Source organism: Saccoglossus kowalevskii, chromosome 13 (assembly GCF_978046115.1).
Source record: "Saccoglossus kowalevskii chromosome 13, keSacKowa6.1, whole genome shotgun sequence".
NCBI classification, from domain to species: Eukaryota; Metazoa; Hemichordata; class Enteropneusta; family Harrimaniidae; genus Saccoglossus; species Saccoglossus kowalevskii.
Genome location: NC_140653.1, coordinates 13,721,883 through 14,010,240, shown reverse-complemented (window position 1 = coordinate 14,010,240; position 288,358 = coordinate 13,721,883). Strand labels below are relative to the sequence as shown.

The 288,358-nt window shown below is 36.5% G+C and overlaps 10 protein-coding genes and 2 long non-coding RNA genes across 13 annotated transcripts; 7 read left to right on the top strand and 5 right to left on the bottom strand.

Moving 5' to 3' along the window:
* The first annotated feature begins 30,629 nt into the window (after positions 1-30,629).
* LOC100368773 (cholesterol 25-hydroxylase-like protein 1, member 2) lies at positions 30,630-31,502 on the top strand. The gene has a single exon (XM_002732757.1). It carries the CDS (start codon positions 30,630-30,632, stop codon positions 31,500-31,502), a length of 873 nt encoding a protein of 290 aa, XP_002732803.1.
* Positions 31,503-49,519: 18,017 nt separating this feature from the next.
* LOC100366502 (membrane protein FAM174-like) lies at positions 49,520-59,217 on the top strand. The gene is made up of 3 exons (XM_006813998.3): positions 49,520-49,948; positions 54,289-54,436; positions 58,691-59,217. The coding sequence occupies exons 1-2, from the start codon at positions 49,620-49,622 to the stop codon at positions 54,422-54,424; spliced, it is 465 nt and encodes a 154-aa protein (XP_006814061.1). The 5' UTR covers positions 49,520-49,619; the 3' UTR covers positions 54,425-54,436; positions 58,691-59,217.
* Positions 59,218-71,147: 11,930 nt separating this feature from the next.
* Positions 71,148-81,882, bottom strand: LOC100368619 (U6 snRNA-associated Sm-like protein LSm6). The gene is made up of 4 exons (XM_002732756.3): positions 81,797-81,882; positions 78,875-79,014; positions 76,340-76,453; positions 71,148-71,611 (listed from the first exon to the last, which is right to left on the bottom strand). The coding sequence occupies exons 2-4, from the start codon at positions 78,963-78,965 to the stop codon at positions 71,577-71,579; spliced, it is 240 nt and encodes a 79-aa protein (XP_002732802.1). The 5' UTR covers positions 78,966-79,014; positions 81,797-81,882; the 3' UTR covers positions 71,148-71,576.
* Positions 81,883-82,139: 257 nt separating this feature from the next.
* Positions 82,140-86,529, top strand: LOC100366347 (cyclin-dependent kinases regulatory subunit-like). Its single transcript, XM_002732742.4, has 3 exons — positions 82,140-82,320; positions 85,220-85,347; positions 85,969-86,529. The coding sequence occupies exons 1-3, from the start codon at positions 82,262-82,264 to the stop codon at positions 86,013-86,015; spliced, it is 234 nt and encodes a 77-aa protein (XP_002732788.1). The 5' UTR covers positions 82,140-82,261; the 3' UTR covers positions 86,016-86,529.
* Positions 86,530-90,037: 3,508 nt separating this feature from the next.
* Positions 90,038-92,744, bottom strand: LOC100368464 (ciliary microtubule associated protein 1A-like). Its single transcript, XM_002732755.4, has 4 exons — positions 92,693-92,744; positions 92,023-92,133; positions 91,684-91,797; positions 90,038-90,596 (listed from the first exon to the last, which is right to left on the bottom strand). Exons 1-4 carry the CDS (start codon positions 92,742-92,744, stop codon positions 90,118-90,120), a joined length of 756 nt encoding a protein of 251 aa, XP_002732801.1. The 3' UTR covers positions 90,038-90,117.
* A 3,613-nt stretch (positions 92,745-96,357) lies between these two features.
* LOC100368321 (COP9 signalosome complex subunit 2) lies at positions 96,358-117,666 on the top strand. The gene is made up of 12 exons (XM_085506936.1): positions 96,358-96,447; positions 100,071-100,184; positions 102,504-102,581; positions 107,405-107,458; positions 109,286-109,447; positions 109,732-109,809; positions 110,743-110,917; positions 111,646-111,824; positions 112,766-112,916; positions 114,082-114,164; positions 114,707-114,765; positions 115,626-117,666. The coding sequence occupies exons 1-12, from the start codon at positions 96,394-96,396 to the stop codon at positions 115,768-115,770; spliced, it is 1,332 nt and encodes a 443-aa protein (XP_085363062.1). The 5' UTR covers positions 96,358-96,393; the 3' UTR covers positions 115,771-117,666.
* A 243-nt stretch (positions 117,667-117,909) lies between these two features.
* LOC100368172 (protein FAM219A-like) lies at positions 117,910-140,536 on the bottom strand. The gene is made up of 5 exons (XM_006813997.3): positions 140,361-140,536; positions 130,231-130,321; positions 127,260-127,431; positions 126,620-126,656; positions 117,910-122,616 (listed from the first exon to the last, which is right to left on the bottom strand). Exons 1-5 carry the CDS (start codon positions 140,412-140,414, stop codon positions 122,464-122,466), a joined length of 507 nt encoding a protein of 168 aa, XP_006814060.1. The 5' UTR covers positions 140,415-140,536; the 3' UTR covers positions 117,910-122,463.
* Positions 123,271-124,090, top strand: LOC146735018 (uncharacterized). Its single transcript, XR_014931391.1, has 2 exons — positions 123,271-123,450; positions 123,778-124,090. It is a non-coding gene; the product is annotated as an uncharacterized LOC146735018 (long non-coding RNA).
* Positions 140,537-140,732: 196 nt separating the features above from the next.
* LOC100368022 (dynein intermediate chain 2, ciliary-like) lies at positions 140,733-155,808 on the top strand. 2 transcript variants are annotated; one of them, XM_006813994.3, is made up of 19 exons: positions 140,733-140,878; positions 141,713-141,802; positions 143,005-143,055; positions 143,817-143,945; positions 144,082-144,208; positions 145,471-145,541; positions 147,073-147,102; positions 147,608-147,730; positions 147,877-147,978; positions 150,152-150,320; positions 150,444-150,605; positions 151,001-151,248; positions 151,440-151,529; positions 151,706-151,793; positions 152,326-152,554; positions 152,835-152,937; positions 153,999-154,132; positions 154,643-154,694; positions 155,226-155,808. In XM_006813994.3, exons 1-19 carry the CDS (start codon positions 140,846-140,848, stop codon positions 155,322-155,324), a joined length of 2,130 nt encoding a protein of 709 aa, XP_006814057.1. In that variant the 5' UTR covers positions 140,733-140,845; the 3' UTR covers positions 155,325-155,808. The 2 variants fall into 2 exon arrangements, with proteins under 2 accessions (XP_006814057.1, XP_085363061.1); XM_085506935.1 differs by lacking the exon at positions 147,073-147,102 and having other exon boundaries at positions 140,739-140,878.
* A 4,461-nt stretch (positions 155,809-160,269) lies between these two features.
* LOC100367867 (ras-like protein family member 12) lies at positions 160,270-187,383 on the bottom strand. Its single transcript, XM_002732751.4, has 5 exons — positions 186,977-187,383; positions 185,671-185,727; positions 162,411-162,499; positions 161,624-161,823; positions 160,270-160,703 (listed from the first exon to the last, which is right to left on the bottom strand). Exons 1-5 carry the CDS (start codon positions 187,080-187,082, stop codon positions 160,415-160,417), a joined length of 741 nt encoding a protein of 246 aa, XP_002732797.1. The 5' UTR covers positions 187,083-187,383; the 3' UTR covers positions 160,270-160,414.
* Positions 187,384-188,319: 936 nt separating this feature from the next.
* LOC144348102 (uncharacterized) lies at positions 188,320-190,515 on the top strand. Its single transcript, XR_013419780.2, has 2 exons — positions 188,320-188,549; positions 190,189-190,515. It is a non-coding gene; the product is annotated as an uncharacterized LOC144348102 (long non-coding RNA).
* Positions 190,516-284,199: 93,684 nt separating this feature from the next.
* On the bottom strand, positions 284,200-286,195 carry LOC100367714 (somatostatin receptor type 3-like). Its single transcript, XM_002732750.3, has one exon. It carries the CDS (start codon positions 285,720-285,722, stop codon positions 284,664-284,666), a length of 1,059 nt encoding a protein of 352 aa, XP_002732796.1. The 5' UTR covers positions 285,723-286,195; the 3' UTR covers positions 284,200-284,663.
* Between the last annotated feature and the right edge of the window lie 2,163 nt (positions 286,196-288,358).

The window sequence follows — 288,358 nt, the reverse complement described above, 5'->3', positions numbered from 1 at the left end:
ACGTTAATACGTGATGCTATCCTGTACGTTAATACGTGATGCCAAACTGAACGTCAATCTGTGATGCCAACCTGAACGTCAATCTGTGATGCCAACCTGTACGTCAATCTGTGATGCCTACCTGAACGTCAATCTGTGATGTCAATCTGTGATGCCCACCTGAACGTCAATCTATGATGCCAACCTGATCGTCAATCTGTGATGATAATCTGTAATACCAACCTGTACGTCAATCTGTGATGCCAACCTGAAGGTCAATCTGTGTGGCCAATCAGAACGTCAATCTGTGATGCCAACCTGAACGTCAATCTGTGATGGCAATATGTGATGCCAACCTGAACGTCAATATGTGATGCCAACCTGAACGTCAATCTGTGATGTCAATCTGTGATGCCAACCTGAACGTCAATTTGTGATACCAACCTCTACGTTAATACGTGATACCAACCTGAACGTCAATCTGTGATGCCAACCTGAACGTCAATCTGTGATGTCAATCTGTGATGCCAACCTGAACGTCAGTCTGTGATATCAATCTATGATACAAACCTTACGTTAATGCGTGATGCCAACCTTAACGTCAATCTGTGATATCAATCTGTGATGCCAACATTACTGTAATACGTGATGCCAACCTGTACATTATTACGTGATGCCAACCAGAACATTAATACGTGATGCCAACCTGAACTTTAACACGTGATGCCAACCTGTACGTTAATACGTGATGTCAACCTGTACGTCAATCTGTGATGCCAACCTGAACGTCAATCTGTGATGCCAACCTGAACGTCAATCTCTGATGCCAAACTGAACGTCGATCTCTGATGCCAACCTGTACGTCAATGTGTGATGCCAACCTGAACGTCAATCTGTGATGTCAATCTGTGATGGTAATCTGTGATGCCAACCTGAAAGTCAATCTGTGATGCCAAACTGAACGTCAATCTTTGATGGTAATCTGTGATGCCAACCTGAACTTCAATCTGTGATGCCAACCTATACGTTAATACGTGATGCCAACCTGAACGTCAGTCTGTGATGTCAATCTGTGATGCCAACCTGAACGTCAATCTGTGATGGTAATCTGTGATGCCAACCTGAACGTCAATCTGTGATGTCAATCTGTGATGCCAGCCTGAACGTCAATATGTGATGGTAATCTGTGCTGCCAACCTGAACGTCAATCTGTGATACCAACCTGTACAATAATACGTGATGCCAACCTGAACGTCAATCTGTGATGCCAATCTGAACGTCAATCTGTGATGTCAATCTGTGATGCCAACCAGAACGTCAGTCTGTGATGTCAATCTATGATACAAACCTTACGTTAATGCGTGATGCCAACCTGAACGTCAATCTGTGATGTTAATCTGTGATTCTAACCTTACGGTAATATGTGATGCCAACCTGTACGTTATTACGTGATGCCAACCTGAACGTTAATACGTGATGCCAACCTGGACGTTAATACGTGATGCCAACCTGTATGTTAATACGTGATGCCAACCTGTACGTTTATACGTGATGCCAACATGAAAGTCAATCTGTGATGCCAATCTGTGATGCCAACCTGAACGTCATCTGTGATGTCAATCTGTGATGCCAACCTGTACGTTAATACGTAATGCTAATCTGTACGTTAATATGTGATGCCAACGTGAACGTCAATCTGTGATGCCAACGTTAACGTCAATCTGTGATGTCAATCTGTGATGCCAACCTGTACGTTAATACGTGATGCCAACCTGTACGAATATACGTGATGCCAACCTGAACGTTAATACATGATGCCAACCTGAACGTAAATCTGTGATGCCAACCTGAACGTCAATCTGTGAAGTCAATCTGTGATGCCCACCTGAACGTCAATCTATGATGCCAACTTGAACGTCAATCTGTGATGGTAATCTGTAATGCCAACCTGTACGTCAATCTGTGATGCCAACCTGAAGGTCAATTTGTGTGGCCAATCAGAACGTCAATCTGTGATGCCAACCTGAACGTCAATCTGTGATGGTAATATGTGATGCCAACCTGAACGTCAATCTGTGATGCCAACCTGAACGTCAATCTGTGATGTCAATCTGTGATGCCAACCTGGACGTCAGTCTGTGATGTCAATCTATGATACAAACCTTACGTTAATGCGTGATGCCAACCTTAACGTCAATCTGTGATGTCAATCTGTGATGCCAACCTTACTGTAATACATGATGCCAACCTGTACATTATTACGTGATGCCAACCTGAACGTTAATACGTGATGCCAACCTGAACGTTAATACGTGATGCCAACCTGTACGTTAATACGTGATGCCAACCTGTACGTCAATCTGTGATGCCAACCTGAACGTCAATCTGTGATGCCAACCTGAACGTCAATCTCTGATGCCAAACTGAACGTCGATCTCTGATGCCAACCTGTACGTCAATGTGTGATGCCAACCTGAACGTCAATCTGTGATGTCAATCTGTGATGACAACTTGAACGTCAATCTGTGATGGTAATCTGTGATGCCAACCTGAACGTCAATCTGTGATGCCAACCTGAACGCCAATCTTTGATGATAATCTGTGATGCCAACCTGAACTTCAATCTGCAATGCCAATCTGTACGTCAATCTGTGATGCCAACCTGAACGTCAATCTGTGTGGCCAATCAGAACGTCAATCTGTGATGCCAACCTGAACGTCAATCTGTGATGGTAATCTGTGATGCCAACCTGAACGTCATTCTGTGATGGTAGTCTGTGATGCCAACCTGAACGTCAATCTGTGATGTCAAACTGTGATGCCAACCTGAACGTCAATGTCAATCTGTGATTGTAATATGTGATGCCAATCTGAACGTCAATCTGTGATGTCAATCTGTGATGCCAAACTGAACGTCAATCTGTGATGGTAATCTGTGATGCCAACCTGAATGTCAATCTGTGATGCCAACCTGAACGTCAATCTGTGATGCCAACCTGAACGTCAATCTGTGATGATAGTCTGTGATGCCAACCTGAACGTCAATCTGTGATGTCAATCTGTGATGCCAACCTGAACGTCAATGTCAATCTGTGATGGTAATATGTGATGCCAACCTGAACGTCAATCTGTGATGTCAATCTGTGATGCCAACCTGAACGACAATCTGTGATGGTAATCTGTGATGCCAACCTGAAAGTCAATCTGTGATGTTAATCTGTGATGCCAACCTGAACGTCAATCTGTGATGCCAACCTGAAGTCAATCTGTGATGGTAATCTGTGATGCCAACCTGAACGTCAATCAGTGATGTCAATCTGCGATGCCAACCTGATCCTCAATCTGTGATGCCAACCTGAACGTCAATCTATGTTGCCAATCTGAACGTCAATCTGTGATGGTAATCTGCAATGCCAATCTGTACATCAATCTGTGATGCCAACCTGAACGTCAATCTGTGTGGCCAATCAGAACGTTAATCTGTGATGCCAACCTGAACGTCATTCTGTGATTGTAATCTGTGATGCCAACCTGAACGTCGTTCTGTGATGGTAGTCTGTGATGCCAACCTGAACGTCAATCTGTGATGTCAATCTGTGATGCCAACCTGAACGTCAATGTCAATCTGTAATTGTAATATGTGATGCCAATCTGAACGTCAATCTGTGATGTCAATCTGTGATGCCAACCTGAACTTCAATCTCTGATGGTAATCTGTGATGCCAACCTGAACGTCAATCTGTGATGGTAATCTGTGATGCCAACCTGAACGTCAATCTGTGATGCCAACCTGAAGTCAATCTGTGATGGAAATCTGTGATGCCAACCTGAACTTCAATCTGTGATGTCAATCTGCGATGCCAACCTGAACCTCAATCTGTGATGCCAATCTGAACGTCAATCTGTGATGCCAACCTGAACGTCAATCTCTGATGCCAAACTGAACGTCGATCTCTGATGCCAACCTGTACGTCAATGTGTGATGCCAACCTGAACGTCAATCTGTGATGTCAATCTGTGATGGTAATCTGTGATGCCAACCTGAAAGTCAATCTGTGATGCCAAACTGAACGTCAATCTTTGATGGTAATCTGTGATGCCAACCTGAACTTCAATCTGTGATGCCAACCTATACGTTAGTACGTGATGCCAACCTGAACGTCAGTCTGTGATGTCAATCTGTGATGCCAACCTGAACGTCAATCTGTGATGGTAATCTGTGATGCCAACCTGAACGTCAATCTGTGATGTCAATCTGTGATGCCAGCCTGAACGTCAATATGTGATGGTAATCTGTGCTGCCAACCTGAACGTCAATCTGTGATACCAACCTGTACAATAATACGTGATGCCAACCTGAACGTCAATCTGTGATGCCAATCTGAACGTCAATCTGTGATGTCAATCTGTGATGCCAACCAGAACGTCAGTCTGTGATGTCAATCTATGATACAAACCTTATGTTAATGCGTGATGCCAACCTGAACGTCAATCTGTGATGTTAATCTGTGATGCTAACCTTACGGTAATATGTGATGCCAACCTGTACGTTATTACGTGATGCCAACCTGAACGTTAATACGTGATGCCAACCTGGACGTTAATACGTGATGCCAACCTGTATGTTAATACGTGATGCCAACCTGTACGTTTATACATGATGCCAACATGAAAGTCAATCTGTGATGCCAACCTGAACGTCATCTGTGATGTCAATCTGTGATGCCAACCTGTACGTTAATACGTAATGCTAATCTGTACGTTAATATGTGATGCCAACGTGAACGTCAATCTGTGATGCCAACGTTAACGTCAATCTGTGATGTCAATCTGTGATGCCAACCTGTACGTTAATACGTGATGCCAACCTGTACGAATATACGTGATGCCAACCTGAACGTTAATACATGATGCCAACCTGAACGTAAATCTGTGATGCCAACCTGAACGTCAATCTGTGAAGTCAATCTGTGATGCCCACCTGAACGTCAATCTATGATGCCAACTTGAACGTCAATCTGTGATGGTAATCTGTAATGCCAACCTGTACGTCAATCTGTGATGCCAACCTGAAGGTCAATTTGTGTGGCCAATCAGAACGTCAATCTGTGATGCCAACCTGAACGTCAATCTGTGATGGTAATATGTGATGCCAACCTGAACGTCAATCTGTGATGCCAACCTGAACGTCAATCTGTGATGTCAATCTGTGATGCCAACCTGAACGTCAGTCTGTGATGTCAATCTATGATACAAACCTTACGTTAATGCGTGATGCCAACCTTAACGTCAATCTGTGATGTCAATCTGTGATGCCAACCTTACTGTAATACATGATGCCAACCTGTACATTATTACGTGATGCCAACCTGAACGTTAATACGTGATGCCAACCTGAACGTTAATACGTGATGCCAACCTGTACGTTAATACGTGATGCCAACCTGTACGTCAATCTGTGATGCCAACCTGAACGTCAATCTGTGATGCCAACCTGAACGTCAATCTCTGATGCCAAACTGAACGTCGATCTCTGATGCCAACCTGTACGTCAATGTGTGATGCCAACCTGAACGTCAATCTGTGATGTCAATCTGTGATGACAACTTGAACGTCAATCTGTGATGGTAATCTGTGATGCCAACCTGAACGTCAATCTGTGATGCCAACCTGAACGCCGATCTTTGATGATAATCTGTGATGCCAACCTGAACTTCAATCTGCAATGCCAATCTGTACGTCAATCTGTGATGCCAACCTGAACGTCAATCTGTGTGGCCAATCAGAACGTCAATCTGTGATGCCAACCTGAACGTCAATCTGTGATGGTAATCTGTGATGCCAACCTGAACGTCATTCTGTGATGGTAGTCTGTGATGCCAACCTGAACGTCAATCTGTGATGTCAAACTGTGATGCCAACCTGAACGTCAATGTCAATCTGTGATTGTAATATGTGATGCCAATCTGAACGTCAATCTGTGATGTCAATCTGTGATGCCAAACTGAACGTCAATCTGTGATGGTAATCTGTGATGCCAACCTGAATGTCAATCTGTGATGCCAACCTGAACGTCAATCTGTGATGCCAACCTGAACGTCAATCTGTGATGATAGTCTGTGATGCCAACCTGAACGTCAATCTGTGATGTCAATCTGTGATGCCAACCTGAACGTCAATGTCAATCTGTGATGGTAATATGTGATGCCAACCTGAACGTCAATCTGTGATGTCAATCTGTGATGCCAACCTGAACGTCAATCTGTGATGGTAATCTGTGATGCCAACCTGAACGTCAATCTGTGATGCCAACCTGAAGTCAATCTGTGATGCCAACCTGAACTTCAATCTGTGATGTCAATCTGCGATGCCAACCTGAACCTCAATCTGTGATGCCAATCTGAACCTCAATCTGTGATGCCAACCTGAACGTCAATCTCTGATGCCAAACTGAACGTCGATCTCTGATGCCAACCTGTACGTCAATGTGTGATGCCAACCTGAACGTCAATCTGTGATGTCAATCTGTGATGGTAATCTGTGATGCCAACCTGAAAGTCAATCTGTGATGCCAAACTGAACGTCAATCTTTGATGGTAATCTGTGATGCCAACCTGAACTTCAATCTGTGATGCCAACCTATACGTTAATACGTGATGCCAACCTGAACGTCAGTCTGTGATGTCAATCTGTGATGCCAACCTGAACGTCAATCTGTGATGGTAATCTGTGATGCCAACCTGAACGTCAATCTGTGATGTCAATCTGTGATGCCAGCCTGAACGTCAATATGTGATGGTAATCTGTGCTGCCAACCTGAACGTCAATCTGTGATACCAACCTGTACAATAATACGTGATGCCAACCTGAACGTCAATCTGTGATGCCAATCTGAACGTCAGTCTGTGATGTCAATCTATGATACAAACCTTACGTTAATGCGTGATGCCAACCTGAACGTCAATCTGTGATGTTAATCTGTGATGCTAACCTTACGGTAATATGTGATGCCAACCTGTACGTTATTACGTGATGCCAACCTGAACGTTAATACGTGATGCCAACCTGGACGTTAATACGTGATGCCAACCTGTATGTTAATACGTGATGCCAACCTGTACGTTTATACGTGATGCCAACATGAAAGTCAATCTGTGATGCCAACCTGAACGTCATCTGTGATGTCAATCTGTGATGCCAACCTGTACGTTAATACGTAATGCTAATCTGTACGTTAATATGTGATGCCAACGTGAACGTCAATCTGTGATGCCAACGTTAACGTCAATCTGTGATGTCAATCTGTGATGCCAACCTGTACGTTAATACGTGATGCCAACCTGTACGAATATACGTGATGCCAACCTGAACGTTAATACATGATGCCAACCTGAACGTAAATCTGTGATGCCAACCTGAACGTCAATCTGTGAAGTCAATCTGTGATGCCCACCTGAACGTCAATCTATGATGCCAACTTGAACGTCAATCTGTGATGGTAATCTGTAATGCCAACCTGTACGTCAATCTGTGATGCCAACCTGAAGGTCAATTTGTGTGGCCAATCAGAACGTCAATCTGTGATGCCAACCTGAACGTCAATCTGTGATGGTAATATGTGATGCCAACCTGAACGTCAATCTGTGATGCCAACCTGAACGTCAATCTGTGATGTCAATCTGTGATGCCAACCTGAACGTCAGTCTGTGATGTCAATCTATGATACAAACCTTACGTTAATGCGTGATGCCAACCTTAACGTCAATCTGTGATGTCAATCTGTGATGCCAACCTTACTGTAATACATGATGCCAACCTGTACATTATTACGTGATGCCAACCTGAACGTTAATACGTGATGCCAACCTGAACGTTAATACGTGATGCCAACCTGTACGTTAATACGTGATGCCAACCTGTACGTCAATCTGTGATGCCAACCTGAACGTCAATCTGTGATGCCAACCTGAACGTCAATCTCTGATGCCAAACTGAACGTCGATCTCTGATGCCAACCTGTACGTCAATGTGTGATGCCAACCTGAACGTCAATCTGTGATGTCAATCTGTGATGACAACTTGAACGTCAATCTGTGATGGTAATCTGTGATGCCAACCTGAACGTCAATCTGTGATGCCAACCTGAACGCCAATCTTTGATGATAATCTGTGATGCCAACCTGAACTTCAATCTGCAATGCCAATCTGTACGTCAATCTGTGATGCCAACCTGAACGTCAATCTGTGTGGCCAATCAGAACGTCAATCTGTGATGCCAACCTGAACGTCAATCTGTGATGGTAATCTGTGATGCCAACCTGAACGTCATTCTGTGATGGTAGTCTGTGATGCCAACCTGAACGTCAATCTGTGATGTCAAACTGTGATGCCAACCTGAACGTCAATGTCAATCTGTGATTGTAATATGTGATGCCAATCTGAACGTCAATCTGTGATGTCAATCTGTGATGCCAAACTGAACGTCAATCTGTGATGGTAATCTGTGATGCCAACCTGAATGTCAATCTGTGATGCCAACCTGAACGTCAATCTGTGATGCCAACCTGAACGTCAATCTGTGATGATAGTCTGTGATGCCAACCTGAACGTCAATCTGTGATGTCAATCTGTGATGCCAACCTGAACGTCAATGTCAATCTGTGATGGTAATATGTGATGCCAACCTGAACGTCAATCTGTGATGTCAATCTGTGATGCCAACCTGAACGACAATCTGTGATGGTAATCTGTGATGCCAACCTGAAAGTCAATCTGTGATGTTAATCTGTGATGCCAACCTGAACGTCAATCTGTGATGCCAACCTGAAGTCAATCTGTGATGGTAATCTGTGATGCCAACCTGAACGTCAATCAGTGATGTCAATCTGCGATGCCAACCTGATCCTCAATCTGTGATGCCAACCTGAACGTCAATCTATGTTGCCAATCTGAACGTCAATCTGTGATGGTAATCTGCAATGCCAATCTGTACATCAATCTGTGATGCCAACCTGAACGTCAATCTGTGTGGCCAATCAGAACGTTAATCTGTGATGCCAACCTGAACGTCATTCTGTGATTGTAATCTGTGATGCCAACCTGAACGTCGTTCTGTGATGGTAGTCTGTGATGCCAACCTGAACGTCAATCTGTGATGTCAATCTGTGATGCCAACCTGAACGTCAATGTCAATCTGTAATTGTAATATGTGATGCCAATCTGAACGTCAATCTGTGATGTCAATCTGTGATGCCAACCTGAACGTCAATCTCTGATGGTAATCTGTGATGCCAACCTGAACGTCAATCTGTGATGGTAATCTGTGATGCCAACCTGAACGTCAATCTGTGATGCCAACCTGAAGTCAATCTGTGATGGAAATCTGTGATGCCAACCTGAACTTCAATCTGTGATGTCAATCTGCGATGCCAACCTGAACCTCAATCTGTGATGCCAACCTGAACGTCAATCTGTGATGTCAATCTGTGATACCAACCTGAACGTCAATCTGTGATGTCAAGCTGTGATGCCAACCTGAAGGTCAATCTGTGATGCCAACCTGTACGTCAATCTGTGATGCCAACCTGTACGTCAATCTGTGATGCCAACCTGAACGTCAATCTGTGATGCCAACCTGAACGTCAATCTGTGATGGTAATCTGTGATGCCAACCTGAACGTCAATCTGTGATGCCAACCTGTACGTCAATCTGTGATGCCAACCTGTACGTCAATCTGTGATGCCAACCTGAACGTCAATCTGTGATGCCAACCTGTACGTCAATCTGGGATGCCAACGTGAACGTCAATCTGTGATGCCAACGTTAACGTCAATCTATGATGTCAATCTGTGATGCCAACCTGTACGTTAATACGTGATGCCAACCTGTACGAATATACGTGATGCCAACCTGAACGTTAATACATGATGCCAACCTGAACGTAAATCTGTGATGCCAACCTGAACGTCAATCTGTGATGTCAATCTGTAAGTCAATCTGTGATGCCAACCTGTACGTTAATACGTGATGCCAACCTGTACGAATATACGTGATGCCAACCTGAACGTTAATACATGATGCCAACCTGAACGTCAATCTGTGATGTCAATCTGTGATGCCCACCTGAACGTCAATCTATGATGCCAACTTGAACGTCAATCTGTGATGGTAATCTGTAATGCCAACCTGTACGTCAATCTGTGATGCCAACCTGAACGTCAATTTGTGTGGCCAATCAGAACGTCAATCTGTGATGCCAACATGAACGTCAATCTGTGATGGTAATATGTGATGCCAACCTGAACGTCAATCTGTGATGCCAACCTGAACGTCAATCTGTGATGTCAATCTGTGATGCCAACCTGAACGTCAGTCTGTGATGCCAATCTATGATACAAACCTTACGTTAATGCGTGATGCCAACCTTAACGTCAATCTGTGATGTCAATCTGTGATGCCAACCTTACTGTAATACATGATGCCAACCTGTACATTATTACGTGATGCCAACCTGAACGTTAATACGTGATGCCAACCTGAACGTTAATACGTGATGCCAACCTGTACGTTAATACGTGATGCCAACCTGTACGTCAATCTGTGATGCCAACCTGAACGTCAATCTGTGATGCCAACCTGAACGTCAATCTCTGATGCCAAACTGAACGTCGATCTCTGATGCCAACCTGTACGTCAATGTATGATGCCAACCTGAACGTCAATCTGTGATGTCAGTCTGTGATGACAACTTGAACGTCAATCTGTGATGGTAATCTGTGATGCCAACCTGAACGTCAATCTGTGATGCCAACCTGAACGTCAATCTTTGATGATAATCTGTGATGCCAACCTGAACTTCAATCTGCAATGCCAATCTATACGTCAATCTGTGATGCCAACCTGAACGTCAATCTGTGATGTCAATCTGTGATGCCAACCTGAACGACAATCTGTGATGGTAATCTGTGATGCCAACCTGAAAGTCAATCTGTGATGTCAATCTGTGATGCCAACCTGAACGTCAATCTGTGATGGTAATCTGCGATGCCAACCTGAACGTCAATCTGTGATGCCAACCTGAAGTCAATCTGTGATGGTAATCTGTGATGCCAACCTGAACGTCAATCTGTGATGTCAATCTGCGATGCCAACCTGATCCTCAATCTGTGATGCCAACCTGAACGTCAATCTGTGATGTCAATCTGTGATACCAACCTGAACGTCAATCTGTGATGTCAAGCTGTGATGCCAACCTGATCGTCAATCTGTGATGCCAACCTGAACGTCAATCTATGATGCCAATCTGAACGTCAATCTGTGATGGTAATCTGCAATGCCAATCTGTACGTCAATCTGTGATGCCAACCTGAACGTCAATCTGTGTGGCCAATCAGAACGTCAATCTGTGATGCCAACCTGTACGTCAATCTGGGATGCCAACGTGAACGTCAATCTGTGATGCCAACGTTAACGTCAATCTATGATGTCAATCTGTGATGCCAACCTGTACGTTAATACGTGATGCCAACCTGTACGAATATACGTGATGCCAACCTGAACGTTAATACATGATGCCAACCTGAACGTAAATCTGTGATGCCAACCTTAACGTCAATCTGTAAGTCAATCTGTGATGCCAACCTGTACGTTAATACGTGATGCCAACCTGTACGAATATACGTGATGCCAACCTGAACGTTAATACATGATGCCAACCTGAACGTCAATCTGTGATGTCAATCTGTGATGCCCACCTGAACGTCAATCTATGATGCCAACTTGAACGTCAATCTGTGATGGTAATCTGTAATGCCAACCTGTACGTCAATCTGTGATGCCAACCTGAACGTCAATTTGTGTGGCCAATCAGAACGTCAATCTGTGATGCCAACATGAACGTCAATCTGTGATGGTAATATGTGATGCCAACCTGAACGTCAATCTGTGATGCCAACCTGAACGTCAATCTGTGATGTCAATCTGTGATGCCAACCTGAACGTCAGTCTGTGATGTCAATCTATGATACAAACCTTACGTTAATGCGTGATGCCAACCTTAACGTCAATCTGTGATGTCAATCTGTGATGCCAACCTTACTGTAATACATGATGCCAACCTGTACATTATTACGTGATGCCAACCTGAACGTTAATACGTGATGCCAACCTGAACGTTAATACGTGATGCCAACCTGTACGTTAATACGTGATGCCAACCTGTACGTCAATCTGTGATGCCAACCTGAACGTCAATCTGTGATGCCAACCTGAACGTCAATCTCTGATGCCAAACTGAACGTCGATCTCTGATGCCAACCTGTACGTCAATGTATGATGCCAACCTGAACGTCAATCTGTGATGTCAATCTGTGATGACAACTTGAACGTCAATCTGTGATGGTAATCTGTGATGCCAACCTGAACGTCAATCTGTGATGCCAACCTGAACGTCAATCTTTGATGATAATCTGTGATGCCAACCTGAACTTCAATCTGCAATGCCAATCTGTACGTCAATCTGTGATGCCAACCTGAACGTCAATCTGTGATGTCAATCTGTGATGCCAACCTGAACGACAATCTGTGATGGTAATCTGTGATGCCAACCTGAAAGTCAATCTGTGATGTCAATCTGTGATGCCAACCTGAACGTCAATCTGTGATGGTAATCTGCGATGCCAACCTGAACGTCAATCTGTGATGCCAACCTGAAGTCAATCTGTGATGGTAATCTGTGATGCCAACCTGAAAGTCAATCTGTGATGCCAACCTGAACGTCAATCTGTGATGGTAATCTGCGATGCCAACCTGAACGTCAATCTGTGATGCCAACCTGAAGTCAATCTGTGATGGTAATCTGCGATGCCAACCTGAACGTCAATCTGTGATGCCAACCTGAACGTCAATCTGTGATGTCAATCTGCGATGCCAACCTGATCCTCAATCTGTGATGCCAACCTGAACGTCAATCTGTGATGTCAATCTGTGATACCAACCTGAACGTCAATCTGTGATGTCAAGCTGTGATGCCAACCTGATCGTCAATCTGTGATGCCAACCTGAACGTCAATCTATGATGCCAATCTGAACGTCAATCTGTGATGGTAATCTGCAATGCCAATCTGTACGTCAATCTGTGATGCCAACCTGAACGTCAATCTGTGTGGCCAATCAGAACGTCAATCTGTGATGCCAACCTGAACGTCATTCTGTGATTGTAATCTGTGATGCCAACCTGAACGTCGTTCTGTGATGGTAGTCTGTGATGCCAACCTGAACGTCAATCTGTGATGTCAATCTGTGATGCCAACCTGAACGTCAATGTCAATCTGTAATTGTAATATGTGATGCCAATCTGAACGTCAATCTGTGATGTCAATCTGTGATGCCAACCTGAACGTCAATCTCTGATGGTAATCTGTGATGCCAACCTGAACGTCAATCTGTGATGGTAATCTGTGATGCCAACCTGAACGTCAATCTGTGATGCCAACCTGTACGTCAATCTGTGATGCCAACCTGTACGTCAATCTGTGATGCCAACCTGAACGTCAATCTGTGATGCCAACCTGTACGTCAATCTGGGATGCCAACCTGAACGTCAATCTGTGATGCCAACCTGAACGTCAATCTCTGATGGTAATCTGTGATGCCAACCTGAACGTCAATCTGTGATGGTAATCTGTGATGCCAACCTGAACGTCAATCTGTGATGCCAACCTGTACGTCAATCTGTGATGCCAACCTGTACGTCAATCTGTGATGCCAACCTGAACGTCAATCTGTGATGCCAACCTGTACGTCAATCTGGGATGCCAACCTGAACGTCAATCTGTGATGCCAACCTGTCCGTCTAGCTGTGATGCCAACCTGAAGTCAATCTGTGATGGAAATCTGTGATGCCAACCTGAACTTCAATCTGTGATGTCAATCTGCGATGCCAACCTGAACCTCAATCTGTGATGCCAACCTGAACGTCAATCTGTGATGTCAATCTGTGATACCAACCTGAACGTCAATCTGTGATGTCAAGCTGTGATGCCAACCTGAACGTCAATCTGTGATGCCAACCTGTACGTCAATCTGTGATGCCAACCTGTACGTCAATCTGTGATGCCAACCTGAACGTCAATCTGTGATGCCAACCTGAACGTCAATCTGTGATGGTAATCTGTGATGCCAACCTGAACGTCAATCTGTGATGCCAACCTGTACGTCAATCTGTGATGCCAACCTGTACGTCAATCTGTGATGCCAACCTGAACGTCAATCTGTGATGCCAACCTGTACGTCAATCTGGGATGCCAACCTGAACGTCAATCTGTGATGCCAACCTGTCCGTCTAGCTGTGATACTAACCTGCTTGGAAATCTGGGAATCATCCGAATCTTCAAAGGAAATGTGTACGTGACATATGTACTATTTTGTGAAGAATTGTAACTATTCCATCATTGTCGTGTGTCCCATTTTGTTTTACTACAGCAGGTCACAGTCGCTGCCCATGTAACCACATTGCGTTATTCAAGTTGACCCAACCATCTACACCAACCTGAGGAAAAACAATGTTGTGGCCCCACGAAGAAGTCACGACTATACGTTTTATTGATCTCTGTTGCTATAACAAAGTTTCCATAGTTGTGGATTCGTTTTTCCTAACAATCAAAACATGCTCATTAGCGAATCTGGGATTGTGGGAAAGGTCGCCATGACGCAAGCAAGACAGTGAATATACGTGAATCAACGCTTCCGTGTGCTATGCGTAAGAAGGTCTAATCAACTGTTACATCCTTTTTGAATACCCGGAAAGGATAGCTTTAACGTGGAGTAGTAATAATATTACAGGGGAATAGTCTTCTCTCTTTTTAAACGAAACGTACAAACCTATATCATATGAAATCTACTTCATTTTACATTACCAGTGATAAAAATGACACAGAACTACATGAAATAAGCTCGTTGTGTTGAAATGGTGCAAAATGAATACTAAGGCAGTATATTGAATCTAATCAGTCTCAATGGACGTCCTGTCTTGTAAATTTACCATATTAACAATTGTAAAATTATAAACCGATCATTGCTTTGGACACAACCTAATCGATCCAGTGGGCTAGAAGTAATTCGCTTCGTATAATCATTAAGAAATATAAAGAAATTAATATTTTCTATTCAGTAATGCGACAGGAGCCACAATGTTTCAATGAAAACGTTTTTCATGTTTTGTTCATCCATCAACCTGCTTTACGGGCACCAATTTGTGGTACTATTGTATCTATTATATTGCGGAGGTCAATATTAGCTCGAGTATTGTCATCCCCAAGTTTCAGTCCTAGATTACAAACTATTACACGGTTAATTACGTGTTTCATGAATGCGGGGAAGAAGGGGACAGGGGTCTAGGGTAGGAGGTATTGATGCTTGTTTAAAATACCATTTTGCAATAAAACAATATTGGGAGGATGCTCAGGGATAACGGAGATCTGAAACGATAAAAATAATTTTGCCTTGAAGAAAACGGATAGTGGATATACGAAAGACTTGAACCTGCTGTGTCAATTCTTGTCAGTCGTAAAAACTCTTACCAATAGCATCGAATATAATTCAACAAAGGTAATAAACCAATAAACAAATAAATAAATAAATAAATAAATAAATAAATAAATAAATAAATAAATAAATAAATAAATAAATTGTAATTTTCATTTTTTTTTCTTTGACGTAGTGGTCGTAACTAAGTTCGCAACTGTGTTCATCAATAGTTGTCGTAAGTTTCTACGTAGTATGTTTTACCACACTTTATACACCATTCTGTTTTGTCACTGTATTGGATGAGTACAGTGAAATATCTAACATATGTAAGGTCAAAGATCGAATTAGAATTCAATTGGTAACTTGGTTTCGTACATTTCAATATTTTTACCCCAAACAAACAGTTTTTCCGGACCATGGCGTACTGCTTTTTCAGGTATTGACGACCATAGCTAGCGGTTTTTTGTGGTTGATGACTAAAACAAACTGTTTTTGGACATTGGCGTCCAATCTCGGTATCAATAGGTACCTATCTATCTTCCCTGGATATTGTTGACCAAAGCAAACTTGCATTAGCGGACATTGATATTGAATATTTATTATTAAAACATTCCAACGTAGTGCCTCATTCGATTCAACGAGTGTTTTAATTAAACCAAACGATTAATTGGACTGTGTTTTTAATTCTCTGAACTGATAAACTTAAGCCCGAAACAGCGAACAGACATCATCGTGGTGCAAAATAACTGTTATGATGCTTATTATCATTTACCGTGGCGTATTGTGCATCTGTTTCCCGTATGCGTGATAGAGATGATCAAAAAAAAAACAAACAAAAACACAAAACATTGCATTGTTGTATTGTTCTACCGTGGATGCACGGATGTGGGTACACTGGCCTGTATTCGTGTAAGGTCACTCGTGTTTGAAAAGAACATTCGATGTAAACAGATGTGTGGGGAATTTGGTTACTCTACAACATCTACTCAATACTTTGAATGGGTTCGTGTTTATTCTTATTCCACGTGTTACAAGGTTTCATCTGCAAATCAACCATTATGTCGTGAATAATCTGTTTATAGAAAACTCCGTGCGTTTCAGACAAACATGTATTTTTCATTCAACGAAATATTTTCTATATGTAAAATGAACTGATTTTAGTTTTCAATAGAAAGATGATAAATTCGCCGGTGCAACGCAATAATGGGAGTGAGGTGTCTAAGGATTGCCATACAGCATATGGTACATACACTGCATGCAAACGTTTACAGTCAATTGCACTGTATTATGGCACCATATTTGCCTGAATATGCAAATGTATATTCTGTCATATTCAGAATCGCATCATGTATTTACTAATAATGGTTCATTAACAGATGGTATTTTGAACACATTACGTTGAGATGAAATGAATACATATGGTACATAATTCAGTATTGCTCTCGACGCTTACACACACGCCTCTCATTGAGTATCAAAGTACATGCTATCGCCACCGTTACATATGGTACTCCGTACTGTGTGTATGTTTTGCTAAATGATACTGTCAAATGGCACTGTTGTCTCATCTCATCTCTGTCTTGTGCACTTTCCCGGACCTCATTTCAAGTTTTCCATCCATCCACCCAACTTTCTCACCTTTTCCACGGTTGTTACCGCCAGTGTCGAAATAAGAACGTCATAATATAATTGTGTATGGCTGTAGGATTGCGCTCGTTACTGGATGCGGCGATGTTCAGCCGCCCATTCAGTGCATCCCAACGTGTATCAGATGATCGCCCTCTGTGGATACGGTGAATTGTGGTATTATGTGTTTTGTCGGTGTAGCAGACGATGACCGAATAACATATTAGTTCGCATTCTACCGGTGCATTAACATGACACAACGCACTGCATTATTTGCGTAGCATTTTAATAACTGAAAAGTCTCTGTCACAAATAGAATAGTTACAATAAATATAATACTACAGCTGGTCATTAACAATACATAGTATTTATTAAGCTGAAACGCCGAATTAATATACACTCAGTTACCGTGATAATAAAAATGATGATGAGAAAATTGTTACAAATGAATCTGTAATCAGAAATGTAAATATTAGAAGACAAGTGTTTATAAACTCACAAAATATACAGGGCGCAAATTTGCGTAAATTCACACACTGGACATAGGAAATAAACATGTGGTGACAGGGAGAGTATGGTATGGCTCCATCATTGAAATTGTTTCTCTGATTTACTTTATTTTATCAGTTCAAATGCGATACTCGGCGTGACAGATAGCTGTTACGATGTAATGACAAACTTTGTATCCAAGAGCGAAGATTTCAGGAAAATTTCAGGACGGTGGGCAGTTATATTATCACGATCCGTCCAGTTTTTTTGTTTTTTTTGGAACCTGAGCGTCATTCGTCCCAATATCGTGACTACACCGTTTTGTTACGTAACAGTACTATAATGTATAACCCGTTTTTAGTGCCCTACAGTAATTAAATGCCGGTGGTCGTCGCGCCACGCATGCTCGAGATAAGGGTCTCATATGAACAAAGATGGCGACTTTGACTGTTGCGCAGACTAACGAGTACAAACTGAGACGTTACCAAGCTTTAACTAAGTAATTTCTCTGGTGATTGGAAAGTATCAGAGGAGTCAGTGAACATTACGCCCAGGTCAAAACTCGTACTCGTGATTTCCATTACAGGAGCGTATTTGGAATATGGGAAAAATCAATGTTTGTCAACACAATTGACAACCACCACCCATCAAGTAGTAATTGTTGCTAAAATATCAGACCACCCATAAAACAAAATTAATTTCTTGGAAATACCTGAAGCTGTTGGACAGGTCACTTATGCCTATTTTAATTGAGCATAGTCTATAAGTTCACCGAGACAAACATCCCCCTTTTGGGAGAAGTGACGCAATGGTCCAATTTTTCGCCTTCCAGCTTTCGTATCCGAGATTGAACGTAATGATGTATTCAAATTCTCGCCTTCATAGTCGTGACTGAACGTAGTGGCGTGCCCGAATGCTGGCTTCGTGTCCGTAATTTGACGTAATGACGGACCCGAATTCTGGTCGTCAATACCGTGAATAAATTACCGGAATTCTGCCTTTCGTATCTGTAATTAAACGTAATAACTTATCCGAATTCTGATTTCATAGCTGTGATTGCACGTAATGACGCATCCGAATACTGGCCTTCGTATCCGAGACGGAACGTAATGACGTGTCCCATTTATGGTCTTCGTATCAGTGATTGAACGTAATGATGTATTAGAGTTGTAACTATCGTGTCCGCGATTGAACGTAATGACGCGTCCGAATATTGGCCTCCGTATCCGAGATTGAACGTAATGACGTATCCGAATTCTGTCTTCGTATCCGTGATTGAACCTAATGACGTATCCGAGGTTAACAATTGTAGGGATGGGTTGTTTCTAGGGCCGGGCAGTGCATCTGCTGCGTACTATTTTTTATGATAAAATTAATCGACACTTTGAACGGGAGTCTGATCAAAATAAAATATCCGAGAACATAATCAAAACTATGTTTATGCTTTCTTTTTAACCCTTGACAACAATCCTGGCCACAACACAATTGAAGAAATTAGCGCCCACGTGAGATTTTGATTTAGCGCCCACGCGAGACCACTAGCGTCCACACGAGATTACGCAGCACTATATAACGTTTATCATTACCCACCTCCTACACATGAACCCCCAAACCGCAGCTGGCCACCGAGATAATGATAATATAATGTATCTATAATAGCCAGCAACTTTCATCGCTGATTGATGAGAAATTAACATACCTACTCCCTTAAATGAAATTGAATTAAGTAGGAATGTGAATTCATTCCAGACTTGTTAATTCCCATAACACATTGACACGAGGCTACGTGCAGTAACGACCGACGTCCCATCTTGATCACGCGAGAGAGGAATTTCCGCGCTATTCGCTAAACACTGCATTGCGTGAGGATTTCAATAAAGCATTGGAACAATTACATTAAACTTAGTGACATTATATGCAATTGTCATTGTACAAATCACTTTATTTGTTTCAACCTACAGGTATAAATCAATTAAACTGCACATCGCCGAATAGTCACTTTAAACCAATAATTTATTTCAATAAGATATAAACTCTCTACAATGAGACGGCATCATTGAAAACGCCGAGTATCAAATTTGACTTCAACCAAAATTTCCCCGTTTTAATAAAAACTAATCTATGACGCAAAGACAATTAGATTAGGCTTATTAAAATAACAAATACATTTAAACTGGTTCGTTTCTTGTCGGGATAAAAGCGGAATAATTGATCACGGGATTTACTGTTAAGTATAATATTATTTCTACTGAAAATTAGTTGTCTGTCAACGGGCTGAGATTAGATTTGCGAAATATAATTGTGGAGTGCACAGGATATTAAACGAAGGGATATCACCAGACTATGCTTCTCTAATGCCGTTTAAACGGTCTTGTCGTGAGAGTGGCTCTGTATTCAACAGGCGGTTATTTGAAGGGCTCCTCAACTCATTTTTACATTGACTTGTTGAAATATTACCATGTAACAAATTCTCTCCGCGGTTATTTTGTATAGATATTCGCTTAGACTTTCCCAGTGCTTGCTTTGTCAGTGAATTGAAGTAATGTAGTTATTAATTATTGTGGGCCGGGGTACATTGCTCTAGTACTTTGCGTTTTCGTTGTCGCCAGGGTGTGATTGTGATATGTGATAATGATGCTACAAAATAGTTTACTAAGTCAGTATTTAAAACAACAACAAATATAATAGTCATGCAAAAAAATAAATAAAATGATTGTCAGTTCGAATCGCCATATCAGGTGTGTTGTGAGAAACAACGCCACCCGCCTTTCTCAATCAACCGCGCGTCACACTTTTAATCACTAAGCTAAGTGGTACTACTGAAACGTGATAAAGCATTTAGTAATATTTTTCTTTGTTCATTTTCAAATCAATTTTCTGCTAGGTAATTTGATTTGTAAATGTATATTGGTTTACTAGCGGTTTCTTTATCGAAACTTTCCGCTGACGGCAATCACCTTTATTGCTCCAAATTGCCCTCTTTACTAATCAATTTGCTTTGTTCATTTCTGCTAAATACAATTGCTTGACTCTCTGATATTTTCATCACACTGAAAATGTTTTTCTGTTCGTTTATTTCCTTAAATTTCCTCGCTGAAAAATATTTACCGCCAAGGTGCATGGGGGAATTGTCAATGAATGTCAACACAGTCTCCAAACACATGATGGCTTGATTGACGTCATCTGAGGCAAACTTTTCTGCTTTGAATAGTTTTCCTATACAATTGCTATACGTTCGTCGTTAAATGCCACTACTGCTGATTCGCACAGTCCAAACGGCAGCCAACAACCTGCTATTTGTTTATGTTATGTATTGTCAACCATCTAACCTTCTCTGCTGACATTGACCCCCTGCATTCATATCAGCTATTCTGTATTTACATTGATCTTACTATACCCACATCAGCATTTCTCTACTGATATCAACCTTTCTCTGTCGACATTGGCCCTACTATACCCACATCAGCCTTTCTCTGTTGATATCAACCTTTTCTGCCGACATTGGCCCTACTATACCCACATCAGCCTTTCTCTGTTGATATCAACCTTTTCTGCCGACAATGGCCCTCCTATACCCACATCAGCCTTTCTCTACTGATATCAACCTTTTCTGCCGACATTGGCCCTACTATACCCACACCAGCCTTTCTCTGTTGATATCAACCTTTTTTGCCGACATTGGCCCTACTATACCCACACCAGCCTTTCTCTGTTGATATCAACCTTTTCTGCCGACATTGGCCCTACTATACCCACATCAGCCTTTCTCTGTTGATATCAACCTTTCGCTGACGACATTGGCCCTACTATACCCACATTAACCTTTCTCTGTTGATATCAACCTTTTCTGCCGACATTGGCCCTACTATACCCACATCAGCCTTTCTCTACTGATATCAACCTTTCTCTGTCGACATTGGCCCTACTATACCCACATCAGCCTTTCTCTACTGATATCAACCTTTCTCTGTCGACATTGGCCCTACTATACCCACATCAACCTTTCTCTGTTGATATCAACCTTTTCTGCCGACATTGGCCATACTATACCCACATCAACATTTCTCCGTTGATATCAACCTTTTCTGTCGACATTGGCCCTACTATACCCACATCAACCTTTCTCTGTTGATATCAACCTTTCTCTGTCGACATTGGCCCTACTATACCCACATCAACTTTTCTCTGTTGATATCAACCTTTTCTGCCGACATTGGCCCTATTATACCCACATCAGCCTTTCTCTACTGATATCAACCTTTCTCTGTCGACATTGGCCCTACTATACCCACATCAACTTTTCTCTGTTGATATCAACCTTTTCTGCCAACATTGACCCTACTATACCCACATCAGCCTTTCTCTACTGATATCAACCTTTCTCTTTCGACATTGGCCCTACTATACCCACATTAACCTTTCTCTGTTGATATCAACCTTTTCTGCCGACATTGGCCCTACTGTACCCACATCAACCTTTCTCTACTGATATCAACCTGTCTCTGTCGACATTGGCCCTACTATACCCACATTAACCTTTCTCTGTTGATATCAACTTTTTCTGTCGACATCGGCCCTACTATACCCACATCAGCCTTTCTCTACTAATATCAACCTTTCTCTGTCAATATTGGCCCTACTATACCCACATCAACTTTTCTCTGTTGATATCAACCTTTTCTGCCGACATTGGCCATACTGTACCCACATCGGCACTTCTCTAGTGATATCAACCTTTTCCGCTGACATTGATCCTAGTATCACCACACCAACTCTTTGTTGACGTTTGCCCAAATGTTCCCACTCCAACCCTTCTTTACTTCTATCAGCATTTGTCTGCTGATATTAGCCCCACTGTATCTTTATCATCCATTCTCTGTCGGTATTAACTTTTCACTGCAGACACCGACCCTATTATATTCATATAAATCCCTGTACTGCACCAACACCAGTCCTTCTCTGTCGACATTGACCCTAGTATACCAATATCCACCTTTATCGACTGATATCATCTCTTCCCCAACTTCACCCTTCTTGTACCAATACAAGCCCGCTGCTACAAATATTAGCTTTCTCTATTGATATCGGCCCTATGGTACCAACATCGGCTATCTACGTAGGTATGTTATTTCAACTTTTACACAAACCCTTCATATATATTACACATAACCCCTCTTCTCCTATCACTATCACCGCTTCCGCCAGCACTCACCACTTATGTAACAAAATGCCTCTACTGCTATCACCTGCACACCACACAGACACATCCCTGTTATGCAACCACCATCCATGCTGCAGTGACAAAACTATCACCATCCATGCTATTGTGACAAAACTATCACCATCCATGCTGCAGTGACAACACTATCACCATCCATGCTACAGTGACAAAACTCCTTCTCTAACATCACCATCCATGTTATAGTGACAAAACCCCTCATCTTGCTATCACCCTCCATTCCATAGTGGCAAAACACCTTCTCTGTCACCATCATGTATGATATAGTGATAAATCCACTCCTCCTGTATCGCCATTCATTCTAAAGTGCAAAAAAACCACCTTCTGCCATCACCACCCATGCTATAAAGACAAAACCCCTTCCTCTGCCATCACCATTCATGCTACAGTGACAAAACCCTCTTCTGCTATCACCATCCATGCTACAGTGACAAAACCCCTCTTCTACTATCACCATACATGCTACAGTGACAAAACCCCTCCTCTGCCATCACCATCCATGCTATAGTGACAAAACCCCTTCCTCTGCCATCACCATCCATGCTATAGTGACAAAACCCCTTCCTCTGCCATCACCATCCATGCTATAGTGACAAAACCCCTCTTCTACTATCACCATACATGCTACAGTGACAAAACCCCTCTTCTGCTATCACCGTACATGCTATAGTGACAAAACCCCTCCTCTGCCATCACCATCCATGCTATAGTGACAAAACCCCTTCCTCTGCCATCATCACCATCCATTCTATAGTGACAAACCCCCTCATCTGCCATGACTATCCATGCCATAGTTACAAAATTCCATCCTCCTGTATCACAATACATTCTATAGGTTCGTGGTTCCCATCATAATGATCACCAAATATTTACTATATATCTATATAATCTTATTGAGCCAATTGAAAGCCACGTGATAGACCTACCCTCTGCCGCTTTACCTATTACTGCGTTTCAATTGAAAAATTACTGTTTTAGCATGGTTTTATTATTAAATAACCTATATAACATCACTTCCCACATCTCCACCTGTTATGTCATAAATGCCTTCCTAAAACATTATCGCCTCGGCCATTTCCATCACCGATGTCAGGCTTGTTACTCGTCCCATCATTATACCTTCTTTCGTTCGTTTACCCATCGTGGGAACTCATACAAAACCGCCGCTCTCACCATTACTTCTTTTGCAAAGTATTTGACTTAGTTCAGACTGTATTTTCAAAACTAATATAACACAACACTTGACCATTATACGCTCATATTTCTACCAAGTATCGCACTACGAACAAAGGATACTGCATCGTATGTCCTATTCAGTCGCAAGCACTGGACATTTCACCGAAAGCACAAACCATTATTCAGCGTAAAGACAATCGAAGAGGCTATTGAAAATACTTTTATTCATTTTGACAAGTTGTTGAAATAAATTATTCTGTAATAAATTTAATTTAATAGAGGTAATTGCCTAAATTCGTTGGTGTTTTGAGGTTCAACCTTTTGCGCAGTTAATTGTACGGGTGCCTCTATTTCGACAACGCAGCATTGTTAGCCAATCAACACGCTATTAAATTTAGTGACTCATTACACTCGACACCTTATGGGCTATGTACTCAGTAACAAACAGTGAAATGAAATTATAGAAGCTGTCACAAATACTTGTTTTTTTAATTTTCTTTAAAGAAATATAATACAGTGACCTCGGATTGCTTATATCATCCAGCCATACACAAATCTATATTAATGTGAAATCATTTCCTGACTGTCATGAGCTCATACTCTGTCAACCCATTCTCATTGAAGCAACATTGACTATTGTAAATTAAAAACAACACAATTTAAAACAAAGTGGAGCTGTTTTGCGGCAGAGATAAAATGGGGTAACTGTGATAGAACATAGAAAACAAAACGTGTATACAAAGCAAAGTATTCATCGTGTAAAAGCAATAGCATGTCTCAACGATGTTTCCACCTTGACGTTGTCTTACATTCTTTGAATATAGTAACATACACATATACAGATTTTGCATCCTCAACTACATTCAACATGCCAAGAAATATGACTATTTTGACGTTACAGTTGCCAGTCCTCAAATTTCTTAAATATTCAGCTATAAGTTTTTGTACACGTGACTGAATCTGATGAATTGCGATTGTTCAAATAAAAAAAAATAAGAGGGATGTTACCATATATCTGCTACAATCTAGTTTTACCGTGCATTTTACTAAATTGTAGAATTCGCCCCAACATGCGTCCAGTAGATACGCTACAATTGCCACGTAATAAAGAACGCCTAGTCACTAATGCTTGACACGTATTGCCTTAATATTTTAAGATAAACAGACAATATCGCAAACGCTGTGGCTCAGTCAACCTTAGCTGTCAAACACTGATCGTTTTTTGCATCGGCAGTGGCGACGGCATCAGAGGGGGGGTCGCCCACCCGAGAAAATGTGAGAGGTGGTCGCCCCTCCAATAAGCCCCTTTCAATAAGCTGAAACCCTTAGTGTCAGCAAAATTTACCCCTCAAAATTTCCGAGGGTCTAGATTTCAGATCTCGCCCCTCATGCAAAATTCCGTGCCGCCGCCTCTGATCGGACACTGAAACATTCAACGGAGGTGCTTTTTAGAAGACGCCGCTAGCGACAACAATTTACTTTTTAATGTTTTTCGTACATGTACTAGTATATTTAAAGTCTTTCCGTATATTGCCACATGGTGGCGCTATATTCACATCGCTTGATTTGAAGCACTTGATAAACTTCTTACAGAAGAGTTCAACAAGGTCCCCCCCCTTTAAAGTGGTTGGGTACCATTAAAACTTGTCGCAGGATTTTCCTGACTTTTATCATATGCTTTTATTTTTCTGTGAAGTGATTTGATTTTTGAATTGTTATGAAGGATATGTGACAGCATTAGCTGGTGGTAATAATAACAAAATAGACTAAGAATTATCTGAGATATGTTACGAGGTCTCTTTTCTATTATATCACTCAGAATAGTAGTAATCAGCAAGAGAATATCTGAAGTTCACAAAGTTGTATTTATATTAAGGGGCATGTGATCAGTCTGTACGCAATAAGTCAATAAATAACCAATTATGATGATGCTGATAAATTGGTTTTATTCATGATATGAGGCCATCGGACCGAAAAAGGCAACGCGTTGAATGATTTGTGACAATATTTCATTTTTCAGCTCACAAATACTTCAAGATATGATATTTAATATTCTCGGGACTTGGTCGACTCTATATTAAAAATAACTAAATAAATTAATAAAAATCTTCATAGCCTCGGTGTGCACATTTTGTATCTATAAATAACGTGATTACAATATTTGTCAAAATTTGTCCGAAATTGTCGAATGAATGATTTTGGAACGGAACCACTTTGTCATTCTTACCGTCATATCACACAAGAGAACAGCTAGATTCTTCTTCGCAAGATACCCATGCAGATCAGGGTGATTATGAACAAATAACGGCACCCTTTACCTCGCAATATACACATGTCAACGAGGGTGACAGTAAACAAATAAAGGCAGCGTTTACATTGCAATATACCTATGTCAACAAGGGTGCCAGTAAACAAATAAAGGCAGCGTTTACATCGAAATATACCAATGTCAGCGAGGGTGACAGTAAACAAATAAAAGCAGCGTTTACATCGAAATATACACATGTCATGGACGGTGACAGTAAACAAATAAAGGCAGCGTTTACATCGAAATATACACATGTCAACGAGGGTGAGAGTAAACAAATAAAGGCAGCGTTTACATCGCAATATACACATGTCAACAAGGGTGACAGTAAACAAATAAAGGCAGCGTTTACATCGAAATATACACATGTCAACGAGGGTGACAGTAAACAAATAAAGGCAGCGTTTACATTGCAATATACCTATGTCAACAAGGGTGACAGTAAACAAATAAAGGCAGCGTTTACATCGAAATATACACATGTCAACAAGGGTGACAGTAAACAAATAAAGGCAGCGTTTACATCGAAATATACACATGTCAACGAGGGTGACAGTAAACAAATAAAGGCAGCGTTTACATTGCAATATACCTATGTCAACAAGGGTGACAGTAAACAAATAAAGGCAGCGTTTACATCGAAATATACCAATGTCAACGAGGGTGACAGTAAACAAATAAAGGCAGCGTTTACATCGAAATATACACATGTCATGGAGGGTGACAGTAAACAAATAAAGGCAGCGTTTACATCGCAATATACACATGTCAACAAGGGTGACAGTAAACAAATAAAGGCAGCGTTTACATCGAAATATACACATGTCAGCGAGGGTGACAGTAAACAAATAAAGGCAGCGTTTACATCGAAATATACACATGTCAACAAGGGTGACAGTAAACAAATAAAGGCAGCGTTTACATCGAAATATACACATGTCAACGAGAGTGACAGTAAACAAATAAAGGCAGCGTTTACATTGCAAAATACCTATGTCAACAAGGGTGACAGTAAACAAATAGAGGCAGCGTTTACATCGAAATATACCAATGTCAACGAGGGTGACAGTAAACAAATAAAGGCAGCATTTACATCGAAATATACACATGTCAACAAGGGTGACAGTAAACAAATAAAGGCAGCGTTTACATCGAAATATACACATGTCAACAAGGGTGACAGTAAACAAATAAAGGCAGCATTTACATCGAAATATACACATGTCAACAAGGATGACAGTAAACAAATAAAGGCAGCGTTTACATCGAAATATACACATGTCAAAGAGGGTGACAGTAAACAAATAACGGCACCCCTTACATCGAATTATACCCATGTCATAGAGAGTGACAGTAAACAAATAACGGCACCTTTTACATCGCAATATACCCATGTCATGGAGGGTGACAGTAAACACATAACGGCACCCTTTACATCGCAATATACCCATGTCATGGAGGGTGACAGTAAACAAATAAAGGCACCCTTTACATCGCAATATACCCATGTCATGGAGAGTGACAGTAAACAAATAACGGCACCCTTTACATCGCAATATACCCATGTCATGGAGGGTGACAGTAAACACATAATGGCACTCTTTACATCGCAATATACCCATGTCATGGAGAGTGGCAGTAAACAAATAAAGGCACCCTTTACATCGCAATATACCCATGTCATAGAGGGTGACAGTAAACAAATAAAGGCACCCTTTACATCGCAATATACCCATGTCATGGAGGGTGACAGTAAACACATAACGGCACCCTTTACATCGCAATATACCCATGTCATGGAGGGTACAGTATACAAATAAAGGCAGCGTTTACATCGAAATATAGCAATGTCAACAAGGGTGACAGTAGACAAATAAAGGCAGCGTTTACATCGCAATATACCCATGTCAACGAAGGTACAAGGGTAAACAAATAAAGGCAGCGTTTACATCGCAATATACCCATGTCAACGAGAGTACAAGGGTAAACAAATAAAGGCAGCGTTTACATCGCAATATACCCATGTCAACGTGGGTACAAGGGTAAACAAATAAAGGCAGCGTTTACATCGCAATATACCCATGTCAACGAGGGTACAAGGGTAAACAAATAAAGGCAGCGTTTACATCGAAATATACACATGTCAACAAGGGTGACAGTAAACAAATTAAGGCAGCGTTTACATCGAAATATACACATGTCAACAAGGGTGTCAGTAAACAAATAAAGGCAGCGTTTACATCGAAATATACACACGTCAACAAGGGTGACAGTAAACAAATAAAGGCAGCGTTTACATCGCAATATACATATGTCAACAAGGGTGACAGTAAACAAATAAAGGCAGCGTTTACATCGAAATATACCAATGTCAACGAGGGTGACAGTAAACAAATAAAGGCAGCGTTTACATCGCAATATACATATGTCAACAAGGGTGACAGTAAACAAATAAAGGCAGCGTTTACATCGAAATATACCAATGTCAACGAGGGTGACAGTAAACAAATAAAGGCAGCGTTTACATCGCAATATACATATGTCAACAAGGGTGACAGTAAACAAATAATAGCAGCGTTTACATCGAAATATACCAATGTCAACGAGGGTGACAGTAAACAAATAAAGGCAGCGTTTACATCGAAATATACCCATGTCAACGAGGGTGACAGTAAACAAATAAAGGCAGCGTTTACATCGCAATATACATATGTCAACAAGGGTGACAGTAAACAAATAAAGGCAGCGTTTACATCGAAATATACCCATGTCAACAAGGGTGACAGTAAACAAATAAAGGCACCCTATTCATCGAAATATACCTATGTCATGGAGGGTGACAGTAAACAAATAACGGCACCCTTTACATCGCAATATACCCATGCCATGGAGGGTGACAGTAAACAAATAAAGGCAGCGTTTACATCGAAATATACCCATGTCAACAAGGGTGACAGTAAACAAATAAAGGCACCCTATTCATCGAAATATACCTATGTCATGGAGGGTGACAGTAAACAAATAACGGCACCCTTTACATCGCAATATACCCATGCCATGGAGGATGACAGTAAACAAATAACGGCACCCTTTACATCGCAATATACCCATGTCATGGAGAGTGACAGTAAACAAATAACGGCACCCTTTACATCGCAATATACCCATGCCATGGAGGATGACAGTAAACAAATAACGGCACCCTTTACATCGCAATATACCCATCCCGTGGAGCTTTTGCTAGGCAATTTCTTCGGTTATTGGAAGGTACGTGGCGCTCAAAACTCGTACTTGTGATTTTTATTGGAAAGGCGCATTGGATGGAGTGTGGGGTAAATGAACGTTTATCAATACAAATGCCACACATGCGTGTCTCGACGACCACCGCCCTTTAATAATGCTGTTGCCGATTAGTCCTGTTGTCAAAATATTGTTAATTTGAGTCATAATATTTTATAGACCAAAATGGTCCTTTAGTTCGACCACTCAAACCACAAACATTATGTTTCCCGTTTCTGTTTTGTTGCCATTGTCCACTCCATGAAAATCTATATTATTATGTAATGTGTAATTTTATCATTATTAAGCAAAAAATGGGAATTCAAATCTGCAGCATCGCTAAAGCCGGTCATTCATAACCGGCCTACGAACGTTGAGGATAAGGGCGAATAAATGGTTCTTGGCTGGCGAAGATGAATCTGCAGTATCACGCCAACATCACGCTTCTTTATGGAAGTGAAGTTTTAAATGATTTGGACACTGGGTGGCGCTGCACACATTTAGGTCTTGATTTTTTTTGTCAAGTTATCGATGAGCAGTCTGTTGGATACTCAAGCGAGAACTAGAGTTTTGTCTATGGTTCCGAATACATGTAGGAGGATCGCGAAGGAATACGTTTTTCAGTTTATGACCTTCAATTGAAATATGTACTAATGGAAAGTAAGTATTTAAATAATTACGATTGCAAAATTAGAATATTATTAACGTTTTCTCTCTATTTGTTGCATGTACATTCTATAACATGCATTTGAAGGTGATGTACGAGTATATGCCCGTTACTATTGCATCTAATCATTAAATTCCAAAAGTTAGCACTCATGCAGCGCCGCCACATGTAAGAATGGCGTTTCACTTCCAACGCTAGAGGGCTTCAGTCCCTGGATGGACAAAACTACCCCGCATGCTGGGCGAGATTCATAACACGGGAAGCGGGCTTCTTGTACAGACCAACAGCTGCAATACTCACAGACGACGACGTATCCACTGCTGTAGGTACACCTATAATAATGGCTCTGAAAACCATCTTAAACGTCTCCTACGTAGAGCCGTTGATCGGTCTCTACCCTAAACAGTCGTTATTACAGCCTATGTGGGATGTCATTCTTAGATTTGTCAGCAGCGATGTTTTACAGTCTCCTCTTCTTCCTATCATCTTCTCGGTATCTTTTTACTTCATCTGCTGCTTTCCATTTATGATTGTCGACATCTATGGCAAAAAATGGTACTGGATTCAGAAGTACAAAATCCAGCCAACGAAAGAAGTAACCTGGTCACAAGTCTATGACACTTTGTACGTGACAATGTGGAACCATCTGTTTTTGATATTGCCAATGACTATCGTCCAAGCTTTCGTCACACCACTAACTGTAATACCAGAAAATGCGCCGGGCATGTGGGAATTCTGCTGGCAGATTACACTTTTTATGCTTATTTTTGACCTCGAATATTACGTATGGCATTATGTTCATCACAGAAACCGTTTTCTGTACAATCATTTTCACGCGCTTCACCATCGTTACTACTCGCCGTTTTCCTGGGTGACCCAGTACCTACATCCATGGGAACTTCTTAGCGTCGGTGTGTTCGTTACTACCACACCTTGGGTCATCGCCGACTGCCACCCTCTAACAGCCTGGGGGTTCATGGTCACTAATATCATAGTTAGTATTGAAGCTCACATCGGATTTGACTTCCCATGGTCTCTGCATCATTGGTGTCCGTTCGGTCTGTGGGGAGGCGCTCCTAAACACGATATGCATCACCAAAGACCACAGAGCAACTATCAGCCGTTCTTCACCCACTTCGACCGTCTGTTCGGCACCAGCACTTCATTCCGGTATGCTGGCGGCGTGATCGAAAACAAGAAGAAAATAATCTAGTTTAAATGAACTTCATGGAATATATTGACTTATAAATTTGCTTGGGACAAAACCTCGGACTGACTCGACTACATGTTATCGCCAACACGTTGATAATTCAAGTTGCTAGCTATCTGAAGATTATGGAGACATAGTAGTACGTTTCTAGAAATAATTACCATACAGTGCTTGATGGCGTTGCAAATTATATGCTAGTATATGTGTAATAGGGTTCCCGTTTGACACCAGAACTGAGCGGGACTGGGTTTATATCACAGAAAAATATAAATCCAAGGTTTTGTCCAATGTTTTTAAGGATTACATACAATTTTTAATCTGACAGGTTATTTTTACAGTTCAATAATTATAATATTTCCTGAGTATTATCTCAATATGCAAATATGGGATGCAGCACATTACGCAAATATAATCAACGGAGCTTTACTTATTCAATGCTACGGGCGTAACACGTGTCAGACCACGTGATTCAACAGGTAAAATAAGCTGACCAATCACTGACACTTGTCGTTTATTTGGGCGGGTCCCAATATAATTCAAACCTTGTGATCACGTTTGTAATCCTTTGCCTTTCTTTTCTTTTCTTGTAATTGTAATTCTGCGTTTTACGTTGTGAAATAGTGAGTGTATTACAACTCCCAGAAAATCTATTAGCATGTTGTAGAAACAACCATACTTGTTAAACTGTTGAATATTATTGTTAATTAGTGAGGTTGATGGACGAATCAACATTTTCATTGGTATACGTATTTACTAAAATTGCAGACTTACCCACAAGTACCTCAAATCAAACGAATGTTTAGTGATTTGTACCAATGAACACTAGTTGAAACGATATCTTCTCTGATACCTGCAGTAGTGGGATTCAGCTTTATTAAAATGTCTGATGATGAGTCAGTAGACGGATAGTCTGAAAATACATGTGCATATTGCAGGTTACCTACCATCTTGGACGTCACACTACTATTGTAATGTAAAAGTTGATGAAGTAATGTAGCGCTAAGTGTTTAAACTGGCTTTGAAGGGCATTGCAAAATAAATCATTAAGCCGTGTTGGTGAACATTAACTCAAGTGTACATTAGCATTTACTTTATTTAATTTACCAGCCCATTACACTTCTACAATACACACATGTTACATACAGCTTACCGTGGTTTATTTATTGTATACAATGCCTCTACCCTCATACAAACATATACAAAAGTACGCATAGATTTAAAGCGCGGCAGTCGTCGCGCTGCGCTTGTTCGACATTTTCGAACAATCCAATGCGCTCTTCAAATGGAAATCACAAGTATGAGGTTTGACCTGGGCGCCACTTGCACTGATTACTGCCGGTGACTCCTTCGATACCTTCCAATCACATGAAAACTACCTAATTAAAGCTTGGAAACATGTCAGTTCGTACTCGTTGATCTGCGCAACAGTCAAAGTCGCCAGCTTTGTTTATATGAGACCTATATATCGCGACGACTGCCGCACTTTAAGTGACATTTTGTATTTACCGTATATGATGCCAGTTATACACCTAATATCAACCCGACACATGCTTGATATTACTTCACATTAATAAATAACATAATATCTAATGACCGGGATGTAGATTACAAATGACCTGTAAATGCAACAAGATATGTCATTGTCGTACACATGTGCATATGATTCAGGCTTTTGTACAGTAGTGAAGAAATTGGAACGATATTACCCTCAGGTAAATCATGGTGCATGAAGTCTACGAACTTTCGGACGATTCCATAAAAGTTAAACAAACTTCTACTGGGTTAAATCAATTTAGAACAGGAGTATGTAAAACATAACCATCGACTAATAAAACCGGACATGTTTCATTTGATGACGCCTATGCTCATTAAACTTCCGCTCTGGTGTCAATACACTTCTACAAGCCTATAGGTCAACACACTTGTACAGTTTGTTCACCCTTACATCTTTTGGTTTGTGAGTTCGTAAAGTGTCGATTACACAAGCGAAGGATAATCACTCATCATAAATGGCACATTTATTACACACAATTGCTTGATTGCATGATAATATTTAAATTTGCAGGCCGGGTAGTTGAACAACTTGCTATATTACCCTAAAACCCAGAACAACAGTACGATTATTCCACTGTTGAAGAAGACATGGAAAGTGTACACGCAATCAACACCCGCGGTGAATATCACTAAATGACAGCAGAATCAATTTAAAAAAAAAGAAAAACGTCTCAAGCAAAAATGATAACATATAATTCTCAGTTAATTCAGCAACACAGCATATTTCTGTGGTGCTTGAAGTCGATAATCATTCAGACAAAGTTCAACAAACTTGTGATGGACTAAACAAATTTGTTTAAGGATATATGAAAAAAAACATGACCATCTTTAAAATCGCAGAATAGATTATTACAGCCGACCGTGTTTTTATGATGATGCTTCATCAACAAACCTATAAAGTTAAACTATATTTTTTTACATTAAAACATATATTAACACGTGGTGTGAATTATGCAAAACAGTTACAAATAATGATACAAGCAGTTATCACACTTAAAATGGAAATATTCAAATTGTATTCAAATATATGTCAATAAACATTTGAACCATATGTTCTAAAATAGTAATGTGTACCGACGCAAATACGTGCCAAATCTACCTGACATAGTCACAACTTAAAAGTCAAGAAGATTGCCCATCACCTGTATAATTATTTGCTTTAGCATGTAAACAATTGATGCGTTATATATCGTATCATTCTGGTACATCTCGGTCAGTAAAATAAAGCCCTGCATTCAAGACAATATACATCTTTAAAGGTTGTGAGTTTCACGATAATTTGTGATTCTGTCGAATGAGCAGACTGGGAGCTAAAGGATATTAGACAACTAGTCCATATTGATGAAATTAAAAAATGATGATCTCAAAGAATTGATTGCAGAAGAATCAGCGTTATGTGTGTTTCATTAACTAACACATTTATTTAGAAAGATTAAAATGATTGCTGGAAATAATGTTGCTGTCTTTCCACAGACCCCGAAGTCGTTCTGTTGTTCCGGGTAGTCTTGTAAGCTGCACAGCTATCTTGGCAGTAATTATGAGAAGTGTCTATCCTTTGCATGTGTCATCGAAATCAATAAGAGTCCCCAAACTAACATACTCAAATCTGTAGGGTGAACAAACTGCACAAGTGTGTTGACCGCTAAGTTTGGGACTCGGAGTCTGAACTTTGCTTTGCAGTTATTATCATAGGGAGGTTATTCATTCTTATTATTACTCTGACATTTATATCTACAGGTAAGATAGTTTAGATATTACCCTCAGACCCGGGAGAGAATGACTATGTCTTCGTGAAAAAAAGGCTCTTTTTAAAAAATAAAAACAGTTTTCAACAAATATTAAATCAATTTAATTTAATAAAAGTGTTAATTTAATACACACAATATTGGTACTACAAGGATCATAAAAAAAGAAAATTGATATTAAACATTTATCTGAATGTTTGAGATCATTTAGTAAACAAGATCACCAAAAAACAAGATGTACTAGTTGTTTAATGTCCTTTAATCCCCAAATCCTTTAACAGAATCACAAACTGGACATAAATATGATATGAATAGCATATAATAAAACAATTATAACGAGTTTTGTAAAACTCATAAATGTATATTTGTCTTGAATGCAGGGATTTATTTAAATGACCGAGATGTACCAGAATGATACGATATATAACGCATCAAAAAGTAAATAATTATACAGGTGATGGAAAATCTACTTGACTTTTAAGTTATGACTATGTCAGATAGATTTGGCACGTATTTGCGTCGGTACACATTACTAATTTAGAATATATGGTTCAAAAGTTTATTGACACATTTCAAGACAATTTGAAAATTTACATTTCTATACATCATATCACGTATAGCTCTATTTGTGATTAATTAATATGCAAATCTCTCATCAAATGTTAATGCAAATTTTGCTAAGTAAGTAAACAAAGTCAATTTGTAAAAGTTTGTTAAACTCAAAGCAGAGTTTCGGAAGTGTATTGACCTTAAACATCATCAGAAGAAACGTCCTAATATCGACGAATTTCCCAAAATGAGTTTATAAGTTATCAAAGAACCACCTCAGTGTAGCCACTAATGAAGGATGGTTGCAGTAAAGTGGACGTACTGGACATGTATTTGCCAGTATTGAAATTTAGGTCATATAAATACTGAGCCGAAATGTCGGCCGGACATTTGCTTACACAGCACGACTGGATCATATGGAGATTTCCAAATAAATCATCTGTTCATAAACCAAAACAATAGTTGATGCAGTTTAAAATTCATCCCTTTTTAACTATTCAATGAAAAACTCTTAAAGAATAAGCGAATCACTTATTTTTCATTATTTTCGGTTTAAATTAAACCAAAGTTCGTTGACATTCGTACTCATTGAAGTTCACATTTTACCACCCACTTAGTATTGAGATATTTTTGTAAGCACTAAAATAAAAGTTTCTAAAAATTATATTCCATATTTTTCATCATGAGAATTGACTGGATACTATCAGCCCATATAAATAATATAATACTTTTTAAACAATAGAGACGAGCAAAAAAGCAGTATTACTACCATTAGCGTAGATTAGTAGCTTTTCTGACTACTATTTGTCAATTGTTTTCTTTGCATTATAATACTAATAACAAGTATTTATTTATATGTAATAAATTATTGATATTAAAGCAAAGTTTCTCAATGTGGACATAGTTTTCGAATATTTAAAAATGTTTGCTATTCAGCGGCCATTTTTTCAACAACAAAAAAAGACCACTGGCAGATCATGGCAAGGTTCGTGGTACCAATATTTCGAGAATAGAAATGATGAGTTGCCAAGCGACGCCAATTGCATATGTGCATGTTCCTGGTGATGATGGTGCGATGCTGTCAATGTACGCAGGAGTTTTTACATATCTATTGAAACCATCGCAACTATTATGAGTAGACTAATGATAAACACGGAGTATATGCTTGTACGGTATCTAGGACATCATTAATATGAATACAATGCCGTCCACCACAAGCCAGTGTAGAAGACATAGTCCACTGCAGTAACAATGATCCACGTCACATAGTTTGTGTTGTTTACAGAAATACTTTGAACCTTACCGCAAGTTTATGATGGATGTGCGGTTTAACCGCAGACCATCTATTTTAGGAGAAACCGCGATAAGAGGTGCCAATCACTTGGCATGAAGCGTAGAATGGTCGTGGATGCATGGTTCGGAAATATTAACAGGGTGTACGACAAAAGATACATTACAAATATAACTTTATTTCTCTAGAAAAGATTGCCACATTCATGTTATTTTTGAATACATGTTTGCTTAATCGAAGAGAAATGTACAAAATTACACACTTGAATTTTCACATTTTCGACTATGAGGGCGCTAAGACGCAATGTTCACAAAATAATTGAAATAAAATACTAGTACAACGAGTAAGGGCGCACTTTACTTGTCTTAAAGTACAGTCGCTTTGAATATATCTTTGAACGGCATTGGGCTGATTAAAATGGATTGTAATTGCGGATTTATTTAAGGGTCATGCATAACAATGTTTAATTAAAACGAAAACACATGTATGCAAATGTCATACAAGGAACTGTTCCGACTAGCTGTTATTTAAGATTCCTGTTTTGTTTTGTTTTGTTTCGTTTTGTTTTGTAAAATTGTACTACAAATCCAAGTTATTGTTTTAATTAGTAATAAACTTCATAACCATATGGCATAACACCTATTACATCTGGTGACTTAGTATCTAACTAAACGTAAGCTATTTTTAATATATAGTATTTTTGGTTGATATTTTTGAAAACTTGAAGTGGAGTAATATTAATATAAATCGAGAATGCATACATTAACAAGACATGACATGTCATAGCCCCCGCTCAGAAAAAAATTTAAAAACTTATATTGAACTTAGTTTGTGTCAGAGTGAATTAATTCATTATGAGCTGTATTAAAATTCTGTTATTAAATGTTCAGAATTGATGTGTTACAATTTTAGGGGGTGGGGTAAAAATTTATTCATTTAGCTTTTCTGAGACAATTTATAACTTGTTAAACATATAATGCGATGTGCACTTGTAAACAATTATTACCTGTCCCTGTACCAAATTTGAACAAAACTGGATGACATATCTGAGAAAAAGCTGTTAACAGCTAGAAAAAGCTTGTTTTTTTTAGATTTTTGAGGGAAAAAATGGCCTCCAAGTCGTAAAACTTTATCCAATCAAACAGGGCATGAATGACACTGAAAGTTGCAACATATAATTTGTCCAGTTTTTGGTTTGGATGTAAATTGGCAAACATGATTTCTATGGCATTCTCAGCAAGAACACCAGAGAGCAACAAACAAGTACAACAGGTAAAATGACATGCAAGTATGCAAATCAGATCTGCAAATATGTTGAAGAGTCAGTGTTGTGTCTGTTTGGATAAACTTCTTTGTACAACTGTATTCCTAATACAAGAACACCGTCAATCACAGAACTGTTCCAGCGAAAAACTTCTGATATTTCAAACAGTAACAGAGCAAAGATACCGTTTGTCATACAAGTACTAGCACCAGATGAAGAACTGAGAAACTGCAATGATCCTTGGTGTACATTACCTGTGTCAACAACTTTACTTCCCATGTACTTCATGTACAGATCTACATGTAGTTTATGGCCCTGAATTAGTTTCAATATCTCTAAATAAGGACAAGAGTACTTCTCATATGACAATGATACAAATAAAGTGCAAGAATCAAGAAAAAATATTATCAAGTTTTTATTATCATACATTAATATTAACAAATCATGTGAAATTGAACTTTTATGTACAGAGAAACACATATTTATGCTTTGGTTGACAGCACTTCTCAAAAAAAAAAAAAAAGACGACCTGCAAAACTTTATACAATTGTCAGACATGCAGCGAATAGTATGCTTTTGTAATACATTGTATATGCAGTTTCAGTGGCTTTACTTTCCGAGAAAAAAATTCTGGCTCTGCACCTGAAAAAAACAAAAAAACATTTAGTCAAAAGTAAGCAGAGATTGTAGCATATATGCTCCCATTAGCTGTTAAATTTAATTAAAAAAGATATTTTCGTACTGTCTTTTCAGTACGAAAATATATTACTTAATATATTTATACCAGCCAGAAAGAAATTGCAAGTTTTCACTGAGCAATTAGGTATTATACATGGACAACAATTGATGCATTTCTAGCAATATACTGTTTGAAAGGCTGCAAGATGTAATGAAGTAGCGAAGTAGCGAAGTAGTCTGACTGGCTGGGAAACTGCACAGTACATACAAAAATGTATGCTCATGATATATGAGCAGCTCCACCAAATATAAAAATATTCTTTCCATAGTTATGACTCTAATGTGAATGTGATTTTCCACTCCTTAGCAATAGTAGTTAGAGTATTGTATTGTATTGTATTGTACTGTATCGTACAAGTTTATTGTGATTCTATATGTGTTTGTAATATTATTTAGCTTGCTTTAGCATTCTGTTTAGTTGGTTAACTTTACTGTATCTTAATGTAATTCATTTTATTTTTATACGACCATAGAACAACTCACTGTAGTTTGTTTTAATGTTGAATAAAAATTAAAATCAGTCACTGTATAGTGGTGACGTATTGCGCAAAATTGTTGCAAGGACAATACTTTTCTCGATTTGCGTGTCGTCGTGCGTCGATAAAAAATGCATGGAATAGTCGGCAGTATCGATCAAGTTCGTCTAGTGTGACATTCGTGGCTGGCGACAAGATGCCGTCTAATCGTTTAAATAGGCGTCAAGGAGGAGTGAAAAGCCCTAATTTGGTGCTACAATAGACGTCATGGAATGTTGGAAAATTACAGTCAATCAAAAAAACTGTTCACATGACAACAACAAATATTCACTATATTCATTATGCATTATTTTTTTGTTGGTAGCACGGTACAGTAGCTTACTTGTTTTCGAAGTGTTGTAATTGTTGATTAGTACTCAGTAGTGATTATATTAACGTACAAAAAATAAATTCGTTGAATTGTTATGAAATGCAAGTAAAATTCAACTTAGTTTTATCGTAAGCAAATGTTTTCGGTTACATGTTAACGCTCGATGAGACAATATCCGCCATGTTATCCATGCCCACGACGCGTGTTTATAATGACCAGATAGGTCAAGTCGCTAATCAACCAATCAAAATGCTGGATGGTGCCCATGTGCTCAAATTACCATAAAGCATTTAAATATGACAGTTCAGCGACCTCATGGTGAAAGCAACACGAAAGACCAGATTTACCGATGTTTTAGTGCGATCTTTTGGCTTTGTTTCTCATGGGGAAAAAGGCAGGATTTTTTTAATCAGATTTAGAAAAATAAATAAACGTACCGTCCCAAATAAAAATGTGCCGGATGGAATTTTTCTGTGGAAAAAATAAACGTACCGGTACGTTTATATTGGGACATTTAGCGTTGTGGGCAAGCACTCCTGAGTAGCTTAACTTCGCCTATTGCGTGATCAGTGGATTACGTAAATAAACCAACACTTTCAATGAGTACATGCCGACCCAACTAAACTTGTTTATGGCTGGTTTATGGCTGCATCTCATAGAACAATAGCTGTGGAAATCATAAACAAATGTAAATGTTGCGGAAATCAAGCATGGCGATAATGATTTTGAGGGAGGCAGAGTCTGGCCACAGGGAGCCCAGGAACTATAATCAACTGTAATACGCAGTCTCTATGAGCGGGGGGGGGGGGGGGGTATCGGCTGGTATCTAGTGTAAGAAATAGACAAGGGATGAAGGCTCCAGCCAGCTAACAATTTTTAAACTCGAAAAAACAGACGAAAAAAATGAAAAATAAAATATAACAAAAATGCCAGGTTGAAGAATATTAGTTGCTTCTTCAAATTTTGCCAAAGCCCTACCTACATTTTACCGATATCTGCAGAATAAATCAAGAAAACTACACAAATTTACTCCATTTAGGAATTCCTAACGGTTTGCCCGAACGCATGGCATAGTTGGAGGCGTGGCCTGTTCAGCATTTGTCAACAACCAATCACAAGACTGGTTACGAACCACATCGAGGTCACGACTCGGTTAGCCTTGCTCAACTGGTTCGTAACCAGTCTTGTGATTGGTTGTTGACAAATGCTGAACAGGCCACGCCTCCAACTATGCCATGCGTTCGGGCAAACCGTTAGGAATTCCTAAATGGAGTAAATTTGTGTAGTTTTCTTGATTTATTCTGCAGATATCGGTAAAATGTAGGTAGGGCTTTGGCGAAATTTGAAGAAGCAACTAATATTCTTCAACCTGGCATTTTTGTTATATTTTATTTTTCATTTTTTTCGTCTGTTTTTTCGAGTTTAAAAATTGTTAGCTGGCTGGAGCCTTCATCCCTTGTCTATTTCTTACACTAGATACCAGCCGATACCCCCCCCCCCCCCGCTCATAGAGACTGCGTATTACAGTTGATTATAGTTCCTGGGCTCCCTGTGGTCTGGCAAGCATCTCAGAGCAGCATTGCGCCGACACCACCACGACGTTTGAATCCCGGTGAGAGCACTGCAAACCTCTTAAGTCACGAGGTAAACTTTCAATTTACACAATACATAATCAGTTCCTACAACCATAATAAAAAGGCAGTTTTTCTGGCGAAACTCTCGCCAGGTTAGCAATAGTTTCTCACGATCACCAAACCGGAGACACAAACGATAATACAAAGTGTATAAATACCATAACAAGCACAGTTTCTTACCTTTGAAATTGACGAGACACAATTTTGTCCATAGAAGCGTTGCGCAAATAAAGATTCCGGGATACAATATCCTCACAAAATTGACTGATTTCCACCGAGACGAGAACTGCGTAAGCGTCATCAAAACTCGAATTAAACTCGGGTAATTTCGGGAAAAGTCGGATTTTGAAGGAAAAATGTTAAATATCAAGGAAAAACACAGTGAAACTTTGAAGACTCGAAAAAATAACTTGATGTGCACCATAGCACCATCAATTTCTGTCTCTGTACCAACTCTGAACTTAATTGGATCACACATGTGTGAGAAAAAGCTGGTAACATGAAAATGTGCACGCATATTGCACAGACACAACCCAAATTAATACCCCCCGCCCGGATCGCAGATCCGGCGGGGGCTAAAAACACAGGGTAGATTTGGAGTAATATTATTTCATAGTTAAAACTGTTTAAGCTACACATATTATAACCGACACACACATGTCAACTTAGGCAGTGTGTCAATTCCCTAAAGCTGAGTTTTATATGTAGAAAAATGAAAATGTTCAAATACTTTTGTAGCCTGACAAGTTGGCGTAGGTGGCGCCCTGGACTGCTGCGATCATTCTCCAGACTCTCCACCTTATTTCGTAGTCTGACTGTACTGTGCAAGTTGTCGAAACATTTCTTGCACAAACTTCCACTGTGCTTTTCTCTTTCCAAAGAAACGGCAAAAATGCTATTCAAAACAGAGACCGTGTCGGACGACAAACTAGAATTGCTGGAAAATATCGGTCTTCGGTTTTTTGGTTGACTTGACACATCGATACCGCAAATTGCACACGATGTAGGGTCCAGAGTTAATTCAAAAGTCGTCTTCACAGGAGTAATTTGTTGGTTGGAAAATTCGCACAATGGTGTAGAGAACTCCATGTCTTCCTCCTAGAATATTCACTACTGAAGTAAATATTCATCGTAAGCTTGTTGACTTGTTATCTTTATCGTGCGTAATCTTGAGTGGCGTTTGTTTATATTTAGCACGTTGTAATCTATGACTGACAGAGTTACCATGACTACTTCATTGAATATTCATAACTACGCAACAGAATCTAGATCTGGGTGTGGAGTTTCTATTTTGAAGTTACCGACGAAAACTACACTATTCTGTCAGGCGTTGGTGGGGATCGCAGCAGTCCAGGGCGCCACCTACGCCAACTTGTCAGGCTAATACTTTTGTCACTTGACAATAAACAGTTTAAAGCGGGGAAGTCGTCACCTGCGCATGCGTCAGATGGCCATAGTGTGTCATTGCGTTGTATCGTCACATGAAACGCTGTCTCTGCACAAACCTCAATCTCCTTCCCAGAGGCCTTTGCGCTTTACGCAATAGTACCTCTGCCACAGGCAGTCTTCAATTTTGTGGTCAATCGCCTCACTACGCACGTCCATCTTTCCGCAGTTGTGTCATTTGAAATCGAACTACAAAAAGTGGTAAAAAACGTATGTGACATCTGAACTATTTATCAATGCCAGACTTCAGTGAAAACGTAAATACGAACCATTTTATCGCGGACTATGTTTTGCAAGGTAATGTTATAGTAGTGAAATGGCGCACGTGACACACTAAAACTTGGAGGAAAAAACGTTCTGTTGACAAATTTCAATTTCATTGACAGGAGTTCATCTTGTATTCTGGTGAATATTTCAATACTATATTTCTGGCTTGAACCACAGGGAGCCCAAGAACTTCGATCAACTGTACGCACTCCCTATGAGCGGGGGTGGGGGGTATGGGCTGGTATCTAGTGTAAGAAATATACAAGGGATGAAGGCTCCAGCGAGCCCATATTTTTTTAAACTGGAAAAACAGACGAACAGAACTTGAATGAAAAATAAAATCTATAAAAAATACCAGGTTGAAGAATATTAGTTGCTATTTCAAATTTCGCCAAAGTCTCACCTATATTTTACCTACATCTGCAGAATAAATCAAGAAAACTTCACACATTGACTCCATTTATGAATAATAAACGGTCTTAACTATAGAAGGCTCAATCACAATAGAAGACATATTAATGGTAAAAGGTTTGATGTCCCATCATTGTATATGTTTTGGTGTGTTATCACATCATCGTGGATGTTGTTTTTCAACGAGAACCATCATATTTACTCAAACATTGAAATTACCTCGACCACGAATAGAACATACTAGCAGAGGAGCGTTGGTAAGACGCTCAAAATTCTGCGATTAAACCAATATTTTCACCGGAATTCTACTTAGTATGCCTTTGCCCTAAATGTTAGTGAGGCTTTGACACAGAATATCAACGATTCTTTCAGTTGTCGCTCTTCAATGAGCATTTATCTGTCTAAATGTCAGTGAGCCTTGATCTGTCTAAATGTCAGTGAGCCTTGATCTGTCTAAATGTCAGTGAGCCTTTATCTGTCTAGATGTGAGCCTTTATCTGTCCAAATGTCAGTGAGCCTTTATCTGTCTAATGTCAGCGAGATTTCATCTCTCTAAATGTCAGTGAGCCTTTATCTGTCTAAATGTCAGTGAGCCTTTATCTGTCTAATGTCAGCGAGATTTCATCTCTCTAAATGTCAGTGAGCCTTTATCTGTCTAAATGTCAGTGAGCCTTTATCTGTCTAAATGTCAGTGAGCCTTCATCTGTCTAAATGTCAGTGAGCCTTCATCTGCCTAAATGTCAGTGACCTTTATCTGTCTAAATGTCAGTGAGCCTTTATCTGTCTAAATGTCAGTGAGCCTTCATCTCTCTAAATGTCAGTGAGATTTCATCTGTCTAAATGTTAGTGAGACTTTATCTGTCTAAATGTCATTGAGCCTTTATCTGTCTAAATATCAGTGAGCCTTTATCTGTCTAAATGTCAGTGAGCCTTCATCGCTCTAAATGTCAGTGAGATTTCATCTCTCTAAATGTCAGTGAGATTTCATCTCTCTAAATGTCAGTGAGCCTTTATCTGTCTTAATGTTAGTGAGCCTTTATCTGTCTAAATGTCATTGAGCCTTTATCTGTCTAAATGTCATTGAGCCTTTATCTGTCTAAATATCAGTGAGCCTTTATCTGTCTAAATGTCAGTGAGCCTTTACCTGTCTAAATGTCAATGAGCCTTTATCTGTCTAAATATCAGTGAGCCTTTATCTGTCTAAATATCAGTGAGCCTTTATCTGTCTAAATATCAGTGAGCCTTTATCTATCTAAATGTCAGTGAGCCTTCATCTGTCTAAATATCAGTGAGATTTCATCTCTCTAAATGTTAGTGAGCCTTTATCTGTCTAAATGTCAGTGAGCCTTCATCTGTCTAAATGTCAGTGCGCTTTAATCTGCCTAAATGTCAGTGAGCCTTCATCTGTCTAAATGTCAGTGAGCCTTTATCTGTCTAAATGTCAGTGAGCCTTTATCTGTCTAAATATCAGTGAGCTTTAATCTGTCTAAATGTCAGCGAAATTTCATCTCTCTAAATGTCAGTGAGCCTTCATCTGTCTAAATGTCAGTGAGCCTTTATCTGTCTAAACGTCAGTGAGCCTTTATCTGTCTAAATATCAGTGAGCCTTTATCTGTCTAAATGTCAGTGAGCCTTCATCTGTCTAAATGTCAGTGAGATTTCATCTCTCTAAATGTCAGTGAGCCTTTATCTGTCTAAATGTCACTGAGCCTTTATCTGTCCAAATGTCAGTGAAGTTTTATCTGTCTAAATATCAGTGAGATTTCATCTCTCTAAATGTCAGTGAGCCTTTATCTGTCCAAATGTCATTTAGCCTTTATCTGTCTCAATATCAGTGAGCCTTTATCTGTCTAAATGTCAGTGAGCATTCATCTGTCTAAATATCAGTGAGATTTCATCTCTCTAAATGTTAGTAAGCCTTTATCTGTCTAAATGTCAGTGAGATTTCATCTCTCTAAATGTCAGTGAGCCTTTATCTGTCTTAATGTTAGTGAGCCTTTATCTGTCTAAATGTCATTGAGCCTTTATCTGTCTAAATATCAGTGAGCCTTTATCTGTCTAAATGTCAGTTAGCCTTCATCAGTCTAAATATCAGTGAGATTTCATCTGTCTAAATGTCAGTGAGCTTTTATCTGTCTAAATGTCAGTGAGCCTTTATCTTTCTAAATGTCAGTGAGATTTCATCTCTCTAAATGTCAGTGAGCCTTTATCTGTCTAAATGTCAGGGAGCCTTTATCTGTCCAAATGTCAGTGAGGCTTTATCTGTCTAAATATCAGTGAGATTTCATCTCTCTAAATGTTAGTAAGCCTTTATCTGTCTAAATGTCAGTGAGATTTCATCTCTCTAAATGTCAGTGAGCCTTTATCTGTCCAAATGTCATTTAGCCTTTATCTGTCTCAATATCAGTGAGCCTTTATCTGTCTAAATGTCAGTGAGCATTCATCTGTCTAAATATCAGTGAGCCTTTATCTGTCTAAATGTCAGTGAGCCTTCATCTGTCTAAATATCAGTGAGATTTCATCTCTCTAAATGTCAGTGAGCCTTTATCTGTCTAAATGTCAGTGAGCACTTGTCTCTCTGAATGTCAGTGAGCCTTCATCTCTCTAAATGTCAGTGAGCCTTTATCTGTCTAAATGTCAGTGAGCCTTTATCTGTCTAAATGTCAGTGAGATTTCATCTCTCTAAATGTCAGTGAGCCTTTATCTGTCTAAATGTCACTGAGCCTTTATCTGTCCAAATGTCAGTGAAGTTTTATCTGTCTAAATATCAGTGAGATTTCATCTCTCTAAATGTCAGTGAGCCTTTATCTGTCCAAATGTCATTTAGCCTTTATCTGTCTCAATATCAGTGAGCCTTTATCTGTCTAAATGTCAGTGAGCATTCATCTGTCTAAATATCAGTGAGATTTCATCTCTCTAAATGTTAGTAAGCCTTTATCTGTCTAAATGTCAGTGAGATTTCATCTCTCTAAAAGTTAGTGAGCCTTTATCTGTCTAAATGTCAGTGAGCCTTCATCTGTCTAAATGTCAGGGAGCCTTTATCTGTCTAAATGTCAGTGAGCATTCATCTGTCTAAATATCAGTGAGATTTCATCTCTCTAAATGTTAGTAAGCCTTTATCTGTCTAAATGTCAGTGAGATTTCATCTCTCTAAATGTTAGTGAGCCTTTATCTGTCCAAATGTCAGTGAGCATTTATCTGTCTAAATATCAGTGAGATTTCATCTCTCTAAATGTCAGTGAGCCTTTATCTGTCCAAATGTCATTTAGCCTTTATCTGTCTAAATATCAGTGAGCCTTTATCTGTCTAAATGTCAGTGAGCATTCATCTGTCTAAATATCAGTGAGATTTCATCTCTCTAAATGTCAGTGAGCCTTTATCTGTCCAAATGTCATTTAGCCTTTAATCTGTTTAAATGTCAGTGAGCCTTCATCTATCTAAATGTCAGTGAGCTTTAATCTGTCTAAATGTCAGTGAGCCTTTATCTGTCTAAATGTCAGTGAGCCTTTATCTGTCTAAATGTCAGTCAGCCTTCATCTGTCTAAGTATCAGTGAGCCGTTATCTGTCTAAATGTCAGTGAGCATTCATCTGTCTAAATGTCAGTGAGATTTCATCTCTCTAAATGTCAATGAGCCTTCATCTGTCTAAATATCAGTGAGCCTTTATCTGTCTAAATGTCAGTGAGCCTTCATATGTCTAAATATCAGTGAGATTTCATCTCGCTAAATGTCAGTGAGCCTTTATCTGTCTAAATGTTAGTGAGCCTTTTTCTGTCCAAATGTCAGTTAGCCTTTATCTGTCTAAATGTCAGTGAGCCTTTATCTCTCTAAATGTCAGTGAGCACTTGTCTCTCTGAGTGTCAGTGAGCACTTGTCTCTCTGAGGGTCAGTGAGCACTTGTCTCTCTGAGGGTCAGTGAGCACTTGTCTCTCTGAGTGTCAGTGAACACTTGTCTCTCTGAGTGTCAGTGAGCACTTGTCTCTCTGAGTGTCAGTGAGCACTTGTCTCTCTGAGTGTCAGTGAGCACTTGTCTCTCTGAGTGTCAGTGAGCACTTGTCTCTCTGAGTGTCAGTGAACACTTGTCTCTCTGAGTGTCAGTGAACACTTGTCTCTCTGAGTGTCAGTGAACACTTGTCTCTCTGAGTGTCAGTGAACACTTGTCTCTCTGAGTGTCAGTGAGCACTTGTCTCTCTGAGTGTCAGTGAGCACTTGTCTCTCTGAGTGTCAGTGAGCACTTGTCTCTCTGAGTGTCAGTGAACACTTGTCTCTCTGAGTGTCAGTGAGCACTTGTCTCTCTGAGTGTCAGTGAACACTTGTCTCTCTGAGTGTCATTGAGCACTTGTCTCTCTGAGTGTCAGTGAGCACTTGTCTCTCTGAGTGTCAGTGAACACTTGTCTCTCTGAGTGTCAGTGAGCACTTGTCTCTCTGAGTGTCAGTGAACACTTGTCTCTCTGAGTGTCAGTGAGCACTTGTCTCTCTGAGTGTCAGTGAACACTTGTCTCTCTGAGTGTCAGTGAACACTTGTCTCTCTGAGTGTCAGTGAACACTTGTCTCTCTGAGTGTCAGTGAACACTTGTCTCTCTGAGTGTCAGTGAACACTTGTCTCTCTGAGTGTCAGTGAACACTTGTCTCTCTGAGTGTCAGTGAGCACTTGTCTCTCTGAGTGTCAGTGAGCACTTGTCTCTCTGAGTGTCAGTGAGCACTTGTCTCTCTGAGTGTCAGTGAACACTTGTCTCTCTGAGTGTCAGTGAACACTTGTCTCTCTGAGTGTCAGTGAGCACTTGTCTCTCTGAGTGTCAGTGAACACTTGTCTCTCTGAGTGTCATTGAGCACTTGTCTCTCTGAGTGTCAGTGAGCACTTGTCTCTCTGAGTGTCAGTGAACACTTGTCTCTCTGAGTGTCAGTGAACACTTGTCTCTCTGAGTGTCAGTGAGCACTTGTCTCTCTGAGTGTCAGTGAACACTTGTCTCTCTGAGTGTCAGTGAGCACTTGTCTCTCTGAGTGTCAGTGAGCACTTGTCTCTCTGAGTGTCAGTGAACACTTGTCTCTCTGAGTGTCAGTGAACACTTGTCTCTCTGAGTGTCAGTGAGCACTTGTCTCTCTGAGTGTCAGTGAACACTTGTCTCTCTGAGTGTCAGTGAGCACTTGTCTCTCTGAGTGTCAGTGAACACTTGTCTCTCTGAGTGTCAGTGAACACTTGTCTCTCTAAATGTCATTGAATCTTTGTTCACTAATTCGATGACAACATTGATTTTAAATTTCACAAAGCTTTATTTGCTGCCCAATATATCTGAGACTTGCACCCAGTGTTGGTAGATTCGTGATGTGGTATGTCGTATTGTAGAGCATATGTATATGGCATTAAGAACACCCCGAATCTAAATATATATATTTAATCTTTACAGTAAATGAATGATCTTTTGTAATTTGTTTGCGAAAAACTGTTAAGGGTGGTAGTTGTCGCGCCACGCATGTGTGAGATATATGGGTCTCATATAAACAAAGATCAAACTGAGACGTTACCAAGCTTGAATTAGGTATTCTTAAGGTGAGTGGAAGGTATCGAAGAGTCACCGGCGGTAATTGGTGACAGTTGTCCACAAATTAAACCTCGTACTTGTGATTTCCATTAAAAAATCGCATTGGATTTTGGGAAAAATCGATGTTTATCAACACAAATGTCGCACATGCGCAGTGCGAAGATCATTTCCCTTTAAATATAGCGCAAATAGCATTTTGTCGTGTTTTTTGCCGCAGACAACAATGAACACCGTCACCACTTAACTAGTGTTGTAATACTTCTACATCATAAAATTTATGATGCTAGTGACGCCAAAGTCCGCCTGAATGCGGGTTACTTTGTAGATATACCCCCATTTCAGGATTCTGGATATGCATATGTATGAAATATTTTTAACACACCAGGTCTGGTAGAAGGTACCCCATCATCCTCGACTTAACGCCTGAAAACAGAAGGCGGTAGCTGGATGACAAATTCTGAGCATTTTTCTATTCAGGTTTCTCTTTTCAATCATTGACCTAAGTGGTCAGGTCGGGTTTTACACTCACTCTTATAGTAGAGGGGACTTGATGTAGACAATCAAATAAATCCTTGTTTTCAATTTTATAGTTACATTTATACTTCATAATAAGACTCGAAAAGTTAGTACGGTGTTGTGATAATTGCATACTACTATATAGTTCCCGAGAAAAATATCATTGCCGTATTGTATTTGACGAGAAGGCTAGGGAGTCAAAATGACGACGTCACCAATCGCCATATTGAATGTTGTGTTTCAATTTCGTCACCGCACGTTTATGAGCTTCATGTTACCGACACGTTATGATACGCGAAAAGGATAGTTTCCAGTCAGAATGAAGATTTTTTATATTTTATTTATATTTGCCTTGGTCGTAGAGACTAGTATCGTTGTCCTTGGAGATAGGCTACAAAGGGAAGCACAGGAAGACCCCGCTCCAGCCTCAGGACAAACCGATCCAGGAAATGATGATGCAAATCCCACTGTTAAACCAACAGTTAAAACTGCCACGACTCCTCCCCTCACCGGGAAAAACAACACTTCAACTGGGGGTTTTTATAACAATGTTTTCCAACCTAACTCGGATGTAGTGAAACGTATGTTATATGTATTGCTGGCGGTTACAGGGATCGTCATAGTCTATTTTGTGTTCAGAGCTGCAAGGTAAGTTCCACCATTATTCCCATGGACGTACATCGCGTTCATAGGAATTGTTTTTTCCCCACTGTTATCTTTGAAGAGAATTAACCTTCTTAATTGCACCAGGGTCTCTTGGGAGATGCTATTTCGATAGGGTTGGGCATTACACTGGACCCTTACGCCCTACTTGGATCCAATCGTGTGAATGTTCAAAAATGGAAAAAGATACTGACTGAGATGACTCCTGGAGGCACATTCATTCAGGAACACCAAAGTCCAATATTGGAGCCCCTTTCTCTTCATTGTTTTATGTCAATTACATTCCTGAAACTGTCAATTGTTCTGTAAGGATGTTCGCAGATGATTTGGAACACAACAATTAGTTGCAAGATGGATAACTTAATTATAAGTTAATATGGCAAGATAATCTTGATAGTTAAATCCCTTGTTCTATAACATGTATTCTAAGGATTAATTACTATAATGATTGTAAAACTACAAGAATGCATATAAATAGAAATAACACTTATCATGAATGCACAATGGGAACTGGAAATGAGTGTAATAAGAGTTTTGCAACGAGTGGTGAAAAAAAAAATATTGGGAATTTTGCATGACATCAAGACTGTAAATATATAAGCACCAAACAAGTAAATACAGTTGAACCCGGCCAGATAATAATAGTCGAACTTGGGCAGAGTTAATCCTTGTAGTGGTGAATGATTAATAATTATCACTTTTCTGTTTCGCGTGTTTATACATGTGTGTAGGCGCATTTCACTGATATGTTGTTGATTTACTCCCATGACTGGTTCGTTGTTGATTGCAGTGACGCAAATTTACAAAAATCACAGACATTATATCGGGAACATAGAAATTGCATCGACAACCGTCCGGCTCTGCTATGTAAAAACAACACAAATAACGTTGCAGTTTGTAGCCGTTTTGTATGAAGCAACTTTTTCTTGTGATTATCAATGCATATAATCTTTCTGATCAATTACAAAATAGTGTGGATTGATACTCGTACTCACCACAATTTAAGTCCGCTATTTTCTAACTTGTAACTGTGTTTGTACAGTACAGTACAGTACAGTAGTTTTATTTCTTCGTAATAAAACATAGTACAGATAAAATTCGTTACAGCGCTGCTGCTTCACTGTAATCAACAACCCTTGCCACTCATGTATCGTCCAGTATTTAATTTTTTACCGTGATACATGTACGACTCGGGCAGTCTGTACTTTGTTAGTAATCAACAACACTTGTAGACCATTAACGCCCATTTACCAACCCCATTAACTCGTAATCTGACCGACTTCAACCACTGGCCGAGTTCTACCACTGGCAGAGTTCAAATCTAGCCAAGTTCAACAGATACCAAACCATGATTGTTTTGTCATCTATTCAGAATTGTTTCTGCTACATTGACAGAGTGAGATTTCTGCTTTTGTACAAGACTTACGTTTGTCCACATTTAGAGTTTTGTGTTCGGGTATGGTCACCTCATTTCAACTAAGATATTGATCATCAAGAAAATGTACAATCTCAAGGGCTACACAAATATTCAAGGAACAGCAGCTATACATGTATCATGAGGAAAGATTGTCAGAATTGGGGATGATGTTACTGGAGAGATTATGAAGGGATGACATGATTGAAACTTATAAACTCGTGTCACAGAAAACATGTATTGATAGTTAAATTTAAGAGGATACAAGTTGAAGTTTGTAATCTAAAGTGTGAATTTTTATTTTCTTCAAGTCAAACTTTTATTGATTTTGATCAACCTAAATACATGCGTTTTTGTTGCAACAGTACCAACATCAGTAATTTTCAAAACAATAAGAAGCCTTCATATATATATATATATATATATATATATATATATATATATATATATATATATATATATACACCAATCTGATTGAAATTAGATCTAATTTGCGTTTTTTAGTTCTCTGTGCATGTACTTTCGCTGGCTACAGTATATATCTTAAACTTGATAAATAACTGGGACTGTGCTATGCATGTGTGATTCAGTGTTGAAATTTTAATTGTCTGATTGTGAAAGCCTAAATATCTGAACAACCAATCAGAGAAGACTGTTAAATTTGCCTATCAACCGGTTGCTAGTTACGTGATACAGGTCAAGCTTTGATTCAAAGTGGTGTACATGCAGTGCATACACTGCGATTTCCGAAACAAGTTTCCTTGATTTGGTGACGACTTTCTCTTTCAGGATTCGAATATACCAAATCAACACCTCTCGCAGTTGCCTGCGACTGGATGCAACTCAATAGAACCTTTCCTTTTCACAAGGTGCAGGGAACAAATGTACGTGTCATGGGTGATTCAGTGTTGAAGTTTTCTGCCTAAGAGCAGGCACTGATTCATTGATCGCACTTTTCAGACTGTGTTTTTGGTTTAGGTAATCGTAAAAAAACACCATTCATATAATATTTGTGCTGAATGCGAGCATCACTCTTACAATTGCTGTAAGCGTACCGTTTAGCTCCTATTGTAGCTTCAAGTATCACAGATATTGTTTCAGAATGAGGTTTACAACAGACAGAACCAGTGTTCGAAATTAACTGAAAATCATTACAGGCCCGAAGGACCTATGTCAAATTAAAACTGTAGGTCCTTCTAGCTAACCGTAGGCCCTGATATTTAACAAACAAAGACTAAACGGATAATACAAGCTTGCAATTGCAAAACCTTTATTTACTAATTAATCAGATATATTATCTGTAGCCTCAAAGAGGTCATCATCATTTCTTTCATCGTCACTAAACTCATCAAAATCTTCAGAAAAAACATGATCACTGGCCGACTCTGAATCTGACATGTATTTTGCATCGTGTTTACAATCTTACTAACCGACAGCTGACCGTAGGATCAACATCGCCTTGTTGTTATCAAAAAGTAACCAGTCTTTGAACTCCGCCTGCCAGCTAACTTGGAATGTGCGTGTTTTACGCCTAGACCGTTTGAATTCTTGCTGTTTGTCACGCCTTCCTTGTGTAGTTTTCACACGTTTAGCAGCAGGCTCCTGGCAGTTTAAATATTGCCACATACTTCGATGTAGACGTAACTCTGCAACTATTGATACCAGCGTGTTCGCTGCAAATCAAAGATGGCGGAACATAAAATGTAAGCGCGAATTCTATTTGTTTGAATCGGAGGCTTGATCGGCCTACAACCAATCAGATCGTTTGTTACAGTTTCCACGTTCGGCGCATTTCGCGATCATTCGGCGAGCCTGAATTATGACTCGTATGCCTAGGTCGATGAGTGATGCCATTTGTTGATCAAACGTGCAAGAAAACGCAATTTTGAAACAATTCTGGAGTTACCGGTACTATCGATACTTATTATATATTTGGTCTTACAATCATACTAAATAATGGAACGTTTTTTTTAAATATAAATTTATGGTCGGTCACAAGGACTGATGGTCTTTCACAGCTCTAGGCCCTTTACACCCACTGTCGGCGTGAGGCTGACGGACCGACGTTAATTTCGAACACTGGAAAGAACAATGTGGTTGCCACCATATTAAATTGAAAGCTTGGCATGTGTCAAGTGACTCCACTGGTTGCAGCTTGTGGAACATGGCTTATTGCCAACAGGAGACGTATATGTATTATACAGTTGCCACCAAAGAAGAGTTGGGAATGGTTAGTTTATAGACACACTGGAACAGTGGGCTTGATCATTCGCATTTCATTCAGCCATGGCTGATTTAAAATGAAAAAAATAAAATAAATTTGTTGAGTAGTTGAATTATCAGAATAGGTTTTAGTCATTGTATTTCACATGATTGTGGAAATACAGAACAGAACAGGGGAACAGAACTCAGCTGTCATTGTCACTTGCTAAATAAAGTGACTTTGCATGCTTACTTTGGATAGAAATGATATTTGTAAATAATCTGTAATGTACAGCTGGTAACTTTCTGTTAGGACTAGTGAAATTTGAGTTACATGTACCTACCATTGGTATCTGTGATGCAGAGCTGGTAACTTTCTGTTAGGGCTGGTGAAATTTGAGTTACATGTACCTACCATGGTATCTGTGATGCATTGCTGGTAACTTTTTGTTAGGGCTAGTGAAATTTGAATTACATGTACCTACCATGGTATCTGTGATGCAGAGCTGGTAACTTTTTGTTAGAGCTAGTGAAGTTTGAGTAACTCTTCTTTTTCCACAGTATTTGTTCACTAATATATGACTAATCAGTAATGGAATGGAACAGAACAGAACGAACAACATCACAAGCAAAATATTCTGTGTGCGTTACATTACAAATGTACATTGTTACAGAGAACACTAAGTTATAACAATGTCTATTTTTTCAGATTACGTAGCCGACGAAGTAAATCTAAGAAATACGGTGTACTTACAACACCTGGCGCTGATATGGAGATGGCTCCTTTAGATCAAGATGACGAAGATGATGACATGACTGTCTTTGATGTCAATAACACCAAATAAGTTGTATATAAGGTGTGTACAATTTTTGCTTTTAATGCATATACAGTGACGTACCAGGTTACCCAGTATATGTCTGTTCTTGATATGACGCAACTATTGATATTAAGGATGCTGTACACGTTTTTGGTATTGATTTTCTAAACTGATATTTTCATATAAAATATTTACTGAACCACACAAAGCTATATATTGATGGAAAGCTTATTTCACAATGGATATGAAATCGACAAGATAGTGTGTGTATGGACGTGTATAGTCACGTGATCTCTGTGTAAACACAGAAAGCCATTTTCGGTAAAAAATAATTGAACCAATGAATAAACAAATTTAGTGGAACATTGGCAACAAAACAGTTTTTCAGACGACGCTCACCACCATTCCGTGTTAATTGAGATATATATCGACATGATAGTTGGAAAAAAAATAATAATTTAGCTATCTTGAAAAAACAATGCGATCTGGTTCTTTTCGGTATTCAGAAATTAGAACGTAATTTCGAAACAAAAAGAAAAATAGAAAAATCCCAGCGCGGCTTGAGAGGGAACATATCGAAGAGTGTCTGTACGAAAAATTAGTATAATGCGTCCACTAACACTCAAGATCAAAGGCCTGCAGTTGCCGTGAATTGCTGTTTTGTTTCACCGAGAAAATGGCAAAAACAACTTAGCAGCAACGTATCGTCGACTAACTCAAAATCCGTTTGTCCCATGGATCAAAACAAACTCATAACGAATAGTCATGGTATCTGTCTGTCATAATCACGCAGATGTGTGGATATGCGTGGTCGCAATTGGTTATAAAGTACGAAATTATGCTCCCGAATCCAATAGGAAACACTGTTTCACTGCGTGACAAAACCGCGCCAAAATGACGTCATGATTTACATATTCATTAATACGTTGTGGGAGGAGACGCTCCTTTTCTGGAAGACTCATTACCATACATTGCCCTCCATGGAAGGTCATTCTCTTGCTCAGCTGCTGAACCAATAACCGTGGCTGAACGCACCACCAGAGTCAACTACATGTAGTTTTCTTTCCAAGATTTTTGTTATGCGAGATGTCTCGACGAAGATCTGTATTATCTGATTTGAATGGCAATGAGGGGGATAGAAGTCACAGAGAGTGCTGAACTGAATCGGGAGATGCGATCGCTTAGGTTTAAAGTTGTCTGTCGATCGGGCGGTGAATTTTCAGTTTGTTTGCTTCGTTATTATTTTGTTGATTTGTAAAATAACCTGTTCGCCATAAATCGTGTTTTCCGTTTTTTAGTTCCCAAAACTGTTGACAAAATTAGTGTGATGATTCTTTTTCCATCTTCAATGCGTAATACATAGTACCGGAACAACTGCTGGCGGGAACTACTGCCGGTATCTAACGTTCAGTTCACTTTCTATATCATGTATAACAAATCTAACTTCATTGAATCCGTCAAATTATTTATTGAGAATGTGAAGATAAAGAAAAATAAAACAGGTAAAACAAGGATGCTCACACACACGCTTTTACAGCTGCTTGTCTCGGGCTTTACGTGTAGCCATGGTGTAGCCAAGTCCGGGCCCAAGTGTTTCACTTCCGACTCATTGTGGTCGGAGTCCATGACACGTAATTTGGTCACGAAAACTAAGTCTGCCATGTGCTCAAATTTTCTACCTTCTGTTTATACCTCCATGGTCTGATCAATTAAATCGTGGAAGGTACCTTCCATGATTAAATTTTCATAATAATCGCTTTACCATACTGTCAACGTTCTTCTCAAAATTTCCTTGCATTCGTTTTCTTTCGTCACTGTCATAGTCGACCCCAAGACGGTTTCATAGTCGACTGCTTGAAGAGCGAGAAATTCAACGAAATTAAATTTGTGGACGATCGTAAATGGAGTGCGTGTAACTTGTACCTCGGACTACTAATACAAAAATGTACTCTTATTACCATAGACCTTGTTTTCTAAGGTCTATGGTATTACTAGTCTGAGCTTGTACTGAATGCAAGAGACTGTTTATATTTGCTATGGGTGGTGACTATTATGCAAATTATCTGTCTATTATGTCTTTGGCTGATTAATTAAAACATAGCTTTCAAAACAATGACATGTGCTTTTGTTTTTTAGCTCCGCTGTCGACTTTGTCGAGCGGAGCTTATCATATGAGTGATTGTCCGTCGTCGTCCGTGTCAATGTTTTACTTTTTAGCTCCGCTGTCGACTTTGTCGAGCGGAGCTTATCATATGAGTGATTGTCCGTCGTCGTCGTCCGTGTCAATGTTTTACTTGTTCGACTTCTTCTTGAAAACTACAAGCCTAAATGCTTTGATACTTGGTGTATATGTACCTTGGGTAGACCTCTCTTAGGTTTGTTCATTTCATGTTGATATCTTTAATTCTCTAATTTTGGTGAATATTTTTGTCATTTTTGGTAAAAACTGATATTTTCGACTTCTTGTTAAAAACCGCAAGTGCAATTGCTTTGATATTACATATATAGGTACTACATGTGGACCTCTCTCAGATTTGTTCATTTCGTGATGATATCTTCAATTCTCTAATTTTGGTGAATATTTTTGGCATTTTTGGTAAAAACTGATATTTTCGACTTCTTGTTAAAAACCGCAAGTGCAATTGCTTTGATATTACATATATAGGTACTACATGTGGACCTCTCTCAGATTTGTTCATTTTGTAATGATATCTTTAATTTTCTAATTTTGGTGAATATTTTTGTCATTTTTGGTAAAAACTGATATTTTCGACTTCTTGTTAAAAACCACAAGTGCAATTGCTTTGATATTACATATATAGGTACTACATGTGGACCTCTCTCAGATTTGTTCATTTTGTAATGATATCTTTAATTCTCTAATTTTGGTGAATATTTTTGTCATTTTTGGTAAAAACTGATATTTTCGACTTCTTGTAAAAAACCGCAAGTGCAAATGCTTTGATATTACATATATAGGTACTACATGTGGACCTCTCTCAGATTTGTTCATTTTGTAATGATATCTTTAATTCTCTATTTTTGGTGAATATTTTTGTCATTTTTTGGTGAAAAGTGATATTTTCGACTTCTTGTTAAAAACCGCAAGTCCAATTGCTTTGATACTACATATATAGGTACTACATGTGGACCTCTCTCAGATTTGTTTATTTCGTGATGATATCTTCAATTCTCTAATTTTGGTGAATATTTTTGTCATTTTTGGTAAAAAGTGATATTTTTGACTTCTTGTTAAAAACCGCAAGTCCGATTGCTTTGATATTACATATATAGGTACTACATGTGGACCTCTCTCAGATTTGTTCATTTTGTGATGATATCTTCAATTCTCTAATTTTGGTGAATATTTTTGTCATTTTTGGTAAAAAGTGATATTTTCGACTTCTTGTTGAAAACTGTAGGTCCGATTGCTTTGATATTACATATATAATTACTACAAGTGGACCTGTCTCAGATTTGTTCGTTTTGTGATGATGTCTTCAATTCTCTAATTAATTTATTTTGGTGAATATTTTTGTAATTTTTGGTAAAAAGTGATATTTTCGACTTCTTGTTAAAAACTGTAAGTCCGATTGCTTTGATACTATTCATATTGTTCATTTTCTAATGATGTCTTCAGTTCTTTAATTGAAATGTGCATTGCTAACAGCGGAGCTATCTCAGCCGATAGGCTGCTTGTAATTAACAAAAAATGATTTTTACACCCTATAAAAACATTCAAATCACTTTTTTTCCTACTGAGTGTTTGCTCCTTGTAGTCCAGCATTGAAAAATACAAAAAAGTAGAATTTTGGGTTTCAAAGCAAAAAAAGGTGTACAGCATCCTTAAGTAGCATTTTTTTATGGATCCCAAAATCTGTCTTTGTAACGTAATATGTATAGCTCTTTTGTTGTATTGTATCTTTCTCATTCATTAAGTCAAGTGAAAGAACGCACAATAGGGTCTATGATTAAAGAGACTGTGATTATTTGAGGCTATGACGTTTAATTTAGTTATTTGCATATTGACATTGATACATTCCATGGAACATCTCGTGAGGATTAGAGCTCAGTTCCTGGCCTAGCAGTGAGTAATAAACACTTTGGCTACAAGTCTTCCTCTCCAGTGCGTTATTCTCCTCCTGGATTTGATGACTAATACTTACTTGGTTCACTCTACCTTGAGAAGTATGTGAACAGTGTACATGGATATATACAGATTTGAATACTTTTCAGTATTAATAGTACTTGTATGCAAATTTATAACTTTTCATGTGTTTCTGTATTTTATAGGTTATGATGTACAATAAATCGAATGTATTCACCAAGATTTGAAGCTAAAGACATTCCTCAAAAGAATAGTGAAATTCCCCTCCATGGTTATTATATTGCATTTGAAAACGGTTTTAACCCTATATGACAGAGTGTTTGTTTGTTTATTTATATTTACTTTTCCTCTTATTGTGGAAAACCATTCTCATTAAAGATGAAAGGAATATAATCACACAATGCGCTGTTTTGTCCGATGCCAGATGGATTGCGAGCCAGTCAAGATTCATGCCGGTGATTGAAAGAGACTACAATGTATTTGTGTAATGTTTCAACATTTTTGATATCTATACTATGAGATACATTCAGTTGCATTCTGGGAAATTATGCTTTGTACAGTACTGTGTGGACTTGTATCATAAGTACTGTATTTTCCCTATTAGCACATGTACTTACTTAAATGACAGCAGTGTGTCTGGTCAATATCAGTCGTATAGTGTTGATCTAGCATGCAATAAATGCAATTTGTATGTGCTTCTTTTAGAGATAGATGACTATGGTATTTGTAATATTATTTTAGTCATACCAATGTGTCGAAAAACAGAATATAAATATGTTTATTTTTCTTGTGTCTGGATTGGTTACCAGTTTCAATGCTAGTTGAATTTCATTTTCAAAGTTTAGGAAGTCTTCATTAATATAACATTAACACTCTTCTGCTATATTCGATTATTAATCTCTAGAATTGTGTTCTGATATGCTGTGATTTAAAAATGATTCTTTGTATGAATTACTGTGATCTGTTGTTTAGGTTCACACCATATTGTATTTTCGACATGTCGCATACTAGCCCCAAAACACCGATATGAATGTATTGTAATTGCCTCCAAGTCAGAATTTAAAATGACTAATGTCAGTCCACTGTATGCAAGGTTTGTATTCAGTCATGTGGGTATATACCACACATGGGAAAAAAAATATAAAAAAATTGATTTTGTATGATAGCATGTTTTATTTTGTGATTATGTTTGTTTTCTTTCAAACTGTTGAACTGATGCACCTTTTTATTTCAACTGTAACAGCTATGTTAACAATAACAGTCTCACAACCAATACCCCACTTGTTGATGGGATTGTCGATGAGTTAACATGGCAGTCACAGAATCCATATATGTCGATGGTGTGGCCACCAATCTTGTATATAACGTTATTACCCTTTCTGATTTATTTTCCCAAACTCGTGTCCTATTATTAATTTAGGTATATTAAATTTAGTTGTTTCCTTAAAAATCTGATGTTGGTATATAAAAGATGTATACCTTAAGTCATGTTTAGCTTCTTCTTTAACAAGATTTATCGACCAATTATAGAGTGTGTTTTAAAATAAACTTGATTATTCTACATATGTAGTTTCTAACAGAGGTCTGCATTGGATGCTGGTCAACCAAGATAGGAATGTGAGTTACATGCATCTGATGTAGATGGCGATATTTCAGTTATAATCAACTCCAACTTGTATGTACTTCAAATTTTAAGATGATTAGAAAATAGTTGACTTTTATAATAATTCTATAATTCATTGCTCTATTGACTAGTACAGTTATGTCTACCACAATATCACTTTTGTTGCCAGTACTATATGTGAAAATTGATATTGTCCAACATCATGCTGTATGGTTGGACATCCTGGTTCTTTTGTGTGACTTAAAACCCCATTTGGCTGTTATTGTGATATGAATTGAATCCCTTAGTTACTTTTAATACATCAATGCTTATTGCCAGTATTATTGTACAGCATTTTTGTTTTGCTGATTTTTTTATTTTATTTTTGCAAAATGTTTGTATTATCGTGTTAAGATATAACTTAGGGATGAACCATTTGAAAAGTGGGGGGTTGTGTGTGTGTGTAAGGGGGGTGTAAGTTGTTCTCCAGTACTGGTAATAAAGATCACTCAATTACTGTTGAGGAGGGTACCATACTATGAAGAATTGAGAACTTCATGGAGGAGATCCATAATTTGCACCAACCTCCGAGTCAAGGATCATACTGACTAGATTCAAATGTTTTTTTATGATCAGTGCTAACAAGTATACTGTGCTTGTAGGAAACTATAGGTAATTTAATTACCCAGTTATGTTGTCCTTAATTGTCCATCTTTTTACTTGTATTTCAACTTACAACAAAAAATATGCATATCATATTTGATAAGCGATAAATGTATTCTCAGTAATCTATTCGTCTTATGTATGCAAACCTGTGCAATGTTTTAGTAAGGGGACTGTGTGGTAGATAATTGTGTTAAAAGCATGCATCAATGTCCTCCCCACTCAATGCAAGGTTTGATTCAGCCAATCAGGAATGTAGCTTGCATATTCAAATTGGGGGTCTTTGCAAAATGAATTGTTGTAAAAAGCATCCTGATTGGTCAGATCACCTTGTTGTGGTCTGCATTCTAATATTAGTTATGACTACAAGGCAATTTCCATATTAATATTAGTATCTTGCTGTGGACAATAAATTATATTTTTAATGCAGACACTTTTGATTAATATATTGAATGTTAATTTATCAAATAATGTCACTTGTCTGTTTTATTTTTAGTTTGATTGAGTAAATGTTGGAAAGTAATATAAAACCAAAAAAATTGTTTTGCAAAGCTTTTGTTTTTTGGTCTAAGTTGTATTAGAGTGAGAGTGAATGAGTGTTTATTTCTTTTGTAGAGTGGAACAAAGTCCCTCAACCCTGCTGTGAAATGGGAGGATGCTTTATTGTATCAGCCAGTGCGACACTGATGCACAAAGATTCTCCGTGACCCAACTGGTTGTGCTAATTCACTGTCACATTGACGGAACAGAAAAATGTACATATATCTTGAATAATATCTTATCCATACAAAATCAGCCCCGTTAGAGGACACACTGTTGCCAGCATAGTTCAAATACAAGTAATGTGCTCGCAAGAATCATTGTAACTAACTGAATATTTCAATGATTTTTATATTTTTAGATAGTTATTGAATATATTTCTAGTTTACTTAATTTGGCTGATTGCTACTGTTGGGAAAAGTGACCTGAGTTCCCCCATTCATCTGTTGCCAGCTCTGCCATATGTTGTGTATTGTTCACTAATCCTCATTTTTAGAAATAGAAATTGTTGTAGCACACGTTTTTGTTGTCTTCATGTACGCTTGCTTGTAATGAGAACCAAACCCCTGATAAAACTCTGGATTATAACTATACAAAAGAATTTCTGTACAAGTATTAAATTTCACTGGTATTTAGTTTGACTTTTGATACTCGGATTTATGTTCACTGATTTTTCAATGAAACAAGGAGTTCTATAATTTTACATGCTCGTATGGATTTATGTGAAAATTAAAAACCAAGAGAATAGTGATTTTACAGAAGACCAGTTAAGAAATAATAAAAATGCAATATTCTGCTTCCCTACTGAGAGCCCATATGGGAGTTTTCTTGTTGAAACATGCTTAAAAAATCTTAAAAACCAAATACAGTGAAATTACTTTTTGCTTTGCTCTCCTCTACACTCAATACAAAAGGGTGAATTTGTGATGTGACAGGATGCATTATTGGTCAATTTGGGGTACCCCAGATATCCAATCAAATTGTCCCAAATAAAATATATTTCACCAGATAATAAATAACAATAGCTGTAGAATAATATGTAGATATATTTCATTTGAACTAATCTGGTCTTTAGCCCAAAAATCAACCTATTGTGGGAGAAATGAATGTACAATACTGATATATTCTTTACATGACATGAGAAATTATAAATAAAAAAAAAAAACTAATAAAGCAAACTAAAATGTCTCTATCATCAAATCAGTCATTGTTAAGCATGACACCAATTAATAAAGATTTATTGGGGTTTTGGAACTACTGTGTTAAAAATATTTGATTGTTTCCAGGATTCTGCTTTGTTTCAAGTTACCGCTGCCAATAGTAATTCAAAACAGAAACAAATCTGTATATATCACTTCAAATTTCAACAAACAATAAAATACAAAGCCATTTACATTTCCTACAATATTTCAGACTAACCAACTATATCTGTTAATAGTCTCAAGACCACTATAAAGTTTGTTGACTGCTCTCTGCGTGTTACTTAAGAATCATTATCTCGATAAAAAGGCAATGGTGGATTGATTTTGATGTGAAAAATTGCTCAAAAAATATATATTGTGATTTGTTCAACTATTTCTGATATTCACAGGACTAGATGTAAGTCTTTTTTTTTTCATGTCACCTATGTCTTGCCCTCGATAAATTATTCTACATTCCTAGATAGTGGATCCCACATTCATTTCAACTTGTTGGAATTGTTATCTTTTGGTAACCCTAGGGTACATTTCACCTTCCTTTTCACAGATTTCCCAACTAAAAATTTGTCAAATGAGAATGTGCTTATTTATAACTCTGCTGAGGGATGGAATTGAGTGTCTACAAATAAAACAAATTATGAGAAAGACGAATGTTTTCTTACCACCGGGAGTAAATGGAATGTGAAATTGTAAAAGAAACTTGTTTTATTTGCAATTTCCAGGTATACAAGTATTTTATTTGTACGCATTAGATACAGAGGCGGCGGCAGCTTTTTTTTTAATTTTGAATTCTAGACCCTCTGAAACGCCGTTTCCTGCATTTTGGAGAGCAAATGTTCATGGTTCACTTTTCTCTTACAAATATAGATGAGTGTTTCACCTTATTTTATTGTGGGGCGACGCCCCCTCGATCTATTTTTCGTAGGGGGTGACCGGCCCACTGTCGCCGCCACTGGGATATAAAGTACACTGGTGCCAAACGTTAAGTTGGAGACGAGGGCGAATTCATTGAGATATGACAGCGTTTCACTGCTGTGATAGCGCCCTCACTTTTCGAAGTTTCAACGCAGATCCTGTTCTGTCCCCGTTTATAATATTGAGCGAATTACCAGCTGATAATGAAACATTAAAGTGAAATGCCCAACCACACATTTCCCAATTTGGATTGATGTTCCACTAAAATAGACAGTTATTGATTTTTTGGCTGAAAATGATTACTCGTGTCCAAGATAAGTTGAGATATTTCTCGTGTTGTAGCCACGCCCACCTATTCTGAAACAGTCGACTGTTTCCGGCTTTCCGACTATAGCCGAAGCATAACGACGCCACCAAACTATGTGAAGAAGCCATACTCTTGCGCTGTACTTTTATAATACTGTGTCATTTAACGATACAGTTAAAGCGCGGCAGTCGTCGCGCTGCGCATGTGGTACATTTGTATTGATACACATTGATTTTCCCACAATCCAATGCGCTCTTCAAGTATGAGGTTTGACCTGTGCGCGATTTGCACTGACTCTTTCGATACCTTCCAATCACATGAAAATTACCTAATTAAAGCTTGAAAACGTCACGGTCTCAGTTCGTACTCGTTGTTCTGCGCAACAGTCAAAGTCGCCATCTCAAGAATGGGCAGTTTACTCGTCATGGTCTGGACAAAAATGAGTAATATTGCAATGATCGTCAAATTGCGTTCAAAACATAACTTCCATGACTATATATTATATGTTGGAATCGGTTAAAAGATAATAATTAACATACTTTGGGTCGGCTTCGTTCACTTATCAGTTGAAAGTTGTATTATTATAATAATATTACTCATAAAATCAATTATCATTATTTGAAATCGACGGTAATTAATCATTCATTTTTACTTTCGTATCGCGTGTCACAATTATGCAGTACCATTAGTGTAATCGGTATACTGGTCAGTCTGATCTTACAGATGTTCCTCAATACCAAGATATTCTCATCCGGTGTCTATCCCGTGATCCTCTCGGTCATTCGCCCTATGTTAGGATTTCTGTTTGGCTACGGCATATCAACGGTATTTCGACTCAAGCTACCACAGCGTCGAACAGTTGTCTTTGAAACTGGTTGTCAAAATGTTGCACTGGTATTCACAATGATTAGTATTTCGTTTCCCATGGGAATGGTACAGTTGGAAATACTGGTTACACCGAGCCTGTTCACTATATTCATGATCATCGAAGCGGCTTTCTTTATGATAGCCTTTCGTGTATATTTAATAATTTTTGAAAGACATTCGAATGACGATGAAAATGAAATCATAGAAAAAAACTACAGCGTAAGCGATGGTAGGCTTGAAGAATCCTCTGTTTGCGCAGGACAAATATCATACATAAACCACGCCTACAACGACTTAACCCAATCCATCGCCCCTGTTGTCATATTTGACCAAGACACTATAGACATCGACCTGAAATCGTTGTACACGAACAAAATACGAGCAACCTGGTGAAAAGTGCGGCATCACCCACCAACATGGAACATTGGGTTCAAGTCCACGGCATTGGTATGTAAACCGTGAGGCCACGGCTGAACTCATCATCGATGCTTTTACACTTGATATTATGAACGGAAATGATAATGTGGCTTATTGCCTAGAAACAGAGCGTTGCCATGGAAATACATATATTACCCGGATTATAGAAAGGAAATATCATGGGAGAGCAGCCTATGATAACAGTGCATAGTGCATATGGTTAAGCAACTGCAGCAGATATTGTCTACTTGGACATGTTTGACAAGATATTACGTCACGTTTAATACGATATTGCGTCATGTATGACAGGATATTACGTCACGTTTGATACGATCCTGGGGGGGGGGGGGGCTACTTCCACATTAAGTGGGTAAGGGTGTGAAGCCCACCTCTCGAAAACCATACTCACTTCTAAACCATTTTTTTCTCTATTTATATACCCACTTCTAATCACAAGTGTTTTCAGCGAAAAAAAAAAAAACACCCAGCTCACAACTTTCGCAACCAGTGAGGGCATCAGGGCAATGCATTTTATTCAGCCTTTTCCAGTATTTGGCTTTGAATATCATAAGGATCTGTGAAAAAGTCAATAAATGCTACACATTTCTAAACCAAACCATTGATAAATGGCTACCCACTTCTAAACAAAATAACGTGAAATGACACCCCAGTCGGGCGGCACATACCCGTATTGCACTTCTATGGAAGTAGCCCCCCCCCCCCCGGGATACGATATTGCGTCATGTATGACAGGATATTACGTCACGTTTGATACGATATTGCGTCATGTATGACAGGATATTACGACACGTTTGATACGATATTGCGTCATGTATGACAGGATATTACGACACGTTTGATACGACACGCAAGAGACAGTGAAGTATTACGAGTATGTAGTGAGGGCGCTTCTCAAACATTTAAGTTAGTAACTGGGGAACAGCGAGTTAAAATTGATATGTGATTCTGACATTCTCAAACAGTTACATGCTACTATAACATCATTACACATCACCCAAAAGCTCAGATATAGGCGAATACGGTAGTGCCACCACTTTTAGATTTCTTTTACTTACAAAATTAGTAATTTAATAGGCAAACTTTTTACGGCATATGGATTACCGTATACGTCTACTTTCAGATGATATACATGTTGTGAAGCAGCATGTATTAAAAACTCCAAATAGTTTTTTCAACTCGTTTTCCCCCAGTTAGATGAGTACTGAGTTGTGATGGCAACTGAAACTAGTCCTACTTCTGGTTTGTCCATTTCAAGTGTTGTTACTAACTTACCTAACTATTTTAGGATATTGAATGCATCGTTTTTTTTTATGAATATTAGTTTGTGATATCATGTGATATAAGACATAGTTTAATTCATCACTACCTTGAAATCGAGGTAATTTAGGCGTGGCCAACTTATACTAGTTCCGCCGGTGGGGAAACCACGCTTATTAAAATCTTAAAACATTACGTTGTAATTTTGGATCAGACTGCTAAACTGAAAATATCATGACAATATTCTTCTATTTTAACTATTCCGACTATTAGAAACGCAATATTTTAACACATTCCGCCCGTTTGTAACGCTGTAGAGTTTTCCTTTTTTGTCTTTGTTTTCTCGGTACGACCAAATAAGAAAAGACATGCTATCGACAACGGAACAGTAAAAACAATAAAAAAAAATGCCGTCACGCAATGCCTTATAAAACATTGGTACAGCATATGTACTACCGTATTCCCCTTTTCTCAACTTTCAAAACTAAGATGCATATGTTGTTAGAATAACATTTAACTCGTTTTACCTCTGTAGATAGATTTTTTAGTATTTTAAGGAATCATCTGAAAATAACAGGGTAGCATTGAACTCGAGTTGTTTTAGACTTGTGTCGCGCCCAAAACATTACAACTGTAATTTCACACACAATATGTACATTACATGATATATGATTACAAACATTCTGAACATACAATATAAGAATATGTTCATTATGGTCGTACAGTTCGTACATATCAGTCGCAGTCGCTGTGCATAACCCGGGATTTCTATTACACTTGGACTCACTGGGAAAAAAGATAATTTGATTGTCCTGGCGAAGGATTAATCTTATAAAAGTTGTGGGTTCAGCGTGGGGTTCTAAATATAACACACGTTTGAAATAGTTTAGTATTATCTTAGATTTGTATACAGTCTTTTTCTTGTTTTAGGTGTTTTTTCTTCAAAAAAAGTAAACTATTATGTGAGTGTATAAATGGCGATACCTGGGTTATTGCAAAACAAACACTGAAGAGACAATGGTTCCCTTGCTATTAATTATCAATTAACATTTCAATTACGAGAATTACGTATCACAGGTATCTAATTGTACTTTCCGGGTTTCACTTCGTCGATCTAACTTTTGGCAGAAAATTGTTCTTAAATATTTATATAATTAGCAATAAAAAACAAATATGTGGTCCATTTACACCCAGAATTTGTTGCAGGGGCAACATACGACGATCAAATAGTTTTAATTTTTTTTCAGACGTTTCATTCTAGCAGGTGATCTGCGATGTAAATATGATTGTTCGTTCTTATTTTTACAATAAACTGGTTGAAAATGTGTTCCATCCCAATTCACTATACATCTCATTTTCAGAAACAAATTAGAAGAGTAATCCTCAAAACGATGACTTAACCTATGTCCACTCCTGTATTTGGACATGCCCTTACTGATCATGTTCATATTACACGAATTCATACTGCAACTTAGGATACATCACAGTCCCTCTGTGATAGAGGGACTGTGGATACATATAAACGCACGTTTGTTTTGTGGTTTAAGGTGTTCGAATGGCGGCCATTTTAATAAACTAATAATTCATTTAAGTAATCAAGTAATTCTAGAATTCTGAAATCAGATCTCAATCTTGTGTTGACAGATTTCGCTCATAACTGGACATGTATCAATGTATTGGACATTGGGGGAATTAGATGCATGTCACTTTGCCTGTAAATCTTATTCAAAATGATCAACATTTTGTTTTATTGTATGTCATTCTATTGCCACAACCCAGGTATGTGTGCACTGAACAGTTATGCAACACATCTCGGGATACATACCCACTCACATTTTTTTTGTAATCCAATAAAAGATGGCCAAATTGGCAACATCTTTGGTGCTGGGAACATAAAAATCGTTCGTTTATCATTTACATCATGGACCCTCAATGGAGGACATTTTGTTTTACATGGCCAAGTGAATCCAGTTCATACAACATCACACATGCTCACATTAATTTGTTTGAAGAAGGCCGGCTGGTTGCCATATCGCAGTCAGATATGCATAATCAAAGAAAGCTTTAGAAAGAACTCCTGTGTGCTGAGAGTATTGTAGACACATTAATAATTAATTCAAAATTATTTGTACTTGGGATATCGAAGAAAAAGCTGAAAACCTTTCAGAAAACTTACATCAAAAATGTATTCTATAAATATTCATGAACAGCTTGCACATAAAAAATAAAGTATCTCATACATTATGATTATCAAAAAGAAGAATTCTCAGAGCACTCCAACCAGATGCATTGCCATGGAGTGTAATTTGCATACTGAAATCTGATTGCCATCTTTTCTTTACACAACAAGGGTCTGTTCCATCAAATACAAGATGCATACCGTAATATATTCAAAAAAATGTATGTTTATTCAAATAATAAAAGAAATCCAAGTTAAAAAAGAAAAGTTTGTTAGGAAAGAGGCTGCATGGCAATGTTAACTTGCACACAAGATGTTAAAATATAATTGCACACTATAGGTCGTCACACGTTTTTCACAGTGACTGCTTGACAAGAACATGTTGTTGTTTAGACTTATTTAAATATACATGTGTTCCTGTAATACATCATCTGCTGATGCTATTATATGTCATTATTATACATCTGTCACCGTAACGCCATAAGTTACAGCTGGCCATAATTTTGCGTTATTTTATGGTGTATATCATCCTACCATATAGGGAAATGTGAATTCTAAATATGGAATGATTACGCACGTAAGCATCCACTAATAATAAAACAAACATGGCTGCCACCAGGATTTTACTGAACTCCACACAAAGAAGTTTGCTGATTCTTTTCTGAACTTTTTGGATTTTGGCATTCCTATGATGTATCCTTGGAAGGAAAAGATGTATAATAGTAAGGTTATTACGAGGAGTATGCACTCAGACAGTAAGCGGCGCATCGACCTTCGCTGCGTGTCAATCGATACTCCCGCTGTACTGTCTTGTGCATACTTTGAGGTATCCTCGTAATAACCTCATTCATATGGCTATCTTTCAGCAGCTGGATGTTAATAAAACATATGAGAAACATTGTCACAGCAGATCGTTGGCTGGTGTAGCTCAATGAACGAAATATGTCATACACTCTTATACTGGTTGGCATAGTAAGTCGCCCTCTACAGATTTAAACCGACAACTTGTCAGGCAGTTAAACATACATCACATTAATACTTGCATGCCATCACAATGAATGCCAGTCAAACTGAATTTACCGATCCTTGGCAATCTACACATCGTGTCATGAATTTATGAGACCAGTGAACGCAAGTGTGTGATATGCAATGAAGACCTGGCAAGACTTGAAGTCAACGAAATCGCAAGAGATATCTACATTTCTAGAAATCCTTATGGAAATTAGTCTGTCAAAAAAAAATGATTTGTGTTCATTTCAAGGATCTCATCTCACAACATTTTTTTGGTAATATTCTTGATTATTGGCAAAGCATGCAATACATACATTTCAGATTTTTAAACGAGACAAAAATCACACTCATTTTTGTTAACGTAATTGTGCACTTCCTAGTATCCACTGTTTTCTGTGACACTATTGGTTACAAATATGTTCAACTGACGTGCACTGCATCAGGTACATAAAGAATGGGAGTTCGCTTCCCTTGAGAACTTCATCGCATATCAACATATTATGATAGTTGCATCCATTGTCTTATAAATCCTTGATTAATTACATTAGTAGGTAAAGCACAACAAGAACTGATCCAAAGAGCAATAAATTAGTATGAACTTAGGGGGTGCTCTACACAAGTACTTAGCTTGGTCAACTTTTGCATTGTTACCAATATTAGTGTAATTAATTTGGTGTAATTTTTTTAGGATATTTAAGTACTGACATCATACAACATACTATTTGATTTAAAAAAAAATTGTGATTCTTGCTAAAATTAGAGAAAAGAACTCATTATCCGTATGTGTAAAATAGGCATGCTTTGTTTAACACTGCTCTCTGTGGAGAGGCGTTTTGTAGTTTAAGACTTGTCAGCAAAAAGCCATAAATCCTGAATACTCAGTAGGCAAACTCTAGAAAGCCACCTTAAAAAAGAAACTTTACTTTGATAAATACATAGAAAATGAAATTGCTATGATCGCCATTTTCAATTTGCTTTCACATTTTCACATAATTTTCGACTCTACATCTGAAAAGATGCTGAAACAAAGAAGTCCTTACGCAGATATTGAAAAAAAAATACAATAGGTTTATAACAAAGATGTCAAAAATCAAGTTCACATCTATAAATTTTAAAATGCATCTGGTAAAAGAACAAGATGGCGTACAAGTTTGATAATATTTCAATCTTGTACACAACATACTGTAGCCAATTGTATTCTTGTCGCCTTGACTTACTGTCTAAAAAAACGCAGTTACATTTTCACTGCAAAATCAATTTTGACAGTTTTCCCTAACTTGAGGGTACTGTAGAATCAAAATAAATATGCACATGCTTTTAAATTTGTGATTTCCAAAAAAAAAAAAAAAAATTCACAAAACTAAAAATGCGATTAATTTGTTTTGTCTAATTGTAGTTTTCTGATAGTATCTTTGTTATTTATCGTTGTTGAGAGATGCACTATACAATAAATGCAAGTTTGGGTTTAGTTTCATTTTCATTAGAAATGTAATAGAGCAAATATGACATATCAACGATAGATAAAAGATAAGGACATCCAACTTTCATAACCATGCAAGGAGTGATGAAGAACTAACTGAAATCACACTATGTGAACTCCTGTCTTTTTGAGTGTGCAATTTATAATTGAATACAAACTTCACTCCATGTGTATCAATAAAACTTCTTTTGCTGATAGTGTTGTGGAACAGAAAAGGTTGTGGTTATATTCAAGATCTTGAGAAACACAACGCAACCGGCATAATTTCTCCCACAGACTTGATTACATTAGTAAAGGATTTGTAGAAATAGCTGAAATTTGTCGTTCTCACGTAAGTCTTATGAACAGTACTAGTAGTATTTTTATCATGTCATGCCAGATAAATGCCCTTAATCCTTAGTTATTTAGTGTCAATCAATAAAACTTAGCTGATGGACACTATACTATGAAAATAGTTACTGTAGAATACTTTATTTTCACTTGGAATTCACTTTTGCTATTTAATTCGAGCTAAAATAAAGTATTTTACAGTGAGTACATGGTGTAAACTCAAAAAAAGAAATTCTCTTCTAAGGTTTCATGTATAAATAATCACAGCTGACTTCAACATGGCTAGTATTTCCTCTTCTGTGTACTGATATATAAGACTGCAATGAGATAAAGGTAATACATTACACTACAGTGAAATATACCCTGAACGTCACACATGGCACTTTCTTGGGTGGTGGAGATTTATTTTTAAGATATGTCAAAGTTGTGCTTCTTGTGATGTTCATGAGCAGTCTGGTGGGCTTTCATCTAACATGTTGCACACATTTGCATCACTCATTTATCACATTTGTATTACACATTAATCACATTTGCATCACTCATTTATCACATTTGCATCACTCATTTATCACATTTGCATCACTCATTTATCACATTTGCATCACTCATTTATCACATTTGCATCACTCATTTATCACATTTGCATCTCTCATTTATCATATTTGCATTACTCATTTATCACATTTGCATCACACTCTAATCACATTTGCATCACACATTAATCACATTTGCATCACACATTAATCACATTTGCATCACACATTTATCACATTTGCATTACTCATTTATCACATTTGCATCACTCATTTATCACATTAGCATCACACATTAATCACATTTGCATTACTCATTAATCACATTAGCATCACTCATTTATCACATTTGCATTACACATTAATCACATTTGCATTACTCATTAATCACATTTGCATCACACATTAATCACATTTGCATCACTCATTTATCACATTTGCATCACACATTTATCACATTTGCATTACTCATTTATCACATTTGCATCACACATTAATCACATTTGCATTACTCATTAATCACATTTGCATCACACATTTATCATATTTGCATCACTCATTTATCACATTTGCATCACACATTTATTACATTTGCATCACTCATTTATCACATTTGCATCACACATTAATCACATTTGCATCACACATTAATCACATTTGCATTACTCATTATTCACATTTGCATTACTCATTAATCACATTTGCATTACTCATTAATCACATTTGCACGACACATTTATCACATTTGCATGACACATTTATCACATTTGTATTACACATTAATCACATTTGCATCACTCATTTATCACATTTGCATCACTCATTTATCACATTTGCATCACACATTTATCACATTTGCATTACTCATATATCACATTTGCATTACTCATATATCACATTTGCATCACACATTTATCACATTTGCATCACACATTTATCACATTTGTATTACACATTAATCACATTTGCATCACTCATTTATCACATTTGCATCACACATTTATCACATTTGCATTACTCATATATCACATTTGCATCACACATTTATCACATTTGCATCACACATTTATTACATTTGCATCACTCATTTATCACATTTGCACCACTCATTAATCACATTTGCATCACACATTTATCACATTTGCATTACTCATTAATCACATTTGATTACTCATTTATCACATTTGCGTCACTCATTTATCACATTTGCATTACAAATTTATTACATTTGCATTACTCATTAATCACATTTGATTACTCATTTATCACATTTGCGTCACTCATTTATCACATTTGCATCACACATTTATTACATTTGCATCACTCATTAATCATATTTGCATCACACATTTATCACATTTGCATCACACATTTATTACATTTGCATCACTCATTTATCACATTTGCATTACTCATTAATCACATTTGCATTACTCATTAATCACATTTCATTACTCATTTATCACATTTGCGTCACTCATTTATCACATTTGCATCACACATTTATCACATTTGCATCACACATTTATTACATTTGCATCACTCATTTATCACATTTGCATTACTCATTAATCACATTTGCATTACTCATTAATCACATTCGATTACTCATTTATCACATTTGCATCACTCATTTATCACATTTGCATTAGAAATTTATTACATTTGCATCACTCATTAATCACATTTACATTACTCATTAATCACATTTGCATCACTCATTAATCACATTTGATTACTCATTTATCACATTTGCATCTCTCAATTATCATATTTGCATTACTCATTTATCACATTTGCATCACACATTAATCACATTTGCATCACACATTTATCATATTTGCATCACTCATTTATCATATTTGCATCACTCATTTATCATATTTGCATTACTCATTTATCACATTTGCATCACACATTAATCACATTTGCATTACTCATTAATCACATTTGCATTACTCATTAATCACATTTGCATGACACATTTATCACATTTGCATTACTCATTTATCACATTTGCATTACTCATTTATCACATTTGCATCACTCATTTATCACATTTGCATCACACATTTATCACATTTGCATTACTCATTAATCACATTTGCATGACACATTTATCACATTTGCATCACACATTTATCATATTTGCATCACTCATTTATCATATTTGCATTACTCATTTATCACATTTGCATCACACATTAATCACATTTACATGACACATTAATCACATTTGCATGACACATTTATCACATTTGCATCACACATTTATCATATTTGCATCACTCATTTATCATATTTGCATTACTCATTTATCACATTTGCATCACACATTTATTACATTTGCATCACTCATTTATCACATTTGCATCACACATTAATCACATTTGCATCACACATTAATCACATTTGCATTACTCATTAATCACATTTGCATTACTCATTAATCACATTTGCATGACACATTTATCACATTTGCATTACTCATTTATCACATTTGATTACTCATTTATCACATTTGCGTCACTCATTTATCACATTTGCATTACAAATTTATTACATTTGCATCACTCATTAATCACATTTGCATCACTCATTTATTACATTTGCATCACACATTTATCACATTTGCATTACTCATTAATCACATTTGCATCACACATTTATCACATTTGCATCACTCATTTATTACATTTGCATCACTCATTAATCACATTTGCATCACTCATTTATCACATTTGCATCACTCATTTATCACATTTGCATCACTCATTTATCACATTTGCACCACTCATTTATCACATTTGCACCACTCATTTATCACATTTGCATCACACATTTATCACATTTGCATCACACATTTATCACATTTGCACCACTCATTTATCACATTTGCATCACACATTTATCACATTTGCATCACACATTTATCACATTTGCATCACACATTTATCACATTTGCATCACACATTTATCACATTTGCATCACACATTTATCACATTTGCATCACACATTTATCACATTTGCATCACACATTTATTACATTTGCATCACTCATTAATCACATTTGCATTACAAATTTATTACATTTGCATCACTCATTAATCACATTTGCATCACTCATTTATCACATTTGCATCACTCATTTATTACATTTGCATCACTCATTTATCACATTTGCATCACTCATTTATCACATTTGCATCACACATTTATCACATTTGCATCACACATTTATTACATTTGCATCACTCATTAATCACATTTGCATTACAAATTTATTACATTTGCATCACTCATTTATTACATTTGCATCACTCATTTATCACATTTGCATCACACTCTAATCACATTTGCATCACACATTAATCACATTTGCATCACTCATTAATCACATTTGCACCACTCATTTATCACATTTGCACCACTCATTTATCACATTTGCATCACACATTTATCACATTTGCACCACTCATTTATCACATTTGCACCACTCATTTATCACATTTGCATCACACATTTATCACATTTGCATTACTCATTAATCACATTTGCATCACACATTTATCACATTTGCATCACTCATTTATTACATTTGCATCACTCATTAATCACATTTGCATCACTCATTTATCACATTTGCATCACTCATTTATTACATTTGCATCACTCATTTATCACATTTGCATCACTCATTTATCACATTTGCACCACTCATTTATCACATTTGCACCACTCATTTATCACATTTGCATCACACATTAATCACATTTGCATCACACATTAATCACATTTGCATCACACATTAATCACATTTGCATCACAAATTTATCACATTTGCATTACTCATTAATCACATTTGCATTACTCATTTATCACATTTGCATCACACATTAATCACATTTGCATCACTCATTTATCACATCTGCATCACACAGTTTCAACATGGTGATTATATTAGATTATTACCACACTCTAATATAAGGAAGTGGTCTCGCAGTTGTGGACGATCATAGAAGTTGGGCAAGGATATTTGTGTTTCCAGAGTAAGTTTAGATCGCCACTGCAGGGTGAAAATGTGTAATACAACGTGATGGAAAAGAAAAAATATGTGACATGAATGTGACCAATGGGTGGCATGAATTCGATAAATTCACAACCAAATGCGATAATGTGGATAAAGCTGACAATAACAAGTATGCTATCATTCCAAAAATTGAAAAATAAAGGGTGTCACGTGGTGTGAGTGTTCAAATTTCAATGCACTTTATAAGTGTTGTACGCAACACAAGTATGCAAGTATAACAAGTATGCTATCATTCCAAAAATTGAAAAATAAAGGGTGTCACGTGGTGTGAATGTTCACATTTCAATGCACTTTATACGTGTTGTATGCATGCATACCCATATAGTGAGTGAGACAACTAACTTCCTTCCTTTAAGATGTCAACAACAAATTTTTGAAAAATTAGATTTAGCCCTCGAGTATTGAATAAATTAATTCTTACCATTATTTCCCCGGATAAAAGCATCACCATATTTATTCTTAAGTTGTCCATTAACATATTCTTCTGTTTGTTCTAATGCTATATTCATGTAGCCATCTAAGCATGCTAAAACTCCTGAAGATAATGAAGATGTACAGGATGCATGATGGAAGAAGGAAGAGGACAAAAAATTACAACTAAATTTGGACATCTCGACAATCCTACCTATTTTCAGAACCAAACAAAACTAAAATCTTGAGAGACTGCCTTATGATCCAGCACTGGATCATAACAATTGCTTTAAATTTCAGACCATTAGATGACGGTATATAAACGGCCCCAATTGGAAATCTTTTCACCAATGGCCATATAGACAAATTATGTACTGTAAATTAATCTTCATGGACTGGATACGGCTTTTGTCACCAGAGGTCATACAATGGAAATAAATGAGGGCCACAAAAGCTGTATTCAGTCCATAAAGGTTATAATAAAAATAAATATTAAAATAAATTGATTCAAGCTACTTATGTTTTATTTATTTCAGTTATTAATCATATTTCTGTGATTAATTCATATGTGCACACTGTTGATTGATATTTTATGATTGCTCTTTAATGCCATCAGATTATGGTCCTAAATATCTTTCTGTATTCGACAGCTTCTTGTATCTATAGCTAATATGTTTAAGGATGTAGTAGACTTTCGTTGGGCAAAACAGAAAAAGCTTGATAAAAATAATAATAATGATTAATGACTAACAATATTTACATGTTATTGTAGCCCTTGCAACACTCTATCCAACAATTATGATAACACGAATGTCAACATTAAGTACGTCACGTGACTGTTAAATAAACAAAATCAATTGTTCTGCTATTTTTACTTTTACTAGAAAACGAAAACAGTTAGCCAACACATTTTTATGAGAAAAGAAGTACTACAATATTCTCAAACATAATGTAAAATAGTTTCTGAATTGTTTGGTTCTTTTACAAAGTGGTGGAGAAGAATTCTGTAATAAATTATATTGTTCCGTTTTCAAAAGTCAATTAGTCATGAAATATTACTGATACTTGAAAAAGATTTTATATTTGTTTTCAATTGATCTTGAGTTCAATCTCTGAAAAAAATCAATGAAATCAGACAAGAACTGTTTGCATAATCATGATTTTTGTGTTTTAGACACGTTACTTTTCAAAGGGCACAGTCGAGAGGATATTTTCTGTTCAGTGCGTCGTATTCAGTTATTTGTTGATTTTTGAATATCAAAATAACCCATTTAGTATATGGCCGATAAAGTTATGAAAAAATCGATAATTTGAAGCATGTGAAAACAAAGTATGGCCGCTCTTGAATAAACAGTGTAATCACATTATCAATTTAAGTTTATTTGCTTGACAAGTTTAGTTTTGAGTGTTATACCATATCACAACAAACAATTGTTTATGTACAAAACGTGATATGTGACCGTTAAACTTGAACACTGTCGTGTCTACGCTTCCTTTCTCGTAAGCCACTGCACCCGAACCAAGCGAAAATATCATCAGAGCAGAACTACATAATGAGATGCCAATACTCGGTTCAGCTACGCTTTTGAAAGTCAGTCTGCGTCCCACATGACACAATGGATCTGATTAGTCTATTTTTGACTACCTTGTATTCTTAGCCAATCCGCGTGCATGTGTTATGTTCGGAAGGTCGCATGTGCACTGGAGAATATTACGATGGTCAGCCAGATTTGTAATCAATATATCCAGTTCGTTTCACCGCAAACATTGCCTGATACTGCAGACTTCATTGGCGATATTTTTCATTTTGACATGCTCATCCTGTGTGTTGATGTGTCATTCAGCCTCCAGTGACAGTATAGTGGTGTCATCATCGTCAGCATTTGAGGTGGTTACGGTGGTGTCTTCAGCCTCCGGTGTGGTGGAGCAGATGTCATTCAGGTATTCACTCGACTTGTCTGTTGTCGACTCGTTCAACTTTGTTTCGTAGAGGGACTGTGTTTCGTAGTAAAAAATACGCTTTCTGTTATTCATAAACTTGCAGGTTTCGCTTGTCATTGGAACACTCTTTTTCCAATTTTTTTCCGTGCCATTTTTCAAAATAAACTTGGGTCAATACAAAATAAATGAGCAGTAATATATAGTTCAGAAAAGCGATGCGATGTGATGAACTACCAGTAACGAGTGAGTGCATCCAGTCATTTGACCGGACGCGTGCATGCAATGTTTATTTGCGGGATTAAGCTAATTACAAATGTTATTGTTTTGGCTCAGAGGGGCTTAACCAAGGTGTATATTCCCGGGATTACCGGTACTTGTAAATTATTTTTAACTTTTTTAAAAAGCTGCCTATAAGTATAAGTCACAGTTTAATAAAACAAAAAAAATGAAAACAAAAACACCACCGAAAGTCTACTACATCCTTAATGTTTTATTTAATAAATGCATAATTTCGATAGATAATAAATATTCTACACCAATACCCGGTATTGCATAGCTTAAAGAGCATGTACACATGTAATCTATCAAGCATCTCACCACTCACCTCTATAATCCACACCAGAATTGAGTTTAACGACAACAGGTCTACCAATAATCTGTTTAAGAAAGTCACTTGGTGTCTGTTTACGACTCATGTTTAGATCTGATATGAAACCTTAGTCACCATACATATGAATATATGGACTGTAATAAAAAGAACAAAATATCAATCAGATAGTACGTAGATACAAAGAGATGAGAGACCACACAGGAATAACCAACTCTAGTATAACAATTAATGTAGCATCTCTTGGTTACGTGCACGGTTACGTTTAAATATCCCAAAATGAGTTACCTCGCGCATGATGTATAAAATAAAAAAAAATGTGAATTATGATTTTCAATAGACAAACTTCAAAACAAAAATATGACAAAAACCAAACTATGTGCAGTACAACATAAACTTGTTGCTTTCGAACAAATTTAATACATGATTTTGAAAATAGCTTACCAAAAGTCTCGCATTTGACGGGAAATTCATTTTTTGCAACTCAATCCAAGAAAATGAAAATATGATATCTTTGTTCAGTGATTTTATAGAAACTTAAATTACAGTTGAATCAAAGCAGCCAATCAACAAGAAGTACTCACCAAAATAATTTGAATATGTTCCAATGTAATTCAATTTTCAGTTTAAATTGTGAAATTGATAAATATTTATGAAGATGAAGGAAATGCCTTTGTTACAATGAGAATACTGCATGCTTCATCACTAATCCAGAAACTTAATCTGAACCTACATATTTTGAAGAAAACTTCAGCATCTAAATTTTAATTATTGTGCTCTGCCCTTGATTTGCGATTTCCATTTTTGCAAACTTTTGTCTCGTGGTGGCATGTCATGCGATTAATTTCTTCACCCTCAGATATTACGGGGTACTTCTTGACCTTCACTATGGATGTTTACTCAGCTGAAGCTAGCAGACACTCCCAGCAGAGAGTAAAAGCTAGCAGACACTGTCCATCAGGCATACAAAAGCTTTGAATCACTATTATCATATCCGTTTTCATTGACTAATCAAAATATTAATTTACTTGGATTATATTCATTTTAAAGAGCAATTCTATAAAATTCTATTGCTTGTATATGTACGTATACACTATACCTAATATTGAAACTGTTGAGTGAGCCTTTTACGACTTGTGTGGTACGAGTGAATACATTTGTTCGAATTGCTCTGTTAAAAGGAGATAGTTGTCATGGCACAGCCTGCTTGATCATCTATCTTTTTTTTATATATACATGTATATTCGTGTCTTTCTTTTGTTTTTGTCTTTTTCTAGTTCTAGACCATTTTATAGTCGTAATTTTGTAGTATGTTTGTTATCATTGATATCTTGAAATAGTACAGTTGAAGTATAGTTGTTACTTTATTAGAATTAATCAATTTATTGTGAGAATTTTGTTAGTTTTACAATGTCAGAAATGTAACCCTTTTCATCTTTCCGAGGACAATACAAATCTATTAACTCATAACAACCTACTGAAGGAGGTTAAAGGTTACTACAACAAAAATTACAGATAAAAATTAATCAAATTACAATGGCCAATAGTTTAAAAGACAACTAAAAACAGACTAAATTGAAGTTAGTAATGGAAATATATAATAAAATAAAATGGGACGCCAACAAAAAAACTATAAACTGAGTATAAAAACAAGAACCCAATGAACACATAATAGGTATAAAAAAAAAAGTCATGACTAAGTAGGTGCTGCTGTCTAATAACAAAGCTGCATTTCAAATATTGTGCCAGAGGAATTGTTAAGTTATTATTTGACATTATTTTTATGAATTTATTTTCAGGTGCGAGATTGGTAAAGTCAGGAATAATCTTTTCAGCTTCGTGGTATAAAATGACCCTCTCTTTACTATATACTGGGCATATTATGAGGAAGTGATGTTCATTTTCAATATCATTTTTATTACACAATTTGCAGATTCTGTCGCTACTTTTGATTCTGTTGTGTCTTCCTTTTTCAATTTCAACTGTGATTGCTCAGTCTGAATTTAGTTAGGGTACCGGTACTTTTCAGTTCTTTATTTTTTAGCTTAATTAAGTAGTTTTCCAAAATGAAGTTTGTTTTAAATTTTTTGTAAGTCCTCAGTTTGTTTTTTGTATTAGTGTTTTGTCTGTTATCATCATTAATTGAGTTAATCCAATGCTTTATAAATACACTTTTTATTTTATCAAATATCCGTGACATTTGTGACGATTTTAGCTCCTTTCCAAAGGATGTTGTGTGTTCTCAATAAATCATATTATGATATGGGAGTCATAGCGATCTACATAATGCATGTAAAATACATTATTTGAAATATTTGAAATTGAACATGCGCTGTGCAATGACCACTACCCTTTAAAGTAATAGTCACTGGCTGTGCTGTGTTTGAAGTGAGTCCCATGCAATACATATACATGTTTGTTTACACAAAATTCGAATACATGCTGCATGACAACTACTGCCCTTTAAAATGATTAAATTAATTTGTTTCATTAATTAATTTGTTAATTTGATTCATACCTTTTGATTGATAGACAATGTCTGCTAGTGTCTGCTACTTTCCACTGACTACTGGGAGTGTTTGCTAGCTTCTGTCGCCGAACAGCGAGTCGGCGGCTATCAGGTGTACAACTTGGTTGTAGTGGTAGTAAATGAATTAACCAACATCGTTACGATAGTTATTTACGATATGGTGGAAGCCATCCATCCATCAATAAATTTCTTGCATTTACTACATCGCCAGCTAACAATTGTTTGTGCATGGGCAGCGGTGTGGGTGAGCAAAATGTGTTCAAGTTGACCATTAACACGCCGATATCTTCCGTACGTCAAACGTTTTGGTCTGAACATGGCTGTAATAATTAATAACACATTGTAAAATGATTTTTCATTTCAATGTACAGATACAAATAATAGTTTACCTTGCACGAAATCAGTTCTCATCTACCAACGATCATTTATATTTAATACCTCATGACTTGACGAACAGACTTGTAAATAGCGCCCCCTACAAGGTCATAGGTCAAACTGTTTAAGCAGCCCGATCTATCAAATTCATAACAGTTTAAAATAAAAGAAATGTATTTGTTACCAATAATTATTGAAATGTTAGTAAATTTATAGTTCATTGTAGTGTGTTATCATTTAGCTAGGATATGTTAAAATCTGATTTTTTTAGATTTGAATGTAGCTGTAATATTGACCAATGACTGAAACCTACGTCAAAACCACGTGATTCTGGCTGACCAATAACGGTTGGCGGCATATTTGAAATCGTTGTGAATGCGCGTACATTGAGCATTTCTTTCCGTCTGTGTTGCTTATACCTCAATTAACATTTTTGCTGCAAAACCTGCCAATTCTTGAGCTGTTTCTACATTATCACAATGTCTTCGAAACACATCTACTACTCGGATAAATATTTTGATGAAAAATTCGAATACAGGTAAGGAAAGTGTTCATCTTCGTGTATACGATAATTGTTTTCAAACTTGCCAGCTATCTGCTAATGTCTAAACACGTTTAAAGTTCAAACGACAAAAAGTAGCTAATTTCGCCCCATAACGAAACAATGAAACTTATGAACTAGTTGTACGTTTTTAGCATCAAATCATTTCAGAAACTAGTCCGGTCATGCACGGAGCTAAAATAGGTCATGTAAAATGGCCGCTTTATTATTTGTATTTGTCAACTGGTCCTTGAGGTGGGCCTGGTGTTTCAACGTAGTTCTATCCGCTTTTTGTCGTGTGTACATGGTCCGTAGAATTTGTTCAAGGGCACTGATGCCACAATTGACTGACGTGACTTCGAATTGCCGCAGTTTGGTCGTGTCATTATTAGAGCCATGAATTAGTTACATCGTCAGTTTCCATTCAGACCCATTTTATTATAAGTAGTACTTTCCACGTTTACTGTAAAGAATCCTAATATTAGTAAATTGTTAGTTTGATCTTCAAACTATCTTCGCATTAATTGTTATTCAGGCTTGTGAGGATTGAAATTGCCACCCAGGTCAGGGTCCCTCCAAGGTTGAACGAGCTTTCGGCTGAACTGGTCATGAAATCACTATTTTGTCAAAAAATACAGCCTACCATACAAGAGTAATACTAATTTATACAGTAAAGCGTTTAGCCAAATTTATTTTTGTTAACTCCCTTATCAATTTAGCTTTTCATGGTGGATGGATAGAGGGGAGCCCTGCAGGGTTTCATACTTGTGTGCTCCAGTCAATGTCAACCCCCCACCTCAGGGTTTAGTGGGGGGTTTGGAAATTATTGTTGAAAAATTTGTCAAATGCCCCACCTCCTTGGGCAAGGATAGGCAAATCCCCACCCCAAAATAAACCCCCAGCATTTCCCCCACATTTCCTCAACCCTGGGGAAAGCCACTGTCCGCCATGCTTGCTATCAGCAGAGTACTCAACGAACGTATACGCATGCGCAGCTAGCGATGACGGGACACGAAACAAGTGTGGATAGCTCCTCGTCCTCAATGTTGTTTGCTCTACTACAGTAGTATCACTGCATATTATTCTAAACCAAATCCATTTTGACCAATCGGGTAAATTCAGAAATTGGCAATTATTTCACTGACCATATACAGGGGTACCAATGAAAGTGTAGCTTTTTAATGAAAATCACAGCTTTGACACAGTGCAGCATAGCTTGGTCAGGAAAAGCTTAGCTGCAGGAACGAAATCCGCTAGTTTTGACATCGAGAACTCGAGCTTTGAACATATTTTGATTGTTGAGGGCGTACACAACATGGCTGCCTCCAAAAGCAACGTTAGCGACGGTAAGTATTTTACTCGTTTTCTCAACAAAATCACCAAGTTATGCTGTGTAATATGCCGCGATCAGTGAGGTTCAGGTTCAATTTCATTTCTAGAAAGTTTCAGCCACCATTTTACGAAACTCGCAGAGAAATCTCAATTCCAATTTTCGAAGCGAACGGGCTAGCAGGACGTCTTATTCTTATACACGTACTTGGATTTTATGACAGTGTAAAGACGTGGTGGCTTGTGCATAAATGAAAGGAAGAGAAGCTAAATATTCATCTCATATGATGCTAACTTTTAAATCTTCGTGAGCTTTTACAAACTCTCGAAAACAGACATTGTCAACACTAGCCACCACGTCTTTACACTGTGACAGTCATTAAAATCCAAGTACATGTATAAGAATAGGACGTCCTGCTAGCCTGTTCGCTTCGAAAATTGGAATTGAGATTTCTCTGCAATTTTCGTAAAATGGTGGCTGAAACTTTCTAGAAATGAAATTGAACCTGAACTTCACTGATTGCGGCATATTACACAGCATAACTTGGTGATTTTGTTTAGAAAACGAGTAAAATACTTACCGTCGCTAACACTGCTTTTGGAGGCAGCCATGTTGTGTACGCCCTCAACATCAAAATATGTTCAAAGCTTGAGTTCTCGATGTCAAAACTAGCGGATTTCATTCCTGCAGCTAAGCTTTTCCTGACCAAGCTATGCCCACGGTGTCAAAGCTGTGATTTTCATTAAAAAGCTACACTTTCATTGGTACCCCTGATATACATGTAACTAGAATGTGGGTGATATACAAGCACATTGTGGGCTTCTTGGTAAATGTTTGCACCCACATTTAGGATTCCAGTTTGTACAATGGTATGCCCCTTGGCCTCATACTCGTGTCCATAGCAGTGATTTGACTACTTCAATAGGTAACCTAATATAGTGTCGTCATTTTTCAGCAAGCAATATATCATATTTGTTTATAAACTTGTAACTAGCAATTTTTGATAAGTAAACTGAATATGGCATAAAATATTTGCCTCATTTTACTTTTATTAACATGTCAGGGTTACCGTGCTCTACGCATTCACGGTGGTCAATATCCATGATGTACAGTATCATATAAATAAGATTACCAGTACTTGTTAAGCAATGATAAGGGGTGGGCACTTTCCCGTATGTAACCCTGAGTATAAACATTGCGCAAAATTGGGGGGGCAGGCGCAGAGTACGGTAAACCAAATGAACTAATATTGTTATGTGATTTGTGACCATTTTTCTCAAATTGCAGTAGGATTCTACCTTAAATTAAACTCGTATTTTTGTTATTGCCTAGAAATACTGACCATTTTTGGTGTTGGACTGCAAACTTTGAACTGTTCGTAACACCCATTTTAGAGCAAAATTGAAGCTTTTCACTCTCGCCTAACACTTAAATTAGAGTGGCGTCTAGAATAAAATACTTGTGTAATTTTTATTTTTGAAACAATGACAAGTTAGTAGAAAGACCTGTAGAGGTTGTACCTTTATGCTGCTACATCAAATCAATAAAATGTCAATTATGTTTTAGGCACGTGATGTTGCCCAAAGATATTGCCAAGCTGGTTCCCGACTCTCACCTGATGTCAGAAGCTGAATGGAGAGGCATCGGTGTACAACAAAGTCAAGGATGGATCCATTACATGAAACACTCTCCAGGTGAGAATTGGCTTTTATTGTCAAGTTACTAGATTGGATTTGACACTAGTACTATCGATACATATATTTTTCATAATTGATCAAGTGATAGACAGTTTTGTGCAAAATTAGTTCATCTTTAGTCGAAAGTTTAATCAACATTTTTGTAACTTTTACATTGCCTTAATTGTATCCAACTTAACTTCAATATGCTTGTACATTAATTTTGTCCATAAATATAAAAGCACCACAGTCGGCATGCATTCAAATTACATGTAAACAATGTATTAAACAATGTGTACATTGATTGCATGGGGCCAATATTAAGTGTCACTGCAAGTACAGTAGTGCTTTAGGGATGGAAATAAAAAAAAGTGCTAATTTTTAAAGAGCACATGCCAAGGAAATAAAAAAAAAATCAGCAGTATTCAAACTTTGAAACTTTGTGGACCACCCATCCCCACTTTCCTCGCTCTCCTCGTAGCATTTAATTTGGCTGCCTTTTTAGATCGGAATAGAACAAAATACATAAAAAAAAAATTTGAGTATCAAAACTTTGAAGTGAATATATATACAAGGATTCCTGTCCCAAGTGTGCCGTGAAATTTTATTTACTTTGTTACCTCGTTCTTTTTTTTCTAGAACCACATATACTTCTATTTAGAAGACTTAAATCAAACTACCATTGATACATGATCCTGGATTCTGTGGAATAAAACAGTGCAATCATACATCATGACGAACAATTATACCTGCAGAAGAATGCTAAATGAACCAGCAAGCTTCTTCTCAAAATCCCTCTGACATCAAATCTGAGCTCCTGACATGCACTGTGAACTTGCCTCGTCTTTTCTGCCATTTCAGCTTATTTATGGTTAAACAGCTTTCATTTCACCGAACAGTCATGTTTTTGTCGTGTTTACTGGTAAAGTTCAATTTCCATTCCACAATTCAAATACTGTTGTACATACTGAAAACTGATTTTCTAGAGAACCACTATCGAACTGTTACAATCAAATCAAGATATTAATTGCCTATCACTGCCCTGTCAACTTTTTTTTTCTAGTTTCAGTTCTGGTGGTTATTTATGTAGTTATATAGATGTAGTTTCCTTATTTTCTTTGTAAATTTAGATACTAGTTTAATTTCTGTAATTTCTGTTGAGTGTATGGAAATAAAGTTTATTTATCGTTTTGATGTTTAGCAAGGTGGTTCACAATGTTTGCTGTGCATAATAAACATTCTACAAGTTTGGTTTGGTGGTGTGCTCTCAAATCCCAAAATCAGGCGATATCTTGCCCCTTAGATTGAGCGATTGCATGTTTTTTCAAATACACTATTTTTTTTAAATATCATTTATATAAATTCCTAAAACCTGTGTTTCTCGACCAATCAGAAATTTTCACTACTGTACTTCCCAGAGTATAAGCCCAAGGGCCTGAACATGTAAAATCGAAAAAAATAACGGTAAATTCCCCATTCCAGAGTCTGACCAGTTTTCTTAAGGTCTATACAATGTAGATAGATGCAGGTCCATGGGCACTCGGAGTGACAGTCTTGGCTAGATAATGTTAAAATTTTGGAACATTGTCAATGCTGGAACATGCTCAAAAATAGATTTTAGAATAGAGGAAACCGAGGTATGTTTTTAGTTGATTAAAAGATAAAAGTTGTATACTGGTATATAGATTTAAGACATTGAAAGGAAAAATGATCTAGATTTACTGTGCTACACGTATCTAACACTACATTGACTTTTGGTTGTATGATTCAAGTTGAATCGGGAGTATGCACAAGTTTATCATGCAACTGCCACAATTTCAGTACACTCATTTAACGAGAACAATGACTACAAATTCTAATAATTTGTTAATAGTACATTCCATTTGAAAATAGGAGCATGGTCTATATAACCTGACATTCATAAATGATGATGAATTGGTAAAAATTGCACTGTATATGGGGAAATGTTTGCAATTTCCTGTTTTCTGTTCCTAATTATCAGTGTTAGTAAATACACTTAAATAAATCCAGAAAGCACCAAAATGGTCTTTTAGAGTTGTGAATTTTGTGCAGAATTGACAGAACACATTAAATGTCCTCAAAGTATGAGTACCAGAGTATGGTGCAGTGAGTTTATCAATATATTGTCAAAGTTGACTGAAATTTGGCCATGTATTCGCATTTTGTCAACGAAATGACTGAACAAAATAGATATTGTTAACATGCCAGAGTCCTAATTTGTGTATTAACAAAATGGCTGCCCTGTCAGTTGTCTTGGATTGCATTAAAACTTTTCTGGATGTGCCTGAAGGAAGTTTGAATAGCTCAAAAGGGCGAAAAGCCATATTGTATAGATCTTGGTGACTGTATCAATATATTAAGCAAAAATAAGTACTTCGGTGCTAATATTACAATATTCTAAGGTTGATCAGAATTGGCCAGCACAAATTGTAAAAAATAATGCTAAACATATAAAAGTGGCATTCAAAGTTGAATGAAAGTTTTTTTCTGCAAAAAAAATCATTGAATATATGATACAATCAGTTGGTGAGGAAGCTATTGCTATTTGCCGTGGTCTGGCTCTATTAAGTGTTGTGCATATTAAGGTGCTGGTGAATGTACCGGTATGCTTCAAATGTAGTTTAGCCATAGATTTTGAGGTAGCTGCTGATGCTCTGAACCAGGGATGAGAAAGTACTCTAATTCTAACTGGACTTGGTTGGATGCAAACTATTGTCGTACCAGTACCTTATTCAATAAAGCCATAATCTGCAGGGCCAAAATGTTTCTACCATATTGGATTTCACAAATGTTATTGGATAGAAAAATGAGCCATAGAGGGAGTTTTTTTTGCAGGGGGCTACTTGTATCTTTTCCATACAGCCTGTACTAACATTAATTGTAAACCTCTCCTGTTTTCATGCAACATGAACGAATTTTTTGAATCTCCAAAATGAAATGCTGTTCCCTGTAACCCAATATGTATGATCCTCGTACATTCCACAGTATTACCAGTATGAAAATACTACTTGTGCACGAACAAGTAATTGAGGCGAGTTAGAAATCTGCACAGAAATTAATAAAAAAACAAATGGCTGCTAATCGGTCATTTTTGTTGAATCTCAAAGAAGTTATGATGTGCACATCTAACCCAGTATGAATATTCCTGGTACAAAGTTTGAATAAAATAGTGTGTCCATCTACATGTAATGATTCTGGACATGTTTACAGACTGCGATTTTAGGCGAAATGGCCATCAATTCAACAAATTTAATCAAATCAACAAAATAACTATCATGCAGTGTTACCAGGTTTTTGGTTGTGGCACTCTGTCAACTTGTAACTCGATGATGCACGAATGAATGAAAGTTGCAGCTTGCTATCATAATTAGCATAGACATAAATAAAAACAAAGTTGTCGCCAATCAGCCATTTTTTTTTCAAATCTCAAAAGACATTATGCATGATCCTTATACAAAATTTGAATGAAATCGCCCTGTTCATCTCCGAATTATGGCTCTGGACATGTGTAAGTATCAGAATTCGGCAAATCTGAGGACCAAAATGGCCATTTTTGATCTAATGGTAACAATCAACTTGCATATGTAAGTACATGGTGTCGGGGGGGGAGGGTGTTTACTCCCATAGTTGAAGTTTGAGTATGTGTCGCTGTTTTGACCCGCATTTTAACGGCTGGATTTGTTGCAATATTAATTAAAATATCCTGCTGTTTTTGACGCTCTTCATAGATAAAATGATTTCATCCATTGTCAGTACATACACCTGTAAGATACTTCTGAGGGGGTAAAGTGTATGTATATTCAACTTGTGAAAAACTGTGACTAATGAGTGGTTATAAAATTGAATCTCTTCTCATTAACCTGCAACCAAGGAACGATATTGTGTAGCCTGCACTGCAAAACCCAGAGCCAATTTTAGATCAATTTGGACAAAAAATGCATACCCCATCTTAGATCAAAGGCTATCAGGCAGACCCTATTTTAGATCCAATATTTGTCCAGCAGACCCCATTTTAGACCAAAGTATGGTCTTAGCATATTAAAAGAACACCTAAATTATCTCAATAAATGCATAATACATTAAACCTTACAAGTATGCATTGCATTCTGGGTGCATTCCATCAAAACTATATATAGCTGAATACAAGGAAGTCCCCAGTTGACTAAAACATTTTTTTGAAAAAGTCATTTTGACATTGTGGACCCCATTTTAGATCAAATCCCTGAAATGTGTGGATATTATTTATGACCAGCTGGCTGAAAAAAACACACCCAAAGAGCGGCACATCCAAGTAAGGTGAATTGTAAGGGGGGTGCGTTCGCGCACAGCTTCTTTGCATGGTCCATGGAGGCTTGCACGGTCTACGGTCAAACACGTTAGAAGATGAGACTCATGCCATTCTGCAATCTACACTTTGAAATTACATAGTGTATATTGTTATTGCTTTATAGCCATAGAACTGACATGTATACCTCCCTGGTTACTGTAACCGACTAATCAAAATAAAAGAACTGAAGATTCGTATATTCCCAACAAGTTTGAAGGCTCCCGTGCTAACTGTTGTTCTCGTCCGTGCGTGAATGCAATGCGCCGATATAAGATTAGTTTAAATCTTACTTAGCCCGTGCTTGGTAGAGCATGTACCTCAAATCACCACCCAAACACGACAATGAATTACTGCCCACTGTCCTTATTCACATGTCACTTTATTACATGATTGTATCACCATACATGATGTTTACACAAACGAAGTTCAGTGATGTTTAATTAATCGGCATCTATAAACAGTGGTGTGACGTACTCCGAATGACGTATTCCCAGTGAATAAATTGGTGGTTTGGGTTTATTTACAACTACTTTCTCGGGACTGTAAGCTCCAGGCCCTGGTTTCTGCGTACCATCGCCGGGCATGTAGCTCCGACTAAGCATAGAATACACTGGGGCTTTGCTAGCGTTAACGTCTGGTGCCGTGGCATTGTAGCGGCCAGGGCCAGGTGTTTTAGTCAGATCTGTAAGGTAACTACCCGTCTTTGCCTGACCTGTCATCGAATAGCTCGGACACGATACGTTGTTGGGTACTTTAGGACCCAGAAGTGGTGGCAGTGTGTAGCTGTTTGGTGCTGGCACGGCGTCACGTTTCCTATATCTAGTCCTTGCTCCCATAGAATACGATGGAGCATGGCGTTCACCTTGAGGATGAACTTTTTCGGGACAATAAGCACGAGGACATGGTGTTTTAAACTGATCTGAAATAATAAAAAATATATAATGACTGATAAAAACTAAAATATCATTTGATTGTCAAAAGCCTCCCGGTAATTGATGGATTCAGGAAGTCACTGTTGTCATTATTATTGTTGTTGTTTAGTAATGGTTACATAATTTTATGTCATTATTGCAAGATGACCTAAGTACTCCCTAGCACCATGCGAATTGTTAGATTACACCCGGTTTCGATAGATATTTCTATATAAACATAATATAAACATATTTATAATCCGTTTTTATAATCTGTAAATAACGGTTAAATTATAAGACACCTATAAACACAAGATCAAATAAAGTTGAAGCCATGAACAAATTACCAACACGTATAAAAACGTTGAAATAATGACGTTTGACACCGTGACGTTGTAAAATTTTGAAACAAAGCAAAACTATACAATAATAAGGAGGGAAGGGATTAAATAATGGCCAAATAATTGCTAAATAATGAAATATGGAAAGAGTGTGAAATTGTCAGTAAACTTTTTAATGACCCAATAAAAATAGAATATTTAAACAGTCTAACAAAATAGAACAAAAAATGATATAACGTTCAAATAATAATTTTAAACAATTCCAAATAATTACCTAATAAGTATATAACAATTTAGATACGGTGTATTAATGATCACACACACGCAATAAACTTGAAGTTCATATAATGAAACAATAATGTAACAATACCATTTATGATCTTATAAAACTGGATCATGACCGCTTCCAAGCCCACATGACTAATTTATACTGACGTTGGTGGCGTGCTTTGAGGATCCCGTAATCAGTCTATGCCACATGCGACATTTTACCGCTCAATCCGAGGGATTAGCGTTTTTAAAATAATATGTAATCTTAACAGTTTAGCATTTTATGTATTTGTGTACTTTATATAAAACATGATATAAAGTAAATTCAGCAAACATAAGATAAATACCCACAAAATGTTGACAAACTCACAAGAGTAGGTCTTAAGTTCCAATGCGTCACGGTTAGCACTGTCTCTCTAGAGTGACTGTGCGTGGAGGAATCGTGAGAAATACGTCAAAAAATCTATAAAAAGAAAAAACTTACTTGGATCTATTTGCCTGCCAAGTATGGAGTAAGCAGGGGTGCCGTCTCTGCCGCCTCGTGTCACACGAGGATCAATGTAGTACCCTGGACCGGGGCTGCAATCTTTACGAAACACTAAATAAATAGAAAAATTATATGTTTAATTAAATAGAATTTGCATAAAAAGTTGAACTGATCAATGAAGACCGGAAGCATTTGCTCATGCATAAGTCCCATTGGTGGAAAATAATCACATGTACTTTTTGGTCAGGACAAAATTACAAAAATAGTCTACCGGACACCCTTATTCCCCCGAGATCGAATAACAAATTACATTGTATGATCTTTATTAAACCTTACTAGAATTTTCCAAACGCTGTCCAAATGAATAGGCTGGTCTCATGTGCTTCGTATGATCATGTTTGATGAACCCTACAGACGAAGGTAAGGCATATCGACCTGGACCGGGACCTGTGGAAAAAGTTAGTCGAAGTTAGTATCAACGCGGCCCGTGGAAAAATGTGACATAAACAAACTTTAAAAATGCGCAGGAGAATGGTGCTAGGACCGATAACTATAATGTATACATAGAAAATAGTAGTAGATAATCGTAATCCTTTGTAATTATTCAATACAACATTTTGAACAAAGTATCCTTTATCAGTGCTAGAACTGAATCATAGTATGAGAAGTCGAAGAAAATAGAACTTGTATATGGTTGTCACTTACAATGAACTAACCAATTATACCATTCCGTTACAATTTATAAAGATGTATATTTTGAACATCAGTAATTTATTTTCATGATTCAAATGTTAGAAATATTGGGAAATATTGGTGAAATGTCAGAAGGTAAGATGAAGATAAATCTGCATCATAAAACTAATAACTTTATCGTCATCGCACCCCAACCTCGCTTATCAATACACCAAAAGATGATCCTACAACTGACTCTATGCTGAGCCTCGAACCTCAGATAAACTAGTTTTTCGTTGTAGCCAACTGTTATCAGAACGTATATATGACCAACCTTTCTCCCGTGCAGCAATGATCGGCCTCGCGTTCTTATTATCCTCTGCCATGTCGCACTCAAACAGGACTAATTTTTGTGAAACGTTTTGCCGTGGCCTTTTTGTTGTAGAACGATTGTTACGTTGTCAACGCGTCATCAATGACCATTCTCGGAACTACTCGGAACAGAGAACGTGTATCCGCATTGACGCTGCAGTTCGGCGTCTCAGCGCTTCCGGTGACGACACAACGCGTGTATCCGTTCTAATATTCTAGCGCCCATGTTGGTGCGCATGCGCCCTCATCTCAATGAGTCTGAGACTATATACAATATTTGAACACGATAAATAAATTATTTGGAGAGAATATATTAAAATCTGAGTACCCTTTGCGTCTAGTAAATGTATTTGATTTATATCCCGTTGTTGACGCCCAAGTCGGCCTTTGGAAGCAACGTGTGTATGGCGTCATCATGCAAATATAAAGCCCAATTAACTTAATTTGTTGATGGTGGAAAACATTTAATATTTTAATCCAGTCAGTACGTCAAAATGGTGGATACAATTAGACACCTCAGCGTCTATAGTTGACTTTGTACATAGAACTTGAAAAACGGGTTGCTAATTAAATTATATATTTACGTTTGATCCCTATTTCACTATAACTGAAAACGTAATAATAATTAGTTATTTTTACATGATATTCTGCATGGAAGTCGTAGACATTTTGTTTTGTTGCGACAGCTGAAGTAACAGTTGAACGGTAGGTTTTTTGAAATCGCGACCTTTATTCAATTGTATAATGCGATTTTGAAGTTTCTATGGTTTGTGAAAATTGATTTACTCGTGGTCAAGCTTGAAGCCTGTAAAACCACAGAACAGATATAAATTTGTGTATATTTAATTGTGACTCGTATTGCCATAAGCATAAATTAGTGTTAAATGTATGCACTTTTGTGGTTCACTTTCATTCTGTTTTTGAGAAAAACTGTAAAACAATATGCATAAAATGTCATAGCAACGGTTTCAAATTCTAAATTTTGTTGGACATCAAAAATACCTTGTAAGACACTATATATTTGTGTCACCATATGTCAGCGAGCAACATTTTGAGATATTGAAATATATTCGTTCCATAGAAAACAATGGAAAAATGCACGGTAAAACAGACAAAGCTTGCTAATTTCACTTCAGTTTGTACATTAATTTTTATTGTAGGGGTACCTCTAGTAGTCCACAAATTTCGTCTAATTGTTGGTTGGAACATTTTGCACAGATAAATAAGCCACAGGTTGTAAACAACGGGGACATCACTTTTGATTCAATGTTTGAGCAGCATTATGCTGAAAATGGTAATTGTGGAGATTTGAATGATTGGATCACTAATGATGAAATTATCAAAGCAGTGAAATCACTGAAAAATGGGAAAGCTACTGGTCCAGACGGAATTCCTGCTGAATTTTTTTAAATGTTCTGTAAATCATTTATTACCACTCATGAGTGAATTATTTAACAATGTTTTTGAAACTGGGAAATTTCCTGAAGGGTGGTCACGTGGGGGTAATTATTCCACTTTTGAAAAAAGGTTCAAAATCTGATCCCAATAACTATAGGGGAATCACATTATTGGATGTCTTCGGGAAAATATTCTGTAGCATACTAAACAACAGACTTTATGAATGGGCAGAGGATACTGGGGCCATCTCTGGAGTGCAGGCAGGATTTCGTAAAGGTTTTTGTACTGTTGACAACATATTGGTCTTGTATGCAATCGTTCAAAATTATCTTTAAAAAAAAGAGGAAAATTTTACTGTATATTTGTTGATTTTGCCAGAGCTTTTGACTCTGTTGACCATAGCCGACTTTTTATCAAATTACATAATATTGGCATATCAGGTAAAATGTTAACCATTGTCAAGTCAATGTACAGTGATGTCAAATCGTGCATCAGACTTGATGGTGGGATTTCTGATTACTTTCCTTGTACTATTGGTGTTAGACAGGGCAGTGTATTGAGTCCTGTTCTTTTTTCTTTGTTTATAGATGAATTATATAATATAATTGGGAATGTGGGATACAGGGGGGGGTTCAGCTAACGCAAGAAATGTTTGATTTATTTGCTTTATTGTATGCCGATGATGTAGTCATATTTGCTGATTCAATTGTGGGATTGCAGCGGTTGATTAATATTTTAGAACGCGTTTGTATTAAATGGAAAATAACTGTAAATAAAAAGAAAACTAAAATTGCAGTGTTTCGGAAAGGTGGCCATAACTCAACTAAAGAAAGATGGTTTATGAATGATGAACCAATTGAAACTGTAAATTCCAACAAATATCTTGGGTTATTGCTGTCACGTAGAAACAGCTGGTCTAAAGCTGTTGCAAATTTGGCCGCACAAGCACGCAAAACAATGTTTTCTTTATTTAGTTTTGAGTATAAAGTTGGTATACTTAATTATGATGTTTATTTCAGACTATTCGATGCTTTAATTTTACCAATTCTTTTGTACGGGGCAGAAATTTGGGGGTTTAAGCAATATATTCAGGCTGAAAGAGTACAGTTGAAATTTTGTAAATATTTTCTTGGGGTTGGTGACAAAACATGTACTGAAGCCGTACTTGGGGAATGTGGGCAGTTACCTATTTTTGTAAACTCCTTGTTAAAATGTATAAAATACTGGTTACGAGTCACAGAACTTCCTGAAGGGAGGGTTGTAAAGCATGCTTACAGACTAATGTATAAAATAGATGAAAATGGAAGGACATCATGGGCCACTGAAATTAAAAATATACTTCATATGTACGGCTTTGGTATGGTTTGGATATCCCAGGGCGTGGGGGACTGTAAACCTGTTCTTGGCACAGTAGCGGGTAATTGATATTCATAGGCAGGATTGGTACAGTGAAATATGTTGCACTGCCAAACTAAGGTCATATTGTAATTTTAAAACCATGCTTGAACCTGAAAGATATCTTTTTGTAGTCACAGAGGCTAAACACAGACATGCTGTAGCACGCATTCGCTGTTCTAGTCATAGATTGCGCATTGAAGAGGGGCGCTATACAGGGTTGGAAATTGATGAAAGAATATGCGAGTTTTGTTTATCTAATGTAGAGGACGAATACCATTTTGTTCTTATTTGCCCATTATTTCACTCTATGCGAAAACAGTTAATTCCTGAGTATTTTTGGCATCTTCCCAATCCAGAAAAATATTACAGTCTAATGCGCTCAAAATCAGCAAAAGTACTACGTAATCGTGGTAAATTTCTACATAAAGCATTCAACCTTAGAAGGGAGTTTTCGTTACTATCGGTATAATAATTTTGTTATATATATATATATGTATTTTACAATTTCTGTACATTCTCCAGTGCTTGTGTATTCTTTTGTTTTTTTGTTATGTATAGTCATATGGGCCTGTAGCCTAAAAGACAATAAACAATAATAGTTATCATTTTTTTCCATCACAAGACTAGATTTTATTTTGCAAAACTCCAGGGCTACAACATGTTTCTAGTCCGATAGTTTTGACGTATTGCCGAAAACAACCAGGCGGATTTACCCAAAGTTCATGCTCTCTAAACAGACAGTGGAGGAAGAAGTTGAAAAACAAAACAAATACTAGTATAGACCATACTTCAACCACTCGATGGCGCTAATCAACAAATTATTGGCGTTAGGGGCGCACTTCGCCACAGGTATCATAAAAATTCAAAATGTCGGACATGGAGGAAGATTTCATGTGCGGTGAGGAGGAAGATTATAACCTAGTAAGCTCATAGTTGTTTGTTTTCATAGTTGGAGAGGCCGATTCGTGTAACAGGAATAATAACAAGCTCCACGTAGTATGCACAGTTTCTTGGTTGGGTATTGTATTCAATCGACGATTGTTACAAAACAGGAGTGACATGAACTTCATGGCGGCAGCCATTTTTTCTTGTATAGGGTCGCTTCGACATTGCACACCATAATATTTGGGTTGATGTTATCGTTTATTATTTGCTGGTAGTGTAGTCAACAACGCTTTTGCAAAATATTGCGATTCTCTGCCGTTCTTTTGCTCTGTTCAGCGAGAATGATAAAAACGGGAAGCTCACACTCGTTGTTTAACTCAACTTTCAAGAATTAAACAGGAGTATACACCTACTTCAACTTGTTCAAAACACGCCAGATTTTTCCCGATTACTCAATATTTTGCGTAAACAATTTCATCATAAAACTTACTCGAAATTATCTCTAATATATATTTAAAAAATCGAAAACTGAACAGTTGGCCCACATAGCCACAGAGTGTGATATAAAGTACCTATTTCTGTCTGTCCACTTTTAATATACTTGGACTGACCTCATTAACTATCTTTAATGTCATGAATCTATACAGGTACACATACCAGAAGGTAACAATTTTGCATCACGCTTTTCAAAATAGTGAAATCGCAAATCTTGCACACTTCAATTTATTGGAAACAAACTTTGAATAAGTAATGTGTATTTCTGATGGAGGATTTCCATTTTATGCAGCACATCCTTTGCTTAAGACTTTCATAAGCGCATGATTAGGTACAATGATATAATTTCGTATGTGATATAACGCAATTTGTCGACTGTTTACTTTACATCAGCAATCACAGGAAAGCCTGTGTAAACTGTAATATTTTCATGAAAACAATAATATTGCGTGACTTTGAGAAACGCAGATTTTATTTTTGACAAGATTGATACATTTATTCAGTGTAGATCATTTATTGGGAAACATTGCATTAGTCAAGTAGGGCTTTGTATCCTTCCCCCAATCAAACCATAATTGCAGTATATAAATGGTTCATAAATTTAATATTTCTATTCATGTATTTCTTGTTTTCTTGCATTGCTTTCTATGTCTAATTTGCTAGAAAAAGAGGATTATGAGCTTATTAGTTAAGATACATAGTATGATGAAATTTTAGACATTTTGTAAGAAACTGAAAGCCATACATGTATACATCCACTATCCAGGAATAGAATACATTTCATGAATGTATCAATATTTACAGTTTGGTTACAATGTGAAAATAAAAATATTCACCTGCAAGGTGCAGATAGAAGTGCATATTTCCCACGCATTGTATACTGAAATTTTGTCCTAACATTACTTTTCAGAAGTACATTTTGTAGATGGGAATCTGATTTTGACATGGCTATGTCATATAATAAGTTAATAATTCCCCCAACACAATGCTGGTAAAAATGAGAGAAGCAGATATTTCTTGTGTATCATAATATCATTTTATTCCTGGCTTCATTTTCTGACAATTTGTCTTGGTATTTTCAATTCTTTCATGATATATAACTTGATAAACACAAGTGATAGGATTATGGATCTCGCCGCTGCCGCTACCAAAATATCCACTGCTGAAACATCCACCTTAGAAAAACTGATTGACTTCAGCATCTATGACATAAAAATGTATCACAGGGTAAAAAAATATGACACCTTTCAGCAGTCTTTCAAGTTTCTAAATTCCCTCCCTTTTAGGATAGATATTGGAAAATACCATTGTTCTATTTAAACTAATTCCTGTAGTCTGTATGATGTGTGCATTTTTGACGCTTTTTTTCCCATTGAGCTCTAAATCTTAAAAATTATATTTGATCTGGAAAGTGAAATAAAATGACAAACACAGTAAACTGGTAGGCTGACTTTTCACATTAAAAAAACCATGTATATCATGTCAGTTTTCATAAGAGAACATATATAGAACTGATTCTCAGAGATGTTGATCTTAGAAATGTCATTAGTAACAACAGTTTAGTCATTAGCTCTGCAGGTGTTTGAACCATGCTTTGTTTTAATCTGTATGCACCAGACTTCCACTGTGCAAGTCATGCTTTAGGAAATAAAAAAATCTATATTTTATAGTTGTGTTGAATATATTTTGATGAGAATCAGGTCCAAGAAGGAACGAGAATGAACAACTAAAACACAGGCTTCTTTACTCAAGTATACACACAAATAAACATGACAATGTAGACATATTTTTTTAATCATTGATGTCAACTGTCTGACGTTAATCTTGTACGCAATGTGTACATTTCAGTATTCAGAATCACCCGATCTTGGCACTAGCAGTAGATTAATTCACAACTCAAACTTTTTGCATTGGCCTTCTATGTTCTGTTATGCATGCACAAAGCCTTACGCAATTCATGGACAAATTGGTGCGACTGTGCCACAGAAATAATATTGTTAATACATGTTTGGTGTCAAGAGTGTATAAAAGAAAATTTAAATGTTACCAAAATATTGTTGGCTATAATAACTTGATGTTAAGTGCCCGTTGGTGAAGTCGCTTTATAAATTGGTTGACATATGTGAGAAGTATTACACGCCTTGATATTATATTTCATTCAACAAAAACAAAATGTATGTCTTTTTTCCCAAAAAAGTATCTTGGATACATGGTGTCTGCTTCTGGAGATGATGCTGGAGACATGCACAGACATCTCAGGTCAATTTATGCAAGGGCAATTTTGGGAAGTGTTTCGAACATATGAAATGTACTCTATTTCTATTTGGTAGTAACTATTGCCAAAAATGTATGGAGCAATTATACTGTTAAGCAGTTGCGTGCTCTGCATGTAGCGTACAACAATGCATGGCAGTTGATTTTTAACTTAGAGAGGTCGAGCAGTGCAAGCGGTAATTGTTTCAGAAAAAATATTTTTAATTTTTCAACACTTCATAGAAAATCTGTGTACAATTTTAAACCTTTAAACAGGGATTATTTCATAGTGACAATAGTATAATTGTGGCACAACTATAGGCGCCTTCTTTGTAAATAATGCCATTTCTAATGTAATTTCTCTATGGACCTTTGAGTCTGAAATAAAGTATAATAATAATAAAGCAATGTATTGAACACTGATGATGAGAAGAAGTGTTATTTACACTGGAAACCATACAAGTGTTAATTTAATTCACTTTGATGAAACAAGTACAGGTATACATGTATCTGTATTAGTCTCTGTCTAGATAAAGATATGTTTTGGTTTGACATAAATGGTTATCTGGAAATGCATTTAAAATCAGGTTCTGCTTTACTTAAATTATGATGCAATCAGTTATGACAATAAACATTCTATCATAATTAATTTTCACTTTCGATAGCGACAGATGACTCCACAGCAAATCATAAAACTCCAGTCAGAATGAACAATTCTGGTTAAATGTGGTCAAATAAATAAATATCTAAAACTTATCATGAATTACTGTGTGACTGTGTGGCTTGTCCTTGGTTCTATGTGAAGCAATGCACTGGTTTCTGATGGGAGAGCAAGGGTTTTATTTTCATGGTTAAAGTGGGAAGAGTTGTATGGTCAAACAGTTAAATATTACTATTCATTTTTTTTGTAGGAATATTCAGAGGATAGTAACTCAGAACCTGATGTAGATTTAGAAAATCAATATTATAATTCTAAAGCACTCAAAGAAGATGATCCACGGTCTGCATTGTCAAGCTTTCAGAAGGTACGTAGTGCAGGGGTAAAGCTTACATGACAATATGTGTGCAGGACGCAACAATTTGGGTTATAGTAGAAAAATATTTAGCACACGAAATCGCATTGAATTTACTACATGCATGAAGATGCAGAAATAGTTGTACGTTATTACTTAATACATGCTAAGTACTCCAGTCAATGTATAACACTCACACTCAGTACACTGACCAATGTTGATTTCACACTCAGTACACTGACCAATGTTGATTTCACACTCAGTACACTTACCAATGTTGATTTCACACTCAGTACACTGACCAATGTTGATTTCACACTCAGTACACTGACCAATGTTGATTTCACACTCAGTACACTGACCAATGTTGATTTCACACTTACCAATGTTGATTTCACACTCAGTAGCTGACCAATGTTGATTTCACACTCAGTAGCTGACCAAGTTGATTTCACACTCAGTACACTTACCAATGTTGATTTCACACTCAGTAGCTGACCAATGTTGATCTCACACTCAGTACACTGACCAATGTTGATTTCACACTCAGTACACTTACCAATGTTGATTTCACACTCAGTAGCTGACCAATGTTGATTTCACACTCAGTACACTGACCAATGTTGATTTCAAACTCAGTACACTGACCAATGTTGATTTCACACTCAGTACACTGACCAATGTTGATTTCACACTCAGTACACTGACCAATGTTGATTTCAAACTCAGTACACTGACCAATGTTGATTTCACACTCAGTACACTGACCAATGTTGATTTCACACTCAGTACACTGACCAATGTTGATTTCACACTCAGTACACTGACCAATGTTGATTTCACACTCAGTACACTGACCAATGTTGATTTCACACTCAGTACACTTACCAATGTTGATTTCACACTCAGTACACTTACCAATGTTGATTTCACACTCAGTACGCTGACCAAGTTGATTTCACACTCAGTACACTGACCAATGTTGATTTCAAACTCAGTACACTGACCAATGTTGATTTCACACTCAGTAGCTGACCAATGTTGATTTCACACTCAGTACACGGACCAATGTTGATTTCACACTCAGTACACTGACCAATGTTGATTTCAAACTCGGTACACTGACCAATGTTGATTTCACACTCAGTACACTGACCAATGTTGATTTCACACTCAGTACACTGACCAATGTTGATTTCACACTCAGTACACTGACCAATGTTGATTTCACACTCAGTATACTGACCAATGTTGATTTCACACTCAGTAGCTGACCAATGTTGATTTCACGCTCAGTACACTTACCAATGTTGATTTCACGCTCAGTACACTTACCAATGTTGATTTCAAACTCAGTACACTTACCAATGTTGATTTCACACTCAGTACACTTACCAATGTTGATTTCACACTCAGTACACTGACCAATGTTGATTTCACACTCAGTACACTGACCAATGTTGATTTCACACTCAGTACACTGACCAATGTTGATTTCACACTCAGTACACTGACCAATGTTGATTTCAAACTCAGTATGCTGACCAATGTTGATTTCACACTCAGTACGCTGACCAAGTTGATTTCACACTCAGTACACTGACCAATGTTGATTTCAAACTCAGTACACTGACCAATGTTGATTTCACACTCAGTAGCTGACCAATGTTGATTTCACACTCAGTACACGGACCAATGTTGATTTCACACTCAGTACACTGACCAATGTTGATTTCAAACTCGGTACACTGACCAATGTTGATTTCACACTCAGTACACTGACCAATGTTGATTTCACACTCAGTACACTGACCAATGTTGATTTCACACTCAGTACACTGACCAATGTTGATTTCACACTCAGTATACTGACCAATGTTGATTTCACACTCAGTAGCTGACCAATGTTGATTTCACGCTCAGTACACTTACCAATGTTGATTTCACGCTCAGTACACTTACCAATGTTGATTTCAAACTCAGTACACTTACCAATGTTGATTTCACACTCAGTACACTTACCAATGTTGATTTCACACTCAGTACACTGACCAATGTTGATTTCACACTCAGTACACTGACCAATGTTGATTTCACACTCAGTACACTGACCAATGTTGATTTCACACTCAGTACACTGACCAATGTTGATTTCAAACTCAGTATGCTGACCAATGTTGATTTCACACTCAGTACACTTACCAATGTTGATTTCACACTCAGTACACTTACCAATGTTGATCTTATCCTCAGTACACTGACCAATGTTAATCTTACCCTCACTACAGATATCTTGTAAGTAACACTGTAACCATTTTTTTTTTATTTCAGGTGCTAGAATTAGAAGAAGATAAAGGAGAATGGGGTTTTAAGGCTTTAAAACAAATGATTAAGATCAATTTTAAATTAGTATGTAATTTTCTTTTGTCAATATTATTAATTTTAATGTAGAACCCTACTCATAAATTGAAAAACCCAGAATTTATTCATTTTGCAATATATTGTACTCCAGGGCAATATAAGGATATTGACCTAAAAAAAAGTTGAGGGGTCACCAGCCTTTTTTTCAAGAAATTGATGGTTGTATTTTAGTGGAAAGTCGCCATCTTGACACTATTATAACACTTTTACCACAGGTTCCTATGATAGAGATACAGTCAAAACTCATTAATACGAACTCGGTTACAACGAAATACCGGTTACAACGAACGAACACCGAAGTCCCGTTTGAAAATCCATTATCCCTATGGTAATTGACAACTCTTAGAACGAACTCGTTTATTATGAAAACCCGCTTAGTACGAAAGGATTTTCTCTGAAAAACAATGGTCTGTAACACCTATAGCGAACATTTCATTCGCTCAAACAGCTGCGAAATCCTAAAACGAACCGCCAAATACACGGTGTTACGCTTCCGCTGTTGGCAGTGGGCTTGAGCTGTGCAGCGTAAAATAAAAACAATGTAGCCATCCACTGGGCGTGAAAATCTTTTGTGTACGTGACTTCCAGTGTCTAGTCACTTTCGACGCCCTTGCTGCTCGAGTTTTTAATTTTAAGATTCACAATAAAAAAGTGTGAAGCATGGACGCTGTAAATTTTAGATAAATTACGGCGACTACGAGTGAGATGCCAGTTTCCGTCCTGACTTCAAAATGTCAACTCGTGTCAAACGGCGTGCCTTGTCGTTGGACTGTAAAGTCCAAATGATCAAAGCGATTGAGTCGGGCATTCGTCACGGCGATGTCTGTTGAAAATTTGATGTTAAACCCAGTACACTGTCAACGATTTTAAAGAAAAAAACTGATGTTTTGAAGATGTTCGAACACAACAAAATTGAGCCGTGCCGGAAGCGAATGCGGTTTTCAGCAGTCGACGACGTTGAGCAGGCATTGCTGAAATGGTTTACCAGTGCCCGTTCTATGAATGTCCCAATCAGCGGTCCTATCCTCCAGGCAAAGGCCGAAGATTTAGGACAGAGAATGAAGCATTCCGAATTCAACATTTGTATTTTCCATTTTAATATTATTTTAATAAACATGACAACGTTTATTTCAATACTATTTGTGTGTTTTTAATGCTTGGTCTAGTGTTTAAAATGGCGCCATAGTTTTGTTTACCCTGACTTATGGTAATTAGTTTGTTTCTGTAAAGCGCCCTCTAGTGGTGATCGGTTATTACGAACACCGGTTATAACGAATATATTCACCTGGGGCCTTGTTATTCGAACTAACGAGGTTTGACTGTATTATGAAATATTTCAAAATCTAGCCTGGTGACATAGACTGAAAAAATCATATATTGTTAATGATGGAGTACTTTTTGTTGTTCTGAATTATTAAAAAAATCTGGGTATTAAAAAGTGTCAAAAAATGCAATTTTTCTTTAACATTGTGTTCTATGGAATTGTTCTCAAAATAGCAATTTTCAAGAACTATTAGAACACATTTCTCAAAAAGCATAACTGTAATACACAAAATAATGCTACTTCATTGTACCATGAGACATTAGCTTCATGATTGTACATAATAAACTTATGAACATTGTCATACGATTTATGACCAATTTTGTCAAAAATTATGACTAGGCTCTTCTAGCTTAATCTCAGTATATGATGAAATGATTCAAGTTACTGACAGTGTAACTTCCCCTGTACCTGTAACATCAGGAAAACATTCTGCATCAATTGAATCCATGCTACAGTAGTATATTTCAGTCAGTTACATTAATAATCATGAAATGTTCATGATTTGCACTGTATCTTAAAAAGTTAATCATTTTCTAATAAAAACGATATAATATAAGCCACCCTAAAAAAACTATTTATTATTGGCAGAAGCACAGGTATTTTATTATAGTATATATAATGTAGTTGCTCAATTATTGTACATTCTGGTGCTGCAATATCAAAGTAAATTATCAATGTTCAAGTACAAATCTGTTGATTTCAAGAAAAAAAATGACAAGTTTTCAGCTTTGATGTCGAATTCCTTGACAACTGCAAGTCTAATTGCTTTGATACTTGGTGTATATGTACCATTGGGCAGAGCTTTCTCAGATTTGTGCATTTCATGAGAATATCCTCAATTCTCCAATTTTGAAAGATAATTTGGTAATTTTTGGTAAAAAGTGATATTTTCGACTTTTTGTTGAAATCTGCGAATCCGATTGCTTTGATTTACATATAGGAACTTCAGGTAGACCTCTCTCAGATTTGTACATTTTGTCAAATCTTCAATTCTCTAATTGAAATGTGCATTGCTGCTTGTTTAAAACACTGGTAATTGGGCAATTTTTGAAGTTTAAGCATGGTTTCTATGGTCTATGCATTCAAAATATATTCATGGTGGCCGCTTTATTATATAAATGTGATCACCAGTATTTAGGAAAAGTCAAACAATGATCAAAGATCAAGTTTTAAGGTTAGACGATCAGATTTGGGTCATTTTGGAGGGGATGGTCAACGTGACCCAAAAATGGAAATGTCCCAAACGTGGGGCCAGCCCCTGCTTAATGTTGACCACAGCTAAAAAATATAATTTGATTTATTCTTTCCTGGAAAAATAGTAAAGTCAGGTTAATTTTGTTATCTGTGCAGATTTTCTATCAATATTGGACTTTTCTTTTTTTTACTTTCTTGAACAAAAGTAAAATTTTATTTGTGCCACATTTACCGGTACTTGAATTATTCGTAATTTAAAATTGGAGTCGTTTGACTATTTACTTAATAGTTTATCTGAAATTTTCAATGCATTTTGATATTGGTTGTTGTTTCCACTTCTCATTTACAGCGAGCGCAAGATATTTACATACACCTAACTCGCGCACCCGCTAGGTAATTACCGAGGGACTTTGCAACATCCCCAGACACTTTGCTAGACGCCCCAACGACCGTTGTAGACGCAATAAAGTTACATACACTCTCACGTGACAGTTAATCAAAACACCGGACGCAGTATGCCTGTGATGTGTGGGTAGTTGGAATATTCCATTGCTTTGTTGGTGTATCTAGCCGAAGAACAACGAAGAAAAAAAATACGAATTGTGCAAAAACTGGGTGATATTATGATTGAATAAGCCACACAAACAGTAAAACACACTTTAATTTTAAAAGATTGATCATTATTTGAAACTCCAGGGAAACGAATTGTTTTGAAAACAAAATAATCAACAATAATCTAACCTCAAACTAAGTAAAGAATTCAAATAATTTCAACGGTTTTATCTCTCCATCCAGTGTTTCTATTGGTCAACCCTAACCTTGCAACAGTTAATTTTAGTGGCAGACCTACCCCATACAAAAAAATAATCAGAGATCGACAACGTTTTTGAAGAAAAAACATGTTTATTTATCAATTTACACTTTCCAGTAAGTTTTTTGATAAATCTCCACCAGCAAAAATTTTGTATATTTTATAATGTTATCTAGTCTATGGCAATTCCACAAAAACGAAAGAAATTGCGTGACATCAAGGGCGTTATTGATGCAAGTCCGTCAATAATAGCAGTCTCGGTAAATAACACGGCAAACATATCATTTTCATTTCTCGTAATTTTCTCTTCACTTGACGAAAACACATTTCATATGAATTAAATTTAGGTGAGTATGGTGGTTGAAAAAGTAGCATAACATTTCTTGTTGCCAACATTTCACGATGCGCTGGTTCAGTTATTCGGCCATGGTGAAAACCACAATTATCCATCATTACTGTATCGCCTTGTGACAATACATGTTGCCCATTCTCATCGAATAACTCCATGGTCTCTTCAAAAAATATTAAGCATTTCGAGTCCATTGGAAGGATCGCCTAAAATGTTGAAGTTACTTACACCTCGGGCATTGTGTAAGAGGTTCACTGTAAAATTGACGTCAGAAGCATAGCGTTGAAACTCGACAGCTCTTTGACCGTAATTGCGATTTGACGTCGTTCTCTTCATACCAGTCTCGCCGCAAAAGTGCAATGTTTGTGAATCAAGCTGTGAAACAGTGTCTATATATTGTAATATTCGTTCCATATTTCTTTCAGTAACTTGCTCAGTAGGAGTTTGACTTATTTTTTTGAACGAATAATTCAAATCACTTTTTATTATATGATGTACCATACGCATCGAAGACAAACTTTCCTGTACGCAAATATTTTCCCTCAAGAGAGACATGCGTATTTCGTTTGCCGTTAGGGATGGTCTCTGTAAGAGACGAAATTTCATAAACTCAACGATTTCCTGTGTAGATTTCAGTCGACTACGGCCGCTACTCTTGTTGGAATGTATCCAACCGGTGCGATGGAAATGCCTCACAATCCCTTGGACCGTTGCCCTTGCTAGTCCAACTTCCTTGGCGATCATTCGCAAACTATTTCCATCAAAGAAAAGACGAATAATCTAATAATAATCTAGCAAAGTGTCTGGGGATGTTGCAAAGTCCCTCGGTAATTACCTACCGGGTGCGCGAGTTAGGTGTATGTAAATATCTTGCGTTCGCTGTAATTTGGGTTTTGAATTTCATTTACCCGGTACTTTTGAATGGGTACAAACATTCGCTTTTGAGTCAACTACCCTAGGCCTACTCCAAAAATGAAATATTTTCTTAAATTTGTACACATTCATGCTATTAGATTATTTGTATCATAATCTAAAGTAAAGTTTGCTCCATGATCCCATAGTGCATTGGCTCAAAACCCTTCACTGGATACAATGCATGTTGTAAATATACTTTTCGTATTTTTTTTACACAGGGTAATTACGAAGAAATGATGAAGAGATATAAACAGTTGTTGACATATATAAAGGTTGGTGCTACATTCTGTTACCTCACTCGTCTCACTTAGTGCCTAGGGTGACCATAAATTGTTTTTTAGGGGGTGTGCTTTAATATATAGTCGAGCACCCTGCTTGAAAAGTTATGCAAATGACACTTTTAGTTCACCTTGTACAAGACTAGGGGCGAGTATTGTGTCTCTTTTGGGAAAATAAAATTGTTATATTAGTTGCATTGCTATTTATTACCACAACTCTTTTGCAATGGAGAAACAGAAATGTGTCGTTTTATTTCAATATTATTTATGTATCACAATTTATGATATAAAAATTATTAGAGTCTGTGGGAAAACAGTTAAGTCAAGATCGTCATCAATAATGCTGTCCTTGTTTAATTTGTTCGATTGAATGCAAAAAACTCTTGATGTATTGTAATATCCGCCATTATGTTTTTTGCATGACCTGTGAACCCTGTTATTAATCAATCAGAATGCTGTGTTGTGACAACACAATTCTCTGGGAATCATTGAAGGCATTCTGGTAACACCATGCAGTCGCTTAGTCAAGCATGGGTGCAAGGTACAATTGTAGATGACACAGGGACCATTTATTACGCTGTAATGATAACGTTAAGCTGCCTTCCAGTACTCTGCTTTTTTCACTATTCTGAATTCTTCAGATGAGCTGTGAACTTATAGCAGTGATAAAAATGGTGTCGTCAAAGGATTTTCTTTCTCCACTTACTCTTTCAACATGTGAATATCATGATTTTTTTTGATACTTGGTGTATATGTACCTTCGGTAGACCTCTCCTACATTTGTTAATTTCATGATGATATCTTTAATTCTCTAATTTTGGTGAATATGTTGGTGATGTTTTCGACTTCTTGTTGAAAAAACCGCAAGTCTGATTGCTTTGATATTACATATATAGGTACTACAGATGGACCTCTCTCAGATTTGTTTATTTCGGGATGATATCTCTAATTTTGGTGAATATTTTTGTAATTTTTGGAAAAAAGTGATATTTTCGACTTCTTGTTGAAAACAGCAAGTTCGATTGCTTTGATACTATACATATAGGGACCTCAGGTTGACCTCTTCTAATGATATCTTCAGTTTTTTAGTTGAAATGTGCATTGCTGACAGCAGAGCCATCTCAGCTGTGAGGCTGCTTGTATATATTCATTATACATCATGTCATAGATCTACAGATGTATTGGTTTGATGCTCTCATTCAAAATGGCCAACTGATGGCCATTTTGTTTTAAATAATGCTGTTCCAGGCAATACCTCTCAATATGAATAAGTACTTGTATTATATATATTACTATAAACAAAACTATACAACTTAGATTTGATAACTAACAGGCACTGTGCCATGCATGGCTTGTTTATTACACACTATGTGTGCTGCGCTTAATACTTTCGTCAATTTCAGTTGGAAGCATTCGCGCAACTGTTTGTTATTTCTAAACACAAAAAACATGGTGCATCATGTAATTTAACTATAGCTTGCTCTTGTCCAATCAGAAAAAACATTTTCAGTCAATTAAAATGCTGGTATAATTTATTTTGTAACTTATCCGATGGTATGAAGATTCATTAACTGTAGAAAATCAGGTATTTGACTGGAATCATTGTGAATCCACACAAACAATCAAACAACAAATCAAAATCATCACAATATTGCTAGAAATCATTTAAAATTATTGGTTTATGACATATTTCCCTCAATTCAAACAAACAAATAAATATTTCACAGTATACATTGCAAGACATCAATATATCTCTAGGAATGAGTGCAACTATAATGTACTAGCAATTGCAATGTTTTATTTCTGTCCTTCTCTTAATAGAGTGCAGTTACAAGGAACTACTCAGAGAAATCTATCAATTCAATCTTAGACTATATCTCAACATCCAAACAAATGGCATTACTACAGAATTTCTATGAAACTACATTGGAAGCACTCCGAGATGCCAAGAATGACCGGTTGTGGTTCAAAACAAATACTAAGGTAGGTTTACATCTGTGTACTGCCATATCATGTGATTACATGACTTACATGTACACCCTTGAGCGTACATGTGTTCTGTGTCTTGATATGAGCTGCATTGGTTTGGAAATGTAGAACACATTTTTTTTTTTTCATACTTACTGTGTAAGAATTACATTCATTGGTATTTGATCAAAGCTGTAGCAAAGCCCCACGAGTTGGATGAAATATACGATGGCTGCATACCGCTGCTTTTGTTGATAATTTACATACGTTGCCATCAATACATGTGTATTTATTTGTAGCTTGGAAAATTGTACTATGACAGAGAAGAGTTTCAGAAATTAGCAAAAATACTGAAGCAGCTTCATCAGTCGTGTCAGGTAGGCGACTACTGTCAATTTTTACTAAGTTTGCTTATTAAGGCAAATCAAATTTTTTTTTTTTAGTATAGAATTACAAGTGACTTTAATGAAACTATTGCTGCGCAAATGCCCCTCAAATTATGAAAATGTATCTGGCAGTGCAATATTGCAGAATTCTTTTAGCATATGATCTGCAATGATTTTTAAATAGTAATAATAAGTGTAGAACTAATAAACAATTCCACATAATAAGGGAAATACATTAGAAATTATTATAAAATACAAATACTTGTATTAATATGAGGTTATTACGAGGATACTGCAAAGTATGCACAAAGATAGTACAGCAGGAGTATCGACCGACACGCATCGGAGGTCGATGCGACCACGTACTGTCTGAGTGCATAATTTGCAGTATCCTCGTAATAACCTTATTATTATACATCTTTTCCTCCCAGGAATACATTACGGGAATGCTGAAATCCAAAAAGTTTGGAACAGATTTAGCGAACTTCATTAGGTCAAACCCTGGGCAGCCATGTTTGTTTTTATTATTAAAGGACGATTAAGCGCGTAATCGTTCCATATTTTGAATTCACGTTTCCTAATATGGTAGGATGAAAATACCCAGTGCAATACCCCAAAATTACAGCAGGCTGTAACTTAGGAGTTATGGTGGCAGATGTATAATAATAGTGTTTATATTGAATATCAAATGAGGACATATTTGCAGAATATTGAGATGTTTTCAACCTTATCTGAATTACTTTGAGAAATTATATCAATGTCACAACCGTTATAAATGTTCAAATTAAACGTCTTCATGAATAATTAATCACATCACGTAATGTTGACGTCATTTGAGACAAACCATTAGAACATGATTATGCGGCCACTTATTAATTCAGCTTATATCTTCGTTTACACGTGGTTGGTGCTTGTCGCTTTCAGACGGTGGACGGTGCCGATGACCTGAAGAAAGGAACACAGTTGCTTGAAATTTATGCATTAGAAATACAAATGTACACGGCGCAGAAGAATAATAAAAAACTTAAGGCGCTGTATGAACAGTCTTTACAGATCAAGTCAGCCATCCCACATCCCCTCATCATGGGTGTCATACGAGGTAATATTATAGCTCTTTTCAAACTAAAATATTATGAAGTGATTTCATCTTACAAAAATTGATGCTGCATATTTTTTCTTCTTTTTTTAATGTTGATCCTCATTTGTAGATAATGAGTAATTAATATTTTCATATGTTTCAAAATTAACAAATCAATTACCCGATATAGAAAAATTCATAAACATCTGCAAAATGTTTTCACCTTAATTGGGTGGGAAAATGTATGATTTTCATAATGAGTGATAATGTTATTTTTGCCAAGGTGGGACATCATGTGAGTATCAGTCGGATAAAACTAACCCTAAATGTTTTGAATCATAGAAATCAAATGATGCAATGATGTAAACAATATTTAAATGCAAGCTGGTGGATTTATAAAGTTTGTAGTCTGTACAGTAAAAATATTCTCCATATTTACGCACTTATTGAACACAGGAATATGTATGTCCTTACTGTAGCACAATTGAAGTATGAATGCATTCCTTCTCTGTATGATAAATACTTTTTTTACTATCTGTAGTGTAATGTAGTTTTTTTGAGCTGTTTATTGTGTAGTTTGGTAGTTTTTATTTTGTTTAATAATTTGTGGTAAATTTGGTGAGGAGCAATGGGAAAACAATGTTTGTTCGTGGGAAAGTTCTGAATTTGCTGATTAATAACAAATATTGGAAATGACTGTTTTGTCACTGAAGACCCATAGTGACACTGTTTATTATTTTTCTTTCCAGAATGTGGTGGAAAAATGCATCTTCGAGAAGGAGAGTTTGAAAAAGCTCACACTGATTTCTTTGAAGCGTTTAAGAATTACGATGAATCTGGTAGTCCGAGACGTACTACTTGTCTTAAGTATTTAGTTTTAGCTAATATGTTAATGAAGTCTGGAATTAATCCGTTTGATTCACAAGAAGTAAGTTAGTATTCTTATTACTCTATCTGTGTCACTCTGTCAGAGAATCCCTCCTTACCAGTACACCAAATAATTTCTGGTATAACAATCACAAAAAAGCTTCTGTTAATTTTGTTTGTTTGTCCTTGTGATTATAGAGACCAGTGTTCTCTTCCAACTCTATTGGTATATTTTGGGTGATCGGTTCAGCACTAATTTAGATTTTAACACATTTACACATATGATCAAATTGAATTGGAAAAACAGTGTCAACGTGTATAATAAAAGCAAATAATCGTTTCCCAGCATTGTTCATTCATTTATAATGCCATACAATTTTATTTCTTTGGTGTGCTATGAATTATATAGAATATTTCACATTTCACAGAACAAATATTGCTTGGCACGAAAATATGAATGATAAGGTGAAGTTGAACTATTTCAAGAAGCTTGTTGAATCACAGAGATACCCTACAGACTCAAAGCATGATTCCCATGTATGCATGCAAGTCAATGCTTACCACATGACAATAAAATGACCATTCTAATGTGTGTATTTGTCAGAAACCTCCATTGGAATCCACAATACCTTTACATGCTGTGGTTGATATTGTGGATTTGAACCAACCCTTGGCCAACTTTTTCAATAGTTTAGGAAGAAATTATTTTCTTAAGAAATCTTATTGTCTATTCAGACGTTACACATTTATTAAATCTCCACGTCTTAGCTAAGGCGCAAGGTCTGATTTACAATTAGTGGTTTTATCTACAGTTATGTACAGTTACCGGTAGCAATTACACTCTGCATATTAATACTGAGTGTTACTGGTTTAAAATCAACATAAACACAGTGGGTTTATAGAAATAAAAGTAGTCATGGTAGATCAATAGGTCACGTGACCCTATGGTACATGTATGTTTTCTGATTGTCACATGATGTTCATTGTTATTCTATTTTGCAGGCCAAACCTTACAAAAATGACCCTGAGATTCTAGCAATGACGAATTTAGTGAGTGCCTACCAGAATAACGATATTAATGAATTTGAAAAGATTCTCAAAACAAATAGACAAAATATAATGGATGACCCGTTTATTAGGGAACACATTGAAGGTAAGATGAGTCATTATTTGGTGCATGTAATAGTAAAATTGCTGTATTTATGTAAGGTTTATCTACTTCCTCAGTCATAGTCCCTGGGTATAAGTTCACCCCTCTATTTTTAGATATTTAACGAGTTGAGGGCATCCCCAGTAAAAGGCCCAGGGTGTTTTTTACACAACGTCAACGATGGGTTAACATATATTAAAATATGCATGTAAAAAGTATGTTTCATTGCATAAAAATCAGGATTGATGCGAAGTTTGGTTTGTAAGAAAACATTAATTGGTGAACAATGCAACATGATTCAGTTTTTCAATGTGATCTGTTAGCGACTGTGAGCCGCATCAAGCACTTCAGCCACACTGAGTTTACCTTTTGAATCACTAGTTTTTAGAAAAATGAAATGCAGTTTTTTCGTTGAAATTCATAGTGCTATAAAGTAGTGAACTGTCAGTCATTGTATCGATAATAACTTTAATATTGAATTATTGCATCATTGATTGATTGATTTATTTATTTCACCAGAAAATTATGTATCCAATAATTGAGATATATAAAGGGGAAAATTAATATCCAAGGTAATATGTACACAATGTGAATAATTCTGGTGTGGACCATGAAAATAGTTCAGCAGAACTAGTCTAGTTCGTGGCTCTATCACTTAAAATAAATAACTAGGTAGTATAAAAAGTAAGTGGTATGGTAACACAAATGCATAAGTACTTAATCAGAAAAATACACGAGTAAATTAAATATCTAAGTTAAAACAAAATAGCAGTAAGTGGTATGCATCATTTGGATGACAGGATGCTCACTGTGATAAGAGCAATTTTTTCAGTGCTGTTTTAAATTGGTTTCTATTGCGTAAATCTTTTACTTGGACAGTAAGGGAATTCCAATATTTGACCGCTGAATATGTGAAGTTATGTTGGGAAAGTGATAAATTCATTTTCGGGACTGACAAGTTTCCACTGGAAATGGCTGTTGTTGGGTAATGATGGGAATGCTGATCAATATAATAAGGTCAAATATGAACAAACAAGTGTGAAGTTTGCAGATCTTGAATCACCAACCATTGGATCATTGAATCACCAATATATCAGCGTACTGTTTTGACAAACATAAAACAATGTGGATACTAGTAATATATCACATTATTTTGGTTTCTCGTCAGATTTACTGCGAAATATTCGCACACAGGTTTTAATTGAGCTTATCAGACCCTACACAAGGATTCATATACCTTTTATTTCTAGAGTAAGTATATTGTATGGTGTTTTTCGCTCCTTTGTCATCTTTGATCTAACCAGATGACCACTGTATTCACAAGTGAAATAAACCATGGCTCAGGTAAAAAGTCTGAAACAAATTCTATATATTACATCCTTGCCAATGTCAGCATATAAAATCCTGATGAAACTTAACACAATATGACTCAAACTTGGTGGTCCAGAACGTTTCTGATGAAAAATATGGCTGCTTACCAAACAAGTACCAACCATGAAAAAAATCAATCTATCAAAACCTGCAGAATGCACATCGTCCACTGAACAAAAGGTGTACAAATTTGTTTGTGAATGTCACAGTTGACAGTGTCACATTTGCTAAAGGCAGATTCAGGAGTTCAAAATTAAGCAGAAAATGAACTTGAGTGGGGGTCTTATCAATACGTGTTAATTGCTTTGTACCTGTATTACACAAACTTACTTTCTTTTTTACATGTATTACACATATTACTTGTTTTATTCCATGCGTTACTTACTTGCTTTGTTACATGTATTACACTTTTTTTTTTACAGGAACTTAACATAGATGTTAATGAAGTAGAGAGTCTGTTAGTGTCTTGTATTCTAGATAAGTAAGTAAAAATCCAGCGGTTATTGATGAAGTAGAAAACAATCCCCTTTTTCCAATCCCCTCCACCATAAACTTTCTTTAAACAACAAAACCCAGACTGAGTTAGATATGTTTGAATGACATATTCTATACATTGGAAAATTAGTGAGACGGACATTAACAGAAAATTATCATCTATGTGGTCATGTTGTCTGTGTGTCTGGATTTAGGTGAATGTAAAATTGTTTTTAAATAATTTGATTATTTCTTCTGAACATAAAATACAGTTTCTGGCCAACTTGTCACACGTGCTGAAATTGCTGAACTGTTCAAGAAAAGCTTACTTTTATATTTTCAAAAGTGCCAATTTTGTGTGCATATTATGTGTGTGGGAGCATAAATTTAAATCTAACAGTTGAGATCCGTATTGGCAATTACAGTTAGACTTGTGGAATCTTGTCTTAATGGCTTTAAAGTTGGACGCATTTTACTACGGTAGTAAGAAATGTGTAAATTTTGTTCATTATTTAACAATTTTTGATAGTTTGCAGAGTGAAATAAATGACAAAGTGCAAGAAAAATCTGGGTCCTCAAACTTTTTTCCATTGAAATAATAACTGTGATTTACCTGTAGCTTAAAACTTTGGTGGTCATACACACAAGAAAGGGTTCATAGTTTGAAAACCAGTTTGGGTATCTTTTTGAATCATAGAATGATTGAGCTGAGTTTCAGGCCCATAGACCTCAGAAAACATGTTTTATAAAGTCTGGTGAGCAGTGACCATCCTTTGATAGTCCAACAAGTGAGCAACATTTTGAGATGCAAAAAATGGTATGACATTCAAGTACGTGGTGACTTTGTTTTTATTCTTTGTGTTTCAGTACAATTCAAGGAAGGATCGATCAAGTCAATCAGCTACTGGAGTTGGATCAGAAATCAATGAATGCAGATAGGTACGCCGCACTGGATAAATGGACATCGCAGCTTAACTCGCTACACCAATCAGTGGTCAACAAGATGGCATGACTTGTATAGTGTAATAAACAACCATAGTATTGTTCATGAATATTAACAATAGAACTATGCCGGCTGAAATGTACATCTCGGACCATCACCTGCGTACCGTGGAATTACAACATGTAATAGTTCCCGTTACATTGAAGAAACTATTGTTGTAGGGAGTGTAAGGTTAACCTCAGCTGGACTGCATTTGGAGTGGTATATTCGCTTCTAATTTTCTTAACAGAAAACTGGGGAGGGGGTGGTACAGTATGATTTGGAGTAATGGTATGCAAGATATGGTTCAGTTTTTTAACGCATTTTCTTCTGTCAAATTGCCCATATTGTTTAGCCAATCAAGTTGCTCCTATGCTGAAAAAGATACATAAATCAATAAAAATGTGTGTTTTAAGGCAGTTTTCTGGTTTCTGGTTTTTATCACTAGCAGCAGCATCAATCAGTACATGACAATCAATCACCCGATTTGTACTGCACACTTAACAACTTAAATCTGAAAGTAACAATGAAAATTTACACCTGTAACATACACGCCTGTCTCTGTTTCTTTAATAATGTATTTAATTTTTTGTTTTTTTTACAAAATAAAACCCACATAATTTTTTTTTTCCAAAATGTAAACTATAGGAAACACCTGACTACATTTTTGTATAATATTCTATATAGAATATGATCAAATCTCAGCCAATCAGAGGTAACGTAACAAATTTTGGGGGAATGCTCTCTGAATGTAATTTCCTGTTGTACAGAGAATACCTACATTGTATTTTGATCAGATTTCCATACATACATCTTTACAAAATAGTGTGACATTTACTGTAAAGGGGTTAATTATTCACTGGGTTTTAATTTTGCTTATTTCGCTGACTGGAAAATTCGCTAAATTAAAACCTAGTGAATATGTAAAATTAAGCATAGAACACATTATCTAAATGATAAAACCGTGAATTTAAAACCCCCTGAAAATGCCTGAAATGGTAAATCAGCGAAATTTAAACCCAGTGAAAATTTACAGTATGCAAAACTAGCAACAGTTTTACTTTGGTATGTGATTACATAAACAGCGCCCTCAATGTGTGTAATTAAATTTTGTCTGAACCTAATGACTACACGATTTCACACACAACTTATGCCAAGAATATACAAGATTCGGGTATGCACCTCTCATACAATGAAATTCAGTCAAGATCTCACAAGAAGCCAACGCTAGAACTTCGCGTGTTTAAAAAGAAACTTCATTTCATGTGTCAAACATACCGGGGTAGTTCTAACCAATTGTTATGAATGCAACGAGTGCTTGGAAAGATTTGATTACAAAAACTAAAATAAGTAGACTCCTCAAAATGATTTTTCTTGTAATTTTGTGTTCAGATCACATTTCATGTTTAATCGTCCTCGCATATTCTACCCATACCCCCTTGTCTTGTATATCCTTGGTAATGCCGGTACTACGGGGGGTAATATCAATGCGAGATCAACATATTTTTTAGGTTTATTAATGTGAAAATAGCTAATGAATCGTGTAATTACTATGCAGTGTAAATAATATATTTTGGCTTAGTCTTGATAATTGTAGTTTTAGATGGAAAAGAACTCCTTAGCATGATGTATATGTACACTTGTGTACTTTTTAGAAAGTGATTTCTGAAGATTCTACTAGGGGGCCTTTGCCCCCCCCCCCGACATTGGTCTTGTTGGAGAGCCCAAGGTGCTTGATTTACTGAAATGACCAATACCAATTATTTTTTTTACAGATTTGCCAAATTTTCTTTTAATTAAAGAATATTCATTTTTGGTGTTCTGTGTGTATTGAGAAATATTTTGGGTTATACTTCTATGATTTGTATATCATCTCGTTGGTTGTCTGACAGCTTTACAAATAAACCACTATTTGTATTAAGTTAATGTAGGGAGATGATCAGATGAGATTGTTTATTGGAAATGTGTGTGAGGAACAAGTGATTTTGAATGCTCATCTTTGTGGGTATAATAAATTTTGATGCATACTGATGTGAAGTCTGACCGAAGTTGATACCCAATAAGCTACCATATGAAGGATCCTGCAGGCAGTCTCGTTTCACTGGCTTGTCATAGCGACAGGAGGCGTAGACAGTGTGCTGATGGGAAAAAAATAATGGAAAATCTTAATTGAAGATGCAAAACAGTTTTTATTTTGCTTAAAATTTGACAGATTATAACATTTACATTACTTGTTAAAGTGTAGAATCCTAACAAAGCTACAAAGTGTGCCCTGTACCAGGGATTCTAAAGGTCTGTGGTCAGAAGTAGATTGTTTTCTGCTACTTTCCAGACCCAAAGATTCTGTTCTTGATATTTGTACAAATAATCCCGGTATATCAGTGCATCAAGACACTAAATGTAAGGTAAGTTTAGCACTAAGTTGCACTTTATTGTATTAAAATCTTAAATATACACCTTGGCAAATACAGTATGAAATGAACATTTCTATTAAATTCACTACATGATTCTAAGGTGAGGTCTATAAATAAACTTAAAAAAAATAAAAAAAATGTAAATATGATTTTCATTAATTAAATTGCACATTGACAAGTCTAATGCTATCATTGCCTACTTTCAAAAGACTGTTTGTGCAGTCCTGTTTTGGGTGGGTCTGCATCTTCTCGGCTTCATGAGAGATTAAAAGATAAGTTAAACATCTGGAAAATGACCAAAGTTAATGTGGTGTAATAGTCCTGGAATTTCATTTCAGGTGTCAGAACAAGGGCAATAGACAAAAGTGTTTGATCAGTGATTCCATGAGCTTCAACAAATTTGTGGAATAATGTTGAAACTATCAGTCACAAGGCATTGGTTTCTATGGGTAACTATATATTAGAATAATTAAAATATTTTCTCTTTTTGATAGAGAAAGCCATAGGTTATAAGTCTTAAGAAATATTTAATGAACAATTGCACTTCCCCTGTCTGTGTCCCACTATAAAATAGACTGGGTTTGACATAGCGCATTCCATTTTTGGACACAATGTATATTATACGTCATGATACTAATTTTAAATAGGTACAGAGCGGCATCTAGTAACCATGATGCACCATAAAAAGTGATCAAACAGCGATTATTAAAGTTTCTGGATTTTACAGCAAACATTCAGCCAAGATTAGTGAATTATGTTTTCAAATAATTTAACAAGGTGTGTACCTTGTTTTATAAACCGTAAGTATGCACTATAATGCAAAGAATAGTATGGTACAAGCTGTTAACGAATAAATACTGGTCACATGTTCTATATGGTGAACAACCATTGGTCAGCTTGGTCCCAGTCTATTGTGAAGTGCGGGTTGAACATTTCATAAAGTGCATAACCATGTCTTTTACGCTCAGAGTTTCAAAACCAATATGTGTTTGGGTCAATACCAGTACATGTCATAACGCTGCAAGTAGTGCTGCTTTTTCTGACTGCAATGTTGCTAATAACTTATTTCAGCTGAGAAGGAAAATATACTACTTTTTTTTTTCCATTTCTAGAATTGTACTGACCCAAGCACTTTTACCTTATGACCTTGATCAAGACCCTGAAGCATGATTTAGCCTTATTGACTTGGATAAGAATGTATACACTATTTCAATCACATTCAAGTGTGGAGAAATGCCTGGGAACATGAATACAAGTAACTACATTAAGGGCTTTGCTACACTGATAAATATAGGTGACTAGTCAGTGTATCACAGATCCAAGATGTTCCATTTGAAGAATTTCATCAACACCAAAAGTTGGATTATACTGTGATAAAATTTAACTACAGTAAATGTATTAATTTTCTCTGGTGTTTTATTTTTTACTATTTTTATATTTTGAGCACATTCAATTCAATATATTTGCATATTTTATACTGTTTCAAGTTGCAGGTTTACATAAATTTAATTTCAGCAGATTTAATATCAGCGAAAAATTAAAGAAAAGTGAATAATTAATACATTTACAGCTCCAAGAAAATTAGTGGTGATTCTGTCTTTACTGTACACAACAGGGCAAACTCTTTTGGTGAACAGTGCCCTCTGGTGGCCAATATTGTAAACTATAGAAAGACACTATACATAGAATTAAAACAATTATACTAGCCAAGACTGGTGCACTGTGAAACTTTAAAACATATAGTTGCTTAGTAACCATATTCATTTAGATTACAAGTAATGTATATTACATATTTGAATTTACATAAAAGTTAGTGGAAGCGCATTTTACATCTGAACACTGTAAACCTTTTTTTAATTTTGCTAAAAATGTTCAATTACCGTATTTTCTAAGTAGTGCATGTGCTTACATGGTCAACTGTACATTACTGGATATTGTATTATTATTATATGCTTCTAATAGATCAAAAATAGTTATTTGCTTTTATCAAATGATGGACATTGCTGACTATTTGCGTTCCAAAGCATTGATGGAATGTATCATTGGCAAATTATCTGTATCGTTGCAGGAGACTCGAAAACGAGGTTCGAAGCGCAAATTACCGTACTTATCCGGGTAAGAGCCCATGCCTGGGCAAACGCCCACCCCCCACTTTTGACACAATAAAGAAGTTGAGGTCATATCCGGGCACACGCCCAGAGGGTCTTTTTCTACACAAAAAAAAAAACTATTTTCTATTCGTTGACTGTGGTCGTATTAACAATAACAGTTGGCTTTCTTGAAGACTGTTAATTGCGTAAAACAAGGGGTGAACGCAAAATAGCTGTGACAGTTTTCTGCCTTCATGGCAGCGCGTTCTGAATCATAACAGTCAGCAAGTCTATAAAAATATATATTAAAGCAGAAACGGTAGTTCTCTTTTTGAAATATGTCGTGGCTCTAAAAATGGCCGGCCGTTTGGGTTGTACTTCCTTAGAAACGATTCAGGCAAATCGTATAAGGAGAGCCGCAAGTGTCGCACTCGTTCGGCTTTAGCGTCGTCGACAATGAAACCAATGTTGCAATATTGTAGCAACCCGTACCTTGGAGAGTGGTTGAAATCACGTTATTTTGGCTTTATAAAATATTTTGTAGCAGCTTGCGAATTAATAACTGGGGTCAGCAATTTTGCAATGTTCGCCGAAGACTGCCAACTTTTTTACCATCTTTCATCACCGTCATGAAAACATTCTTCTGTCGTTGGATAAAAAAAAAAAAACTTCCTAATTCAAGTCCACCGCAATATCCATATAGTGAGACATTCCTACCGACGGAACTTGCTGAATGATAACTTTCACCGTGATTAATAAGTGTCGAGTCTGATAAAAAAGCAATGTCACGATTTGACCTTAGTGATGTCATTCTTAGCCAATCAGTAAAGCAGATGCATAAAGGTCAAAGATAATTGTTAGACTGTAAACAAAAGCATCGTGTGCCATCGCAGCAAAGCGACCCCATTTTTCTTGCCTCTTCATTATGATTAGACATGAATGAAAAGTGCCAAGCTGACAGACTGCGAAATCCGTGGATTAAAAGTACTAAGTCCTAATTGTGTGGGACGATATCGACGAACTTCAGGAATAAGTTGTAGGGATTTTGTTCGACGGCTACAGTGACACCGACTTGGACTTTGAGGGCTTTGAGTTTGACAAAGATGGCAATGAACGTACAAATAAAGATCTGAGAAGTTTTTTTTCAAACAGCTATGAATTTTTATAATTTTTACTGTGTAAATTTGTAAATTATTATTGATCTTGTATGACGGATGATGCGTAATTTGTCGAGACCGGAAATCATTTCACGCAGTTTAACCCCTGACATTTTAATTAATTTTGAGTTCACGCGTGTTTGTCGGCGGGAAAATCCTAATTCAAATGATTCCTCACTGTCTATTTTTATTATTTCTGGTTTATTTGTCACATTATAAGCAATACATTATTTTTGTTCTACTTCTAGTGTTGCATATTGTTCATTTATTTCCGTTGCATGTTTTCATTTGCCGTTCTATTCCCTGCCGCAGTTCGATCGAACTGCATGTTGTCAATTTTCGAGAATTTTCGTTTTTTTTGCCGGGGATCTCCTGGCAAACGCCCACCCCTTCTTTTTGCCAATTTTCCATGTTCAAGACCCTGGGCTTATACCCGGATAAATACGGTAGTCAGCAATGGTCACCGCATGATAAGAGCAAATTATCCACTTAGCTACTTTTTTGGCATACATGTATTTCACATATTAGTTACCATGGTTATAGTGTTATTAGCTGAATAATAGCAGTGAAAATATCGTATTTTACAGATTAAGTGCAATTTGGCTCAATGTTTATGTGATTAAATATACAAAAAAAATGGTGATACTTGGAACTGGAAATTGATTTTGTGGTGTATGATGATAATAGGTAAACATTATTGCACCATGTAATCCCGGGGATTGGCAGGCTTGCCTTCTCAAGTTACAAACGAGAATTGCAGACATCTAGCTTGACAACTTTCGTAGAGCTTGCTTGTACATGCCATGTTGTTGCTTGTAAGTACATCTAAGCGGGGTAAATCACAAGACTATCTAACATGGAAGGTATACTGCAATTGTGCGTTATAGATTGATAATGAACATCATTAAAAAACGCACAGAAAAGTGGCAAGTTGCGGCATTGCATCACTCGCCAAAAACATATGCAGGCGACACTACTGGTATGTATAGTTCCATCGTCGTATAACTTGTTGCTATCAAAGCAATGGGTGAGTGCAGTTTATCACAGGCTACTTGACCTGTATTATTGTATTGTACATAGTGTTTGGTGTAACTGACAGCACACACACCGCTGGTTGAAAGACTTTGGAGGAATCAGATCCAAATCTTCGTCATCAGGAAGCTCATCGAGGCGATAACCATCTTTCAGCAACTGCTGGTTCAAATCAATATTTATCTTGAGAAATCAAATAAAAAAAAAATGACATTAACACAATGTTAGTTGTTGGGGCAGGAAATATATCTAGGTATAATACAATGATCTAGAATCAGATTGGTAGTGAGTACCACTGACCTATGAACTGGGGTTAAGCAGATTGGCAGCGAGTATTACTGACCTATGAACTGGGGTCAAGCAAATTGGCAGAGAGTACTACTGACCTATGAACAAGTCAAGCAGATTGGCAGTGAGTACCACTGACCTATGAACTGGGGTCAAGCAAATTGGCAGAGAGTACCAGTGTTCTCCCCAAAGCGTTTTAGCGTAGCGGGGCCGCTACTCCATTATTTATGCCGCTACTCTGAGAGATTGCCCGCTACTCTGTGGCATTTCCTGTTACTCTTTCTTTTAGCTTGTTAATACACGTGCGAATCTGTTAGTCAGCGTCATCAGCGTCCGGTACTGTGAGCCAAATCAGGTGTGAATGGAAACATGTCAGTGATTACGCAAAGACAATGGACTAATACAGCTTCGTACTTCGACAATAAACACTTTCGCCCTATTTAATTGGGGTAATAGCGAGTATTTTCTCAGTAGCATATTTGGCTGGAAGAAGCAACGATGTCAAACAGCAGAAATATTACGTTGTGGTTCCGCGTAGAACGCCTTGCTGGGCCCCTGGTTGCGAGCGATAAACCCACCAGCAACGCGGTCACCGGTACCCCTGTCGGCAGTGGTACTAAACGTGTCCAAGATGATGTTACAACGAAAAGTGCAAAAAAATAAACTCTAGATTTGATGCACAATGGACAACAAAATATACGTGGCTGAGAGAAACATCCGATGGCAAAGGTAAAAAAAGTATTTATTTGTAGCGTTTTACTTGGAAGCGAGTTTTGACCTAGTTTAGTAAATTTTTGTATGGCTTCATTTTTTGCCGATCGTCGAAACATTTTTTTGGAAACGACCTTCTTTCTGGAAGTTCAAAAATTGTTGGCTACGATTTATCAAAGTAACTAATACTAGTATTGTGTTTTGAAATAGTTGGGTAAAGTTTATCGTGGCAATTTTTAAGTTTAGCGACTTTTCAAAATGGCGGCAATTTGTTTATTTTCGTGTTGATCGTGACGATATTTTTTAAATACAAGTATTGATTCGCTCCTATTTCTTATCTTTTAGGAATGCTGTGACACATATGTGGAAAATTCAACTTAAAAACATCCAGAAATAGTTCTTTGGTATGGAATTCTATGCCATGTATAACTATTACGAAATATGCTATCGATAAACACGCACACTCGGAGATGCACAAGAAGGCCATGTCATTTAATAGAAGTGGGAAGCAAAGAAAATCACGGCGTTCTCAAAAGCTGCAGATCACTGGGCTTCCATGAAAGTCCGAAGAATCAACATTACATAGAAATCACACAGCAGCAGATTCATTTAATCTTCTACATAAATTTGTTAAAAAATAAAGACACATTTTCATCCATGCAAGCCTGTCATTATTGTTTTCTTTATCTTCAGACAAATGCTAATAATATGTAAATTATATGCAAATTAGCCGCCACTCTGATACATTTTTCTGGGGAGAACACTGAGTACTACTGACCTATGAACTGGGGTTAAGCAGATTGGCAGCGAGTACTACTGACCTATGAACTGGGGTCAAGCAAATTGGCAGAGAGTACTACTGACCTATGAACAAGTCAAGCAGATTGGCAGTGAGTACCACTGACCTATGAACTGGGGTCAAGCAAATTGGCAGAGTACTACTGACCTATGAACTGGGGTCAAGCAAATTGGCAGAGAGTACTACTGACCTATGAACTGAGGTCAAGCAAATTGGCAATGAGTGCTACTGACCTATGAACTGAGGTCAAGCAGATTGGCAGTGAGTACCACTGACCTATGAACTGGGGTCAAGCAAATTGGCAGAGAGTACTACTGACCTATGAACTGAGGTCAAGCAAATTGGCAGAGAGTACTACTGACCTATGAACGGGTCAAGCAGATTGGCAGTGAGTACCACTGACCTATGAACTGGGGTCAAGCAAATTGGCAATGAGTACTACTGACCTATGAACTGAGGTCAAGCAGATTGGCAGTGAGTACCACTGACCTATGAACTAGGGTCAAGCAGATTGGCAGTGAGTACTACTGACCTATGAACTGGGGTCAAGCAGATTGGAAATGAGTACTACTGACCTATGAACTGGGGTCAAGCAAATTGGCAATGAGTACTACTGACCTATGAACTGGGGTCAAGCAAATTGGCAGTGAGTACCACTGACCTATAAACGGGTCAAGCAAATTGGCAGTGAGTACCACTGACCTATGAACTAGGGTCAAGCAGATTGGAAATGAGTACTACTGACCTATGAACTAGGGTCAAGCAGATTGGAAATGAGTACTACTGACCTATGAACTGGGGTCAGGCAGATTGGAAATGAGTACCGTTAAAGTCCCAATATAAACCACGGTTTATATTACAATGTATCAATTTAAAAATTGGGATCAAAAGCTCGGGGTGCGGTTTCTATTACATACATATTGCAATCACTAAATGGGCGTGGTAATTTTTTGCCCACAACACATGCACAAAACAAACAATACACCGTACAATCTCTTGAATATGCGTCAGGGAAGAGTGAAAGGCCTTACTTTGGTTCTAAAATAGGCGTTACGAAATGTTGAAAAATTACAGTCAATCAAAAAAACTGTACACATGATAAAAAAATACTCAGTATATTTAATGTAATATGCATTGATTTTTTTTAATTTTCTTGGTTACGAAAAGTATATTCTAACAGAAGTTTCAAATAAAAACAAACACGAATGCACTGTTTAGTAGCAAATGATCACGGAATGGTAGCGCAATCCGGCCATGCTGTGGTTCACAAGTGAATAACTTACTTGTTTTCGAAGTGTTTAAATTGGTGATTATTATTAAGTAGTGATGACAATAACGCACGAAAAATAAATCCGTTGAATTGTTATGAAATGCAAGTAAAATTAAACTTAGTTTCACCGTAAACGAATGATTTCAGTCACATGTAAACGGTCGATACGATACAATATCCGCCATGTTTTTGAATGCACACGTGACGTTTTATTGACCGAATAGATCATGTCGCTAATTAACCAATCAAAATGCTGGATGGTGCCCACGTGTCTAAATTACATAGCTTATTTAAATATGTTAATGAAAGTTCAGGGACCTCATGGTGAACACGGAAGAGAAAACGGCATGATTTTTTTTTTAAATCAAGAAATTATTTGTTTTCGAAAGATAAACTGAGCATTGAAGAATAATTTAACACTTTTATGGTGATAACAGCTCATTGTCGAAAACTTACGAAACACAGACGTATTCAGAAAGAGTATAGACAGAGGTTGCCGCCAGAACAAAAGCAGTTTCATTGCGTGTCTGACATCCTATCACCGCTGAACAGTAAATAGGTGTGACTATTTTTAGGCACGTTGTCGAAACAAATGAATAGATTTAGGAACAATGCCATTTTGGACCAGCTGGTTGAAACAATGAAGTTAGTCACAGTCTTGTTGAATTGGGGGTGCGGTTAGTAATATGTACTTTTCAAGTTTTCAATTTTTGTTAAGAACTCTTCAACCCCCAAGCCGAAATTGGAGGTGCAGTTACTATTACGTATGCGGTTTATATTAGGACTTTAACGGTACTACTGACCTATGAACTGGGGCCAAGCAGATTGGCAGTGAGTGCCAATGACCTAGAACGGGTCAAGCAAATTGGCAGTGAGTACTACTGACCTATGAACTGGGGTCAAGCAAATTGGCAGAGAGTACTACTGACCTATGAACTGGGGTCAGGCAGATTGGCAGTGAGTGCCAATGACCTATGAACGGGGGTCAAGCAGATTGGAAATGAGTACTATTGACCTATAAACTGGGGGCAATATGACTGCTGAATGCAAATAGATATTATTGACCTACTGGGGTTAATCATGTTGTGGTTGTGAAGAATACAAATTATATCACTTACCTGACTTGGTAATTTTGATATATCAAATTCATCATCACTAGTGAGAAAAGAAAAGTATAAAAAATAAAAAAAATAATAGCATAGCATACTGCTACACATTTAGCAATACATGTATAAGCGATCAAAGCAATAACTGTACAGAATTCAAACCACCAGCAATTTTGATCATCAGCCGTGTGTCCCATCTTAAAAAAATAGTTATGGTAAACTGAACAAAGTTGTCTCCGAAAGTTTCTATTTTTCTTGGGATGCGAGGAATCATAGTCAGGCTAAATTATTTTATTCTTTGGCGATGTTTTTAGGCCAATATATTGTTGAACAGTTTGGAAGTCGCAGGTGTCTGTGATATGACCTGCATGTTATTCAAGTTGGCAATTTGGCAGTGCCCCATCTTTGATTTTGTTGCAAAATAAGGTTATTGATATCTGACACAGTTAACACAGTTGCATTTGAGAATTCTGTTATCTATTTTGTGCCATCAGAGATTCCACCAATCAGGAAACCTGGCTAACAGTTGGCTCCTTCTACCATGAATGGGAAACCCCTCTTGTGAATGGCTGCCATCTTGGATTTCAAATACAAATTAATGATCTGGCTAGACATGTACAAGAAATAAGTATTTATGTTTCTGTGCATTTACCTATCGCTGTCGAGTGACACAAGTGGTTGTTCATCTGGTTTGTACTCCATGGAAGTTATTTTACTCGGTACTGGTAACCTATTCCGTGGAAGAATGGATTTTTTAGGTTGCTGGTCTACGACTATTATAGTACTTGACTGCTGCGATTTCCGAGTCAGCTCTCTTTGTTTTTCTGTCAAACAATAAAACAAAATAATTGGAGACAAAAATTACTAAAATATTTTTCACAACAAAGACAGATTAAAATATTACTTCATTGAATCTTACTAAACTGGAATGATGAAAATTTGTAATGCACCTGCTTACATACATGTAAATGATAGATATGTTTCTACGATCAAAATAAGTCATATACAATTTTGAGATTTATATTTGCTCAATTAGAATATATACAGGTATTTTGGTTCATATATATCGGTGACAACATATCTTTGACTAATCGCACCTTTTCAGCAAGACTGACCTAGCAAGCAATTAATTTCACCATGGATACAACCATAATATTGTGAACTACTTTATTTTAGCTGGAATAAATTTTCGCTGAAAATACTTTTTGAGTGTTTTGTATGGAATTTATTTTCACAGATTTTTGGCGAGTTGAATGTAAATTTTTTTAAAGGTATATTCTCTGGATTTTATTTTCACTGAATCATTACTTCAACGAAAATTAATTCCAAGCGACAATAAAGTATTTCTCAGTGATATACAGATATAACTAAAATATAATGAGAATGCTGCTATTTTCCAGACAAATTTAGACTACACGTAGTTTCTCAATTTCATTTTAAGTATGTAGAGACTGTTGAATGTGTAATTCAGTCGGAATCTCCTTAAATCAGTTATTGTAATATATTAAGGTCATCGCAGCACAGTGCGTATTGCCCTATGGGCATAGTTAGTAATGGGGTAATTTACATAAAAAACTCCTCTGACACCAGTAACAGCATGGCATAATGGGAGGAGCTCATGCCTGCATTGGATAAATTGAACATTATATATCCCAGTGTCTTTGCATCCACCAGCATTTGCATATCATTATAGATTTACAAGATTAGAGTATGCAAGTGTGTAATATCAGATGAAAATCAGACATGTATTGAAGAATTTGATAATGCAATACACGGTTAAAATAAATTGCAAGAGAAAACTAATAACTAAATCCTAATAACTATTTGTGAGCCTGTGAAGGAACTGAATTGTGTTTATCTCAGACCATTTTTTGGTAGTGTCTTTGTTTATTCGCAAAGTGTGTATTATAATTAATATGTGCGTTTTTAACTGAGCAATTATCTCATTTTTGTTACCGTTAAAATCCTATTATAAACCACATACCTAATAGTAACCGCACCCCCGATTTCGGCTTCAGTGTTAAAGAGTTCTCAACAAAAATTGAAAACATGAAAAGTACCTATTACTAACCGCACCCCCAATTCAACAAGACCGTGACTGACATTGTTTCAACCAGCTGGTATATTGTTCCTAATTCTATTCATTTGTTTCAACAACGTGCCTAAAAATATTCACACCTCTTTATTGTTCAGTAGTGTTAGGATGTCAAACATGCAGTGAAACTGCTTTTGTTCTTGCCACAACTTTTGTCAATACTCCTTATGAATACGTCCATGTGTTGAAAGTTTTCGACAATGAGCTGTTATCACCGAAAAACTGTTAAATGCTTTTTCAATGCTCAGTTTATCTTTCGAAAACAACTAATTTCTTAATTTAATAAAATTAAATAAACTTAATAAAAAAGTCATGTCGTTTTTCCATGGAAATCAAAGCCAAAAGATCACACAACATTATCGGTAAATCTCTTCCGGGTTTCGTTCACCATGAAGTCGATGACCTGTCATTAACATATTTAAATGAACCAAGGTAATTTGAACACGTGGGCACCATCCAGCATTTTGATTGGTTAATTAGCGACTTGACCTATTTGGTCAAGTAACGTCTCGTGTGCATCCAAACTACATGGCGGATGTCGTAGTGCATCAATCGTTTACATGTGACCGAAATAATTCGCTTACAGTGAAACTAAGTTGAATTTTACTTGCATTTGATAACAATTCAACAAATTTATTTTTCGTGCGTTATTATAATCACTACTGAGTAATAATCAACAATTTCAACACTTCGAAAACAAGTAAGTTATTCACTTGTGGGCTGAAGCATGGCCGGATTGCGTTACCGTACCTACGGTACCGTACTTTTTTAGTGCTTGTTTTTATTTGAAACTCCTGTCAGAATATACTTTCCGTTACAAAGAAAATTAAAAATAAATAAATGCATATTAAGTATTTTTTTTCATGTGAACAGTTTTTTTTTGACGTGACGTGACGCTTATCACTCTTTCCTGACATCTAAATTGGAGTTACGCTTATATTCAAAGATTGTACGGTGTATTGTTTGTTTTGTGCAAGTGATGTGGGAAAAATGACCACGCCCATTTAGTGATTGCAATATGTACGTAATGGAAACCGCACCCCGAACTTGAGCTGTTGATCCCAATTTTTTATTTGATACTCACGGGCAGACAATTTCAGACATTTTCTAGGGTCGTGGCATAACAAATCAGGGTATTTCTGAGTTCCATATAAAGCAAATCTTTAGTGATTGTAAGATGAATATTTTTTCTATAGTTGGATGATGAAACGCTAAATTTGAGTATTTTAAAGTACCACTACCAAATATATTTCTGTGAAAACGTGAATCGTGAATTTGTGCAAAACTTGCCATACATCTGTTGGTCATAGGTTTTTCAAGTATTTCATCAGAATGGCACTGAAATTGAAAAACATTTTAAAATCTGACAAAAATTAGTCTTTAATATGCTAGGTGAGACACATTCCATCTCTGATGAAGTCACCGATTAAAAACCAAAGCAAACTTCGCAGCATAGAAGGCAGTGTTTATCGTTCGAATTTGAATGCAGCAATCGTTGATTATCGTATATTAATATACATGTATTTACCTATTCTTTTCTGTAAAAGTGACGGTTCTAATATCGTCTTGAGAGGTGTATACCCATTTGTCTTCTCAATATTTCCATTTTGTTTTTCATGCTGTAAAAAAACACATTTCAAAATATATGAATATTCACGAGAATTATTACATTTCACATGGATTACAATATTTGTTCTATTACAAGTGCATTTCTAATATAAGTGTGAATAGACAGACAAACTGCATTTATTTCATACAGTTCTAATAAAGCAAATACGGTGCCTTACACTGAGAACTTGTTTCATTCATGACTAATTATAGTTACACTCTGAGCAGACTATAGTATTTTTTGTGAAGACCTTTTCCTCTGAACCAGCATAAATAAAACAAGTCACTGTCATGACTCAGTGCCCACTGGGAAATTAAATAATATAATGAAATTTTATTTGCACAAGCGTCATTTATGCTGTCTAGATTATGTAATTAAATACATGTACCTAGCAAGTGTGAAATTAATCAGTATAGGCATGTCAGATAAGGTTTTTGAAAACTACCGGTATATGGCTACCAGACGGCTACATGTATTTTGAATCAGATCCGTAAAACGAAATGATGTACTTATCAATTTTGAACAAAATGTTTTCCGAATTGCCAAAATTTTGAGCAACGGCTTTTCAAATGTATCCCAAGATGTACATTTTTTTTTTTTACAGAAAATTAGATGCAATTATTTTATGCATATTCGTCTGAAATGCGATCTAATAAAAGATGAAGCATGTGTGCAGAATTTTCAGTGTTTTCTTTGGAATGTGAAACAATGTTGCGACTTTTTAATAATACATGTACTACACAGTTGTATGATGTTATTACGAGGATAACGAAAAGTATGCACGAAGACAGTAAATTGGGAGTATCGACTGTCGTGCAGCGAAGGACGATGCGACGGCGTACTCTCTGAGGGCATACTTTTCGGCATCCTCGTAATAACCTAATTATTATACATCTTTTCCTACATCATGGGATTGCTGAAATCCAAAAGGTGTGGAACAGATTTAGTGAAACTTCTTTGTGTGGGGTCTGATCAAACCACGGTGGCAGCCACGTTTGTTATTATTTGAGGACGCTTACATGTGTAAATGTTTCATATTTGGAACTCGCATTTCTTAATTAATATGGTAAGATGAAAATACCACGCTGTAACTTATGGCATTACAGTGACAGATGTATAATACCGGTAATCATAATTATTGTGTTCTACTGATAAAATACATCTTAGACTTATCAATTTACTCCTTAGACTGGGTGGGTAGGGATCAGATACTGCAGGTGAGCAGTTATGTCTGGCTTGCTTAAACTTGTCTGACATGTTTCAAAAAATATTTTGAATTGTAACATTATATTGTGTACTTTCTTTATCTTTGGTTCAAATTTACTGTACGCGATGCTTTTGATGCGTAATTTCAGTTTATTCCCCCAAAATCTAGTTGTGGGTGAACATGATCATAACTCAATCCCCCAGCAAATATTAAGATGAAACATACATGATCGTATTCTGCTATATCTCAGCTTTCTGAAAACATATACATTGCCATAACTGCATGCTTAATAACTGGCGAGGAGGAAAGTCCTAATCTCAATTAAAATATAACTTAAACAGCTCCAACAGTGTAATCGGTTCTCTAAAAACGAGCGGGCTATCATGACAGCATTTTTTTACACAGGATATACATGCCTTACTCTCTGCCTATGAAAAGCAGGGTTCTCCACGAGGGTTTTTTACAGGGCGCCGCACCCTGTTATCTGAAAATGGCGCCCTGTTAAAATTGTCAGCGCCCTGTTATATTTCCTGTGCGCCCTTGCATGGTCCCAGACAAAGAATTGTTTACAAAACAGGTCAACACTCATTGTCTTCCGAAGATGATTCATCGTGCTCAGGGTAACTGGTTCATTGTTTTAAGGTGCAACTGTGAAAATTCCGGTTTGTTATCGTAGCAGGTCACCGTGAGGTGATAACACCACCAAACAAAAAGTTACAAGTTTTTTCAACACGATTAAAAATGAACATGTGGCCTAGAAAAGTGCATTACCATACCCATATTTTTACTGCCAGCATGACGACAAATATATAAAATCGTTATCGGTAAAACCATTCGTTAAACATAAGGTCTATGGTTAAAGGGGAACCGATACTATAAATAAGGGTCAAGATGGCCACCGTATTAGTATGTTAATCCGAACCAAGCAGCTGACATCGTGGCGGGAGCTCCGTGAAATATGCCATTTACTGTGGTTTGCTGTGGTTCCAAATACATATCCACGGGGGCATGAATATGTACGCTAGCGATTACACTCGTCTGGTTGGGCTTTTGATGTATAAATGTTGTTATTTTCGGTCGAAACGTGCCGCGACCAGTGAAAATCACGAGTTTAAAATGGTGGCCAATGTATGCAAAATTCCTGTCAATCACAGTTTGAGTAAACGAAAATGTAAATCTTCTAGATGTTTATTCAATCTACAAAGCTTGTTGGTTTACAAACAGCATTATCGTTACGTAGTTTGTCTATGTCTAACCACCTCCATGGTCTAACCATCGGTAACACTGGGACATGACGATGTAAGACAGTAAACAATGTCAATAACATTAGGTTACCGGCTTTCTGATATCCATTGCAATAAATTAAATGTAGAAGTAGAAATCATTCGCGTGGTTTAAATTTCAGCCGTAGTCATTGACGCCTATTCAAGAGTACGACGTTTATTGTGGTTAGCGTGAATAGGTAAAGCTTTGATTCGAAAATGAGCTGTTATCATCGTAAAAATAGTCTTCAAATGGTCAGTTTATCATCAAAAACAACTAATGTTTTGATTTCAAAAAACAAAAACGTGCCGTCTTCCCATCAAAACCATAGATAAAAGATCGAGCTGGAACATCGGCAAATCTCCTCCGTTTTGGTAATTTGAACATGTTGGCATCACCGAGTATTTTGACTGGCTAATTAGCGATTTGACCTATAAGGTGTCGAGCATTTGCATGCGACCAGAATCGATGAAACTAAATTGAAATTTACCTGCATTTCAGAACAATTCAACGAGTTTACTTTTTGTACTATATTAATAATCACTACCAAGTAATAATAATAATTGTGAAACGTAGCATGGTCGGATTGCACTACTGTGATTATTTGCTATTAAGCAATGCAGTGTTTTTTTAGGAACGCCAGAACGATGTTGGTTACTACTATGTGGACATTTTTCTTTTGATCGTACGGCAAAGACTTGTGTTTTCTAAGGGATGAAACTTTTTGCATAACTTTCTAGACAGTCTGGAAAAAGGAAGGGGTACAGTGAATAAGTGTCAGACTGCAATGAGCTGCAAATGGTAGTTGTGTAATACTGGTAGGCGTGCGGGAAATAACCGTTCTGTTAGAGGTTCCAAGTTTCGGATATCAACAAGACATTGGCCTGACTGCTTCGTATGGTGTTACCCTTTGTTTTATTTTTCGCGAAATACTTCGACAGCTCAAAACCGCGAAATCAGATGTTTCCACAGCACACACCACAGAATACAAGAAGTAAATACGCCATGCTTGAAATGCATGAACAACCAGGTCTTGGCATAAGAAAATAAATCACTTTTTGTTTCTGTATTTGACTGTAGGGCGAAACGGCGCCCAGACAACACCTCACAGGCAGTTCCAATTCATATCTTTACAATAGATCGTTTTCGTTCATGTGTCGCATATATTTAATCGAGTGTATGTGTGTATTTATATTCTATTTTTGGATTCTTATTTATAATAAATACAACGCTGCAGATTGGTCGTTAAAATTGAGTCTACGGTAAAATTGTTTTGACAGAACACTCTTCTCCCCCTCACCACTCATTTGATTTTGACTGTAAAGTCATCCCGACGTTCACCCACCAGATCACAAGAACTCAAATCTCACACGAGATACAAGCTGGTACCACCTGTGTACATTTTGATTTTCCACACGAGTGTTGTAAACAGGTTACAAGATAAGCCTGTGATGTCGCGGTGACTTTTCTTTACTAATGATTTTGACATTTTATCACGGGAATTTCCGTGTAATAACCTGTACTTATAATATACAGTAAACTTTTTCATTGTCACCTCTACCAATTAGTCAATATTATATGGAAATTTGAGGGCAATAGTAAATACACGTTCTGTTTACCGATTTATGACAGAAATATGAAAACCGAAGTCATAGACATCGTGTTTTCACACTTGTTATATTAGCAGTCGGGGGGAGTAGTATGTATACAGAATGTGCATGGGAAGTTTCGTTCTCAGGTTTACTGTATACGAGATCAGTACCGTCAATAGACCGACGCAATGGAAACAGGCAAATAAACTTGAGTCGGCGTATTTTCTTCGCGACCGTTTAGCAACACTCTGGCCGTGTGTATCCGGTGGACTGCCGCCTTTTCTTGTTGGCCGTCATCAACTTGAATTAGTTCCGCGTCATATTATTCCGACGATGTATAAATTGCCGAGCGTGCGATGTTTCAAATCATGGCACATGAAGACTGCTCTGTATTTGTTTGAAATTCAATTGCTATGTTATATTTAAACAAGCAAATTGTAATCCGTTCTTAGGGTGTTTATATCAGTTGTTTTGTGGGATTAGCAGTACAGGGGAAGGATAAGCATTCATTTACTCAGTGGACAGAGGCGGAGTTAATTACCCATGAGCACTTGGTGCAATCCAAGGGATTGAGCGGTTCCCCTTTAAAACCACAGTCAGCTGGCATCGGTGTCGCTGGGTGTATATGATAAAGGGAAGTTGTGCAACCAAAACAGGAACATTTCTACTAATTCTTATGTTTTTTCGACGTTTTTTGAAAAACCTGCGAAAGTAGAACATTCCGGAGGGGATGAAACGGAAGAGCCAAACTTAATGCGTAAAAATAGAATGCGTATTTTGACCTCTACGTGGCCAACCAATGGCTGGACACGGATACGTTTGCGATCAACGCCAAAAAGCCCTGCGTCCATCGCCTGGCGATGCTCTTCTGTTTCACCCCCTCCGGAATGTTCTACTTTCGACGCCTAATCGCAGGTTTTTCAAAAAACGTCAAAAAAACACAAGAATAAGTAGAAATGTTCCTGTTTTGGGCGGATTATTGATAGATAATAATGTCTTTATTACAAAAATGCTGAAAAACCGTGAGTTTTTGCCTTAGTTATTTTTTCATTGGCGAAAAACTGCGAACTCGGCAAATTTGGTTGCACAACTTCCCTCTATCATATACACCCAGCTTGAAATCCAAATACTATAGTAAGAATGTTTGTTTGTGCTTCAATTGCCATCATGTAACGGTCAGATTACATAGAATATAATAAAGTTGGACGTTCAACAAATCGGTATGCAAATTAAATCCTTTGTTTTCAGTCTGAGACTCAACCTGGTATGTAAATGTACAGAGGACGTACATGTATTCACCCATAGCTGGGTTCATGAAAATAACCTGAAATTACTCACGGAATGCATGATGTTTTTTTTCTTGTTTTTCCCCCTGTCGCTACCTTGAGGCACAAGCTAAAGCAACACTGTTGTCTCAACTGCATATGAGTTATTGTTAAATTAAACTATTAGTAAATTCTGAACGACTTTTCAAATCTACACCACTTTGTGTCAAGTGATGTTAGCGTATTTCTAATTTAGTTTTAACTCATACAATATTTATTCACTCACTGCTTACTATAGCTAGAATGCTGTATGTGGTTCACTTTCAGGTTACGGTAGTTCTTCTGCCGGTTTCTCGCAACCAACAACTCGATTATTCATTTGGGATTTTGAGAAACTTAACTTGAATCGTTATGGCATTCATACGCACAATACCTCACCTTGTTTCAACTTTTAAATTGTCAGTAAACAAGGTCGTTCATAGTAGCACTTCTATGGGATTGACGTACTAGAATGAATGGGTTCAATTATCAGTGTTCAATGATGACGTCATTGACTGGCCGTCTAGAGGCGAAATGACACCAGGCAAAGCGAACGTTTGTTGTCTACTTTACAGCCTGTTTTATACCCGATATTTAGGGCATTTTGCAGCACATACAAGTTGTTTTTATCTACAGAATTCATTCATAGATCTCAAAATTTATGTACAGAGTGACAAAAGCCAAATCCCCGCTCCCTTTAACATTACAAAAAACTATGATCAAGCATGACTCAAAATTTTCAAAATTGTTTGAAGTTACATGTACAAACAATTACTTGTTATTGTTACAAGTATGTACATAGTTTTGATGGCAGTGTCGCTTTAAACGTTAACTGCAACCATATTTTTTTGGGGGAAAATTGCACTACAGTCACTGCAACATTGTATACAATGTACATATAACATGATTTGTTATTAGATATTCATGCAGATACATGTACCGGGGTAATTGTGGCACTTTAAAAGAATTTACCAATACATATTTTTCTAACATTGTCTTGAAGTGATATACATGTATTAGAAATGGTTTTCAGCTTTAAATTGATATGAATGTAAGCTGCGACTGGAAAGATCGGCAGGACTTCAGAAGACGTACCTACACTTTATGCAATTTTTTTTTAATTATGCTAATTTATTCATGACGTAGCAGTTTCTGTGCTCATGAATATTCATTAATTTGTGGGTCAATACATTTTAAAAGGGGCGATATATTATTTTTGGGGGAAGAGTTAGAAAGGGGGATCAGTAATCATTAGGGGGTCAATACAAAAAAAGGGACCCATTTGGAGAGCAGCCATGCTCCTCGTGTCTGTTGTTGCACGTGACCTACAGCTGTCAACTGTGTTCGTTCTTCGTCGACTACTGGCTTCCATGTGAGGTAGTATTCTTGTGTTCTGTTTTTCTGACTTGAGTTTTTGAATCTGCTGTTTATGTTTTTAACGTCTTTCATGTCTTTTGTAGGAGTGTCCAATCCGTGATTCGAACTTGCGATCTTTGAGTTCCCAGCGCACTGTCTTGTCCACTGTACCACGAGTGTCTTCACACAAATAATAGGATTTAAGTCCTATTCATAGAAGCACTGTCTTCACTAGCATTCAAAAATCTAACTAAACATACTGGATTCGAACCAGCGATCGCTCACATTGCTGACATAGTACAAATCAACTGAGCTATGTGGGTAGTCATGCAAATTGAATAATTTGTTGTCATATTTAGCTTTATTGCCAAATAGTGTTTGCGAGAAAAAGATGGGCAGGCAAGGGAATTGAACCCGGCTCCTCCTGATCACTATGTAGAGAACTGACCCACAAGACCACGATGGATTGACTGGTTGTCTTTGCAATTGATAAGAGTATATAGTGTGTATATATATAGAAATACAACATATTTCTATTATTGAGTTACAATTGTCCAAAAAATTGGCAATTTTGTGTTTTTACTTGTGTAAACTATATACATGGCATAACCCGTTAGAGTACATTTTGCCAATTGGGTGTTTGCCATTTGCGTTGCCTATACCTGACCCGACCCTAACCCTAATGCCAAGACACGTTCCTGTTAATAATTCCGTTGCCCATACCTGACCCGACCCTAAACCTAATGCCAAGACACGTTCCTGTTTATATTTGCTCAATAATGATACTCTGTTGTGCACTGTCTGCGGGTAAGTTGCATTGATGTCAACTGATTAAACAAGTCGCGTTTAAGTAATTTCCACTATTAACAAGTGGTTAAATTGTGACAATAAATGTGTGGACAAATATTTGAGATTAATTTTGATGTAGACAACTCGTTTAATAATTTTACACCATTACAAGTTGTTAAATTGAGAGAATAAATGTATGGACTAATATTTGAGTCTTATTTTGGTGTAAACAACTCGCGTTTGATTAATTCCCACAAATACAAGTTGTTAAATTGAGAGAATAAATGTGTGGACAAATATTTTAGACTTATTTTGGTGTAGACAGCTCTCATTTAATAATTTTACACCATTACAAGTTGTTAAATTGAGAGAATAAATGTGTGGACAAATATTTTAGACTTATTTTGGTGTAGACAGCTCTCGTTTAATTATTTTACACCATTACAAGTTGTTAAATTGAGAGAATAAATGTGCAGACAAATATTTTGGTGTAGACAACTCTCATTTGATTAATTCCAACAATTACAAGTTCTTAAATTGACAGAATGAATGTATGGACAAATATTGACCATTGTATTTGTGAGTAAATACCTGTTGTTTAATTAATTTCCACCTCTACAAGGTTGTTAAATTGAGAGAATAAATGTGTGGATAAATATTTGATACATATTTAGGTGTAAGAACTCGTGTTTGACCAACTAACACCATTGCAAGTTGTTAAAATAATGAAATAAATATACTGGTATCATTGGATATTTGATTTAATTGTGAAACTTTCTAACAAAATGTTAACAGCTGGCTTCGAACCCTCAATCAACAATTCCGCAGACACAGTATAAATTCCACAACACCACAGAAGATATTCGTCTGTTGCCTGAATTGTTTTCGTAACATAGGGAACGCCATCGACACTTTAACAAAACTTACCTTGACTTGGGTCTTGTTTATCTCTTGTGACTGGAAACTGTTGAACAAATTGCTCGTCGTCCAGTTTAAGACGTAAGTTATTTTATTATTTATTCATTCAGTTTTGTACGGTGGAGTTTTGTGAGGTTTATTATTTTTTTGCGACGTTCTTTGCTTACTTGTTTACGGTTTGAGAGATTTCAGTTTATTTGATTTACGTTTTTACGGTAGCTCTGAGCGGGACTCGAACCCACTGTCTTTTCAAGCTAATTTTGTTTTATTTTGATGGCACGCTTGTGTACCACGCCACGACGTTGGTCATTAAGTGGTGTTCATTTTTCTAACTACTCCAGTGTTCCGATGAGTTGAACGGAAAAGCCAAAATGATTGCTCGTTTCTGATTGCTTCGGTTCTGGTGAGTGTGTATCTCGTGTGATTCGAACCCATGTCGTTTGTAATGGGCGGTTTTTTATTTCCCATGTTGGCTACGCCGTAATATGCAACCACTTCCCCGTTTTATTGTGATTTTGAGAGTGTTTAATGATGTCTTCCTCGCCCGTCACGCCGTGACCCAGTTTCAACCACACGGCCATTTTGCAACAAGTGCGTGACCCTCGGCGTCACCCGACTCACTATATGATCGTTCTGTTCAACTGTTAAGCTAGGATTTATTACCGTTATTATCATTATATTGTCACATGATTTATTTTACCTTATGTGTAATGTCTTAAGTATCTTTATTGTAATTTGTATATACCAATTCGTATATACCGAGGAAACGACCCCGATTGAAGGTCATGTATTTTGTGACATCACCAATTCGTGTGTAGGTACGGCTTCTAGATCCGTGCCGAAAGATCTCACAGTCACACGGTAAGAACACTACCCCTTTTAAAATTGGCATTGTTGTAGTTTAACCCCTATCGTATGTGTGTTTGTATTTTTACATTGACTTGACTAGATAAAAGTTAATAGGAGCCAAAAGACACAAGTGCAATACATGCATTTTTAGATTATACAGTCTTGAGGTTGAAAATTAAGCTGGGATCATGGGTCTGTATATTTCAATGGTTTGGGTCTAGGAGTTAGAAAAATTGTAAAAACCATGATTATTTACAAGCATATTATTCAAAATGGCGACATAATATATACAAAACTCTGCACCCCTCATCAACATTTTGTACACCAACACCTGAAATTGTCTGGTTGGTAAGTAATTTTACTGACAATCAATGCTTTGTAAAGTTTTTACCAACAGCTTATTGGCTTTAACACAAGTCTACACAGAAATAAACAAATTATGAAACTGATACATAAAATATAATTTTAACAATAGTAGTAAAATTCTGAACTATGAAAAAAAAATGTATGTATATATTATATATACATGTCTTCACGTACAATTAATTATCAATCACATCTGGTAAAATTGCACAAAATGACCCACATATGTCTGGATGTACATATTCAAATGTGTAAAAAAAATGAGTTGAAATCATCAAATATTATTAACAGCATTAGTAATACAATATGATATCAATGACTTTTTTTGAGATGCATTACAAGCGGGCAGGGATCAGTTCGACATGATACATCAGTGTATTGACTTAAAAACTAAACAGATGTACTTACTGTGTTTCGATCGTGGATGCTAGGTTCGACTAATACACCATCTGTTTCAGCCATTGTGAATTCCCAAACGATAAAATCGGGCAACAAAGCCTACGTTGGATTCAATACACTCATGATTCTATATATTCAAGCTCGCCATTTTCAGTGATCAGCATGCTGGGTATTATAAGGTCAAGGGTTATACTTGGCTCGTTCTAAGATATATTTTAAGACACTGTTCAATTGTTTAAAATAATCTAAATCGTTTAACGCAAACGAAAATATTTTACTAATAATATGCTTATGACTATATAAACTATTCTTTACATTAGCTTTATGACATTTATTTTTTGCACTGCCTACATTCTCTGGAACAAGGAGAATACTTGCGCATGCGTAGTATCCTTAACAACAATCTACGCAACGGTGGGTTTCAACTCAACTTCGTTGTAATTTGCTCAAATTTACAATATATATTTCGATTAGGGGCTTTCTTAAATATAGATATGCCGGTTAAGGGTGGAGGAAAAGGAAAACAGGTATGTCATAGCTCATTTATGTATATTTTTTATATACTGAATTTAACTGCTTGTGTGTACTTGTCAACACATCCCGCTCAACGCGCTCAGTCACTAATCCGGTTGTAGCTCAACCTGTAACCTTGGTTGTGTCTGAGATCAATGGAGGAGAAAACACAAACAGTCTGTTGTACGAGTTTGTTTTTACATGTACCAGATATTTTAATGTCTAGTATCAAGATATTAGTTACTCGCGGAATGGATTTTCTCCAGCTCAGTTGAGCTAGTAGTGCTTATGGTGTATCCATCGGGCAATACATTGTGATCATGGCAACGAGCGTTCTACTTCTAAGCTGAGCGAAATTATTTCAATACTTGTACAAAGTCAACTTTGGGTGATTCTAACCTACAGTGAATAAAGTACGTTTTCATGTAAATTAAACCCAATGTCTTTGTAAATTGTTACTATTTTGTTTGTGCTTGAGTAAAGAATGTTTACAAACATAATATAATATTGTACCAACAGGGGTCTGACGATTTACTTATGTGGTTGGTTGCTGAAGCAACTGGAGTTTTCAGAGCGTGGATGATTAAATGCAATGATTTATGCTAACATTACCAAACTGTTTCAATTATATGATTTCCATTATTTTGAGCAAGGATAAGGACTTAGTAATTCTGCTCCATAGACGTCCATGTATTGAGCACACCAACCAACTGCACAAATAAATCATTAGACCTCTGTGATTATACCCATACATAGCAAGTTTATAAATATGCTCCATTTCAAAACATTTTCAAAATATAAATATTGTATATTTCAAGAGTAAATTTGTCATTACTTTATATTTTCAGGCTCCAGTCGGCGGAGGAGCTGCAAGTATTTCAAAAAGAGGTCGTCCAAGTCGAGTTAGTGTTGCACCAGGAAGAGTACCTTTTATCAGGGTATGTATTTTAGATTGTGTCTTACTGCAATATAACTAGTAAATAATTTTCAATTTTGCTGTATATTTTAGTAAAATATTTGAATTTTCCTGATTTTAGGATTTTATGATGGCCTTTGTGGAGAAAACATTTTGCAAAAGTCTGTCATAATATTGCAATCAGATCTTTGACATGCATACGAAAATGGGAATTAATTAATTAAAATAAGAGTTTTTTTTACTTTTATTCGGTTTCTGCAAGCTCCTTGTGTGTTTGTGTATAACTACTGTATGGCCCAGTTTGGCCAGAATTGCTGGTATCACTGGGGATAACTGAAGAAAGTGAGGGAGAGCTTTTGTTACAAGTGGCTGATTGTAGAATATCAATGTGATATACTAGAAGCATGATGATCCATTGAGTAAATATAATGAATCTGCAAATCTCTCAGATAAGAATGTAAATAATAACAGACTGAGTAAAAGCTTAGAATGTCTCAGGGAAAGAAATATTTTATTTAGGCTTACCACTAATAAAATGTTTAGAAACACAAAAATGTTATTCAAAATTCATCAGAGAACAAAGTAACTCACTTCATAATGATTTAAAAAACCATGTAATATCTTTCCATGGAGACATAAATCAAAGCAATATATTAATTACAAAATGTCAGCATTTTCTCCAATTTCTACTCCTCAACGACTCATCGACAATTAATGCTGTCTACAAAATTCATTATTTTGCTTATCAGGAGGTGACTGAGGTAAAGGAGGTTTTTGATTTCTTCTTGAAGGCATTCATACTTGCACAAATACGCATGTTTTTTTTATCTAGCTGTCATCTAAAGCATATTGATCGCATGATGATGATTTGCAATCATGATCTGCATAATCTTTCATTGCTGATAACTTTTTTGCATCTGTCTCTGTCATGTTAACTCACAAGGAAAAAAGTTACTCGAAACTTATACAAATTCTTTTTCGTACATTGCAACATGGCTATGTCAGTACTACCGGTATTTTAATTAGCTGCGTTTATATGCGTAGAATTCTACTTATTTATATACTTTGGGCTGTGGTTCTTATGCATGTTTTTTTGCATTTCAAATGAAAGTGGGTAAACATAATGTGATGTAACATTCTGTTAGGGTTCTTCCTAAGAGCTACAAAATCTTTCTAGCACACAAGATTGCTATCATGATTGACTAATATATTTCTTCTATTTAGGATGATGATGATATGACAGAAACTGGTGATGGGCAGGATGATTGGATGCAGGTAAGGATAGTATTGTAAAAGTGTTGTGGTTCTCTGCTCACTATTGTTATTTCACATTTTTACAGCAAATCTTTTCTCATTTAGATTACTGTTGCTAGTGTTGACGATGTGATCTGGTCTGTATACTGTTTTCTGTTCATTTCATATTCTTTTTGACTTGCTAAATGATGAATAATGACGAGACTCTTGATATTTCATCTGAGGTGAAGTATTGAAAGAACATTTTCTGCCAACAGTTTGTTTGTCAGTGTTTTGAGAGGAACAGCTTGGGGTTTAAATAATGCGTGTGGAACTCCATGGAAAAGTGAATACCTTTATAGTCATGATTGTGATTGTTGTAAAAGTGATGTGGTTCCCCGGTTACTATTAGGAATACCATGACGGATAATTCAGATTATGATTGTGTCATTTTGTCCTCTATGCATAGTAGTTGACAAAATCAGCATTAGAATCGTTCTTGAATTAGTGAAATTCAAACTTGCCTAATATGATAATATATCACATTTTTCTTTTTTGTCTTCTAATGGAATATCAATGTCTTGTGAGTACCATTGTGCAGAATATTGAGCTCTTTGTGGTATGGTGGTGAAGTGCCCCTCCTTGGATTTCACTTTATGATCTGTTTTCATACACAATGAATATTCTTTGTTTGTTGTCCTTTTTTTCAATGCATGAGTGGAACCCCCCTCTTCATTATCATAGAGTGGCCAATATATAGGTTTTATCTTTTTCATTGAGAATGTTGTTCTTGTTCACATCAGCCAAAGACGTTGGTCAAGCCAGATGATCAACTGGAATTATCTGAGCAAGAGCTGAAAGAAGAATTCACAAGAATCTTAACAGCAAACAATCCACATGCCCCTCAAAATATTGTCAGGTTCAGTTTCAAGGTAAGGAAATCTTTAGTTTGTTTTACTTGATTGTACTGCAGTGCTAGAACTTTTATAATTTATGCATTAAATGATGATAACAGCCAAACTTGTTTTGTTTGGTGATATGCTACATTACATCATTCTAATTGTACAGGAAAGAAGTTACAAGCAGACCTCCAGTGTAGATCAGTTAGCTATTCATTTTGCCTTAGATGGGAATATGTTACATAAAGACTCTGATGAAGCCAGGAGACAACTGCAGAAATTAGGCCTAGGTGAAGGTGGGTTCTATTTATACTTCTATTATCACCAAGCCTACCTCTGACTGACTATAATCCCACTCCATTAATTAATTCCCACAGTTATTTATAAAACACTGATAATATATTACCAATGACTTATATTTGTTATCCAATTTATAGTACCTTGTATAATTTCATTTTATGCTAATGCTAATATGGCTAGTAGGATTGTCATGCTATAGTCAACATATAGATTTGAGGAATTTAAGAATATGGAATTTGAAGGGGACTTTGGAAGAAATAGAATTGCTGAAACTTTATTCTGTTTGTAGCCAAATTTGGAAATTAGAATCTGTACTCACACTAAGAACAGCAGTATCATTAGTGAGGCCAATAGCAAAATTAATATGTTATCGATAAAAGTTGTTCGAGGTGAACATGAATGATACTAACATACTACTAGTACTCACAATATCAGTTTACTTCACTTCTGTAGCGCCACTGAATTAACAAGTTCTAAAGTAAGAAACTGACTTTTGATGTTATTAATCATGTTAATTTAAGACAAGCATAATTATAAATCCAACTAAGTTATATTTTTCTATCTTGATTAATAATAATTGTCACAAACAACGATGAAGACCTTTATTTCCGATCACGAAGTGGTAGGTGTTATTTCAAAACATACAGCCTGCATGGTTTATGACACAACTTATTTGTATATACACTGCTGTCTATCAGAGAATGCATGGTCCCAACTTGATATCTGATTTTCTAGTTTGAGTGACAGTCATACAAGCATGGTTTCAATATGAATGAACCCGTTTTATACAAATAATTATACACTGACTTGCATTGACAGTGCTAGTTTGTTCATTGCATGTACATGTAGCACTTTATTACCATCCAGATAGACCACATTATGAAAGTAGCATGTTTGAAACAAGAGATAACATGCTTTAGTTATTTATGCATTCAGAATATTTGTTCCTATTGTGCCCATAAATAATAGTAGTAAGTCCTGTGAAACCCACCACTAGAGGGCGTATTTTCTTGTGTGTCAGAGACCATTTTTTCTGTAAGACATCGTTTCCAGTAGACAATTTCTTTGCATTGTATTATGCATGTATTGTCAGTAATTGATATACTTCTGTCCCTTCTCATGAAATTAAAACACTAGATAAGAAGTCTGATTTTTTGTAGCAGTCGGTTGGTTAGTTATGCACTGAAATCCTGTATTATCCTTAGTTTTTTTAAATACAATTACTGACTATGCATTGTGTGTTCTGGTATATTATTAGCTGTAAGTGAACACACTATCAGTGAAATGGGTGAAGAAAAGAAGGAAGACGATGAAGAGGGAAAATATGAGGTAAACACACTTAAGTCCACTTTCTGTAACATATACAATGTAGTTAAGTACTAATGTATTTAATAAATAATATTTATTTGTGAATATATCATTTTTGTTCTGATGTTGTTTCTTGTATTTTATCTCTCTGGCTTCTTATAAAATTGTGTATATTTATTGTTACTTATAAATAACTTCACTGAAATTTAGAAATTGTCCAAGATTAAGGGTAATTGGATTTTGTGTATTTTTCACTTGACTCAGTTGTTTGATATTTTCATTTGCATATGTATTAATGAAGTTTGAATTCACTTATTTTACGTAAAAGATTTAGATAAAGTTGTCAAAGAGATAATTTCAGCATGTTTGATTAACCATTTTGTGACTATACATAAATATTCAGTTGTACTTGTTGATTTGTGTCACACATTCACATACACATCAATGTAATTCATTCTATTCAATATTTCAATGCTCACTCACCTCCCCCATCATTCTGCATAAATGAAGGGGGCAGAGGATGAAATAGATGAATTTGAATCGGTCTTTGAGGAGGAAGAGGAGGTGGGTCCATGGATCTGGTATCTGCTGAATTATTTCAGCATGAAATATTCAAAATATGACAATCTTTTTTTTTTCCTGTGGCTTGAGTAGATTGTATTGCCAATAAGACTTCAGCAGGAGACATATGTGGAATAGATGCATTACAGAATCTTGAGTTGCTTGAAGCACATCCACCATTGTTGTAGCGTGATGTGATTGTTATGATTTTCCATATGATATACATACAATGTAATGTGTGTAAAAATACATTGTTTGAAAATTTGAACACGCACTGCACAAAGACTATGGCGCTTTAATCCAGGTTGAAAGTTCTGTTGTGAATTAGAAACTTCAAATATAAAAACCATCATATTGTGGATAGCAACACAAGAACTCTAAATTCATCTATTGGACGTTAAGTTTTATTTGATTTGTTTAGTTTATATTTTTGCATTAATACACATAATTTCTTGAACTTACTGGCAATGCAAAGTACACTCTGCACACAGTGATGTGTGACCTACTTTTACCCCCTCCAATACCTTGTATGAATTTCAAATTGTACCTTTTAGATTTCAGTTGTCAGCATGAAGTTTTTTTTTTGGATTGCCAAAATTCTGACACAAGTGGTTTGATTCCTCTCATTATATTCTGTCAAATCAGTAACAGTCCTTGTCAAGGAAGTTCAGTGTTTTTTATGAATATACATCTTTTCATTGTGCAACTCTGTCCTTAGTCTCTGTACTACATTGTGCATGTCTGTCCTCAGTTTTTATACTCCATTGTGTGTGTCTACCATTACTTCTTACAATATTGCTGCCAACTAATTCTGCCTAATCTAATATGTAATCATTCTGTTTTATGGTCTGAAAGCCTGACACTTAATTTGTCAGCTTATTAATATGAACTAGTACTTCAGCGTTTTAGTTAACATCAGTGTATATTTAAATATCTTACATATTTCTATATTTCTGCTTGTTTTGCTACATTTTCTATTTCACAACTATAGATTATAAAGTCCCCAGTTCCAACTCCAGAGGTGAGAGTGAAATTGATTCTACATGCACTATAGATAGGTGTGTTGGGAATAGTAACACTAACATGTATCAAACCCCAGATACATGAATTCCCGAACGCCACACACACTATATGCAATTGTGTGATTGTTTTACTGCACTGCCTCCACCCATGACACAAGGTTTACGTGAACACAATATCATTGGATATGTGAAATTTAAACCACTGTTATTACCGGTACCTAACTCTTATACTGTGCTTGCTTACTAACATATCAGTGCACTTCCCTTGCTTCAGTTTAATGTATCTGTTTCCTGTCTGGCATACATGTACATGTCATTCCAAAGTGTAGCTGCTATATGTGAGTTTTGATGTCCACACTCGTATGCACATTTTTTAGGTTCAGTGCCTTGCACTCCAGAGTAGCACTCGCTTCTATGGTACTAGTAGTTCACTTGACAACTACCGAATCTGTAAGGCATTTTGAGTTAAATATCTTTCTGCATTTTGCTTGTCTGCAAATCTAGGAGGAAGGGGAGAAACGTGAAGATGATACTACAACACCAGCACCAGCAAAGGGAACTCAGAAATTGACAAACCAGTTCAATTACAGTGAAAGAGCATCACAGACTTATAATAATCCTTATAGGGTGAGTCTCAACATTTAGTGTCTTCACACATACAAGAACATTGTTTATTCATTAACCATATCATGTCTAAAGGAAGGCTAAACTCTGCAGGTGTATCCTCATGAAAAAAAAACCAAAAATACATGAATTATTTCCAATTATTTCAGGAACGTGGTACAGCCACAGAACCACCACCAAGAGCCACTTTTTCATCCAATGCCACACAGTGGGAAATCTACGATGCTTATTGCGAGGACCTTGAAAGACAGGTAGGAGTTGTACAGGATATTGTTTCATCTTCTCATTTAAGTGATATTTCATCTTTTTAATTAGCGGTGTTTGTTGAAATCCAATAACTTGTTCCAAAAGTGGAAGTTGTTTATTCCTGTTCAAAATTAAATTTTCACATGATTATAAAATACAATTTATGTTTTATCTATAGAAAAAGTTTTATACATTTTCTCATTGTAGCTATCCATTATGTTTTCAGATTTCATCAACTGTCTGAAATCTTCTTCAATCACAACTAAAACAACTTGAATTCAGTTAGACAATATCTTTTATAAATGTCTATTTATAAACACCCAATTGTATCTACAATATTTTTTAGCTTTTTTCCATTCATCTGTCATGCTACTCTCTTTTTGTAGCTTTCACCAAATTATTATCTAATTTGATACGATGCTCATCAACTTTAGTGTGTGTACCTCATTGGTGTTAATTGTATCATGGTACTTAATATACTTTTCTTGTTATTTTCTTTCCCCTCCTCTTTCGGTGTGTGACTATTTTCACTGGTCAAGGAAGCGTTGAAGGTTGCTGTTGTTCATTTATTCATTAATAAATTTTATTTTCATTATGCTTTTATAGTTTTCAACATTCATATGCCTTTTAATTTATATAGCTTGTTTTCTTGCTTTAGAGTATGTACAAGTTGCCATAATATCTTTGTGGTTTGTTGCAAACTCTTCAGTAACCTTTCCGCTTTCTATTCCTGTTTGAAATTATTATATAGTAGTTATTTCACAAAAGTTTCTCCACAGAAACTGTTCTTTCTACTCACATCCAAAAACAAAATTGAATAAGGTATTTGCTTCATAGGCAGTCGCATGGCGATTTCTCCACACTCTATAGTAGTATAAAAAAATGTGTGTGACAGTATAGCATGCCTTGTTTCTCTGGCCATTGAAATAAATACAGCAAATATTGTAAATAAAGTCTGCCCTTTTAAGTAGTTGGTGATAGGTGATGTGGGTGAACTGTTTTGCAGGATATCATAAAAGTGTCATGCACATCTGTTCCCCATTTACTGATGTTTGAAGAATACAGTCTTAGATTTTAGTAACTGCCTGTTTTCATACCAAACTTTTATATAAAAAATAGTCACTGATTACTGTGATTTTCCTGTTTTATTCTCTTTTTTTTCCTCAAATTTGCATGCACTGTATGTCGGCGTTGCTCTATGGATTACTCCTGAATACAGGCTGAGGTTGGATTATTATCTATTTACCTTAATGTGTGCTGCATCCACATTCATAATAACTGCATTCACATTATTTTAAAATCACTTTTATAATTTCACTAACAATGTTATAAAAATACAGCTTTTTCTTAACAGCTTGTATGCACTATATATTGCACCTCACCACGAATTTTGATGTTCACAGATGTTTAATGTTTATCATAATGTCGTTATTTACTACTACTGCTATTATTAACAATTCTAATATTTGGGAAAATGTGATTACCGGGTACATTTCACTTTCTTAATTTATATGTTAAATATGTGTAAGTTTACCATGTAGGTCTAATTGCCTGGTTATTAAAAGCAGGGTGTGTGACAATAATCACAGTGATATAGCTTCCCGGTGGTGGCTGTGGCAATTTTTTTTTTTGAAATATTTTGTAGAAAATTGTACTAATTCAGTCTGGGCTAATGTAATTATTCATACTTCGGTACAATTCATATTACTCAAACCAGCACACCTTCTAACCTTTTGGGTATGTTTGGTAAATAATCCTGGTTTCAGGCTGGGCTGTCTAGGGTTGTTCTGAAAATGAAAATTTGCATTTTGCCATGCATTTACATGTAGCACATGGCTGCTCAGAGCAATGCTGTATGAAATAGCAATACTAATTTTTAAATAAGAAGGCACTATATTATATAGTAGGCTTTGGGAGCTGCAATTCCATGTTCAGATAATTTGGTGACAATTTTTTCTATTAAATGTCACATTTTTATTTGTGTTTTTCTCCACCTTTTTTTTTTTTTTTTTTTACATGTATCACTTTATGCTTATCTTGTGTCCTCCACATTATATAGTTTCTTCACATTGCCCTCTTGCAGTCTGTTTCCTTTTGCAATAGTTGCACATCCAGCAAATACATGCTGTTTTTTTTTTAATGCCTATGCTGACTGAATTCATTGTACTACTGTTACAGGAGAAATCTAAGGAAAAGAAACAAGCTATGCTGAAGAAAGATGAGGAAAAATCCAAGAAAAAGTTAACAGCAGTTGAAACTCAGGGAGACGACATCTCAAGAATTTCTAGAGCTGCTAAAATAATGGAAAGAATGGTTAATCAGAATACGTATGATGACATTGCTCAGGGTAAGATACTACTGCTCCAATGTACTTATACTTCGTGATTAGTAGTGTAAACAACACATTTGTAAAACATGAAGTTCATTACTTTCTTATCATTCATCATTGACATTCTTATTCTTGCTGCAGATTTCAAATACTGGGAAGATGTCTCAGATGACTTTAGAGAGCAGGAGGGTACATTGCTGCCTCTCTGGAAATTTTCTTATGAGAAAGCTAAAAGGTTGGCTATCACGGCACTGTGTTGGAACCCTAGATACAAAGATCTGTTTGCAGTAGGACATGGATCATGTAAGTATACTGACACTCATCCAGTTCAACTAATCAGTAGCTACTCTCTTTAAATAGTTGTTCAGACTTTGTCTGTATATGCGTATGTTTGTGAATCCAATGTAATTCCCCGGGAATGCTTTGGTACAAATAGATCCCAATGGTTGACGGCAATCAAATCTTAGTAATAATATACAATACATATAATACTAATATATGTCAGTCACTGCTATTTTATGATTTCAAATATTTTGTATAAATATTCACCAGCTTGACTTTGATTGACATTGACATTATGACACAACAATTGGTATAAGCATATCCACTTGCTTTTTCATTCAATGTTCAATCCAGGTTGATTTCATCAGTTTTCTGACATATCTGGTTTGATTCTTTACATTTTCTTTCACTTGTAGATGACTTTATGAAGCAAACTCAGGGTATGCTATGTTTCTACACTATGAAAAACCCATCATTTCCAGAGTATATTTTCCCAGTGGACAGTGGTATAATGTGTTTAGACATGCACCCAGAACACCCGTATCTTGCTGCTGTTGGTTTCTATGATGGCTCTGTGGGTGTCTTCAATGTGGTGGAAAAAAATATTAAACCACTTTACAGGAGCACAGCAAAGACCGGTAAACATACAGACCCAGTGTGGCAGGTTAGTTGATACATAGTATATCCTTTACATGTGACGATCTAGCTAGGTAATGCTATGCTATATCAAGGGTGTATCTCTAGCTTACTAGTCAACATGACCCTTCTATATTTATTAACTTTCAAAATAATGTTAAAGTTGGTACCAAAGAAACCTCTACATGTATCTCAAAAATCGTATTGTTTATTCTACAGGTGGCATGGCAAAAAGATGATTTAGATAACAACCTTAATTTCTTCTCTGTTTCTTCTGATGGCAGAGTGGTATCCTGGACTTTAGTCAAGGTATGTATTATTATTTTCCATTTTCATTGATTTATGCAAATGAGCTGTCAAAATGAAATGTAGATTACGATATATTAGATTCCTGCTGAAGAGTTCTTTACAATCTTATTTACTTTGATCTGCAACTTGGTGCTTGTAAATTAAAAATTCTAATTAATACTGTTATTGTTTTACAGAATGAATTAATCTACACTGATATTATTACATTAAAATTGGATGGCACTCCTGATGAAGGTCCAGATGGCACACAAATTGTTACATTAGGTAAAGTATATACATTTCATGTGCACTTTTGAATACAAACAAAGATATATTCTATGTAAAAAAAGTCTGGATTATTGAATCTGTAGAATCTGCCTATTTCTGGCTAGTATCAACAACAATACAGTCGTCTCCATAACTTTCATTGTACATTTCACAGGGTTTTATACTGCCACAAAATTATCATGTCTTAAACATGCAAAGAAATACTTGCCTTATGCATTTGTATTCTATTGGTGACATTGTTTTTAATTGTGTATGTGGGTAGTACATCTGGTACATACATCCCAGAAATTGGTGATCTATCCACTCAAGCATCTTGACATCCCCCAAAAAAGAATGTAAATTTAACCAAAATTTTTACCTCAGACATTTTCGACTATGATAGCAGATATTACCGTGACCAGTAACTGCAGGAAGTGATGTACACAGACATAATGTACGACTCGGATGGGCTTAATAACAATAATATATCATATATTTGCATTGAAAGCTAATGTAAGACAACTGTATTAATAAGTTTTTTTTTTTTTAGGCTGTGGAACATGTTTTGATTTCCACAAACAGACAGACTATTTATTCTTAGTTGGTACGGAAGAAGGAAAGATCCATAAATGTTCCAAGGCTTATTCTAGTCAATTCTTAGACACCTATGATGCACATCACATGGCTGTTTATAAAGTGCAATGGAATAACTTCCACCCTAAGATATTTATTTCGTGCAGCGCGGACTGGAGTGTTAAAATCTGGGATAGCATGTACACGTAAGTGAATAGTGTAATAACTTTGCATTTATTGCAATCTCTGCTGTTTGTCCTGTTACAGGTTATATGGCAAATTTAAAGAAAAATTTCTGCTTGAATGATGTCAATGTTCTACAGTTAAAAAAGTTTATGACTAGTTTGACAGTGGAGCAGAATTGTAATTGTTTTTCATATTGTGTTCAGTAGTTATTATACTGTAATATCCTGTCTATATTTTTTATGTGTGGCTAGTTATGTATGTTATGTATGTGTTCATTGATGTATTACTTTTATTTTATAGGAAAGGACCAATGTTCACATTTGACTTGGGTAGTTCTGTTGGTGACGTAGCTTGGGCACCCTATTCGTCAACTGTATTTGCTGCAGTAACGGCTGATGGCAAGGTCAGTATAAACTGTCTATTTTTAATCTACCAGACAAATTGCAGTAGGTTATTTTGTCCATACTTACATAAAAAAAATGAAGATAGAAATGGTGACAGGAAATATTTACTACTAGGCTTACAAGTTTGATGGATAATTGATTTAAACATTGCATCTAAACAGTGCTTTATTTGTTATATAACTGCACTAGTTGTGTTCACGTTACACGAAGTACGGGCTAAGATTTAAGCTGATTTAGGCTTATCTAGCATATTTGCATTTCGGCTAGACCCAATTGCATCCACGCACAGGGAGGGCCAGTCGTTAGCACGGGCTAAGGGGTGCCATTAGTCGGTGACCTTTGGTAAGCCGCTATTTACGAACGAAAAATGGATGACACGCGCGAGGTTCTATTTCTGCTGCTGGCATGTTTCGTTCTAATTTTGAAGCGACGTGCACAGGAACGCGAGAGAAGACGGACCCAACTTATTTGGATGCACATAAACAGTATACAACGGGCGTAACAGAATACAGAGTTTTATTAATGCATGTCGTAGACAGCGAACCAAATATATTTTGTCTACGATTGGAGCTGCTGTAAGCTCTACTACAGTGACCCGATTAGTGTGGAAGCGAGCGCAGAGTCATGACTGGTGAAATAGTGTCGTTATACGAACATGGAACAATTTTCACACCCAAAGATCGTTGCAGAGGGCGCTTAGCCCTGGGCTAAGCGTTCGCGCATACTTCGTTAGCCCGTGCTAAGGTCTAGACCGCGTCTTAAATTCGGATCAGATTTAACCCATACTTAGCATTCCTTAGTCCGTGCTAAGCGTTCACGCACGTTTTCTTAGCACGGGCTAAAGAATTTGACCTCTTAGCCCGTGCTAAGGAGCTGTGCGTGAACGCAACTACTGTCTCATTATTCACTTACCATGCACATGCTAAAAAAATAATCAGCTCTACTTGTTTCTATGAACAATGCTTCCGTCTTTTGACATAAGGTTTACATTTATAACAACGAAATAACAACTATACTGCTGGACTTGCTGTCATACAAAGAAAATGTTTTCCCTTTTCAGGTGTTTGTGTATGACCTAAATGTGAATAAGTATGAGCCAATCTGTGAGCAAGCTGTTGTGCAAAAGAAGAAGACTAAACTAACACACATTGCATTCAACCCATCACAGCCTACTATTATTGTTGGTGATGATAGGTAAGAATTATATTCTTATGCTGGATCTTACTTTTTCCTTGAAATTTTGCATGTTTTTCTATAGTTTTAAACCATTGCTTGCAGATCAAAGTTTGCAACAAAAAAACTGTGTTTACCGGTAAGTTGAAAAAGGTGAAAAAAAGTTGACTTTGGTGTTAATGTTTTTTAATACTATCACGTGACACCAAACCCATCAAGTTGATTTTTTTTTATTATCTAGATTTGAAAAAAAATCCAACTTTCTCCTCCCATAGAAGCCTGCTTATGATTTCAAATACCAATAATTTATTCATTTTCCAATAAATTGTACTTCCGGGCAATATAAAGATAGTGACTTAAAAATAGTTTGTGATTTTACACAATAAACCAATGAACATTGTCAAGTGATTCATGACCAACTTTTTCAAAATTTTCTAACCTTATATTAATCACACTTTTTTTTTCATTGTCCTCTACCCCTAAGAAATATACATTTAATGTTGTTAATGTGTTGATTATTTGATTTTACAGAGGTCATATTACAAGTCTGAAGCTGTCCCCAAATCTTAGAAAGATGCCCAAGGTAAGAATACTTTAGTTATTCCCAGTTTATGCAGCATCATGAAGATAAAATAAATTGAGAAATTTATTCATGTGAAATTGCTATGTTAACTGATTCTCTGAGTTTGCTTTCTGTTTTTAAAGGGTGGTGCTTCTATTGGTGATTACATCAAGGGTAATGACATATGAAATAAACCTGCTTTTTCATTCTCTGCCCTGAATTGACATTTATTTGAAATACAGCGTTGATGCATGCAGCTTTCCACCCTCATAACTGTCTATGTACCCTCAAGGTTGTTTGGATTTGCTTTGTGATTTTCTCCATCCATCCATCCAATGTTAATTGAATCCCCTGATGTTCAACAAATCAATCATTGTTCATTACTCCAATTAAATATATTGCAGGGGATATTAGTAGGCTGCAATTGTTGTGTACCAGTGAAAGCAAAAACAGCTTCTTTCTGTTAGAGTGCCTGTGTATTGTACAAATGTATGATTTAATTTAGCTCCCAGTGTTTAATGATGTTTTTTTCACCCCATCTTCTTATTGTAGGAAAAGAAGGGGATGGAGACTCAAAAGGGTCCCGAAGTGGAGATTGCCAAGATGGATAAACTGTTGGCTTTAGTCAGAGAACCACCACAGAATAAGTAAAAAAACAAAGTATCATAAAATAGAAATTCCATCCAACACATATCTATAAAGAATACGAGCAGACCAAACATTGTAAATTTAGATATGTTATTGACCGTCCAAGTTATCTGTATTTAGGCACCCTACCATTGAACTTGATACATACATTATAATATCAAATATACAGTCAACATCACCCCTACTTTGTAGATTTACCATAATATTTTGTACATTTTTTTTTTCTGTTCTGAAATTGTTCCTACTTTTCTACTGTTATTCTAGGGACTTTTATTGTTTTCCATTCACCATGTTCTAATACAACGTTCAAACATTTGTATATGTGTGTATATATTAAATAATTTACTTTCCTTCTTTGTCAATAAAGAAAATCAAATGGCGCTCTAAGTTATAACTGTTTGTTTTGCATTTATTGCAATAGTATTATGACAAAGAATTGCTGAATTATTGATCTTTTCAATAAAAATACATTATTTCAAATACATAACTATGAGTTTTCATTTCATTGCATTGAGATATGTGGTTTCAATTGGAAGGGGTGATCTTGCTCTGTTATATGCAAGAAAAACATGCTTCACAGAAGCACATTTCCCACTTTTTTGTCATCCATCACTGTTGATGCACCAGGAAGATGAAGTGGGGTGAATATGTTCTGATTTTGGGATGTGAATTTCTTACAATGTCTGATTGTGAGTGTGCAAATCAAAGTGAAAATGTTTTCCTATGAACACTTCCATACCTCTGTTGTCATAATTGGCAATAAACCACTACTTGTCCAAGTATTTGGTACTACTCAATCAGCCATTTTGAGGATAATGTTGTGTTCAGCCAAACTGCTCTATGGTAAAGATATATGGGCATTTTAAAAGTAAGTCACATGACAAACGTTCAATTTTGTGTCATAAAATACCCACAACTCTTTAGGATAGAATACACTAACCTCAAAATGTCCAAATAAAAAAAACACTCTATAATACTCTATAGACTATTAACCTCAGTTGTTCTCCAGTATGTGCAACTGACAAAGCAAATCTGGTACCCCTTTAAGTAGAGTTCTCTGTTTAGGAAATATCTATGGTTGAGTTTTCAAGTATTGTTTTAACAGATAGTGAAGACCCATGCTGTTTAATATTGATTGATGATGCTGCTAATGCATTTTCAGAATCTGGTTACAAAACAAAGACCTCAGTCAGTACTTATCTTTCAAGAGTCGACATAATTTTCAACAGAGGCACTCTGTATTTTAGTGTTATAATTACTTTTTTTCATGTCAGCTGATATACTGATTAATTTTATTGTAATTCTTTTGTAGTATTAATTGGGAATGGCATATTTCTATCAATAATGCATCAATAGTTTAGTACAAGCAGAAAGCGTATTTCGGTACTTGTACAACAAAAATACGCTGATACAGGTGTATCTTCGGCTTTATCTTTGTGATAAAGAAAATAATTTAAAGTCAGGTTACTTTTCAATTTGATTTCGATTTTATCATGTACATTCTTTTCTGAAAAATAATTTAATTGGACTTTGACGGCCTATGATGTCACAGTTACTATCTGATTACTTTTTCTATTTTTATGTTTTGCCTGTTTGACTCTTATCTGCGATACTGTACTGTGTGATCAATTATTGAATCAACCATGACGTATAGCAATCGTGAAATTATGACGACAATTGCGGGATATTTCAATATTTGGTCGAATGCCTTGAACTTTGCTTTATGCCATTGTTATGTACAATCCGGATAAATCGTATTATTGAATTAATGACAAATGGTCGAAATTGTGCGTTTTCATTTGATTGGACGAGATTTAAACTCGTACCGGTAATACTCCCTTCCATAGTACGCCCTCTATGAGCGACGAGCAAGGATGGGTGGGGCACAGCGACAGAGTTACCTGGTCCCATGCGAACACATGTGGCAGGAATGTCGACCCGCTCAATACAACAATAAAACTGTCCACTCTACCTGGTTTCTATAACCGGTGCCGAACCGTTGCCAATTAAAATGTCGTAAAATATCCATGCTGCTACTAGATTCGAATGCTTCTTATCACACAGCATTTGAAAATGAGGGCGCTCTTTAGACAGCCCTCCAAGGAATACACTTCGCAGATGCAATATGTATACGTGATCCCCCTTCGTTGGAAAGCGAGCAGTTATAATAATATCAAGAGCTCTTGATATATAATAAATTTGAATAGTTAATAAGTATATTTAGTAAATACTTTATTTTGATGAAACATATAGTCCCTGAGATCAGAGAATCATTACAATACACATTTATGGGCAACAACTGTCTGAAGTTTTCTAATCAGACAGCCTGCAGAATATAACCGTAATCAGCGTAATATAGACATCACGTTTAACGACATACATTATAATGATTGATGTGTTTGTCAAAGAATGAATACACAAGTTGTCTATTTGAGTCATTTGTTTCTTTAAACGTTTCTCAGCAGCGGGCAAATAAATTCCAACTGGACACAATTCATGGTGAATACTTTAACTACTACCTGTCTTTGGCGCATCAGATACTACCACGACAAATCCAACAGTTCACAACAGATGCCAAGTATCGGTTTGATTTCTGGTCAAGATAGGTATAAATATATCGGTAATATTAATTGGTATACTTATGGGTCCGTATATGATCAATATACAATGAAACTGTTACCTTACATGTGCTTTTTATTGGAGATGCTCTTCTAATAGAGCAAATAGGGTAACTGTTTTAATTGGAATAAACAGTGATGACAGAACTAGTATTTTGGTATAAATATGGGTTTAGATTTTACCACTATCCAGGTATAAAAATGGTCACATTTTCGAGCGCCCAGGGGCACCTCTCAGTGGCGGATCTAGGGGGGTGTTCTTGGGGTCCCCCCCCCCCGTTGAAAAATTTATTCAATTTGTTTTTGTATAATATAAAAAAATCATTAATCTAGTCTGGCGATTTTAAAGTTTGGACCCCCCCGTAAAAAAACTGTATCCACCCCTGCCTCTTTACCCAGCTTCGTATCAACTCCCCCATGGTCTCAGTGTATGTATCTGTAAATTCCTGGTAGCTTATACTCACAGTAGCGTGCTTCATTTTATTTCAAAATACACACCAGATAGCCATTATACCGTGCAGGACTGGTATTTGTAAATACTGCTATGTACTTTGTACAGTGGCGGACCCAGCAAAATTTATTTGGGGGGGGGGAAGCTTAGCTTAACATTACGGAGCGAAAATCGCAGAGAAGCTATGCGTAATCCATATGATATGAATCGTCATGCGTTTTTTTTTTTGGGGGGGGGCTCTGGATCCGCCACTGACTTTGTATCTTCTCTTGTTAAATACGGTTGGTTCTTGTCGTTAACAAAATCCTTGTCATTATTTAACGAAATCCACAGATTCGTGTACACGCACAACTGTGGACAGAAAGTCATATATATATATTTAGAACGATCGCTCTTTATTGGAGCAGAACGGTCATGGACTAGTGGACTATGGCTCTGACTACAGGGTTATCGTCACAGTTACAAAAGAACCGATCTAAATACACATAGCAGAATGAAACACTGAAAACACCACCTATACGCACAGGTTAATCCGAGGCCCATGCCCATTATTTTGTGGTATATTTGCTGCCAAAACAACTAAGGTTTTATTACTCGATAATTCACATTCACCCTGACATAGGAAAATTAAATCGTAAAAAAACAAGCCAATTAACAACAAAACAAAAACAATGTTGTTCACATTTTCGAAAACCACGTTTTGGATTATTTTCTCATAAAAACAAAAGCATAAAAAACGAACAGATTATGCGTGAAAGTGTCACTTGAATGTGTGGTAAATTTAAGGATTTTTGTTTCGAACGTAGATGGCAGTATATTACTTCTAATGCATTGGGTTATGAAGATACGTGTATGGGCATGGGCTGCAACCACACTTTCATGGAAATATACTGCTATTTTACACACGACATGTCTGGCTGTGTTTTCATGGGTGTGCGTAAAAGTAAACATATATCCTGTTTTTTTTGTTTTTTTATGACGGCCGCGTGACTGGACAACACTGTATACGACAACACTATGTACAATTCGCTCATCACTCAGGCAATGAGGTGTGACAATATTGAATTTTCAAAGGTCATAAGTTTATTAAGCTCTCTCAGGTGTTCGATAATACTAAAAGTTTACATATTTACACGTATTGAATGGTTGCTATACGCTTCAAGTACTAAAATTCTATGAAGTTAGCACATCACAATTAATGAATACCACCATGACATATTTGGACAGCTAAATAAAATGCTACGACTTTATTTTACCCCATCCCACGTAGATTCCGATTTACAATATATTTTTCATTCCAAATCAGTTTGTGCGTCATTTTGCGTAATCAAACTTAAAATTGAATAATATTTGTTCATTCCTATACACCCCCCTATGTGCTAGTTGCGGAGGACATTAAATAAGTTTTATTAACAAGCTTTATAAAATTTAACAACATGAAATAAACCAAATCCACAGGGACTAGGCAGTGGAGGGTAACCCGTTGCCGGGCAGTTGACACGGTTGGTATAGACAATTTCATACAATAAAACACGGAGCTACGGGTATAATGAACAGCATATTATCTGGGTATGATACTTCGAGGGCAGACTCCAAGCTATGTATTCCAGTGTGGCTGTTTAGCGACGGCAATGATTGACGAATCTCTTCCATTTTTAGTAGTGTATTCTCAAATCTCAAACATATCCAATAACTTAGCCTGAGTACAACTACTCACAGTCCCTTTATAGAGAGAATGTGATATACTAACAAAGCACCGTCGTTAGTACTTTTGTCCCTCGTTCCCATGAGTGTATTCAAGATAATATGGATCGTGGTTTCGGAGTGAGCTTCACATTCCTTAGATTACTTTATGAAGCCACTCATGTACATACCGTGGAACACGTTGTTCCTAACTTGACTAAAACAATATACGAAGCAGTCAATGTTGTCGTTGTAACTTTAGCTTTAGAACGCGACCACGTGCAGTCTCGTATCCGAAAAGTCAAATCTCGGACAAAAAAAAAGTACGACACAGCACGAAATCAATTGAATATTTTGTTAAATATTCTGAACGTTGATCCTTTCTTTGGATGTAACGGTTTCGGTTTAGCCAGTTTGAGTTTGGTTTCCTTAGTCTGTGTCACGGGCTTGTCTTCGTCACTAATGAACAAAGGTTTCAGCGGCTTGTGCCTCTCCGCTTCGTCTCTAATTTCCCTGACTGCGTCAAGAAAGACCTTTTCTACGCTTTCGTAATTACCGGCCGCTGAGGTTTCGTAGAACTTACATGCGTATTGCTGTGACAGGACATTCCCTTCCGATTTGCTGACTTGTCTGCAAAATACAACGTGATAACTTATCAATTGATTGTCGGGTAATATAAAACGCAGAGTGACGTCATGAAGTGAAAATACCATTTATAAGAGGATTATTCAGATATGATAATCCTCCCCGAAAGCAACGATCGACTAATTGTGCGACAGAATAAATGTCAACGCATGTAAGAAAATCATGATTATAAAAATATAAGATGGTATTAAAAGCTAAATCTGGAATGGATCGGACCTAGTGTGTAATCACTTTGTTTTAATCACTGGTAACTATGGTGACACACACACTATATCATGACAGAATAACCATGCAATGAAATAAAGAATGCGAAAAAGAAAACCGCCATTAAAATTAAGTAGTGATGCGATCTGGAAAATAGATATCGATTAGGAAACCATACATCTATAACGTCCCATGTAATACGTTATTCGAAGGTGAGGTCATATAACTCATGTTTGCCCATAGCAAATCCGCAATTGTAACTGTCCTATAAATGTACCTTATTAACGTACAATAATTACCCGAGTCGGTCACTTTGTTTGTCAGTAGCATATATTTCCGTTGCCACGCGATTTACTCCAAGTCGTCACATTGTAGTAAACACTTATTATAAAATAAAAACAATCTAATCACCACGATTATCCCTGGCTGTGAAATTATTACATTAGCTACCTTCAAGAGCTACAGCCTAGTAACGACCCGAGATGATCCTAACAACGTTGGTATCTTAGCAACACTATGGTTACCACCAGGCGAAATCCTATTCAATGACGTATGGAGTATTGGTTTTGTATTGAGTAATACGTCATAGGCTCGGTACCCGGATGTCAACCCATCACACCATGAATAGTGCCATTACAGTACTAATAATTCATATAGGCAGCATTGCAACAAAAAGTAGTAATAAAATCCGCAATCTCTACCTGTATCTCGATATATCCACTTTGTTTCCCAGTAGTAAAATCGGTTTTTCGGGCGAATTCAGCTTCTGGTAGTCGGAGACTTCTTGTAGAAATGTTTTGGCCGTATCGAATGAATGTCTATTATCGATGCTGTACACCACTATAAAAGAGTCCGCCCAATTGAGATAACGATCAGCTCCACATTCGTCTTCTGAGCCAATCTGAAACAGACAACATGCTTTAATAATAATGTGCATTTTACTGAACGTATTGGTTTAACGTAGATCGCCTATTCATAAATAAATAAAAATAACCAGAATTTATTAATAAATTACATTATCCGCCGATATAAGGATGTTGTTTCTTGAAATGTCTTGGGTCACCAGTACATTTTACGAGAAAGTGATGATTATACCTTTAGATTAGTGAATGGCGGCAATTTTGTCATTGTTAGGACGCTTTTACTATTGGTTTCTATGGTGGCAATATTGTATGCCGTATCTCAAACTCAGGTGTTGGCTAGTGACATGAAATAAAACACTTATAAATCATGATTGATGAGGTATAGAACTCTTTGTTGTCCTTGCATTATCTAAAAAGTCTGGGTTTCAACATGTGACAACACCTGCTATTTCGTTTTAGCATTACGTTTAAAATTGTAAGTAACTGTTTTAATCCATTTTCCTAAATACGTTACTGTAAACACACATGTCGTTCAATTATTATGCTTATAACAATATACTGAGAAACTTTGATTTATGATCAACAATTACGGGCAGGTGTTTACCCTAATAATATTACTACTCACCCAACTCTCTGCTACATGGTTTGCCGTGTCCATGATTTTAATTAAAACCTGCTGGTTATCCACTACCGCTTCTTTACTGTATGTATCTTCTGTTGGAAATAAAAAAAAACAGAAAATGGCCAAAAATTAAATATATATCGAATTTATTGTCTCAATTCCTTTGGTACAAGAATGATTACATTCGCCCGCTCGTGAATGTGTGTATTCATGTATATTCTCGTTTTCGCCTCTGGAAGTCATTTCGTTTTGCCCGAAAGACGCCGGGAACTAGCTTTTCGGAATTCCTGAACTGCCCACATCTTAGTAGAGGAGTGCGCCCTCAAACGACGTATGTATTTCTAACACATCACATCAGTATTCAGAAGTACTAGTACATATCTATCGAAAACAGCAATGAATGAAAGGACAGACACAACGAGTAAGTCCCAGAGTAGAGGAGTGATATTAGTTATGTGATCTTATCGGTGTATATAAATGAATTCATCTTCAACGCAAGATGCCACGCCTAAAACTGTTTTCCGTACGTGTTATGCAATTTCTCACTCAAAGAATCACACATATGTAATCACACATATACGTGGAGACCAGTTTGACCGAGACTCTGCGACTGAGCGAACGTGACATCATACACATATATACATATCATATACCCCCCCCCAATTCAATTATTATTGCTCAGATTAATGTCTTTCTTTTTATTATAACGTACTTGTACTTTAAGATAACGTAGAACAGAATGTCGCGTGATAGACGTATATTGATCTCCCGGGGCGACGCTTTACAGAAATGAGTCAACTTCATCATGCATCAGTCATCTGTCTTCCCCAGTTTATCTTTCCTTGGGTTAACATGATGCGCTATTTTTTTTATTTACGTTTACAGAAATAATGATCAGTTCAATTTATGTTTATACTGAAACGCAAAAAAAAAACAAAAAATAATCAAAGATTGGATTATGTTTATATTTCATGTTGGATCACGATTTTATGGTATTTTTCCCGAAAAGGATGGTGGATCCGCGCTTGTTGTTTTATAACAGGACGATGTACAGTGATTGTTTTGACAATATGTGGCCTGCTTTCCGATTGTTTATTTTCCAACCATTTACTCGTGAAACATCCATTAAAATGCCATTTTTTCCCAAGCAGTTGTTTTCTTAAACGATGGTATCACATGGTGCGAACGCCGTTATTTGTACCCACAAGTTTGCCGATGCTATGATAACCGGTGTCAGTACGCGCTCTACTCTGTAATTCCATTTTGATCTGCTGTGCATATTATTTCCATGTAAAATACAAACCTACTGCCAAAGGGGACTGTGGTCGTAGCAGCGACTATATAAACTTAGTGCATTTCATGTCACAGTGTTTGCGTTAACTTTGAGTTATGGCCTGATGTAGTTTGGAATTTGGGAGTTTATTTTTAACTACAGACAACCGGAACAATATTTAATACGTAATACATGGACGGCCCGAGATACAGTTATTTTGTTTATGGGTAAAGCGGTACGAAAATTCCACAACCTAAGACCACACGATGATTGATTCTTAATTTGATACACGCACAACAAATAATAAGGCAGAGTTGTGGTGACTATGGGTTTGATAATGTGCTTGTCGAAATAGACTCTAGTTGAAAATCACTATTTTAAATAAATACACAATATTAAATTTAAATGTATGTATTGTGGCGAGAATTTGTGATGACTAAACCAAATTTCATTAGAAGAAAACCGCCCCCGTTAAAGGAAACGATAACACCTACGAGTCGGTTCATCGTCTTCTTGTTGTCATAGAAATTACGTGCACATGTGATACGCAAGTAAAACGTGTACTGTTGCGATGGTTATAAATAAACCAAAAGGAGACGTCCCGTGGTCTGTATGAAATAAATCAAAACAATGCCCCCAAGACGCATCATAAAAACAACGTGCAGGACATGTGGTATTAGTTGTGGGTTATTAGACGGTACCGTATGGAAAACGACATGTCCGTCAACGAGCCAGACTGTATTATCTTTTAATTATTATCCATTTCTGTGATTTAACAAGAAACACACGCGAGTGGACTAAGTGATTTGTTGCCGTACTTTAAATTCATATTAACAAACGTATCCGGATAATTGGCCCAAACTGGTACACATTTCCACGTGACCCCGTATGTCAGCGTTTCTTATATTGATTAGTGTAAGACAATGTAAAGATACTGTTTGATATATACAGTACAACTGAATATGAGAATCGCCTAGACATGTCCATTCCCCAGAGTTCAACCAACTCTTTTATCGGAGGCTAGTCATGTGTGGTTTTCCCACTAGTCGCAGGGTTTATTAATTTGTTTTTTAGAGGCTGGGTGGCAATAAACTTTGTAATATGCACCAATAGTCTTAAACGTACCTCATTTGCATGTAAACTGAACGAGTAATTTCTATAACACCGTATGGCATTTTTACCATTCAATCTCTCATAATGTTTTACGCGTCGACCATTATATATATATATATATATATATATATATATATATATATATATATGTACACACGTCACAGGGTTTCTGTAAGTTCGTATTCAATGAAGTATGATGAAAAGCTTACAATACACGAGCGAACTAGAATTGGAAAGTCGTGTAAAATTCGCATATGCAAGATATTCTATTATCATACCGTTGCTCAGAACCAACAACAAAAGTATATTTTTTGTTCAGTCTTGATTGCGAAGTTCATTAAAGATGCAATATGGACGAAAGTGTGTCATTTTTAATATTAATGTTTAATACTGTATGTAGATAAATACACGATTTAACATAAACTAAATACGATGTTTTGGTAGTACATATCTGTGTATTCCTTTGATGAAACAAAAACATTCTCTAATACGCATGTGCACTGTATTACTGCACAGGCGTATTAGTGTTTTTTTTTAGTTTAAATCCCATTTGGTCCACAGAATGGAGTATCGAGTATCAAAATCAACAATATCAAAATATATATGTTTTTGTCCATATTGCATCTATAAGCTAAACGGAGAATGTCTACCTTTCTGTGACAATTCGCAAGTTGACTTTAATTTATTTACGAGGGAGGGTGGATAAGCATAAAAACAGCCGTGAATAAAACCACCCTCCGAGCGTAATTGAATAATTCCACCTCCGTGTCGTACTATGTTGTCGTTCCTCATTAACGTGAATTTTTCATCGACAGTGACGTCATCTATGTGATCTCGGGGTGTTGACTCTATTTTATGAGGTGATAAACTGGAAAATTACAGTGGCCGTCTCACGTAAGCTGCATCGAACTGAGCTGAACTGAACGGAAATGTTATTATATCTCCTCAGGCGTTAAATACGTATTTCTCATTTTCGCAAGAGTAAGCAAACTGATGTCAAATACATTTTTGTAGTACCAGAATTAAAGACTGTATTCGTATGTCTGTAAAGTTATGAAGGATTTTGTTGTTTTTATTCCGCACCCACAGGCAGTAATAATAATGCCATTTCACTGTAACATTGCTGTAGAGTCCGATTCATTCTACCCACAATGCATCATACCAGGTGGAAGGTATCAGCACTGACCCGTTCATGCAGGGGGAACCCAGTGACGCACACCGTATAGAAGAATAACATATACATAACAGAAATAAATTCTGGCGTTTTCCCAAAATTCGTCATGTCTCCATAGCCGCCTCATGTCTGTATTGGTTATTGACATGTGATGTGCGTGTACACCATCTCATTCAGTTTTAGTTAGAGAATGGCTTCCACAAAAGAAAAAGAAATCTCAATTTTATTTATTGGTTATGATTTGTGCTCGCAAATTATCCTGTGTGGTATATTATTAAAATATTTATGAATTTCTAACTTTCGAGTTGATAACATATGAGACAAATCCAGTCGCAAACTGATATAATGCAGTATTTTTTGCATTATAAGTAGCTAATTTGAATCTGAAATTGACACCGACATTATACTGAATAGTTAACAGCGTTTAATATAGACGTTATAACGAAGATAAGTTTGCACTTTGCCGGCACATGCATCTATCAACGCGTATTGTATTCATTGAACCACGGTATCCCATAAACGAGCAAGCCATAACACATATCACCCATGTATGCAGTATATCTTATCTCATGCCACTAAAAGTGGTCTGAGATCTAATCGCCCAACAGGTCATGGTCTGCCAGCTAGAATAGGTCACACGACTAAATCAATCCAATGAGAACTAGTTCATTGTTTTCATCACGTGGGTAGTCCTAATCTCAAGTAGCACCACCACTTCAATAAACTTGTGTATATGACTCAACCTTATTTGGTCAAGTCAATGTAAAAGTACATGGGGTTGGCAGGATGAGGGTTAAATCACTCCAATAAAATTTATGCTTCGTGCAAGGGCCAAAATCTCGATACGATATTTTTAGTCTACTCGAATTTCGAACAACTACTGAAACGGAGTTTAGCTAATGACACGAGCCTGTAAACTGATTTTATATGTCTTTACACTGAGGGAATCTGGGACTGTAATTGCATATGGAGGTGGGGTCCACCCCCAGTGGGTAACTTTTACATGTACGGACGTTGTCTCGCTTGTGTCTATCAACGCTATATTGACCACGCATAGTACCATTCTTACAGTCCGATATTATTATATCTCACTTTTTGTATAGTAAAACTATTTTTGAAATTAAACTTGACAACTGCTTCCATTTTGCGAACATTTCCTAATTTATAGTGAATTTGTACCTCTGAAAATTAACAGAATGTATGACCATTTTTAGGAAATCATAAGACGTGTGAGCTGGGAATTATTCATAATTTAAACAATACTCATAGGTAAAACAATAGAGTAGAAAAAATCGTTAAACCATTACCGTCTAAACACCATCGAGCTGTGGGAATTAAACGCTTATGAAACAAATATTACCCCTACCCACCTCAACTAGAAGTTCCTGAAAATACAACTGCTTAGGCCATGGAACAGCGTTCATGTCTATAGGTATAAACGAGCATAATGCAGCTATGGAAAATAGTAGATCTACACGATGTTTCTGCTGACTGGTAGTTTTAATGATCAATCGATATGTCAGATATCAATTTATTGAATTCAACATTGAATAGTATTTATCCCATATTATCATGTCAGTTCTGTGTAATAAAGCAATGTAATAATCGTCTATGCCTCCATACTATGTAATAAAAATCCCGGTAATCTGATTGGTCCATGGAAGCAAATAAACCTTTGACATCATGATGGCTGACTATCACAAAATATGCTAAAATCTTAGAATGTTGGTGGTTTTACACAATATTTCTCGAATTATTATTAATAATTAAATTTATATAAATTCTTCCAAACTCAACTTCTCCGCGCACAGAAATTGGCTTTACTAATATCTTGTGGCGATGTTTCACGGATCGTGGAACCGTAACGGTTCGTAAAAAATCCTAATGCACCCCGAAACCATTAATATTGTGACGCCTCTAAAACATCTCTATTTCGTAATCGTAGAGTGATCAAACGGTGGCCGATGTTGGATGACGGCTTTTGTGCAAATCTGTGTTATTTTTTTAGCACTTGGATACTGCATGGAGTTATCTCCATGGATGCTGCTATATGGATACATAGGATATCGAATTCGTGTCCCTATTATATCAGATTTATTAAACTCGTGTAGTAATATTCACTTGTCCCTCGTCTTGTTACTCACTTTAAAAAATATGGTAAGTAGCAGACCAATTCTATGGACGTTATCTCGAAACGTTATTCCACAACATGCGGAACAGTCAATGTAAACGTATCTTGACACTGGTGAGTGTTAATTAAGACTACGCCTACGTACGACTACCATAGCAACTGTATATATCAATATGGGATTAAGTTGTAATTTTGGCGGGTAACAGTTACACTGTAAACTGAGCATAATTCCACGTTTAATGCTAAATTGCACAAATACTATTCGGTATATATTACAGGAAACAAATTAACACATGCACGACAACGACCTTCATAAACTCACCTAAATATACTGAGAACGTGTGAATGTGTTGTTACCATGCAATCGACAATAACAGCGTTAAGCTTTAAGTAAACATCGACAAAATGTCATGAATGATTTCTGATTATGAGTTATTTTATCAAAGATGTTTACGTCCTACATCGCCGTAATGTAGTAGCAGAAACACCGATATAATATATAATGTATCCCCCCCCCCCGGGCTGCCACTATACGCCGTGTTCTACGCCCCGAAGACTCTGCTGAGGGACAACGTCGATGGGTTCAAGACAGCGAGGAGTAGATTCAGCTTGGGTCACCTATTCTCTCTATTTGTCTAACGATGTTTATTCCAATCGGTAAACTGTCAGCAGTTTTAACTGTTATTAATGTGAAGTCTACCCTAAACAGTAATGAGTTTGCCACTTGACATTCCATTCACGCCAGGAGAACCCAAGTAGATTTGTCCGAGTCGACAGCTTCCAAAGCGTCGCTTTGGACTTTTTGAAGGGTCTACTATTTTCGATTAGCTCCGGGCGTCATACTAATGGCTCTTGGCCTGTAGATGATATAAAGTTCTTCACTCAGTATTTGAACAGAATTGGTACCACACAGAAATACAATGGTATGTGGAGAACAATGCCATGTCAAATCCTCGTATCGCAATAACGTAGTGAGAAAAATATCTTAGATACGGTGGCATGCACATAAAGTTTGACCGGATCTTATTTATAAAACTAGACAATGCACTACACTACACTGCACTGCACTGCAATGCACTGCACTGCACTACACTGCACTGCACTGCACTGCACTGCACTACACTACACTACACTACACTACACTACACTACACTACACTACACTACACTACACTACAACGACACGACACGACACGACACGACACGACACGACAACTACACTGCGCTTAGCTGCGCTGCACTACACTACACTACACTACACTACACTACACTACACTACACTACACTACACTACACTACACTACATATACATGTATACATAGGACAGCATATAACAATATTGCTAAACTTCATTCAAAACAACGTTACGTATATTTTCTGAAAGAGAAGGCAGGGGTGGGAAAGGAAAGTGGATCGATTGTACTACACGACTATATGCTCGATAGTGATCAGATAACGTGTGATTTACTGAAGGGAGACCATAAAATGTGTAATTGTTCGTTGAGTCATGGTCCTTCAATAGAGGACCGTGGTTGGGAAAATTATCTTAAACATGGACTCTGAATCCATTATCGAAAGCTGTAGTTACGCTACTGTGAGTAATGATTGCGATTTACATATATAGCCCAGTAAGACGTTCCGGGCATGGCATTGCGTGCTATCTTTGTCGGACTATGGACCTATATAGTTGGACAAAATCGTCCCGTAGTTGGAGTAGTTTCAACGGAAACCCCGGATCATCAAGAGTTAACAATGGCAGTAGTGTAATTTCACAATGTCTAGTATGAAAGAAATAATTGTACACGCAGAATTCTGAATGAAAACAATGTCAAAGCATATCCGCCCATTTAAAAACCTCCGAGTCCTCGGAGCAATTAGAACAACATTCAGTAGCCACCCAGTCACGATTCTTTGACTTTATTGTTAATTGTTTAATAAAGCCACATAACGTTAAAATTGGCAAAAGATTTATGCTCATCAGCCATTTTAGTTATAGAGTCGCCAATGACCAATAATGGTTCGATACATGTCTCTGCAATCCGTGCATGGCTACGTGTTATAGGACCATCCGTCTAATAAATGATTGCATCATACATTATCTCAACCCAATACCAATTTAATTTGATAATACCATTCTGAATTCCAAGATCATATTGATTAGTTAGATATATAACACGATAATCTAATATCATGATTGCGTGTCAGATCGTAAGTTGATTTATTTGATGTGACTGGCGATCAATCATATGTGCAATATGCGTCTTAACTATTGGCATTTTATATAGACGCATGCGCATGCGCAGTTGAAAGTTTTCAAGAATACAAGACTCATCAAGAAGGGCATGGTAAATGTTTATCCACAATTACACCTCAATCTATGATGGCATATAATATGGCCAAATAAATAATCGACCAGAACACAGGCAGTATTTTCAGCATAATGTCGTTTTTTTTCAATGTATACACATCATAATATTATCTCAATTATGCATGTGAGTTGTCAACACCTATTATGAGCAACCCCATTAGCTATGTTTTCGCCAACTGACCATGTGTCATCTTTCATACACTCAGCGTCACGGTACAAGCTGCTTGAGTTTTCAACGGGAAGGACCACCGACATTATGTCCTTCAACACATCAATAGGTAGCCAAATAACAGTTTGACGTTGCGGTTTCGCCTGTTTATTTCGATAGACCCCATGAGACCTGTTGTGTGACGTCACTTCAGCGTCACAGTCATCTTTCCTCGTACAAGATGTGGTGGACGTGGCGAAGGAGGACCAATCATACACCGGCGATACTCTTTCGACACCAACTTACAATAAACATATCTTGACAGTGTATATGTTTTCGTTTTCTGGATAACTGCCCGAGCTAGCTAGGCTCCACAGTTATTAAATATCAGAACCTAACTCAAGTTCACTGTATCCGGTTAATTACGTGCAAATAGTTACTAGTAAACCCCAAATAATAAATTCTTCGCCGACCAGGTGCATGCGTGGAGTTATTGTGAATTCACAACGCAGCGAAGTAAGAGTAACCAGATCCACCCCAACGGTAACTAAAACCCCTGGGACAGCACGTACACATGCAAACACGTGCACTCACTCAACTGTAAACGATTTGCAAGCCGGGATGTAACTTGACACCCACTCAAGTTGCCATGGTGATAGTTCCGGCGAGTTAATAAAATAAGATACCCAGGATCGTCGATTCTTCGATGCAATTGCCTCAAGTGTTGGCCTAACCGCGCTCTATTGAAATTAAATAGTCCCGTCATGTATGCTTAGGTCGAATATTTTGAACACAACGCTACTTCTTAATTCAAGCTGTCCTCGGAACCAGACACTTTACTTTAGGATACGCACAGATAGACTAAAAATAACACAGCGAACAAGGGAAGGTCTTTAAAGTTCACCGAGTGTTGATTTAACAAACGGCAAATGGGGATGATAATATAAAACTTTTTTTCTGTTCACTTCGACGCTTACCTTTGCATTTCTTTTATTCGCACGGACTTGTCCTGGGGAAAGGTCGTGACACAGGGTAAAGCAGAACTAAAGAAAAAAGAACTCCTGTTTGTTTACGAAGTTTACAGTGCTTTTCAAGTTATTGGTGTTTTTCTTGGCAATACGGTACCGTGTACAGTTGGGAAACACACTGCACGGAGTTGGTGACACAATGCATGTGACGCCAAGCAACCTGCATCTATCGGAATTTGCTTATTACACATATAAGTATTGCCGCTTGGGCGCACAGTAGTGTTGCATGTAGTACCACGGGATTGAACATTCATCAACTTTTAATATATGATTCTATACAGAAATGACACTTGCGTAAACCGTGCGTAATCCTATACTAAACTATAGCTGAAAAAGTTGATAAATCACGTAGCGTGAGCGCATATTTTCTGGAGAAAATTTATTAGAATTTAATGTTCGTTTCAGCGAAGTGAAATAGAACAGAAATGTTTTCTATACGTTTGCTAAAATTGGTGGCTTAACACACCTGGGTATGTTATATGCTAATTACGTACTGTAAGGATAGCACACATATTGGACACGATTACTCCAATGTATATTCTTTAATGTAATCAATATAAAAACATAGTTATTTACAAAACTATCAAAAGGCACGTGGATTAAGCACGTCTCCAAGTGACCTCACCTAAATCTCTAAACGTGTGATCCGTCTGAGATGTTATATACATTCAAGGATCTTCTCACAATGTACGAGAAAATGGGACGCGACACCTGAAACTCTTATTGTTTATTCACATACTTAGTAAGGTACATGCTTAACACACAGGAACAAAGTTCAGGACCTGGACCAACACTACCTTGAACGCCGTCAACACTACCACCATCAACATCGCCATTGCCGCCGCCGCCACCATTCCCATTATGCGTGAAATCGAACGTAACAACAGGACAAGGAAAAGTCGTAGTGCTATTCGACTTACGCGGAAGTTTGAGGTATTTCCACGCTAAATAGTGTGCTATACACATTTGATGACGGTAAATGTTGATAAAGTAAGGCATCTCAATACCATATTCCTCTCTGTAAAAAGGAAGTTCCAGTTAAAAATCAAATCTCAAATCATTAGATTTTTAGGACAGACTTTCACGCATTACGTAAGATCTTGCAATGAACGAAAAATCCACAATTGCCCCGTATATCTGTCCAACAATCAACGATACGGTCAAGACAAAAACGTGATTAATATGGATCTATGAGTGATAACCAAGGAAACCCATCAAAAAGTGGTCGATACAATCAATGAAATGCTGTATCCGAATAATTATATCAGGCGCATGTTGAACACCCAGTTGATTATAATCGTTTCTAGTTTGGGTGAAATTTGAAATTTGAAAATATTTGGAGGACTACTTTAGAACAAACAGTTACGACGGGCACGAACACTTTATTTAATTTATTCGCATAGCGAGAAAGCTGGGATGAACTTATTGGTGCCGACGTATTAGTCAATTAACCATAATTATGATCACATTCCAATAACGCGGCGCATGCTTGGTTGTGTCTGACTCCACGTACTAACCAGATGGTTTAATATTAAGAAGAACACGAGCTTTCTTCCATCCGGTTGTAAATTACAGAGTAAAGACCTGGCGTCCTCTTTCCTTCTCGTCTCCAAATATAACAGACAATTTCAGACAGAATTTAGATTGTCTCGGTCAAAAGTTATAAAATACGACCACCACTGGCTCCACCGAGACGTTAAGATAGAGAAAAACGTAATTTCGGTGTTAGATCAATAAACTATTGAACACACATCAACCACGTCTGCGAGAATTGTGAACCACATCGCCAGATAATGTCGAAAGGAAACCACGCTGTATCTAAACTTTAATATGTAATTGATTGACTACAGCATTTCTCACCAACGAACACCATTAAAAATATACAGTATTTGGCGTAGCCTGAGAAAAAACAACAACCTTACATCAATACCTGGTTTTCGAGTTGTTAATAGCTTGAGTGGGAGGTTAGTACCGGGGGTCAGTAACGGTCTCGTTAGAAAGCTTTGAAATGTACATGAGGCAACACATACTCACAGAGACACTCATATACCACGTGATCACAACTATGAACATACACTATTCTGAAAACACTTTATTGATGAAAGCTACTAACCATTCAATGTAACCACAGGGGAGTGATATACGAATACATGAGAAAGAGACACCATGTCATTGAAGAGCAATGCCTGTGCTGGACATAGAAGGTCAAATGAACTATTGAAACAAACCAAGGTTGGAGTACGACACCAAAGACAGAGAATACGTGTCTAAAAGTTTATATAGGTTTAACGGCATTTGATATATGATCGCACTGGTTAGGAAGTGATTCATCATACTGCTGAGCTATTTTTGTACGATTGAGTGTGACATAACATAAACAGTGCTTACATAACCACGTCAAATGACATCAATAAATAAAAGAGCAACAAAGCTGTTTAGCACTATGGCATCCAATTAACCCTGCCACTGGACGAAGATAAGTACGAGGTTATGTCAAAAGTTAAGATCTTACTTAGCAGTTCTTGTTAATTGACGGCGTTACAGAGCGTCAGTTTTCCTGATGTCCCCAATAAAGTGCTAACTCAGCAAACCACAGTAATATGTTGGTTTACGCATGAAGGTAAACATCTCTTTTTACCTCCATGGTTAACGTTAGACGGTGTTTTGAGATATCGTCCCCGAAATCTGGTAACCATGGCCTACCTATGGAGCCCATAAACAAACCAACAGCATTTTGCGGAATGTTCCATAAGAAGCTACAATCATGGCTTACCAATTGAGCCTAGACATATACGAAACTTTTCAGAATGGCTCGCGAGAAGGTACAAACATGGCCTATAAATTGAGCCTATACCTTGAAGTGACTTTTCCGGTGGTCTCTGAGAAGTGGCAATCATGGCCCACCGGTTGTGCTTAGACATAATCATGACCATGAACTTTCGTATTCGAGATGTAGCAAAGATGCACTAATAGTTACGTTTACGTTGCTGCAACGTAGATGGGAATATGAGATGAGCCTTCTAAACTGCCAACGATATACTTACCAGTACTGTTGAGTTATACACGCAAACACGACTTTTCAGGAACCCCACCAAGAAGTGCCAACCATGACCCACCGATTAGGCCTATGCATTTATAAGATTTTTCAAAATATATTTATTTGTTTTTAAAATTTGAAACAATTAGAGCTGATTTCCACAAGGGCCCTGGTATATATATATATATATATATATATATATATATATATATATATATATATATATATATATATGTAAATATTATAAAACACATATATACATATATAACATTAAACAATATAACATATAACATTAAACAATAAATACTATACAAAACGTAAATACAGATAGTTACGGAAAAATAAGTGTACATGGACTTACAATAGCGATCAGATATAGTAAGATAAACAAAATACAGACGCTTAAATTCATTCAAATTTGAACTATTTTTTTTTACAAACTAAATATTCTTCAAGATATGGCTACCACGGCCTACCGACTAAGAATGGGACATCAACGAGACTTCAGAATGGCCTTTAAGAAGTGAAAACAATCGTCTACTGTATGATCGTAAATGTAGAGATGGTTTGGCAGGGTAAAATGGCACTCCACTAAAACTTCCCTTATACATACAATGCAGTTCAAGGCAGTAAACATTTTAAACGACGCCTCAAATAATGCTCTATAAGTGACGCTGACGACATACAAGCGATTCCTATTCAGCATTCATGTGCGTATGTATCATGCTTACCGGGAGTACACCCTGTACTCGGCTCGCACATTCCCGTTGAGTAAGATGTGCAGCAATGACGTAATTGGGTCAATGTAGACATTTCTCAGCTGCGACTTGGTGCTATGTTCCTCTTTTCCGGAAGAACGTACGTGTCAATTACCACCATCTCAATTACAGAATTGTTGGTCAATTACGTAATCGAAACTGACATATGTTCAATGTTTCAATGGTTTGCGGGGAATACTATTTGGCGTATGGCCTTAGTGTGGAATAAGACTGACTTAACGTAACTTTTTAAAATACTTTCTCATGCTCCTTGATCCTCATAGGATTAAAAACTGGTATTTCAATCGAGACGAATAACAGATAACTGTCGTATGGTGTCTTTGGCCACTAAGGTTTCTGGTTAGTATTAGCAAAATGGCTTACTCAGAGCAGAGAGAATCATAGAAACGTCAAAGAAGCAAAATTGAATCAAAACCGCAAATTTCTATGACATGTAAAGAAATTGGTCCGTGTTAAATTGGTTTATGAAGCACGGTGTTACGTAAATGCAATATTGAATCACATGGGATAGGAAATATTGCAATGCAAATATTGACCGTATTCATTTGCATATAGGGGTATCGTCACAATTCAAATTTAAGCCTTTCTCTACTTTCGTAAATTTAAATCGAAATGATTTACTCGTGAATGGCAAACGAACCAAATCCAGTTTCACGTATTAATTGCAATATTAAATCACATGGGATAGGAAACATTGCAACGCAAATATTGACTGTATTCATTTGCATATAGGGGTATCATCTCAATTCATATTTAAGCCTTTCGCTTCTTTCGTAAAATCAAAATGATTTAACCATGAATGGAACCAAATCCAGCATGCTAATAATAATACTATACTTAATCAACACGAGATATTGGGATTCGAACATTAGGACGTAACTGACACTGGGGGCCACTGTGTCGCTAACATCAGATAACAATAAAAAACCCTTGTTATTGTTATCTGAACACTATCCAACAAGACCAAGAGGTAGTCATAGACATGTCAAAAGGTACTACCGTTTCTGGGAACATATTGCAAAGGAATTTCAACACAAATTCTATTTTTAGACAGTCTGCATTCATTTCACCAACGTTATTATATTTCGATGCAAACTGATTACATTCACCACCTGTTATAGTAATAAACGTATCCTGTTACATACAGGACACCCACAATTAACGGCACACATTCATTCACGTATTACCATTAAAATATGAAATATGTAGTTTTTGTTATATATGCTTATTTTTTTATAATTATCTCTAAACCCCGACAGATGACTTTGTTTAAATCCTAATTGTTATCGGAAATTGATTTCTAGGGCAAATAGTTTCCTGTGTCTCAGTGTCAGTCTGGTACAATACGGTTACATTCACATTGACGCTCAAGTAGAGCCCCGTTAATGGCGTATGTTTACAGCATTGCAATATTATTGTATAATATGTTGCATTTGTTAAAGCAGTGTGGTATACGTCACAGTCTACCATAGTATGGTATACGTCACAGTCTGCCATAGTGTGGTATACGTCACAGTCTACCATAGTGTGGTATACGTCACAGTCTGCATTAATGTGGTATGCGTCACAGTCTGCCATAGTGTGGTATATGCCACAGTCTACAATAGTGTGATATACGTCACAGTCTACAATAGTGTGGTATACGTCACAGTCTACAATAGTGTGGTATACGTCACAGTCTGCATTAATGTGGTATGCGTCACAGTCTGCATTAATGTGGTAATCGTCACAGTCTGCATTAATGTGGTATGCGTCACAGTCTACAATAATGTGGTATACGTCACAGTCTGCATTAATGTGGTATGCATCACAGTCTGCTATAGTGTGGTATATGCCACAGTCTACAATAGTGTGGTATATGTCACAGTCTACAATAGTGTGGTAATCGTCACAGTCTGCATTAATGTGGTATGCGTCACAGTCTACAATAATGTGGTATACGTCACAGTCTGCATTAATGTGGTATGCGTCACAGTCTGCATTAATGTGGTATGCGTCACAGTCTACAATAGTGTGGTAATCGTCACAGTCTGCATTAATGTGGTATGCGTCACAGTCTACAATAATGTGGTATACGTCACAGTCTGCATTAATGTGGTATGCGTCACAGTCTGCATTAATGTGGTATACGTCACAGTCTACAATAGTGTGGTATACGTCACAGTCTGCATTAATGTGGTATGCGCCACAGTCTGTCATAGTGTGGTATGCGTCACAGTCTGCATTAATGTGGTATGCGTCACAGTCTGCATTAATGTGGTATGCGTCACAGTCTGCATTAATGTGGTATACGTCACAGTCTACAATAGTGTGGTATGCGTCACAGTCTGCATTAATGTGGTATGCGTCACAGTCTGTCATAGTGGGGTATGCGTCACAGTCTGCATTAATGTGATATACGTCACAGTCTACAATAGTGTGGTATACGTCACAGTCTGCATTAATGTGGTATGCGTCACAGTCTGTCATAGTGTGGTATGCGTCACAGTCTGCATTAATGTGGTATGCGTCACAGTCTGCATTAATGTGGTATGCGTCACAGTCTACAATAGTGTGGTATACGTCACAGTCTGCATTAATGTGGTATGCGTCACAGTCTACAATATTGTGGTATACGTCACAGTCTGCATTAATGTGGTATGCGTCACAGTCTGCATTAATGTGGTATGCGTCACAGTCTGCATTAATGTGGTATGCGCCACAGTCTACAATAGTGTGGTATACGTCACAGTCTACAATAATGTGGTATACGTCACAGTCTGCATTAATGTGGTATACGTCACAGTCTACAATAGTGTGGTATACGTCACAGTCTACAATAGTGTGGTATACGTCACAGTCTGCATTAATGTGGTATGCGTCACAGTCTGCATTAATGTGGTAATCGTCACAGTCTGCATTAATGTGGTATGCGTCACAGTCTACAATAATGTGGTATACGTCACAGTCTGCATTAATGTGGTATGCGTCACAGTCTGCATTAATGTGGTATGCGTCACAGTCTACAATAGTGTGGTAATCGTCACAGTCTGCATTAATGTGGTATGCGTCACAGTCTACAATAATGTGGTATACGTCACAGTCTGCATTAATGTGGTATGCGTCACAGTCTGCATTAATGTGGTATACGTCACAGTCTACAATAGTGTGGTAATCGTCACAGTCTGCATTAATGTGGTATGCGTCACAGTCTACAATAATGTGGTATACGTCACAGTCTGCATTAATGTGGTATGCGTCACAGTCTGCATTAATGTGGTATGCGTCACAGTCTACAATAGTGTGGTAATCGTCACAGTCTGCATTAATGTGGTATGCGTCACAGTCTACAATAATGTGGTATACGTCACAGTCTGCATTAATGTGGTATGCGTCACAGTCTGCATTAATGTGGTATACCTCACAGTCTACAATAGTGTGGTATGTGTCACAGTCTGCATTAATGTGGTATACGTCACAGTCTACAATAGTGTGGTAATCGTCACAGTCTGCATTAATGTGGTATGCGTCACAGTCTACAATAATGTGGTATACGTCACAGTCTGCATTAATGTGGTATGCGTCACAGTCTGCATTAATGTGGTATGCGTCACAGTCTACAATAATGTGGTATACGTCACAGTCTGCATTAATGTGGTATGCGTCACAGTCTGCATTAATGTGGTATGCGTCACAGTCTGCAATAGTGTGGTAATCGTCACAGTCTGCATTAATGTGGTATGCGTCACAGTCTACAATAATGTGGTATACGTTACAGTCTGCATTAATGTGGTATGCGTCACAGTCTGCATTAATGTGGTATACGTCACAGTCTACAATAGTGTGGTATACGTCACAGTCTGCATTAATGTGGTATGCGTCACAGTCTGTCATAGTGTGGTATACGTCACAGTCTGCATTAATGTGGTATACGTCACAGTCTACAATAGTGTGGTATACGTCACAGTCTACAATAGTGTGGTATGTGTCACAGTCTGCATTAATGTGGTATACGTCACAGTCTACAATAGTGTGGTGTATGCCACAGTCGACAATAGTGTGGTATACGTCACAGTCTGTCATAGTGTGGTATATGCCACAGTCTACAATAGTGTGGTATACGTCACAGTCTGTCATAGTGTGGTATATGCCACAGTCTGTCATAGTGTGGTATACATAACAGGCTTCCATAGTGTGGCATACGTCACACTCTGCAATAGTGTGGTATGTATGCCACAGTCTGTCATAGTGTGGTATACGTCACAGTCTACAATAGTGTGGTATACGTCACAGTCTGCAAGAGTGTGGTATGTATGCCACAGTCTGTCATAGTGTGGTATATGCCACAGTCTGTCCTAGTGTGGTATACGTAACAGGCTTCCATTGTGTGGCATACGTCACAGTCTACAATAGTGTGGTATACGTCACAGTCTGCATTAATGTGGTATGCGTCACAGTCTGCATTAATGTGGTATGCGTCACAGTCTACAATAGTGTGGTAATCGTCACAGTCTGCATTAATGTGGTATGCGTCACAGTCTACAATAGTGTGGTATACGTCACAGTCTACAATAGTGTGGTATACATCACAGTCTGCTATAATGTGGTATACATCACAGTCTACAATAGTGTGGTATATGTCACAGTCTACAACAGTGTGGTATACGTCACAGTCTGTCATAGTGTGGCATACATCACAGCCTGTCATAATGTGGTATATGTCACAGTCTGCCATCGTGTGGTATAGGTCACAGTCTGTTATAGTGTGGTATATGTCACAGTCTGTCATCGTGTGGTATAGGTCACAGTCTGTTATAGTGTGGTATACGTCACAGTCTGTCATAGTGTGGTATAGGTCACAGTCTGCCATCGTGTGGTATAGGTCACAGTCTGTTGTAGTGTGGTATATGTCACAGTCTGCCATCGTGTGGTATAGGTCACAGTCTGTTATAGTGTGGTATACATCACAGTCTGTCATAGTGTGGTATAGGTCACAGTCTGCCATCGTGTGGTATAGGTCACAGTCTGTCATAGTATGGTATAGGTCACAGTCTGCCGTAGTGTGGTATAGGTCACAGTCTGCCATAGTGTGGTATAGGTCACAGTCTGTCATAGTGTGGTATACATCACAGTCTGCCATAGTGTGGTATATGCTACAGTCAGCCACAGTGTGGTATATGCCACAGTCAGCCACATTGTTGTAGACGTCACAGTCTGATATAGTGTGGTATACGTCACATGTCATAGTGTGGTATAGGTCACAGTCTGCCATAGTGTGGTACACGTCACAGTCTGCCATAGTGTGGTATACGTCACAGTCTGTCATAGTGTGGTATATGTCACAGTCTGTCATAGTGTGGTATACATCAGTCTGCCATAGTGTGGTATATGCTACAGTCAGCCACAGTGTGGTATATGCCACAGTCAGCCACATTGTGGTAGACGTCACAGTCTGATATAGTGTGGTATACGTCACATTATGTCATAGTGTGGTATAGGTCACAGTCTGCCATAGTGTGGTATACGTCACAGTCTGCCATAGTGTGGTATACATCACAGTCTGCCATAGTGTGGTATACATCACAGTCTGCCATAGTGTGGTATATGCCACAGTCAGCCACAGTGTGGTATACGTCACAGTCTGATATATTGTGGTAAAAGGCAAAGTCTGCCATAGTTTGGTATATATCACTCTATACCAGACTTGAACACACCACCAGTCAATGATTTCTTATATGTACGACTCCAGGGTTACACACTATTGTTCTCTTGATGAATGCTACTTAGTATAAACCGTTGCCAAGGTGACAATACTCTAACGAGAAAGGGGATTTAATAATACTTCATTCGGAGCACATATTTATCATCCTTCAGATAGTTCTGTAAATGGCGAAATTGAACTCTGACCCTTATTTAGTTACCGCGAAACTTAATGTAATAATCATGAAACGCACATGTAGATATTTGGATAAATTTAACTGGGTAATACCTCATTAAGCTAAAACAAGGATCCGGCTATAGCAACACACACGGCAATGCTCAGTTTTACTGGTATTTAAGCATCATATCGATGATCATACGCGATATGAAGGCGGGATATGTTGTTAACTCGGATGGAATGGGAGTGGTGTTCATGAATCTCGCGATGCGTTAAACTGAACTTAAAAAGCAATAAATAATTTAGGAAATATCCCCGTCAGCCACCGATTCCCATCCCCAATAGTCTGACGGCAAGGTGAACAATCGAATTACATTTTCTGTCGCCATGGGCTTTTAATATTACGACAGCAATAAGAATGATTTATTTGGTTGATATATGATATTTATCATATTGATGACCGCCAGGCGTCATTATCGGTAAAAACAATTGTACATAACCAGAAATACCATGCATCGATCGAGACTAATTTCAGGAAGACTTGACGATTTCATTTTAGTATATCCAGCGGCATGGTACACGCTATGAATGATTTAGCGATCTCCGTAATTCTTGATATGTTTTCTCTGTCAATAACTGAATTGTCGTCACCAGTGTCTAAGAATTAATAATGCTAGTATAAACGACGAGTACAAAATATCCACCGTAAAACTCGAGCATCGGTATGAAAGTTTTAGCAGTGCGTGATATCAAACTAGACATCGTGTGCAAGTAGCCTGCAAGCAATTTGTGACGGAAGACACTTTACTATCTTGCCGGTTGTTTGGGTGGTGACCTTTTTTTACAGCATAGGGTGATAGTACGTGGGTGGGTGAACGAGGCATATGCACGGTGGAGATATTACTTTATTATTTGATTAGATAGGAATGCATGTCCAGATAATTTTAACTCCAGTGTCAACTTTGTGCTGGCATTTTGCGGAATGAACCAATTAATTTCGTTAATTGGATCCCCATGAGCGTCAAGAAGTCAGTGCCGGCTGAAATTTCTAATACGTATTCACACTATCGTCTTAAACGCGCCATGGTGTTTTAATTAGATACATACACCCACACACCCACACACACATACACACGACGGTTTTAATTAGATTTGTTTCATCAGAACGCAAACGATGGATTTAATATCAAGTTTGGAATTATTCATTGAGCGTGTCTTAAGTCTGTAATTGTTATGCATCGATTGAAGGAGTTATCTGTAGTAGGGCGACGTTGTGACTGTATTTTTATGTCCAGCCGCGTAATGGTTATTCTCGTATCATGCATCATCCACACGTCAGTCAGTTGGTAATTGACGCAATTTTCTTAACATCGTCTTTGTCTGATATGGCTTCTAATCGTCATATTCACACCCACACGAGACCGGGAAACGTTGCTAATCAATATACCGTTCTCAGAGTTATGAACTGGCCCACACACTTTTGCAATATGCGACTTTTAAAATTTAGTTATATCTCCATGGAAAAAAGGAAACTTATACAGGGTTATTTTCAAATAAATATACAGCAGTTTTATTAGTGAGAAGAAATTGTTTTTTGTGTGTATTTCTCCCCCGTAAAAATCAGTATTATTGGTCGGAAGAAATCACTAAGCTTCTCTGCTAAAATGCCATGTTATCGATGAAGCATGCGCTATCAATAAATAAGCGGATAGACGAATGCAAAGCTATGATACGTCTACGCCGTTACCAATTCCACACACTCCGGGGGATAGATGGGGTTGTCAAAGTTATTAGAGACGTATGCAAATACGATAGAATCCTCTAGATTTATGTCCCTAATAAGTATTCATTGAGAAGACAACAGGGATTAAACGCGCATGTCGCACAGTGTTATATTAATGGTGCATGTCGAAGCAAACGTCATACACGTATGAGCTATTACTATTGGGATAAGACTGTGATTATACAGTTATGTGTAATCGGGGGTTACTATCAGTTACAAATATATTCAGGTCAATGCTGCTGAAAAAAAAAACAGGCATGTATTGCTAGTGTTCAGACAGATGTGTCAAAGTTGGTAATTCTGACAATGCCTTGCGCGGAACGTGGGAAAACTGCGTGTGGTGTCAATGTGTAAATAACCCCACCATGACCAATATTCCATAAAGCACACAACGTGGCAGAAATTAAAAGCTTCGCAAGTTCACAGAAATAAAAAAAAAATTATCACAATGGAATAGTTGACTGCCATGATACTATAGTATATTAGTGCGTTTTTTATTATCACTGACGCGCTGACACGCACACGGGAAAAAAGAACGACAAACTGATAAACATCCTAAAAAAGAACATATAATTGTATTTTCTTATGATTTCACGCTCAAAAGATCGGCCAAATCAGCGGATACAATAGTCTTGGCGCCGACTCAATATGATGAAACAGACCACAGTCTGTGACAGAACTCAGCAAAAATAACATTACTTTATGCTGCAGCGCCCCGGGGCAACCGTCATTTATTTTGATAGAAGCAAATTCAATACAACCGCAACAGTAACCAAAAATTGAATAAAGGAAGAAACTATACAAATATCACATTGACAATGGTGTAAATCGCCGTTATATATATATATATATATATATATATATATATATATATATATATATCGATCTGCATTCAAGGTCAAAGAAGTGATTACGGGCGATTTGATAGAGTAGGCAATATGTCTGTAATTGGCATTCATTATATACATCATAAGTAACTACGCTTAGTTTACTAGGCAACGTATGTTACCAGGGAGCGAATAAGCACGACGCCAACGAGCGAGAATAAAATCATAACTATTGATTTGGTAGTAGCATGTAGTAGCGTGAGTACGTTATGGTCTATCCAGTGAATGGGTCGGGGGGGGGGGGGGCTCCGAATACTCATGGACGCCACTGTATCATTTTGTAACACGATGTTCAAAGGTAATTAATTTCTTCTGTTTCAAGTATTCCCTGTGCTTTCATTCTGACGATTATTAATTGATATGCCCGTCGCTAAGGCCGCACAATATAATTGAAATTATATTTTTCATATTGCATGTGATTCAAATTCGAGGCAGAGTATGTTCACGTGCTACAAAGTGACGTATTTTTTTCATTAGCGATGATGGTCACTTGATTTTGCCGATATTACAATTATGTCTCCCATAAAAGATATCGTGCTCTATTCAAAAAATCATTTGTGCCTTTCAACCTGGATAGGATAGAATGTTCGGTCATAAAATATAGTTAAAATGATGGGACTTTAAAAATAAATTTAAATAGAATAATTGGCTATTATCGTGCAACATAGTCTATGATCTAAATATTTTCGCGTAATATTTGATAATTTTTCTCGTAACAGTTTTTAAAAAATCGAATATCATTGTCTGGTATACAAATCGAGAAGAAATGTATTATTTTGACAATGGATTATAATGTTATGTTTCGTTAAGACAAATATTTCAACAAGCATAGGATTTCCACATTGTTGCCAACATTAGAAACAATGCTGTAATTCAACTGAATTCTCTGTAAGAAGCCAGTTTCGTCTTCGTGGCGTCCAACTTTTGAATGATTATCTAGCGTAATTAGGGAATCTAATGTGGGTGACATAGAGTAGTTGTCACCAACCACTGAGCTAATCCAACGAGTATGACTTGTGACTTAATAGTAGGTGTGCGTCAAGATATAAAACAACTTGAATGATTACGATAGATGAGATTTCACTCTCTTATATCACACTCACAGAAGAAGGATCTGTTCTGCTAGATGGTAAATGCGTCTGGTCACAAAAAGCGCAGTGTTCGTCAAATTGTACACCATGACACAGCTGCAACGAAGTAAACGTATACCTTGAAAACAGGCATAGCCATTTCGAGCAACTTTCTATCGTTAGACTGCGGTGACAGCCGTCTGTGTTGTATATATATTTATATACGCGAAGCACAGATCATGTACGGTTATAGTCACCATTTTGTTTTTCATAAATCCTAGCTAATAACTAATTAATTCCTTCAATTATTTATTTATCATATCGCAGTTTCGTAATATCAGTAATTTGAAGTGATGCAGTGGACACCAATCATAGCGACTGTATATTTGACGTCAGCGTGACGCCGGCTGTCGTTAGACGGGCGCGCGCGCTTCGCGGAGTTCGTCGGTGCCAAAGAGCCTTTTAATATTCCTGAACTGCAGTGTGTGCAGAAAGAGTCAGAACCGTTATCGTCAGAACGATGTTTGACACAAGAAACCAAAATTAATTTTGATAGAGAGTGGGATAGGTGGGTATCAACCTTAATTTCATAAAATCAGAGGAATGGAATACTTACCTAAATTAGGATCGTATTCGTTTATAAAACGACGTGTGATAAACTTCACGGTTAAAGCTGTAACAAATAAAGACGGACATAGCATGAGTCACCGTGTCACCGTGCACACCACTAACAATGTTGTTAATTTATTTTTCGATCACCGCTATCCCGAACGACTACACTATAATTTAAATCAGGCGATAGCATTGCGAACTCCAACTGAGTGATCCGAACAACGTAAACATTGTCTCCGATAGTTTTTATGATATAATTGGTTGACATAACTCGGAATTTCGGCATCTTTATTTTTCGCCCATCCCCATTAACATGTAGTTTTAGACAAACTTTGCCGCCCCTGAATCGTTCGGTTGCTGCGCAGTGGGGATGTGAATGAAGACTACAGGAAGCAACCATCGACAATATACCCACTGTATAAACCGCATACCCCAATCATATGTGAAATTTGAAATACGATTTATTTGATTTAGAAAATAGCGTTTGGCAGTAAAACCAAGTAGAACGGTGCAGTGTATCTATCTTCCTGCAGATCACTAGACGCCACCTTTATCTGCGACATTCGACCTTCTTATTTAGAACAGTTGCCTGCATTGTTCCCTGGCGCAGGGAACTGAAGATTTATATCTGAGACCAGCGTCAAATAAATCTAAAAAAAACGTGGTGGGGATAATGAAATCGCAAGTGTAGAATACGTATTTTCTCCGTGAAATGTAATAGCCTGCCATCGTAGATTGTCGTCACGCGTCAGTGGGACTGAAGCTTAAAGCTAAAGCATGGGAACACATCCCGTGTGACCATCTAACTTATAATGTGTTAACAAGGCTGTACGAACTATATACAATGAAGTTCAGATCGAGGAAACCATAAAGCCTATCAATGACGGAAACAAACAACAATAATTATTGTTACACCAAATGAATCCGGAAGTTAATCTGTCAATCATTTTACCATCAACGGTCGAGTACTTTATCATTATCAGATATCCAACGATTTATGAGTAAAGTTCACTGTCAGGCCAATGTTATCAAACATCGTATGTGGTAGCTTCCATGTATGAGATTGTGGTATCATACAAAGGATGTGTTACCGCTATTTCTGGTTAATTTCACGTCAATTCTTCAAAGATATAGGGAATATTAACTCGTATATTTCGATGGATTCGGTATGTGGCCGGGCAGATTAATAGTCAGTTGAGTGAATGTTCTCTACATTCGATAAATTAAATATGCTCCCTGAGTGTGACGGTAGTTTGTATTGCAATGCCTGAATGACAGACACCCATTAAAAATACATCGGAAACCATTACCTGATTTTCCAACGCCGAGACTTCCCAGCAACGCAATCTTAAACTCCGGTAGAATCATGCCACTTGCACCCGTACTACCTCCACGGGTTCTCTGTTTTGAAGACATTGTAGTATTTTACACAGACTTTCGGAGAACAGAGTTCAAACCAGCCACAGCGTTTACGTTATACAGTAGATTCCTGTTCAGCCTGTTTTAGTTGCCCATGCCCTTGGTATCCTAGGTTGGGCAGATGCCAATTAGACGCAGAAGAAACAGCTTTCATAAACAATGTGTGATTGTTCACTCGTCACTTCTCTCAGAGGCGCGAACACACGTCCACGGTAACTTCAAAAAATTTGACAGGACGTAGGTCTAGTAAACTTATCATACTGTGGTCCTACAATGTTTTGTCCCGAGTTTACCCATACCGGAGTTCAGGCCGAGTAACGAAATCACTGGGTGATTCTATTATATCGCGGGGGGATGTCGCAATCACTTTATTGCGTTCCTTCGACCAATCCTCGTACGGCTTGCTCGATAGCGTGCGTCACTCTGAAGTATGAGACGCCCTCTTCACCGGCCTCTGAGAATACGAGTCGTTTTTGTTTTACAATAAGTATTCAGTAAAAAGGTCAAATCACAGGGTCTTGTATATCCCGCGGCTGTGAGAACTCTCTTAAGAGCTAACTTGACGACCATGTTCTTACTCAATGACGTCCACGACGCAAAGGTCCTGACATTCTCAACTAAAATGAACAGTTTGCGATTCCCAGTCACGTTTTCCTCCTCCCAGTCGTCTCACTAAAGATGACACAATTCGTATGGCTTGTTCTCCTTGGTCGTAGTTCAGTAGGTTCGTAGTGCACAATAAAATGCATCATTCCGCGGCGCAAAGAATGACAATTATTTTTTGACATTGTTTTAAATTATGAAACTTACTAATTATGAATGGATATTATCGACCACAACCGTGTGAGGTCAACAGGCGATGCATTCCCCGAGGATCAACAGATTAAACATAGGTCAAGTTTCGAGCTATCTCTCCCAGATATGTCGTGTCGACTACTGTGTTTAGAGTATAGGAAAACAATCATTAATATAACGTTGACGGGCTACCGACCGCGACATGGATACGGTAAATAAGGGTTCGAGGATCACGGTCTCGCCTGGTATTTTGTTTTTTTTCTTCACGTTTTTGTTTACTCAGTATGATTAATTTGTAGACCGAATGTCAAAACTCGCTTCTATTGAAGGATAAGCCACATGACATGACCATCATGTCAAGCACAGATACGGGCACGCCCCATCCCGAAGGTATAAACTCGGTATTTTGAAGCCAGAGACCGGGAAAGCGTATGTGGGACATATTATTTTCTTGCGTGACCTTCATCATATGTATTACATGGATGTCCAGTGTTTCCGCGTTTAATCGTTTCCGAAAATCATCGCGAGCTGTGACGCAGATATAATGTGCGTTTCGACTGTTGGTGGCGTACTTTGTGCGTACTTTGTTGGTGGCTTTTTTGTTATCAGGTAGTGGAGAAGGCTTTTTGAAGTAACACAGAACCATACGGAGTCGCTATGTGCAATGAGGTATGTAATTTACGAAAAATTATAATGGTGAGAGATTTTATTGTTGAAGGACGAGACATTTAGAGAAATTCAGAGCAGGGTGGCCATTCAATTCAGATATCGCACAGGTGTTAACACTATACAGGTATTGGTGAAAACAATGTACAACTACACCAACTGCTGACAGAAAAATGCATATTAATCGTAGGTCGATCGCCCACTAGCATGATATGTAGATAGGCCAACAGCAGGTAAGTGTCTGTCGTCATGAGTATGCTAGGCCGTTGCTGGTACTGACACTCATTTCGCGAACGGTTCATATCATACATCGTTACTGGAAATTAACTAAGCTAGCTAATTAGCTAGCTAAATTAACGGCGATGACAGTACATCGTGAAATATTCAGTATTGAATATGACCCACCCATGAAATAATGAGCTCGTCCGACGGGTAACGGCTACTACAATTTCAAAACGATCCGCAAATCGTCCAAGTGGTCGTGATGGTTGGATATGCTCTATACTCAAATACAAAAGTGTCAAATAAACGTGGTAACGTTATAGGATATACGCCATCTACTGGCACAGTACTGGCATTGTTGCGTACCTTAAGGCTCAACCATGCGCCGCTGAAACCAGAGTCCTTTTCAAAACATGTACACCGGCGATTTGAGTTGTTTTGTTATGCCAAATGCCGATAAGTAAATTGCTATGGTAATTAAGCTAACAATCAATACACTTGTTTTCATCCTAACAAAGTTCTCTTATATCGCCTTGTAACCAAACGTGTAATTGAATTGTAGTAGTGTAGAATAAAGAGGCAGAATTCACGATTGTGGGTTAAACATATGTTTCTCCCCCAAAATACATTATAGGATTAGGTGCGTTCCATATGATAGCAATTTTACTATTTTTGGGCTGTGGCGACGCGAGATACTTCGGGTACCTTCGTATCGGGTATTTCCAGCGTCCGATTGACATGGTCACTGTGGTTTCTCTGCGTGTATTTTACGACTGTGATATTCCATACTCGGGGAAAAACGCCTTAGCGACTACCGCCGTGTAACACATTTGTGAGTTTAGTTGCCGTGTATTTTTCCACTGATGGAATTCCATTAAGAAAAGTTGTATTTCCTTGCTAAATAGGGATCGCATTGAAGCATTCTTTCTTTTGTGATATAACCCAACGTTGGGTCAACTTTAATTAAAAACGAAATGTATCGAATTCATTTATACATTCGTTTTAACATTCAGAAATCAAATGTATGTTTGTTATCAACTACCCCAGTGACATACCATGTCCAAATAACCGGAAATTTGGCATAAAAACAGAATCAGCTTGGGCTTTATAGTAGGATACATGTGAAATACATCTATTGTACACCATTATGCAATATAATTTTATATGTATTTTCCAGGCAATCCCGACTCGTCGTGCAATATCATGTTAGTACATACATCATACCATATCTATATACTTATGAGAAACTGAATATGAAATACGCCTTTATTATAAAACATTAACTGTATATAACAAAATAAATTAATAAATTAATTCCCATTTGTACGCTGGGTTTCACGTTGTATGCTTTCTTTGAGAAGAACTTGTCTTTATTAAAAAATAAACAGCAGAAGTCTAATTCAAAACCTTTTACTTGCAGGTATTAAATTACCTTGTTGAACAAATATAAGGGCGTTACCCAATCTCTCAGGCAGATTTCTATTTCTACAAATATATACTTTCGGTGTTTTGGTCGCAGGGATCTCTGGGAAGGAGAATGGTCATTACCACCACGTGCCAGTGTCAGATATATCAGTGCCATGGGTCTCTAGAACACACTAGCTGGTTGCTTAGGATGTTATATTATGGATGCCGCGTGTGGAACAGGGTGGTTTGCTACATGTTTGTATATTATAGGATTTATAAATTCTATAATGGATTGGATTAACAATAAATATATCGATTAAAGATGATGTTATATACACTATATCAGTTGTGCGATCCCTGGATGCCTGAGTGTGGTAGTGGAATGTGTTTTCACAAGGCGTGTACTGTGTTCATCACTGCAACCTAATACCGCGATTATTCATGAGTCATGATCCGATGAGAATCGGCGATTCTGTCGAATTTTGCGTAACAATCGACGCACTATACATTCTAGTTTATATTTATTCACTCAACTTTTAATCCACTCGTGAGTTTTCAGCAATGACGACTTTTCAGTAAGTGTAATGTTTTAAATACTAGTTTGTTTGATAGCTTGGGTAGTTGTATAACATGTGTTATAACCCATGGTAGATTTCACAATTTGTTATGATATACATATCATGCCCATCTCGCGTGTTTGTTTCACTGTCAACCACCCTCATTTGACGATGAGAAGAATGTAATGTTCAAATATTGGTTTCTGTTTAACCCCGTAGACGTCACGGCGTATAAACACTTTGATGTATAAGAACGCTTTTATAGGTTTTGTTTGTTGCTGTGTGTTGATTCAGCAACGGGATTGTGTTTATTAGTGAAAATAAATTGTTCTTCTGACCCTGCACAATAAAGTACTCTTCTGGTGAAATAAACTAAAATGCGCCTGCGCGTTGAATTAGGGGTACGTACTGTTAATTAAAACTACTAATACTTTTATGTGTTTTCTGCATTCCCATGTCCAGTTTATCATAACTCATAATCCAGGTTGTGTATCAATATGCGAGTTCGAGAACAAATATTATAAACATGTACATTAAACAGTCACTATTTAGCGAAAACAAAACTCAACATTGAATTATTTAAAAGCAACTAGTGGTAAAAATAAATTTAAAATTTGCGTTGTCGCTTTGCTAGTAGTAATGGCGATCACTCACACCATACATCTGTGAGGTGAGTGAATACACACCAGTGGTCGATTATAACATGTTCTGTTTAATGGCAAAATTACGTCTCCTTTGGTATTCTCGCAAATTCTCTACCAACATGGAAAGTAACATATTTTCGGTAGAAGTATTAAATGTTTTAAGTTAGAATCAGCAAATTAGAAGCCGGAAAATTTAAATCACATCGACCAAGTGAATTGTCATCGCCTACGAATGGCCAATCGACGACAGCGTTACAACTGGTGATTTCATGAAGTAATGAGAGACAGGCCCGTTAAAATTATTACGTTCTGTATATATCACCATCATTAAGGAATCACAACTGACATATAAAAACTACAATATATCAGTAATTAACTCATGAAAAACCAATGTACCGGTCATTGAATGATTTATTGGACTCACATAAAAAAACACGTAAAAATGCCAAATGTTTCATTTCACAGGTATTAATCTGTAGCTGAAATGCTGATAGTGCAAGACAGAAATCTACAAATGTCAAACGTACACGATAAGCTATCGATCACTACCGAAGCCGTCAGCGATAAACATGAATGTCAAGAAAATTATAACAAATGAAACATACTATTGTATCTTTCACAGTTAAAATCTGCAAAATATATGCGAAAATGCGTGACACGACGGGAAAATATGCCTAACTTCAGGGTCTATCTATCCTAGCCTGGAAGTAAATAGGTTAATATACAAGTAATATTATAAAAATAGTCTTACGTGCCAAACGATGCCGAACTTTATCGTTGTATGCATGTGGTGGCAAATTTTGGCTGGCTGTTCCAAATGAAAACGCCAACACCAAAACTGAGATGAAACACGTTTCCTCCGAAAACGAACATTGTATTATTGCAGATACACCGGGTGGCAGTAAAATTTAACCTGTTCGCTGCCATTTTCCTGTACGTTTTGATATTTACTTTGGCTGTCACAATAAACTTACTTTTCAAGTTGAAATTACAAATAAGCTAAAAATAGTATAGAGAAATCATATAATCTTTAAAACTTTCCCAAATCAATTAATATTCAACTACAATTAGATAGTTCACCTATGGAGGGCGCTTGTTTGGCTCCATGCGTTTAGTTGTGACAAATGATTTGTCCTTGAGATGGAAATCACACATAGAAATCGTGAGAACGAAACATTGTCGCAAAGTTGGTACAATTTCACATATTCGCCATTATGTTCCGAGAGCAGTCCTTCTTTTACTATACAATGCAATTCTATTTCCTTAGCGAACAGATTGTATCGAATCTAGGGATACTAATGACCCTTTGTCAGTTACAAAAAAAAGATTATCCGGCTTATCACCTCTTCTGATTTCCATGGTCACTCCGCACCATTATTCCGACAACTTTGTAGTACCTGTCATGGTATCCTTGAACTAAATAAACTCTTTAAACTATATTCATGCTTTGTTATTTTGATATAAAAAATAAACCGACCCACTGCCATAATATCAGTGATTACTAGTATTTCACCCTACAACTTTCACATCGCAACCCAACAAAAGCATCCTCCATTGGGAACCTCCCAATCTCTCAAACAAGTCTGTCTATTACTCAACATAATATAACGTATGCATCTGCCACACACTGGGACACTCTCCCTTAATTTTTTAAAAATAAACATCATAGAATATCTTTCAAATCAGAGTTAAAAGAATCTGTTAAACTTTTCTGCAATTTCAGAGTTAGTTGACAAATTTTCGTTACAATTATCATCCCCTTTCAATTTACTTAGAGATCATTAATTCAACCTGGATGTCTAGACTCATACTAGGTGGGGCGCCTTTCACCCGGCGTCGGCAACTTTCATGTTAAAATCCACCCAATTAAGCCGGTGAGGTTTCACTGGCCTTCTCAAGTGCAACGCATGAAAATGGCACGGGCATTTATTAACTTGTTTATTTAACTTATTTATGAAATTGCGTCCAATGTCAGTCGTGTTACCTTTATTTTCAGGAAAATGATTCAACGTATCCTAACGAATGGGCTTTCACCACGACAACAAACTTACAGCATATGAACCCGTTTTCAAATCGTATAGATTTACCCACACATGTTTTATGCACAGGCCCGGACTTATAGTCAAGCGTTCATATGACACAACAAGATAGTTACCATAACTGTAATCTGAAGTCAATTCAGTCAATTGAGAAGACAACTACAAGAATGTCACAAATCAAGTGGATCTTTACGTTGTCACCATCATCACAGGCACGGTCAAACCAAATGAGTTTTGGACAATAGCGCCCCCTGTGTCGCCTTATACCATTCTTGATAATGTTTATTTCTGTAACCTTTCTGTAATTCCTAGCATTCGCAAAATGCCCTTTCCTTCTATTGAAGGAGCGCTCCTGTGACACCATCTTGACTCATGCAGGAGAAATTGTCATCGAAATCGACAACAATATTTGCTTGTCGTTTTTCATAGAGAATATATACAAATCTGACAAAAATATAACTTCATTGATGGAGGATAACAGATCAAGGCGATATAGTCATGATATGACGTGACGTCATAGCAGTGCTTCGTCGCCGAGGACGCGACTTGTATGAAAGATATGTTTCGCGCATTGTATCATGGGAATTTAATAACGGAGAAGATATTTGCAGAGAACTGTAATTCGTGTCATATTGCATCGGCTGAAACAGAATAGTAGCTACCTCACTTGTATTTTGACCGATAAGGCCCCGAGAAAAAATGATGCACGCATCCGTTTCTTATATTTATTCAAAACTTTAAAATGCATTTTTTATTATGAGTACCGCATAATGGAACATACGTGATATTTCGAGATATTGAAAATTAATTTCATAAGTATTAAATGTTATACAACATCAACAGGAAATTGAGTTCGTCTTGTATAATTGAATTCATCTAAGCTTACCACTTTGACATTTGCCGCACACATATTCATAGACATTGTACACGATAAAGACGACAGCCGACGCCGACGCCGACGATTTGACATAGTTTCAGCTGTGCGATTGTCACCTACATCTATGCGTGAGTTCAACTGCCATGTTAAAGTAAGACCAACTTTGAAAAGCCATCGTCAAATCCAGTAACGTTTCACGCTATAATTAAAACCTGTATTCTGGCGGCGAATGCCATTTTCTTTAAGCCAAGTTTCCTTCATTTCGGCCATCGCGTCACTATCATCATGATACCTTTGTTGATCTTGTTCAGCGACAGTGTTTTAAAATGCGCCTTCTTAGCCATTTGACTTCCCGCCAATTATGGCTGGGCGCATGTTTTTGGAGCGCATTTAATCTGTGCTACCATGGAAGGTAATACGCGATCATGGCTCTAAACAAAACATCTAATCATAATCATGATGGATTTCTTCGTAACAATATCATTCACGTTAACAACATGATTAAGAAATTACACAGAAATAGTAGAAACTATTTTACTAGAAAATACGTTTGCATTCTGCTAACTAAAAATGATATTCGGATATTTGCACTTAGTTCATTGCACGGGACCGTCTGTCGTCTTTAATCACGACAATCACGGTCCACAGCGTGATTGTTATGATTGGTAATCATGGATCGTGAGTGAACGTAATCGAACACGCAATCACAACCGTGACTGGTTAATCACAATCATGATTGGACCAAACAAACGCACCCTAGATATGTATTTTACCGAGGTCAAATACTCAACGTCTCAGTAAAATCACCACGTGATCGTGTGGTTCGGACGTTGGGTGTATGGGACTTCTTGTTTCGCAAGAGATACCGTGTTTGTAGACAAAAACTGCTGACGGAATAAATAATCCCTACATTTTACTGAAGATCAATTGATTTTGAAATTACGGACCAAGCTTCAATGTATCAAATCAAGCACTTTCTTAAATCGTTATTCGACTCATTGTCTCCATGTGCATTTTTAAAAAAATAATTATCATCGTCTGCAGATATGTGATCTTGATCGATAAAACAGCGCCATTATGACAACGAGCAATACATTGCGTGTCTATAGGGGGCGCTGCAATCGTTATTCGACTCCTTGTCTCCATGTGCATTTTTTTTTAAAATTATCGTTCGTAGATATTCCAATTGCATTAGTGTGTGGTCGTGATCGATAAAACAGCGCCATTATGACAACGAGCAATATATTGCGTGTCTATAGGGGGCGCTGCGCCACAAATGGCTGCCAGTAAAGAAGCGGACTCGCATGTATGATTTCCAGCCGTTCGTCAATTGAATGCCGGACTTGGGTGTATAAAGCTAATCAATCTTGGATATATTTCATATCACTACGCGACGCCTTTGAATCACCGAGTTGTAATAACACAGAATAATATATATATATATATATATATATATATATATATATATATATATATATATATATATATATATATATATATATATAGGTATGTGTGATTCAACGAAAATGACTTGACTTAAACCATCGTGGTTTTGTTCAATTCCAAACGCAGATCCCGGCGCTCAAATATTTGAAACAAACGTATGTTCATTTGGACCTGTCCGTTCTGCCAACAACTCAACAAAGAAGAGTTACTTATAGGCAATACTGACGAAGCAACCCCTAGGGAATATCTCATCTATGTGGAATGTAATCTACATAGACAATGATAATAATAACAACAATGTAAAGTTAACAGTATCCGACATGTTTAACTGGATGACCGGAGCGTCTGATTAGACAAGTCAACCCAATACGCGTGGCTAATATCCTATCTTCAATACATTAATTCATTTATGTCCATTTCGGCGGAATGAAACGTATTAAATAATTAAGAAGCATTTTAAATCGGACCTATTGTTGCACTGTCACTTGCCTCGCTTTCCGTGTGATTCCAATTAACGACCTTACAGATTATTTGGCATCAGTGTGGATATGACGCTCTGAGTTGTAAATTGTTAAAATTTAATTTATACACCTCACTTGGTATTGTAGAAGGTAATTTAAAACTGGCAAGCCCACAAGATTGGTTCTGCCTCCAGGAGTATTGGGGTTCAAACTCACGTCACCATAAAGCATTTGACGTATTCCCGGGGGGTGTTCCATTGTGATACTTTGTACATAACATTTTTTTGAGAATAAACTGGTTAAGGTGAAACGAAGGACGTTGCAACAAACTTTTTGCGTAGGCGCTTGCGAGGCTGGTGCTCAACGCACACAAATACCGATCACGGAGACCGGGCACTGGACACGGAGTTAGCAGATATTTTAGGTATTTTAGTGGGATAATATACCATGAACACATATAACTGATAGATATGAGTAACCCTACATAACCGAGCCCATAGACCAGCCACGATACATATGTAGTTATACTCTCCCACTAACACTTAGTGATATCATGTTTACAGTAGATGCATTAATACTAATAATGTATAGAAGAAAATAACAAATATTTTGTTGCATTGAAAGTCAATATTTCATGGCAGCATTGTACACACATTTCCGAATTGTTGAGGGCGCCCTTCGTATTTAGCGAATGAAGAATTGGAGCTACATGGGGCTGTATTTGATGGCACATTTTACAATCGACACATTGGTTATTTTCATATGATTGTGTGATTGAGGAATTGACTAGACCCATCCGCGAACATTTTTCCGAGATCTTCATTTCCGATTCATTTACATAAACCAATTTAATGAGAATTTCGAGGGTCACGAGATGTAATTCAAAGAGTGAATACTCTGAACACGAGCACTGAACTAAGACGATTTCACATTAAGATTGCAACATCAGCGTCATAGATTAGTCGCCTCACCACGCTTGTTTGAAGCCAAAGAACCCTGGCTACGGGTTTGCAGCAAATTAGTCAGATTATGCGAGTGTACTCTGTAACCCTCTTGAACCCCGGTGTTAGAGAGCAAACTATTTATCTGACGGATTCTTCTCAGCGGTAATCGCTTCTTTTTATGGGAATATTCACATGCTAGCAACTCGTAACTGTTTTTCGATGTCCAACTTTTGTTATGGTCAATGCCAACGATATAATTATTTATATGTATGTATGTGCTTGTTTTGTTTTCTTTGTCAGTGATACAATTATTCATCGCGGTGATCACGCAAAGGATTCGTGGTAATCACGTGACGTGTCTTTATCACGTGATGATGATTGCTGGTGACGACCTACATGCAAAAGCATCGATCGATCTAAAGATATTATTGCAATGGTGATTTTAAAAATACACCCAATCAGTGAAGATATTTCATGTTATTGGTATGTTATACAAATGAATTACCCGGTTCATACTTAAGGTAAAAATTGAACTGGACACCGATGATATACGATTGTTCAGCTGACCAATGAACTATATTTTTTTTATTCACTGCGTTACAATTTAGGTAAAACAATGCCCGTTGTGTTCCATATACATTAATATATGTTTTACAAATTATTTGGTTCATACGTGTCAACACAGTGTCAACTGGATGCAAGAATATATACCTCAACCCACGCAATATAATATTCATTGCCATATCAAAACGACATCCAAGTAATTGGTTCGCATTTGAACATGAGATCACTTTCCCCAAGCATTAGTATCTTGATTTTTGTTTAATTTAAGTGCTTAGGTTGGATACATATAATTAATATGTATAGTATATTACATTTATATATTCTCTTTTTGAGATATCTTATAACATAGAATACATCCCCACTACGATTCCCGTTAAAACCTGGCCAGTTCGTAGACCAACCGTGAACTATTCGAGTCATTGAACTAAATCTCGATAAGATCCAAATACTTCTGAACCGAAACAAAGTCAATAAACGAAAACTATGCACATTTACCTTGACTTTAACACGTAATGGACCAGCACTCTAACACGTAATGAACCCTCGCTCTAACACGTAATGAACCCTCACTCTAACACGTAATGAACCCTCACTCTAACACGTAATGAACCCTCACTCTAACACGTAATGAACCCTCACTCTAACACGTAATGAACCAGCATCCGAACACGTAACGAACCCTCACTCTAACACGTAATGAACCCTCACTCTAACACGTAATGAACCCTCACTCTAACACGTAATGAACCCTCACTCTAACACGTAATGAACCCTCACTCTAACACGTAATGCAGCAAACTACACTTTCATTAGTGAGCAGGTGGGTTATGTAATTAAGTTTGAGCTGCACACACTAGATTACCACATATGACAAAGGCGTTATCGACGCAGGAAACCGTGTCAAGAAAGCTGAACACATAGTCGCAACACTGCAACAGCATACGTATGATGCCATATTACATATTTACACTATGTGGCATGCAATATGCACAATCGCTACACACCTTATGCAGTCCACTACAAAGCCGCCACACACTAACCGACTCTAGTACTCACTGATCTACGTAAGCACACAAACTACGCCTGTTGAATTAAGATAATCCAGTCTTTACGACTGAAAATTCACGACTATTCACACATACTGGTACGACTGAACACATCTAACTTGCATTTAACTCGCTCTCCCTTTATTAAACATCTCAGCACGACGACACGAAACAAATGACGTTTAATTAAGTAAATATTTTTCGTTTGAAACATGATTACATGCCAAAGAATATACTTATAGTGACTAACAACAATCACTTAAAGAAAACGTTTCGTGTATTGAAAATTATCGCGTTTCTGTCATCGATTTTTAAATCCAAATTATATGATTAGTTTTAATTTATTTATTCAACATAGCTATGAATTAATATTAATATTAACAGCGTTAGATGGCAAGGCTGTCTGAATATATTTATCCAAGTACTCATAAACATGTCCATATGCCTTAATTTATTCACTGCTCAGACGTCAGGCTTGTCTGGTGTGTAATATTTATAATCACTTTTAGTTAACTACCGTATTTGAAAGACGCAGATTACGAGTAAACACATCGCGTCGATTGCTATAATTTATTACACTTCGCGTAGACATTTCTATACCACAATGCTTTGAAACTCCAATTTTATTACAAAATGCGTCGACATTATAACAAAACGCGTAATATTGAAATACAATGTACCTGTCGTCTGGGTGAAGCGGTGGTCTCGGAGAACGTTCTTAATGATTGAAATTTAAACTCCAACTTGGTTTTACTCAGTAGGTAATCGATTATATGCTTCAGCATATACCCAAAGACGTTTCGGCCTGCCTATTTTCTTTCTCGCCCGTTCAGAATTTTGCCATATTGAATAATAAGTCATGTGATTAAACCTCGTTATCTCATTGGATAAAAGTGTCAGGGTCAGTTGGCCGTAGTCGGTAACTATCACACACACACACACATACAAACACACACACACACAACACACACACACAACACACACACGCACACACACACACTCACACACACACACACACACACACATACAGGTGTCCCATGAATTGTGGAGCCACCATTGAATTAACTTTTAATATAGTTGAATTAACTTTTAATATAGTTGCGATATGAACTCGATTAAAACGCGTTCCTATATAGGGTTGCGTTTTAATTGGAGTTTAATTAAACTCAATTACAATGCAATACAATGGAGAATTGCACTTTAATTAAGTTTAATTAAACTAGAGTTGAATATCCCGTGACTGAACATAGAAATGTTTGCGAAGCTTAGGTTTAGTATCGGGGTAAGGTATGGTATAATTATATTAATAATAATATAACGTGAACCATACCTTCCCCGATACTAAACCTAAGCTTCGCAAACCTGACTTAAATTGGATTAAATATTAATATAAATTATGAAACATTGTGGAGCCACCAATTTGGGGCTCCACTTGTACAAAGGGCTCCACTTTGTTTGTGTATGTCTGGTCTACAGGCTCCACTTCTACGTCTACACCAACACACCAACACACACACACACACACACACACACACACACACACACACACACACACACACACACACACACACACACACACACACACACACACACACACACACACACACACACACACACACATACACACACACACACACACACACACACACACACACACACACACACACACACACACACACACACACACACACACACAAATAAAACTATCACCCACAGATCGAATACTAAAACACTAAAAGCTATAAAGAATATAAACATAATTGTAAACACACTGTAACTAGTTAATAGATTGCGGAACGCCTGGTGCATCGTTAGGGTTGGAGGGGTGTCTAAAGAAGGTAACTCCAATGAGCCACGCCATTCTGTCAATTCTGTCTCTTAGCAACAGTTACCTCACCGAATGCTTCATCAGCATATTCATCCTCGCCAAAAAGACTATTTCAAGAATGAGCATATTTATATTTTGCATTTTTCATATTTATTGTAATAAACCTATTTTATAAGACAATCACTAAAAAAAATATAACTTTCATATTTTTCTGTCACTTAGTATTTCATGTCACAAAACATCGAAAATCACTTAGTTATCAAAATAAGTTCCAACGGCAGAACAAGATGTTATACAAATACAGTGAAATAACAAATTAAAATTGAATGAAATTAACTTCAGAAATTATTCATCGACAGGCGATATAAGTAAATTATATACAGAATTTACAATCACAGTTACAGTACATTGACAACTCAGACTCTGATCCTTTATAGTTTTTTAAATAATAAATAATCAAGGTGCAATATTGCGCCAAGAAAATAATTATTTTATCAAAGACATGAAAAGCTGCATTATGAATACATTTATAGTATTCCCCGCAGATTACTCGTACCTATCATAATTGACAATTTCATGTAATGAACCATGTTCTACTTTCCCACGTGCCGGGTAACTTGATGGAAGTGTTTTCTTCAATTTATGAAACGGTCGAATATTGAAATATTACTTGTTATTGACATTAGACTGATTAGAGAGATTGGTAATTCAGTTTTCATAAATTAAATAAACATATGATTCATAAACATGCGAAGGCAATTGCGAAACCGTGGAATTAACGTCGTTACTTTAATTCACCACTTTGTGTGCGGTATCCTGGTTGGCTCTGATCGGCTGATTCAAAACAACGGACAAAACATATTGGCAAACTAGTCGTAGAGGTCTTACTGCATATATCAGTTCATGAACAGGATTGTACATTAGTTTAATTGATAAAAGGGTGCTGACGACTTTCATATAATTGCTACTGGTTTACATTGTGCTATTCAGAATAGTGGAACAACTCAAAGCTGATTTCTAATCATAAAGAATAAATTACGACTTTTGTTTAAAGATGTAAGGTTGAGTGTGTTATTCCCACTTGACACAACAACCACAAATCCATTCATTAACAAAACGGACACCTGTGTTTGCGAACAGGAAATGCTTAGCTCAATCTGTTCAATTTGAAAAAATAGAATGTTGATTGAGAGGGATGCAACAATTCTGGCAGTACGAGAATGAATTCGCTGCGCGTATGAGTTTTCTCGACTATGCCTCGCTATAATTGCAAATACAAACGAGCCTGGCTGCCTGTTCAGCTGCGGGAGATGATGAACACATATATCAAGCTTCACATTTGAATGTAATTAGTCTACTCGAAATGATAAAGTAAATTCGCTTAGGGAGACATTGTAATAATGTGGAGGAAAATATGATATATGGGACCTCCACTGTGAACACAATTTTCCTAAGCAATTGCGAAACACGTGGTAAACTAATCATCAGTTATGATCGGGTAATATGATAGCATGATTTAAACAAATTTAATAATACGTCCGCCAAATACTCGAACACGCTAAGCATTACATATCAGTGAATTAATCTAGTGCGACATTAGTTAGACAGCCATATATGATATTAAATGTCTGTACCCGCATTCAGTTGCTTGTGGAAAACAATTTCTAAATATTGTTAAACATTTAACTAAAATTTAAATTGTATGATTGATATTTTTTACTGGAAAGTATATACTTTGTGAATTATCACAAAAATGAGTAATTTATACTAAATTCTAAAAATAGTCTAATATTTAATATGGCTTAATTATTACAATCACTATAATCTTACCCACAAACAAACACAAACGACCCCGCGGTTTAAGCCTCGCGTTTCCGAACAAACATCATAACTAAATAAGATCAATCCGTTGCTCCGTTGCTGTGAAATAAGATTGTGTTATATAATAATATAATGTTCCTTCAATTATTATATGTGCATATGTCCATATTTACATTTATCAAACTATATAAACGAATCAAATCAGTATTGATGATACAATAATGTATTACACAACAAACACTGTTTTGTGATTATTCAATATCGATATATGTCCCACTGAAGTGGGTAGGTACAATATGTATTATTAATTTAACCCTATTTGTCACATATTTGATTTAGCTTTATGAAAGTTGTTCATTAGTTTTTAATGGAGAAAATTAAGTCACTTCAAGAATCAAATGTATGTGAAGAATGAAAGGTTGTGACAATTAATTAAAATTAAATTGCAATTATGTATTTTGACGTGGGTTTCGTGCAAAATTCTTATTATGATTGCACAATTAACAATAACATCGCCCCCAATCGTTACCTAAGTTTACAATCAGTGAATATAATTCATATTTCCAAGAAACAAATTGCTAAGTCATCTAGGTGTGGTTCACAACAAGTAACATTGTTAACCCTATTGATTATTTCTGTATCTCTGAGTTATTACAATTTCATAATATCGATCAACAAACCGTTTCAATGTTAAGGCAAGTCTTTGAAAAGAAAATGTATTGATTAAATATTCTGGAAGAGAAACTATTGCGCATACACTCCTTTGAATATGCACGCGAGAGTGGGGGGTGTGGGTGTGTGAAGCTGATCCTATGGGAAACTTCAGTTCAGTTAGATATATCATTGGAACATAATCACTAAATCCAGAGGTGCTGATGGAAAGCAGTATATCATCTACTATCTGAAATTGAAAGATTAGGATTTTATGTACCTTTAGTTTCTCATCTCTGAAGAAATAAATCAGTCAACAATGGATCAAGCCATCCGAAATTTAAATCACAGATTCTACTATTACTCATTAGGGTTACATTCGGGTTACAAGTGTTTTGCATCAGTCCTAAATGTAATTTTAAATTCATAATATATATATATATTTATATATAATTGTAACGATTTGTAGACTATAGAAAAGGTCCAAAACATCCTAAACACGCTAAATATTCTTTAAACTTTGTTTGACACTCTATGTTTTGTTATAATAATATAATAATATTAATAATAATACATAATTTATAAAGCGCCAGTATAAAACGTATAAAACACTGCTTTGACTCCAAGTAAGTTTACCTATTCCTCAACAGTTCAACGGAACTGGTTGTCTTGGATTCATAATCGGCACGTTAATAACAGCGACATAAAATATGTCACATGTTCTACCATCTGACATAACATTATATGAACAGGGGTAGTCTCAAATTATCAACTATTCAGGAAATCAGATACACTATCCATTCCAACATCCTGACGCCCCCAAACCGAGCTCACTTTTGGTCTATAATTTCTGTACTCTGGTGGCAGTTAATAACGAGAAGGCATCATAGTTCATATTACAGGATCCACACTGAATGAATGCAGAGATCCACTGAAAATAATTAATATATGAATAATTGAAAAGACCATTGTTGGTCAACTGTAATAATTGGATGCAAGGGATTTCCACTAAATTGGTCAAAGTCCATTGCATCCAATTTGGATCACTAAGATTATTGCAGTTGATTAACAACGGCCATTTTACATATACACATAAGACATGCAAGTCATTCACAATGAATTCTCAGTTTACCTTCTTAAAATAAAAAAAATTAGTCCCAAAATCTAATGATTTAACTCGACTAAATGGGATATGAATTGACATGAATTTATCATCTGCCTCTATGATATTCTGACCAATGTTACATTATTCGAATGGGGACAGACAAGAATCAAGTATGTTGCCCCTTATTGATAAGTCAAAATTATGCTGATATAATGCAAATGAGTTCAATACATTATGTGATTGACTGAATCAATCACCCAATAACACACTGTCTTTATCCAGTACCTGGGTATTCGACTTAAATTGCTCCAATTTCTTGATGATCTAAAAAAGCACTCATAAAGAAGCTCCTATTTGCAGAATAATTGCACTGAATCTGTCAGTGTCAAGTCCGTGGCCCAAATTCTTACATATTAATTTCAGCTTGGCGGCAATTAGAACTTCCATTTTGCAGGTACCTTCTCATCTAAATAAAATATGATGATTGTCAGGACTATTACCTCACTCCTGTCACATTTACGTCACATTTCGCTGTGTGATTTATCATCAAAAGCCACTTTCCCATCCCTCTACATGACACTTACCATCTCATAGATAATACCCAGATTTGAATGAAATATACATGTCTTTTTGAAATATCGTAACACAGGTATTTCAATTCATTATTAGGGGTATTGGTCGTCCGTGAATGAATACCCGAGGCGGTAAGTAGAAACACATGACAACACTGATTATATGGCAGGTCAATGTTATACAAATGAAATGGTAGAAGATACAAGGTATGATTCCTCAGGGCAGATTCCAACATAACCGATAAAAAAGAAAGGTAAGCCCATAAATGTCCGATGCCCGAGGCTGTCGATGAGCTCAAAGAAAAGTATTCGATATGACTATTAGCATGTTTTAATGGATATTTGATCAAAAACTTATAATACTCAACACATGTACCATGACAGACTAAACATGTAAAGTTATACATGGTAATACGTCCCATGACGTTCTCGGACACAATGCTAATTTGAGACCATGAAAAAAAACAAGCAGATAACATGTACAAATTGTATGTAGATGAACAAGATGCAATTATGTCTCATTACCTTGTCATGGATAAAACAATAGGCGGATTAAAGAAATCTACAGCAACGACAACAATACTACTACTGATTCTACTATTAATTATAATAAGTGAGTTCATTTCACAATAGGTAAACAATGCTACTTTGTCATCTTGTAAATAAAACCAGATTTGAAAGTGATTTAGACCTTGTTACTTTTAAAGTTACTTTTGCTTCATGGTTATTTCAGTACGACTCCAGGTTTGGAGAAGCTTCATACACACATGTCAAAGGTCATGATAAAGTGTATATTAGTACTACTACAACGTATATAGCATTGCGTTATAACTAGATTTTACAACATAGAATGTCTACTAAATTGGATAAAATAGATACTGTTAAATTTTAATTTCTGAACATAGTGCACGTGGTATTTTTGGCCGTGTTGCTCTTAAATATCAATAGTCTCAATTATTCTTAAAAGGTACTTCTCAGTGTAAAGCATTAAATGTCGCAGTTCAATTAATTATATTCGTTCTCTAAGCCTCCTTTGCAAAACGAGCTAAATATTCGACTGGTAACGACGTCTTCCCTTTTGACCTTACTTGACTTGATTCTCATCTAGGTTGACCTTTTAAAGTCAAATACAACTAATGACGGCGCCTACTCGCTGTTACTGTAATCAGAACATTTGTAAATTAGACTTAATTATGGTAATTTACATACACCAATTTAATACATAGCAAATGCGCTGAACAAGATTTATTTACCTATAAACGAAAAAACCAGCAAGACCCATCAACATAACTAACTGTCCAATCTAAACGCCTGAGGGGGAAGTCCGCCCCTGAGACACTCGTCGAGTTCATGCTCCCGTATCTAAATTTATATTTAGGGCTTACACCCACTGCACGGTCGACGTCACTTTCTTCTCTCATTCATCAGTATTAATATACTAAATAGTAGAGGAGGTAAATAGCCGTAATTTAGAGTACGAATTAAGAAATTTGTACCCAGTCTTTTTTCCATTATGAAAAGCAATACCGTGATTAGAAAGTCATTGCTGTATATCATTGCACTACAACGTAGGTAACTACGCAGCATGGTCGGTGAAAGGTAGCTTGTTCAGGAGGAGGGCATTGTTATATCCTTGCACCTTCGACCATTTTCATAACATTTAAAAATCTAAATCTTTTCAGTACAACGTATTGCTGGTACTTTTTAACATTTTTTACAAATACGGGAATTTGGGAAATATTCTTGGACTTTAGGTAAATTTACCTATACGACCTTTGCTATCAGATCTACGGCTGTGTATGATATTTCCACTTTGCAGTAATTGTAACAAACTATAACACAGTACGACATCGCGAAGTTAAGCGGTAGTCTGACACGTGCGATGCGATTTGACAGGACACAGCCAAGCGGCACTCCTCACCCCAGCTCGGGCGCCATGATGAACACGTGTTTGCCGGCCTAAAAATTAAAATAATGTATTTTTTATATTTTCATAATCAATAATTCATAGGCACACATCATTCATCCACGTTTAAAAAATATAAAGTCGAAATCTTCATCAACTAAATGATTGACATACCTAGCAGATCGATGTCTTCCAAGTCTGGTCTGAAGATCATAATACGTGGGTTACCGATGCATATCATTCAATTTTCTTAATCTACTTGATTTAAATTGCTATACTCACATTCATTTTGTTTAATTGCAAATTGAGAGAAACATGCTGAACTCAAATTGCTTATTAGGACTAGATGCCTAATTTAATTGAGCCACTCTTGCCTTCAATACAAAACAATTTCACTGTCTTCTGACGCACATACATCTACCCCCTGTGAGAGTCGAATGGTTGAATGTACTTCCAGTTATATTGTTGCATATATACATCAATACACAAGCAGATATGTACATTCATCAGAGCTGAATACATTGTTATTGATTGTTTTTCCAAGCTTGAGACATTTTCACAGAAAGATGACCCACATGAGCTAAGAAGCCACATAACCGCAACAATTAAGGACATCGCGTATAGTCAATATGCATTGTATTGAAAGGCGGTGTTTTGCGCAGGCTGGGAAAAAAATACTCCGAAGAGTATTGAGAAATCTGTATCATAGTATATATCTATAAATTGACGCCGATGACATTATTCGATGTCATGCATCATCGCATATTGCCTCGCTGATATGACATGCCATTCAACTTATGTTAGAAACCATAACCCCTCAAACAAACAAACAAACAAACAAACAAACAAACACGCTGAAAATACATACAAAATGTGAGTAAGATTTATCGAAAGCTCTTCCTGACCTTGAACTATGAAAATAATCATACCAAAACGCAGGGGAAATAAAACAGAAAACTAGCGATAACAGTCTCCAATTTGTTTTTATAGAACGAGGCTTTGGCCCAGTTTTAGGCATGGTAATTGTTGAGATGGGTATCTCTCTTTTAACATATAGCGAGGAATGGCAGTTTATAATGAATTTAAAGATTTAATTCACTCACATTGTCTCCTGCGAACTGCTTTGGTATTTGCCTGGAGGCCATGTGAGAATTTGTTTGACTATTGTGTATGTTATGGTCACATTAAAACCAATTTTTTATGTGAAAACAAACTTGTAAGTCTATGTATTGAATGAATGTGTCCGATGTGACTCTGGATCTATTGATATGTCACAGGCTTGGTTTTGTTATTATTTTTTATCACATACAAACAAACGTAATTAAGCGGGGTTCGAACCATCAAACATGAAAACTCTACAAAGATTCTCGTGCGTCATGCTATCTTTTATAATTATCAACTACCTACCCCTCCCCCACCGCACTAATTTAAGAACAACCACCATACCAATGCGGCGTGAAAACATTTTTTCATTATTTCCGCTGGATTTGGGATTGAACAATGTGATATTTTGAAACAAACGGTTTAAACGCTAAAATTGAATATTACTGTGCAAACCTTAAATGCAAATATATATCTGACAATCGGCAAGTTCATAAAGACAGAACAGCCAATATACGAAACTTACTCGTTTCACAGAGCAATAATAAACGCGCCTTGAATTTCCAACGTAGGTCATTCATTCCAACATTATATCTACATCTTTTTAACTTACTTTTTTTCGCACTGTATTGAGGTTTATTAATTTAAAAATAAATAACGCAATAAAAACTCTAGCTACTCTTGGGATGTTAATCACTCTCTTGAGACAGTGATATTGCAAGTATGTCCCATTTCGGATGAAATTTGTGTGGCCACACACATAAAAAATCACGTTTACATCAATCTAAATGGAAGGATTGTATCAACTAATTATATATGTACGAGCATATGCTAATGAACAGCATGTTGTGATTTGATTCCATATTTGTCGAAATAAGGTAGCTATTAGTCGAGGTAATATTTTCGAACAAATTCAAAAATATCTGTAAAAGTAAACTATTGTGAATTTAGTAGTGTTCACGCGAGTTATTAGCATGGAATTACTCACAGTCAGCTGACGTTCACGTTATAATAAAATAAATGCGAGCAGGTTTTTCAGATTCCTAAAAGTTGGTGGGGAGGGGAGAGATACCAAACTTTCACAGACAAACGATTCGTTTGGGAAACATTAAGCCAACCGTAAATAAAATTCGTCCGAATTCGCTTTTGTGTAGAAAGAATCTTTCATACGAACACCTAATTACAAGAAGAGCCTCGCACACTTTCCCTGGGTATTTGAATCCCATACCTCTTTTGTTTCAAGACGTATTCAAGATGTCTTCTCCCATATAATAAATAACGCGTTTATTTCATTTTCATCTGTATGTCAACTGACTGTGGAATTACTTTAAAACTGATACTATTTTTGGATCTAGTAAAATTATATGGTGACAGGGAGTTAAAACCCGAGGGAGTTGTGTATTTTTTAGTAGTGCGCCTATTGTGTATCCCACGTATGCATGAATAAATTGCTTCGTTCCACTCAAATATATTGTAATTTATAGGCCGTTACACTTGTCTCATTTTGAAAAAAAAAATGTTTTACGTGAAAGCATCGGAACCAAACTGGTGACAGACATATTATTGAAATGAGTATGCTTTAAAGAATATAGTACATGTTATAATGCCCTGGACAAGTAGGCGTTTTAGTTTGTTGACGATCTGAACTATATAGACTGGTGCTATTTTAAATAAAAAGAAATATTTTAAATATAGCCACTGAAAGTAATAAAACTACAAAAGAGCTTAACTAAAATATTTATATATTGCTTGTACAAGCACAGACTTAGTGAATATGTTTATTTTACTACATAAAGGTTCACTTGTATAGCATAAATGTGTTTCCCGTGTAACTAATATCACTGGGCGTTAAATTCATTTCCGTACAGTGTGTCTTTAAAATATGTTGAGAATACATTATTATTTATATACATCACAGTAAATAGAGGTTGTGCTAGGAATGATATATCGTTAAAATAAATGTCAAAAGAACTTGTCGATAATTTACATAATTAATTGCTTATTTATTTTCTGTAGTTGGTATATTGCTATTGGGTTAAATGAATAATATGTATACTAAACCACAGATGCGGAATGATAAACGATTATTATATTGTGAACATTTTTATGAGCTGAAAAAGCGGTTTTTAATATGTATACTTATTAAATAATACAAATAGTCTTCACATCCATGGAAGGCGTCGGACTTAAAAATATCATGGGAAAATGTTTTATGACGTATGCATCATCGTTTGATTCCCATGACCCGAACGACTTTTATCAGAATGCGGTTCAAGTTATCTAAACTGTTTTTTGATTTGCAAACTATAGTGCTTGTAGCGTATAGCAAATCATTGGCATATTGCATGCAATGTTTGTATTTGTTTTATGACCTCCCGACCCCGTCATTTGTGATTAATAATCATAAGAGGTGAACTCAAAAAGCTAAAAGTCAAACCCCAAGAGTTTTGATTAAATTTGTTAAAAGCCATGTACAGCTGTGCCAGAAATAAAAAAATCTTCAGAAATCTACAGTTTGCTGAAATTTTTTTAACAGAACATAATGATTACCCAATTATTATCATCTGTGTCACGCAACCAACGCCATAATCCAAGACTCGCGCAGTGACATACTCGGTTATGTATACACTTTGTTTATCTCATGTCTTCAAGCCCACGGAACCAAGCTTTAAGCAAATGTATAAAATCTTAGAAAAAATATGTTTGGTTACACGTTTAAGCAAGAACGTGCTCGTCACAGATTGACTAGTCATAGTAATGCGGCATGTTACATAGAAATGATCTATCTCTAATAAGACTTCTACCCCAAACCAAAGAATTTATTCAAATCGAAAGAGATAAATGTAGTACTTAACCGGGAGGCAATCACTCGATACGGAAACATTTTTACAACCCGGGGATGTGCACATAAAGTCACTCTACGTTCATATTATAGGGGAGTTATCAATGTTCGGGAAATAAACAGCTTTCTTTTTTTCTTCGGGGGGAAATTCTCCTGAATGTAAGATATTCAACCAACATGTCTACCAAATTTGTTCACATCTAGATCGGCAATCGGTGATTTGTCGAAAATAAAGCACTGTAACTAATCAGAGAGGGTGCTTTGCTGTTTGAGTCAGTTGACACATGCAGACGGTGTTGTCAGAGCGCTTGGTTTACCACAACTAAATAAATTTCACATACAAAAATAGATAACAAAATTGTTTTTTTTTTCATGTGTCAATAGGCGGCCTCAATTGGCATGGCTTCACCTGAAAGGAATATGCCTAAAACAAACTGATACCATTCGTAAACATACAGTCGAATGTACTGGCCTGATGAAAATACTCGACATGTCTAAATTCAAATAACGCTTATTTATCACAGCGCCATCGTTATCAATACCCATACTAAAAGCATACTATAGACCCCAGTGGTTTTGAGCATATACACAATTAAAGTACGTTAAAAGTGGTTAAATAAAGAATATTATTCACTCAAAGTGCGACTCATAGAGGCAAAGTCTTCAAAGACGTAATAATCCTACAATACGACGGTTTCACTGGTACAATGCTAATAGTAGAGTCCCAATTTAATAAGGTAACGTTACAAAAAGAGCCCTAAATCATGTGAACACTCCCAGTGGAGAAGCAACATCCCACACAATGTGTTGCTATACATCACTGGAAGGGAGTATTAATAGTTTAGCGGATGTCACCAGGAGTCGATGCTCGGGTGAGCATTCAGGCTGTCACACAGCTGGTTTCCTAATATAATTGTGCTGCATGTCCTGGACTGCAAACGATTAAAATCATTTCGTTGTGAAGCACGTATGAATCAGGAAGACATGTTATGCGACATAGTAACACGAGTCAGATTATTTGGCTTTAGACAATAATACATAGATGTTTTCAGGCCATATTCCGATCACCACAGGAAACGCATGTGTCGGTTCTTTGGATGGTGTAACGCTTATTAATTCTCGTTTCCCATACTAATGTGCTTCACAAACGATATACAGAAATATAGTATCATCGCATTCTATCTATTGTCACAATTTTAGTATGTCTTGACTACTGACAGAGTTCAAGATTCTTACTTTAATTAGAGTGTCAACCGTAGCAGTTCGCATGATTAACTACAAGAAGAGACGACAAGTTCACATTACATGCATATCGCTCGAAGCGACAATCGATCTTCTAGTACACCGTGGCTCCAGTATCTTACCCATTAATCATGGATGAACGTATGCGATCGAGTATTGACGAGGGAATGTCTGGAGGTCTATTATTTATTTACATACAAACAGAAATGGTATATACTAGTATAAGGTTAACTAATGGTGACCTGTACTGCGACAACAATAAAAGCAGCCATACTGTGTTTCGTAACGCCGGACGTGCACTGTAAATTGTATTTTCTTTTTAGAGGATGAGGGAAGCTGTCATTGTACGTAAGTGCAAGCCACGTTAGATTATATCTTTGTTGTATGTCTTATAAAAATATTATAACACGTGTCCTGCAGTGCAGATTTCTATAATGCCTTAGCATCTGATCTTTCCGGACGATTGGCTTTGACATCAAATCAAACATAACTAATAGAGCATTTGACAGGCATAGCTTAGGTGGGTTCATTCGATCGTCACGAGAACATAAAACAACTTTTAACCAATCATTAGAGGAATTCGATTTAATTAACCGTCAACTTTGCTGAAACCGAATACCCCATCTTCTCACGTCACTGCAATTTCTACCTACGAATTCGCGAACAATTTGATTTATTGAGAACGCAGACGCGCGTGCAATTTATTTTCAGCAGTTGTTTTCGACCTGGAACTTGTATAAAGACACCGACGCCGCTCAAGCGTTAATACAATCTGATGTGAATCAGATGGTGGCTTCGGTAGAAATTCCACATTCGCTGCATTGACAAGATTCAATCAGTTTCGAGTCGATGTTGAATCGTTAATAGCTATAATTGTTAACGCCTGTCATAGAATCGGACGGAAAACACACTAATATACATAATCTTCTTAGCTTGCATAAATAGTAAACAACTATATATATATTTGTCTACTGATTACTTTGAATAATTGTGTTACGACAGTTCATCGAGAGTTCAATTCGTACATGTCTGAATGGTGCAGTCAATGTGGAGTTATTTTATTCAGTCTTAATGCTCATGTTGTGTTTAGTATACCACTTGTTGGATGTTTCAATTAATTATTAAAATCAATACATCGATGTGATTATTTAATGATACCATTTAACATCATTAAATGTTAACTTTCTCATTATCAATTTACATTATATTTGCCAATCATAATGAACCAAATATGACCTTTACGTTGGTCAAAGGGTTAATTAACATAACAAAAGTAGCACTTGGATAAAGAAAATAAATTGTATCAAACACAATGTTTTGGTAACCTATATTTAATTAATTGCAGCATATCATACAATAACTAACGCACCCAACTATGAAATCCGGAAATAATTAAAAACGTATAACAGCAAACATACGAGTACACAGAAGGCATAATATACACGCTACCAATACAAAAGACAACGCATGTTCTTAAAACTGGAATATGTATAGTCAATGGCAAACACATATTGTTCCATAATTTGAATTATAAACAATGTTGACGCTTATTTAAAATGAGTTATGAATTAAACTTTCTATATTGCAACTCCCTGGTATGATGTTTTAAGGAGAAAATCAAACAAAATATTAATGGTATTTCGATTATCGACTCGGAATGATACTGCGGTAGAATCACATTAGTCCCAACTAATTCCCTTATTTATGGTTGACTGAAATCCCAACGGCATTAGTGTAACTCTGTCATTAGTCATTACGTCAATGTAACCCAATCAACGAACACGACATCTAACTTTCATGGTGAAAAAAACATGTCAAAGTCTGTGCGACTTTCTGATAGACGCAGGGCACGCCCTATTACTCTATATGTCGCTCCATTTCCCAGACTAACTATGCAAGTTAAAAAAGACTGGCGTATGTTTGACTCCCATATAACATATGCACTATTCAAAGACAGTATACGTCTTCTGGCAATGGCATATTGCGTACGAGGATCAAAGTGTAATTACGAACTGACTCAGACTGTGTTTTTATTAGCAATTGGGGTCAGGTGGATAGTAATATATTGATATACGATAAAACGCAAGGATGGGCATCTACAAGAATCGGTATTAACACTAGAAAACACTTCTAGTTTTTTTTTTAGATGTCATTAAGCATGCGGCTTTGTGGGCATCAGATAAAAAGCGAGACTATCTTTTTAAAATCGTGACATATTCTTTTGAATTTGATAATGAAATTAGTGAACGAGCTAGCTTTTTATTCCACGTTTTAGTTACATTGTATCTCTAGCTTTGTTAGATTTTCAAAACAAAACGTGACATATGAATATATACGTGCTAGTCGGCGTTTATGCTAATCAGCAGTCACACAGTGCACGCATCACAAATATATTCTTGTTCTCCGCGATCGTAATCTGCAACAGAATTTCTGGGACGTGGCTCGTTTTATTATACATGCCATAACAAATGTCCACCCATATCGTGGTAGATACCCACCTAAGCAAACTCATTCTTTCCTTTAAGACTTCAAAGTAATCACTCTGCCACATCACACAGGATATTAGATGCATATCCGGCATGAAAAGAATATGCTAGCCGATGAAAAACTGATATAATAACACATTCGAGATATGACATTTAATCAGCCAGGAATTAGAATTCAATTAAGGGATTACTGTCGATTTCGTTGATAGATTATTTATGAAAAAACACGGTTGCTATGAATAAGGTAAATCATTTTATGATAGCATATTATTTCAGTAACTACTGACCTTAGAAGCCAGGGTTTCTCATTTACATACCAACTATACACATGTACGATTTCGCAGGTAAATAATTACTTTGTCGCCCATTATGTAAATTCTATACTGATCATGATTAGAAAACATCCACATTATACATTGAATAAAGAACTACCGTTACTTCATTGAAAACGACCGCATTTAGATTGTATACGTATGTTTCTGTCCCAAAAAACACCGTTTTTATATCATCTTTACCACATTGTTTATTATTATATTGGCATGGTGATCCAACCTGTTCCATAACAACAATTCATAGTCCACATTTCCCGTGGGACACTCTGAATGGCTGTGTCATTGACTTATTTATTGCTGGATACACATTTCTGTGACTTCTAAGTCAGAAATAATTGCTGTATGTTGACGAACCATAAATAGATGTCTGCGGAGCGTCTTGCAATCTCGTAAAACAGCACGGCGGATATTAAAAATGAGTAATTTTCATTTTTTGTTAATACCGGTACTAAAATGGATGAGAAAGTTCCACTTGATCAGATACCATCAAATGACAGCTGTGGCTCATTGTCGTTATTATTATTAGAAATATTTTAGAACTGAGATTCAGCGTGGAAGAAGTATAAGAAAATATACACCCTTAATCCTCACTCTAGAAAGCAGTATGATGCGTACATGTAAACCACTAGGTAATGGCTGATCTCTGGCCACGGAAACTGTCAAATCTGACATAAAATATCTACTAATCCTACACCTGCGAAGACGATGTCACAGCTGACTTTACATAGTAGTTGAATAATTTGAAACAACACCACATTTCCTATATTATCAAATCCGGATGCTGGTACTAATAACTACAGGCGTCTGGTTACTTTCAATGTGAAGTGAGCCACCGTATGTACCTCTGAAAAGTTCTGAAGGCAACAACATTGCCGAACACATCAAAACAGAGTACTCATGTCAATATTAATACGAGATCGTAGCAGGTGATGGCAACCTAATTTGTTCACCAGCTCCCAAATGACGCATTGGCGTGAATGTACACAATATCGGAACTCCGATGAATTATTTGAACACAAATTAACGACCCATAAGGGATAGAAAACACACTTTATAATGCAAAAATCAGCAATTTGATTGGTCCCTATCGGAACAACTCAAACATAATTTACGCACTATATTAAAATCATAAGAAAAGCAAAAGACAAATCTAATAGTGACAGAAAAACAAAAACAATGACGTTCAATGATCTTCTAAAGCTTTTCTTTAATAAGGCTTGGGTACATACTCAAATAATGTTGGCGTTGAAAAAGTTGCATAAATGGCACATAGGATGGTTACTTTATGTCCGATTTAAGTCGGTGTCGTCGATTACACAGACGATTAAGGATATGTCTATTTTGTTTCATCAGTATGTTACTGAGAGTTAAAAATCTTAGGTTTCATGTAGAATAATCTATATCTGAATAATCTATATCAGGTATTCTTGCATATATTCCAATATAATACAATATTTGATATTAAATGTTCTATATGCATGTCAGCAGTGTGTTTTATGGCAAAGAAAACATAGTCAAATCATAAAAACATTAATGTTTGATAATTAGTTTTACACCTAATGATACAATCTAGACATATGTTTTGCGTGTATAATTTCTGGACTGATAACATGCTTTTGGACATGGCTGGCTTGAATGGTTACTACCCCGTTCCCTAAAACTGCAAATGGCAAATCACACTATTTTATGGATAGTACAACAACTAATTAAACTCAAATACGATACAAAGCATATTTAAAGAGAATACAGTTCTTCTTTTTGTACTGGGTGATCTAACAAAACAGATTCGCTGATTTAAAGAGTATACAGAGTATAATGGTTATGATGCATCTTATTGCTACACCGATAGTGCTTTCCAAGATTTATGTGGCACGCCTCCTTGGAGGAGCTCAGAATGAAAATCCATTAAAACTAAAGGTAGGAACATAACTAGTGAAACCCAATGGGTCGACTGTAGATGACACAACAGCCCGGGCCAGGATATTAGCTGGTGAGGCCTGTGGTTGGCTTTTTTGTTTTGTAAGAAATTACCATAAAAATCCTATAGGGCTATTCGACAAATGGTAGCAAAACTACGTTTGCCTTTCCCAGCTTAGTGTTGAAACAGAGAGTGGTAAACCTTCAATATACTCTAAACATTTATATAAATTCAAAATTGCAGGTTTGAAGATTCCAATGGGCTTTCTGGACACAGAATAAGTCACTTGGCCTGACAGGCATTTAATCCGAAGCAAGAAGTTGGATGAGGCTTGGATATTGCTGTGACTCTTAGAATGATGTTTCAGCCATGGCAACAAGACGATGTTTTATAAAGGAACTTTGAAAGCGTTCAGTGCTACTCAAAACACATGACGGCGGTTACTTGGCAACAAAACTCCATGGCTAATAGATTAAACCAGGTCGCAATTCATGTCACAAGGGTAATAACCGATCTATAACTTACGCATTATATAACTGTCTAGGTCATGTGTTCTTTCGCTGTCGTCTAGGAGAAAGCAGTAGAGATGAAGGTATTCAGCAGTGATTAAATAGACTATGAAGAGCCCTCAACATCATGCCAATGGATCTTGTACCATGGCCCACCTAACATTGCAAAGCCACAGGAAAGAAAATGGGTTTCTCGAGCCTGTTTCTCGTGCAAAGTAGGATTACCTTTGTGGGTATGGAGGTAACATTATAATTTTAAGCTCTGTCAGTTTATGTCACTATGAAGACAGCCAGAGTTGTAGTCATGTGAGCTAACAATAAGTTTGGTGTGTTCAAAATTTTTCTACCCATGATTGTCAATGAGCAACACCACATGTTACGCCATTGTCGGATTCTCAAAATGTACTAGAGATTCGATTCATAGAAAATACATGTGAAAATGAACTAGCTGCTATTATAATAGTGGGCTCGGACGCATTCGTGTGGATCTGGAGAAGTCTCCTGGTGGCCAGCCACCATTCTATTTTGATCAGATCAGACATTTCTGGCAAAATATAATCTTTTTATAAACTTACTAAACTGTACAGATTGTATAACTTGAAATATATGAACAAGGTGATTTTCTGAATGACCAGTGTTGTAAAAGTTTTGTAAAACGAATTAGGCTAGTTACTGCATATATGATTTTCTAAAATTAGCAACGTTATATACATTGTTGAAAGTAGGAATACAAATTCAGCGTATTAATCAAACAAATCGCTTATATAATCGGCAATTTTGGGTAATCCTTTCAAAAGTTAGTAAATTAGCATCTGGTGAGATTCGCATAGGGTCCTCCGTGCACGTGATTTTCGCAATTCTTGTTACATTCCGAGAATTGAAGCAAATTGAAACATACATCGTCTTGTTCATGTATAAAATATAAGTGCGTTGAAATTAATATGCAAACATATTTTGATAGGAGACAATAAACATAATCTATTACAACGTTGAATAATTAACAATACAATTCATCTGGATGATCCAAATTTCAACAAAAAATACATCTTTTTAGACACTTTTTAATAAAGTAAGGAAGATGATGTTGAAATGAAGACAGCTTAAGAAGACTTTTCACCTAAAACAGCATTTTCGGTCAAAAATTACGAAAATGAAATTACCATTTAATTGATATTGTGTTAACTGGTGTCAATTGAAACACGTTTGGACGATGATAAAAACGAGTCAAAAAATAGTGTGTATTGTATTACAAATCTGATGTTCTGATGTGTTTCATTTATTACATTGTCATGTGGATTTTACCTTCGTTCTTACATATTTTCACTCGCATTGGCGAGTACTCTTCAAGAAGACCGAAAAATGAGATTTATTCGCAACGTGCCTAAAAAGGAGAATCTCATTCCCATTGCGTAAATATTTCATTGCATTATAGTAACTGAAATACTCGACTGTTGCTTTAAACTCGTAAAGGCCCTCCTACAGCTAAAATGCTTGACAATAGTTGCCGCCAACGGCGTCACACCTGTGCTTTTGGGCGAAACTATTTTTCAGACAATTTTTTGTATTGATTTACCTGTATAATAAACAGCCAAAAGAGGAATAACATCACATCCCACAGCAATCTAAGCCGATGTTTTCGAAAGGTTTATATATAAAAACAAAGAGACAAACACGACACAATGTCTTTTTCGTGTTCTCTGTGCTTCGACATTTGTATTGTGGTTTATATTTTCTGCCCACTGTTGGTTTTTGTTCCGCTGTAAGTAAATATGACCACTACCACCGCACACGCAAGGTCAGCAAGGCCTACAGTTGACCGAACTTGAAATTACGCCATACAGTTTGAACACCTCAGTTCTAGTTGGCGATAGAGCTATTGTTCCGATTTTCATATGAACCGGACAGTCCTGATTTATTTGTAGTAATCGAGATTGGAGTTCAGCATGTCACCTGTTCAATTAAAAAGTCCTTTTTCAAAAGTTATGCCAAATTAGGCTCGTGAATGCGATTCATTCATTACGCCGGGACGTAAAAGACTTAACCTATTCATGGCTAGTAATATCAGTATAAATATATCGATAATTTTGAAGTGACTTCGAGTATACTGCAAAGTACGTAAGAAGGCATTCATGGCGTTTTACGGAGCGGTAAATTCCATTGTTTTCATCATCGGATGTGTAATATATTAGAGCTGCATTTTAATTTCCTGAATACGCCATTCTGATTGCACGAGGGTGTGTTTTTAATTATATAAACCGTGCTAAACTGGACGATATACATCGTGTGATTGAGATAAGAAGTAGTTGCCGAACGTGAATTACACCAAGCAGAGGGAACCCTAATGTGAATTTAAATCAGCGAAGACAATATTTTACCTACAGACTCATAATAAGTTATGAGTTCAAAAGTGATGCATATTAAAATGCTTTTTTTTCAGAATTATGCTGAAAATAATTGCTGTCAAATGTTGTCAACTCGCAAAAAGTAATCAGATGAACGGCGCTAATTTATGTTTCGTTTTATTCTTTATTTTTTTTAAATTATGTTAATCGTAAAAAGTTTAGTTAACCACGGTTGCAAGCAGAACATTTCGGTTGCTATGTAACAATTGTACACGGTGCCTAAATGTGTGTGTGTCCGAATCACATTTTAAAATAAAACGGGGCTCATTGACAAATTGACACTTTATGGTTCTTGGTATATATGAATCTTTTGTAGCCCTCATTATACTCATTGACACCCGAACACCCACTCATAACCTACTCACACACCCACAAACCGCTCGACCGGATAAGGAAACAATCCTCCAAACGTGTGAGTCTACATGATCTCAGATCTCTCCCACAATCTGATCGATTGCTTCTTGTCTTACGAGCTAACTCTCCTGATATAATCATGAATATTCGTCAGTAACGTATTGAGTTACCTGGCAAAGGTGATGAGTGCGTCACAAAATTCTTGTCTCTATGGAAACGGGATCTGGCGATATCACAAAAGGTAATCGATTGGTTATATTCTCAAGGGCAACATCTCATAAAAAGTTCATGAAACTGAAAAATTCTCCCTTAAAATTCGTGTGTTCATGACATTTAGATACACATCTCTCCTGAATATAATCTATCAAACCTTGCTTGATGGGCAAGGCTTGCACACAATTTCATGGAATTTGTCTTTAACTATTTGAGTTACCCTTCGGACAGACAGACAGACGGACGGACGAACGAACGGACAGACAGACAGACAGGCCGGTAGGCTGGTTGGCGATCCGCTCCGCTCAAAAATCAAACATGTTTTTGGCTGTTGTCGTGAAAGGACATGAACGTGAAGCTAACGTCGGTTTATAAACCGGGCCCGTAGACGAAGTTCGCAAAAACCATTAAGTCTTCAGAAGTCACTTCACTTTATCACTAGCATGTGTTCTGCTGTTATAATGATTATTTCCGACAGTTTAGCGATTGTATTTTCTAGATTCTCTGATTGGACGCAGCATTACAGTTCATTCAAAGTTCAAAGTTGCGTTGCGATTACGTGGATACAGTGTAACAATGACGGCGCCGGTGATCTCTTGTCTGTGCGCAAGTTAGCCAAAATAAAAAGCACGATCATGTGAACACTGCTATTACAAGACTGGGGTGGTAGGGTTCAAAAATCCGTTTTGGGGATGTTGCCATGGCAGCGGTGGGACAGTTTATTTTTTTCATTTAGTTACGGTATGACCTGCCTGCCAAGTATGTACAAAATCGGCCAAGCCAAACAAATCACAGAAGACTTAAAAAGCCGTTACTGGTGAAAAGTTACCCCGTCTTTAAGGTCAAATTTCTCTGTAATAAAAAAACGATATCAACAAAAATAGTAGGTTTGTGTACACACCCCAGCTGAGTAGAATGAGCTTTGTCAGTGTTTTTAGTGCCAGCATTGCAATATGATATACATTTTGCGCGAAGGTATTCAATAAATCAGTTTGGGGCTGTTGCCATGGCAATAGTGGCCTATAATAATATTTTTTTTTCTCCAGATTTTATCACCTAAATAGAGTGAAGGTGTGACCTGCATGGCAGACATACAGTAAAAGAGTATGTCAGGTGTATGTCAGATCTACCATGTTTCTTCTAGAACACATGGGCTTAATAATACATTCGATATCAGGCAGATAATAGAGATACGAGGCGTCCACATACGCAACACAACATTAATTTTACTCATATGGTAAAATACCTCTAATTGGTTTTTCAATAGGCGATAGACTGTTAACGCGCTGTCCACTATTACTTATTTTAAAAGCTACCCCAAATGACTGTCTGTCACATGTATTTCAGTCATCAATTAATTAAGATGTATCCCATACATCCGTGTACGTGAGGTACACACGGAATGGTACAAAGCTGTGTTTTTTGCCAACACTAAATATGACGTCAATAACAATTTGGTCACAAGATGTCAGACCACAAGTGGTATTTGCTTCAACACAATTAGGAAAATAAAAGTAACTGTATCTGACACAAATTGAAATAATTAGACTTTAAATTAAACTTGTTCAATTAACCGGAACTATTTATAGAGGCAATGTGTAATCAGAAGTTGATTAATCGACTTGTTCAATATATTAGCAAAAGAATCAGCTGATTAATGCGGTAATGTTTGATATAGGGGATAAATAGCTAACAGCAGGTATTTTATTATAAGTCATAACAATGCATGGCGGATGCCGCAGATGTAGGCAGGCTTTGCTAATTAATTTCCAATCGTTTTACCGTTGTATCGCTGTATTTTCATTTTTGTCTTCATTACTTGTCCGCTGCCCGTCCATCCGTTCAATGTCATATCTCTGACATTCTCATTTGGATTGTTGGTTTAAATCCCTACGTTGTCCCTGTAGTGTATGACTTGCATTGACAGGTTTGATTTGAACTTATAGACAAAGTCATGAATACCACTACACGCACACCATCATGATATCATTTCATTATGCTTTTGGCACAAACATATCTCGGATATACCTAGGTATGTCTGTATGCCTCCATATGATGTTTTAACACTATTATTTTGTACAACATAACATAATTCGGCTGACTGACAAAGTCCTGCAATTAACATATATTGATGTCTCAGACTTTGTGTCTGAAATTGTGAGCCGTTATTTTGTAACATAATTCACCCATGGTTTAGCAACAAACACTATATGTTTGTAAATATCAAAACTGCTGACTTTGGATGTGACCTTATTTTTACTTCCAATATATTGGATAGGAGTACATTAAACGGAAGGCATTTTACCAATTGAACCTAACTATCAAGCATTGATTGGGTATTTTGTTGGAAGCTATCCTCTACATCTGTGATTATTATTCGTTCAAGAATATTACACCATTGCTAATTAGATTCCAGCAAATATCACTTTCTATAAACTTTCTCCCCACTGTGTCACCAGTAGAGGGTGTTATAAATGATAACCACCTGCTACAATGCCCACATGATACCCCATTAAATGGAAATATATATCAAAATTAATACTCGTTGCCAATCACTAAATCATACTACGCATTGTATGTTAATACTTTTCTTTTTAATTGAAGGATACGCTTCATTAACGATTAATAGTGTAACATTTCATAATAACTCATAACCGAAATGTTAACTAATGAGAAGTCTGTTTGTTCGATGTTTATTGTAATGATTTCCTGGAACCGGTTCTAATCTGTCCCTTCCGTCTTGCATAATGGCAAATAAGTTAGAATGGGTTTAATTATGGGAAATTGTTAAATAGCCCCTTCGTATATAATCTTTAGAGGCTCATCTGTGATGCCAATTTATATCATGCTCACGTGAGCGATACAGTGGCATATAATATCCTGTTACTTTCCTGTGCGGGGCGTGTTTTGTAGCGAATATTTCATACCGTGTAAGTTTTAATTACAGAGTGAAGTAACAAGGGTTTCTATCGCGTGGTCTTGGCTAGCCACTTATAATGCACTAGAAGCTAGACTACGTACTATTTCCACTTTAAATTCCTCTCATACTATAACTTACGTAAGGGAAGTGACTATGTGGTCCAATAATATAGTCACGTGTACTTCAAATTAGAACTGGTAATAGTCGCCAATTTGCGTAAGAGCTTTAAAACGACAGTACTCTACACATTGAAACTCAGTATTGCGCCTAATCACGAAACATGAAGAGTAATTGTCTGATTGAATCCCCAGTGCACGCTACGATGCGCTTCCAACTTGATAATTGGCGATGCAGCGCGTATCGTAAGATTACGTTAGTGTTTCCACGGTAACGTCAACACACCAGAATTTTGGTTTTCATTCGTGATTTCCTCCTCGATAAAGCTCTCAAAGTCTCGTGATGGTTTATCGCTAGCGGTCTTTATAATTGGATGTGACGATGTCCTTGTAGGGTTCTCCAATTTGCGTTATATATTGGATTTCGAGTTAATCGGTGCTATTCGGATATAACAACTCAGAATAAGAAAAAAAAATCACTAGCAATGCAAGCTAGCCAGTAGTGACAATTACACTTGATGGAAGATGAATAAGTGTAACTCTCATTTATAACGCTGCATTTGTATGGACAATCTGCTTCATTTGTAAAACTCAAACGTTTAAAAGATTAAAACGCATCACCAATTGCAATGGGATACAGATGCGATATGTGTCACATGTTAAGCCCCATTCTCATATCTCAGATGACAGAAATTGATACAGAGGAAATGCCTCGGTCCGTAAATTCAGTCTAACAAATTTAAGGTCACTTCGATGCAGTGAACTACATAAGCACATTTATGAAATGTAAAATAATAATAATAATATAAAATCTGAGCTTGTTGGTTCAATGTGAGCGATACTACTATATTACCCCAGTTTGTACATATGTAGAATTTGTTTAACTGCTAGTTTCCATGGAAACTAGAAATGATATTTAAAATGAGGATCATGAAGTTGCATAAACTTAGTAATGTAACCGATGACAAAACCCTGCAGGCTGTGCGCCCTCTTACGATATATCTTTTTTACACTTGGTTTGTTCAGTCACAGTGGCTTCTTCACAGATCTGAATTACGTTAGCACGTAATTCACTTCTTCGCTGCCCGCGACTTCTAAACCTTATTTCATTGCGATGATATTTCTCACCTGCACGTATGGCTGGCGTCACGGTGACATAGTTATCCGACCGTACTATCAATACCTTTCCTGCTTCACCCCCACTGCTATATCACACAAGACACTGAAACGTGATCAGCACAATGGTATATTGCTGCAAGAAAAATACATTTCCACGTGCATTTTAATTGATGGAAACATCCGATTGAGTGCAACTCTTAGGACATACGAAACAAGTGTACGTTAATATATATTGACATTCACGTTTGTAACCTGCATGGCGTGCTTAATTGATTCTTTCGCAAAGTGTATACCATATTGTATGTGAGGCAATTTGAATAAGCAGAGTTCAACATTTAAAAACAAGAAACAATTTCTATAATTCATATTTTTTTTTCAACTTCAAATATATAGTTTATTTCGACAGTCCACATTATCTGTGTGCGTGGGCGTGTATGTCGCCAGGGATACCAACTCACAATTTATATACTTTCAAATACATATATATATAATTATATATAGTAGCACTATGAATACATACATGTACAAACAGACACCGATTAAAGCCAGGAAGACTATATGATATATATATATATATTACCAACTCTGGTAATATTAAAGCGTACTGTAAACACAATCTACGATTTATTCCGAAATAATAATAAATCAAATTATTTATTTTAGGTATTACGAAAATATTGCTCATAATGTGCACAGAGTGTTGTTAAATTTTTACCGCACATACAGCTTATACATCTTTCAACCTTCATGACGATCAGTATTCTCAGCATACACGGTGTATATTTCCAGTTCAGTACATTATCCGTAGATCAAATTGTGGGCGGATTTGACTATGTTTTCTTTGAAATAATCTCCATTAAGTGAATTGAAGCTTCAGTGCTTGGTTTAATTTAGAACCATATTGAACTTGAAACCAATATGCTCACTTATATTGAATGCAGCTTAGCAACGTTCTGGTTCCGTAGTTAAGTCCGCAATGCTTCATGTAGTTTGTAGACACGGTTTAAATTCGCGTGTGAAGGTAGCTGTAAGTCAGTTCATTCATTCATTCATTCATTCATTCATTCATTCATTCATTCATTCACTCACACACTCACCCACTCACCCACTCACATAACATCGTCAAAAACTTACATTTGTCCTTTTTACAACTACTGGTAATATAAGTTCCATCACACTGAAATATCTCCCGACATGCATTTCATCTGAAAGGTACACATGTTTCCATGTTCGATCTCTGTTCTCACTTGGAATTTGATGGCCCACTGAGTTAGGAATTTGCTCGGCTTTTGACTCACTCACTCACTCACTCACTCACTCACTCACTCGCTCGCTCGCTCGCACACTCACTGTAATGAAAATATACTCACTCGTTGTGTAGTGCAGATTCATCATAATTTAACGTACAATACTACTCATATGTCCATATCTTAGCGCATGAAGCATCTATCATATCACAATTTATAATCTGTTTAAATTTAATTATTGTAATATTAGTCAAGGACATATATTATTATATATACGTAATAAAACACGTTAAATATAATTATATTATTACTTTATTATTGGCGCATTGTATGACAAATATAATTTGCTTCCCAATTCCACTGATCATTTTATTTCATCATGCAATCAAATTCGCGCAATTGGCGGTCGGTATATTTGCATATTGACTTCTCAGCAGTCACAGACGTTATATATGGTTTCTGCGCTTGCGCAGACGTTATGGTAGATCTAAAATATGCCGATTCACCGTTGAGGTTTGTCGGCGTTTTCTCGGAGAATCAGCTTAATTGTAACATTATCTGCTCAACAAGTTATCGTGCATTGACGAGTTATGTGAATACTTGTAACTGGGAGATAATCATCGAACGACACGACTATACTTCGCCTCGGTCAACAGTACATGCTTCGGGTCGACAAATCTGATATCGGGTCAATATTTCTATGATATATTCTTGCCATAGGAAAATTGATAACATACATGTGAACTATTTTCTCCGAACTTTATGTTTTTATTTCTTTTTATTCATATATTTAATATTTATTACTATGTGGATGCTTCATAGAAATTATTATAATGTAGTAATAGTTATTTTAGTATACGATTCATATATTTAATTCACGTAAACAATTAAAAACGATTTATATTCATATTTACCCGTTAATAAAACGATGTAAAGGAATTGAATAACAAGTACCAACACTCACAACTCAATTATAAAACGAAAATTAACTGTTGAGAATTAATTTTCAAATTAATACACAAATATGTAAATATATTTAGACTAAGTTATTTGTGCTAAGGTTTAATGAGATTTCACATCATGTATACCTTTATATGATAAATGAGCTGATCCTTAAAAAAGGTATTATTTGATGATACCTTATTGAATGCACAAAAGTTAGTTGTATGTATAATACCATGAGTATAATATAAGTGAATTTCAGATTATATAAACAAATAAGTGGTAACAGATTGGTTGGTTATTTTGCGTCGAATGAGGGGTCTCGTGTTAAAGGTGCTCAAACAATATTGAAACATTAACGGGAGGACACATATATTTACGAGCACATGTAATGGAACGAACCCAGATTTTAGAGCAATTACGAATTGTTTACCTCATTGACAATCAGTCAACATATCGCATTCATAGAGAATACATTTAAAATTCATAGAGATTACATTAGAAACGTTCGATAAAAATGCTTTTTGTATAAATAGACAAACCGCCTACAGAGTGTGGAGGTTTCACATTGAAACAAACAAATAGTTAGAGCTATTTGAGATTGAACCTCCCTGTCAAACTTTTAAAACTCAAGTACCATATTTGTTTGCCATTTGATATCAGTCAATATTACCAGACGGAGACCATAACTACAGGAAGTCCAGGAACTATAATACACTTTACGTCTGTATAGGGAGGGGGTATCGGCTGGTATTTAGTGTATAAAAATAAAAAAGGGGTGAAGGCTGCAGCGATCCTATATTTTTCAAACCGACACAATTGCAAGACTGGTTCCAAACCATAACGCAAAGCTAAAAAACGTACACACCGCTCAGAATTCGTATGCAGAGTCAATATGTCTGTTGTCCTTATTTTTTGACGAAATTAAAAACAAAATATCTCCAAACTGGTATTTTTTTTCATAAATTAAATATGTCTTTCTGTTTTTTTTCCAGTTGTTGTATCGCTGGAGCTTTCATCTCTTATCTATTTTTACACATTAGATACCAGCCGATACAGCTAGGCATACAGGTTAATATAGTTCCTGGGTTTCATGGGCTTCATTTCACACACAAGTGCATGTAGATTGTATTACGGAACTCAGTGATTTTACTGACATTTCCCGGGTTTCAGCGACCGTGAACTGACCTGTGTATAGACAGCAGTGTACATATATGTATGTATCCTACTCTAAGAGGCTTGTTGTTGTCGTGCTCAAATTGTCATTATAATCGGAAAGTACATGGTACTTTGAAAAGTGTCACAGCGATTATGTTAGAATTTCTATTTGGACCAGACAATGGATCGTGTCTACACTGGAAATCTCGGTCAGTAGATGTTCATTTGTGGGGAATCACACTGCGTTGGCACTCGTAGTTACTGACTGACGACATGACTGTACAAATGATGGCCTCGCGTTAACAATGTGTTGTAAACACAGTACAGTGCAGTTCGGCGTTATACCAGTTACGATACAACGACCATTTCCCACCAAGTCATCTTTTCTAAATATAGACGGTCTTGAAAAAGTAACGTGAAACATCGTCTGAGCATGCGTAGTAGATTCGAATGTCTTGCGTTTTGTGTTTGGAAGGGGAGGGACGTTTCTCAGCACTTCTCTTGAAACATATACATACCATGCACATTTGTCCGTGATATATATTCACTGAATATTACCATAGACCCTCCAGTAGTGGAGGGTCTATGATATTACACAGACAGTAATTATTATTATGTTTACGTAATCTCAGACATTTCCCCATGCAGTTTATTTTTGAAGCATTGACGCGTATTATCCGTGTAGTATCGCCTGTCACTTTAATCTGATTGAAATAAGATCCTGGTTGGCTTAATTTTTTTTATATAATTAGCTTAATTATTATTTATTTTAATTATTTTTTGACGTTACAATTAATTTGCCGCAAGGATGGGTTTGTTCGTGAAAGCCGCCGAGATCTGAAAAACCCGCATAGGAACTCTCGTTCCAGCAATGTTTGAACCAGGCAATTTACCCAGTCAATCACAGAACGTCTTACGTGAAGTTTGAGGCAGGTTTATGCCTGTTTCGATGAATTTCGTAACTGTGACAAACAATCGTTGTTTCTTTGCATACTTCGCATATTGTCTTGTTTGTAGCTGTTGTCCTGCAGCGTAACTTTGCGTTCGATGGCCGACTGGATATTAGCTTCTCGAACTACCATATGGAACTAGCCCTGGACCCATGTCCTTGTGTCGAGCGGACGATATTTACATCGGTCGCTTGACTGTCCGCTCTACCGACGCCATGGATCCTTCCATAGCATTTTGACATACATTTACTAGGAGCAGAAGTGTACCTCTTTCTAGACTAAAACATGTCTATACGAATGTATTGATTATTAGCAATAAAGTGTGACACTACAAATCCCCATTCATACGACTTTAGAGCAATTTTGTGCGAGACTACTGTACGACAACAAAAAGCCGCAAAACGAGAAAGCAGTTTGGTAGCCGAACGTTGTGCTCATTTGCAAACTGCAAACAATCACCTGTCAGGTCATGTGATCGGGCAATTCCCCTTTATTTGCGCATGTGCAAAGTGTTCAGTTTTTGTAACACCGAACGTTTTACGGCTGGTCGCTGTCGCACAGCAAACTAATGCAAAATTACTCGGAGTTGGGTATTTTATATCAAATGAAGGATCATAGTGAATAACATGATGAAAATTCCAAGAGCTGTTGTACAAAAAATAATAGACAACTCTGAATGTAACGCTTTCGTAATTTCTTTTAATTGAGATTCTTGTACCACATCTGTTTCACTGTGATACATCGCAATGTAAGAAATTGAGGCAGGATATTCCCCTTCAAAGTAATCATATAATCTAGATGTATAATCAAGTGATGGTGAGTAGACAAGTGTACGTGGAAACTGGTCAGTTTCCTCTCTTAACTTATCAACCATCCAGTTAAAAGTTGAGGGGGTATCACATACAATTTTCAAAACACCATATCTAACATTAGCCTTATTGGGACACACATTTATATTTTTACAGTCTGAAATGGAGAGACTGTTCTTGATCTGTGACTGTAACAATTGGCCATAGCGTGTCATTGTTTACAAATAAGCATCTATCCACGAGTCTTCGCATTTTTAACATGTTGTATATCATGTGCACAGGTGACAATCCCCCCGCTTTAATTTGTAGCATATTTGATGCCGCCTATTTTTTGATCTCGTATTCGATGGTTATGGCTTTAAACAACAGAAATTCTAAAACGCTATGTGCTATGCGCTATGTACAATGTGTTGTTAATGAGCGATACACTTACCACTTTGAAATTGTATGAACTTCATCAATCATTAATAATATGATCTTGTTACCATGTTTTCCCTTTAATATTTCAATATTTTGTGTATTTTTTAAGTAAAACTCTGGTGATCCAAAATATATTTTGGCAGGTCAGTATCAAGATTTAATTCTGTTATTGCTGCTGCTGACAAACCACAATTTCTGATGAAAGATATCTAAAGAAAAAAAGTAGCACATTAACATTAGTTTATTTTCATCATTTGATACAAACTTCTGTAATTACAATACAAACATTATTAATCAACTGAATTATTTTTTGAGGGGGGAGTAAAGTAGAATGAATTCTATTAAAATCATTTTTTATTAAACACATACCTGGTCTTTTATCAGGGACACCAAAGGTTATATACTTATGATTGCTCCATCAGTTGGTGATAACATTGAAAACATTTGATAAATGAGGGATTTCTCATATCCAGTTGGTAGAATTGCAAGTACATCATCTTTACCTAAAAGATACTTTATAGCCAATTTTTGTTCTCCTTTCAACTGTGTGGGATTGACACTGAACTTCTCACAGACCTTAACATTAAATAGTAAAAAAAATAACACAGGTCACAGTCATGTATAAGTAGTACCACTCGAGCGGTGTATTACCAGGTAATAACATGGATCGAAAGATAACTCGGACTACTATAGAACAGATGAGCATTGGTTAGATGCATGTCACGTTTGTTTGGGGGCTTAACTTTTTAATCAAATAATTTTATGTGACTATAGCATAATGGGAAACGAGGATAGAGGGAATGTGACAGGGAGTAGTATTAGTTGGATCCTAGTTTATTTTCTTTTTTTCTTGGTTAAAGATTGACAGTACTGGTAAACACTAACTATTGTTAGATACAACAATACAAAATACTAGTAAGTGACGACTTGTGTATATTGAAGCGAAAACTGGGTGGAGAGGTGTAAGACCTTGAGGTTGTTTTTATATTTGGTCTTAATGTAGCTTGTAATCAAACAAACCAGGGTTTAGTCTAACCTGGATTTTACCCATCAAGCTTTGCACAATTTTATTTTTTGTCTTGTAATTCAGGGTAGATAAAATCAAATATACATAATTTTTTTTCCTTTTAAATATATATGAAAATACCCGTTTGGTTATAGGTATGCTAATTGTTGTGTTTGTTTAAGGCAAGGGTTGTGTGAGGGTTAAAGTGGCTGGACAACGAGAAGTGCTCTGCCAGCTGCCAAGCTTCAAATAATGACATAACATATTTAAACAATGCTTTATCAGTACTGTCTTCAAATAATCTCCACAATTGGGACAAAACACGTGTAAGTTATTTCTATGTCTATTCTTCATGTTTTACAATTGTACAAAAAAAGAATAGAGATAATTAAAATTTATGCTCCATTAAAATATCAGCTTCTTGTTGAATATTAAATGACTTCAATGGTTAGTTGCGTGAGCATATCAGGTTTTCAAACGCATTGTCCACAAAAACTATGAAACGTCCACACAAAGTAACACCGTCAATGCCAACACCACCATTTTACCTTTATAGACACAAATTCAAAATAAAAAAATAAAAATAATGACAAATACAGCTATAAATTTTCTCACTATGTATTCATAAATATCGTAGACGAAAGTAGGAGATATTAAAAATGCTGTAACTCAACCGAAAATTGGCCGATTTGAGCAGAAACAACAACGATTGTAGGTTCGGCACAAGAATGACATTACGAAAACACATGAAACAGATAAATGCGAGTGCGTTCTGAAATCTTCGGGTTAACGTCTGTCAATAAACTAACAGCAAGTTCTGCCAAGGCACGCATTTTACGGGCGTAATCTTCAAGTTTCATGTCTGTTCCATAGTAACTCTGGATCCATGACGTTGTTAGTGGGCTTATTATATTCGGTCGCTTGACTGCCCACTCAACACCGCCATGGATCCTCCTGTACAACTTTCAGGGGAATGCGCAGTTGTGGGCTAACAAATGCGCTTGCTGCAAGTTAATAATGATTATTAATAAAGCACAACTCAAGAAATTAAATATAAATACCCAACTCCGAGTAATTTTGCATTAGTTTGCTGTGCGACAGTGACAAGCCGTAAAACGTTCGGTGTTACAAAAACTGAACACTGAAGGGGAATTACCCGATCACATGACCTGTCAGGTGATTGTTTGCAGTTTGCAAATGAGCACAACGTTCGGCTACCAAACTGGTTTTTCGTTTTGCGGCTTTTTGTTGTCGTACAGTAGTCTCGCGCAAAGTTGCTCTAAAGTCGTATGAATAGGGATTTGTAGTGTCACACTTTATTGCTAATAATCAATACATTCGTATAGACATGTTTTAGTCTAGAAAGAGGTACACTTCTGCTACTAGTAAATGTATGTCAAAACGCTATGGAAGGATCAATTGCGTCGGTAGAGCAGACAGACAAGCGACCGATGTAAATATCGTCCGTTCGTTAATACGCGTCAATGCTTCAAAAATAAACTGCATGGGGAAATGTCTGAGATTACGTAAACATAATAATAATTACTGTCTGTGTAATATTCAGTGAATATATATCACGGACAAATGTGCATTGTATGTATATGTTTCAAGAGAAGTGCTGAGAAACGTCCCTCCCCTTCCAAACACTCCTACAAAACGCAAGACATTCGAATCTACTACGCATGCTCAGACGATGTTTCACGTTACTTTTTCAAGACCGTCTATATTTAGAAAAGATGACTTGGTGGGAAATGGTCGCTGTATCGTAACTGGTATCACGCCGAACTGTACTGTACTGTGTGTACAACACATTGTTAACGCGAGGCCATCATTTGTACAGTCATGTCGCCAGTCAGTAATTACGAGTGCCAACGCAGTGTGATTCCCCACAAATGAACATCTACTGACCGAGATTTCCAGTGTAGACACGATCCATTGTCTGGTCCAAATAGAAATTCTAACATAATCGCTGTGACATTTTTCAAAGTACCATGTACTTGCCGATTATAATGACATTTTGAGCACGACAACAACAAGCCTCTTAGAGTAGGATACATACATATATGTACACTGCTGTCTATACACAGGTCAGTTCACGGTCGCCGAAACCCTGGAAATGTCAGTAAAATCACTGAGTTCCGTAATACAATCTACATGCACTTGTGTGAAAAATGTAGCCCATGAAACCCAGGAACTATATTAACCTGTATGCCTAGCTGTATCGGCTGGTATCTAATGTGTAAAAATAGACAAGAGATGAAAGCTCCAGCAATACAACAACTGGAAAAAAAACAATAAGACATATTTAATTTTAAAAAAAAAATACCAGTTTGGAGATATTTGGAGATATATAAAGACAACAAACATATTGACTCTACTTACGAATTCTGAGCGGTGTGGCGTTTTTTAGCTTCGAGTTATGGTTTGGAACCAGTCTTGCAATTGTGTCGGTTTGAAAAATATGGGATCGCTGCAGCCTTCACCCCTTTTCTATTTTTATACACTAAATACCAGCCGATACCCCCTCCCTATACAGACGTAAAGTGTATTATAGTTCCTGGACTTCCTGTAGTTATGGTCTCCGTCTGGTAATATTGACTGATATCAAATGGCAAACAAATATGGTACTTGAGTTTTAAAAGTTTGACAGGGAGGTTCAATCTCAAATAGCTCTAACTGTTTGTTTCAATATGAAACCTCCACATTTTGTAGGCGGTTTGTCTATTTACACAAAAAGCATTTTGTGAAACAAGTATCGAACGTTTCTAATATAATCTCTATGAATTTTAAATGTATTCTCTATGAATGCGATATGTTGACTGTTTGTCAATGAGGTAAACAATTCGTAATTGCTCTAAAATCTGGGTTCGTTCCATTACATGTGCTCGTAAATATATGTGTCCGCCCGTTAATGTTTCAATATTGTTTGAGCACCTTTAACGCGACACCCCTCACCCAACGCAAAATAACCAACCAATCTGTTACCACTTATTTGTTTATATAATTTGAAATTCACTTATATTCTGCTCATGGTATTATACATACAGCTAACTTTCATACATTTAATAAGGTATCATCAAATAATATCTTTTTGAAGGATCAGATCATTTATCATATAAAAGTATACATGATAGGAAATCTCATTAAATCATTGTTAACCTTAGCACAAATACCTTAGTCTAAATGTATTTCCATATTTGTGCATTAATTAAGTCGACCAAAGCATGTACGGTTGACCGAGGCGAAGTATAGTCATGTCGTTCGATGATTATCTCCCAGTTACAAGTATTCACATAACTCGTCAATGCACGATACCTTGTTGAGCAGATAATGTTATAGTTGCTCGACCAATTAAGATGATTCTCCGAGAAAACGCCGACAAACTTCAACGGTGAATCGGCATATTTTAGATCTATCATAACGTCTGAGCAAGCGCAGAAACCATATATTACGTCTTTGACTGCTGAGAAGTCAATATGCAAATATACCGACCGCCAATTGCGCGAATTTGATTGCATGATGAAATAAAATTATATTTCTCATACAATACGCCAATAATAAAGTAATAATATAATTATATTTAACGTGTTTTATTACGTATATATGATAATAGCTGTTCTTGACTAATATTACAATAATTAAATTTAAACAGATTATAAATTGTGATATGAGATATGCTTCATTCGCTAAGATATGGACATATGAGTAGTATTGTACGTTAAATTATGATGAATCTGCGCTACACAACGAGTGAGTATATTTTCATTACAGTGAGTGAGTGTGTGAGTGAGTGAGTGAGTGAGTGATATACAGGATTTATGTACAGGAATCTGGGAGAGATGACAAACAATCTCATTCCGTTATTTTGTATCATGGTGGGATGCTGCGAGATGCATGCCCAAAATTAAGTAAATACTTAAAAAAACAAACAAATGTTTGCAGACGGGTGAAACTTTATGAAGACTTTGCTTCAAGTCTGGAAATAAATCAATTGAAAGACAAAGTATTATATCACAGTTGTTGTGATATTTGTGCATCTAAGTGTTCATGTGGACATTGCAAAGATGAGAGTAGTTATATTGAAAGACATCTTATTCATTACTTTACTGATACAGATAGTGATAGTGTTAGCAGTGATAGTATAGAGTCTGATGCAATAATTGAGAATAGCTCATCAAGTACTGGTACAGAGGACTGAATGTGCCATTTGATGATAGCCACGTGAAGTTGGTATAATCAAATTGGCATTGTATTTGTATTTTATTGTCATAAGATTAAAAACATTTGAAGAATAAGCATTTTCATAATGTTATTCAGTGGTAAACGAGAATTTATCACATTGTCATAATTTACAAGTGTGACATAGGGATCTGTATTTGTTATCCAAAAGATTCAAACAAATACTTTGGAATATGTGAAAATTCTTATTTTTTGGAAATTTTTAATTCAATGTTGATACGATGCCAAGTAGATTTTTAAAAAATTCGATAATAAATAACTAATTAAATTTGTAAAATCTTTTTTTTTATGAGCCAGACATGTTATTTGTGATTGGCTACCAGTTTACACATTTTTGTTAAAGTTACACAGAATTCGTAGTTAAAAGCTCTATCTTGCATATGAATATTACATGTAGTGCCAAATTTCCTTTATTGGATCTGTGCCCATGCTGGTAAAACATGTACAGAAACATCAGTTATATGTTTTAAATAAATTATTAAAAATTGCCAATGTGTCTTAATTACTGTGAAAACAGTTTTATATTTTATCCCCCATACACATTTATAACTATGCAACCATTAGTTGGATTGATTTCATATCATGTAGGATGATCCTTGTAGACAGTACTGCATTTTATTTTTTGACCAAACAATTGATTCTAACAGGCTAAAAACAATCATATCATATCGGTTCTGCTGGGCACAGCCAACCATTTTCAATCCAATAATTTCATCTGTATTCCGGACAATCTTCTTTCTGGTGTATCCACTGGCAAGGTTTCGAGCTTTATTCAAAAATTCCTTTTTAAAATCAAAACTACATACAACGCATTTGTCAGACGACATAGTACCTAACAATCTGGAAAAAAAACAAACAAATTAATAATTAGTTCACTTGTATTTATTTGTGCGATTTGCCGTAAAATACCCATACCTTTTTTATTTGCGGGACAGCAAGTATGGCGTCATGCTGTGACAGAAAGTACACTAACGAATGCATAATCTACTTGTAAATCTAACCCAAGTAAATGTAATAAACGAAATAAAATAAATGAATTATATCCTCGTAAATATCGTAGATAAAATGTTACCTCCGACGCAAAATAACAAAAAGTAATTGATTGAGATCCATCATTACGAATGAATACAAGCACAATTATTTACATACTTACATACACATACTTACCAATAACAAGTCCGAAATCTTCACGCTGACGAAAAACAAAATGGCGACCATAATCTTGCACATGTTACAACAAATTTGATTGGCTGCTGTTTTTCTCGTAAATATCCCGGTGGCTTTTACGAACAAACCCATTTTTGCGGCAAATTAATTGTAACGTCAAAAAATAATTAAAATAAAGAATAATTAATACTAATTGTATATAATTAAATAATCCAACCAGGATCTTATTTTAATCAGATTGCGGTTACCTTGGTCAAACACGTTTTCTAGCATTCGTAAATTATATATTGGGAAAAATAAGATAGTAAATCTAAATAAAATAAAATTGTTGATTTGTTGATACTAGTTTGAACTTTTTTGAATACTATATTTTGGCAGTCCCACTCACCAAACTGTGCCTTCTATATGCTAACTGTATTAAAATAACAAACACGTCGGGTTGTTCGTCTTCTGGATATAAATAGCAATTGTTGACCCTAAACAATTATTTTACAGTTTTATCGACTGTTTCTGTACCATGACCGCCAACAAAATCGTTGTGCGTGTGTTTATAATCGTTGTTTGACAACAGGGACGCTCCTTCATATATGTGCTTTTGTGCGCAATATCGCGTGGCACACCGTGCTGAGTGGTTGTTAGGGGGAACGGTGTAATTACACAGCCACGATAGTGTATTCAAATACAATTAAATAAATTCAGTTCGCTTTATTACAATTAATATACTAGTATATCGCGTGTAAGTTCGATCGCCGATGGTCGTTATGCCCATGCGATTAAAATCACCATCTGTCGTTGAAATTACTGTATGAGGGTTTACACGTTCACCCGAAATGGGGATAACGTTTAGCAAATATAGTCTCTGTAGTCAGAGAAGTTCACGAACGAAATTCTCAAGGAAAATCAAAACATTGAGGTCAAGTGCGTAAAGAAAGACCACACTAGCGCCCTCTTGTGTAAACGTACAGTGAGTAAAATAAACACAATGACCCAATGACAACTGTCTCATCTAATATCGCACATATAACACATAATTACGTAACACTACTACAATAATTGTACTTTTATTGATTACATTATTGTTTTAGTCATAACAATCATATTATAACATATTTTATACAAACTGTATGTGATATTTACGATATTAGCAATTTGATTGGTTCCTGTATCTCCAAGAGCGCCAAAGCATATATCTTAAAGTGGTTTTTTTTAAATAGTTGGTTCAAACATGGCAAACCCGAATGTTTCTAATTCATGTCGGTAGTTTCCGAAATCCTCGTTTTTGTTTTAATGTCGCTCGTACTAACTTCACTGTTTCTGATTCTCCAAGACGTAACTTAGTAGCAAACTTACTTCCCTTATCTGATGTACAGCGAGTACACGAATTACGATTCCAATGTTAGTTTTGCCTAGAAGCCATTTTGTATCGCTCATTACTCGCGTTTTTTTCAGTCAACTTTCTGCCATTGCAGTGTACCGTTTCAGACTGTCCTCTCAAAAATCATCTCACTGGCTCGTGAATCTAAATAATTTAAAATTTCCTTCTGGAAATTGTTTGCACATTCTCATACGGAAAACTAAGAAGGAAACTAATTTTAACACATCAAATATTATTGTTTTTAAAACATTTACATTGCAAGTGAACGAGTGACTGATGTGTGGTGTGGAATAGCGTTGTAGTGATCGCCGGGGGCGGGGGCGGTACTGGCCTTTCAGTTTTCATCTCAAAACCCATTACCCCACTATAGAACACACAGATAATGATACTGCATATCCCATCAGAGACTAAATTTTCACTAATCTTGTTTAGTTATAGGTTGAATCTTCTCATCCCCCGGACTCATCAATAAAAGTACTAAAACTCAGGTAAATACATTGAAATAAAAAAACAGACCCCATCCCCCGGCCGCCATCCCAAACAGGCAAAAAATTACTACCCCAAAGGACGGCACGTCCCCATAATGTGATTTGCATTAAGTGACCCCCGGGAGTGATCGCCCGAGCGAACAGCACACCGTGACTGGTACTCCGTTTTGGTGTACGCCGCGGCCTAACAGTCCCTGGATCGACTGTGATTAAAGATGCGTACCCAGGGTACATGTACGTAGTCGCATAGTTAACCCATCCCAAACCATCAAGGTAGATGCTATTGGCGGCCGTAATAGTTATTTTCAAATTCTGCGGGAAGCCGGTGATTTGACGAATGCTTACAAGCGTAGCGAGCACACGAACATGGCCGGACAGCTAGTGGGTGTTAGCCATTTTAGAAGGAGGACCAACAGTGGTTTTAATTTGACTGTATAAATAAAATAACACATCTAAGAACACGGATACCTTCATTTGTTTATGCAAATTGTACCCGGTCTGTGACATTTACACGTAGACATGCTACCATTTCGTTTTTCGCATTTGCTTGGATAAATCAGCTCGGTTAACCCTACTTCACCGACACGATAGGGCGATCTAAGTCAGGAGGCATCAGGACAGTGGTATCAGTCGCGGAATCTAGAAGAGCGCGTACTAGATGGAACGCTTCGACCGAACGCTTTAGCGTACTGGGCAGACGACGACGAGGATTTCTGATTTCGATATTGAAATCCGCTGTTATTGGCAATGAACCATTTTATTTGCTGCCGATTTTAATATCAAATACTTGATATCTAACAATACTCTTCATTTTAAATAGTTTCTCCTTTATTCGTTTTCGAAAACAACATTGTATCCATGGCACGAAGCTCAATAATGGGATACAATTATCGCGAATAATTTGCTGCAATGACGTCATAAAATCTACCGGTATTGATAATGGTATAATATTATACTGATTTAAGAATATACCAAATACCGCGCACAGAAATTTGTTTCACCCATTTCTAGCGGTGATTTTTCACAGATTGTGAAACGACCGCTGTTTGAATCTACTACAAAATTAGTAATTATGTTACAATTGCATCCTCGAATCCGTAAATATAGTGATGGCTCCAAAAATAACTATATTTTTTAACGGTAATAAGTGAATAGCAATAATTTGATGGCAAATTAGCCAGGACACTCTACGATGTTTTTTTAATCTGGGCTCACAATTTACGATCACTGCGTTATATTTTAACCGTCATTTTATCAAAAGCTCGAAACAAATGAAAATTACTACACTCGTTTAATAAATCTTATAATGAGGGTCATTCATGATATCCTCTATGTATATATAAAACAAATTCGTGACGTCATGAATCGCATAGTAATATATGTAAAGTAGCAAGTACCGAGTTATAAATTTGAAATATAAATAATTTTTTTTATTCAGATTATTCTGGCTCTCCATGGAAACAAATATAAATAAGTTAACGGCATCATGTCAGGAAAGCACCAGCACCACTAAAATTCCCGATTATTTTTACCGGCTTTAGGTTGTTTTAAATATACACGATTAAATATCCTGCATCAAAGAATAGGGGCATAGCTCGTCTACATGTTTTGTTGGGAACACGTGGACCTTTAAAATGTGTTCGTAAACTTGTTTGATGCAAACAGACTGACTTAGGAGTCACGTCTAATTCAATTATTGGGAATATTTTTACACAAATTTCTTGTCGGGGACACCGTGTGCCAAAAAGTAAATGTATTTTATAATAAGTGGTGACTAATAGTTCAATAATGCTGGTCAGGTCATATCAAAATGCGTCGCCATATTCACTTTTCAATTCTCGTACAGAGAACTTCACCAAGCTGATTGGAAGAGAACCGGTCATGTTGGTATAAATAAATAACAATAAACCACTCAGTTTATGCAAATTACACCATTCCATTCTATTTATTTATTTGCACTTTGTTGGCAGGCGATTTTGGACATCGAAATATAATATTTCGAAAGTACAACGGGTGCGAATCGAATTCGATTGCTACGACAATCAGAAAACTATATTTCACTTGTGCTGTGCCAGTCAGTCATTTTGAATCCGATTTGAAAAAAATGAGGTACCCTAGGGACTCATATTTTCTAATGTATTTACCAAGTTTGAACGAAATTCACCCATGAATGACCGAGATCCTGTTCCGGAATGCAAGAAATGCTGGATTTTTTGATTATTTTTTATCATGAATATAGCCATCATTCGGCCATTTTGAATCGAATCGTCAAACCAATACAGCTGTATATATATGACATGATGTATAATGAATATCTAAATTTGAACATAATCAGTCAAAGAATCTCAGAGATTTTGCTCTAGAACCACATTAATTAAAAAAAATGGCCGCCAGTCAGTCATATTGAATCCGGTCTGGAAAACAAAATTACGTGCATCAGGGACACATAATGTCTTATGTATGTACCAAGTTTCAACAAAATCCATCTGTAAACAGCCGAGATTAGGAATGCAGTATCCCGATTTCGTTGATTTTTCAGCACAAAAATGGCCTCCATTCGGCCATCATGAACCAGATCGGGAAACAAATTGATGTTCATATGTATAATATTATTATGATGTATGTGTGAAATATGATTGTAAACGGTCCAGGCATGTCTAAGATATATGTCTAGACGCAGGCAAACACGGACGCACGCACGCATAGAGGTCAATCCATAAGTCTCCGTTTTCGGATGGGCAATAAAAATGAGATGTCGTCAATTCTATCACAAAACTCTTAAATAACCATGCAAAACAACCATCAGTGATGTTTTTTCAGCGGATCGTACACATTACAACGTGTATTGCTGATGATATTGTAGGTATTTTAGGACTGGTATCAGAAGTTGTATATAACACAAGGCTGAAGCCAGATATAGTAGGACAGGTTCAATCTAATCGATTTCCTTTTGTCGTAATGCAATCCAATTAAGCAATGACCTAGATTTGCAACATCTGGTTGATGGAAACCTCATTCGTGTAGAGATTTTTTTTCAAATAGTTTAACGATCGTAGATCGATATTACCGTAATTAATTTATAATATATGAATAAGTTACGTATATAATGTATTATTTCCAGACCCCCACTTCCGTCACGTACATATACTAGATGATACGCAACTGTAAATTCCACCGGGAAACAACATTGGAAAGCATTTTTGCAGTTATTTGGATTTTGGTAAACTGTTGTTGTCCGTGCACCTTCGCATTCGGGAACTTCTTGGATAGTATATTTGTTTTCTTTGTTTTATAATAAATAAGGTAATAAAGCTTCATGTGTGACACGTTAGATATCATTTGGTGAATGATTATTTTAGTCGTCGGGGCTTTCATAAAACTAATGTCATAAGTATAGAATATACTACTGTAAAATACTTTTACAAATAACATAATTTTCGCTTAAAAAAGACTTTTCGGGTGTTTTGTATGAAATGTATTTTCACTGATTTTTGACAAGTTGAATGTAAACTATAGAAAAAAGGTATTTCACTGGATTTTATTTTCACTGAATCATTTCTTCAGTGAAAATAGCGAAAATTAATTCCAAGCGAAAATAAAGTATTTAACAGTACCGGTAACACAATATTATTTTCACACTCATTCTATTACAAAAAGGTACAAGGCAAACTCTTTTACTGTCCGAAAGTAATCACGACAATATTACTGTTTGTAATTCGTGTTACATTGTATAGGAATCAATTCATCCCATAGGAATGCCAACGTATAATACTATGGTATGTGATTTTTTTCCAGTAAGTATTCAAAACTCTTGATAGTATATTTCAAAGCGTTTTTCTCAAATTATAATATTATATATTTATATATAATTCCATATTTTTACTAGCGAAACATTAAAAAATTAATCATTATTTGTTTTCCAATCAAGTCAGATAACGAGGACTTTTAGATTCCCCTCTGTGCGTTCGTCCATCTGCCCGTTCATACCTCAAACATAGTACCTTGACTGATCACGCTAAAACTTCATACATAAATCATGCTATACATACGTACGTACGCGCATTCGATTTGCGATCGTATGCAATGTGGTCGAGTGACTGGCATTACAGTCCTAAAAAAAACATCAACATCAATCATAACTGTCATTCCAGATCGATCACTTGAAACAGAACATCAAACATGTTTGAGAAACGAACAGACATGTTTTTGTTTAACAATCCAATCTGATATGTCTGACGGATAGCCATACAGATAGAGCGTTTCTGTCATTTCGGGGCCGTATCTCTGACATACATGTTGGTTGTCGTTCAAACCTTCAAACTGCTTGCATCAAGAGATGTGAATCTACACTAATAGAAACGTACAAAAACTTGTCTTGACTTGTTTTTCTGTTCGGTTGTAATTGTTTTTTTAAATGGTGTATGAGTGATTATAGCCAGCTGCATATGTTCATTTTCAACAAGACGTACTGCGATTGGGACAGGTGACCATCAATGAAACAGAAAATACGGCATCGGGTATCACCCGTCGAATTCAAGTTCTTAACTAGCTGCAAAACGCTAACTCGCCATTCTGTTCAATGTCAATTTGGACGATTTACTATTATATTCGTAACATATTTCATCTCGGTATGCCATTACCGACATGACAGTCAACGCAAGCTTATCTAGGAATATTGTTATTGATGAAAAAAATGAACTGACGATGAGACTCGGTCATATTATTCTGCAATCTGCATTTTCCGAATTTTATAAGCGTAGAACTAACATCTATACCTTTTGCTGTATTGAGTAATCATAGTTAAAAAGACTGAAAATTTGTATAGTCAATAAGTTATAAAAAAAAAGTTTGGACGTTCGTTAGCCTGTGCCAATCGCCGTTCCCGTGAACACGACTATTATATTTAGCCGCAATTACAGTGATTCAGTTTTCGGTTTAGAAATTTAAAGTATGTATTATCACAGATTATTTCTTTGACTACTATTAGGTGTCCATGTGAACTGTGCGGCTGTACACACGCCCAATAAAAACTATCTATGTTTAAATACAACAAATAATCATTTATCTGCAATGCGCGGCAAATAAATGACATAAGAGAACAACGTGTTCACTACCCGAAGCAAATGACGGTCGCTATTCGTATAGCAGACGGACATCTTCAGTGTGATTAATGTACAATTCAATTGATGTACAATTCAAGATATTAGTAACAACAGAAAAAATTTGTATTTCTTTGAAATATATTACTATATTTGAATGCACCGGAAATTTCATGGTTGGAGAGAATTACTCGTTTTCTGTTACATCAGAACGAAAACGCCGTGGGCCATGATGTAACTACATATACCAGTACGATATTTTCTAATTGCATTGCCCCAATCCATTTTTAATGATAAGTCATTTGTTTTACCTGACACGGACATACGATCTTTATTTATTATTAAGAAAAAAGGTATATATCATGTTGATAAAGACTACGACTATTCAATTATTACATTATATTGCATAACATTGGAATATGGATAACACTATTCTTGGCGATTTTTTTTAAACAACGTCCACTTTACCTTGACAAGGGTAATGTATTATGCCGTTGAAAACCTTTCCATAAACATTAAAGGGCGGTGATCGTCGCGCCGCGCATGTGCGACATTAAACTTTGATTTTCCCACATTTCAATGCGCTCTTCTAATGGGAATCACAAGTCCGATTTCACTAAATGTCGTTGATGTCTCCTTTGACACCTTCCAACCACCAACGAAATTACCAAGTTAAAGCTTGGTAACGTCTCGGTTGTTGTTCAAAGTCGCCATCTTTGTTCATATGAGACCAAAGTATCGCGCATGCGTGGCGCGACGATCACCGTCCTTTAAAAATGTTTAATACCTTGTGCTTGTACTAAATTGTATATAAAGTCGCAGCCATTTTATCGCGACAGGAGTACAGTGGTTTGCCTATTAGCCCCCGAAACTCATGTTCAGTCCGTCCGTCCGTCCGATCGTTCGTTCGTTCGATACTTCTCAGTAATGTTTGTTAACAATTGTTACAAATCGCCATGGTCTACATAAGCACGTCGATTTGTTTCTCGTTTCGTTGAACTTTGACCGACTGGCAACATTGTTAATATTTGAAAAAAAAAACATACCAAAAATCATCATGTCATCAAGCGTTTCACAGGCACTCCTTGGACGATTGTATTCGAACTTGATATTTACATCCCTCAAGTTACTGATGCACGGATGTGGGCATGTTGGTTATATTTTCATTTGCCTACAACCATTTCTCTTAAGTAACTTGACTGGATTTAATTAAATTAGGTACAAAGACAAGTCATAATGATATGCATGTTGGTTTTTTTTTCATTTCGATACCCAACCGGAACGAAGTGACATAGTCCCAAATCGCGTGATGCTATTTGTGTAGCAGACGGGCATCTTCAGTATGCTTGATATCCAATTTAAACGAATTTGCATGTTATTAACAACAACAAATAATTGTATTGGTGGGAAACGACAAAATGATATGGCAATGTGTATGGTTAACATGTTACCATATACTACCCCAGTCAGCCGATTCCATTCATTTACAATATTTGCATTAATTTGGATGGGTTATACAATTTTATTACATGTGCGTTTGAACTTATCACATACAATTGCGACATATCTAATACATTGTATACTTTCACAATGCAAGTAGCTACACGCATATTCCAAAATTTGATCGCCCCGGAAATTTCATGGATGAAGTGAGTTACTCGCTTTTTGTTACATCAGAACAAAAGCGCCAGAGGCCATGGTGTGACTATACATCAGTACATTCTCTTTTTAATTACATTGCCCCAAACCATTCTTTAACAAATTGTCATATGTTTCAAGTAACGCAGGCATATAATATTTATGTGGCATCAACAATAACAAATTTGTATTAATAAAGACTACAACTATCATGCCTGCTTTCAATTTTGACGCTATATTGTAAATATTGGTATATGCGTAACCAAGCACTTGACGCGGCGAATATTTCTAAACAACGTTCATAATCACCTTGACAAAGGAAATGTATTATGCCGGCCGAAAGCATAAACAAGTATCACATCAATGCTACCCACGTTATGTTCTAACATGTTTTTTGTCCTTCAACTAGTGATCCACTATCTCCAGTCATCGTGTCTACTGTTTCTCTTATCCATGTAACCATGCTAGTTGAAAATGTGAACATGACGACAGGAAATAAATGGTTCTCATCAAGATCGCGGCGACCATTTGCGACTAATTGGGTATATTGGACATTTATTTTGACACAAACAAACACTATTGTGTCAACGACGTCCATGGTCCAAGTTTGAATAGCTAGTTTATCAGATCAATCAGGGTCTATTTTGATACATGTTTATTAATCCATCGGGAGAATCGGGATACACGTTGATTAAATTAATTTCTCGCCTGATTTACAGTCATTGTCATTAACATCTGTTCACAGTAAACGATATTAAAGGATATATTCATTCGTGAAAAATATCACTTCCAACATGTTACGATGAAAGCGTGGTTTATAGCTGTTTTATCATATTTTCAACAAACAACACAGCGGCCTTGTTAATACGTGTTTACGTCCATCTGACGTCAATGACCATAACTTTCCAGATGATTGCTATGTTTAATCACTAATTATACAATGAATGAAAACAGTTCATAGACGAGGAAAACCAGAAACGTTGCATCACTGGACCAGACAACATCAACGATACAAACTGGTGTGGTACTGTATATTCAGTGCTCCACGATTGATTATAACGTTTCTGACAAAACAATAATTGAAAAAAAAAAGACTTATTAGAATGTGTATATTGTGTGTACAAATTGCCTCGCCTGGGGTAACTCATAGACCGATAGCCGATTCATAATTCAGATATTTCCGCTGTTCAATCGACCCAAACCTGGCGGGCGATTGTGCGCCCAAGAAAAAACACACATCTTTTTTTCATTATTCACGGTTCATTGACGAGAGCATGTTAACATTGCTTATAACAATTACAAGATGAATTACTTATATCAGTTATGATAAATATCAGTTTACATTGTTCCCAGATAATTGGCATAACTTGTATTTATTATTTATCACCACCGAAACCTGCGTGGGTTATGTGGTGCGACGCATTCCGCTCCATCGCGCTGTGCAGTGCTGCCTTATATAGGTGTATTTTAAGTGCTCATTAAACAGAGTTAAATTGGGGTGGGGAGGGGGTTGGGACTGCGTCAGCGACAATGTTAAGTGATGTGCTTAGCTCACGACTCTCAATATATATATTAATATATTAAACATTGGTATGTATACCCGAAGGTATCCCTAGTTTAATAAAGTAAGCAAAATAAACGTCATTGTGTATGGTAAAGTGAATAATCGCAGAATTGTCTCTGCTTAAATGGGAGCGATTGTTTAAGCTTATTAATAATATTGAACAGGAAGAATTGTAGATTCATAATTGTATAGCATCTCATTGCAGAGTTATAGAGTTATTAGCATAGTTGCATTCCAGTATAATAGGTACCACATGGTTGTCCCCATCCAAATTCAATTTTACCAACACACGTCGAATCAATCTAACAGACATATGCAAGAAACTATTCCCACCTACATAATATATATAACATACATTACTACAACATAGGAATATATACATCTCTACAATATACTCAGTATATATCTCTACAATGTACTCAGTATACATATCTACAATGTACTCAGTATACATCTCTACAATGTACTCAGTATACATCTCTACAATGTACTCAGTATACATCTCTATAATATACTCACTATATATCTCTATAATATACTCAGTATAAATCTCTACAATGTACTCAGTATACATCTCTACAATGTACTCAGTATACATCTCTACAATGTACTCAGTATACATCTCTACAATGTACTCAGTATACATCTCTACAATGTACACAGTATACATCTCTACAATGTACACAGTATACATCTCTATAATGTACTCAGTATATATCTCTATAATATACTCAGTATACATCTCTACAATGTACTCAGTATACATCTCTACAATGTACTCAGTATACATCTCTACAATGTACTCAGTATACATTTGCACAATGTACTCAGTATACATCTCTACAATATACTCAGTATACATTGTGGCTACAATATACTCAGTATACATTTCTACAATGTACTCAGTATATATCTCTACAATATACACAGTATATATCTCTACAGTATACTCAGTATACATCTCTACAATGTACTCAGTATACATCTCTACAATGTACTCAGTATACATCTCTACAATGTACTCAGTATATATCTCTACAATGTACTCAGTATATATCTCTATAAAATATACTCAGTATATATCTCTACAGTATACTCAGTATACATCTCTACAATGTACTCAGTATACATCTCTACAATGTACTCAGTATACATCTCTACAATGTACTCAGTATACATCTCTATAATATACTCAGTATATATCTCTATAATATACTCAGTATACATCTCTACAATGTACTCAGTATACATCTATACAATGTACACAGTATACATCTCTACAATGTACTCAGTATACATCTCTATAATGTACTCAGTATATATCTCTATAATATACTCAGTATACATCTCTACAATGTACTCAGTATACATCTCTACAATGTACTCAGTATACATGTCTACAATGTACTCAGTATACATTTGCACAATGTACTCAGTATACATCTCTACAATATACTCAGTATACATTGTGGCTACAATATACTCAGTATACATTTCTACAATGTACTCAGTATATATCTCTACAATATACACAGTATATATCTCTACAGTATACTCAGTATACATCTCTACAATGTACTCAGTATACATCTCTACAATGTACTCAGTATACATCTCTACAATGTACTCAGTATATATCTCTACAATGTACTCAGTATATATCTCTACAATATACTCAGTATATATCTCTACAGTATACTCAGTATACATCTCTACAATGTACTCAGTATACATCTCTACAAAGTACTCAGTATACATCTCTACAATGTACTCAGTATACATCTCTATAATATACTCAGTATATATCTCTATAATATACTCAGTATACATCTCTACAATGTACTCAGTATACATCTCTACAATGTACTCAGTATACATGTCTACAATGTACTCAGTATACATTTGCACAATGTACTCAGTATACATCTCTACAATATACTCAGTATACATTGTGGCTACAATATACTCAGTATACATTTCTACAATGTACTCAGTATATATCTCTACAATATACACAGTATATATCTCTACAGTATACTCAGTATACATCTCTACAATGTACTCAGTATACATCTCTACAATGTACTCAGTATATATCTCTACAATGTACTCAGTATATATCTCTACAATATACTCAGTATATATCTCTACAGTATACTCAGTATACATCTCTACAATGTACTCAGTATACATCTCTACAATGTACTCAGTATACATCTCTACAATGTACTCAGTATATATCTCTACAATATACTCAGTATATATCTCTACAGTGTACTCAGTATACATCTCTACAATGTACTCAGTATACATCTCTACAATGTACTCAGTATATATCTCTACAATGTACTCAGTATACATCTCTACAATGTACTCAGTATACATCTCTACAATGTACTCAGTATATATCTCTACAATATACTCAGTATATATCTCTACAGTATACTCAGTATACATCTCTACAATGCACTCAGTATACATCTCTACAATGTACTCAGTATACATCTCTACAATGTACTCAGTATACATCTCTACAATATACACAGTATATATCTCTACAGTATACTCAGTATACATCTCTACAATGTACTCAGTATACATCTCTACAATGTACTCAGTATACATCTCTACAATGTACTCAGTATATATCTCTACAATGTACTCAGTATATATCTCTACAATATACTCAGTATATATCTCTACAGTATACTCAGTATACATCTCTACAATGTACTCAGTATACATCTCTACAATGTACTCAGTATACATCTCTACAATGTACTCAGTATACATCTCTATAATATACTCAGTATATATCTCTATAATATACTCAGTATACATCTCTACAATGTACTCAGTATACATCTCTACAATGTACTCAGTATACATGTCTACAATGTACTCAGTATACATTTGCACAATGTACTCAGTATACATCTCTACAATATACTCAGTATACATTGTGGCTACAATATACTCAGTATACATTTCTACAATGTACTCAGTATATATCTCTACAATATACTCGTATATATCTCTACAGTATACTCAGTATACATTTCTACAATGTACTCAGTATACATCTCTACAATGTACTCAGTATACATCTCTACAATGTACTCAGTATACATCTCTACAATGTACTCAGTATATATCTCTACAATATACTCAGTATACATCTCTACAATGTACTCAGTATACATTTCCACAATGTACTCAGTATACATCTCTACAATGTACTCAGTATACATCTCTACAATATACTCAGTATACATCTCTACAATGTACTCAGTATAAATCTTCTTTATATTCAAATAACATATGGCCGAGTCGATTGAGATTGGTTATCTGTTCGGTCTTCCAAGCCGATTGATTTCAGAGTGGTATTAATTATACGTTCTGATTAGTCATCTTACATGCAGTGGCAGATTCGAAGGCGTTCTATCAGTCAGACGCTGTCGGTCCCTTGTGCTGTACCTATTTTCACGGTTCTTTAGCCCTGGACAAGCCATGCTGTTCTCAGTATACACCACACCGGTGTGTCACTCACCTCCCATCAATGTTCTGAAACCAACGCTTGGTTGCGGAAATTTTGTATTGATGAGGGCTCTGTTATTTTCGTCCACTGCTGGTCACTTATGTGAATATATTCATACTATTTACAAAAATTCCGTTAAATATTCACCCATACGAAATAGCGGATGTCACTAGGTAAACTGAACTAAGTTCCCTGCAAACTCAGGTTTCCAAGTTGTTTCATGACCGCGTAAAAGAATGCTATTTTGTGATGATAGATTTTATTTATTCTGATGAGTCCGCATAAATCATTTTAACTGCCCATACTCTGCAAAAATAACATGAAATAACTATTATTATCAAAAGAAACAGCAATGTTAATGAGCGACTATTTTGGTGGAAATTCTGCGCACATGTTCAAAATGAATTATTGCCTTCTTTTGTTTTATAAAGTATTTGTAGTCTTTCGGGGAAGAAAAAAAATACACTGTCCTGACAAATATTATCTGCTAAGATCGCTCACACAACTGGGGGAGATATATATGTCCACAACCATGCGCAATTTACAACGTTAATTTTACGGTATTGTTCCCTCAAGACGGGAGCAATGACGTCCCACAACTCACTCACTCACTCACGTCGCCTCGTGGTTCACGCACGATGATTTAACCAATTCAAAAAAAACCTTCTTGATTGCGTTGCCCGCAGGAGTTAAACAATAATCCGAAATTGTAATTATCCCGCGAGGTTTAATTATATACTTTTTATATGTGGTTGACAAGGTGCTGACACCAAGTTCGGCTAATCTAAAATACATTAAACTACGTGGCCCCGTAGTCTTTCTGGACACGTATTATAACGTAAGAAGTAATTTACTCGCATTCTTGGACTCGTACTCAGTTAAATCGTACAATTGTTGAAGTACGTCATTGTAATGGGCAGGTAAATGTCAACCATTCACGCCCCTACACAAGGTAATAATGTAATAGCATTTATTTTTCATTAAGAATATCTTAAATGTGTCATGAAGAGTTTATTGTGATATCGCTGTAATGGTTTAGGGCGAGAGCGATGAACTAGTAGATTTCCACAGAATTGTAAAGCACTATAAATTTTGCTGAGTGAAAGTGTCATCGAATAAATGAGAAAAGAAAAAGCAAATAAAAAAATAGTGGAACCACCCGAACTTGCTTCCATAGAAACAAATGCTTTGCGGAGCTCCCATAGCGATAAACCCCACTTGAGCGGCCATTTTTGAATTGTAAAATAGTCAAAGGTCATACAATACAAAGAGATTGAAATTTAAAACTGGTTTTGAAATTGCCGGTCACGTGAGATAATTCAAGATGTAAATTGCTAGGTCAAACGTCACAGTCGTCTTTAATATGGCCATCTTTATACAAACAAACTAAAATGTTCACAAAAAGTGTTGTACTGTTATGTGTATATACATCTCGATCAATGAACAAGAATTGTAATTATTCACACATGATATGCGCATGCCCATTCAATCCTTATCCTCGTGAATGTTTTAACTGATTTTCCCCGTATAATTGTAGAGTTTATAGCTATGACATATTGACTAGATTAAATGAAGGAACATCGTCTGAATCACGCAGAAAATTATATGGTGAACTAGGATGCGACTAGTATGAGTTTTTATTTCATCGAGGAACCACAATTTTGGGGACAAATTACGCTGTCGTTTCCTATTAAAACTCAAGAATGTTTAGGAAGGCAAAATTAATGGTATGATACATTCAACAGCATTAACACTGAATCAATAGATGTTAGGTTCATCCGATAAATCTGTAGATCGGACGACATGTCACATATTTCACACGTAACCCGGCACTCGTAAATCATGGCACTACGATCCGTGGCCACGTGTAATAGTAATATAACTCACATGGCACAAGTAGAAAATAGCATCTCATTAATTTCCCGCGTCTAAATCTACAATTCCAGTATGTTTGATGCCGGGCAAAGGTTAGGTCTTACTTAAAAAAATGTAACGATTGATTGAATGTTCGTGCAGTCTAAGCGATTGAACAGGGCAAAACATTTGTGTAAAATATCCCAGCGAATGTCTATGCGAACGATGTATCTAGATGTTTCATGTGGTACGCATCTATAGTGAAATATGATCAAGCATATGACACGATTGCTCACTCGCTTCGTATAACTCTTCATTTCTAAAAAAAATGGAAAATACAAAATCAATCGTGTCAGACCTTTCTTTTTGTCAATCATAATTCGGACCATTATTTCTGAAATCAAGAATTCATTACGCGCACACGCTTAGTGACGTACGCCGCTGTCTCCGACTTCGTCATAATTATCCAGTATTGATGCGATCCTTCATTGTGTATGTATGCTAGTAGTAGTGATCCATCGCTGGTATCATATTCAATCCACGTAGCGATTCCAAACATCAACTGTATTTCCGACATCACTATGACTAGCAGCAAGTTACACCGGCACAATTATACAATCTCCCCGGATTGAAACTAATTGAAACTAATAGCATTAATATTTAACAGTGACAAAAAAAGTAGGTTTCGAGGCTATCTACAACTCATCGTTTTTCATTAATCTACGCGGTGCCGGGTTTCCTCCATTTTGCATACAACTAATGACGTTTTTATTGCGTCATGTTCTTGCCACAAGAGTGTGATCGTACTTGTATTTAATGAGGTTAGTCTACTGTATACATCGATATAGTCTATTAATATACAGCAATTGTGGTAAGGTATTCCCATTTTGCTCTTCTCCGATATGTTCAAGGCAGTTACCACTTCAATTGGCGATAACAATTACCATCGTTTATAAATTCAATGCTGTGAAGGTTCTAACATATTTCTACTTGTTTAGACGACTTGTTCTATAATGATATGTATGGCAGAGTGTTGTCGGCAAATACCACGCATGTCATTTTTTATCTGAAATTAATAAATTAAATTGTACTTCCTTACAACACTTAAAACATAGATAGATACATACAGCAGTAGGATGAAATAATACAAAGGGATAGTTCTACTGATAGATGTTATTTGCAACAAATACTTGGAATTCATAAGAAATAATCTAGCTGACCACAGCCAAGAGATTGATAAACTGTCCCTGTTGAATAGAACGTTAACGTCTAAAATGCTCTCGGGGAAACAAGGTTATATTTCACTGTACCGTGGATTGCCATTATTCCCAGGTGCACATCCATGATTCATGGCCCATCTTTGAACTCAAGAGTACATGTGTGGGAAAGGAGAATCCTACAACCTGTGCTCAGTTTCAACTCTCACGTGGCCAAGATAATTACTTCTGAAGTGGAACTCGATGAGAGGCCATTCACTATCAGTGCCACACCGAAGCGTAAAAAGAGAGCTTTATTTCCTATAATATTAATTTACTTGCTGCATCTAAATCTAAGCTCTTTATGTTTTTATAATTTAATGTACAGTACGTTTGATGAGGATGGGTAGAATCTCGATCATTTACAGGAATACGCACGCATCCATCTCTCAACAATGTAAACCGTTATATATATATATATAGTCTCCAGTATAAAAAGGGTTCAAGGTCGGGTCATGTGTAAATGTGTGATAATACAAGACTACCTCGTACTGAAAGTAGAACGTGTTGATACTTTGCCGCAACAGTTTGAATACGGATATTATTAATGATTGACTGCAAAGACATACTAGTGACGTGACGACCACAAGTTCCAATAAAAAGGAAGGAACTCATTTAATTTATTGATTTGTTGATCAACACAAAATTTGTGCCGTACGAATCAGTGCCGTAGATTTAGTTAGCATCGACTCATCGCTTGTTCGTATGGTATCATTAACACGATCATCTTGTAGTAGTGTCTGTCTAACAAAATCTCGGAATAGACAGGAGGGAAACTAAAGGCCTCGTGTCTTGTTGGATGATGCTCTAAAGGTTCATCGTGCTTTAAATTATACCCGATGACGTGTAGCATACTGACAAGCACTATGGTTAACAAATTTACTAGTACTCATATTACATTATCTGCTGAGACGTTCAATGATTTTGTATTTGATTAATTTCAACTTTCATTTGTCGGTGATGAAAGACGTATTTTACCTTTTTAAGCGAAGTATGTGTTAGACTTGAATACAAATTGTTACTCCATACCATGCGGCATTTGCAGCGACGTTTTATGCAGACACATTATTCACCGTATGATTATGATTATCTATTAACGAGTTGTCACCTTGTTTCGTGGAATGTTAAACACGTGGAATATTACATGTCTGCTGTAACATTGAGACATATGATTGCTATATTCTGTCTTTTCTTTCTAAAACTTCGTGTGTTGTCTATTTCGATGAAGGGTCGCGCGTCTCTGGGGATATGCGTTCGCACATATTAATCTACGCGGGCATCAATTGATGGATACTCATTCATTACTAGGGGATTAAACGCCTTTCTAAAGGAATGGTATTTTGTAACATAATTGTAATCCCTTTATCGTGTGAAACGTTATCCTCAAAAGCTCTTCCATACAAGAAACATTGCAGATCCTACAGTTGTTACTAAGAGATGTACCAGCGACCGCTTAGTGACCGAGAACATCATTAACATTTGACAAATACGCATTACAAATTTGAGTCTATGCCATATTATGTATAAATAACAACACTCTTATATCGTTACTGTTATGAACAATGGTAATACAATTCAGCACTTTTCAAACTAAATCAAATACACTGCCGGTTTTCGGAATTGCCGGAAACATGCATCATCGATTTCACATAGTTTCCAAATACACGTGAACATGTGAGTAGATAAACTTTCGGCCAAATCATTATAATGTCAATCATTTTAATAGTGATCATTAAATCTCCCACAAATAAGATAGTAGTTTGTATTATGGCATAAATGAAACGCTACCCATGTCGGTGAATACAGTGTCCGTTGAGATATTCGATGTGACACAGTGACTATCACACCCACTAATAGTATATTTTAGATTGATGATAGACAGGCAACTAACCCCAACTTGAGAACATGGTATTTAAATAAATGACGTTATTCCGATGTACGAAATACAATATTTTACAAACAAATTAAAAATAGCAATTTACACCTTTTCACCACCAGGTTCTTCTTTTCCTCATCGCAAATTCGCATGCATGTTTCTTCAGAAGATTGGTACACAAATAGTCAAATTTGTGAAGTGAAAACTGACAATTGACTCAAATTTTGTCTGTTGGCTCCAAATATTAGAGTTCATTCTCAGAAACCTTGACGAATATAAGAATAAAGGGCAGGCAAATTTGAGCGAGAAATTCTGGTGGTGAAAGGGTTTAATAACACCGATAACTTGCAGAATACGCACCGCTTCACACAAACAATCATATTTCATATCATTCCGCGTGAAAAGTATTAAGACCCCAGTCGATATCAGTTCATATCTGCTCGATTGCGAACCATGACCCGATGCATAATTTATTTAACCAACCATTAATTGTGTTGCTATTTCATAGTCCCTGTAGTTCGTTGTTGAAATGTTAAAAGTCACCGATGTGGTGTAAGTAAGCCAAACAAAGCGTAGATACCCGGATGTAATTGTTTTAAATTTACAATCGATGCAAGGTAAAGAGTCACGGCCGTGCAACACGTTTTACGAACATGACACGTCGCGACGAATGAGACGCTTAAAAAGAAACGACTCTCGATGTATGAACAAAAATAAAAGCAGTGACGATTTTATTTAAATTATTTTTCAGTAATGAACTCTTGCAGTGACATTTCAAGGTAAATTAACTGGAACAATTTAATAAGCAAACGAAACAGAATGTTTGGAATAATAACACGTCTCCTCCGGGGAGTCATTAGGATAATGGTATCTATCAGAGGCGTATAATAGAAAATATAAGTGCAGTATTAAAGTCATTATTTACACAAGAATGCAAAGTCAATGGTTATCATGTCATACACCAAGTTCAAGTGTTATCGTTATGGATTATCGACAGCTGCCAGCTGACATGTACACGACGTATCACCAACAACATCAATTCCTCTGTCGATATTGTCTTGATTTATAATCCATAACAAATTCATTTCGTATTCAGGACCCAGCATGTAATACGACCGCCATCAAGACAATGTAATGTACACACAAAGTTTCTCGGTATATAAATGGACTCTAATTTCCTTCTAAAGCGGACAAGCCATGCGTTCAAATGCACACAGTTTTAAATTAATACTTTATACTATTCCTTCATACAAATCAGTAGAAATAGAATATGTGATAAATGTCGCAACATCTGGTCATAATTATAAGACTTACACACTAATCAAATATTGCTACAGTGTATCGATCCTCGATTCAAGCTCAACCGACACATTATCGCGTTATTCGAATGCAGAACGTGGCAGCTTTGCATCGATCATTAGTTCTACTGGCAGCTTATTCGCAACTTCATTCTATATTGGGCTTGACTTTCGGGGAATATACCTTTATGTGAATATGACATATTTGTTTAGGAATGTGATATATACACAGCGTATCAATTATAGCTAATTCCCATGGAAACGTCGCTCATAAATTCACGTCTTCCTGTAACAGTATTTGACTGAGTAGGCGGTCAACCTATTGTGATTGTTCACTTTTGGCTTCAGTATAATGGGAACAATCGTATCTGAGACATTTACAAAACGGAAAATATAATTATCCACCTCTAGCCAAAGTATACAAATGAAAAACATATATATTAAACGCATGAGTAATCTATTATGTTGAAGGAGGGATTCAATGTCAGGCATAAGGGAATTACATTTGCTTTTGGCATTCGTTGATCATGGTTGCCTTGACAACAGAACCGTAAGGCAGAATGCATTTAATGTTACATTTGAAACATCGACATTGGCGACAAGCGGCGTGCTGAGCGGCAGTCGTTATCGTTATCAGCAGTAGTAATGTTTATTTCGCTGTTGGTAAAAAAAAACGCGAAAGACGGTATCATTGTACATAATAACAGTAGTCAGCAGACGTGGCGGTGGTGCTTGAACAAAACCTTTTTAGTTATTTCAAAACCAGACACGTCACCGTTACACAACGTTTTATAATAGGATTACCTCTTGACTAATGTCTATGCAACTGTTCAATGTATTCTCTTAATCCAACTCGGTAGCCGGCCTGTCAATATCAATCGCGTAGATTTCAGTTCGCTTCTTCTTTTACATGTTATCAATTGATGTAAGCAAATTCACCGACAAAGGAAATCACTGAAAAGAAAACACTGTCAGTTTTTCATCGTAAGTAGATGGATACCGTGGACAGGTAAAACATACTATGCTCTTAAATACATTACTGACTTACATGAAATACCACGCACGGACCAAGGTGGGCATGGTTTCTAATCGGATGGATACACAAGAACGTAATTATGCCATAACCAATGATGCAATGTTTTAATTTTTATTAAACTTTACATGTTGCTTCATAGGGTTATTTGACATCTCCATAGATTATTGGTCAATGTCCACTGATATTTAAATTCAAAGAAACGCGACAGGAATGATTGACATTAATCTGTTTAAGGGACGTCGATCTATATATTTTTTTTTGATATGTAGTCTATAAAACCACTTCCTTAACATTTTCCTTATATTGGACTAAACATAACATTGAAGGTTATATTAACTACTTCTCTTGAACAAAATAATGATATTCATAAAAAATACAAAGTCAAACAGAATACACAGATTTTTAATCAGTTTTGAAATTGGCCTGATAAAATAAGATAACTGTTTAAAACGAAATGTAAACATGTAAACAAATACAGACATGTTCAGTATGAAGTTCCTACGAACAACTCCAACACCCAACACTATCTTCTACTTACAAGTGGTTCTGTTTATATTTTTCCGACGTACAACCAAATTTTTATTCAGCGTGGCCCTCGGATATGATGCACACCATGCAAAATCCCAGTAATTGAGTGGAATTAGTGAAGAAATGGAGATAGTTATTAATAACGTCGCTTGTATTCAAATACTCCATGTATCGGCTGATTTTCAACGAGGGACATATCGGAGACATTTCAAGTTATTATTATTGCTGTTTTTTACTCAAATAATTCCTGTCATTAATTATGATTATTTATAAAATGTCATTAAATCGCTTTATATTCGTAAGTATACCTGACGGGTGTTGAAAACCGTTTGTATGCGGTGACAATTTTAGTTTCACTACATGGCTGACACACATAAACCTGAAACAGTCGTGCAAGGACAGTTGGGGATTTCCATATAAATCAAATGCACGAGTTTAAATAAGTGTACTTTTCCGGTTCAATCTGCCACGATCACGTGACAGATTAGCATTTCTCCATGTGTTCATTAACAATTCGATATTGTATTTTATATGCGTGACCCCACAATGACTCGTATATGTTTTCCCTCATTAGCATGGGTTTTACTAATCGATTAACGTTTCCAGATCTTGTTAAGAAAATACGATCACGCTTCTACACCAATGTCAGTTTATCATGTCAGAGTTTGTTTTCATGTTATGCATACTCGATTTCTATACAGTGCAGGTATTCAATTATTATAATTTATATCCCATTTTTTTTTCAAATTATGTTTTATTCCCGCGACACACCTTGTATTGTAAGCAAACGTTGAATACAAACAGTGAATGTGTGTCTAATTAAAATTCGCGCTGTAATATCGCTATGAGAATTGAACTTATGATTCTCAATTAATACTGTCAGAAAACTACTTTGGCACTTTATTAAATGTGTAATAATGAATTCCTCTGCGATACTCACAATTACTTCCGCTCTTTAACCCACAACCATATGCGTTTCAAACGCGGTAACCCACTCATTGCTGTGAGTAGGCTTGACGTGTTAGACGTATGACTTTAAACGCAATTTCTTTTGAGACTCATTATAGCCATGAATTAGTGAAGGACAGAACATTGTGTATCATGGCGTGCAGTCTCAGCTGTAAAGTTAGTGCTCGTTTTCATCACAAACACATTCCATTGCTGCGTGATATTATTGAATTACCAGTTACCTAGGTGATAGCGTCACGGGGTTGTGAGCATTTGCTGACAATTCTTCCTTGCGTTGTTGATCATTCTTGCCACGTTCTAATATATGAGTGGATTTCCATGGTAATTCTAACAAATATTGGAGTAATGAAGTTGATGTGTCGGGATCCATCACATTAATCTTGTCATACGATAATTAATGACAGAATGAGCAAGTGAAAACTTACGTATTTTTTGCAATATTGTTCATGTATTGCTTCTGTCAAGCGCCCATGGGAAGTATCGCTCGAAATGCACAATTATCGCCGATAGGGAAAATGGAACAAAATAAAATGCACATGTTACTGAATATAAGTCCGGGTAACACATCTCACAACTGTTGCAAAATTAAAATATTCTGTAAAATATTCTAAATATGAAACATTATCATTATCCCAATCCAGTATTGACTGAAGAAGACCTTGCAGACAGCGACGAATCGTGTACTACATAATGAATGCTCAGTTAGATGAGTAAATTTCCACTTACTGACCTTATTTACATACAAACATTTGCACCGTGATTACACAGTAATGAGGGTGGAAACATAAGCCAAACGAACCTAGTATCTGATTGATCGAAGCTACGCTGTTGTATCGCCTTTCAAAGTGTGTCTTTGAATCTTACAATGGATCTTTCAATGTAATATTGTAATTAAACTGCGTCGAACCCGTATGCAAGTCACGCTTTCGCTGACATACAACATATAATATGACAGGGTTGGGATTGTGGAGAAGAACGTGAACAGTGGAACGCCGGTTATACTCATTAGGCAGCACTTTAACCTAGTATATAAGATTGGCCTGCATCACAAAACAAATCAGCTTCAGCTCCCGGGTTATGATTAAATTATACCGAATATTGTCTGAAATTACCCGACAGATTGAAATGATATCGCCCTTTTCTTCAAAGGTCCGAAGGGACTTACATGAGGTAATATGCAATACTGTCAGGGAATACAACTGTGGCAGCAATAGTACTACAATTTGCAAAAGTAATTCAGTATTTGTCCAATAGTTATCTGAACAAATTATGACAAGTTAACCTTATCTAGCATTTAAACCTTGTTGTCGGATTCGATTAAAATGAGAATAATGAACAATGACTTATAACATAGATAGGAAACTGGCACCAGATTATATCACCATAACAGAACAATCGGCAATTGAAATGATATTCAAAGCCGAGGATTGTGGTTTTTCCATTGGAAGGGTATATTAGATTGCACCAAATGCGGCAATGGAGGAAGCGAAACTAACAAAAAATGCTCTTCAAGCTCAAAGGGGCATATCATTTTTTGTCAATGTGTGCATATTTCTTAAGTTAATCCATAAAAACCCAATTCAAAGCGACCTTTGTGGTGCAAATTGGGCAAAATGTTCAAAGGATTTGCATTTTACATGAACAAACATATAGTATATATAGCCACATGACCATTTACTTACTCATGGCACGCATCTCATCTGTATATCGCAATATCTTCCACACCAAAATAATGACAACAAATATTATTGTTTATTATACTCTATTGGAGAACTTTGAAGTTTACAGTAAATAAAATCATACTGATATAAAACCGACTGACTATGACTAAATACAAATAAAACGCTGCAAATTTAAAGTTAAATTAAGACAAAAGAAGGTATCTATGTTCGGTATGGTTTTCACTAGCTCATTGCCATTAATAAGCAACCGAGTGAAGAAAGAATACAAATGGTTACATTTCAGCGTCATACATGTAAGCAAAGTGTTCTGAACAAACTTATTATGTGCACTACAGTCTCGCTTGACAACTATGAAAACACACACACACACACACTCTTGTGGATGATAGATGATATCATGGTCTGCAGCGAAAGATTTACATATATATACTAGTGACCCCGAATTGACATAATAAAACATATCATCCGCATACATAATATGATTGAACATAACCCCCACCAAATATCATAGGAGTTTAATTGAATACTAAGTTTGCCCATAAAAATATCAAAATGAGACAGCGATAAAAGTTTACCCTAGCAGACACCACTGTTAACTGTGAATGACCCAGACAAAAAACTCCCCCACCGATCACAAAACTGCTGTATGCGACACAGCATAATTAAAATACAGACAAAATATCCATTTTTTGTAAAGTGTTCAATAATTGGTACGATCAAATGCCTACAGGCGCCTAGAAGGACACATAAACAGCAATGTTATATGGACGATAGGTACCGAAATTACAGACACATATACGAACATATAAACATAAAACGCAAAATTCAAACTCGCTTCCCGTCACACCACATCGCATTGTTAATAGTTACTTTCAGGATAAATATGCAAAAAAAGACTATAAAATGAAATCGTTTAAAGCCAGACTGAGTATTAAATTTTTCTGTTACTAAATACATTATAACAATTTTCAACAAACGTGATTTAAAATCTTCGGTGCAGCTGTTGAACTGGCAAATCGTCTGTAGTTATTTTTACTGGTAAGATTATCCGTTTTATATTCAACTATCGGAATGAGAAGTGAACTCTAAACATATCAGAAATGAAACCATGTACCAACTCTGATGTTAGACTAAGAGCTAACATTACATGTAATTTATTGTTGGCGTACTTAAAATGCTTTGAAGTAAGACGATCCGGTTTCTGAGATTTACCAATGGTCAAATAAATGTCTATTCGCATCAGTAATATCGCTGAAATCTATTCCATGGATATCACGAATATTATTATAGTTCAAAAGCAGATCGTTAATAAACTCTATACAGTGACAAGTCTCGATCGACGCTAATAATTCATTGATGTGTTTACCCCCACAAGTTAGCAAGCTTCGCCCGAGCACCTACCAACTGTCTATGACAACGGAGTGTAATTATTGTTGACGGAAGAAACTTTGGAACAGAATTTAACTAAGTCGCGATGTTGAAAGAACACCTAAAAGTACGCACGAGCTTTATTCATAATAGTGTACGTCCCACGCAATATCATGCGACTCGTTTTACATATACATTCCATCCATGTACTATTGACCTATGAGCGACTCTTTTCGAACAAAGGGAACTTGAATATGCATCAATATTGTGATTATCTTATTTACGTACTCGTACAAGAATAATTGCATAAAACTGCTTTCATGGGTATTTCATGGGCAATGCACTGAGTGGTTAGTTGTGTTCATTTTACTTCAATTAATTCCAAGTGAATTATCGGAATGTCCATCATCGTCAATGCAAGATCAAACGCAGTAATCCAACCACGAGGTTGATCCATACGTATCGCTCATATATGTAATTGTGTTGTCCTCAATCGACACCTGATCGGAAAGAGTGTAGCCGAATTCTTTAAAAAAAAATTCAACAATTTATGGCCAAACAGCTTTCAAACGTAAATTGTTATCGCTATCTTCACATATACGTTTTTTGATCAATTTCGTGGAAGGGGTATCCTTTTTCTTAATTACCACTCGGCTTCGTGTTTTATGTAATAAAAGTCAGGCAGGTCCGATTACTGTGCGATTCAACAATATTATTAGTTCGCTAGTTGAGAAAATTGTAATCACTTTCAATTCAACATGTGCGAGTAAAAACTTCACATTTTGGCGTAGTGGGACTTCTTGATTTCCGCAATAGTTTATGTTAATATCCTGTTACAACACGAGAAATGCTACGCTAGAATGAAAACAACATAATTGTTTCAACACGACCAAATATGTTAGCTTACCGTCATTCACGTAAACTAACTGCCGAAAATTGCCAGACCATTATGTCAACCTTCCAGGAAATTTCAAATAAACCACACTAATTGCATTGACATTGCACATGTCTCCACTAACAAATATCGTATATATTGAAAGTATAGCTTTCCAGTGAAATTGTCATGTTTCTGTACTGAAATTAGCTGTGCCTGTTTTTTTACTGATGTACATAACATTTTTTTTTATATTCAAGGATGAAGTGCAGCAACAACATTTCTGACCAAAATTGATTAACAAAAATAAACCTTTTTATGTGATTTAATTCTTAGACATATGTTGTATTGTTTGTCGCGATAATACAACAGTCAAATTTATGATGCTCAGCTTAAACTAGAAACGCTCATTCATACTATTCTGCTCAGTATATTCAACGATTGGAAACGCGTACCTGGAAATTTCAAAATAATCTGAAAATGTGTTATAGTAATTGTAAAATGAATCTCTTATTGATTGAAAGACTAGAACAATGAATACATGCCTAGATATATAAGCTAATTAAATGTTTCGTACCATTGACAAATATATAAATTAGTAAAATCTAATATAAGTCGCTGTGTCAAGGTCTTGTCAAACGTTATGCATATAACAATGTATTCAGACATTTCTGATATAACAAAACACATTTTTAAGTATGCTATATTCATTATGTAAAACAATTTCAATTATGGAAATAAAGTACTACAAATTAACATTGTTATTGGTTTATTTCATTAATTTTATTAAATCGCTTTGCATGGCATATTTAACGAAAGAGAGAATCTAAATCAGTGCCAATTCAGCCATTACCTGTTAGTATATGTTATATTTTTTTAAATGTCACAACGCATTTTGTCATGTTGAGAAGTATTTCACGGTTGTATTCAAATTATAGAACTCTCCATGTGGCAAATAATGTTATATCGCATATGAATTTAAAAAAAAATTGTGCTAATGCTACATCTCATGTCTAGACCACCCTAATATAGTTTGTTTTCTTTAACATACGTACAACATATTTGCAATGCATATTATCCGGGAGACGGATTTAGTAACTTATAAAGGAATAAAGGATGAATCAATGTCAATTAGTCATAGGATATTAAATGAGTGAGAGTGCAATCATCCATATATTGAACGGCACGAGGACCACAGGCCCAAGTGAAGTTGAATATCTGAACGATTACACGAGGCACAGTGTGCTACAGAAAGAAAGAAATGAGAACGCGCCGTTGCAGCGTACGGAATTATGATATATATTAATATCAAAATCACTCAAACTCTAGGAACATCGCATTGCAACCATCAATAAATAATGAGAAATACTTTGAAAACATGACACACGCAATTATGTACATCGCAACTTATCATGTCGTACTGTGTTTTCATTACGCTAAATACGCCTGGAGTCACTAGAGTAACAGCGTGCACACGCAATTATATTGTACGTCACAGAACCCCACCTTAATTCAGAATCACTATTACTTTGAACAGATCGTCTGTGGTCAGTTTCACAATGATATATTTGTTCACCCCAAATGTACGACTGAACAGTTTGTACCACTGAACTGTCCAACAAAGATGCTATCGTATACCCACCATCTGTACACAGGTCTTTTCAATGTTTGATATTTTTGTCTGAAATAATATAACGAGTATTAAAATAACAGTTTACCACACGCAACCCTGATACATCCCACTTACAACAGCGAGCAGCTGTAGAAGTTTTTTTCTGTAAACAAATAACCACTGACGAGACTTATGGTATCCGTCAATTTTGATTACGTTATTTGTTAAGTGAGAAAGTAATTAACCTGCACTACGAAACGTGGAATTGACGATGGAATATTGACGGGAATATTTATTTTTTTATATTATTGTTTGATACTGTATGTTGGATATTATATTACATTCGCATTCATCATGGTTTGAAAAAGCTGTTTTCTTAGCACACATCTGTGAGTATTTGTTTGATCACAAAATGACATCTTACACATGGAGCACTGGTTCTTTTGCTACGTGCAATAATATCCACTGAATAAAGGATATTAGTGGTTCCGATTGTTTATTCTAATGAATTCCGTTGTGTGTCCTGCATTTTTAGAATACGACAAATCATATTCCGACAGAATGTAGTATCCAACAACAATATTGACAACAAAAATGTATGTTTTTGTCCTTGTTGCATCTTTAAACTACCTGTTTATCGTTTGCAAACTCGGCACAGACACGGTTTAGATACGGCATATTCTGTTGTTTTTTAAAACAAAATGGCCGCCGCTTTATCCGATCTGTGAAACAAATGACATACATAGCAAGAAAGTAGAAAGGTCATCCTTATGAACATTTATACCTTATCAGTCAGTTCCTAAATGGCATTCTAGTCGGATCAAATCATATTCAAAGAAAAAGAGAATCACACACGAACAATCACACAGTTGTACACTTTTAATCATACCTGAGACTACTAACCACACTGCCAACGATAAGCTAGCTCATTGGGTGAATGCGATTCCATAATATTGTGCTTTAGAATAAGCTTCTTTTCAAACTTTCATTAACTGGTATTTTGTCGGACTATATTACTTAGTATACCTGCTAGATAATCTTGGGTAGAACATGATTCTATCATCACCATTACAGAAATATAATATTCATAATCCGATACGTACAATTGATTGACATTTTACAGTAGGGTGACCATTCGCATTTAATTTTCTCCAAATCATTTGTGTCTAGACGCACATTTCCCTGGTGATATATATCACCATAGTTCTGTATAACTGAGTAATACAGGACAATCACTAAGTTAAAACACAAGGCAATTTTGTAACCGGATTATGTGACGTTTGTTTGATCCGCAAATCAATTTAAGAAAGAAAGCTTTCTCGTGTCTTATAATAGGTTCCAGGTTTCTAGGTTGCTTAATGCAGGAAATCGTTTTAGCAGGCACGCCTGGGTCGCGACATTAAATGTAGAGACAACGGTAAAGGGGTTCGTCGTACGACCACAGTGAATCAACTAGCGAGAGTGGTTGTGACATGACATGACGTGACATGCAGAGGTAGTCTGGGATTCAACATAAAAGTGATGCCGCAACTAAAGCTTTAGATCAGAACATACAGCTTTTACTGTGATCTCACCCTCAAAACTGATGCGAGTATATGGTATGATTGGATTCCGACAATGTTAACAGGTCACAAAATTGCATTACAACTTGTATACAGGGTTAAATGCGATGACGCACTCTAAAGTGCATGATCTTTTTAAAGTCACTCTGTATTTTATTTTGAAATTACGAGGATTCATTTATCACTTTCGTTTCTTTGCTGTGTCACTGTTACCCAAAGACTATTATTGGATTTCCACTAGATTGCGAATGCATCTCGCTCTTCAGGAATTGCCTAGGGGCGCAGTTTGTGATCCACACCTAATCAACTGATGACGAGTGTAGATAACTAAAATTAGACACAGTTGGATGACGCAAACAATCAGTCAGGCGTTAGAAGATCACAGCAGCCAATACGAAGTATGTGAATACAGGCTTCACACATGAAAACACGCATATCACTTTTAGAATGTGTATGTTATATGTTAAAGACTGTAGTTGATTCTGTTGACCATAGCACGGTGAACCTTTAGTGTTACTGAAAAACAAACAAAAAACACACAAAAAAACACACAATTATTTGCATGGAGCTGTCACAATATAAAGCATCTTTGGGGAGTAACAGTGTACAGTTTCAAATGCAATTAGGTTTTTTTAGAAGGGAAAAGCTGTAATCATCACGGCACTCTAGAAGGTTGCAACCTGTTTACAAGGAGGTTGTATATTTTAATCAGTTGGCCAGGAGGGATATTCTATCAACACTGACGTCAACTCCAAGAATACAACCACTGATGTTAGTTAATAACTTAATTACCTGATAACGATATCCCCCCGCGGCCCTATGAGTGTAACAAAATACACACTACAGTTCGTTAAATCTCTCAATTCTACAGTTAAATAACGTAACTTAACGGGAAGGTAATAAAAGACGATCCTCTGTCACCCGAGCTGCTGAATTCATTTTGGTACCTTAGGGCCATGATTGGAAAACTCGTATTTTACGGCCAATAATAACCTCGTTGATCGTGATAAAACGCCGTGATTGCTTTTCAATAGGAACTGCAGTTATTACTGGCTATAATTGGCGGGCTTACACGATATTATGTAATTCGAGATTGAACTCATTTAAGAACATTCAAGTCAAGTGATTCAGTCCCTGTGCTTCTAAGTATAATTATAACCAGTCCCCGGGCATTTTGTTTTTAACGAGTCGAGTTAACACTATGCCACGGACGGCGTTAGAATATTCATACTGTGAATGCATTTGAACGTAACAGTCACCATGTGTCCGGAGGCCGATAGTCATTTAATAATGCATCAGTCATCGTCATAGCAACTATCTGATTATTATAAACTTACCTTGAATGTTGTAACGAATCTTGTAGTGATATTATGAAAACACATATTCAACTAATTCCTAGTAACGGAATATGTCTTAAAGAACAGTGGAAACAACGGCGGCAAAGAATTGAACATTATTTCAAGGGCTTCTCAGTATAAATGAGATTTCGACTGCCAGTTCCTTCTAAGGTTTATTGAAGAAAAAAAAAGTTAGATTTCCTACACCAACAACATAGCATTATGTGTGTGCTATCTGAGAACTAAAACAAACACACATACACTCTAATAAATGTAAAAGTCTGACGATTTAAGCAAGAATTTACAGTCTGAAAATGAGAGTCTAATGAAAGCGAGGCTGCGTGAACTAATGTTAATAGGACGCATGTGCCGTGACATGCACAGTGTGTTTATTTAAAAGGTTGAAACAAATGTGAATATAACACCCATAACACTGTACTGTATTTTTTATTATTGAAGGTAGTTTTTCTGCAGTGTTATCAATTACTCTTCCAATAAATCAAGCGGCTTTGTAACACAAATCGTTGCTATCGTGAGACTAATTTTTTTAATCCTAGTAACAACAGGATTTTGTAAACTATGCATACCCAGTAACAACGTCGTTTCAACATTCATTGATTTCGTTTGAATATCAAAACAACCGCCCTACATTACCTACCTGCCTAACTAACTACCCTGTGCGGGATTTTCACTGAGGTTGTGTCACACATATCGTATTCTTTGAAAAGAAAAATATAACACAGTCCGCACGATCTGAACAAGAGATACATAATTTAGTCTTAGTTTTTTATCCGAGTTTTATTATTAATGTACTCATCAACAAATTGCATGGTTGAATCTGTTATAGTCCCAATGATATTCGCAATTTCATATCTGCATCACAGCCATAATTTTAGATGGAAATTCGCCAATGTGGTGGCTATTCAACATGGAATGAATTTTTCACAAGACCGCAAATTTACCGTACGTGCAACTGCAAAACAAAACAATAGAGAGTATATTTCTTCGAATAATACAAATAATATTAAAAAATTTTTGGCAACGAATTAGTGAAAAGTGTGATTTTTTTTCTATTTTCCCAAAAATGATGAATAAACTCGCGATTTTTATAACAAAGCGATAAATTGGCAAAACCTCACGAATCCATTTCTATAAACCTGAAATCTTCAAAATCGAAAGACCTTCAAACAATGTTTAAGACACCATGTAAAAATGGTAACAAGAATTTGTTTTCAATACTGAATTTGTCGTTACAATACAACACTTTAAGTTAAATTAGAACAAATATTGGATTAGGATAATCTGAAAAACTCAGAATTAGCAAAATAATCTAATTTCTGTTTTTTTTAAATACAAACCATATTGCTCGATCGATAATCAGATAAATTAGTTTTCAGTAATAATAATAAGGCACTCAGACACTACTAGACACTCAGCGAAATAAGAAAATGACAACATGCTTATATGCCCCTTCAACCCGATCAACACATTTTCATTAACCAACTACAGAAAATGTAATTTGGTGTACATATAACTGTTTCTGAATCATTGTACATGGATTTAGTGATTGATTATCTTGTATCGTGATTAATATTCCCTATCAGTGCTGGAGATACAGTGATCCTGCTTGTCATGGGACAATGCACGAGAAGATATGAACACATCATCGAAGACACACGCCAAATAATGCACACAACTTAACACTATCAAACTGTATTGTTAAGAATAGGTGTATTTTTTTCCGTATTGTTAAAATTCGAATTCCCAGTATGTTATGTTTGTATAAAAAAAACTGTTGTTAGATACAATACATTATTTTCTAGTCAGGAACAACTGAGGCTGACGCTTTACAGATTTGGGAATATCAGATATCAGATCATACTATATTTGTGTCAAGTGTCATTTGAACAACGTTTTTACCGACTGCTTGCACTTATTCAATAATGTACGATCACAATATTTTAGGTATAGTAGTACTTTCCGGGGACATTGTCGTCTAATAAAAGCATTACACGTTCATTTTTGCTATGATATGGCTTATTATTTTCTTAAGAAAGAAGATGTTGATCAATAATTAAACCCGGGAATAATGCGATATCTATATTCACACCTAACGCCCACTTTAAGCGTTTGCCACTGTTCTTCATGCACGGAAAGTGTAATGATGACCCCACTTATACTCAGTATGTTAATCATTAACAGTTTATATTACTTTGGCCTAATTATAAGCAGTGTACATCGTTTGTAACTATGTCCACTGGAAATACAATGCAAATAAACGCATGTCAGGAACGGCTGGTGTGTATGTAATTGGTGCTCGTGACCCTAAAATGTGCGAAGGCTAAGTCGACAGAGTCTGTTGCCGGTAATATAGTAAGTGCTGTTGAAAATGCATGCACACGTTCCAGTGACTAATGGACGCAAACCGCATCAAACACGCCATATATTTCAGAACATTGAAGCAATTGCTGTTCTATAAAATTAAAACCCCCTCGGTTGTGTACAGTTTTAGTTGATGATCCAATCTAATTCTGTTTTCAAATGCGCAGGATAGAGTGTAGCCTGATATGATACACCATTTCTTGATCATAATAATTTTATTTTCATTGTTTCATTGCATTTATGTGTAGTGTAATAAACATTCCTACTACAGGTAGGGGTCAGATTCGTGTCAGCGTTGTTTTCATCCTAGCTAGTGTATGCAGCGAAAGGTGATTATCACGGAAGCAGAGAGGGATTATGCTATATTGCTGCATGTAAGCTTAACAACGATCTACTCAAAAAACCTTATGTCCATAGTATGTTGAAAAGTTCATATCACGTTAGACGGACGCGATAGAGATGCAAACCTTCAAAATCGTACGGTATATAATGTGTGACCCTTTCGTCAAAAGTATTGTAAAATATGTTGTAACCATTCACCATGTGTGTATTGACGTGTTGTGAAGATTAAGTTAAATTAGTAAAAAGTACGGGTTGCATTATAAATGTGGTTAATCCGACAAAAAAACCCAAACTGGTGAAATACTGGTATCAACAGCTGTTTATAGCATTATCAATTGTTAATGCAAGCAGGACGATACGATTACCAGTCTTACTAATATACATTGTATACCCATTTTCCAACTATCTCCATGGTGGCAACCTCATTAGGATATCATACGGGAGGTCGCCCCTCGTCCATTCTGAGACCGCCACGAGGCTATAGGCACGATGGTATTTAGTACAGGTGATTATTTCGAAGTAATATATTATTATGGACAACTACGGGTCTAGTTACTCTGCGTCATTTTCTCAGCACATTGACTATTAGGCAAAGGACCAGCTGGCTTGCTTCAACATTTAGTTCTAAATCGCGGCACATTCATCTCTTGTTACACCGCATTGCAAATTAGTTACATTTATATATTTACCAAGCCTTATCCCTTTGATAATGAAGGCGACAACATTACAGTGTATACGTATTTTGTTCTCGTGGCACATACACTGTAATGTTGTTTCTTTTCACCTCGACGGCTGATGTACAATTGCATATTTGTCAAAATAAGCCAAAATCGTACTATTTATTTGTCAAAAATCTGGTAATTGTATTTGATATCAATATAAACCCGATTTTCATTTTTGATGGACATTTTTGTATCTGGAAATTGTGCACACTGGAATATACAAACGAATATTTCACATTTCTCTCTATATATTTACAGTCAAAATGGATATCATCCAATAGCGTATTGTTCATATCCTCGCTAATATACCCAGCAGATAGGAAATTGATTTTGGTTCAAACTCTCTTAAATACATTATTGATATTTTACTAAGAAATTAGGTGATTTATCCAGAAAGCGTTGCTTACAAATAAATAAAAAAATAACAGATTTTCCTGCCTTGTGCTTTGCACTTTGAATCTCTGTCAGATTGTATGACAAAAGGGAATGATTCCAATCATGCCATCGTTAATCACCATTCATTTCATGATCGTATCTGTATGTATCTGCAGATCAACATCCATATTACAGAGAAAGATACACATTATATAAGAGATGCAGTATAGATTCATGTAGTTGACACAGGAAATGCTGATTTAACGTGAGAAATATTCAATGACAAAGCGTGAAATATGCCCCATTTGTGTTTATGTAAATTAAGCGTAGTTCTACATTGTAGATTACAACAATGCACTGTTTTTTTGGTTTGCCTGCTTGCCAAAAATAAACTGGCTTAAATGTATGCAAACCTGGCTTATTGACTTACTGTCAAGCCGGTCAAGAGATTGTCATTTTTGTTTGCCATTTTAAACTGTAAATTACGCCAACGTACAAAAACTGCACATACGGTTATTTAGTTGGAAATCACTGAAATGGCTAGGAAAATGTAAATTAGGCAATCTTGTCTTCGAGAACACGGCACATCTGTTGATAAAATGAACGATATAATGAATTATAACGATGTGCATGAATATAGAAGTCATCTTACACCATTCCAGATTGTCAACAAGCCAAAAAAACAAATGAACAATTACACAAAACAAAAATGATGATGCGAAGGCTTGTCAACAAACTGTTTTTTTCTATTCCCCAAAGTATAAATCATGAAAGATAAACGCACGGTTATAACAAAGCGATATTTATTGCAGAGAGAAACGATTGCAGGGTAGTACTGTGGGATGCTGTTTTAGTAACTAACCCATGTGTCGTGGTTTTATCCCACAAAGCAACACGATGAATATGGCGCTTTAAGTCGGATATTATTCATCGTTTTCGCGTGTTGGTGCGTTTTATTATTATTATTCCACATACACACACGTGTACACCCCCCCCCCCACACACATGACTCAGCAGAGTGTCTTTTATTGAAAAATAACATTTCAATTACTAAATCATGCTTTTTCTAGTGCACGGCATGCCTCAACAGGAAAACGATTGTATTTGCACATGCTCTCAGTGCATGAGCAAGCGTGACAAAAAAATCCCAAAAGGCCTCAATATGACTTATATATCGTGTAACTTGCTATCAGGAACTGTTTGATTGTAGTAGAGACTGATAAATGGCGGCCACTGTATGACAAGCAGGATGTACTCTCTCTTATTGGGAAACCTAACATCACTTCTTGTTTGTATATCTGAAGGCCCATATATCATTCTCTCAACAATGTGGCCCAAGTGATGCGTTTTGAATATATATCGGTCTTCACTGTCTTTGTTTTTGTCTTCTTTGTTCAGTGCTTATGCTGTCACTCAGTAGTTCGACTTGTGTATGTGATGTTGTTTCTCTTGACTTCAACAGGTGCACAAATCTGGTTAAAAATGTCAGTTAGTTTTTTACGTTGTTGTATTTACGTGTAGTGTGTAATACTTCACACACGTATGCAGTGTACCATGCGTACCATTCAACAACAGAGCTTCTAGATTCCATAATGAAGGCAGCATTAGTCACTGTAGTAGAATTTGTCAGCCTCGCAATTACTCCAATCCGTGTTTTCGTACACTTTTATGCAATTTCATTGACTGTCACTATTGTGTAATTCGATCATGTTCACTTGGACCTAAATTCAAGCAATTTCCAGTGCAAGAATAAATTCGAATGTAATTTCACAAGTTAAAACAACAAAAGTCAACCCTGGTGAATAATTAAACTTTACAGTATAAAAATAGTTGTGATCCTATTGTTTTGGAAGAAATTGATAATATTTATCTTTATTTTTGTTTAATGACTAATGAAAAACTGTATTTTGTTTAATAAAAATGATTAGCATGTCTAGTATTCAACATGGAAGGTACAGACGAGTTTTCAAACTCATGCGCTCTTCCCCAAGAAAATACACTCCACAAAAAAAAATGTTGAATCTGATATACGCGTGTTGCAATACTTATGATCACGTGACAAACATAACCAACCAGGGCATGGATTGGCACCATATTCTCTACTCCCTAATTGCTTGGTAACTATATGGCTACTCATCAACGTGAGATATATCGACATTCATTCATTACGTAGCGTCCCATTTTGATCAAATATCGATCATCATAATTGAATCCGTTAGTAACTATAACATATTTTCTTTTCATTACATTCACTCTTTTTATTCTGTTTGGCAGCCATAATTAATATGTATTTTGCGTTCAACTCGGTAACCCCGGGGACGAGTTTACTGAATAGGAGATTTATGGTCGTTGTTTTCATCAGAAACGATTAGTAATAAGACAGCAGCATGTTGAAAGTACAATGCTATTATAATCGTGTGATAACTATATGCAAAAATACAGTAATTAGATTTTTGGATTACTGAAACCACCTCGCTGAAAGAAAACAGCAACACACTAATATATCATTCTGCATTTGATGTATTGAAAATCCGTTTACCGCAGTGACAGACGATACAGTAGGGATTTCATCATAAATTGCTCTCATGAAATATCAAATATAGTATGTCCTTGGGGCATATTCGACTACCTAAGTATGCCCATGTTTCATATTATAATAGCAGAGCACTCATATTTCTGAAATCAAGACGTATTTACCAAAGAAATACAAGAAATTGAGATGCAATGTCTGATAATATTAGATTCATTGTATATAGTTCACAGTATCTGGAAGGCAGGGTTAAATTCCGCTTTTTTTGCACATGACCGAATATATAATTCACAGCACTTAGTATATTTGTTTTTAATAACGAAATTAACACTCTAAATTTTAATCGCCTTGTGATTGAATGTAACAGGTGGCATCACCAGTATGCACATTGAGACAGAATAGTTAAACGCATTATATCGGTTGCGATAATTTTTTGCTCGTGCTAGGTAAATATACATGATATGTTATAACTAGCTATAGGCATCTCTCATAAATATATTTCGTTGAGATGTGATAATACCAATTGTTAGTTTTTAAGCTAGTTTTTGTTTATTCAACTCAAACACACGTATATATACGTTCAATATTTTAACAATTAGAGACACATTAAAATGAAACATTACTATAGAGAGACATTCACATAAATTCGTAATCTATATGCACGAATGTATGAGTACAGCGATGTTATGCGGAATCCGTGCTCGTACAACTAAGTTTACGTGAGTGAAATCAAATATGATATCATAGACCATCACCTCTTACGGTAATTAAAGCACCGCAGATGACCACATGCAAACATGTATGGCAGAACCGTTTGACCACAATAAACATTTCTTTGTGATAGAATCTGCATCGTCAACAATTTATTAGTTGATTTACAGAATTGATGTAACATATTAATCTTAAATTATGCTCTCTCTCGTCCAACGTTGGTTTATCAGTGTATGTCGCAAACAGAAAACCACACTGTGGCAAACAGACAACATAATGAACAGTTGCTGTAGCTTTACTGTTACGTGTAAACGACTACAGCAACCCATTATTTTGCCGGCACTGATGGTGATTTTACGTAGCAAATTCACAACACATTCTTCATATGGTTCACCACTCCGTCGTCATTGGGCTGTAATGCGATTAAAGCAGCCATATCGATTCTGGAATGGAGACAGAGATTGTGCAGATTGGATGAACTCCGAGACATAGTTTAGAGACATGGATGTGCAGGAGAGGAAATTGCGTCCAGCAGCGATTGTTGTCGACGCATATTTCAGAGTATTAAACAGGTAGGCAGTTGACACCGGAAATTAAACCCGTCATATTCATGAAGTACGCTGAGTGCATGTCGTTCGGTAAAACATATAGACATTGAAAAATGCAGAGGGATCAACAACAAAAAAAACACAACAACATTTAATGGGAAGGAAATTGTAGAAATACATGTTATCAACATTCTCCTCTCATTATTTGAATTGCACTTAACATGTCGAAGGAACCTGTTTTACCTCGTTCAGCATGTGTACATAATAACTGCTGTCACCACATGTCTTCTGATTGAACACGTTATTGTTATCAGTATATGATATTTGACGTATAATATGAGCGGACGTATACAGTTTGTTATCAGGTCGCCTTCCGCGAAAATATAACGACCCATACTGTTAATGGATCAAACAACTGACAATACACATAGAAGGGGGTAGAGAATTGTTATTCCGTTGCCATTTCGTCATTGCCATTTGTGTAGTGAAGCTTTTATTGATCTAAACTTGTTGCTGCAGCGTCAGCCTACGAATCGGTGTATAGATGTAATATACGATAACTAGAACATACATATCATATTTTGAATTCGGTGAATGAAGAAATAAAAGCATTTCTTTTCGTTACTTTACTGTTTCCCCACATGTAATTCCGGCTCATTCATTCTACCTAATCGGGTAGAACAACTCTCACTACAGCAAACAACTACAAAGAATAACAAAATACTGCTGTGTGCTGGAGCAGAGACATATAAAGAGCACAATTGTGTATGTGTACATGTTTCTATATTGTTCCCCTTGATATGATTGACACATTAAATTCAAAAACTTTTTGCAGTGTGAAACGATTATACTTTATATATTAAAATAATGACATGAATTATTATATACATATTTTTGATTACACTAGTGTGTCGCAAAATGCAATGGTTATACGGAGGTTTGTGCTAATGGAATACACTAGACCTAGTATGTTACTAGGAACATTCATGAATGTAAAATGCACATAGATATTGTAGCAATGTGATTTCAGTGGGTAGGAATGTGCAGCTATATGCACGTGCGACAGAAGAGATGAACTAAGGAACCACATTCAGTGTGTGTACGTGTGTGTGGAGAAAACACAAGGGGAGGCAATCAGAAGCTGACTGCTAACAACATTTAGCTAACAGTTGCCTATAATGTAACATTATAATGCGTGTGTTTGTTGCATAGATGATGTAGCCGACTTCATGTCATATTTGATGCGAGGTGAACTCCGTTTATCACGAATTTAGTGTTCGTGTCTGTCAAACTACACTAGCACTATGACCTCATATTATTATAAGGATACAACATATTTGGGAACTTTTGTGAATTGTCTTCCCTTTGTTTGTAAATATAGAAATATGAATGACATATTAGTTATTATATAATGCATTCAGTAACAGGACAAAAAAATTGACTTTATCAATGTTGTGCCACAATCCAATGTAGCAGACGTCTCGTATACCTGCCATTACATCTCTATCACTCAAGTCGCTGTGAAAGAACCAGACATCATCGATTCAATTTTGTACACAATATATATGGTTTCGATTTCTGCAGCTAAAAGGTGTTGAATAAAAAACTATATTGAAATCCATTAAAGCAACCTGTTTTTTAACATAACAGCATTTCAAAAGCAGTTCATTCTACAAATTATACTGAATAACAGTGAATAACATCAATTGATAATGATCCAGAGGGATGGAAGAAATACATAAATAGAACACGACCCGCCATTCAATAAAATAACTCCCAAATCACACACAAATCAGGATGCAAATTTGTGGGTTTAGTCTTTTATTGTGCTCTCCACTTTAACAATATATCAAAATATCCAGATAATCCATAAAAAAAACATTTTGCAGTGGTTTTAAATCTGTATATAAATCTAAACATTTTTTTTTGAAATTGTTTAATTTTTCAACAGACAAACAAATTTCTATGTTAGGAAAATGGGAGAAAGCTGATAGGACAGACACTTAATATAACAATAATAATAGTATGTATTCATAGTCACTAGCAATTATTAAATATTACCAGACATTTTAAGAATTGACCCTTTATCGATGATCACATACTAAGGATGAAGTGAAATTACCAAAAACGTCTGCTTGTATAATTACAAGGATTACGATAACCTACTAATATTTTAATTTATTGTATTACTATGTTTCCGGCTCAATCTAATTACTGTTTCCCTAGTGATTACATACCATATTGTGATTGAACACCAATGGCTACGACGTTCGGGTGGGCTGAACCAACACACACGGCAGTGGTGCAACAACAAGAACATCTGAAAAAGATCCAACGCTTTATCAAGGTGTTGCGTTCAGTATCGCTAGTAGATGTCTGTTAATGTAAATACCTCCAAATTAAGACAAATTGTTGATGCATATATACGATGCGTTTACGTTATTGGAAACTTGGACATGATCGCCTTGTGCTGTCAAAATTAAGTGTTCGAACATGGGTTAGTATTGAATTAAAGTCACTGTAAACTACTTACATGTGGTGGAAAATATTCTGAGATAAAAGCCTCGAGGTGTCGAATTTTTTTGGTAAATCTCATCGAGTTAATGTTAGTGCTCCTGGCAGTATTATCATCCAAATTAGTTTGGCGTGATGAGAAATGCATCCATTACAGAACATGGCACGATCCTGAATATGATAGTTATTGAAGAAGACACCCTCAATAATATCAATGTGATTGTACCATAATAGTAACATCATCACTGAATGGCACGAACAAACAGAACACTATTCGTTATTTAAATTATGTAAATATCCGACGGAGAACGCGCATATACACACTGAGAAGGTTCAACTGCGCCATTACAATGTATATATGCAATATTGATGGTAATTATAGAACAAAAAATGACATTGCATATTCAATGGTAAGCTTAAACGTTTTTTATTGACGGCAATGTGGTCAATATATAATTTCCACAAACAAGCTTATTCAAATAATACATTAAAAAGAAAGTTGCTGCCATTATTAAGAGCCTCACACACATATATTGGAATGTAATACGCCAATCAACAACAACCCGGTGTATCAACTGACTGTAGCAACACTACGTTTAGACAGTGCATTTGAATGTTGTAACTCGTTAGTTTCCTTTGATACGTGTTGTAGATTAATGTTTTTATTCTGTAAGCATTAATTTTTCAGTTAATAAGTGTATTATGAATTCAAAAATAAGCTTATGCAACATCGATGTATATGCACGGCAATTGCGGCCATGCGATCTCACGTCAATCGAACGTCGTTTGAACCAACAGCGTCACAGAACGCAGTGGGCGCTTGCAAAGGTTTGATTAGATAAACACACAGAAGCGCGATAATTTCCGTATGCAAACAAAATATTAATTTGATTTTCAACACATTTTCGTCAGTCCATTATTATTATAACGTAAATTATTTAACGTGAAATTTGTACCGAATTAGTACATTTGGGAGGTGGATGGTTATCTCGCAAGATCCCTGATATTAAAAGTTGTTTATTTGAATTGAATGGTTCCCATGTATGTTATTACCACTCGTTTACTGCGTTAAATACACTATTTATTATTCCACTCATGCTACAGTGAAATCGAGCATACAGAGAATGTTGCACTGCGAATGGCATCAGCTGCTTCTGTACGAGTCGATCGGGAATACATTATACACGGAACAAAGCTGCGGGTACTGCTGCGTTCTTCCCGTCAAAGTGATACTCATCTAGTGCGAAGGTCGAATATTAATTACAACCAACGTAGTGTTGAAGTTTTACAGAAAGTGAATTGCCATGGTGTGACAACTTTTCCCGTAGAGCATTCTGTACGAAAAGGAAACAAAGTGGTATTTATAATAACGTATCCAGTCAACGTGGGAGGTGTAAGTTGTTTCCCATACACTGAGCACGTTTAGTGGAAAACTGATTCGCATGCTAATTTCCAATTAGCTACTTCCACTATTGTAAATCCATACAGTCAAAGAGTTTGTTGTTCAATCGAATATCTCACAGGTTGTCTCATACTGGCGAGCGCCATCACTAACAATGTACCTAGCGTTGATAAATGACTATAAGAAAAAAAAAACCCAGAAAACTGCAAAACGCCTCGCAACAATTATTATTGTACGTCACGATTTATTTGTCTCACAAAGACAGAAATGAATACGGTAAACCGACTAACTATTATTATGCTGCTCGTTGTAATTCCAATCGTATCATATGCATCTCACCTTTCCTTGGTAACATTTAAATATAATGTGGCACATCGTCTTTATATCATTTAAACAATAATTCCTTCACAGATGATTTGACTAACACGTCTTCAGTTAATCAAACATAATACAACATTTTTAAGAGTTGCAGTATAATTGTCAGTGTGTGAACAAGGTTTCTGTGTATCGTCAAGCTAGAATATGTCATAAAGAAATATATGTTGGTTATAATGATTTGTTGAGTATACGTGTAGCGTTTCCCATGAAAGAGATTATTTCAATATTTCCCTATTGCCTGTGTATGAACAATGACGATTAGTGAGATTTTGATATGCATTGCACCGATGTCACTTTCCATATGTGCGGTTCGTAAATGAAGTGCATGCTGTTGCTTATAAATCCTCAAACGGTTGACATTGTATAGTTGAAAAAAAAATATAATATTATAGCAGTTGACATATTTACACCAATTAATGACAGTGACAGTTACCTCGCACCATTATTTTTATTTTCTACAGACAATATTCTGTCATCTGTTTCATTTTGTTTTGTTTAAAGCGCGGTGGTCGTCGCGCAGCGCGTGTTCGAATTACAAGTAAACAAACAATGTATTTAACACTCGTTTTGTGTACATGAGTTCCATATCGAACATAACGCGGCGCGACGACCACCGCCCTTTAACTCTTTCTATATATGTCAAGGGTCGCTTGCACAACTCAATTTCTACTTTTGAGTTATTTTTATCATCTGAAATTATATCACATAATGACCATAGTATTTTTCACATGTCGTATATGATATTTATAGTTCTGAATGTTTGCTCTCTTAGGGTCAAGCATACCGGCAAGGTCACACTAATTTGCGATTCATAATTATTTCGTATTACAATGTATTATTATACATCTGTCACCGTAACGTCACAAGTTACAGCGTGCCGTAATTTTGTGGTATTTTACGGGGTATTCTCATGCTACCATATTAGGAAATGCGAATTCCAAATATGGAATGATTAAGTGCGAAAGCAAACATGGCTGCCATCGGGGTTTCACCGAACTCCACACAAAGACGTTCGCTGATTCTATTCTAAACTTTTTGGATTTCGGCATTCCCATGATGTATCCTTGGAAGGAAAAGATGTATAATAATAAGATTACTCAGACGGTACGCCGTCGCATCTACCCCCGGTGCGCATCAGTCTACACTCCTGCTGTACTGTCTTCGTGCATACTTTGAGGTATCCTCGTAATAATCTCATATTATCAATATACACGACTGGAACTAATTGTAAATTGTTACAAACTCTGTTACCGCAGTCACACACTATGTAACGTATACTGTACGTTTATTCTACTGATTTAATGACGCTCTGTCATTCAAACTCGTTTTGCACTATGTGTGTTGCACTCTACGTGTAGCAGTAAACGGGGGGGGGGGTATAATAATTGACATGTGCGTGATTCTATTATACGTTACGTCACTAAATATCTAGTGATCTAGAACACGGTGCCGTTTTAATGACCAGTAACTCTGAAAGCAAATTTCGAACTGTCAGCATTATTGATGTTGTAAAGAACTGAATTCGAATTGGATTAAACACAAATCAGGGAAGTGATGGTGATTATGTAATTAAACATTTCCTATTAAGCCGATTCGAATCGATTGTGTCTAGGCTTATTGGTGATACGCGTCAGACGTTTGATTACAGAAAAAACATTGACGTGTTGATTGTCTATCTGTCAGACTCCCGTAGGCGCGATATGATGAACTTGATAGAACTGCAACATTCATCATGTATGTGTGGCAGTCAATGTGTTATTGATTGTCGACGTCGTAATGAAAAGAAATTTGACTTAGTCTGATTAACATCATGGATTGGTCGTGCTCATTAGAGATTAGAGCTCGTTCAGTTTAATAACGCACTAAAGGACTGTGCCATTTAATCTGCTCAAGGTGAGAGTGACAATCCTGAAATTGGATTTACAGATTATGATTTGTTTTGTGTTGTTGACCTTATAACCCCGCGATTCACATTATTGAAGCCGACTGATGAGCTTTTGGTGACAGATTCGGTACTGATAACATTTTTTCTAACATAGCAACCTCGGACCGTGCAATCCCATTCGATTTTTTACTTATACCCAAAACCAATGAGAAGATCGACTAACTGCTTACGTTAACGTGTAGCGCTATGCAACAAAGTCACGAATATTACATACTTCTATCCGCCGTATAGAATTCTCTATTTACTCTACCTACTCGACTAACATGGCTAGGCATGTTACTTATATATATATATATATATATATATATATATATATATATATATATATATATAGTCAACATGGTATTAAAACAACGCAATATGAAATAACAAATGTCCCACCCCATGCTCAGCTCCAGTGTGAGTGTTGATTGCACTATGTAACTACTTGCCTCATATACGATATTCAACTATTCACTCTAATAATTCTGTTGATAAGTGCATTTTTAGGTTATTATTATCGCTAGCTGTAGGCAATGCAAAGTGTCCATTTAGCCTGAGACGACGTCCTGTTAATTGCCGCTAATGTAGGAATATACAGAGATCAAGTTACATTCTACACTGAGTATATGCTCGAATGGGATCGCGATAGCGTGCGATCATCGAACAAATGTGTGTTATTTTAAACGTCGAAACATTCCATCCAGCTGGGTAACAAGAGTTCTTGGCGCTAAATACCATGATGATAATTGCCCAATTTCGGACACGAACTATACTGCCAATATAAGTGACAGGCTGATTCCAAGTTCTTCAAACTGTGATGACAAAAAAGAGAGACTTTAGGTCGTTGTGAGATGGTATTGTACGAAAGTAAATTTTTCTTTTATGACATGTGACACGTTTCAAATATGTTTCTGAAATTGGTAGTTTCGTCCTTCGAATTAAGGCATCTTAGGTTACAAAAAAACTATGTGTGTGACTGTGAATGCCCTTAGCACATTCTGCGTTAATTCGAGAATTTACGCCTGAAATAATATGGAACACAATTCGACTCAGTAGGTGTTGCTAGGGGCAAAGTGCCGAGTAACACCTACTACGTCGCATAATATTTAGAACGGGTAGTAAAAATACTTGTAAAGGTACAGCCAGTATTATAAGCCATACGGTACTAATATCCCTGGCAAAGATTGAAACGTTATTTGGAATGTCAGGGGCTTGAGTTTCCATAGTAACATACGATGATTAAGTGCCAATGTTTCACACCCATTAATGGGTTGTAACGAACATTTAACCAAATTGACTGACCACATAATTGTACGAGTTTGACTTAAAACCTCTAATATGCTCTGAAGAAGAAGAAAAGAGCATAACTAAATTAACATAACATGAATGGCAACTCTAATGTAAAATAAGAAAATATTTGGTAACGCAGATTGAGAAACAAAATATCGAGTTCTCCTGCATGGACTGTGTGTAGCCATTCCACACATTCATAGACGAAATAAATACAACAGTGGAACGCTGCCATAAAGGTTTTAGATGTCCCGAGAACTCCGCTAAACTGATCAAACAGTCTATTAACACATAAATTGGATTCTATTTAATTATTTTAGCTGACAACACGATTGCAAGAACTTTCCGCCCATGCATATGCACTGGTGCCATGTATGTTGTAATAGTTTAATCTGATAATCGATTAATGCAAGGTACAGTTGATTAAGACAAAATACTGTTATCTACAACATTCCTAGAAAGCGACACTCAATCTTTGTATTCCAGCTTGTTTTATGATTACATATATCGCATATGAACGTAAATTAGGACGCGTTACTAACAATTGCATATCAATGTGTATACGGCTCATATACGGTTGCCGACTCTTTACAATATCACACAATCTGCACCTGTCTTTCGAATTTGAAAAAAACCTTCATACAGCGATTCATGTTAATGATACACAGATCAACCGTACGCGCTGGTTGAAATGATTTTTATACAATTAAATGGAATTTGTGGGTATTCCCGAATTTCCCGAATATTTAGAAAACTAGTAATTCACCGCATTTCTAATTTCTAATTTTAGTTTAAACGCTGTTCCATTCAACTGCTAATAATCGTTATACTACCGCGAAAGGCGAATAATTTAGGTATGTGTGTACACGAATTCTTGTCTTGTTCGAATTTTTCGCTCACGTTTCCGCTATGACGATGCAAATACACATCACATTTTATACTAAAAGTATTGCATGTCGGATAGTCTCCGATGACAAGAAAATTACGCACAACCGACGACGATTGAAACAAGATGAAGATCTGCAAGTGTTGACAAATTACTAATTCAAATTTTTCATTAAAAATGACAGTACAACGGCTCATTGTGTAGTGGGAGTTTAGAGTGGAGACATCAGCTACATCCGCTTAAATCGCAGTATTCATTCATGGCATTTTTAATTGAAACAACGCAGCGATATTCACATAACACATGGTCCACATAGATAATAAGTCACAAGGTTGCAACGGAAATGTCACCTCCATACAAGAATTAAGTACATTAGGAAATGCGCCAATTATACATATATGTATTGAACACGTTACAAAGACTCCATTAAATAAAATACAGTGTTGGAAAGAAGAAATCAGAGATTTAACGCCCACATTAAACGGCGCGTAGAACAAATATACATATATGTAACATACAGTGTATAAACAATCCGGACTTCATGGCAAGACAGGAAGACGTAGTAAATATCAATCTGGCAACGTACGACATCTACGATCGATGAATTCCAGAGGCAGAAGTGAGAGAAACGACATTACAGGCGTACCATCATTTGCACGGTGAATCTACGCTAGCCTCATATAGCGTGAATACCCAATTTAGAAGTCGTTCAAACGGTAATAATGGCGAAAAAAATGCGTATTATAGCTCAATTTCTCATCGCTCATGTATACACATGTGCACAGCAACTTGAATCCTACTACCTACATACATTATTTGCAGTGTATCTTACAGAATAATTATTTTGAAATGAAGAAATCGTAAATATTGAGCTCTCGGTGAACCAAGCAATTGCATTCAGCTGATATCTCTTGAACTATAACATACAAACTGCAGTATTCACCGTGTGCAATTCTATATCATTGTCGAAACCTGACAAAGATGGGCTCAGCACGCCGTCTCTGGTTATTGTATTATTTTATAACATGTAAGCTGAATGTGAACTTGATAAGGCGACCCAATTTTAGACCAGTGCGCTCTCCGCGACATAATATTGACAACACGTAGTAATTTAGAGACATGTTCAAATGTGTCATTTTATTAGATTAGCAGAGGTGATAATAAGTGACATAACATTTGCCAAAACCGTATCTACACCGCTTATACGGAGGTATTTGATTTGCTGACCCGGTTGCTAGGCGACAGGTTTTTCTGTTAATTTTCCCTACTACATCGCAATGTATATTTAATATATCTATCTATCTACCTATCTACCTATCTACACACACTGTGAGTGGATGTGCAATTACTATTATAATAAGTAAACCTCGCCTGTAACGTACGTATACATATAATAAATACATGCAGTAAAAGAGAAAATACTAATTAAGGAAGCAATGACCAATATCACCTAATTGCAGAGCATTGTCAGAATAGCGATTTCTAAATACATCGAATGGAAATAAGTCAAATGACGAAGATTTAAAACGCACAACGCTCTTTAGTTCCCGTAATCTATACTTATAAATGAAATATTAAAGGTCGTTTGAGTTTCCAATTGTCCTCTCGCATTTATCGTGAGTATAAAGTGTGGCGTTTCGTTTGTTGTCGGTGATTTTGTAACTCGGCTTTGAGCTGAAAAGTGTTCGCGTTAGGTCCTGACGAAAGTTCTTGCGTGAAAACGTGTACACGACAGGGTTCAGGCTACTGTTGGCGTAACTCATACACAGACTGGTGTAGTAGGCGATGGCCAGCGAGCGGGATGGCCTTTTTTCATTGAGCGTAAGCATAACCAGCTGCACAGTCCAAAAAGGTAACCAACATACAATGAATAATGCTACAGCTAACAATACCATCACCCCGACTCTACCTAACTTAGATTTTCGTCTTTTCTTTTGTCCCATTGAGCCCTTGGCAAGAGACGTCATAATGCCTATGTAACACGCCGAAATAATAATTAGTGGTAAGAGAAAACTGACTACAAAGCTGTAGAGAATAAACAGGTTTTCCATTATATTGCCATCCGGCCAGGACACGTCGCACAGTACTCTGCCATTGTCTTCGATTGTCTTAGAGTATATCCACAGAGGAATTGTCACGACTGTTGATAGAAGCCATAATATTAAACATATAGCTCGTGCTGTGTTGAGTGTACGGTGTCGCATTGACCAAACTGCATGCACGATGGCCAAATAGCGATCTACGCTCATGGCGGTAAGCGTGAAAATGCCGGTGTACATATTCATTCCGTCGATAGCAAATATGATTTTACACATCAATTCCCCGAATATCCATTGTTGAGCAGCGTACTGGTACGTCAGGAATGGGATACCAAACATAAACAAGAGATCAGCTGATGCCAGGTTCAAAATGTATACATTAGGTACTTTTTTTGTATTGGAAAATCGGAGAAATACAATGAGAGCCAAACCGTTGCCGATGAGTCCCGACACGCACACGACTCCGAAGAAAGCGGGCAGCACAACGCTCGTTACCCAGATTGGGAGTAAAGCTGGAGGACTACTGATGTTGGCCGTCGTATTAGACACGATTTGGTCATCAAAGAATAACAACAATGTTGTATTCAGTGTCATGGTGATGGGTATGTATATGTGATTACAACGACTTAGCAATCGTGGACAAGCGCAGCTACTAACACAGTCTGTTACAGTATGCCGGTGTTTTTTTCTATCCAGTCCACAGATACTTATATACCAATAAAATAATCAACTCCTCCCTCCGCACTGACAGCTAACAGATTAAAGATGGTAATTCGTGTGTATATATACAGACCAAAATAAGCATTCATTTAACATACGTGCTGCAGTGGACGGGCATTAACTGGATCTCCATATCACTATCGCAACGAGTCAGTCGTCCGTGTACGCTGTGACTTCTACCATGCACGGCTCTCTGTTTAGTTCTTCTGTAGTTGACGATTTTCAGCGCTCATACAAGTCGTCTCACTGTGTACTGACAAAACTAATTAGTCCGAGCTACGGGTTTGGCTGTCCGCCTCGAAGCCAGCGCTGTGACTGACTGAACACCGGTGATGCTCAACACATGGCCTATTCACTCAACGTGGCATGATGGGATAGATCGACTCTCTCTGGAAAGTCCATAGTCGGCGTACTAAAAACACAGCACTACAGCACTCGTTTAGCCTGCAAGATTCAAGGCAAATAACGTTGTTCATTTGTCACCTTTCATTGCAAGGCGCATTCCATTAATTTAATATTCAATCAACTCGGAAGATGCTCAGATGCGTGGGCTCAAAATTTGCTTTGAACATTTCGTGTGCACAGTTACTTCCAGACTCCGATATGACGTTATTTATATGGATGTTACTACAAGTAGCACCGTTTCCAACTTTGACGCGGAATAAATGAATTGATATCTGACTAACCGTCGTTCTGTTTTATTATATCCAATATTTTAAATCTACGTTAGAACGTTGTACTGGTGAATAAAGCAATTTGAATTGTTCGCGGAATTGCAGATGTGTATTCAGAAAGCATTCCTCCATATATATTAGGTGAAACGATTACGATCTGCATTACGCAAATAGCCTGAAGACATGAAATTGAAGTCGTCTTCGTATTATATCTGCTGTTGAGTAGGATTAATGAGACAATTTAATACACTGGTGGGCGCAATCGCATAATGCATGAGAAAATTCGAAATAAATTACACAATTGTGATTTTGAGAGAATTCCCCTTTAATTTGCAATACAATATACTAGAAAGATAATCAGTGGGATGTACATTTACACAAAATGTAGTGAATTTGAATTACTAACTATCGGAATTTAAAATAAAATTGATTATTGAGTATTGATTGATTTTAAAGTAATGAAAATATGGGTTTTTAGTATCAAAACTGGGTTGAGATAATTTTTGCAGGTTTATCAGTCGTTAGTACCATCTGGCGCTTTTCATAATGTTTTGTTCTTTTTACGTATGCTTTGAAAATTTATCATATTGTCTAATCTACTGACGGAATCCAGGCTATGCTTCCCCTAACTCCACGTGCCATGCCATAGATTTACACTATACGCGGCATACTGAAAAAAATAAAAATAATATAATACTATCGTGAACAAAATAACTTTAATTCTGTTAACGTACTTAAACATGATTAATCTTTGCTCGTTGGGAAACAGTGAATATCTAAGAGTACAGCATAGCCATAATGTACTTATTCACACATTACACATACGGTGCGAGTCAAGAAATTGGGTCTAACGAGAGAAAGTGCTCTAACTAGCAATAAAATAGCAATGACGCCTGGAACTTTGACACGTCTGTGCGTTAATTCTTTCACAATTCGGAAATTGGGAAATTCATATTTACGACTATCTTGCCAAATGGGCGACAGTCTGACTGTGAATTCGGTAAAACATGGATGTACGTTTATTTGATTATTTCGAGGACTTTTATAGAGCTAAATGCGTCTATGATACGTCATGGGAAGTTACAGACACATCTACATAGCTGCCCTTCTCTTCACTGTTAGTATATATTATCGCGGGCGCCGGTAGCGACAGCGTTGTGGTTTATACATAATGACGTGAGTTATTTTCAAGGACATATGCAATACACAAACACGCTGCCGTCTGGTAACGATGTGTGCAAACGTAAACAAATATCTAGGCGCTGAACTACAATAATATATCTATAACTGTGTCTTCGAATAGTTCCCGACATCGAAATGCAAGTCAATCTAAATGATGAGGGTCGGTGCCTGCCATGTGGTCACCCAGAACAATTAAAAAAGAAAAAGACAACAAACTGTAAAAACTACAAATAATAAAATACCCAAAACACATAACATATAAATAAAAATGAAATAGAACATGTACATTAAACATGTAAAAACATTTAAAAAACACATAAAAAAATATAGAATAGAATACAAATAAAAAAGAATAACAATTAAATTAGAGCTTGAACATATAACTAGGAGGCCAAGATTGCATAAATTAGCCTGTCTTGCAATGACATTATATATTATATTATATTATATTATATTATATTATATTATATTATATTATATTATATTATATTATATTATATTATATTATATATGTGTTGTGCATGGGTGAGTGGCATTATAGGAACATTTATTTTATATATCCGTATGAAGTTATATATTGACAGATTGACGAGGAAATCATTTAAATGATCATTGTCTGTTTGTAGACATATTCACCGACTTCACGATGTTGCC

Coding starts and splice junctions, on each gene's coding strand:
- LOC100368022 (XM_006813994.3), top strand. CDS start 140,846: ATGCCGGTTAAGGGTGGAGGAAAAGGAAAACAG. Junction 143,946..144,081: donor TTGTCAGGTTCAGTTTCAAG/GTAAGGAAATCT, acceptor CTAATTGTACAG/GAAAGAAGTTACAAGCAGAC. Junction 151,794..152,325: donor CACACAAATTGTTACATTAG/GTAAAGTATATA, acceptor TTTTTTTTTTAG/GCTGTGGAACATGTTTTGAT.
- LOC100367867 (XM_002732751.4), bottom strand. CDS start 187,082: ATGTCTTCAAAACAGAGAACCCGTGGAGGTAGTACGGGTGCAAGTGGC. Junction 185,728..186,976: donor TCTCGGCGTTGGAAAATCAG/GTAATGGTTTCC, acceptor TATTTGTTACAG/CTTTAACCGTGAAGTTTATC. Junction 162,500..185,670: donor CGAATACGATCCTAATTTAG/GTAAGTATTCCA, acceptor TATTTCCAACAG/AAGATACATACAGTAAAGAA.
- LOC100368321 (XM_085506936.1), top strand. CDS start 96,394: ATGTCGGACATGGAGGAAGATTTCATGTGCGGTGAGGAGGAAGATTAT. Junction 96,448..100,070: donor AGGAGGAAGATTATAACCTA/GTAAGCTCATAG, acceptor TTTTTTTTGTAG/GAATATTCAGAGGATAGTAA. Junction 110,918..111,645: donor CATCATGGGTGTCATACGAG/GTAATATTATAG, acceptor TTTTCTTTCCAG/AATGTGGTGGAAAAATGCAT.
- LOC100367714 (XM_002732750.3), bottom strand. CDS start 285,722: ATGACACTGAATACAACATTGTTGTTATTCTTTGATGACCAAATCGTG.
- LOC100368619 (XM_002732756.3), bottom strand. CDS start 78,965: ATGAGTCGTAAACAGACACCAAGTGACTTTCTTAAACAGATTATTGGT. Junction 76,454..78,874: donor TTCTGGTGTGGATTATAGAG/GTGAGTGGTGAG, acceptor CATTATCTTCAG/GAGTTTTAGCATGCTTAGAT. Junction 71,612..76,339: donor TTTTATCCGGGGAAATAATG/GTAAGAATTAAT, acceptor ATCTCATTGCAG/TCTTATATATCAGTACACAG.
- LOC100366347 (XM_002732742.4), top strand. CDS start 82,262: ATGTCTTCGAAACACATCTACTACTCGGATAAATATTTTGATGAAAAA. Junction 82,321..85,219: donor GATGAAAAATTCGAATACAG/GTAAGGAAAGTG, acceptor ATTATGTTTTAG/GCACGTGATGTTGCCCAAAG. Junction 85,348..85,968: donor TTACATGAAACACTCTCCAG/GTGAGAATTGGC, acceptor TTTTTTTTCTAG/AACCACATATACTTCTATTT.
- LOC100366502 (XM_006813998.3), top strand. CDS start 49,620: ATGAAGATTTTTTATATTTTATTTATATTTGCCTTGGTCGTAGAGACT. Junction 49,949..54,288: donor TTTGTGTTCAGAGCTGCAAG/GTAAGTTCCACC, acceptor CTATTTTTTCAG/ATTACGTAGCCGACGAAGTA.
- LOC100368464 (XM_002732755.4), bottom strand. CDS start 92,744: ATGGCAGAGGATAATAAGAACGCGAGGCCGATCATTGCTGCACGGGAG. Junction 91,798..92,022: donor ACAGCGTTTGGAAAATTCTA/GTAAGGTTTAAT, acceptor CTATTTATTTAG/TGTTTCGTAAAGATTGCAGC. Junction 90,597..91,683: donor TGGCAGGCAAATAGATCCAA/GTAAGTTTTTTC, acceptor TTATTATTTCAG/ATCAGTTTAAAACACCATGT.
- LOC100368172 (XM_006813997.3), bottom strand. CDS start 140,414: ATGGCTGAAACAGATGGTGTATTAGTCGAACCTAGCATCCACGATCGA. Junction 130,322..140,360: donor GCATCCACGATCGAAACACA/GTAAGTACATCT, acceptor GTTTTTTTACAG/CATGAAAAACAAAATGGAAA. Junction 122,617..126,619: donor TATCAAAATTACCAAGTCAG/GTAAGTGATATA, acceptor TGATTTCTCAAG/ATAAATATTGATTTGAACCA.
- LOC100368773 (XM_002732757.1), top strand. CDS start 30,630: ATGGCTCTGAAAACCATCTTAAACGTCTCCTACGTAGAGCCGTTGATC.